Source organism: Opisthocomus hoazin, chromosome 20, assembly GCF_030867145.1.
Source record: "Opisthocomus hoazin isolate bOpiHoa1 chromosome 20, bOpiHoa1.hap1, whole genome shotgun sequence".
NCBI lineage: Eukaryota > Metazoa > Chordata > Aves > Opisthocomiformes > Opisthocomidae > Opisthocomus > Opisthocomus hoazin.
In genome coordinates, this window is record NC_134433.1 from 10,160,437 (window position 1) to 10,441,342 (window position 280,906).

Consider the following 280,906-nt stretch of genomic DNA (forward strand, 5'->3'; position numbering starts at 1 on the left):
TATCGTATCGGAGCTGGTGCGATGGTTTTGAGCGAAGCAGGCTGGAGGGTGCTGTGGCACGTTGCTGCGCTGGCAGGTCTGAGGCAGCAGTGGCTGCTGGGTGGGGCGAACGAGGAGAGCGGTGGTCAGCAGCGAGAAGGGAGCGGGATGTGTCGCTGCCTGAGGTCTGTTCCCCAGCACAGCTGCGCTGGCACGCCGCGCTGCGCAAAGGCTGCACGGGGACTGCGCCTTCAGCCCTCGAAGCTCTGCGGGGAGAGGAAGGAACGGCTGAGCCAAGCAAAACCTGGCTGCGCCGAGGTAGGCGCCGATCGTGTATCTGGTTCCCCGATTTCCCTGGGAGGGGGGTCTCAGCTTTTACCTCCCGGGGAGAGGTTGGAAAGGCTGGCACTTCCGATATCGGGGGCAACAGTTCTAGCTCCCATTAATACCTACTCAGCTTCCAACCCAGCTTTCTCCCCCAGGCTGAGCGCACTAACGTCTTTAAGCAGTCACTACCCAGCTGGATTACTAAGTAGAGCAGTATTCAAGCAAGCCACAAAGCTGGAGCTGTCACCACCTTCACAGCTTTTCCAGCCTGGGAACGATGCTGAGCGTTTGTTTTGTTTGTGTTCTGTTCTGCATCGAGGCGAAACACAACCTGTGTCCTTCCACGTGTTTGAAGACAGCGAGGACATCCTCACCAGCTGTTTTGTCTTAGAGAAAACTGACAAGTTGGGGAAAGGGCGATACTAGTTTGAAGGCGCATGTTCTAGTTGCTTTTGGTGTAGAGAGAGTTAAATTAGTTTAGAAAGGCCTGGGAAGTGTTTTGTGAAAGATGCGAACTCAGAGGATGGTTTAACTGTGTCATTGCCCTCCAACTGTTTCTGCAAAGTCCTTTAGCGCTGCAGTTTTTCTCGGCAACTGCCTAAAGTTCAGAAAGGCAAGCTTTAATGAGGTTAAAAGAAAAGTAAAAAGCACCAAAGAAGAAAAAAATCAGTATCTAATGTATGAAGAGTTGAATGAATTTTAGCTCTTCCAGACTTGGTAACGTTTGCTGTTGACTGCTTGTGCTCTGGTTAAGCAGGCTGCGCTTTTAAATACAGGGCCTTACAGTCGCACTGGGAATATCCCTGCCTTGGATTTATTTGTAAGACTATGCGTATAAAATGCTTTACTGGTGGTCGGCACTCTTCAGAAGCAGCCTTGGGGTTTTACTGTAATTGCTGCTTTTTTTTTTACAGGTGAGGAAGGTGTCTGTTGACAAGTAATCTTTTAACAGACCAACAGCCTACTCATAAAAAGGCACATCTCGGGAATCCTACTTTGAATTTGTCTGCAGTAGGTGCTCTGTGAGAGTTTGGTAGGACTTCACGTAATAAAATCACAAGCTATGGAGAGACAGGACTGCAGCTCTGTCAGGAGGTGGTAAACCAAGAGAGGCTGCCCCAGCAGAAGGAGCGGTTCGGATTGTCTGAGCTGGGAACAGCTCTGCTCTGCTTCCTTCATCTCTTTATGATCTATCCTCCCATACGTTTTCTGAGGGGTGAGGTTTTAGTTTTGGAAATTGGTCCTGCATGGAATGCTGGTGGTTTATTTATAAAAACACATCTAGCACTTGCCAAGCTCAACAATGACTTTCTGGAGAGAAGCGTAACGGAGGGATGCCAGTGCAGAAGAGGCATGTGATCATTACAGGGCTGAAATGCAACAAAAGTAGCTAAACAATTTAAAAGACAGCCAAATAATCTCCCTGCTGGCTCCATACAGCCAAACCCACCTCACCCTAAGAAGTAATGCAGCTTAAGAAGTTGCTCAAATACCACAGTGCTAGAGAGAGAGATATGGAAGCTGTGCCTGAAGCCAATAGCTTGAGTCTGGGGTTTTGAGGCCAAGATTCAGGCAGTGCTGCTTTGCCTAATCTAGAAATGATAATTCCCATTTCCAGGGTAACAAAGAGCTCGTGTGACGATGTCCCCAGTAGATGATGTTGCTAACGCTGCTGCAGAAATTTCTTGTAAAGCCGTTGTAATAAAACACAGCTGTCAGAATCTGCCCAAAGCTACAGAAGGGCCTAAAAGCCCACTTTTCACATGAAGGTGATGACGTCTGCTGAACGTGGGTGACGCTCTGATCCTGGAAAGAAACATGCATGGTTTTAGCAGTCTTCTGAGCAAAGAACTGGCGAGATTCAGTCAAGCCGCTCCAGCAAATGCAGCACAACTTGTGCTGATGTGTTTGTAGGAGGGCTCCTGAGCTGGGTGCAGCCGCTCTTGACCTCACCAGCTTCCCAGGAACTCTGCATGCAAAAGGCAGAGCCAAGGAAAGTATGTACGGATTTTGCATTTTCTTTTTTTCCTGAACAGCTTTCTGATAAGTATCGGTTCCTGGCTCTGTTGAAAGCAGGACACCAGGCTACGCAGACTTACCTAACACATTAAGGACACGGGGAAGTCCAAGTCCGTTGCCGTGTCAGAACTTAACACAGGTGAAGTACCCAAAAGAACAGTGTCTGAGCAGGAAAGCTTTACCCTTGTGACAGCTAAAGCCAGGGGAATGTAAGCTGCTTGTGTCTTTGTGAAGAGCTTGACTCTTGCAGGCTAGGGTTGCTGCCTGTACCGGAGGGCAGAAGGCGGAACCGTGCCCGTGCTCATCTGATCTGAGCTGAACTGATCCCCGGTCTGGCCACTTCTCGGCCCCGGGGTCCGTGTTTTCAGCATCGCCTGACATGGCACCCAGCGAGCCACCCTGCTGCTCCCCCGCTGCTGCGGCTGTTGTTCAGCAGCAAACATCTGAGGAATGGCTGTTCTCAGGCGGCGGTGTCTCGAGTGGATGGGGTGGAACGCCTTGAACGCGTGCTTAGTGCAAAGCGGTGAAGATCTTTACCCGGCAGCCGGGGCGCATCGCGTCCATCCTGGGTAGGAACCACCACCAAGGAGCAGTGGTGTTGCTGTTTGCTCATTTGTTGTGGTAAACATTCAAAGCTCCTCTGAGAAATCTCATGTTGCTGAAGTGCCGTTTCGTAGCATGGTTTATAGGCTCCCTCGGAGCTCACCTCTGCCGGAAGCGGGCGGTGGTTCAGTGGTGGCTCCGCTGCTGGCTCTGCAGCGCTCGACGGCTTTGCGCTGTGCCCGTACCGACAAGCCAACCTCCCTGCTCCCAGACTTCCCGTCTGTGGTAGCAGCGTTTAGTTTTCAGTGATGTTTTCGGATTAATAGGTTAATGTTATTCAACTGGGAACCGTCTGGGTCTCCAGGTTCAAGCTGAGGAGGCATCTGGGGAAAGGGTTTTGAACTCCAGCTAGCTGATGGCATTGAGACCTTTAGCGTTAAATTCGAGATGGATGGGATTTTGTCTAGAAACACAAGAAATTGGGAATGTTTAGGCAACCAGAGCTTGTATGGATCTGTTTATCATGCTCTTCTGAGAATTGTTTTTTAGTAAAGCTTTGTCAGCTGTTTGCCACAGGCTTAACTTCTCAGGTGTAAGTTTTGGGGTAGAAGTTAAAAGGATTCAAACTCTTCCTTGTGCCCCACTTCTGGGCTTTTACCTAATGCTGAAAGAGTTGGAAATCGGCTCACCTTTCCACAAGATAGCTCTTCTGTTCCTGATACCGTTCTGATTACAGCAGCTGGACAAACATCTTTACACTCCGAGCCAAAAGCCTGCTGAGAACTATGGTTTGGCATCTCCAAGGCTGGACTGAATTCTTGTCCGCCTGAATGCCAGAAGCCCTCAGGACTCAGCGGCAGCCCCGGGGAACGCCGGGTCGGGAAGCCGGCTGCTCCAGCGCTGCAGGTGCCCTCCCAGCCGCTTCCCGGCGTTACGGGGAGCAGAGGAGCGAGCTTCCTGCTCCCGCTGGAGCCGGGCCAGCCACTTTCTCATCGTCCGCGTTCTTAAGTGGAAGAGCAGATGGATCAGTTGCTTCCTAGATACGAACCAAACACGGATGCGTTTGCAGACAGAGCTGCTCTTGTTTTGCAAGGAAGCGCTGGGCTGACCTGCACGAGGAGCGGCTGGCCCTTGGATCTGGGCAGCACGGCCCAGCGTTCCCCTCGCAGCAGCCCCTCACGGCGTGCCAGCCGCTCGCCCCGCAGCCCGTCGGTCAGCGCTCGCTGGCCCAGCCACAGCCTGCGTGTCTCCTATCTCTGTTTGTCTCCCTCTGGCTCGGTGACTTCCTTACTTTGCCACGCTGTGCAGATCCCTTTCTCCTTCGAATCCCGCTTGCCTTCCCTGCATGCTGTCCAGCTGAAAAGCAGCGCGTTACGGGATCCTTGCAGATCGCTTCAAGCTGCACTCAGCAGATGCTCCTCTAACTTCAGATTCTGGCATGATTAAAAAGAGGAGGAAGAGGCCTGTGAGCTTTAAAATAGTTGTGTGGTTCAAGCTGGCATGAAAACAAAAGCAGATATAAGTCACATCCTATTTTTTCCCCCCCCGAACCAAAGCAGAAGCAAAACATCCTTTTGCTTTAGTCAAATTAAAACAAAATAGTCAAACAAAATACTGCAGGGAGTAAACAGAGCTGTTAACTTGTCACTGGAAACCACACGATCGTCAGCTGTGTCCGAGCTGCCGGAGAGCTGCACTGCAGACGCGTGTGCGTCGTGTTGCCTCAGGTGGGGAGCAGCCCCTCGCTGTCTGCGGGCGAGGAGGGAAAATTAAGCCTAAAGAGTGCAAACCAACAGCCCTGAGTGTGTGTGGGGAGGTGTTTTATAAGGCTTGAGAGAGCGCTGCTCTGAGTTGTGGGGTGGCTTTTGCCAGGGCCCTGCAGACGGGTAGCGGTGCTTGCCCGGCCCCCTGCGTTGCTGTGCTCACGGCTAGGGCTGGCCGCTGCCGGGGAGGGACCCCCTGCACCCCAGCCCTCGTCCACGCTGTGCCCGCGTGCTCCGGGCTGACGGTGAGTGCGGGTTTGGGAAAAGCTGGACATGCTTCCTCCGAGCTTCAAACTGGGCAGAGCCCAAGCCCGGCCACCACATCTAGCAGGGGTTTGTCCCAGCACCCTGACCTGCCTGCGCTCTGCTCTCCGTCCAGCCCGGAGGGACGGCACCCGCAGCGGGACGCATCCTGACACGTCTCTGCCATGGATGGGGTGAGTGACAGCGGGACACATCCCGACACGGCTCTGCCATGGATGGGGTAAGCAAGCGATGCCCGGCGCGCCGGGGAGAAGCGGAGACACTGCGCGGGGGAAGACCGCGACGGATCCATCCTTGGGGCTCCCCCGGAGCGAGCGGGGTGCAGGGTGGGACCCCAGGGCAGCTCCCCCTGCCTTTCTCCAGGGCGCGGGAGATGGAGACGGGGCCACGGTGGACAGCAAGTCACGGGGGGGGGCTGTCCCCTTGCCCTGAGCCCGGCCCTGCTTGTGCTCCGCAGCCCGGGGGGGGCTGGTGCGGGAGGGGACATCGCGCTGCTGGGAGCGGGGGGCACAGGGGCAGAGGGAGCGAGGGGGGAGGCGCCGGGAGCCCTGCGCAGCGCTGCGCCGCGGGGCCCGGCCCTCGGCTGCGGTTGGGGCGGGCCGGGGCCGCCCCCGGGGCCGGGCCGGGGAGCGCCGAGCGGAGCCGGGGCTGCGGAGCGGAGCCGCGATGGGAGCGCGGGCGGGCGGGGGGCTGCGGGCGGCCCTGGCCGTGGCCCTGGGGCTGCTGGCGGCGGCGCAGCCCGCTCGGCCCCGGCGGGACGCGGAGGTAGGACCGGGGGGGGGGGGACACGGGGCGGGGGGGTGTCTGTGCTACCGGTGTGCCCTGCCCTGGGGCTGCGGGCCCTGGGCGTGCTGTAGGTGTGCACGTGCTGTAGGTGCCATCCAGCGAGACCGGGACAGGCTGGAGAGCTGGGCGCAGGGGAACCTGATGGAGTTCGGCAAGGGCAAGGGCAGGGTCCTGCACCTGGGGAGGAACAACCCCAGGCACCAGTACAGGCTTGGGGTGGACCTGCTGGAGAGCAGCTCTGTGGAGAGGGACTGGGAGTGCTGGGGGACGACAGGGTGACCATGAGCCAGCAGTGTGCCCTGGCTGCCAAGGGCAATGGGTTCCTGGGATGCATTAAGAGTGTGGCCAGCAGGGCGAGGGAGGTTCTGCTTCCCCTCTGCTCTGCCCTGGTGAGGCCCCATCTGCAGTGCTGTGTCCAGTTCTGGGCTCCCCAATTCAAGAGAGGTGAGGAGCTACTGGAGAGAGTCCAGCAGAGGGCTATGAGGATGGTGAGGGGACTGGAGCATCTCTCCTACGAGGAGAGGCTGAGGGAGCTGGGCTTGTTTAGCCTGGAGGAGAGAAGGCTGAGAGGGGACCTAATAAATACTGATAAATATCTGAAGGGTGGGTGTCAGGAGGACGGGGCCAGACTCTGTTCAGTGGTGCCCAGCGACAGGACAAGGGGCCACGGGCACAAACTGAAGCAGAGGAAGTTCCAGCTGAACATGAGGAAGAACTTCTTCCCTCTGAGGGTGACGGAGCCCTGGCCCAGGCTGCCCAGGGAGGCTGTGGATTCTCCCTCTCTGGAGATATTCCAGACCCGCCTGGACACGGTGCTGTGCAGCCTGCTCTGGGTGACCCTGCTTGGGCAGGGGGTTGGGCTGGGTGACCCACAGAGGTCACTTCCAACCCCGACCATTCTGTGATTCTCTGTGTGTGCTATAGGTGTGTGCATACCATGGGTGTGCCTATGCCATGGGTGTGTGCATGCCATAGCTGTGCCCATGCTACAGGTGTGTACATGTTGGGGTGTGAGCATGCTATAGGTGTGCCCATGCCATAGCTTTATGCGTGCCATAGGTGTGTGCATGCCATAAGCGTGCCCGTGCCATAGGTGCATGTGTGCCATAGAAGCGTGCACACGTGCCCGAGGTATGTTGACACCGTAGGTACATGCCCATCAGTGCCCGATGCGTGTGCATCCACGCTACAGCCATGTGCCATGGATGCCTGAGATGTGTGCGTGGCACAGGCGTGTGCCCATGGGTGGTGAGGGCGAGCCCCACGTGCCGCAAGCGTGTGCGTGCCAGCCACAGCTTTGTGCCCATGTGTGCTGGCCATGTGTCCGTGCCAGAGGTGTGTCACACATGGCGCAGGCGTGTGGCCATGCCCCCTGAAGATGGGCCCCTGCTGCAGGATAGTGCTTGGAGTGCTGGGGGTGTGCGCCCATGTGTGTCGGAGGCGTGTGCCCACACATGCTGCACGTGGAGGTGCATCCCTACAGGTGAGGTACGTCTGCAAACCCAGCCGTCCGTATAGCTCCGGCAGCGATCTCAGTCTTGTCCTAGGAGAGCTTCCCGTCCGCCAGCGCATCGGGAGGGGACAAAAGCCAGCCTTTCCGCTGCCCTGCCCCTCGCCAGGGCTGTCCCCACCGCCTCTGTTTGGGTTTCTGCTGTTTGTCCCTGTGTCATGGTCACACCACACCGCCGTCCGCTCCTGCTTGTTTTGGGTGGGAGAGGTATGAGATTTGGCTGGTGATCAAAGGCTGGGGATATTTTTCTTGTTTAGACATCGATCTGGTGTACGTTTGCACAGATGCTTGATTTTAAAACCCCGACAAGTCCTGGTGGATTAATTGGGATTTTTCACGTGCTCTAAGGTGAAAAGAGGCTTGTTTTAATGTGCAGGATTCTTATGCTGGGAAATGCGGTTTCAAAGAGGTGATTTATACCTGTGCTTGTCCCAGTGTGTACAAACCTCAGCCTGGCCCCTCACGCCACCTGGAGAAAAATAAATCTGCAAAAATCTTAATACTGAGAAAATGAATAATTTAAAATTCACTTTAAAAAGAAAACTAGCACACCAGGGGTGAGAGCTTGACAAGGTGCGGTCTGCCTTTTGATTCCTCACCGGTGACTCCTGAGAACTTCTCCCCCGAAGCCTCAGAGCAGGTCCCAGGATCGTGGCAGCTCCCAGGCGACGGGTGCTTTCCCATCTCTTTGCCTCAGTTTCCCCAGTGCGATGTGCTGCACTGGCCAGGGACTTTGGGACGATACATACAGTGAAAATGTGGAGAGACCGGAGTGAGGAAGCTTGTCTAAATAAACTGGGTGCAGTTAGTGTTGCTTTTAAGAGGAAGCTGAAATTCTCACATAACATCAAATAGTTCTAGTTACTTGTGGCTTTCAGACCACTGCCAGGCTTTGCTTCTAAAGCTTTTTTTATTGCTGTTAAAATAACCAAAGTTAGCAACAATGGGTTGTGTAAACTTAGATGCAAAAGTCTGAGAAAATGTCTAGTTGTGTTGTTTTTCTGGCTTGTGCCCTTGTTTTCACTGCCTTTGTATCCATAAAGAAAGAAGGAAAGTTTGGAAATTTAATTTGAAACATTTGTATGTTAAATCATGTTATTATCTGCAGTCTCCAGATAGGAGCAGGTCCGATGCTGGCGAGCACGTAGTTTGGCAGGGCTGGTTTCTGGCTGGGCTGCGCTCAGGACAGCGGCTGGGTGTGTAGTGATGCCCGAGCCTCCCTGGTCCTGGGGGAAGTGGGTAAAACACACGGCACGTGAGACCTCGCCCCGTGTTGGGAGCGAAGAGCGTGGCCAAGTGCTGGTGATGCCAAGGACAAAGGACAATAAAGTCCCTGCAGTGATTTGCCTGAGAAGCTGCAGGTCTGTTGTGGTGGGAAGAAAAGATTGGTTAGAAGTCTGAGAAAAGCAGAGAATGGAAATGGAGAATGAGACTTAGGGACTGAGAACTGAAACATTCTCATTTCACTTTTTTTTTTTTTTTACATTTTTTTTTCCATCCTGCCCTTCCTCTCGCTCTCTTGCAGTGGCCTTTGGCCTCTGACATTTCCCCCTCGGTAGCCCAAGGGCTCTGAGCTCTATTTTTGCTGAGAAACGCTCCGGTGTCCGGCTGAGCTCCCTGACGGAGCGGGCAGCCAGCTGGGATGCGGGATGCTGGGCGCAGCCTGGCCGGAGCGAGGGTCTCTGGGTACCACCCAGCGCGTGGTGGGGCCTGGGGGTCAGCTGGGACCCCTGCCTGCTCCCACAGAAAGGGGCACCCCCACGTTTTCCCTCTGATTGAAGTAAGGGGAAGAAAATCTTCTTCCTGGGAAAAATTCCCACTGTTAAGCCTCAGCAGGGCAGTGCAAGGAGAGGCGGAGAGGAGGAGGAATCACTCGGGTGCCATCACCCCTGCGAGGCACTGCCGGGCTCTGCGTGGCCGGGGAGAGCGTGCAAAACCCAGGAGATGGTGGCTCGGAGTCGCTGCCGACAGCGGGGATGTGGCACGCGGTCCCGAGGCAGTTCCCGGTGTGGTTAACAGCCCCCTGAGTCACCGCAGCCCCGCTTTATTCCCGGCTCTCCCCCCAAACAATCCCCACTTGTTACGGCAAAGAACGCCCACCCGTCGCCCGTCCCATCCCGACAGAGGGCGAAGACCGAGCGTCTTGTTTCCTTCCTCTCCTTAGACGTGAAAGCACAACCAGTCTGCATGACCAGACTGGTTTGTTGGCTGCTCTGGTATTTGCAGAAGAAGGCTTGGCCAAGTGCGATGTTCTCCCCTGTTTTCCCCCGAGTGCTTTGGGTGGCGTTGGGGTAGCTCGGGCGCTGCCGGAGCCACGGCTGGGTGCTGCAGCCCATCGCTGCCCGGGGCGTGGGGTGCCGGGGCAGAGCTGCGAGCTGGTTTTAAAGGCAGGGGTGCATGTAGTGATGGCTGACGAGATGCTCCTGTGTTTAACACACACGCAGAGCGATCTGCCAGCCCCGCGGGCAGACACCACCAAGCCCAGCGCACTTCATGGTGTTTGTTTCCTTCCAAGTGATGTGGTATTTATTGTCCCTGTCCCGCAGCATCCCTCCCGTCCAGGCAGACGGGGAGGCAGGGAGCTAGCTCCGGTTCAGCGTCCCGAAGATCTGGGTTACTGAAACCAGGAGGGATTTTGGTTAGACCTGCTGCGGTCCTGGCCTGCTGCCCCTGCTGCTCAGCTCCCGAAGATCGAGTGCGAAAACTAAAGGAGCTTGAAAGATGCTGAGCACGGTGTTTCCCCAGCTCCACATCTTCAGTGACAAGTAGCCAGTTTGCTGCTAAAGGAGATTTTCAGGAGGGGTAGGTGGGAGGACTGGATTAGGCACAGCGGGGGAGCATCACAGCAACCGGACGGGGCTTGGGGTTTAATCAGCCTCCGTCATTAGCATACAGAATTAGCTGATGTTTCGCTGTCTTTTCAGCGGGAGGACAACCAAGCTCTGCACTTGCTAACCTCCCTCCTTGTGTGTCTATATATACAATATTTACATAGATACTTGTACACGCACTTAAACATAAGAGCCACAAGGGCTCTGCCTAAGGGCTGGCGACTGCAGGCTGCGGTGCGGCTTGGGAGAGCGGAAAGACGTGAATGGTTTTAAATGCCTCGACATCTTCTCTGCAACCGTGCCAGAGCGTGCTCAGGGGTCAGCGCTGCTTGTGTCTGTGCTGCGGGGGGAAACCGAGGCTGAAAAGCAGGAGCTGAGGCTTCCCCTGTGCCCGTCCCGGTGGTGATGGAGCCTGGGACTGCTGGGCTGAGGACCCATCTGGGCTGCCTCGCCACGTTGCTGTCGTCTCCTGCTTAAAACCAAAACGGCCATGGAGGTGCAGCTCACAGCTGGCATCCTCTGCGCCCACGGCACAGAACGCCTGCCTGCCCTTCGGCAGGACGGGATCACTTCCCTCGGCTGCCGGAGGATGGAGGAGGGAGACGGGGTTTGTGTCGGGGCAGAGCAGAAGGGACCACAGTCAACAGGAGCCCAACGTGAGGCTTCGCTGGGTCTCAACTGGTGGAAAGGTGCCAGAAGCTGAGTGTCGGGAGGGGGGGGCGGGCAGGACCGGAGCCTGCTGTCTGCGCTCTGGTTATCCCCGTTTCCAGGGAGGGAGGTCTAATTGTATTTACTGTTGGCTGTCCTCCACCTGAGATGCCTGCGGTCGAGGGCAAGGTGTTTCCTTGGCTTTAGCTCTCAGCAGAGATGATTTCCAGGGTTGTGATCAGCTCCTCATCAGAGATCTGAGGTGGGAAGGGCCCTTCCATCTCCCCCAAGCCATCCTCCCGCTGTCCCTGCTGCAGCCCTGAAGGCTTTTCTGCCCCGATGCTGGCTCCTGGGCAGCCAGACCTTTCCTCTTCTCCTTCCCTCCTGCGGAGGGGCAGCAGGGCATATTTCATATTAATGCTTAGCTCTTGGTTTCCTGCTGTTTTTCTTTTCCCATTGTATGGAAAAGAGCATTTCCCCGTCTGGGGCGGGAGGGAGCGGGTTTTCTCAGCACGGCCAGGCTTTGCATTGCAGCCTCTGCAGAGATTCCAAGGGCTGGTGCCAGCTTCCACCCAGCCCTACCAGAGCCTGGCTGGTCTCTGGGGGGTTGTGCAGGGCACAGGCACTTCTGGGGGGGTCTTCGGTGCTAATTTGGGCACAGGACACCATGGCATGGGGCTCTTGGGTTCCCCTGTCACCTGAAAAGTCTCTGGTCCAGGGGACTTCACAGGCTCTGCTGTCTGATTGATACCTTGCACACTGGAGGAACAACACATCCCTGTCCTGTAGCTCTGTGTTTCCAGGACTAGCATCACCTGGAGCTCACAATAACCGCATCTAGAAGATGTAATAACATTTCTCCTGGTGGTTTTGCAGCCTGAGAACTGGTGCCTTTGAGCGAGAACCTCAACATGACACAGACCAGAAACTACTGGGAAACTGCTGCTTTGGTTGGACTTGCAAAGCGCAAGGAAATCTGAACAGGAATAATAAAGCCAGTGGCCTGCGTGCATTTTAGTGCTGCTCAAGAGCAGCTGCTGTGATAGCGGTTGCTGTTTTGCCATGGACCCTGACTTGCCCAGATGGGATTTCAAGCCTTCATGAGATCATGGTGGGGAAAAAAACATTTGCATGCTTTAAGAATGGGATTGTGTTAGGTTACAGGAGAGGAAACAGCTTCAAGTTGTTACGATTTAGATGCTGAGTGAAAGCAAAAATGTGGTAGAGAAGGTTTAGACTGTGCTGTGATTTGAGACCCGGGACTTTCTGTCCGGGTGCTTTGTAGCTCACATTTGTCTGCAGTGATGTAAGCGCTGGGGATTATCACCCCGCGTCCGTATATGTAGCTGGTGATTTTCTAATTCTGGAGGAGAAGATTACAAAAACATGACCGCAGAGAAAGAGGGCCAGATCCCTTCTCCTCTCCAGACTCCTCTCTCAGGGCCCCCAAACCTCGCTGCCGCCCCGTCCCCGGGAGGCTCCCCCGTCCCCATATCCTCCTCCCCTGCGTGAGCATCCCCGGTCGCTGCTGCGTTCTGCCTCCTGGTACCCATGTAAAGCAGGGAGTTATCCCCGTGTGGCTGGGGAGACGGCACGTCCAGGCTGTAGGGTCCATCCCCGGGCAGAGGCGTTGTGGCTTTGCCGGGCAGACAAGCCGATGCCCTCGCCTGCTGGCACGATGCTTGCTGGTGCCGGATTTACCCCGACTCACCGGGGCCTGGTGCGCTGTGCTTGGGTGACTGCGGCCACGCTCGGGCTTTTACGGCCGCAGCCTGATGCTGCACCAAGATGCTGCGACTGCTGGTCGAGGTAGGCAGCTGGTGAATGGTTGTTCAGTGGGAAATGGGGCCAGATTTTTTGTCTGGGTCTGAGTGAAGAGCATGTGCCGGCGGGAAGCCATGCCGGTCCTTGCTGTGCTGCAGCTGGAAGAGGATCCTCCAGGTAGAAGGGGTGTAAAGGACGAGGTCAGACTCCGCGGCTGGAGGAGATGAGATCGTGGAAAGGGGGAGGGAGGGCTTGCAAAGGGTGAGCAGCAGGCAGAGAAACTGCCTGCCCTGCCCAGGGAGAGGTGGCAGACGCGGAGCATGATGTGTCTGGGGATGACGTGGAGATGACTGTTAGCAGCAAGTGGAGAGTTTGGGCAGGAGGAGGAGTGGGAGAGGCCCTGGCGCACCCTGGAGCTGCCGTATCCAGGAATCATTCCCGATCCCCACCAGGCAACTGGCAAAGCGCGGCCGGCTCGGTGTTGCCCATGCCCAGGCGGGATGCTGCCGCCTCCACGGGGAGCTCAACCGGAGGTGGACGGCCGGGCGTAGCGTCGAGCGCAGGCTGACACCAAGCCCCGTCTGCTCCCTGCCCTGAGATGGACGGGGAGGGAAGAGGCTGTAGAAGCACAAGGCTCTGTCCCAAGCCAGCAGCCGTCCTGTCCCGGGGCAGTCTGTGGTGTTCCTGGTGCTTGGCTCTCCGCTCCTTGGGGATGCTGGAAATGAAGCAGCCACTTTCACTGTTTGTTCCTCATGACTTTAACTCTGGTTCTGTCGCGCTAACAGGATGCTGGGCGGCTTGTTTGTCTCCTGCAGACATCCCCGGCGGCGGGGAAGGCGGGCGTGGAGCATTCCTGCGACCGTGGCTATTAACTTCTCCAAAAGCTGGGAGTGCAGGCTGGGCAGAGGGCAGCCGTTTATTTTCTTTAACGTGCAGTTTATGTGTTGGAGCAAGTTCAGAGTGACAGTCTTGGTCCGTGTAAATGGCCGATAAGAAGAAGAATGGTTTGGCAGAGCAGATTGCCCCCGGAGCGTCTCCGCTTTGCAGCAGCACATCCTGCACAGGGATGGGGGGAGCCTGCAGCCTGACCCCATCTCACCCCACCCTACTCGTGTCCGCAGCACTGCAGCCTTTATTTTAATCATTGCCTTGATCCATCCGAGGTGATTAGAGTGGGTTTGGCAGCCTCTGGCTGCGGATGACATGGCAGCAGGATTTTTTTGATCTGTTGATAGCAGTGTTTCCTCCTACGCCTCTACCGTGTTGTGGCCAAAAACCCAAGAGCCATAAAAAATGATGGGCTCAGTCAAGGTTTTCCCAAGTCCAGTAATGCAAACACATAGACCAAAGCAGCTTGGCGCTCGCAGGAGGTGCGGCTGCTCGGGGTGCAGACGTGTCAGGAAAAAAAATAACTGGGCATTTCTGCACGGCCCCAGGTTTGCTGCACTGTTCCCCATCGCATCTCCTTCTTCCCCCCCTCCTCCCAAGCCAACACGTGCAAACGCCTGGCCGTGCTCTGAGCTGCGCCTCTCCCATGTCTCTTCTTGCAGCTGTTCCTGGAGAAATACGGCTACTTCGGCGAGCCGGCGCCCGGCACGCACAGCCCCACCGAGTTCATGGAGGCAGTGAGGTACGAGCCTTTTATTTAATACTGCAGCAGAAACGCAGCAACTCCGGCTGTGTGGGGGCTGCCGGTGCCTGGGGGGTTCTTTTTGCAGCCAGGGTCTCTCTCACGGTCCGATGATAAAGCACAACTGGTCCTTTCTGGGAACGCCGGTCTGTGCCCAGCTCCCGCAGCTGGATGCCGGCTGCTGGCAGCCCGACGCCTCGCTGCGCTGCTTTATTTGCCTTTTATGGCCCGGTGCTCCCCTTACAATAATATCTGCGGCGAGGCTGAGGTTGGGGATGGCTGGGAGATGTCAGGGGGCTGAGCTGACAGCCCCATCTCGGACTTCTATCGAGATCACGTTGGCTCTGGGAGCACCCCTGGCCTGACCCTGTGCAAAGTCAAGTGCAAAGTTATACAACTGGGGTTAAAAACTGGAAAAGGTGTCTTTTAGGCTCTCCTGTCTACTTTTTCCCTGCTGGGAGATGGCTTGCTGGCCAGATGTGGATGCAGGGGCAAATCCTTGCTTCGTCACCCGGCTGCGTTCCCAGCGGTGGGACACGAAGCTCGCTGGGTGAGAGCCCTGGCTCAGGTCAAACACCCGGCACAAACACAGCCGAAAGGTTCCGGGTGTGGGTGCTGACATCTCCCTTCCTTTTGCAGGGCCTTCCAGCGGCTGAGCCACCTCCCGCTCAGCGGGGTCCTGGACCGCCCCACGCTCCGTCAGATGGCTCTGCCGCGGTGCGGCACGGGCGACGGGCAGAGCCGCGCTGCCTGGGCACCCCGGGCGTCTGCCGCCCCGCGCCGCAGGCGCACCGCGCAGCACGGTGAGCGTCCGCGCCGGGCGTCCTCGTGGGGTTTGGGTTTCTGGGGTGCTGGGAGTCCCAACTCTTCCATCCGGGCTCCTGGAGATGCTGCCGTCGCCGGGAGGTGCAGCCCCACCGGCACAGCGTCCATCCCAGGGCCCGCCTGGGCTTTGCACCACTTCATTTTTAACCTCTTTATTTTTAGTTGTTCTGTTTGGCTTGATGTCAGCAATGATTAGAGAGATGCAACTCCCCCTCACGGGAAAATTCACCTCTCTGGGGTGGCTTTACTGCTGTCGAGGGAGCTGGGACATCTCCCAAGGAGCTGTCAGGTCACTGTGGCCCCAGGCACAGCCGTGGTGGCATGATCCGGAGGGCAGGGGCCAGCACACAGGGAAGTTATCTCCAGGCTCTGCTGAGCTTTGAGGCTGCTAATGTGTGTTAGTCACCCAGCAGGAACCACAGAACCTGCTGGTGCTGGGCTGCCTGGCCACGGGCAGTTGTTTCGCCCACATTAACGGGTTTTACTCTGCTCCAAGCAACCTCTCTTGCTCCTGTGTGTCCAGGATTGGGCCTCTTGTCTTTCGTGAGCTGCCTCCTGGGCTCGTGGGTGAGTAACTGGATTCCTAGAGAGCGAGAGGGCTGGGGCCAGCTGCGCTTAGGACATGGGAAAAATGAAGGCGAGATTAAGACAGGGCTCTGTGCCGTGTCAGGCTGTCTCTGGATCTGGCAGGGTGGTGATGGACGGCCCCAGGAGACAGCCCCATCGTCCTCCTCTTGCCTCTGGCTTTCCTTCCAAAGCCCTGACACGCAGCATGGCCCTTGCAGGTACCATCCCGAGCAGAGGGTCTGCCGTGCCCCGGGCAGGAGGGCGGTGGGGCAGAGCTTGGGAGGGCGTGCAGCAGGAGATGGGCAAACACAGCCTCTGCCCCGTGGCTCATGGGGCTCCTTTTTGGGGATTGTGGTCCATCGGTGGGTGGCAAGAGACGCTCAGCGGCCCTGAGCCCGGCCGGGAAGGGCTCTGTGTGGCACCGGTTGTTGCTCCGGTGCCGGCAGATCCCCGTGGCAGCGAGCCGGGAGGCAGCGGGGACGGGAGCAACGCCGTGTCGGTGCCCGCAGGCTGGCGGGGAGGGACGAGGTGCCCACACGGCTGGCGGCACCGGCCGGGAAGGCCGGAGGCTTTGTGCTAAGTTGGCTGTTTATCCTACTTGAAGCAGGAAGCCGCTGCAGCTGAGCCAGCAAAGTGCTTTGTCATCCAGCCCTCTCCCAGCAGGAGCTGTGCCGGGCAGCAGCCACGTCCATCACCCACCAGCTCCGGGCCATGCTCGCGCCCCGGCGTGTGGGCAAAAGCCAGCCCCGGCTGAGGTTTGGCTCCCGGCTGGGTCAGCCCGGCACCGCTGGCCGGCGCGGGGCTGGGGAGGGTGTCCGTCCCTCCTGCTGCTCCGGGGCTGTCCCAGCCCAGCAGCGGAGATCAACTCCCTGCATGGGATAGGGTCTGGTGCATCCACCCCTCTCTGCACCTCTAAACAAAACCTCCCTTCTACCCAAGGCTTTCTGCTCTCTGGGAAGGTCTGGGGACAGGTCTTGTTTGCCTCTGGAAAGGGACCGGGTTTGGAAACTGGGGTCTGCAGCGGAGGGTGCTGGGAAGAGGACTTTCTTCTAGCTGTCTTGCTAGGCTTTCCCAGGCAGTGGAGCTTTACCAGCAGGTCCTCGGCCAGACACACATCGGGCAGCAGCAGTGTGCTGGATTTCTCCTTGGGGAAAGCCCTGCTTTCAATTGTCCCGGGCTCAGTGGCTGCATGAGGCACCCAGCCCTCCTCTTGCCGAGAGCCATTTGCCTCACCCAGCCCTGCCCGCTGGTGCCATCCGTCCTCCTCTGATGGGGAGATGCTCTGCCCCTGGGAGGGTATGGAGGGATGGCGGGGCTGGATCTTAGGGCTGCAGCCAACCAGGCAGGTGTTGAGCCTCTGCCATGCAGGGTTTGTCCCGGGCACTGGAAGGCGCAGCCGTGTCCCATTTGAGTCGGGGGCTGTTGTCACACTGATGAGCAAGGGGGGCTGGTTCTGCCCCCGGGAGGGTGACGAGCTGGCCTGGAGCCTCCCCTGCCGTGGGCTGCTCAAAAGCCGGAGGGAAGGAAGCGGAGCTGGTGGGGCTTGTCCCCATGGCTGGGGAGGGTGAGCTGGGATGGGATGCCTGCCGGCTTTGCCGAGCCGCTTGGCTCAGACCCACAGCAGCAAGCCCCGGCGTGCTGCTGGCTCCGTTCCCCCTGCTACCCCGCACATCTGGTGTGGGCGCAGCTGCTGGAGGTCTGTCGCCGCTCCCACGCCTCGGCACCGGCTCTGGCCCCTGCGGCCCCATGGCTTCTCTCCCACTCCCAGATGCCCCCGGCCAGGCATAATCATGAGGCCCGGGGGTCCCCGCAGCTGCCGAGGGTGCTGGAGGAGGAGGCTGGGGCTGTGATGCTGCGTGGTGGCTGCAGGAACACAAATCTTTGTACCCCTGCATGGTGGGAGGAGGGTGAGGAGCTTAGGAGGATCTCATGGGCTTGTCCTCTTGTCATTGTCACCATCTGCCCCACTGGTGTCGGGGCTGTGTCTCTCCTGAAAGGACAGAGCTTTTAAGGAAGCCGTGGGCAGTAGGATCCTTGGTGATGGTAAAATGATGCTTTCGCAGTGAATGATGAGCAGTGGTTAGTCCCGGCTGGGATATACCAGGCTGGGCTTCCAGGCAACACCTTCTGCAGGTAGAAATGGTCAGGGTGTCCTTAAAAATGGTGAAAATACAGCCCTGACTGGTGGGGAGCTGGCCTCCTTTTCCTTGCCTTGGCTCGGTATCTGCCCTGTTCAAATTACGCCTGTGGGGAGCAGGGAGGAGAAAAGAGATCCCCTAGAAAAGCCAGACAAGGCTGGGACTCGGGGAGGGAGTTCAGGGGAGACAGGGAGGAGCCCACTCTCCCCAAGGGAGCTTTGGGTGCTGGGGAGCCCCAGCCCTGCCCGCACCCCTCCAGTGGGCCCCTGTTTTCGGTGTCCCTGCAGCATCCAGGCTTGGTGCAGAGGGTGCAGAGGCACCGCCGGGACCGACCGCAGGGACTGACCGCAGGGCTCTGCTGCGGCTCCCCTGGTCAAAACAGGCGCTTTCCCTCCCGTCCTGTGCTCGCCGGCCAGCTGGATGGGGCGCTGGACGTCTCTGGGCATGTGGTGGAGATCAGCATCATGGTGTTTGGTGTCATTCCTTCCTGGGGATGTTTTTCAAACCCAACTGTTCTCCCCTTGAGGATCGACTCTTTTCTCCCTCTGGCTGGTGCCCAGCTCTTGGCAAATCTCCCTTAACCGGGCTGCAATCCCACATCCCCACCACCGCAGTCCCCTGTGCCCTTAAGGTGCTGCTGAGAGCCCTTCCCACTCCTTTTGCCTTTGGGCCCCTTGTTTTCGGAGGTGGTTTTGCTTCCCCTCCCTGAAAGCCAGTCCTTTGGCAGCAGCCTCTTCTGGGCATGGAACTGGTATCAGTCAGGAGACCTACAGGTCAGGGACCCATGCTGGCTTTGGGCCTGAGAAACATGACGAGGAGAGGGGGCATTCAGACTGGGTGCCTCAGGTTCTTGTCTGCTCTAACAGGTTTTGGCCCCTCTCTTAGGGTTTGGTTGCAGCTCCAGCCTTGGGAATGTCTGAGTGGGATCTGGTGGTGGCACCTTCAGAGGGATTTCATGGGTTGTGCTGGTGGTGCAGGGTGCCAGGTCTGCTGGTGGGACACCTGGGTTGAGTTTCAGCTTCGGTTTGGGAAGTCATGGTATTCTCCAGCACCAGGAAGCTTTCCTCCACCTGAGCAGCCCCTGGGGGGAAGAACATGTCCAAGTCCCCGTTGTCGTGCTGAGCTTGGCCCTCTTGCAGGCGGGAGGTGGTACAAGAGGCACCTGACCTACCGGGTGGTGAACTGGCCCTCCTACCTGCCGCAGCACGAGGTGCGCCTGGCTGTGAAAGCCGCCTTTGAGCTCTGGAGCAACGTGTCCTCGCTGGTGTTTTGGGAGGCGCAGGATGGCCCGGCTGACATCCGCCTGACCTTCTTCCATGGGGACCACAACGATGGACTCAACAACGCCTTCGATGGACCAGGTGCTGGTCGCTTCCCCCTCGTAAGCTTCTCTTTTACAACACGGGCTCTTCCCCAGCAGGGAGGAGGGCTGGGGCGGCGGTGGTCTGGAGGTGATGGAGGCGAGGCTCTGCCCTGGCAGTCCCTCTAACCAAGGGCACCTCCCAGTTTGCACCAGTTTGCTTTCTGATCTGGGGTCCTCACTCCCAAGTCTGCAACTGGGGTCTGCCAGGAAGGCAGTTGAGGTGCTTGTTCTAGGATCACTGGTGGCCTTTGAGGAGCCCTCCCCACCCTTACCGCATCCTCCAAACCTGTGCTCATTCCTTCCAGATGAGCCTTACCTTCTGAATATCAGACGAGCCCAGGTTTTCTCTCTTCTTGAGCCTTTGCCCCACATGGGTCACTGGAGTGGCTTCGGTCCCCAGCCCAAGCCCAGCAAGAAACCAGACGCATGAACCACAGAGCAGACAAACCCCCTCGTATTCAGGAGCAGAAGGCAGAACTGGTTTGGGTTGGACCCACTGTGGGAAGCCGCTGTTCTTTCTCAGGAGACCTCCTAAATAGCTAACATTGATGCCTATTTAAGCAAACCAGAGCTACATGTGCCCCTCCCCACTCCTTAGCTTCCAGCTGAGGTCCTCTCCTGCCCCACAGTCCCTGATGGCTCTCGTGTCCCCAGGAGGTGCCCTGGCTCACGCCTTCTTTCCCCGGCGCGGAGAAGCCCACTTCGACAGCGCCGAGCGCTGGTCCCTGCACAGTGGCAAAGGACGCAACCTCTTCGTTGTGGTGGCACACGAGGTCGGGCACACGCTGGGGCTGGAGCACTCCCCTGTCAAGAGCGCCCTGATGTCTCCCTACTACAAGAAGCTCAGCAAGGATTTTGTCCTCAGCTGGGATGACATCTTGGCCATCCAGAACTTGTACGGTGAGCTTGGCTTCCCCGAGCATCCCTTGGTTCCTCCGGGGCTGTTCCCTGGAATGGAGAGTGAGGAGCAGGGATGGGAGCAGGTCCCTGCAAGGGGAGAGAACTATGTGCAAGGGGTGTGATGGGGAAGGGCCCAATCCCTTTGCGTTTGGGGAGGAAGATGGGGTAGGGCATGTGGGATGGGTCCTCCGGGTCCTCCAGGGCAGGGAAGGTTGAACTTGCTGACTGTTTGTTTGCAACCAGAGAAAAGGTGGTGCGTGTTTGTTGGGGGTACTGAGACATCTTTGCCGCCATCGTATAAAGGGGAACGGGAACCAGATCGTGGGACAAGGAGTGTGTGGAGCCCTGGGGCAGCTCCACAGCCCTGTGCTCGTGCAGTGCCTTGGGGAAAGCCCCTTCTCCACGACTCACCACCCCTTGCTCCATCCCAGGGAAGCCCTCCAAAGGCTTGGCCGTCCAGCTCCCGGGAAAGGTCTTCACTCACTTCCAGGACTGGAGCGCGGACCTTTATGGCGGGGACCAGCAGTGGAGGAGCCTCAGCGCCTATTACTGCCACTCCTTCTTCGACGCCATAACTGCTGGTGGGTGTTGGCCAGTGCAGCCCTCTCCCAAAACACATACCCCCACCCCTCGCCCTGCCACGGCGGCGGCCAGTTTCTGCTCTGATGAACTCCAGTGGTGGGAACGGTGGGTTTGGCTGGTCCACAGCCCCGTATGTGCTGCGGGGTTGGTGGCATCACTGATGCGCGTCGTTGCCACGGAGTGGAGCAGCTTGAGCTCACGGCGATGCCTCGGTGTGTTGGGAGGCTGGGAAATGTCCTAAAACTTGGGCTGTGGCAAAGCTTATTCACTGCAGGAGCTCAGCCATGAGGGACGAGCCTAGAGAGGGGGCTGCGGTCAGCTTTTATCCTCCCCAGGCTGGCGTGGAGGCACTGAATTAGGAAAGCTGAGGGGGCGGCTGGAAAGGCAGAAGGGACCTTCCAAATCCCAAGCACTGTTACAGGGAGCGGAGGACAATTTTCTCACAGTAGCTCTTGGGTCCTTGCTGTAAGATGCCTTTGAGCAAGAAAGGAAAGAGCTAGACTTGTGCTATCTAGTGACCCAAAGAGAGTGAGCATCTGTCCCCAGGCCCATCCTCTTCCTCCCTACACAAAACCTTTTAGCCCATAATCATAGAATCATAGAATAGTAAGGGTTGGAAGGGACCTTAAAGATCGTCTGGTTCCAACCCCCCTGCCATGAGCAGGGACATCCTCCACTAAACCAGGTTGCTCAGAGCTCCATCCAACCTGGCCTTGAACACTGCCAGGGTGGAGCACCCCTGCAGCACCGCAGAGCATCCCGAGCACCCCTGAAGCACCGCAGAGCTGCGCGGGGAGGAGAGGGGACGGGGGAGCGGTGGTTGGGAGGTGGGATGAGGCTTCCCACCCGGGACGCCCTCACTCCTCCCTCTGCCCTGCAGACGCAGATCACAACCTCTACATCTTCAAGGGCAGCCACTACTGGGAGGTGCGGGCGAGCGGCAACGCCAGCGACCCGCAGCCGCTGCAGACGCGCTGGCCCGGCCTCCCCGCCGGCATCGACGCCTGCGCCTGGTCCCAGCTCAGCGGCAAGTTTTACTTCTTCAAAGGTAGGTGAGACACGGGTGGGAGAGCTCTCCTCGGGGCTGCTGCCGCTCCTGCCTGCGGTCAGGCTCTCCGGGTCGGGCTGGAGCACCTCGTCCTGCCCATGGCCCCCGTCCCCTCCAGCTGCTCCTGTCCCAGTGCAGAACTGGGGCGTTGCTGGAGCGGAGGTGTGCTAAAACCCACAGGAGCCCTGGGCTCAGCACCTACCGTGGATTAACCGTGTGGCCTTGGGCGTATCGCCCCAGCAGCCCACATCACCCCTTCCGTGCCTCAGTTTCCCCTTTAACGCATTCAGGAGAGCAGCGCTCGCCTGCGTGTGAAAATAAAACCGGGTGCATCCAACCCTTTGGGGTCTCGGGGAGAAAATGTTCCCTGAAGGCGTGTGGTCGCTGGGGAGCTGCGCTGAGCGCAGCGTGTTCACGGTGTGCGTGGTTCCCTGCACCGTGCCGGGGGCTGGGCTGCCGTGGGGAGCCGAAATGCCGTTTGCAAGCCATCCGGTGGCACGCCGCGGCCGGACGGGCAGAGGGAGGTCAAACCAGGCAGCTCAGCTGCCAGGCTCAGCCCCAGCTTTTACTGGAAACCAGTTGCCGGCTCTTCAGAAAGGAGCCTTGTTGCTGCAGCTGGGTGAGGACCAAAAGCCCCTCTTGCTCCCTCCCTCCCCGGGGCTGGGTCAGGCCGTGGTTTGCGAGCAGAAAGGGGCTTTTGTCTGCCTGCTTTGTGGGGACAGGGCTCTGTGGGGACAGGGCTCTGCGGGGACAGGGCTCTGCAGCCCCGGCTGCAATTCCTGCTGCTGCGGTGCTGATCTTGCTTGTCCCAGCCCTGGAGGGGTCTGGGTCCATCCATCCTGATCACCATGCAGGAACAGGAGGGAGGTTTGCAAGCGTGGGCTAATGGATGATGTGGTGGCCTTGCTCTGTCCCCGGCAGTCCTTTGCCATGCCTTCAAGCCCCTGAGCTGTGGTGCCTCAGTTTCCCTGCCACGTGGTCCATGAGGCAGCCTCGCAGTGGGGCCAGTTGGGTCTCCAGTGGGATGGGTGTTGCGGATGTGTATCCTGGGTCGCAAGGCTGGCCCCGTGGCTGAGTGGGAGGTAGCAGGACCGCGTCTTCAGGAGCTGGTCCTGCGATGAACCCCGTTGGGGTGGGCTCTGACCCCTCTCCCCGGCTCTTCCCAGGTGGCCGATGCTGGCGCTACACAGGGTCCACCTTGGAGGCAGGATTCCCCCAGAAATGCAGCGCCCGCGGCCTCCCGCGGCACCCCGACACCGCGCTCTACTTCCAGCAGCTCCGGCGCCTCGTCCTCTTCAAGGGCCCCAAGTACTTCGTGGTGAGCGAGGAGACCCTCGCCCTGGAGCCCTACTACCCCCGCAGCCTGCGGGACTGGGAGGGCTTGCCCCCCGGCACAGCGGGCGCCCTCACCCACCGCGACGGCTTCGTCTACTTCTTTCGGGATGACCAGTACTGGCAGTTCGACCGGGCGAAGCTGCAAGTGGTGGCCACTGGCAAATGGGCCACCCAGCTACCCTGGATGGGCTGCTGGGATGCAAACGGCGGGCAGGTCCTCTTCTGAGCAGAGCGTGCTGGGATGAAACGGTGGGGCTGAACCCCACCTCGCTTGCTGCTGCCCAGATCCCTCTTTCTTTGGCTCTGGATTCCTGTCCGGGGATGGTTCGGCGGGGACTGGCAAGTCGGGGCTGCCCGTGGACAGCTGGAGCCGTGGGTCGGTGGAGCGATGCCCCGGCGCAGCAGGGACGGGGCAGCCCTCAGCCCCGGCAGGTCTGCTGCGGCCAGATGGGCTGGAAGCTTTGGGAGGCAGTATTTTTTTTAAAAAGACCACAAAAAAGGGTATAAGCCATGGAGGCTACAAACTAATCCATTTCTGTTAACGTTCAGGATATCGTGCTTTTTTTTTCAAACTGGGACTGGGGTTGGTCCGTACTTTAGCTGTTGTTTTCCCGTGATCAGGCAGAGACGTGCCTCACCGTTGCTTGGTTTGGGGCTTGAGTGGTTTTAAGTAAGAGACTGCGAACGTTTCCTGGCTAAAACAGAAAGAAAAGAGACATTTGGACAAAAACACGGGTCCGTGCTGAGCTTTGCCCCCGCCGTGTGCACAGAGCTCCTGCCTGCTCCCGTCCCTTGCCCTGGGGATGGAGGGTCGGCACCTCGAGAACCAGCCCATCCCCTGCGGGTGCTTCCCGGGGCTGCGTTCGCGTCCCAGCTCTCTCACCAGCGCCGTGGGATTTTGGGGGAGAAAGAGGAGGGTTTTGGTGTGGGAGCCTCTTTGGGGTGGAGGGAGGCTGGAGGTGCAGCTGAGCTGCTGACCATGACGCTGTGGCACGGTGCTGCGTGGCTCGAGGGCAGCAGGAGCATTGCAGCTTGGCTTTCTGGTGGGTTTGGGGTGGCGGGGTGGGTTCTCTGGTGTCTAATAAGGGTTGTGCTTACCTGGCAGCCTTTCTTGTGCTCAGAGAAAGTGTCTGTCCTCTGCTCCGTCTCTGCAAGTGACGGAATCCATGCGCTTTTGAGTCCCGTGCCCCTGTGCCACAGTTGGATGAACTGGGTTGAAAAATTACCGGGGGAGGAAGGGAAGAGGAGAGGGTGAGCAGGACAGACGGACATGTCCGTGCATGCAGGCTCGTGAGGACGGCTCGGCTGCATATTCCTCATTCCTTTCCCAAAGCAGGCTCCCCACCTGGAAATGCCACAGGCTGCTGCACACCCAGTCACGTCTGCAAAGGGCCATCGTCTCCCACGGCTGGGGGGGAGCGTCGGGTCCCCGAGGCTTGACTTCAGCGGCAGCAAATGCCAGCCGTCGGTGCTGAGCGGGACAGGGCTCAACTTTCTTCAAATGTCCTTTGATTTGAGAGATTTGGGGTTTTTCACCATGTTGGGGTTGTACGCGGGTGGGCTGCTGCTTCGCTGGTGGCTCTCCCAGGACTCAGACCCCGGTGCTGGGTACCCGCCTTTGGGTCGGTGGCATCGGGACCGGGCTGTGTGGCCCAGGGTGCCATGCTGGGGTGCTCTCCCGGTGCTGGCAGCCTCAAGGGCTCTTTCGTTTAGCACAGCATCCTCTGCTCGCCCTCACCCACCCTAGTCCTTCCCCGCAGAGAAGGCGGGAGCCAGGCTTGCCCCAGGCAGGGTACCAAGGCTGGTGCTTCCCCAGGACTTTCCATGCTGCCGGATGCCAGCTGAGACACAGATCCGGCAGGATGGAGAGCCAAGATCTGACCATTTTCCATCGTATTTGTGAGTGAGCCCTTCCTGCGCGGGCACGGACATGTGGACTTCATCACCTCATAGCCTAAAATCTCAGGGGCTCTTCAATGTTACTGAAGAGACAGGGCCACATCATTTTTGTTTTAAACTAAATAAGGCGATGCCGCTTGCAGGGAGTGCCAAGGGCTGGGAGACCTGATGGCAAATAAAATGAACCTCTGGATGTGCAGTGTAGGGATTTCTGCTTGTTTTCATGTCAGGCTTCTGTTGTTTTGTTTTTTTTTTTTTTTTTGAAAGCCAATGCCCTGTTTTCTGAAAGGGCTGTAGTTAAGATGTATGTGTGTGTTTGGGACTGGAGCAGGTATTGCTGAGATTGGCCTTAGCTTTTGTCCTTGCTAGATCAAAGGGGAGGGGGTGGATCCCACCGAAAAATCACTATATGAATCGCAGAATGCTGACAGTGAAGAAAACATGGGAACTCTCTTTTCTGCTTCATCCCAAACTGCTGAGGATTTCTCCACACCTTGGGATGTGTTAATAGGTTTTTTTCCCAGTGTGGAGGATGAATTCACGCTGAAGGAGCCCCTTCATGTCTCCACCTTCGCCCCAGCCCGTCGCAGTGCAGGAAGGTGGGTCCTTGCCTCCCGCGGGACAGGGAGCACCCTGAAACCTTCCCTGCTGCTCCTGTTTGCTTCGCTTCGTGCTGCGACATGCCAGGGCGTCCTGCTCAACGGGCAGCGTTTTGCCTGCGAGGGGAAGGACCCGCGTGTGTCGCCGTGTTTGCGGAGATCGGTCCTGCCTCCAGACTGCGTCCCTTCGGCCCCTGGGCTGCTGCTGGCCGCGGGGTCTGCAGCGTGATGGGGAGGTGGGGAGGGGTGGGGGGAGACTGATGGCTTGGATGATGGGAAAGGCTGGCCTTGCTATCAAGGTGTCTGCTCTAGGCATCGAGAATGGTCAGAAGAGCAGCGTGGCTTCTGCTCCATGTACTGCTTTTTGGAGACGGGAGGATTTATGGGTCCGTCCATACCCTGGGGGTACTCCGTGCCTGCAGCTCTGCAGAGAAGCAGCGGGTTGCTATCCCCTTTCGTGTCCCCTTAGGAAAGAGCCGGGCATCCCTTCTGCCGTGGGACCGGACGGAGACTGAGCGTGGGACAACCTCGAGTCCTCTCCTGTTCTGGGATTTTCCTTTTCCTCCCCTGTTTGCCACAGTGTATTTGCTGGGGCTGTGTGCTGTTGGGATGTTTTGGTATCAGGAGCGATGCTGCCAGGGCTGGGGCTGAGCACGGCGTTGCTGGCAGAGAAGGTGTGACTGTGCTGGATTGCCTGCACCCCGCAAGTTGGGGGGGGCCTGGGGGAGAAGGACTCGCAACCTGAGCCGTGTTATTGGCCCCATTGGGTGCCCTGGCTGAAAATCCTGCGTCACAAGGATCCTTTTTTTCCTGCTGGGCTCCCTGGCAGAGCATGCCGGGCGCAGACTCCTCCGGCCAGCCTGCCACACATTCCCCAGCCCCGGGGAATAGCTGAGATTCTTGCATTTCTTCCCCCAAAATAACACCAGCTGGAGTGTGAGCTGCCGTGAGCACCAGCAGCTGGCTCCGGGGAGAGAACGGGGTCCCCTGCCACAGCCAGAAGCCCCCCAAGCTGAGAAGAGTCTCAGTTTCAGTCCCAGGCTGTGAGCACATCCCTGGTAGGTTTGATTTCTGTGCAAGTATCTGGGTGCTGGGGCAGCTCTGCAAGCCCTGGGCTGGTGAGGGAGTCTGTGACATTCCCAGCAGTGCCCACTCACCCATGTAGCTCTTTTCTTAAAGCCCCAGCTCCTGGAGTCATGCCATGCTTGGAGGAGCTTGGCTTTTGCCGAAGACCTCACTAATGTGGGCAATTTGGGAAGAAGTTTGCAAGGGAGCACAATGCAGAGAAACCCCAAAGGCAGGCAGGCAAATAAACCCCCCTCACGCTTATATATATATATATATTTTTTTTTTTTCCAGAAAGAGGTTTGTGGGAGAGGATTGGTGGATTTGTGCTGTGATTTGCAAGCCAAGCTACTGCATTTCCATGGAGCTTGGGCTGAGCCCTGACACGCTGCTCGTTGCTGGGCTTCCCAGCTCCCACTGAGGGCTGGTCGGAGCCCTCGAGCGAAGGGGACTCCCGGGGAGCAGGGTCCTTGGGGTGACCTGCCCTGGCCCCAACCTTTGGAGGTGATGAGACCAATCTGTTCGCTGCAGCAGGCTCGAGGGATCAGCCCGGGTTCCAGTGTAGGGATTTACACCCAAACATGAGCAGCCACTGGTATTTTCACCAGGAGATGAAATGAAGTGATGAGTGAATGAAGATGCAGTCAGCATGGGGGTGTTTCCCTGGAGTGCCGCCCCGGGGGCTGTGGGTGGGGGGAGCTGGTGGAGGGGGAGCCACGGGGCAGAGCATGGGGGTCTGGGGCTGCTTGGGGCTGCTCGGCTCTCAGACCACCCACTTGCTCCATGGCTTGGTGGAAAGCACAGAGCAAGTGATGGCAGTGGTGTCTCTGTTGCTACTCTCTACCTCTTGCAGCTCTTCAGCCTCTTCCTCCTCCATCTGCTGGGACATTTGCAGGTCCTGCGGGATAGCTGAGCCAAGGAGTTTGGGAGCCCAACCATCATCAGGACCAGCTTTCTCTGAGGGATCTCTGCCCCAATCCCTATGGCTTTTGGAAGCCCCAACCTTGGGGTTTGGCTTTCCAGCTCCTGGTGCCGCTGTGCCCCAGAGTGGGTGGAGAGCAGGAGCGATGTGGAGGGACCGGTCTGAGCATCCCCACCATGATGTGTTCAGAGGTCCTCACGCTGGACCTGTACTGAGGTCAGCCTCTCCCCATCCCTCTGGGCACCCCACCCAGGGAGGAGGGAGCTGTGTTCGGGGTCACCCATGCTCGGATGGGCTCCTCGTTTGGGCTGGCAATGCCACGTGGTGACATTTCAGCAGTGTCTGAGCCTGTAAAATGGGTGCAAAAATGTGACTGCCTCAGGGCTATCAATTCAGGGGTACCGTGCCCTGAAGATGCATCTTGTAGGGCCTCCAGGTCACCCCACCTCGGGAGAAGGTGGGTGCAGTGGTGGCAGGGAGGGGGCAAATCCCCCTTCTTTTGGGTTTGTGGGCAACTTTGGAGGCTGAAGAGCTGCTTTTTGACCCCCTCCTGCCCCGGAGCCAGGGACCTAGGGGAAAAACCCATCCCTGGGGCAGCTGTGGAAGAAGGAGCCGGGCTCCCGGCGGGAGGGAGGGAAGTGAAGGGTTAACGGGGAGTGTTTGCAGCCTGTCCCTTGTCACCAAGGAGCAGGGAACAGCACTTGGGAAGGAAACAAAACACCCACTGCCCAGGAGGGTGATTTCCTTTCCCCACGCTGCATTCCAGCCCTGGGACCCCAGAAAGGCTTTCAGCACCGGGAGGACGGCGTCACCTTCCCGGGTGGCAGAGAGCAAGTGGCACCGGGTGAGTGTGGCTGCTGGGGAGGTGGGCTGGGGACAGGGCCCGGGGCAGCTCCCCATGTCCCCACCACCCCTTTCCCTCAATCTTCTCCCAGTCTTATGGCAACATGTGGGGGACGCTGGGCACCGTGGTGCGGAGCATCCGTCCCTACCAGTCCAGCGAACAGTACCTCTACGCCATGAAGGAGGACTTGGCGGAGTGGCTGAAGGAGCTCTACAACCTGGACATCGAGGTGGGCACCTTCCTGGAGGTGCTGGAGACGGGGACCGTGCTCTGTTCCCACGCCAACAACATCACCCACGTGGCCAGGGAGTTTGCCCGTGCCTGCCCTGGCGTGGCCTGCCACCTCCACCTGCCCGCCGCTGGCGTTGCCTGCAATGTCACGGCACAGCCGGGCACCTTCCAGGCCAGGGACAACGTCTCCAACTTCATCCAGTGGTGCAGGAAGGAGATGGATATTAAAGGTAGGGTGCTGGGCTCCAGCTGCCATCATGTCCCTGTGTGCGATCCCCTCCGGCTGCTCCTGGCATCACCCCTGGTGTTTTCCCTTGTGTCCCCCAAAGCCAGTGCCACCCCAGCATCGGGCAGCACCGTGCTCATGTGTCCCTCAGCTGGGATTTCTTGCACAAGCTCCCCTTGCAGCTTTCCGGGTGCTGGCACGCAGCGGGCGTGTTTACTTTGGTGCAAGTACGTGTTGGAGGGGGTGGAAATGGAAAGGGCGGATGCTGCAGCGCGGCCCTGCCATGCGCGGCACGATCTCAGCCATCAGGACATCAGGAGCGGTCCTGGCTCTGAGCAAAGGGTCTGCCACCTAGTCCCCACCACCAGTGATGCTCAGGAGGGGCATGGGCATGGAGGGACACACGGTCAGCACACCCAGCCGCGGGGTTTTGTGGCTTTGGGATGCCGTGAAACAGCCGTCACGCCTTTGCTTGAAGATGCCCAAGGGGAAGGCTCTTCCTCTGTGAATTTATCCCAGCCTTGGTTGGACCCAGCCATATTCCTAGCGGGCTGGCTCTGGGGAATAACATCCCTTTGGGTGGGTTTTGACTCCACCTGTGCCCCCCATCCCGTTTGTCCCTGTCTCCAAGTGCCTGCCCTGGCTCAGTCCACCCTTGCCCTGCCCCAGACGTCCTGATGTTTGAGACGGAGGACCTGGTGCTCAGGAAGAACGAGAAGAACTTTGTGCTGTGCCTACTGGAGCTGGCACGCCGTGCTGCCCGCTTTGGCATGCGCGCCCCAACCCTTGTGCAGATGGAGGAGGAGATCGAGGAGGAGCTCCGCCAGGAGCTGGACCTGCCGCCTGCAGACACCTCCCTGCCCCGGCCACCCCGGGAGCCAAGGGACCTCCACAACCTTGACCAGATGGTACGGATGGGCATGGAGCGGGATGGGGATGGGGATGGAGATGGGGATGGAGATGAAGATGGGGATGGCCACCCCAGGACCCTTCCCAGGAGCCCTGATGAGGACCCATCCCTGCTGCCCTCAGGTCCAGCACCTGGTGAGCCGCTGTACCTGCCCTGTCCAGTTCCCCATGATCAAGATATCGGAAGGGAAGTACCGTGTGGGCGACTCTGACACGCTCATCTTTGTCCGGGTGAGTCCGCTTCACCCTGTGCTTTTGGGGCACAGGCACCAGGCATCCTGCTCTGCTTGCATGAAGCCTCTTCCATAATCCATCCACTAAATGAGGCCAATGTGGGTTTTCTGACCATTGCCCCAAAAGCCGGGAAGCCCAGCCCTGTGCTGTGTTTGCGTGGATGTAACCACCCATGTGCGCAAGAAAAAAAACCTGGTGTCCCACGCCAAGCCAGAGCCAGGTCTTACCCAGCAATGGGAACACTGGGATGCCCTGTCACTGCCTGGATCCATCCCTAAGCCTGGCCTTCCCGAAGGGCTCAGCACGTGTCGGTGGAGAGGGGTTTGTCCCAAAAGGCCCCCCACTCTCCGTGGGGTGAAGAAACATGCCTGTTGGGATGCCAACAGGAGCTGAGACCCTCCCTGCCTCGGCAGCGCTGAGCTGGGGGTGAAGCTGCCCTTTGGGGGACGTGGTGGCACTTAGGGCAAGCCAACAGCTCTCGAAGCCCGGCTGAGCGTGCCACCCCCAGGCTGCTTAAAAGGAGGTGGGGGTCCCACGGGTGCACGGCACACACCTCTCCGGGCCTGACAGCACGCGGCACCCCGCGCAGATCCTGCGGGAACACGTCATGGTGCGGGTCGGGGGCGGCTGGGACACGCTGGAGCACTACCTGGACAAGCACGACCCGTGCCGCTGCACCTCGCTCGGTGAGTCCCCGCGTCCCCAAACCCCGCGGCGATGCCCCGTGGCAGGGGGGGTGGGGGGGGTGGGGGTGGGGGGGGGTGTGTCCTGCGTCTCGCTGCTGCTGGGGTGGTTTGTGGGAAGCGGAGGAGACCTCGTTACCTCGACGCCTCGTTGCTTTGCTGGGGAATGTTTGGGGTTGGGGACTCTCTTCGGCTTTGGTGGCCACTAGAGGTCACGGCAGACTTTTGGATGGAGCCGGACCCCAAAAACCCCTTAGCAGGGAGCTCAGGTTTGCAGCAGCACCCCCGGGGGGGGTTGGTTGGATGTTGAGTGAGGGGGTGGGTGCGCTGGCCGAGGGTGCTGAGCCCACCCCGTTTTCCCACAGCTCACAAACAAGCCTTGAAAACCAGGACCCCCCAGCAGCAAGTGCAGCACGAAATCCGGCTGCGCCCAGCCTCCAGGGCCCAGCCCCAGCCCTCGCTGCTGGTCAGCCGCTCGCAGAGCCCCCTGCCCCCCATCCCCTGGGGGTCCCGCGTCCCCCCCAGCCCCCGGCCCCCCCCCCACGCCCTCACCGGAGGGCTCGACTCGCCCACCGGGTGCCAGCCCTCGCCGAGACCCAAAGCAGCCCCAGAGGGTCCCTTCGGGCAGGTAAGCGATGCAGAGATGCTTCGTGCCCCAAACTGCCTGGTTTCAGAGCAGCTTTTCTCCCATCCTCGATATTTTCTCCCCTCCTTTCCGGAGGTGCCCAGCACCAGGCTGGATGGAGGGAGGACATGGTGGCTCCCTGGCGCCCCCCCCCCCCCCCCCCCCCCCACTCTCTCTTCTTGCAGGAACCGGGAGCCACTGGCCACCCCTGTGGAGATGCAGCCGCCACCGTCCAGGTCACCCACTCGACCCAGCTTCCCCGGCCGCGGGGCGATGGGCCGGGCACACACCCCTTCCCGGCTGCCCCCCGGCACGCGGGACAGCATGGGGGTCCCCGAGGCACCGCGTGGGAGCACCCCGGGGAAAACCCCCATGGCAGCGGCACGGGGCAGGTCCACGGCACCCAGCACCCGGCTGACAGCAGCACCTCTAAAAAGCACCCAGCAAGGAGGCAAATCGTCCAAGGCGGGCGCCAGGGTGCAGGGAAGAGGGGTCCCCACTGCGGCAGCACCCCGTGCTCCCAGCCCCGTCAAGGTCTCTGCCCGCTCCCCGCACCGGGATGCCCGGGGAGACTCACAGAGCTGGAAAAGCTCCCGGGTAGGGAGCTGTGGAGCCCTGGGACGGGGCCAACCGCCCTCACCCCGAAATTCCTCTGGCCAGACTGCGAAACAGGACGGCAGCGTGAACCCCCCCATCAAACCCAGCCCGGCCGTCTGCCGACCTCCCACCCCTCCAGCCCGTTTTGCAGATGGGTGCAAGGGCTGTGCTGCGGGAGGGGGTCCCCAGGGCCCCCGGGGGTGCCACCCAGCCCCACGTCCCCAGGCTAGGGGTGCTGAGGGTCCTGGGGTGCCAGCAGATGTACCGGGGGGAGGCTGCAGCCCCAGCGGGGGGTGCGAGGGGCTCCGGGGGTGCTGGGGGCACACGCAGCCCCCCGGCTATGACCGGGTGGTGGAGGAGCTCTCCCGTGGGCGGCAGCCCCTGCGCCCCGCGGGGCTGGGGAGCCGGGTCCCCAAAACACCCCCGCGAGCCGCCCCGCAGCCCACCACCCTCCCGGCCGGGGGAGAGCCGGAGGGGCCGGGAGTGGGGGACCAGAGCCCGCGGGGACCCAGGGCCAGCAATGTCCCCAAGCCCCGTCGGTGCCTGAAGAAACCCGAGCGGGTGCCCTCCATCTATAAGCTGAAGCTGCGGCCCAAGACGCGTCCCCGGAGGGACCACCGGCCAGGCAAGCGACCCTCACGTATCCCCACCCCGCTGGGGCAGCGTCCGCTCCCCCCCCGGGGCCAGCATCGCTCCCCGGGACCCCCCCGGCACCCCCAGCCCAGGGCCAAGCCCTCGCCAGCCGACAGTGGTGCCTGGCTGACCGAGGATGACGAGGAGGTGTGGGTCTGAGCCCCCTCTCCGGGTTTTGGAGGGGACAGACCCCTCGCTCGTCCGAAGGTGGGAGCGATGCTGAGCCCGGAGCTGCGGTGCCCGCGGGCAGCGAGATGGATTTGCTCCCGGGGGTCCCCAGAGGTCTCCCCCTTGCTCTTCAGACCTGCACCCCCCATCCCAATGGGGTTTTTTTTTGGACTGGTAATTCTCCTCCTAAACAGGCCCTCTTGTACTGGTTTGAGTGGAAAAATCCAGCCCCAAATTAAGGGAATGGGGCACCTTCTGCAGGGAAAAGGGGGGTAGCCGGCCCCTGTAGTGTCGCCCCAAAGCAGGGACACCCCGCACATGGCATCCAAGCGTGCAAACCATCTTGTACCTCAGTCTTCCCGGTCTGTATAATGGGACTAATGATCCTCGTGTCTCACAGCAGCAAGAGCCTTAATGAGCGTTTGGGTCGCTCAGTTCAGGGGGTGGGGGGGGGGTCACAGGAGGCGACCCTTGCTGAGCCCCACAGGCTTCCTCGTGGGAGACACAGGGGGGCCGGTGGGCACCTCGGTCAGGGTGGTGGCTGTCACCAAGGCTTGTTGCAGTCACTGCTGCCCTCCCAATCCTGCAGCCACGGCCCTGGCAATGCTGTTTGTGCAATAGAGATGTACCAAAGCTCTTCTGTTTTGGCTTCATTTCTGTGTGGGTGGGGAGGGAGAGAGGATAATCCCGATAGCGAGGGGCGGGGGTCACAGCTGGTGGAGGGAATTCATGCTGCTGGTCTGCTGCCTCTGTGCACAGCAAACGTCCCTCTGGGAACCCCACGGGGCCCAGAAGAGCCCCATCTTCCCAGAGAGGATGAAGCCAGACCCACATTCCCGCAGAGGAGCCCCAAGGGCGAGCACCAGAGCCCTGCAGATGCAAACCCTGGGTCCAAAAATATCCCTTTTGTAGAGGAGAAACAATCTCCCCCACCCTCGACCGCTGCCTCCCGCAGAAGGGCTGCGAGAGCGGCAGCAGGGCGGCGAGCAGTCTGGCACCGCAAGCAAAGAGCAGCGAGACGGGTGCAGAACAAGGGGGGACAGACCTGATTTTTAATTCGATTTCAAAGAAGTAGGTGCAGGGTGTTACAGGTGGTGTAGACACCTGGGGAATCTCCAACAAGAAGTCCAGAGGGGAAAGGAAAGCCAAGTCCAGGCAACCAGGACGCTCGGTGGGACAGGAGGAGGAGGAGGAGAGGGAAGCATCCTCACCGGGGCTGGACCAAACCCAGGCATCGCCTCCTGCGGTGCCATTTGCAAAGGGGCACAAACCCGGCACTGCCATGGGGACATCCTCAGCCTCTCCCAGGCTCGGGAGCAGGTTGCTTTTGGCAGGACCAGGGTGGTGTTGGGTGAGCAGTAAGCTTTTGTACGAAGGGTGTGAGTAGGGGCAAGGCGCGGGTTGGATGCAGCTGCTGCTGTGCTCCTGGCTGCTCTGGTCCCCCGAGCCTGGCCGCACGCCGGACCCCCTGCCCCGGCTTCCCTGCCCGCACCCGCCGGTACCACCGCCTGCCCCCTCCTGAGCTCTCGGGATAGCAGCTCTTTGTAGCCCTCTTTTTTCTTGGGAGCTGGGAAATGCCGTCGAAGCAGTGAGAGTTATCATTACTAATATAATTTTCTCTGTCTATAAAGTACAATAGAATATAACAATTATATTTATAACCTTTTTTCTTCCAAAATACTAAATAGATGCTATAAAAACCTGTAACTAATTGTGCTATAAACTGCAGGCTACAGGGTTATAACAAACAATGTATTGGCTTAGTCGTTGATATGTGTACGTCGGAGCACTTTATAAATGCTTTATTATTAGCATTTACCAGGGAGTTTCCTTCTCAAACAATTTGAGGGGATAAAGCTAGCCAGAGACCGATAACGTGGGCTCACACGTGTTAATAAACCCTGACGAGAGGAGGCTGGAGGGCCCGGCAGGTTTGCCTTGAAGGCGAGGGGTGGAAATGAGTGCCGCTGCCCTTCCCCAGCCAGGGCTCTCGCAGCCACCTGAGGTGGACCCCATGTCCCCCCCCGTCACTTTGCTCTTTTTTTTTTTTCCTTTTTTCTCTTTTTTTTTTTTGGAGCAAGAGGAATGGAGTTGGTTCCCAAAGCGGTTGCTGGGGGTGGGAAGAGAGGAGCACAATGACCCCCCTGCAGCCCCACAGCGTGGACAGGCAGCAGGGACAGGGCGGTGAAGTGCATGGTGCCGGAGCTCAGCCGGACCTGCTCTGAACAGAAAGCGTTACCGAGAGCACAGCGGTGCTGCCGCCGATGGAAACCTGCCCGTGGGCCAAGGCATGGACTGGTGTCCTTTTGCTTCACTGCCCAGAGCAGCACTGCACACCTGCGTCCCCTCGAACACCCGCACCCCCTCGCTACACCAGAAATCACTGAGGTGGTTTCACTGGAGGATGGACCAGCCTCAGATCCTGCCTCAGGGGATGAGGATGGCATTTCCCCATGTCTCCTAGGGACCCACCAAGAAGGAGGAACAGTGACCCCCTCGGCCTCTCGCTCGCCCCTCGCCGGCACACCGCCCTGACACCCTTTCCAGATGTGGGCTGCGCTTTGCCACCTGCCCTGCAGGACAAGACACAGGTGAGCCACAAGCCCGGTGTGAGAACAAGATAAAAATTTTTAAAAAGAATCGGGAAAAGAAAAAAATTAATGGAGGGCTCACTTTCCTATTAGGGATACACAGAGAGGAAAAAAAAGAAATACAACTGGAAATGCAACTCCAGCTCCCTATTGCTTTGGAGGCTGCCTTCGCACCGCCGCCGTCCTGCGTGGGTGGAGGCCAGTGTCACCGGGGAAAGCCCACCGAGGGTCAGGCCCACCTCGCGGCACCGCTGGCAGGGTGCGATGGCAGGCGGGGGCTGCCTGCCCTCCCCGGGGACGCCGGGGGGTTGGGTTGGAGCCGTGCAAAGCCGGTCGCCTGCTGAGCCCGGGACGAGAGGTAGCGGAGGGGTGACCTGCCCGGCAAGGAGAATTTCGAAATTATTTGGTGTTCGACAGGCTGGTGGGGGAGGGGAAGCGTTCCTTGGCTGAACCGAGGCAGAAGGGGCTTTCGAACCATCACCCGTCACCCTGCGGAGATGTAAGGGACAGGATGGGGGCTTAATTTTTTCCCCCCCCTGTTTTGTTGCTTTCATCCAGAAATTCCGCCTGGAGAGCCGGCCCAACTGAGCCAAAAGCGAGCCCGTGTAACCTAACCTTTTGCCAGAGGCTGCTCTGCCCTCCAAGGAGAGAAGCCCCAGCTCCACAGGGAGGAAAAGGGGACCCCCGGCTCCACCCTGCCCTGGGGACAGAGCCACGCCCAGCGCATCGGGCCACAGGCACCGGCAGTTTCCTTCCAGGGTGCAGACGATGGCAGGCAGCAGCAAGCGTTGCCCCTGCGACGCCGGGACAGGAGCCGGCAAAGACGGACCCGACAGCCAACCTCTGGGCACCCTCCGAGGCGTCTCCTCCACCCCCCTGGTTCCACGCAGCGGTTCAGGCGTGGCAGGGACACAGCCCCCCCGGGACCCCTCACCCCTTGCTACCTCCTGGCAGCCCGGCCGCCCTCCTGCTCTGACCGGCCGGTGGCCACCGCATCGCCCTGCCCAGCACTGCCCAAGGTGCACCATCCACAAACGTCACGGCAGGGTGCCAGCGCCGGCGGGGAAGCAAACCCCGAGGCGTCTCGGGCACAGCTCCCACCGCGGCATCACCTCGGCAGAGAGCGGTGATGCCAGCGCTCAGCGGGGAGCCGCGGTCCCCAAGGACGGGTGGCCGCGAGGTCCGTCGGGGCAGGGGGAGGCTCACATGATGGTGCATCGGTTCCTGCGCAGGGCACCCTGGAAGCGGATGGTGGTGTGGACGTGCTTGCAGCGGGCGCAGCCCACGCTCTTCAGGAGCTCGCTGAAGAGCAGCAGGATGTGCCAGTTGTACTTGGCCGAGCACTCAATGTAGCCGCACTTCCACGTCTTCTTCACCAGGTTGGACACGTTCCAGCGCGGGATCACCCGGCCCCGCTGCAGGTCCCGCTTGTTGCCCACGATGATGATGGGCGTCTCCGAAGTGCCGATGACCCTGGGGAGGGCGGGTCGTGAGGGAAGACAGAAGGAGTCAGGGCACAGCGCAACGACCGACCGGCCTGCAGACCCCAACCCGCCCCAAACCGGCTCTTGGCTTTCATAGAATCATAGAATCACTAAGGTCGGAAAAGACCTCTAAGATAATCAAGTCCAGCCATCAACCCAACACCACCATGTCTGCTAAACCATGACCTGAAGTGCCTTATCCACACCTTTTTTGAACACCTCCAGGTATGGTGACTCCACCACCTCCCTGGGCAGCCTGACTGCTCTTTCAGTAAAGAAATTTTTCCTAATATCCAGTCTAAACCTCCCCTGACACAACTTGAGGCCGTTGCCTCTCGTCCTATCGCTGGTTACTTGGCGGAAGAGACCAACACCCGCCTCACTACACCCTCCTTTCAGGTAGATGTAGAGAGCAATAAGGTCTCCCCTCAGCCTCCTCTTCTCCAGACTAAACAGTCCCAGCTCCCTCAGCTGCTCCTCATCAGACTTGTTCTCCAGAGCCTTCACCATCACTTTGGCTTGCCAAGAGGGACGCGTCTCCTCTTGGCCTGTCCCCTTGTCCCTCTTCGTGGCCAGCCACCCACCGTGCCAGCCCCAGTTGCCTTCCCAGGGATGGCTGCCCTCACCCGCAGGGGATATCTGCCCGGGGTCCTGCTCCTTCTCCTGCCCTCAGGTTTGGTTTTGTTTTTGCTTTTGGGCTTCCAGCCCTTCAAAGGAGCTTTGCCCCAGTCTTTATTGTCTCATCTCCAATGTCAAGAGCAGGAGAGCGCTGGGGCGAGCCGTGCCGCCCCACCGGGAGCCGCGGGGTGTTGCATCCTCTGGAGAAGCGGTCCCTACCTTGTTTCCAGGATCTGCTGGCGGATGGTTTTGATGTACTCGAAGCTGTCAAAGCAACAGATGTCATAGACCAGGATGTAGGCATGGACGCTCCGGAGCCCCCTGCAACACACGTCCGCCCACTCCTGCAAGGTGCAGAGAGGGATCAATCCTGGCTCGGCCCCGTCGCCGTGCCCGGGGGATGCCCCGCACTGCTTTGGGGCCGGGCACACCAAGGAGCAGGTAGCAAGGGGTCTGCATCCTCTCCAGCCCCGACACCCAGCACCCAGCTCCCCTCTCCTCTGCCCTCACCCATCCCTGTGACGGCTGCGTCTGCCCCCCCGCAGTCCTTCAGCCACCCCCCATCTCCGGAGATCCCTTATCCCCCTCGTTAACCCAGGGGAGATAACGGGATTTGTCAGCCCCAATTCCTCTCCCGAGTGAGGATCACAGCCTGCACAGTGGCCCAGAGGTGAGCTGGGAGCGGGGCTGAATGCAACCCTCTGCACAGGATGTCAAAGTTTCATCCTCCAAAGCTGCTAATTAGGTGTGTTAATTAGTGATGCCCCCTGGTTTTCAGGCAGGGCAGCTGAGGAGGATGCTGAGGGCTGAGCGAGTCCGTCCGCGTCCCCGTGGGGCTGGGGGCAATGGCCCAGCAGCTCTGTGGGTCGGAGGGGGAAGGTGATGGCAGGGGATGGAGGGGACCTGGGGATGGGAGCGGAGCAGCAGCTCCTGGGGGGAGTCTGTGAGACCGAGATGGGAGCCAGGGCAGAGGCAGTCAGGGGTGGCCTCTCCACAGCCAAAATTTGGAGCTGTAAGAAATGCATATTGTTAGGAAAGCTTTGGGTTTCCCAGAATAACAGGATTTTTTTTTTTTCAGTGCTATATGTGTGAAAATCTGCCCCACTTCCAGCCAGTTTCCCAGCCCAGCAGTGCTCCTGGGCAAGGGCAGCCCGTGCAGGCAGCACCGCACACCCTCGCGAGCACCACTGGAGAGGAGGAAGATGCACCAAGGAGGAGAGGCATCACTTCTCCCCGAGCAAACCTCTTCAGTACCGTGAATCATCCCTTTCTGAGTTCATCATCGGAATGAGGGAATACGAGAAGGCCTAGGACGGAAGGGAACTGGGAGCAGGGAAGTCCTGGGGTGTGGGCTGGTCTCCATCGCAGCCCACTGCACGGGAAGGAGCTGGGAGCGAGCGGCACGACAAGGCCCTCTCCCATCCACGGAGGGAGACGGTGTGTAGCTCCTCGGGATCCGAGAGCCACGGGCAGATGAAGCAGCAGCGTCTCAGGTTCCTCTGAGTCCTGATATTCCTGGGAGGTTCATAAATCGCAGCCATTTCGCCACGCTGGGGTGCAGCTCGCTCCAGCCCCACGACGTCAGGATGGTTTTCTCCGCGCAGGGCAGGTTTCCCGGGATGCTTGGGGCTGGGGGAGGGTCGTGCCGCGCATCCCGCCTGGCCCCGTGCGGAAGCGGGACGTCGGGCAGCCACCGGCTCCCACTCCTCTCCTAGGACATCGCGTCGGGGGTGTTGGTCCCGGGCACGGAGCAGAGCCCGGCGATGCTTCCCAGAAGGCAGAGCCGCGTCCTCCACCGCAGTCCTCTCCTTTCCCCTCGGAGCCATCCCTCTGAGCATCCTCTCTTCCCTGGAAACCTCCATCTGTTCCCACCGGCCGCCTCCTCTTGAGCGCGGCGAGGCAGGGAGTTAATCGAGTGCGTTAGCATCAGCTGCCGTGTCAATAAATTACCCTCTGCTATTTCGGGCTGTCTCTCGCGCTGACCTTTCTTTCCCCACACACGCCGATTAATTTTTAAACCTCCTCCTCGCCCCCGGAGCGCTCACTTCGCGTCACGCCTGACGGCTCAGGGGACACTTGGAGCACTACGAGGCCCCGATAACCCCGTCCCCATCACGCACAGGAGCAATGTAATTATATTGATTAAAAATATAAGAGACCCCAGCTCCTCCCAAGGTGCTGCCACCGGTGGCATTGCCCTCCGGCACGGCTGCGGCCACGGCTGGGCACCTCCAGCTCTTTTCCCCTCAGCACTGGCACAACCTGTGCCCCTGGGACAGAGCCATTGCACGAGCTTAAAATCCCCTTTTTCCCCATTAAAACCCCCTGAAGTTGTCAGTGCTGAGGGCAAGGTTTTCCAACCCCCCCAGTGCCTTTTGGGGCTGTTTCGGTGGGCTCGGCGCTCCGGGGACCAGCCCGGGCAATGCTGGGGGGTGACGGCCACCCCGGGAGGGGATGAGCAGCCCCGCTCCGCCTGGCTCGGGCAGTGGGTGCGTCGGGGTCCGGCTCTCCAGAAATCCCTGGTTTTCACCCGAATGCTCTGGCCGCCTTCCCCTAGCCCTTCTCTGGCGTCGGCTCTGACAGCGATGCAACTGGATCCCAGTGCTCCCCCATCCACCGCCCGGCTGGAGACCCGGCAGGGCCGCGGGCATTGCCGGAGCCGCGGTCCTTGAAGCAGGACACCGTCCCTCCCATATTTGCCATCATTTTAAGTGGATAAAACTGCAAAAGACGCTTGATCTTAGGCCTGCTCAGCCAGCAGCCGTGAGGACACGATCCCTTGCATCAGCTTTTCAGCAAGCAAACCCCGACATGGAGGGAGACGCATCCCCTGAAGAGGAGGAACCGGGACCCCACAGCATTGTACAGCGAAACCCCACCGCTGTCACCCGAGACCCCCACCGTGGGGGTCCCATCGCACCGAGCAGGGTGCTCCCCTACCTGCAGGGTGTTGACGGGGAAGGTGGTGATGGGGGGAAAGTCCATGATCTGCAGGTCGTGGACGTGGCCGTTCATGACGACGGCGGGCAGGTAGACGCGGCGGGCCGTGGTGGGCACGCAGACCTCGCTGAACTCGTTGTAGAGGAACTGCCGGACTATGGCACTCTTGCCCACGCCCTGGGCTCCCAGCACGGCGATCTTGAACGTTGCCACCATGCCGCCGCGCGCTGGCCGCTGCCCTGGTGCTGCGCCCGCCGCGCCGAGGCTGCATATTCCCGCGTGGGGGGCCTCAGCCCCATTCAGGATGCATTCCCCCTCCGGGCCAGCCCCTCACTGCAAGGCCAAGGAGAAGATGGTCAGATCCTAGAGACATCCTGGCTGAGTCCACTACGGCTTCAGGAGATGTTTTTCCAAGCAGGAGGCCGGGGAAAAGGGTTATGTCTGTCCTCGGGGAGCAGGAGCATCCCCCAGGGCTGGGCGACGTCCCCAGCAGCAGCCACGGCACTGCAAGACCCCAGGGCCCCCCTCGCAGGGTCCCACCCTGCGGAGCCAAGGAGAAGCAGAATTTGAGCGAACTCCGTCCCAGGAAGGTTCTCACAGGCACGTTTACCCCTTTTGGTACCAGAGGAAGGAAATCTCCAGGAAAGGAACCGTCTGCGGTGCGGGGTTTGCCCAGCCTGGCAGCAGTGGAGCCCCGGGCCGTGCTGGGGTCTGTCCCATAGCACCCCCAGGGACCGTCACCGGCTGCTCCATCCCGATGCCAGTGCTGCCCTGACCCGGGAATCCATCTTCCCTCTGCTTGGACAGCCAGAATTGCCTTTGCTGGGGCGGGGTGGGAATTGCTCTGTGCCTGCGAGCGATAGCTTTAATGTTTAATTTCAGGCTTTGAGCGGTTTGGCAATTAACTTGATGGAGACTAATTTCCGAGCCAGCTGACAGGGTGAGCCCACAAGCCGCTGGCACACGCGCTGAGGCCGGAGGGGCCCTGGGGCAGGACCAGGCGTGCGGGGGGGACACGGGGTGATAACCCACGCGCGAGAATGTGGGAACTGAGTCTGAGGACCCCAACCGCCCGCTGGCACCAGGTTCCAGCCCATGAGCTGCAATGGAAACAGCCAGGGTAAGGGGCCAGGTCCCGTTTTTTCTTGCTCCCATCGCTAGGAAGTTGCTGGCGGTTTATCCCGAAGTGGGGATGCTTTTACCAATTTGCCACGCTCTGGTCCGTTTTCCCTGAAAACCATTTCCAAAGCACAGGGCAGAGGTCCCTGAGCTGGCAGAAGGTGGCAGGGTCAAACCACCCCATCCTGCCTGTTTTGACGGGGGTTATTTGCCGCGGGGAGAGCCCGGCTGTGGGGGTCCCCGCTGCTGGGTGCTGGCGAGGCCAGGCTTCCCGCAGCCGCCCGGGCTGGGCCATGGGTCCCACCACCCTCATCCTCCTCGCGCAGGGCTGGGGGCCTTCAGCAGGGCCTGACACAGCGCAGCAGGGTGGGTTTGTGACCAGGGCCGGGGGTACATGGCACGCTGTGCCGCTGGGACTGTCCGTGGGGGTGCTGGCTGTCCCTGGGGACCCGCTCCGGGGGGGTCGCAGGAGCCCCCAAGCCCAGGCCCGCCAGGGCTTTTCTCCGCCATCAGAAAACACTGTCAGCTCAGATCCCAGGGGGCCACTCCACTGCAGGGACACCCCCCATCCCCACAGACCCTTCCTCCTCGCAGAAGCAACCCCAGATCCTCTGCGGTGCCGGGGGGTGACAGGGTGACGCAGCCGCAGACCCAGCACCCGCCGGGCTGCCCTGGGCGGCGGAGCGGGCTGACCCCCGCCGTGACACCCCAAAACCCCCCGTCCCCCTCCCGCCGGGCACAGGGGAGGCTCGCAGGCCCCGGAAAGCGGGCTTGCACCCCAAAGCGTCAGAGGCCGACCCGGCAGCTCCCGGCAGCGCTGGGGGAAACTGAGGCAGGGAGCAGGGTGGCTGCGGGGCGGCCCGCGGTGGGGTGGTGGGGAGAGAGGCAGCCCGGGGGTGGGGGGTCCCGGTGGTCGGCACAAGGCAGAGCTCAGCGGGCTGCAGCGCCGAGCGGTTCCCGGGAAGGGTGCCCCGGCCCCCGGGCGCGACCTTGGGGTCCCGCAGCCGCCACGCCGCGACAGCCGGAGGAGCGAGCCCCGCTCCCGGGGGGCAGCACCCCGCACCCCGCACCGACCCTCCCAGGGGATGCTCCTGCCGCGGCGGGCAGCGCGACATCCCCGGCACCGGCCCGCAGGGGGGGGGGGGGGATGCTGGGGCTGGGGGAGGTCGGGGGGTGCCGGGGGGACATTCGCACCCCTCAGGCGGGCGGGGGGGGAGAGGGGAGAGGGGAGCACGGCGCTCAACTTTCGCTGGGGACCCCCCCCCCCGACTCCATCCCCCCCTCCCCTACCTTGCAGCGGCGGCCCGGGCCGGCGGCTCCCGGGCGGGCGGCGGAGCCATGCGGCGAGCCCGGTGCGGGGCGGGCGGCCCCGCTGCAGAGCCCCGGCCCGGCCCGGCCCCCGCCCGGCGCGGAGCTACCGAGGGGCCGGGGGGGGCCGGGCGGGGTCGCAAAGCCCGGGCGGGGCAGGACGTACCCGGGGAGGGATGCGGGAGGTACCCAGGGATGGATGCGGGATGTGCCCAGGGACGGAGGCGGGAGGTACCCGGGGACGGAGGCAGGAGGTACTCAGGGATGGATGCGGGATGTGCCCAGGGACGGAGGCAGGAGGTACCCGGGGATGGATGCGGGATGTGCCCGGGAATGGAGGCAGGAGGTACCCGGGGATAGATGCGGGAGGTGCCCGGGGATGGAGGCTGGCGGTACGCGGGGACGGAGGCAGGCAGGCAGCGCCCGGGGAGGATGGAGGCAGCGATGCCCGGGGAGGGAGGCAGGGAATGCCCGGGCGGGGAGGCAGGCAGAGCCTGGGGAGGGAGGCAGGCGCTGAGCTCAGGCAGGGATGCAGGCAGCGATGCCCGGGGGTGATGCAGGCAGCGCTCGGTGAGGGAAGGAGGCTCTGCCCGGGCGGGGATGCAGGGGATGCCCGGGGAGGGATGCAGGCAGCGCCCGGGAAAGGAGGCAGGGAATGCCCAGACCGAAGCCGGGAGGGACACGAGCTTCTCCCGGGGCTCTGGGGAGGTGCCGGTGGGAAAAGACCCTCCCATGCCCCCCCTGCACCATCACCTCTTCCCTCCCCAGCGCCCCGCAGCATCTGTACCCTCATGCCCGCCCCGTAGGAGCCCTGTGGGACCAGAGCCCTTCGGGGGAGGAGGGCAGGACCCTCCCCAGGGAGCCTTTCCCTCCTCCGACACTGCGCTTTGGTATGCTCTTGGGCTCATCCCTTCGCCTCCTTGCTGTGCCAGCCCCTGGTTCAGCTGGCAGGGCTGGGGGTTTCTCTGTGCCCGCTGTCACCGTGGGGTGCTCGCAGTTCGGGGTGGTGCCAGGCTGTACCGAGACATTGCTATCACAGCAACTGCTTTGTTGGGACACCCCGCACCGAGCATTTACCTGTGCGCCGGATGGCGAGGAAGACGCTGATCGCACCTCTGGGGAGCGCGGTCCAGGCCCCCACAACACGCTGCCGCTGGACTCCCCACACCTCTCCGCTCCTCGAAGCCGGCCCCAAACCCTGCTTCAGCTCACCGTGACACCAGCGAGCTCCGGGGTGTCCCCGTGGGCCTGGCTGCCATCACACAGGCTTGGCTGAGCCGAAACACTGGCCACGGTACAGCCGGGCTCCCCCCAGCACCTTGGCCTGGGAAAAGCAGCATCTCCAGGGGCTCTCTCCAGGGTGAGGAGGGGGTACAAGTGGAAACGCATTGCCATCTCCTTCCTGGGGGAGAAGGGGATGGCAGACACAGCTCCACAGCTCGGGGGGACCAGGGGAGCTGGCGAAATGCGGGACAGCCTTCGTGCCACTCTGCACCAAGGCTGGGATCAGCATCAGGCAAAGGGAGTCAGAGCCCCATTTCCATCTCTTGCATTTCACCTGGGCTTTCAGAGATTTGGGGCTTATTTTCCTGCAGAGGTGCCTGATGCTCTCAGCTAGGGAGATATTTAGGTGTCCCTGGGGGTAATTACCAGCCCTAGATGCTGCTCTTCTTCCACAGCCCCCATCTTCTGTTCCCCGCATCGCCACAAAGCAACCCTGAGCCCTGAAATATTTCCGGGAGAGGGCAGGGATCGCGGCTGCACGTAAACTCGCCAGCACAATTCAGGCTCCAGCCTCGGGGCTATTTTTAGCAGTTCCCTCCGAGATGCTCTTCACTTGCAGTTTTATTTGTGAAATTTAATATACGAGTGAGGGGGGAGGGGAGCAGGGCTGGATCCCGGCACTGGGAGGCTCAGCCCAGCCTCAGCGACAGGCGACTGACACAAACCCAGAACCATCCATCAAGGAGTTCCCATGTGCTGGCACGCCGGCCGCAGCGGGGGACAGGCAGAGCTGCCGGCTCAGGGGGCTGCGGTCAGCCCCCACCTCTGCCCCAGCCTCCAGCACCCTTGGGCAAGTCCCTGCCTCAGCCCCTGCCACACGCTGGGCTCAGGGACCCGCCGTCACCCCTAGCACGGAGTAGGGTGCGTGCGAGGCTGGCAGGAGCAGTGGGGACTTTGGGGAGCCCACCCAGCACCCCAGGGCTGGCCCCATCGCCAGCCAGAGCAGCAAGGAGCGACCCGAGAGGTCCCTGCTCCACGGCGTGGGCCTGGGGAATGGGGAAGGCTGCGGGGACAATCCCCCCCAGAGCAGCTCCCAGCCTGGGGACCGTCGCCTCTGTCCCCCGAGCTCCCAGCACCGCAGGCTAACGACGCTCATGGAGCAAACCCAGTCCTCAAGGCACAGCGTGGCCCGGGCTTGGCGCGTCCCCATTGACGGGCATGAGCGTGCCCGCAAATCCAGAGCGGCAGGAAAGACCGATTTCTCCCTGGGGAGCCCTAGAAGAACGGTGAAGGAGGAAGAAACCTTTCCCTTCACCACAGGACACGAAGGGGACGGAGCCCTGAGCCTCTTGGAGCAGCTTTTGCTCCTTCTGGGCTAAATGCCGCCCCAGGCTCGCCCCCAGCACCTCGGCAGGAGCAGACCCAGCAGGGACCAACCCCCCTGTCCCCTCCCCAGCGGTCGGACGCGCAGCCCACCCCAGGCACACCAGGGATGCACGAAGGGACACGACAGCATCAGCAACTCCAGACCAGGCTGCTGCTGTTGCTACTAGACACATCCACTGGCTTCTACCACAGAAACACCCCTGTGCAGGGATGATGGTACCTGGCACCCCGGCTCCTTGGGCAGTAGAAGTCTCCTCATCTCCCAGTGCTGCTGAGCCAGGGGTGAGAGAAGAGTTGCTCCGCTTCCCAAACCTGCTTCTGCTGGCGTTGCATTTCTGGCCGCTCCGAGGGCTGAGATTGCAGCTGCCTGAGCTTTGCTCTGGCCCGGTACGGAGGTTTTGCAGCCCACCTCCCCCTGCCTGAGGCAGGACCTGGGGTGGCAAAGCCCCCTGGAAGATCCCAGCGCTGCTCCAGAGCAATCTGAATACATCACCGACTCACAATTTTATTATTTCCTCGCAGGGAAAGTGGGTCACGCTACCACAGCCCACCTGGGGCCCAGAAAGGGCTGACTGGGTACCTCCACCTTCCCTCCCACCCCTGGTCAGAGGCTGTCTGTGCCCAGGCACAGTGCCCCTGCCACCCAGGGCCCTTTCCATGCTGCCCTTCGAGACAAGGACAGAGCAGCAGCCAGAGGACCAAGGATGCTGGCTCCCTCCTCACGGGGCAAGCCCCTATTTTGGGGGTCTCCGCTGTAGAAAAGTGGCTGGTGAAAAGAGAAGGATGAAAGGCTGCCAGTGAGCCAACAGCACCCTTCCCACCAAATCCAGCCTCCTGGCCAAAAGCAGGGGAACAGGATCCTCTCCCCAGCCCCAGAGAGCCACACACAGCCACAGCCTCCTGGAAATGAGTTTATTGACACGGACGGCAGGTAAAGCCTGAAGAGCAACACAACTACGCGGCGAACACTCGAACGAGCGGCGCGGTGGGAGAGGAGGGCGAAATGCCACCGACCGAGCGCAGGCTCTGCCCTGCAGCACAGAGGCACCCACGTGCCCGAAAAGCTGGGAAGAAATTTGGCAAGAGAAGGGGGTGCTCAGCATCCCCTCCCCCTGTTGAAGCTACACCAGCTGGCTCATGGAGGGATGCTTCAGAGTTTGTTCCTGACCCTCTGCCGTCTCCTCCCCAGCCCGACACAGCCTTGCACTTGGTGCTACTGGTGCTTCCTTAATTGCTCTGTTAATGATTTTTGCAGCACCCCGCAGCGCTTGGAGCAAATCCCTTCCCAGCACACGTGGGCAGGGCTCAAGGGCTGGATTGCTCTAGCTCTGCCCCACTTTTTCTCCAGCCAGAGCGCAGGGGACCACCTTCCTCAGGGTCCTGCAGCTCCCAGGCCCTGCTGGTGTCTCCTCCAGGGCACCATGACCTTTCCCCAGCACTGGCCTCTTGGTTGCAGACAGTGCCAAAGCCCTGGTGAACCATCTCCCACCGTAAAACATTCATTGACTTTAAATGTGGCGTCTAAAAAGACAATATGGGGGTTGCTATGCGAAAGAGCTTTGCCCACTGGGGAGGAGATGGCGTCAAAGCATGCTGGGGAGGGCGAAGCCGTTCCGGTTAGTGGCTTGGTTTAAGCAGGAAAAGCTATGGATGGAGCAAGGACATGCAAGAGGCTTTTGCTTTCACTGCTGTTGTGCAGCACTTAGTGGTTGCAAGGTGGTGAGTCCACAGCCGTGGACTGGAAAGGGAAGCGGTCCTGGCCCCAAGGACAGGTGGGAAAGAGGGGCCAGAGCATGGGGCTGCCTGGGACAGGGGGTGAGCGCAGGAACGCGACGGGCCCTCGTTACCACCTGCCTCTGGGCACAGAGAGCCAGCCTGCAAATGGAAGAAACACTTCCAAGATCTGCTCGATTCTCAGCCCAGCTGGGACCTGAAGCCCCGGGGAAGGCAGGACACCAACACTGCCCAGCCCAAACCGTCCCCCACTGTGCCACAGCCTGGGTTTGGGGGACAGCACGTGAACAGGGAGAGCCGCTCCGCTCCCCGGGACGCTGCCAGCAGCAGCCCCCTCTCCACAGGGGCACAGCCAACACCTGCAGCCCCGGCGGGGAAGCAGCACTGCCGCGTCTGGATCTGCCACCGTGAGCCCCGGGGACCCGTGGGGTTAGCACAGTGCCGGGCGAAGGTGGCACAGCTCAGGGGATGGCCGAGGAGGCAGCTCGGCAGCAGTAGGCACGGAAAGAAAAAGAAGAGGGGCTGCAGATGGGTGGGGATGCAGAGATCATACCTGGAGTTCTGGCTAGAGCTTTTTGCTCTAAGAGCAGGCTTGTTTCCTTCCTTTCATCTGCTGCTGTCCCATCACCAATCTAGGTCCGCAGCTCCTCCCCACGCAAGAGCAGCCTCGCTTCTCAAATCAGCAGCTAATGAGCCAGGGAGATGGCTGGAGTGAAAACACACCATCAAAAGCAGGGCAGAGTCTGCCAGCAGAAGTGTAATAAAAAAACCCCCTCTCTTTAGGGCTCCATCTGCCTCCACGGACCGAACTGATGGCTCTGTTCCTAGTTCCCCGAGGCCATGCTCACCCTGCTAGAGCCCGACGTCCCTGCAGGGCTCCCAACACTTCCTTGGAATCGCCTTTCCTTTAAGCCAATTACAATAGAAAAACTCAAAAAAAAAAGTATAAAAATATAAAATAAAGTGCAGTGTTATGTTTTCGACACTTTTGCCTTGTTTTAATGAGCGGACGTGTGGTTTTTGCTTGGTTTTCTTTCAATGAGCAGTATTTTACAAAATCGTAACTACACCTAAAGCCATTTAGAAAACACCAAACATTGGCACAAAATGGAGAAGCCCACGAGAACGGACAATGAGTGAGGGGCGAGGGGGATGGGGGAGTAGTCGAAGCAGTGGTTACAAACTCCATGGACGCTAAAAATATCAAAGGGGTGTGTTCCCTATCATCGTTAGCACGTGGATACTAATTGCTACCTTGTTTAATCAGTGCCTTTGACTGAAATCCTACACATGAATACGGCTGCTTCCAGTTACGAGTGCTTTTCCCCGCGCCAGTGGTGAAGGAGGATCTGGGGACCCCTTTCTCCCCCCTCCTTCTGCAGGGTGAGGCACAGGCTGATCTCCTGTTAGTTTTTCAAGATGGCATCGTAGGCCTGGTAGATGTACTGGGACACTTCGGGAGCTCGGCATTTCAGGGAGAGCTGCGGAGAGGAGGAGAGGAGAGGTTAGAGGCAGCCCAAAGGAGGGCAGGAGCTTTCTACCATCTCCACGAAGGCAACTGGACCTGTCTGTCCTACAGCATGGGTTGGACCGACCAAGGACATGGGTGGTGACAGTCACCCAGAACTTTTCTCCTGGGTCCTGCTTTCTTCGTCACCAACACAAAACTGCCTTTTCAGAGCTTGCTACGAGCAGGAGGAGGTACACGAAAGCAAACTCCCGCTGCAGGGTTCCCAAATTCCTTACCAAATGTAGGCCCCTCTGCAGGCATGGAGGAAGGGGAGGTTGCCCCAAACCCCGAGAGCAGGGACTCGCTTGCCCTCACGTTGTAAATCACAGCACTAAGCCTGGGGGCTTCTAATGATTTGCTGCCCAGTTCCAACAGACACAAACTTGGCTGTCACCGCTCTCTAAAGCGAGGAGCAGGCTGAGACCAGACTTGTGGCATCAATCCTTGTGCAAACACTTTAAATCACATTCCAACAGTCACTTTCACCCCGCAGGTCCCCAGACCATGGATTTCTCTTGAAACTCCTGGAACAGCTTCCAACAGGAGATAAATCCTCTAACACCAGGATGCTCAGACACACAGGTCCTCAGGAGGGGAGGAAAAGCAAAGGGAATAGCTATACGTGTACACGATGCAGGACAGACCGCCCCTTCCCACCAGCCATCGGCTGATGCCAGCACAAGGCCAAGGAGGCTCTGACATCCAGACAGCCGGTCTCTGCTGCAGGGACGCAGCAGGGCATAAATTTCTCCTTGTTTATGAGAGGGGGGAGGGTGTCCTGGCAGTGCTTTCTCGCTAATGTCTCTTGGCTTTATCTCTGGGTAACCTTGGCAAGTAACTGCTCATTGCTGAGCGGGCATTGTCCCAGCTCACTGGTAACAGAGCAGTGTAATTCTCTTGTTTCTCACTTTTTTTCCAGTTCAGTGGGCATTCCTAACCCCTCAGTCAAATTAACAGGATCTCCCCCAAAACAAGCACGTTGGGCAAAGCAAGGAGAGATCGCTCTGCGTGCGAGGCGCGCCAGAAGGGTCCCGGCCGGCGCCACGTGCCCTCCGCAGCCCGGCACCTCACCGTGTAGTTCGGGTTCCCCGGCTGAATGCGAAGCTCGGCCAAGATCCAGATGCCGTTGGTGAGTTTCAGAGACTGGTAGAGCATGTCCTGGCCTTCCACGTTCCTCTTGGCAATGGTGTAGACGTTGTTGTTCTGCAGTTTGCTGGAGACGGTGTCTTCAGAGAGAAGAAAGAAAAACACATCTGTTAATTCAGATTTGTAATCTGAGGAGACAGGAGAGCCCAGAGGAGTGTCCCCATGATGCAAGTGCACAAGGAAACGCTGACTTCTGATCCAGAAGGGACAGGAGCAGACATGATGCGAGGAGAAAAAGTTCCAGTCTGCTTCCATGGACTCATCTCATTCCTTTCAGGCTGTGATCCCTTGTGAAGCATTTGCCCATCTTGTAGGGCATTCACTTACTGCTCACTGCTCCGGGTCACCCAGGACTCCTTTATCAAGGAGAGAGTCTGCAACTCAGAGGGTGAGAGGACTCCGCTCTATCTATAACACCCAACAAGCCTCAGGCAGGCTAACCCAGAGGCAGCCAAAAATCAGAAGATGAAGGCAGAGAAGAACAAAGGTCCCTGCCTGAGGCTCACTCGGGTGCCTGGTTCTGAGGTCCCGTCCCAATCACTTCATCTCCCGCCTGCTTCCTCCCCTCTCATGCACAGACACCTCTGGCCAAACCAATGTCCTACAAGGCAGTAAAAATCCTTTCTTTCTTTTTAAAGCAATCATTTGAAAGGGCAAAACCCCACAGACATCTGTCTCTAGACACCGTAAGGCTGTGATACAGTTTTAACACACTGTATGACCTCAGCACTCGCAGAAGCTGTGTGATTTCAGCTGCGGACCTGTATGGATGTAACCACAACACACGTTATTTCTAAGAGACCTTTCAGAAAAACAAGAACAGAAGCAAATATGCAGAATACAAAGACCCAAACCAGCAGCCTCCAGACGCCAAGGGGTTTTCTCAGCACAGCACAGAACAGGGCAAACCTCAGCCTTTGGATGCCAGTGAACAGGGCACATTCACTCTTTGGGTGGAAGGCTCAGGAAGGATGACTCCTCACCTGATAAACCTCACTGGTAAATTCCCATTCCTGGTGCCCAACAGGAGAAATTTAACCCCTTCAAGCCCTTTGCCCGGGCCAGGGAGGAACACCCTGTCTATGCTAAGCCATTATCAGTAGCTTGGGCACTTCGACAGAAAGCAAGGGAGAGAAGTGGCCTTAAACAAATTTGCACTGAAAGCCAACACACGGGGAATGTGGGATCCATTTTAAGGAGTGCGAGGAGCAGGAGAGCAGCAGAGAAGTGGCACAAAGTGGCCATGCAGCTCTAATTCACCCCTGTGCCTACAAACACCGAGATCCGCTGGCATTGGTGCTGGATTTGAGAACTGACACAAGTCTGTGCTGGTGTACGGAGGGACTGGAGAAGGGACAGCATGGTAGAAGCAGGTAAGAAAAGGCCCCACAAATCCATATGCTTATGCAGAGGCTCGGATCTGCTGCCTCTCCCCAGGGCAGCGTTGGTAACCAGAGCTGTGGAGCGGCTCCATGGGCAGCCTGGACCCTTTGCCCACGGCTGGGCTGAACCCCTTCGCTCCCAAGGCTTCAGAGCAGCTGCATGCAGGTCGAGGAGGGTTCAGGCATCCAGCTACCCAGACACACTCAGATTTAGGTTTCCTCTCTTCCCCAGTTACTATGGCAACTGGCAGATATAAGTAACTAATGAGATCCTTTGCTTAAAAACCCTCGTTCCCTCTGTCTCCTCCTCCCACCTCTACTCCTCCTCTGTACAACAAACTCATCCAGATTAAGGGAAATGGCAAAGCAGAGCAGTCCCCTGCTTGCAAGGAGCGCGTCTGGGAGGAACCCACGCTGGAGGGACATCTCCCACCAGCGATGAGGTCCAAGGTCCCACCTCCTCGTGCCCTCCCAGCCAGTGAGAGCAGCCTCTGGGGCTTTGCGAAGGCGCTGTGTTCAACACAAGCACCCGCTCAGAGAGCGCATCCTTGTTTGCAAGGGACCTTGGTATTAAATACGATGTTGTTTGTCCAATTTTAACAGGCTGAGGTTAAACCTCACTGGTCTGAAGCCCCTCTGGACATGTATCCTGGAAGTGGAACTGCCAGCAAGGGTTGGAGACTTCCTCCAGCAACGTTCACTCCTGCTGGGAGCAGTCTCCCCCTCCGCAGGGGGATGCTGTCAGAGCAAAGGCATTCCCTGGGGAGCGTGGGCGCAGGGTCGGAAGCCAGGCTGAAAGCGGGAAGCTGTAATTTTGGCAGCTGTGGGGCTGCTACCCCATCACGGGGTGTGATGGCAGGGGAGGGGAGCACTCCTGCTGCCCGGGGAGCCGCGCTTTGGGGGCACAGTGGGCGAGATGGGGCTGCAGAGCAGCTGCTCTTGCGCCAAAGCCTTCAACCATACGATGGCACACACGTGGTTGTGTAAACATTTAAACAGCCGCTGCCTCTGCTGGGGGGCAAGGACGTGCTTGTAGGGGGGTACAGGGAGGGAAACTGAGGCAGGGCAAACAACTCGGAAAGCCTGTTTCCCACCTCCCTGTCTGACCTCAGTTACCCTCTGAATAGTGCAAGAAACACTACAAAACACACCCTGTCTCTGCCAGACACCCGGAGCAATCGTGGTCAGGCTGGTGTGCTGATGCTCGGCTCGCCTGACTCCTCCTGCCCCCTCTCTCAGCAGAGATTTGGGGACTGTTTGAGAGCCTACCCCCTCTCCCCCCGGGCAGCAGCTCCCACCCCTCCTGTACTCAGGATTTTGGAGATCGGGCAGAGTTGCTAAGCAACAGTGCCAGGCTGTGCCTGGCTGAAGGCAGGACCACTAATGCCATGTGACAGCACAGCCCATAAAGAAAAAAAAAAAAAGGGAAGAAAAAAAGGCAGATATTTGCTGGGAGCAGAGCGCCGAGCCCAGTCCTGAACTGGGCTGCTGGTTTCTGAATGAGAGTGTAGCACCCAGTGAAGCCCCGGGCAGTGCCCGGCGCAGGCAGGAGCAGGGCCGAGTCGTGCTGCCTGGGCTGGCACGCGTTCCCCCGCACACGTCTGGGCTGGCAACTGCAAACCAGAGCCACACAAGTCCTTCTGTAAGACAGCACAGCCTGCTTCTGACCTTGCGAAGCAACCTTCCGCAGGGCTTGTTCTTTTGGCCCAATGCTTATTCTTACAACCCTCTCGAAGCGCGATGCAAGGATACAGAAAGATTTCCCCATCAGCAAGCCCAGGGAAGCCTCTGACACCAGGCCATGTTTCAGGGTCATTTTTTTTTCATTTGCGGAGTTTTGCTTGTTTTCCTTTTCTTTTGTTTATTAACCAGAATTCTTTACCCTGCCTCAGTCCAACAACTAAATAGCACGCATGGGAAGACAGGCACGCAGGGAAGAACAGCTGGACAAGGTCTCCTCCCTTGCACTGAAGTAATCCAATTCTTTTCCACAGCACTTTCCTTCCGGGTAAAGCAAAGGAGACGCTTAAATCTTCTACCCATACAGCTTAAGAATTTCACTTCCGAACTCAAACACCCAAGACGACCAACTGGCGATAAAGGGAGTTTTCCCAAAGAACGCGCACGACTCGGGATCAACATCGACAACACACCTTTTGTGAACTTGGACCTCCAGGGCATTTTGCAACGAGCAGCGGATATCAGGAAGTAATTTTATCTATTTTATGCTGTGGTAGCTGCAAACATCCCCACACTATTTCTAGTAACACCTGAATGGTCCTGAGCATCCAGCCAAGAACTGCATTCCAATACCAAATGCGCCTGCAGACTCCGATCCAGTGGGGAGGCACTTTGGTCAATATTATGACAGTAAATTCATTCCCAAGACATGTAATATGCATGGGTTCTATAACTTATTAAATGATTACGTTACTAGATTGGCTCATACAGGGGGAAAAAAACCTTACTAGGGAAGCTTGCGTACGACTGCTTCCCAGGTTGTTCTAGCAAGAAAATCCAATTTCTCTTTGTTCCAACCTTAGCAAATTACTTGAGCAGGAAAAAACAAAGTGTCCACTGCATATCAATAAAGCCACATTCAACTCCAAACACCACAGCTGTCATTTCACACCAAATTGTGGACCAGTAATAAGCAAGGAAAAACAAAGTTGCTAGAACTGCTGAACAGCACAGCAACTAATTGCCTCCTGTTTAATGGCATTCAGTCTCCATGTGCAAGTCAGCTTGTCCGCTTTCACTCTGTGGGTTTGGGTAAGCAGAATTTAAAAAAAGAAAACAACATTTAGCTAAACTGATTTGCATAGCTTAGCTTAACGTAGAGGTCCTTTAAAATTTAATCAAACTTTGCACGTTGAAAAAACAGTGTAAAAAAGGCAAACTGAGCTGCAGCGCATGCTCAGTTGCAGGGGAAACCTCAGTTGGTATAGTTACACCAACAGAACTCGGATTATTTAAGCTATAACAGTCTATGAATCTATTTTCACACACTAGATTCTTATATTTTCATTAAAAGAATCCAAAATGAATTAATTTAGCACTGGATTCATAAGAGATGAGAATGTTGGGGTATAACCATGACCTTGTGTTTTCATTACAAGTTGCATTTCTGAATACGGTTTTCTCTGCAGCACTATCATAACCTCTTCCTAAGAGGCAGATGCATGAAACAGCGCTCTAACGAATTCAAGATGTGCAGTGCATCCCAAGCACACCTTGCCCCCACGATACAACTCCAGAGAGACTCGCTCCTCCATGGCCGTACGGCTCCAGCCCTAAAGAACAGTCTCAGGGCAGTGACAGCTCTCACCGCTGGGAACCTGAGCCCCAAATCCCTCATCCAGAATTAAGCACTCGTCTCTCCAAGTCACTGGGAACTGTGGGAATACCTTCAAGTGTCCAGGATTTGTGCTTTTTTTGGAAACAAAGATGCTGGAGACAGGGATCAGAGTGGCAAGCTCTACCACGTAAGGGTACCTGCTCCTTACCCTGCAGCCTGGCACCTTATCCCAGGCTCCAGCTTGCTGTGCCGTGGGCTACCGGCAGCAGCCAAGATTTTCTGGCTATTCTGTGCCCTGCTTTGGGGTGAGCTGCCAGGGACAGGAGCTTTTTCTGCCATTCCTGCAGACCATCAAAGCTCGGGTCAATCCTATTTGGCTTGCCTCGTGGGCACAGGATGGATCTTTTACCCACAAAGGCCTGGGAGCACAAACTCACACAGAAGTACCTCCGCTGATGGACTGTGTTTATCTCCTTTTTGTTTGAAGAAACAGAAGAAAATGATCTGGGGAAAAAAGCCTGCAGTTTACGCAGGAGGTGCTGTAAGGTGACTGGTGCACAGTGACAGCCAGCCAGCCCTGGATGTACAAGAAATGCACAAGCTGCTTTCTTGACAGATAAAATCCCAGCCCCCTAAGCCTCTCTGTTCCAAGCCTGTTTCACTCTGGTTTAAAGAAAAGGAAATTCTAATTTCAGTTTCTCCATTCAAGAAAATCAGCGTCCCCTGTTTAGCTGCTTGGTAGGGCCTCCTGCCCGTCTGCACATAGCTTCATCCCCACACCTCACACGGTGCAGATCCGAGCGCTGAGGAACGCAAAGGCTCTTGGCAGCTAAGAGAAGGAAAGCCAGGCACCGAGGGTGCAGGGACCACACTCCTGCTCAGCCCCCTGCCCAGCAGCAGCCGGGCGCTGCTCGGCACGCTCTGCTCCATCTGCGCGATGCCTGCGGCAGCCGTGCGGCTCTAAGTGGCTGGTAATGCTTTGATCAGGGCACATCAGCTGGGAGCAGTGGTATTTTTAGCTCACAGCTAAATTCGCATCACTGGGCTGGAATCGGTTAGACAGAAGCATGAATGGCGCGGTGCGTCCCCGAGCCTCAACGCAGACTCGCCACCAAGTGGGTGGGCTCACGCTAGGCATGAATTACCGATCCGAGCGGGTGCGAGAGGAGGGATAACGATTCACACGGCGGCTGCACACCTCTGCGGAGCCGGCGGCGCTTAGAAGCTTTTCGTCTGTACTGCAAGGCTGCAAAAACCCAGCGCCCTCCCAAGTTTTAGTCAGGAGCCCTTGAAATGTGCAGACTTTGTTCTGCGCAGCTCCGCCACGGCAGCCGTTGCGTATCTTATTTTATGCAGTGATATGAGAGCTGCATGCAGCGGTTTTTCTTCGGTGAACAACAGAACCACCGACAGCCCAAGTCAAGAGCTTTATTCTGCTTAGGCAGCTCCTACAAGAGAGTCTTTTTTGAACACGAACCAGTCTTTCCTCCACAAGGATCAAGTTCCTAAAGATTTCATACCCAGAGCTGCTATTCTTGAAAGAAAGGAGGTGTCTTGAAACAAGCCTATTTTCACTGGATTTAAATGATCAAGACTGTGAATCTTGAAAGACTATCACCCTACTGCGGCACGTGGCCACACACTCTCGCTTTAGTATAAACTAATAGCAAGTTATTAGGTTAGCAAGATGGAGTCAACTGTCGTCAGAGCTTACTCAGTTTCTCTCGCCTCTGCTCTGGCATGCACCACCAGCCACCTGCCGCGCTGCGAGAAGGCTCCATCCCTGAGGATGCTGGAAGTCCAGCCCTCCACGGGGTCTGGAGCCTGGCTGATCCTTGTACAGACAGGTCTGATGCTCTTAGGATGGTCTGTACTGGACGAGGTTACTGCTTAGATGCAAGCGGTAGCAGACTGAGTCAGGGTTGCACTGATAGTTGAAATACAAGTGCACAAGATTTCACCGGTTTTCCCTGCCACAAGCTACTGGGCTGCTCCATGCTGAAGCCCAGGTGACCAAGGACAGGAACGGCCGATATAGTCGCAAAAGGGAGGTGGTGTCAGCAGTGGAAATACAAAACCAGAAGCTTCAGTGGATGGAAGTGTTTGAAATCTGTTTATGAGACATGACCCACTTTCTCCCCTACATAAGCCAAAGAGGCTGGCAGATCCCGCATGCCCTCGAGCATCCCGAGTGACGGGTCCTGTCGGGAGAGGCACTGCGTCCAGGGCTCTTGCTAAAGCACTGAGAGAAGTCTCTTGTCTGAGCTCTGGCAATGGCCGCAGATAGCACTGCAGAGAAACTGCTTGGTGTCCCTCTGCTCTCCCTGCGAGCTAGCAACATGTTCTCCACCGGGTATCACAAATTCAAGCAGGCCTGGGCAAGAAGTCTGGTCCTGAGCTGGCAAACCGTCCCTGACTGGGGAGCATTACCTGTCACTCCACATTTTCCATCATTCTCTTCTGGAGGGATCCGGGCCCACGGGCCAGTCTGCAGGATCACCAGTGCTCATCCTCCCAGCCACGCACACCCACTCTCGCCCTCTCAACCGCATCCTCTGCTACCCAGCACCACAACACCCCAGAGCCAAACACGAGAAGCTACCAACGTTTCTGATTTCAGATGCAAAGAGCCCTGGAGAGCACGGGTAGGGCATGGCTGGGGCAGAAGGTGTTACTGGCAGCAGCACTGCAGTGCAGAGGGAGAGGCGATGCCAAGCTCGGTCGGGAGCAGAGAGAGGGCTGGGGGAGGTGCTGAGGTTGTTCTCATTTGAAACCCCACAGTGAAATCAAGTCATAAGGTCCAACAGCTGCTATTTTTTCCCCCTCTTGCGTGCTCCATCTTTTATATTCCAAAATAGTAATAATTATGAGTACAAAGAGACCCATGGTTTCTGTCTGCAATTGAAGCAAGAGGGTGTTCATTGTGTAACGGCAGACATGAGCAAATAAAAAGGTTACGGGGTTTGCAATCAATAGGGACACTTCTTCCCTCTGTGAAACATAGCAGCTTTCGGTAGAATCACTTGGCTCCTGCCCAGAACCTTTTGAACAGGAGCAAAGCTGCTACGCTGGCCCCATTCCACTTTTACACTCCCTCACCCTTCAGCAGTAGTAAGGTCACACGTACAAGGAGGATGCTCACAGAGGCAACCAGATGACGAAACGGAGCTGAACGGGACAGAGTATGAGCAAAACGCATCAACACAGCAGCTAACAGCAGCAGACCAAAACTCTTGTCACATGGCCTGTCCTCCATAGATGTCAAAACATTTTACAGTGGTATGTACGGTTACTCTTTCACAACAGAAAGAAAGCAGATGCTGAAAGGTGAAGCGACTGACCCAGGATCACGCAGGAAGCTCAAGCCAGGGCTGAAACACTTTGCCTGAAACACACAGTAGCAGCACAGGAAAGCTGTACAGCCCCAACCTTGTATTCAGCTCTATTTTCAAAGAGCAGCTTTGCAGAGAAACAAAGTATAAAAGAGAAACAAGAATACAAAGTCCACAATGAAAAGAAGAAACAGATCAGTAAAATCTAAAATCCAGCTTTTATCGGGACCCAGGTAAAGTTTTTACTGAAACAAGCCCTAGGATCCAAGGCTGTATCTGTTAGCCATAGACAATGCTATTAATAAGGTGATATCTAGTGACCATACATCAAAAATGCTCTCAGCATGGTAGAATTAAGCTACTCACCAGCATTCAGGTGACAGTCTTTAATCTGGAACTGAAGCTCATTTTCATTTGGAATATCTTTCCATGTTGCAAGGAAGACCTGGCGCTCTAGAAACGAGAAAGGCCATCAGCACTCCTGGATCCTCGCAGGACCAGAGCATTAATTAATTCACCACAGAATGGTACAAGATAGACACACAAAAGATCTTTTGGCCACATTTTGTCCTGCTGTGGTCAGACCCAGGGTTTGCTCCTGTAACAATCTCAGTCTCACTGTAAAACCAGCAAAGCTTTAATGGATTTTGGAGCCCCCAAAGCAGAGAGAGTCATTACCAAATGAGCTGTTTACAGACCAAGAACAGGTTAGATTTGACAACAAGGTAGGAAACCCATGCATTTGGGATGACATTACAGTGAAAGCTGCTTTTCAAGTTACTTCCCAGCCAGTTCAAACAACAATTTAATAAACGTGACCAAGGACACATGAATTACAGTGAAAGTGGTATGGGGTCAAATCCTAGACCCATCTGAGCGAATCAAACCCCCCAGGAAAAAAACCAACCCAGAACCCCGAAATCAGTCTCAGAGAAAACAAATTCACCCCTTGTCTAGCAGAGAGAATCAGAGCAAAGGACTTGGGTTCTGGTGACTATTGGAGCTGCAGGACAACAGGGACAGGCTACCAGACCACTACAGAGCAGTTCAGGCTGCTGGGATGCACTGGCAGCAAGGCCATGGCCAAGCACATGAGAATCCAAGCTGTGGGACAACTGGACCTGGCTGGGCACTGCTAGCACAGTCTGGCTGAAGAGGGCTGACCACAGACCTAAAAGCACTCACCCATTTTGCCATCCTCTACGAAAAGCACGTTGAGAGGAATTAGGCAGCTGAAGTAAAAGACATCAATGTTGTTTTTCACAGCCACCTGCGATAGAAGAAACACGGGGGTTAAAGCTTCTCCATCAGCTGGAAGTCCAAAGAGATCCCCAGACTTTGCACAGTCTCATCGCCTGCCCGCGCACCCTGGAGTGGTCTCTCCAAGCAGAGGCCAGCTCTGAACACGCGACTGCTTGCAGAGATGTTGCTGAGTTTCTGGGTAGCTTCAGACAAGAATCAGTCCCACCTCTCCGTGCTCACTCCATTTTCACTAAAAGCTGCTCAGTCTTCTCCTGTGAGCATTCCACCACGCTGCTTCAGAACCAGTTGCACTGATGGGGTCACAGCCAGCATCCTTGCTCTTTTCTGCTCTGGTTCAGCCTCTCCCTCCCCTCATTTCTTCCACCTCCGAGGTACATTCATCTCTCTTGGCTGCATACGTGTCTGTCATACTGCACACAAGCTTCTTCATCACTCCTCTTTGCCATCTCACTCTCGTAATTCCTCAGCTCCAAACCCCTGTGTATTCTTTATTTTCACCCTCAGCTCTCGGTCACGTCTGAACATGCAGACTCCATGATTAGTCGTGTCTCAGTCTGGGCACTTTCTAGAAAGCCTGAAGCTGGTCTACCGCCTGCACCTTCCTCACATCATCTCCCAAGTCTACTGCCTTTACCTTAGTGAAAGCTATACAGTGAACACGTGTCAGGCATCGACTCCTGGAAGAAGAAAGCCCTGCTACAGAGCAAGCAGGGCAGGTGAAAAAAGATCACTTGACAAAAGACTTAATTCTCAGTGTCATTAAACTCCGCCAGCCAGGGAGATGCACTGGATTGCCTTTTATCACACATGCTTGCCACGTTACCGACTAATCTCTGCTAACACAGAGAGCAATCTCACTTTCAGCTTTCCCCAGGCTGAGAGCTGACGGTACAGCAGGAACAAGCTGGAGGTCTGAGAAAGTGCACTGTCATAATATAGCACAGAAAAAGGTAGCTCTGGGCTTTATTCCTATGCCTCTCACGCTCTCCTCACATCATCTCGCATAGCAATAGCCTGTCATGGGATACAGTTCAGCAGACACCTGCCATTGCTTCCAACGAAGGAAGCTTAGCCTGCAAGAGAGACCTAGAATTAAGGTTGTGTGGGGAGCCCTGAATTTCAGGAGCCATTTGAGCTCCTACTTCTTTTGAAAAATCCCAGAAGGAGCTCTCCAACTTGTCACCCAGCTGAAACACGAACCAGAACATGCTAAATGCTGAGCCAAAGAAATAAATTTGCTGCTATAAAGATTTATGCCAAGACAAACTCCACTCACATTAATAATTACATATATTAGTGTCCTGCTGAGAAAATCTATTGTCCCATAGCGGCAGGTTTAGAAAGACACCCCCAAATGTCGGTAAAAACAGCTACAGATAGACAAGGGAGGGGAATAAACCAGATAACTCAAACACAAGTCAGCTGATTAGACATGCATGCAAGCCAGAGCACAAGGGGTAGGAGATCAAGCTCCTGAATGAACTCTTCCAGCAATTGGGAAGGTCCCACAAATGCAAAGAACTGCAGAAAGCTAGACGTGACAGCCTGGGGGGTTTCTACTTTCAGCCATTACTAAAGGTAGCAGTTTATATTTAATTCCCACAGTGCAAACCATCTTAAGAAGGGATTAAAGCCCACTATAACCACGTAACTGATGGTGCAACCTGGAAAAAAAATGGAAATGGTCCTCTGTAATAGGGAGCTATTACGTGCTCTGATTGCTGGCGTCATGCTCAGGAGCTGGAGTGTCTGGTGTTTGAGCTAGATGCACCGGAGCCAGAGGGGTAAAAGCAGATTTGTGGATGGTCTTCAGTGATTCACCTCTGCAAAATGGGATTGAACAGATTGCGTGATTAGCCAAAAATGCGCCTCTGAGTCTGGGGGGGGGGGGGGGGGGAGAGCTGGGGAAGGGACAGCAGTGTAGCCATTCCAGATGCTATGCTTGGATACAAGTCATGGAGATGAGCCAGAAGAGGGAACATTTAGGCTAAACGTCTGGGAAAACTCGACAGTGAGAATTATGAAGCAGCACAAAATTCTCCTGGGGAAGAGAAGCTCCAGTGCTTGGAGTATTTAAAATCATCCTTGACAATGCTGTCAATAAGAGGAACTGTAGCAAAACAACAAAGCATAGCAGGGACTACACCGCGTGACCAAAGATCTTTACCAACTCTGATTTAGTGATTAATTGCCTTGCCTTAGAACAACAGAGATTACTTAGCTTTTGTAGCTAATTGTTGTTGCCATACAACGACAGTTTCTTACAAGAGGGGCTGGGAAGCAGTGCCTTCTCTCCAGTCACTGTTCTAGAGCCACGCTCCAAATTAATATGCTAACCCTGTCCCTGCAGTTATAAGAATGCTATAAAAAGGTATCTGCTGACCTGCTTCTCAACTCTGCAGAAACATACTGAGTAAGCTGCTTTGGCTATACTCTAGAGAGCTACCCAATTGAGATGCTCTGAAGTGCAATTTCTTCCCAGCAAAGAAAAGCAAGCCTCACACCAGCCTTCCTCCCAGACTGCATCACCGGGTTCAGTATGACATCACGTGTCACCTTGCAAGCATCTGGAATGATGCAGAAACCAGCTGTTACAAATAACTTTCGCAAACAGGAACAGAAAAAGCTACCATCCCCTTAAACCTGTAGCACTGGGACGAGACTGGTGAGCTTTTCAAGACTAGATTCCATCACGCAAGACTACTTCCTTCCCCCAAACAGCCAGGCATGCACTGTTAGCACTGCTGTTCCCAAGATCTGGTCCATAAGAAGGCACCTGCAGGTACCTGGATGGGGAAACTTGCACCAGGAAGAGGTTGAGAGGCCTTGGCAGTTGATAACAGCTTTCCAAGGTCACTCTTCAGACTTTGCACTGCCACATCAGGAGCACCCAATGAAATCTGACAGGCTACAAAAGCAATTGCAGGCAGAAAGTGGATTCACACCAGCACCTGTGAGAAACTGAGTGGCTAACAGCAGCCACGGGCAAAAAAAAAATCCAGTGCTCCTTAGGTAGGAACGTGGACCTGAGACAACCAATGGCATATAAAGTGATAGCAGTAGTTGAGAAGTCTCTCCAGGTTTGACGTGCTTGAAAGAAACCTCCACTTAGATTTCATAAATCCTCCAGTCTAGACTAACTTTGCCTGTGTCTTTGCAGCTTTAATCTGCTGACCTGGCCATGAACTATCACATCTTTAACAAGACCTTCAGCTTCAGACATTTGAAAGTTGAAACAGAAGCATTTTAAATAAAAATGGCTTTCCATCTGTGATCTTTTTGAAAAGAGGAAAAAAATATTACTACCTCGTGAATTTAGTCAAGCAGAGTACAAAACTTCTGAGAGATGAAAGTCAAGAGGTGCCAGATTTTCATGTGATGCTTCACCGCTGAGGAGGTGTGAGCCCACTAAAAACTGGCACTAGCTTCCCAATCACTTACGTCTTGCTCATGATCTTACTAGAGGAAGCAGCACCTCTAGAAATAACCCCTGGAACATATTTGCTCACCTTGCAGCATGAGCACCCTTCTGATGTGCTTTCTTGCAGTGCAACCCTCCGATAGCCAACACATGGTAATTTGGGGAAGAGGTACTTCATAAGAACAACATTAAGTTATTTTCTTCAATATTGTAGATTTCTGATGGTTTAAATCCCAGACTTGAGCATAAGAACTGACTTTCAAAGTCAAGTCTGAAAGCAACACAGATGCTTTCCATCAGCAGCAAGTACACAACATACCCACTTAGAATCCCATTAGCACCTACACTAAAATAAGGATTCACTTCAAGTCGGGTTTTGCTTTAGAGCCTGGTAACAGCCAAACTGTTAAGGAGAGAACTCTCCTCTGCAGAGTCTTTTTTACCTCCACCAGCACAAGGTCATGGTTTGTTCTGTGACAGTCTGCTGCTCTGGCTGTCAGATGCCCCCAGGGAGTGCAGCTACTTCCCTTCCTTTTGTTTGACAGGTAGGGCTCCTGGGATCCTACGGGTGCTTGACAGCCCCTGCCAGCCGGACGCTCGACCTACGGGTGCGGGTCTTGAGCCCAGGCAGCGGAGCTGTGCGCAGACAGAGGCCGGGCGCTGTGGCTGTCACCTCCGGGCATGCTGCCTACGTCAACGGTCAGGGAACAGCGAGCTACCGGGAGGGTTATGCTCCTGTGTGTGCCTGGCTGTACTTCAAGTTCAAAACATAGGTTTTACCAAATGTGCTGTACCGTGTGGCAGACCTGCCCTTAATCGGCAAGCCAACAGCTTTCCGCAGCTGAGCTAGGAACTGGCTGCAGATGCCAAGCTGTGACTTGAGTCCTTCATTCAGTGAGCTCCCACGGCGGTTTCTCCTCTTTGCTTGAATAAGCCCCTCACTAGACGAGGCTGTTAAAAAATAACCTAGGCAATAAACCCAAGAAAGCACCTTCCACACAGCACCAAGGGTGTTCTGTGGTGGTTGGTCCAGTAATTTCGACACAGCTCACACACAGGGAGATGTCGTGCCATTTATCAAGCAGGCTCTGAAGGGAGAACATCTGGTGGCTGGACTTGCTGCTCACGCCGATTCTCAGCCTTGCTTTTATGGAGAGTTGAATGTGTGAAATCTGTTTCCAAGTACTGAGAACTCTGCATTTGTGACCCGAGATACATTAAAACACTTCTGACGCAGGAGAGCTCCGGCAGTTCTGCATTGGAAGCGAGACACTGAAGGGTCAAGGAGCACAGGTGATGAGTTACAGCAGAACTGAGCGTGGAAGGACAAATATGATATAGTGCACTAGCAAGACCAATCTTTTCTCAATGGAGAAGCTGTACCTTCATCTGCCTTTACAGAAATGTTTTGCCAAACTCATTGAAGAAACAAAAATGTTCCACACCTCGCACTGCTTAGCAGCAAGGGAGAGGTCTGTGTTTCCAAGTGTCAGTTTTCAGGAAGAAACGCAGCTGGCAGATTCTTCCCTTTCAATACTTGCCAGATCATTTTACAGGCATTTTGGAAAACTGAAGCTGTGCTTCATTTAGTTGCATGCTCAGTAGCTGCAACAAACAGCCCTGGCAGTTGACAGCAGGTAATGCTGGGGAATGCAACACATTGATTGTCAATTTTGAATGTGGATCCCAAGAGAATGGCAATGCTCCAGGCTCAGGCAGACTCGCTACTGCCTCGGGAGTCCCTGCAGCTTGTTTTCAATGGTATTGTCTCCTGCAAGTGGTTACCATCTCACAGAAGAGATTATCGTATTTGTGCCACGACAGGCCAGGCCTGAGCTCCAAAACTCTCGCAGCAGGCTGGCTCCACTTTGCCCATTTCCAGGGTCAGTGGAGCAATTCTCCTGTACCCAAAATGGAGAAACTGAGTGTTCCGATTTCACAGCCCTCGAAAGGCCTTTTATCAGGAACAGTGGTTCTCTTTAGCATAGAAAGGCTCTCAATCCCAGGGATTTTCTTCTTCCAAAATTGACTTGAAGTATCCGGAAAGAGTTAATATTCCTCACCAATGCAAATCCCGATTTCAGAAACCCTTTTCCTCTTTGAGAGCTCAAGGTCTCACAGACGTGGTGGCAAAGACACCCCATCTATCCCATCTCTTCCACCAGGTACAAGCTTGGCAGCCTACAAGTTACCAGAGGGGTTTCATGCTTTTACTGTGAGAAGGCAACTACAGGACGCAAGCAAGCCTGTACAACTACCAGAGCCATCTCCCTGGCTGGCAAACGAGCTACGGCTATCAAACACTTGTGAAGCTCAACACAGCCTCTCACACACACCTTTGGGTAAAAGCCTATTATCGCTTATGAGTGCCATGCTCTGCAGAGGCAGCTCTGGGCAGGGGACCACAGCACCCACAAGTGCCAGGCAGCCACCGAAAGGGTGACAAGGCACTGTAAGAGTGACCCCAGCAGAAGCTAGCAGCACCCAAATAACTAAATCAGATTTTTTTTAGCAACAGGCACGCTCCAAAGGCACTCGGACAGCAACTTTTCAATCCGCAAGAAACAAAAAAGGTGAACCAGAGAGCAGACATGGAGTCTGTTCAGCCCTACAGCACTGTGCCCAGTCTAACTTTGGCTTGCCTGACCGGGTGTCGAATCCGAGTCAACAGGTCAGATTCTCAGTCAAATCATCATCACGACTTTGGGATGCGAGGGAGAAGCCTGCTATTCATTATCACAAGATGCAAGGTGACTGGCAAACAGAAGACTCTGCAGCTGGGAACCATAGTTATATTTTGGACAAGTAAGCCTCAAAACATTTCAGTCTTCCTCATCATCTTGTAAAAATGGCTTTTTTGTTAACTTGTCAAATATTTTAGTTTCTTTCCATGATTATAAACGTTAAGATTAAACCAGCTGTATTGGGTGAAAGATTAGCAACAGTAATAAAAATAACCTGAACAAGACTTGAATTCATTACCTCTGAAACAGTTGCCTAAGGAATGTACAACTAGTCTTTGAAGTTTCTAATTAACATGACAGAAAGTTGAAAGCTATCAGTTTAGTTACTTCAGGACTTATTTTTCTTGGTACCAAAACAAAACTCCCACCAGAGTAGGAGATGAACATCAGGTCCTCAGGTTCATCAGCCCTGCATACACTTCAACGCTCCCCAGCTCAGAAAAGCCACATTAAGCAAATTCAGCTTGATAAGTGTTTTGGTTCTTCAATGAATACAGGAACATTTGTATTCTCTACTCCTATATTATGCTATAAATTCTTCCCTAAGTAGGTCACCAAAACGATTTCTGAATGTTTCAAGACAGATAATTTCTACATGAACTCACAAAACAAAACCAGAGCCGTGGCTGTCAGGGCAACGACAGATCTCCATCAAACCCACTGCTGTCAAAAAAGTAAGGGGAGTGCTCTTTTTAACTTGGCATCTGCTATCATGATTCAACTCTTTGCAGAGAAATATACTATTACTCCATATGGCAGCTTCCCCAATTGTAAAAGGGCAGCCAACTTCTATGGCAATGAGAGCGCTAGCAAATTAGCATCTAAGTCTGGCACTAATGAGTGCTCCGCTGTCTCAATGTAAGGTAGCTGGAGGTTTCCTCGCATGGTTTCTCTTTGCTTTGTTCTAGCAGAAGATGCTACAAGAAACAAACTGTGTTCTGATTCCTTTTGAGATTTAATAACCCAAATACTTCACTTCCTTCCTGATCAAAGGAAGCAGCAACTTGAGAACGCCTTGTTGAGAGAGTCCCTGGTGTTAGAGAGGCAGATAAGGACTGTCACCTCCTAGATACTTCTACCTCCTGCTCTGAAGGAAATTTGGATTTTACCAGAGCTGACCCAAATGCAGTGATGCAACCACACCTCCTTGTGACCTGGACGCAGAGGGAATCCAGCTTTTCCACAAGCTGGAAGGGCCCTCTGTGGAAGACACGCACATGTAATTCATTCACTGTCCGCATGCTCCCCCATCGCATGACTGAGCTCGGAGCTGGAGTGTAGGACTGCTCGTTTGAGCGCCAGAGAAGCTATTTCGAGCTGTTTGCCCAAAGACTCATCAATAAGTCATAAGCCCCAGAATGGAAGTCAAAAGAAGGGAAAAAACAGTTGCTCAGGAAGAATAAATAGTAGCTTCCATTGCATTCTCTTAATCTAAAAAGGGAATGAGCTGCTTCAAAATATTCCCCTCTATGGGCTGCTACGCTACAGCAACCCAACCTAGTTCCGTCTCCTGGAGACTTGAGACAAGTGAGGCATGATAAAGTGCAAGAGCTGTGGTTTAACCCAGCAGCTGAAACCAGGACAGCAAGTTAACCGCGTCTTTGGGATACTGGGAAAACTCCTCCTGGAGGACCCAGCTATACGAAGCAGCGGCAAGAGTCACTCGCTGAGCTCTGCTCCACAGAGTGGCTGCACGTGGCAGCAGCGGGCAAGAGTCTCCTTCCAGGGAGAACTGTCTGCCTGATGAGCACTTCAAGACCAGTGCCCCCGAGGCACGTGCAGACCGATGGAAACAATCTCTGGTCCAAATCAGAGGGGAACATCACCCTGAATCTGTCGTGCCTTTATCAGTCTGGCAGCCCAACCTGAGAAAAAGCCTCTTCTAGGGAACACTGTCCCCGACAGGTACCAGCCGCCTCATTAATGAAACACTGGCTCCTAACGTCACTTCTCCCCTGCCTTTCCTGGAACACATCTTGTTTGCACTGGATTAAGCTATCTCGGGCAGGGATGTGCCAATGTCTTTGTAAAGCACCCTGGATGCTGAGAGCACTAGAGAAATATTAATCACTCAGCAGTTGCCATCTTTTCTGCAACTCCTTTAATTGCCTCAATTCTTGCCGACAGCTCTTGCTGCCTGCTCCACCACAGGCATGCACTTTCCCTGTTCAGACCAGCTCCAGTTACCAGACCAACAAAACCTCGTGCCCAGATTACAGAAGAGTGTTACTGGAGCAAAGACAAAGACCGTAACCTACACAGATGCAAGCAGTAGGTTTGAGGTGTTTGAAAAAGCAAACTCACAAAATTCAAGAAGTGTCTGCTTCAGTCATCCTGCAAGAGGTTAGAAAAAGGAAGTTTTGGCCAGACTCATGGCCCACATCCATGGGGTCTGCCTGCTTACCCTACACGCATGGTATTTTATTACTAGTCTTACCGCATTGTGTGGAGCCAAACAGACTGGGCTGAGCATCTCCCCCCCACCCAGAACGAGACCATCCTTACCTGGAGATTGTTCAGAGGCTCCATTTTCATGACTGGTCCCAGGGTGTTGAGGGGCAGGGAGACATCAATACTTTGGTTTGGCATCAGAGGTGTGTGAATGGCCAAGGGGGTGCTCGGGATGACCCCGAAGCTGGGGAAGAGAAAACCAGAGGTGACAAGAGCAGCACTGCATTGCCCAACACCTATTCCCCTTTTGCCAAGCAGAAGCTGGCTCATCTTCCCATTACTCCTGCATTGCCCCTGCTGTCACTCCAGGGGAGGAATACAGCTCCCAACATGCTCTACAGCAGACACTCAAAGTAGGACAAGGCACAGGAAACTCAGTCAGGTTGGTCTCCCTGACAACATGCACCATCCTGCCCAGGGGACCAGCATCTGGGAACTCTTCCAGCACTGGTCTACGTGCTGAGCAGCAGCCTGCCCAGCAAGGAGCCTGGACCCAGACTCAGGCCTGTAGGCTCTCTCTCACAGAGCTGCAGAGCGCTAGAAGTAGAGTGTATCACACACCGCATGGCTGTTATATCATAGGGAGCTATGGAAGATGGAACTGCAGCCAACACAGAACAAGCAGATAGCCAAGGAGGAGTACGTAGCTTGTAACAGAGCACTGTAGAACAAATGAATCAACGCAGCCAGCTGTCTGGTCCCGAATGACAGCATCTGGCTCTGCTGCTTGGTTTGAGGCTCATTCAGCTGGGGATGTACACCCCCATCGCAAAGCGAATGTTTACGTGCCCGTTCCGTCCAAGAGGCATTTAATTCCACAGGCACCTCTACGTAGCATGGAGAAGAGGAAAAGCAGCTATCATTTAACATAACACTTCTGCACTATGTACCGGCTTCTTTTCAAAAGCAGATGGGAGTGGAGATGCGTAAGACAGCTCTGGTGTCCACTTGTGACTGTTTCTCTTCAGCAGAATTCACATTAGCTCAGAGGTGACAGAGCATTTACAGGAACAGAGAGGCATAGGTGTGTATTTTTGTGTTGTGCACTAGAAAACTGATACTGTCTCTGCACAGAGTCAGCCACATGTGTACTGGGTATGTTACTCTTTCGGAAACCAGTAGATGCCCCATTCTTTGTTCTCCTTAGTTTTCAGCTCTAGGGAGCTGAAATAAAAATATTCTCAGCAAGGGCCTAGCCATGTGATTTGCTGTCTGCAGCCATTTCACCTCAGGGGACATAAACCATAACGCTTTTCCTAAGACTCAGAGGGAAAACAAAGTTGCATTTTGCTACTAAGTGCCTGCGATATTACAACACATTAGAGCTCTAGCTTGCTTTTTTTTTTTTTTCCAATGCTTTATCGCAAGACTGCAGTGAATGCGATTAGTAGCAGCAGGAGACTGGGAAAGGCAATAGAAACTTCCCAACCACAACCCTTAACATTTAAACCTAAAGAGTCAGCCCACCACAGCTCTTTCCCATGCACCAGCCACAGTGTAAAGCAGTGACAGGAGAACAGTATTTGCAGAAGAGTAAATAGGAGTGGATTGTATACGGAGCATGTGCTGATATGCTGCAAAGTGAGAAACTGCTGGTTTAATGTATAGTATCCAAACTTCTTGCACCCTTGGGAAGTACCATGCAGGTGTGGCCAGAACACAGCTTGATGTATGGCGAAAAAAATCACACAGAAAACAGCTTTTTTTCAGGCCAATTTGCATGAAACTTTTGCATATAGCAGCTTAGCAAAACTCTCCAGAAAATATAGCAGTCCAGGGAGAACATTTACTAAGACTTACTTAGCGTAATGTCTTTTGTAAGTAAATATTATTCGTCCCAAGAAATCCCAAATTTGCAAGGCTAACAGTGATATTAAACTGATGGTTTTAGTGGGTCTTTAGTACAGAGAACCCTTTACCAGTGAAGGGATATTAAGAAATACGGGAAACATTTCAGTCAAGATATTCTTGACAGCCTTGATAAGAACTAGCTTGGTCCCTGCTCAAGATAACATACAGCAAACCACACAGTAAGCTCTCTGACTGGGAAGGGTATTTGTGGGAAGACACCGTGGCTGTACTGCCAGGTTGTGTCTTTTGGCTGAGATAGGTTTCTGAGAACATTCAAGTGGCTGCTGCTTCTGACAAAACTGTTCTGATGCCAATTACAGTGAAAACATGTGCCATAGGCTCTTACCTTGCAACTTCTTCATTGACTAATCGCTTTATTAATGAGACCTGTACTCCCAGTCTGAGGGGCAGCACAGCGATTAGGTCAGGAGGTAGAGGCATTAGGGATTGATACTGTGCAGCTCAAATGCTTGACAGTTTACGCTCTCGCTTTCCTCGAGGCACTTACTGGCTATAAAACCACTAACCCGCCTAACAACTCATGAGGCTGCTTTAAAACTCTGCAGAGATTAAATGGGGCAGATGCTGTTTCAGAGCTAGAATGACGGGACCGTCTGCTGCCTGTTTCCTCACAGATTTATCAGTCTGTATTTTCAGCCCTGTCACACAGCTGTGGTGTGGTGCAGAGTTCAGCCTGTATCATGCAGCTGTTTCCATGATTGCATTATATACCTACGTAAAAGTCCTCTCTGTATCTGGCAGTGTAGACACCCACTCCTTTCATAGGAGCATGCAATCTTTTTAAGACAGCAGACACAGTGTATTGATTTCTTACCTGTTCTTATTGAACTGAATGGCAAAGTCGGTCATGTGCTGCAAAGCCTTATTGGTGAAGTTCATCTCCATGTAGATGTGTCCCTGCCTGTGACTGAATGTGCCCGAGATCTCCAATCCCTTAGCCTTCACTGCAGGCAACCAGACCTTGAACACAAGAGATGTTATTCAGCATGAGAAGTCTGGCCTGAAGATAACAAACAAGTACAGTTTTCCAAACAACAGAAAAGTCCCGAGTTTGGAAATCCAGCTACACTGGCACGTTAAGGCCACAAATGCTAGAGAAACACTACAGGGAAGATACAACACAGGGTGTTGAAAGGATCAAGCTCGCTGCTCCTAATCTGCACTCACAGCACTCGTGTAAGAATTCAAATATACTATAACATTAGTGTGCACAAGAAACAGCGAAAGCTTGCGCCCCTACACTAATGCAAGACTTACCAAGTCTGCTGATGGACAGGCTTCTCCAAGGATCTGTTGGGCTATTAGAGGCAGGACAACACCAAAGTTTGAACCAAATAAAATCACAGGGCTGATACTATTAGCTGTTTGGGTTCTGGATTCCCAAATCGTCTTTATGGGAAAAACCTTGACCCAAATTTGAGTGGTGCAAAACAAAGCAGTACTTAGCTCAAAATCACTGGGTTCTTTTGTACTTGGTCTTACATACAGTGTAATAATTGCAAGCAGCTAAGGACCGAAAGCTTTAAGCATGCTCTGCAGTACCTTGAGATCCTAGATTTCATAGGATGACTTTAGTTTATTCCTCCATTGACTATTAATAACAGTGCCAATTTTCATTTATTACCTTTCAGGCGTGAAAAGCTAACCCTGAGCTCCCTGTGGCTGCTCCACAAACCCTTCAGACTAAGCACGCTTCCATGAGACCAGGCTTCACACAAACCCTTCAGACCAAGCATGCTTCAGTCAGTGCATCTGCAATCTCTGTCACTAACAAAGCATTTATCCGCATTACGCTGCGGCATGCTCATCCCCATCACGTGATTTTATCTTCACTGTCACTCTAGATTCCTCCAAGTAAACGAATCTTCTGTGAAAGTTCTAGCAAATTGTATCCTGCCCTCAGTTTCCTGGGGAAACTTGCCAAGAGGTAAGTCTCCAGGAAAGCTCCTCTGACAAAGTTGAAATTCTCATACCTTATATCAGCCATTCTTTAGAGTAATATCGTTACAGGCAAAATGAGGGAACTGCTAAAAAAACAGAAGTCCGTAACTAACATAGTCTCCAATACACTGTTACTCTGCCTGGGAAAAACCCAGGGCATCCCCAATGGGACTAAGCTGAACCGATAGCACCAGAGACCCACAATAAAGGGGACAAGCGAGCAATCTCATACTTCTGTGAGGAAAGGCAACACACTGAGGATGCTCTTTTCCCTTACGTACAGACTTCGGAGCCACATATCCTCCAGGAGCCATGCCTATACCAGACGAGAGCTCGAAGAGATCGTTGAGTCCGCTGCTCACCACCGCTGGGGTGGGTGAAGGGGCAAAGGTGGCTGGCACAGAAGAGGGAATGTAGGTCTGCCCCACCTGGAGGGGTTAGAAAGAACACACGTGATGTTAATCAGTGTCTGAAGAACACTACTTATTTAATAAAGCAAGAACTCGGGCAACATCCTAAATATTTTACAGCCATTTGCAGCTTCCCCACTGAATTATCAATAGTGCTAAATAATGCATTTGAATTCCAAAGCTCTTGGCAACTAATCCCTACATTCGGCTGTCACCTCAACCATGCAATAGCTTTCACATCATTTTTTACAGCTCCAGTTATCTATTCCCACTGTAAAAGAATCTTACTTTTCCAGCTCTGCTTCTCATAAAGACAACATGCTTCGTGGATCTACCCTACATAAACCCAAGGAAAAGAAAAAATGCTTCAAATCTTCCCCCAACTACGTCAGTCTTCAGGAATCTGCAAGATTTTGCATATCCAGAGATAGCGAGGGAGTCACAACCGTATTGCGTACTCCCACCCAAAGCCAGAGCTCTGCATTCTCAGCATTGTGGTCCAAAAGGTTCATTACATGAAACAGAACGAGTTGTCTCTGCCTGCCAGAGGACAATCTTTCTGCAAGAAGGGCAATCCTTCCCTCTCAGGACATAAATAAGGGCACCAAACCCAGACTATTAACTTTTAGGTGCCCAGCTCCAGGTGGGACCGTCACACTCAAGTTAGACTCCCAAGTTCTCTACTGTGAGCAGGAAGAATTACGTGCTTGAGAATAGGATTCACCAGTCAGCAGCCCAGAAACAGGCAGAACAACTAAGGCAGGCGATAGGAAATACTGATGCCTGGTCTGGGTCTCAAGTCTCACTGCTGTTCTGGTGGTCAGGAACCCACCTGAGATCTGGTGTTCCCATCAACCCTTTGGACAGGGAGGACTGGTGGTTTTACAGAACTGTTTGGTGGGTTTACGCTGGCCCAGGAAGGCAGAGACCTGGCTTTGTAGGTATGTTCTCTACAGAGTAAGTGTCTCCAGCGTCCTGGTGTGTGCTGCCTGGGGGCTACAGGTATACTGTACCACGGGCTCTCCTCTGCCCTCGTGCTGAAGTTAGAAATGAATGCAAGATTCACAGCAAAAGAAGGAGGGAGAATGACTGCAGCCATAACAAGGGTCTCTGAAAAGCCTTTACTCCAGAACCAAGTATGCTTTCCTCACTGAATTACTGGCTACACAGCACTGGGAAAAGAGACCGGAGCCTTCTCCAAGAAATTGCTTTTGGGTGTGGGTTGGAGGCACACTCCCTCCTGCCCACTGCATCTCCAAAGCATCCTGCATCCTTTTCTTGTGCTTTGCTGGAAGAAGCTGGTATGCATTTGAAGCCAAGTGTGCTTTGGAAGCAGCCTGAAAGTCTCCCATGTCCTGGGGGCAAGCACTCTAGGCACTAGGACACTCACAAGGCACAGGCACAGAGAAGGAGGCTGGTGGCAGGCAGAGTTCAGCACTGACCATGCGTCGTAGGAAAGCTCAGAGCACCTGATCCTGGGGTCCAGGAAAAAATCTTACATGGTGTTCAGGAGTAGAAAAGCACTGAGTTCAGACAAGCCTGTGGTGACACTGGGTTAGGGTTACAACAGAACAGGCTTTGTGAGTAGAGAGGTAAGCACCCTTAGCCTTTCAGCTGCCAAAGCAGTTGCACAGGGACTGGCGTACTGTCAGTGTTAATGCTGATACTCAAACTAAAAGCTCTGAGAGAGAGGAGCTAAGCAGAGTCAAGAGATCTGACCCTGGCTGCTCTTAGGAAAGCCCAGGTGACAGCTGGACTCAAAGCAACATAGGTTTGGACCTGTGTGTTTCAGTTACAGTTGTCCATTTTCCAGCATCTTCAGGGATTTAAGCATCTTCCAGCACATAATGAGTGAGGCTGTATTTAAAAACCCTGAGCTTTGAGCAGCTTGTTAAATTGTGGGGGGGAAAAAAAAAAAAAAAAAAAAAAAAAGGAATGGCACTTACTGCCGGGCTTCCTCCAATGCCCCCGCCAAGGTCACTGCCAAGCTGAAAGAGAGAAGGAGAGAGAGCAGAGAAAGACCGAGTTCATTTAAGCCAAGTGTCAGATGGCCGGAGTGGAGCTCAGTTGACTGCACTGCTGCGAGCACGCCTTGCTTGCTGCGTACAGGACAGACAGAAATGCAATGATGGCAAAGCACAGGGAACAGAAGGGCTTTTTTTGCTGTTATGTGAGCAGAGCTATTTGGAGAACTACCCCGCACACCTACTGCGGACAGGAGCCTATTGCAGGTTAATAAGAATAAAACCTCACCCCCCTGTCATCTTCACCACGAACTCCGCGCAATTCTTCATGTTTTATGCATCAGTGCTTTCCCTTCAACCCACCACGCTGGCTGCCAGCAGTCCTGAGCAGCTCCACAAAACCCAGTGGGGTAACTGTGAAATGGAATAAAAATAAAACTGACAGGAAGCTCACTTCCCAAAAGCTTTCGTTTTCTAGGGAACAGCTACGAACTACGGGAAAACACAATGCATCTTGGCTGTGTTCCTCCGACACGCCGCTCTTTTCAACGAGAAGGAAGAAAGAGAGCGGGATACGAGCCGGCTCTTACAACAGCTCAGATAGGTGGGCTTTGGCTTCCCTTTGAAGATGTTCCCCTTCCTTAGACAGGAAAAAAACACCTTCACGATCTAATGGGCCACTCCAATAGTAAAGAGACCTTACAGTGCACTAAGATATTTCAGTAACCATCTCTGCCAAGCTACACAGCTACAGTTTGAAGCGACTGAAATAGCCACTCTGTACCACCCGCGCAACCCTCTATAAACACTAAATCCTCTCTGGAGCCCTTCTGCCAAACCACCCTGCAGCCCACCTAAAAGCTGTCCTACCATGAACTCCCTCTACAAAGCATCCAGACCACTTTCTTAGCGATAAAGCCCATTTTTTTAAAACATCCACACCATTCTACACGCTTGAGAGAATTCAGTGATCAGGACAGACCCCAAAGCTGGCTACGAGTGCTGTTTGCAAGTACAACATCACTCTTGTGAATACTTAGCAAGCATTTGACAGAGGACTGATAGCTAGGAGGAAACAAGCACAGATCTGCAGCAGTTATTCACTACAGACACACCTCTAGGCTTACCTGCGTCCTAGGCTTTTGTTCAGAAGACCATGGTAGTTTTTTGCCTAGCGCAGGGTTTTTGCGTGTCACATTCAGACAAGGATCATGCCCCAACAACCTGCACGGGGGATGAAGCAAGTGCAGGGCGAGGTAGGAGTCAGCCCCATGGGGAAAAGGCTGGACTGGTGGACCAGAACAACACAGCTCGCCTTGTAGATGACTTTGCTCTTCCGTTTGATTAGGGTTTGGGGAGTTTGTTTGCATTAAAAAAGCATATGACAAACTGGGTCGACAAAGGCTCTAGGTATGTTCTTCAAATACCCGCCTATGTGTCAGGATATTGAAAAAGCCACACCACACAGCTAAAGCAGAAGCTTCCAGGAGCGCATGTGCTTAGAGCCAAAAATGCTCCAGCCTTTTTCCTCTGCCCAAAAGACCTGGAAATTCAGCCTTGTTCCGGTCCCCAATAGTCTGTTCCCTGTAAGATCTCATAGCAAATATATTTTACATTGGTCAAGAGATGCCATAAAGCTTCATACTCTTCTCCCTGAGAGCACAGATAGAAAGGATAAAATGCCTGAAAACAGCAGCAAAGTTGCAAGACAGTGACTTACTAGATGATAACTAGCCTCCAAAAAAAGCTGTAAAGTTTGACTAATCCCCATGCTATTCTGGATCCCCTGGCATCTCTCCTTCCCCTAGTCATCACAGAAGCCACCTGATGCAATATTAGCTACTATACATAGGTGTTAGAGAAGTACAAATCACACGCAATTTGCCTTTTGTTAAGAAGCCCTAAGTGCCTTTTTCCTGTGTGAGACTCAGTTCATAACTACTTGAGGTCATTGCAGACATTTGCAGGACATCCCTCATCTTCTGCAACAGCCACCTCTTCATACAGCGATCCATCTCCTTCGCAGCGCGCCAAGTCCAGTTTTTCTTAGCTTACTTAAGAAACAGATAAGAGTGAGCGATTCCAAAGTCAAAAGAAGGATCAGTCACAGACCACAGGAAGCCAGCCAGAGGATGCAAATCCAATTAACATCCAGCTTATAAAATAGAGCTTATTACACTGTCAGCTCTCCCCTACTGAAACAGCCTGGCAGAGCAGAGTTCTGTGCTACAGACTGCTCTTTAAGCCAAGCTATGTTTTAGATTAATATATCAGATCATTTACACCTTGTTACCAACTCACTAAGGAGTAATTAATGCAACTATTACACCTCATCCCTATTCAGTCTTGCACGCAGATGAACTTCACACTTTATACTGACAGGTAGTGAAGTCCACAGGAAAAGAAAAAAGTAAAGAATTCAGTTCATTTCCAAATATTATTGTAAGCACGGAGGATTTCTGGTACTGTTGTCTGAAGCATGAGAAAGACTGATTTATCAAGCAGCAAGCATTTTACAAAGGGTATTATGGAAATGACTGAATGATTCTGCATAATCAAGCCAGATGTTAACTATTCTACCATTTCCTACTACACTCATCATAAGAAGCTGCAGGCTAGGAATTCAACCTCGAAGAAACCCGTACACTGGTATCTGCATGCCCTCACTGTGAAGGAGCGAAGGAATGACATATTGGGGGTTCCTCAAGCTATCCACAAGTCTTCCATTTTCCGTAGCTGTCAGGTCTGGGGCAAATAGCAGAATTTGGATTTATTGCTTGTCTTGAGTCAAGATTCCAGCTCTCACCCCCTACAAGGCAGACAAAAAAACCTCACTGGTTGAGCGAATTTACCGTGACCCTTCTTACATTCCTAGATTGTACCCAACATCTCTGCTTTGTGGTAGAAAAGCACTCTTTCCAATGCCAGGAGGCTCTGACCTGCTCCTCCCGAAGCCCTGCTCTACTCATAGGAGGGATCTGCACACAGCAGCCTGCCTCTCTCTTGGCTCGCGTGTGCAGGACCAAGCACTGCAGATGCGTGCTACAAAGCCGCAGAGCAAGCTCCAAGGAGCTGGCAGCTTCACCAGGTCGCTGCAGGCAGAGCTGGCTCTACCTATAGAGTGAAAAGAGAAGTGACAACATATCTACTTTCTAACAGAAAAGGGGTGAAGTTAATAAAGAACTATCAGTTCCACATCAGATCTGGGGTGCAATACCCACTGCAGCAGCACAGAAGTCCCTTTCTCCATTTTTCTTGCCTATCACCCTCCCATAGCACCAATGCTTTCCTCATTCAGAAACTACAGGTCTCGTTTACCCAATCTTCCTGCAAGATGCCCAAGAACTAACTTTATTCCAAAATCAAAACGATGGAAGAGACGGTAACAGCGACGTGTGTGAGTAAGAGGGAAGGAGGAAGAAAGAGGGAACAGGAACCAATTACCCACAGAGTGTCCTCTCCCATCTGGAGTGACAGGCAGAGTGCAGAAGGAACGAAGCAGACATTAGTCAGGCATGAAGTGCTGCTGAACCAGTTCCCCAGGGCTGGCAGCTCTAGTTAACTGTTTCCACGCATCTCCGGGGCGGGCAGCCACTCCTGTCAGAAGGACAACGTGAACCTGCCTTACACGAGTGCAGGCAACAGCCCTGCGGAGGAAAAGCCCACGTTAACACAGCTGCCAGCCCTACCCAGGCTGAAACGCTCGCTGTGAAGGTGGGGTGGATGAGGGCTGCCACTTCACGGCCAAGGGGAACTTCCAGCACTGCAAAGCCCTGATCCTTAGTCCAAAGTTGGCAGGCTTGCCTCTTGTCAAAGAGCACAAAGCCTCTGTCCAGGATGAAGAGATGCTGGCTTCAAGAGATGAGCAGGGGATGAACAGGGAGCCTTTGGTCAAACACAAAGTCCTTCAAACTGGAATTCTCTTTATTCCCTCCAAACCCATCCTGCCACAACAGCACTCAAGCAGCCACATGAGTTTAAGGAAGAGGCTCAGCTTGACCCTGTATCAGCAAAACCACCACTAGCACCTCTTCCCAAACTGCATCAATGTCTTCACCTCGTATTAGTTGGCTCGCATGGCTTTGCAGCTGCTCTGCAGTTGAAGAGCGCTTGCCCTGCAATTTCAGCTCTATGTAAGCAGTTATGCTGACTTACGAAGTGCAGCAGTGCTGGAGTTGCTGCATTAGGAGGGTTTACAATCACTTCTGCAACATGACGTGAGGCATTTGGAGCTCCATAAAACAACAGGGAGGGTGGAGTCAGCGAAAGAAGCTGCCACAACCACTCCTCAGCCACCACTTTGCCTTGTGCCCACAGCATAGCCATGGCTTTCAGAGCAGCTATGCATTTCATGGAGCCACAATTCCCAGGGTAACAGGAGACAATTGCTGCCTCCTCCCTCCCTCACACCCCAAACCAAGAGTTAAGCATCACAGCTCAAGGAGCCAGATGAGAGCATACACTCAGTAACACAGCAGCGAGGAACACAAGGCGTTTACTGAACAAGGATCAGGCGACGGGGCTGACTGAAACGCTGAGAGCACAGATGCCAGCAGGCCACTTGATCGGGCCTAATCCTGTTAGAGACATCTTAACCACAGGACAGATCATGCACAGTCTGGGTCTTCTGACCTCCTGCAGATACCTCGTTGCAGGCTCTGCTGTGGCTCACACACAGGCATTTTCAGTACCTTGTTTGCTGCCTATTTCATGTATCCGTTTTCAGGCTGCCAAGTCAGGCTGGCAGAGCAGAAGGGCTACTGTCCAAGCCAAGGACAGCTGTGTCAAAGGCAGTGGAGGACAGGTCATGCTGCCAATACCATAGCTACCAGTTTCAGTACCATTTACTACTAGTGCTTTGCCTTGCTGAATGATTTCCATCAGCAAATGAAACTAAGTACTATTTTAATATTTTAAAGTGTAAAAAAGCAGCTCTACAAAGCTCTAGTAGTTCTATCACTGTTACAGCAACAGCCTTAAATTAGACGTGAATGAAAGACCCACCAGAAGAGCTGCCTTTCCATATCAGCACTGCTCCAGCAACAGAGACAGGCCCTTTGTCAGAAGTCCTACCAGATGTCCTTTGTAGCTCATCAAACCAGAACAGCCCAGCTGAAAGGAGACGCTCGCTTCCTTGTCGGAGGCTGGAGGAGCGCCCTGGGGAAGCAACGCATCCACTGCATAAATGCATGTTGGGGCTGACTTCACATACTGGCTCTCACACTATAGTTCCAGGAAAAGGTAAATGCAGCAGCCTTTATCCGGCAGGCACTCAGGACTGCTGGAGCAGGCGTTTCTTCCCAGGCTGCCGAGAGGCCAGGACACCCCGTGGGAGAGGGTGAGCCAGTGCTCAGCTCCCAGCCCTTCATCACCCTTCAGAGCAAGCACATCGGTGGGACACAGCTCTAAACCATGCAGAAGAGATCCCTGGGCTCAGACCCCCCCTATATCCAATCCGATTACATAGAGCAGCACAGCTCCACCTAGCACAGCCCAAACCAGCCCAGCTATTATGGAAAAGCATGGATATCCAGTGTTCATCAAACAGCTTTACAATTCAGGACATAAATCAGTCTGACCAGCTGCCAGCCTTGAATCAATAATATTCTTGTAGATGAGTGGCTAGAGTATTAAATAAAATCCTTACATAACAGACAATCCAAGCCTGTCCCTTCCTACAGATTTACTGCTCTGCCCTCGGGTTTAAAGCCAGCCTCCTTGGCTCTTGGCCACTGTGCCCTGCTCCCGTTAAATGCACGGGCTCACAGCGAGCTGCACGATGTGCCAGGCAACACGGAGCTCTCATGCCCGAAGGATTTTCAGAGCAAATGAAGACACAGAAACATTTAAAGGCAAAACGACCCTGGCTCATTACACCACGGATGTTTAGTGCATTAACACCAAACCAAGAGTTGGAGGGCTGCCTATAATCTGCATGAAGTTTAGCCACTTAGAGCTGGCTCTAAGGGGATAAACCACCAAACTTCAGCTCTCAGCATGCAAAACTCTGCATCCGGCAATCTGCTGTCCAAGCGAGTTTTGCTTCTCCCACATTAGTGACTGGCATCACTACTTTATATGGTGGAGCTGGAGATCTCCAACAGCTTTGTAACAGTGGGCTTGGTCACTATCTTACAGAAAAGAAAGCAAAGCAGAGAAGAACAAGATCTGCCCAGGGTGGCAAACGGGCACAACCAGGAGCAGACTGAGTGCTGGCTCTGTTCACTAGAGAACAGCTAAGTCATATAGCGAGTCTGCTCTGGTTGCAAGCAAAGCATATCTTGTTCATGTACTAAAGGCCCTTTTTCTCCCCCCTATTTTTTTTTTAATTGTTAACACATGCTCAGCATCTGCGCATGCACAATCTGCATGTTATATTTAACACTAATTACAGGACTCGCTATGGAGATAAAAAGAAGAGTCACTAAAGAAATTAACCTATCAAGCAGCTGGAGTCTCACTGGTCATGGGGATAAATATCTAGGAACGCTGAGAAAAATTCAAACGAACAATATTAATTTGGTGTTTATCCAGTTTTACACCATGCAGTCTCTATTTAAATGCCTGGAAGAAAAAAACAAGAAATGGAAATGCAGAATGACATTTGCCGTGGAAGTTAACACTGTTGTTGATCTTTCAGGGCTAGTCCTGTTGGGACTTTCACTGCAAGAACATCTCTCTGAAGACAGACACCCCCTCCAAAGAAAAGGAGGCATTATCAAATACACAAGAGCTGCAACAAGTATCTGAGGGGATCAACACATGACACTGAGTGACTGTGACAAACTGGCTGAGATCCTGCCAGCAGCCTCTTCCAGACCTTCAGCTGCCTTTGAGACACTTGCAGTACTGACGCAATCTCACCATCGCAGCAACGGACCACGATTTCATGCATCGACACAAGCATATCCCAAACCGTTTTCTTCCACTGTAACAGACAGGCTTATTTAGGCTTTTTTATATATCAAACAGTTACTTGGAAAATGAACGCATGGTTTGGGGTTACTCTACTATGGCAGTAGAGCAACTTCTGCCCCGCTCAGGCTGAGAGATAATGCCAGAGGCACAACGCAGAGAATACGCCGTATTTGAGTATCTCACGTTCCCCTGCCCCCCATCAGGTCACCTGAGATTCAAAGGAACCTGCTAATGATCAGCAGAAAACAGGGACCAACAGCAGAGGCGGTAAAAGCTCCATCACTGGAGCCTTAAAAAACTATACTAGACCAAAGCCTGCTGGGAAAACACATACCCAGTCCTTCCTTAGATCAGCCCCCAGCCACACTTGCTTTCAGTACTCTTATTTAGACTCTGAAGACAACAGGAGGGATGGGAAAAGAAAGACCAAAGCAGCACACACAAAGAGGACAACAGCTGCCTTGGCATTCACAACCAAACAGGGTTACATGCTGGTAGCACGAGGGCCCAAAGTGAAGTAAACTCTGGTTTGGGGAGGAGAGAGGGACGGCTCACACCACTCCATGCTTCACGCAAGAGTGTGGGAGCCTCAGTCTTCCCAACAAAGCAGGGGAAGAAATGCATTAAAAAAGACTTTAGGAGTACTGGAGATGGAAACTTCAAAGTGGAACAAAATCAGGCAGCAATATAACATAAGGTGGGTGGATAAGGTATAGGGAGGAGAAAGAGGAAGGGCTTGCTACACCGACAGCCAGGACACCTACTGACACACTGATAGCCAGAACACTGATAAGGACAGAGAAAGATGATTTTATTTCAGTCTCCAACCACACTAACTGACTGCACAGCAGCCCAAGTGACCACCATCCCCGGCTCCTGGCCGCTTCTGATCCCTAGTGAAGCTCAGTCCTTCTTCAAGGTGGCACCCCAGGACACATCTCACACCACCCCCACCCCCTCCACCAAATCAGGCATGTGCATACTTGCAGTTTGAGCCCCTGCTTTTGGAACCACACAAGTGTGGCTTAATATTCACCTAGGATCCAAATGCCAATCCCCTTGGCTAGCCATGGAGCCAAGAGACTGCCTAGCAATTTAGCTAATACCAGGTTAGGGTTAACTCAGCTTGATGCTTGTCAAACACATGCCCACAACAATAAACAAAGATGCAGATCACATACACTCACAGGCTAATCAGACTTATTAGGGAAGGGAAAGCCATAGAAACACAGAGATTTACCAGGAAAAGATTCACTTATACATGCGAGGGATCAGGAGAAGACAGGACATTTGATGCAACAGCACTCTAATAGAAAGAATCCCGGGGGGGGTGGTGGTGTGTGGAAATCAACCACCATTCAGATTTTCTTTAGTGCTCTCCCCATCCAGTAACTCAGCTGAGACAGCGCTGGCCCACGCAACCCGAGGCACAGCTACTCCCTGTCCAGACATGATCACTTTGTTAGATCACACTCCACAGCTCCACGAATTTACTGAAGGCTTGAGAGAAAAACATTAAGTAAAAGCTTAGCACCTTGTCAACTAACAACTCTACTGCCAAAGTGGGTCATTAAGCCCATTAAAGCCAATTGCTAGAGAAATCTTTTCCCAAAACCACATTTCAGTCCTCCTGCCGTGTCCATTTGTTTGTCTCTGACACTAATGAGAAACAAAGGGTTACTACAGCTGGCCTAGAAGACAGCATAGACAGAGGAATTTAACTCCCAACCATTTTCAGCCACCACAGATAGCACCATTTTCTGCAATGCCTTGAGACAACTAAAAATCCCAGTTTCTTAGTGGCGCATCTTGCAATGCAGGGCAAAGGCTGCAAAGGCTCACTGTCTGTGCTCCCAGCAACTTCAGCTTAAGCCGCTTCCCCAGTCTCTTATCTCCCCAGCATAAAAGCAGACTCCCTGCTAAATAAGCAAACTGCTGTTTAGATGGCAGAGACTGAAGCGCATCTGACCTCTGTGAACACTGACGCCATTGCGGGTTAGATTGTTTCCAGTTCATTAGCTCACGAAGCGCTGGAGCTGGAAATGTGTTTAATGTCTGCTTTAATAAGATAACGGCAGCTTAAGAAATATCTTTGACAAATAAGGATTTGGTGCATTTGGGTTCATCCAGCTGCCTCCTACCTCTGTTATTCAGAGCTTGACTCAGAACTGAGAGCACACCTAAACCAGGCACACAGATAACCCGACTCGGCTTACTACAAGCCAAACCTCAAACTAAAGCAAGACAAACCCACTGTAGGTCTGAAAAACACCCAGGTGCGTTCACTGGGATAGTCTTACTCTGGTTACACGAACAAATATACCTAGACTGCTTCCCATCCCTGCAGGCAAGTCACCGGGCTGTTAGGGATCCGTGTGCTGTGCTTCATCCCATAGCAACATCTCCCAGGCTGATGATTACATTCTCCACTTCTCTTTGCCACCAGCTTAAGACCACAGCGCCGAGCTCCTCTCCACTGCTGCAGCCTCCTTGCTAAGTGATTCTCTCATTGCAGCTCGTGCCCAGCTCACACCCCAGAGCAGATGCAGTGTGTGATTACTCATACTCTGGAGCCTGACCCTGTTAGTGCTGGAATACCTCCTCATGGGAAGGACTGTGCAGAGTGCTTCTCTCTTGACCTAACTGCAATTAAAATGTCACCAATATTAAACCATGACACTCTGGAGAATATGCAAATGGGATGACACAGGGCTGCGGCCTGCAGCCCTGGGAGTTTTGCACTGAAATTCAGTAGGGTTGGGAACTGGGTGGAACAAACACCTTCTTGAAAGGGAGCCTGAATCAATTACAAAGCAGTGGGACACTTTACATGCTTAAAACAACTTTTTGCTTTTCTTCTACAGACAGAAAAAGCCTGGAACAAATATATCTGCCAACCACAGGGATTCTACAGCATGCAGCAACATTCATTTTACAGCAGGAAAAACCTGCTCAAAGTTGGTACAATAGCACTGGTTAAATCCTCTTGGAGTTTTAGACTTGGCACTGGGAGCTCAGTGATCCAAGCATTACAAGCACAAATGATGAAGGCTTTGCAGAGATAAGCACAGCTCCAATTATTTCACATCAGCTGAAGCTAAAGAGGATGCCACTTACCAAGCTGTCCAGCCCTCCTCCCAGGAGGTCCACAGCACCCATTTGCATGGAGGACACTTGGGGAACATTCACTGGGGGTCCCAGATCCAGGTTGAGAAGGTCCCCGAGAAGGTCGCCCTGCGATGGAATGACCTGCGGCTGCTCCAGGTTTGTAGTGGCCGTCGTGCCCACAGGGCTATCACCTGCATCAGTGCTGTGGGTGGGAGGAACAAGAAGCAGAAGAGAGAAACACCAGTCACCTTCAGTCTCCAGCTTCAGATTCCCAACACAGGGAAACACAGCAAGACGTGGCCCACGAGCAGAAGCCAGCTAAAAGCTTATCCTGGCAGCTGATCTGACCACTGCCATGTAGAAGGCAGTGTGTTATGGCAGGTGGTTCTTCAACACATGCTTTGAGCACAAAGACTTTCCATGCATTGTGCGTGGCTTTCAATTCCGAAAAGGGAACCTTCAGGGGTAAAGTCTGCCCTCCTTGAGAATCACAGACCCCTCCAAAACAGTGAGTCACGAGTACTGCATAGACTGCAGCACTGGAAATAATTATTTCCCAGCTCAGAAGAAACCTATGGAAATGATTTTCAGCCCACGGGGCCTGGAGAACTACATGTAAATATGGGGGGAAAAAACCCTCACAACCCAGATTTCCTCAGAGACCTAATGCTGATAAAACTCTTGAGCCCTTGGCTCTAACCAATGCAAACTCAACCGCCCCACACAGATCTGGATTAACCACCTTCTACTGACCAGCACCAAGCTCCACAACTCTTTTGTAATTAAAGACCTCAATCTAAAATTGACTTGTTCCTTCTATCAATAATTTAATTTTCTGTGAGTTAGCAGGCATGCTAATTACTAGTCTAGAAATGCTCATTATACATCTTCCAAAATTTCTCATCATATGCAGCCTGGCTACCTTTTATATTCACTTGCCACTGAATTTTACAACAAAAGTCGGGGGGGGCGGGGAGTAAGACTGACTAGCTCCTGGAGATGTCATAAAGATATATTTATTCTCTAAATCCAGAGACTAATATTTTAGATAACTTAAAATCTATTTTGTGTCCTGTTGCTAGCAGTAACTGACAAAATTATTTCCAGCTCATATTACTGCAGATGCAGCCAACAGGTAATTGCACACAAATGCCACAGGAATCAGCGTCCTGACAAGCTGTTTTAGCACTGGGGCTCTTCTGTAACGATTGCAGCTCCTGATTTTGAGTAGCCACAATCCTCTTCCTTATCCTTATTCAGTTACTGAGGTGAAAGCTTTAGCGACAGAGTATAAGCTGCTCCCAACTCCAGTGCCAAGAGGAAAAGATGTAGCATAAGGACTGCAAAACAAATTAGTTACCAGGCAGCAACAGAAAGGGTTGAAAGCCTCTTTGCATCAAAAGCTTTAGACCCCTAATAGTACTGATATTAGTTGTCCTTTCTGCTTCTGCCTTCAGCAGGGAGACTTCTCAGTTTGCTGAACAATTAACTAAAACAGTTTGAAGAGCAAGTGGTTACCATGATCCACTCCCACCCCCAACCTGAGAACAGGGAAGAACAGCATGTATGAGCAGAGGCACATTACAAGCCGGTAGTGCACACACTTGGTTCGTTCCCAGTATATAATCCCTTTAACACTACACCTCTTCAACACTTACTCATCCTTCTTCTGATGGAGATAAAGCAATCCTTCAAGGTCTTGTGTAACTGCAGTTGCCCCGAAGCCCATCAAGAAATTAGGAAAGGACAAAGCTAAGTCAGTTTGCATTTAAAAAAAAAACCAAAACACCAAGCCTTCCATTTCCCATACAGAATGGGCCTCTTTGAAGAGATTTGTATAAACAACTTCGCATTTTCTTCGAAAGAAAAATAAAAAAGGAACGAAGAATATGTGGGTTATACAGGGCAGAAAGACCTGATAAGAGTCGTCTCCCTTATAGTCTTGGTCAGTGCCTAGCAGCTGGGTTTGCCCATGAGAATTGAAGATTTGGCCCCTCTATGAGTTCGACTTCCAGCAAAGCCCAGATGTTAGGTGTCACAAGGGATGCACAGCCTGAAGCAGAATAACTAATTTCTGGCAGCCCCCTGTGTGGGAATGGGGACTCCCGCCAATGTCTCCTCCCCTCCCAGGAGCCCCGTAAACATCTACTCAAATTTCCCAGCTGCATTACAGCTTCGCAGGGGTGGCGGGAGCCACCACATGAGGAAACATTGCCAAGCAATCAGATTTTTCCCCCACCTTTAGGATTCATCTGCAACTCTATGACACTTGAGTGCAACGAAGAGGCAGGAGCATCCCACCATCTGCGAGCTGTTCAACAGGTCTTCCCATCAGCCGAGAGCTGAAAGGAACATGTCCTACACTGCTTTGAAAGGAAGCGAAACAAACCAAAATGCAATGAATTCTATTCTGTCAACCATAAATAACTCCTCCTAAGTTTAAACTCAGGAAAGCACCACTCATCTAGCTACTTCTGTCCATCTACTCAAGGCAACACTATTTTGACTCTCTCAAGCCACATTCGTTGTGGACATCTCCACACCTCCATGCTTCCACCGCTATCTCACAGTGCAATCTGAAGGAAAACCTCAATCTCTAGCGGCCAGGTCAGCCACCAGAATAGTCATTACTGGAGCACAGAAGTACTGAAGATAACTCCAAATAGCTAGGTGACGTTATCTTTCACTGGAGACACTTAACTTGCCTTAAACCGACAGATTTTCATGCATCTTCTCACGCACATTCAGCACTAGCAAGAGGCAAATCAACTTCTTAGTAATCAGTAAAAATCGTACTGGATGCACAAATTCAGGCTCCCCACAACCATGGTCCTGCAGAGCTGCTCACTCTCACTGTGATTCCGATGGCTGCAAGTGGCAATTTGGTATGCTGTGACATGGTACAAGGAGGCCTTGGCATCAGCTTGTAAGGTTTCACCGTCCTTTTGCTAAAAGTAAAGCAGAAAACCAAAATAACAGTGCCTCTTTATGAGGTGAGCTCACATCGGAGAAGCCTGGTGTGCCATTAAGCAACAACACTCACTTTAATTTACCAAATGGGCTAGAGCACCGCGTCAGTACACAGTGTGCTCTGCTGAGCACCCTCCAGACCATCCCCAAGCTCTGGCTTCCTCAGCTGAGCACTGATGATTGAGGCCTGAAGGTTTTATGTCAAAGTAATGAGTAATTTACTAGTAAATGCCACCATGGAAATGGACAACACTGCTATAGTCAGAAAATATTTGAGGTCAGCGGATAGTCTGAGGATGAGCTATGAGAGTCAAGCCACGTATGCAGTATGCGCTAGAAGCTAGTAAAAAGACCACTCCTTGCAAAAGCTGATTCCTTCAGCTGACTAAAACCCTCTAAAATGTTAGCTTCTGTAGTGACCTGAGAGAACAGCGTACAGGAAGGCTGGTAACACCAAACACCAAAGCTACCCCAACCACAGCTCATTTTGCTGTTGAGGCAAATCTCTGACTAGGAGAGGTAGCTGTGGAAAGCAGCCACTGTGTTTCTTGTCCGACTAGTAGATTTGTGCTTGCCAGTCCTGGGTCAACGCAACCAGAGTTGATTTCATGGGTAGGGAGAAAACAACTCGGCTTCCCGAAGCTAGTTGTTACAGAAATAGCTTTAGTTGCTAAGAATAGCAGAGAAGTGGTGTCAGAAAATAGAAAAGGAGCAGCATTGCACACTGATTTATCCGTGCAACAGCAAAAACTAGCACTCCAAATATCACTCTGGGAATATTATTAAGAGGTAAGCCTGGATACTCTGCCTCCTGTTGTAAAGCACACTTGCATTTGTAATTAATACCATTAGTGCAAATAGCACCGCTTACCTGAATGAGGAACAACAGGAATAGGCTCAACAGCAACACCGCCACAGCCCAGGACTACTGTACTGCCTGCTCTTGCAGGTCTAACCTGCTTCCAAGACTGCAATCACGGGGAAGCAATAAAGCTCCAGACCATAAGCCAAAGCATTTCTCCCCCCCTCCCCAAAGGTTAGATAGAACCATACCAGTCTAGCCATCTTCTAAGCCCAAACAGTCTTCAGCGATGGGGCTTAGATGGCTTTTACATTCCCCCTGCTTTATAGGCACCAAGTGAGAAAGGCACTTTCACCAGTTCGTCCCCATTTCATATTCCAAGAGCAAAGGATCCCTGTAGTTGCCAGTTCCAGGAAACTGGTATTATTCTACACAAATGAGGCTCGTAAAGCTGCGCTGTTGCTGAAGCAGAAGCTCTTACAAAGTCAGAGAAGTGTATCCTTCTGTAAGATGCTTGTTTTTACCACTGCCGTCCTCCTCCTGGAAATATGCCCTTGCACCAGTTATCCAAAGCTTCTGCTTTTTTATTCAAACTCTCATGTCAAGAGGGCTTGTAGTCAGTGCCTTCTCAAAAAACATCACAGCTTTCCCTCACACAAGAACTTTGATACTTCCTCTGTCACAGAAACTACATACCCAGGACTAAAATCTACAATGAAATGGCCCCTTGCATGGCCTGCAAGCCCCTACACAATCAATACAAAACCCACTGGAGTGTTGTAAAAGATCTTTGCATCTTTTGGACTGTTTGCTAGAAAGAAACAACCACTCCTGCCCATTACCACCACGGCTGCCTCAGCTTACCTTCCATGGTGAATTGGCAAGTGTTTGCGGTGGATCCCATGGCTCCCCTCCACAAAAGCGTTGGGCGGTTTGTGGTACACAGAAGCCAGAGACCCGATATGGCAGATCAACTCATCTAGCAGAGTCGGTTCAATCAGATCGGTCTCTTCAGAAATCAGTGGCTTTTCTGACAGAACCACTTCTTTGGCAGTCACTGGATCCGTGGAAAGAAGGCGCCAGTAGATGTAGCCACGATCCCGCAGGTCTGGGTTGTCCGAATCCTGAGACAAAGCAATACGTCAGTCACAGGTTCAAAGGGGACCAACACCTGTAAATTTTCTAGCAGTGATTCCGTTGGATTAAAAGCCCAACCATCCAGTAGTGACAGATATGAATTTCAGAATGATGTCAAACTACTTGCTGTGATGAACACCCCAAAATTAAAAGTGAGAACCGAAGTATTAATGCCTGGCTTCCCGCTCAGCTGGTTAGGGAGCAAAAAGCCCAGGATTGACACCCCAGAACTATCAACTGCTTGCCAAACTCTCCTGCCACTTAATATAACAGTAAGTATCACGAAAACTCCAAGGGGGTGCAGACAGGAGAAAAGAAGGTGAGTCAAAATGACTGTCACATCCTAAGAGCAGGCATGCAATACTGCATATTGTAACAGAACGATCCAAGTTTCCTGCAAATATATGACATACCCAAGGACACCCCTGGACAAAAAGACCCTGCAGAGCTACAGGATGGATCTTAATAAGCCGTATTCTTCACACCAAAACAGATCTTATTTTCCTGACTTTTAGTTATCTAATGAAGTATGAAAAGATGCTAATGATACAGTTAGGATACTTCATCAGTTCTCCAGCTGTCAATAATTGTTTTACTGCAGATACTTCTGCCTCTGCATGAAGTGATAATCACTTCTCTCCTTTTCGAACAGCCCTGCCCAGAGCAGCGAAGTGAGCAGTGTTCTAGGGATACGGATGCGCTGTGGTTTTATGCTGCAGTGCAACATGTTTCAACTGCTTCTGGAAACAAGAGCCGGGATTTTTAATCCCCAGGTCAGCAGAATAACAGGGTAAATGTTTCTGAGGTTTTTTCCCCTGCAAAAATCTGGCAGTGTATCGTACATCTCATTAGCCTTCCTCCTCGGCATTTCTCTTCTTCTGTGTTCATTCACACTGCTGCCAGCTTTCTCAGGCACACGGCAAAACCTCTATTTGCAATGAGGCTGAGCATGCTAAGCTCATTTGGCTCGTAAGGACCACAGTACAATGTCTGGGTCAACCGATAGATTGCTCTGCAGTGCTGATTTTCAGTTTGATGGTGGAGTCGTGGACTCTTTACACCTTTCGCCCTTAACAATTCCCACAAGAACCTCCGCATCCTGCCTGCAGCAGGCAGTTCAAGATCAGGCAGAGCCTCTGCAAGGGCAGACATGAAAGACCACACGCTCCTATCTACTTGCAGGCATATATAGATTCAAGACTGACTGCTCCTTCCCACAGCCAAACAAACAGACTTGAAACTTTAGCAAATCTGCTGGAACAAGAGGCTCAGATCTTCCCTTTCCACGTTTCTCCCAATTCTCTGCTCTCCAGGGTCTGCCTGCACACCTGTGGTGCATACCAATGAACACTGCTAACTCAGTTACCCACCATGCCAAACAGACCACAGCAACGGAGATGCAGAGGCTCTGTGCCATCCATTAGGTTACAGGCTTGCCAGGGACCTCGATCACCGCCACACATCTGTGTCCCTCCCACCCCCAGCTGCCTCATTGCTATTTTTACCAGTGTTGGCTGGATTAAGCTGGCTCCTGCTACAACCACACCTGCAGTTTGCTGTGCAGACATACCCTAAGAGACACTCAAAGTGCAACAATACCTAAGCTGGGGAAAGAAACACACATGTAATTACTTTCCCACACAAGTGAAAAACAGTATCTCTACCTAGAAATCAAACCTTGAAGCATAAGGCTTTTTAGTGTTTTGCAGCCAGTTATCCTACATCGACTTATTATTAATATAAAATACAAGAAGCCAGACTGAATCAACATTTGTGACAAACAGAGAAAAAACAGACGCCTATTATATTCCTAGGGTGCCATTAAGTGTTTTGTGACTCAGCATAGTGGGTTTTAACACTTAGTACCTTTCTTCTGCTGGCTTCGACAAGCAACAAAGCATGCCCTTGGCCCACTCCGTTCCAAAGAGGAGCCAAGAGCCTGCCTAATAGCAGTTTTTGAAACAAGAAAAGCAGGCCACAGATTTCTTGCCCTCGACCAATGCAACACCTCTAAAGTGAAGAATAGAAGTTAAGTACTAGTAAGTCCACAGCCACGACTTCTTGCAACAAGAGGACCAAAAAGGCCAGCTAATGACTGACTCCAGCTTTTCTGCTCAGGAACAACTGCAGCCCATTCAGAGCAGCTGGAAGACTATTTTCATCACTTGACACCACAGGTCTGGAGAGCAGCTGCTCTTTTTGGGCTACACCATCACACAGTTGCCCCAGTCATTACAGCCAGGGAGTGCAGGAGGATTGGCTGAGGTCGGACCCAATCCTGCCACCACGACATCTCTTGCTTATGCCCTCCAGAACTACAGCCCTTCTGGCTGCCAGCTCAAGCCCAGCCCCGCCTGCAGTGATCTGAGCTCATAACTCAGCACCTCATGCATAATAAATCCAGGATCTTAACCCTCTGTTGCAGCCTCCAGCAAAGCTGCCACATTGGTTGACAGCATCCAAGTACAAAAGCAAAAAACCCCAACCTCAGTTCTGTCTTTTTCATAGCACTGTTTAAGCTTTGCTGTTCACAGAACGCAGTCTTTGCCAGGCCCTTTCCCTCTGTCATAGCTCCAGATGTTTTAACTGCAAGCTATGTTCAAGGAGAAAGCATTTTGGTTTCTTCCTAACTCTACCCTGTCCCTAACATTTCATTTCGTGGGGGGAACAGGGAAAGAATTAGGACGAAGTAAGAGCTAAGGAGGAGAGAGCAGATACCAGATGGCATGGTAACAGGCACAGAGCAGCTCTTAAAGGGAGTCAAATTCCTCCTCTTTGGAAGTGACGGGAACATGCTTGAATCCTAAATCCTATGTACTGCACAGCTGACTGGCCTGGCAGATGGGAGACACCACACAGCAGGCCAACACAGTGTCTGGAGGACCACTGGGTACCTTGGCTTACCTGCGTGGCCAAGCTGAGGACCTGCTGAACCAGCTCCTGTGTCTCAGAAGGCTTTTTTAAGAACAGCTTCACTATAGCAGTCAGTAGGGTGAGCTGCACCTAAGAAAGGAACACAGTGAAGATCAGAAAACGCATCCATGCTTTAACAATGTTTCTCAAGTCTCAACATCCTTTACTGATACAAAACTCAAGCTCTACACTTTATAACAGCACTACACTCTCCCTTGCCAGTGAAACCCAATACAACAAGGCTCAGACTCCTGCCTGTTGCAAAACACTTTCACAGACAAGTCCCTGACCAGCACTGAGATTTATGTTGTACTTCTATGCATCTCAGCACTATTCTCCTGTATGTTCTGGTCCCTAGTAGGGCTATTCCCCAAGAAGTATGCAACATCTAGAAACCCCTCCTGTTCTGCCTTCTCCTTCCAAGAAGAAAATTTAGGGAGATACAGACAACAGAGAAAGTCTACAGACTTCCAAGAGTTTTATTTTAGCTAAATATTGAAATTTTCATTGGGAGGTATTTTCTGACCACTGCAATAATATTCACCATCCATCCCATGCACGCACTGCATGAAACACTACAGATAAGAAGCAAAACACAATTTTACCTGAGTACTTTCATCATGGAAGCCCTCCAAAAAACTCTCCAACAGCTCATCTGCATTGTCAATTCTTTCTGCATATTCGCCCACTATCCAGATCATGGCAGCTCTGGCATCTGGTTCATCCAGGGAATCCAGGTTCTCGCACAGAGTGGCAATGATGCTTTCATACCTGATTCGTCAGAGTACAGGTGGGTTACTGGGGTGAATTCAACTTGTGTTACTCCACCTCTGCTCACATCACTCTGCAGAGAATCCTGCACTGAATTACAATGTCTTGTATTTCTATGCAACAAGCAGCATTTTCACTCAACTACAGAAGATATTCCTAGGCTTTTTCTTCTTCCAAGCTGAGTACTAAGATCTCACGGGGCCCTCAAGAGCTTTGCAGTTTCGTTAGTCAGCAAGACCACCCAGATGTGGAATCCAAGAGCAAAGCTGCCACCCTCTCTGTTTTGCTAAAGGGAACATTTGATCTAACAGTTCAAACCATGAGTCTGTATCAGATCCTGCAGCCTCGCTGGATCTTCCAGCTGGTAACTCTAAACTGGATGTTTCCCTTCCCCCAAAGGCTTTGCTGTAAAACAGACAATACCCCACACTAATTATTTAGCTTCCCCTATTCCCATGCGTGGGTATCCCTGTTATAAGCAGGCAATCTATCTTGTAACTGACAGCAGAAATTGCCAGAGGCGCCTGCAGTTGTCCCATATTACTTTTTAGGTTATCATGAAGTCTCTGCTGAAAAGCACTGCTGCTGTTCTGCAGCTGAAGAGACAAAACCTTATTGCAGAAATAGCTTAAAAGAAGCTGAGTACTGCCCAAGCCAGAGAGAACGTTCGCTGGAGAAATCCAGCAATGTTTTGTTCAGTGTAATCTGACTGGGACCTCAGACCACGAGCACCATGAACTTTCATGGCCTTGTATACAAGCCTTCTAGAGGAGACTAGCAAAATCAGAAGCCTAATGCTGTAAACTCGGTCAACTTTTCCTTCTGGCATTCTCTGCAAGAGCTTTACTAGCTTTTGAGTAAGGTTTACACTCAACATTAACATGGAGCAGTGGGGAAGGAAAAGCTATCAATTCAAACTAATAATGTGTCAGGCTGATACCTCATCCAGCCCAACATCTGAATCCTACCATACTAGGAGCTAGAATCAGAATGGACACTGCTTTTCAGAAAAAAGGCCACCTTTTCTTCTGAGCCCTGGTAAGTTATGCTGAGTGAGTTTTACATTGCTCTATTCTGATATTAGCAGACAAGGGTTTCCAAAAGTCTTATACCACTTTCACGTACTTGTTGGGGTACTTGCGGAAGATGTCCCTGATGACAACAATGGCCTCCTGGACCACATAGTTGACCTTGGTCTGGATGAGGTCTAGCAGCGTGCTCACACAGCGCTCTGCAGATTGCTGGAAAGAAGAACAGAAGACGACAATTCAAACAAGCTGAAGAAACACTCTATTCCAGCCCATAGCACATGCTGAGGAATGAAGCCTGCATAGAAATTCTTCACTATGAGGGTGGTGAAACACTGGAACAGGTTGCCCAGAGAAGTTGTGGATGCACCCTCCCTGGAAGGGTTCAAGGCCAGTTTGGATGGAGCTCTGAGCAACATGGTCTAGTGGAAGATGTCTCTGCTCATGGCAGGGGGTTTGGAACCAGATGATCTCCAAGGTCCCTTCCAACCCTTACCATTCTATGATTCTACGAGGAAGGGCCCAGAGGGGGAAAACAAAAAGGACAACAGCTACCAACTCCGTGTGTGTGTCCAGAAAAAACGTGCAGTTGACAAGTGCTTGTGTATTACAGTGGAGATAACAGCTGACTCCAGCTCCTGCAAAAAGTAATGGCTGAAGCAACCATGCCAGTAGATAGATGGATCACCACACATGAGACCTTAAGAACATTGCCTGCATTGCTACTTGTATCACCCTCTTGCTAGATAGCAATTGAAACAGGCCACCGAATGAGATCTTGGACTTGTCCAAGCTGTGGCAACCAGGCCTGGGAGAGTTTTGACAGGGACTGCTGGAAGGTGTCTGGGGAAGCTAGGAGGCAGGAGAAACCATACTGTCAATCACGCTGCAAGAACAGTAACAAAAAACAGCTCACAGCAGCAACAGGTCTGGTATTTTTAGGGTGAGGTCACTAGTAACATGTGAAGATATGGCTATAAATAGAAATCCAGCTGTTGCCAACTCAGCTTTCACATTAATTACTTCCAAATTCCCAGCCACAGGCACTGCAAGATAACAAGGAACTGGAGTTAGAGGCAAACAATCCAGGGAGGTCTACTCCCAAATAGCACAGTGAGGCAGGACATCACAGGAGCAACCAACTCCAGCACTGGAGAGCCTCAAATAAGGACAGCAATTTGGTTATTAGCAGAGCACATATGAAGCCTCATTACCCAGCTGGTGATTAATGTGAGAAGCAGACTGCTCATGACACTGCCTAGGCAGTCACCATCAGAACATTCATAAAGCATTCAGGATCGAGACAAACATCGTAAGGCACAAACAATAGCAACGTAGGTGGATTTTTCAACTCAAGTGAGCAAATAGTCCCCTTCACTATCAGAGCACTTGAAGTCTAGGCAGGAGGAACGAAATGGCATTTAAGCCACAGGAATCTGTTTTTTGAGAATGGGCAAAAATCTCAAGGACAAACCTCAGGACTTGTAGAGCTGAATTCAGGACAAGCAGAGACTAAAACCTCTTGGTGATTCCTTGCCCTCGTGACTCTAGTTGTGGTATCTTACAAACACAGCCTACAAGCGCAGTGGCAATGCTGGCATGGTGATCAGCCAAGTGAGGAGATACTATAAACCAGCATTTGCTCTGCCTTTGCAAACTAGCACTCAAGGCCATAAGACTCTTCCCTGAAATTCATACCAAACAGAAAAAATCCATTACAACTGGCATCAGAGTTAAGGACAGATATAAAATATGATTGGTATAATATTTTTTTACGACACCTCTCCCTCCTCAGCACAGCTTTGCAGGTACTATGCTGTGAAGGTGGCAGTAAAATAGCATTCTGACAACGTCCTGCTCTAGTCTCTTCTGCTCAGGAAGAGATTTGAGGCCTGTGACCTGGAAGACACTTCCATTTCATGGAGACTGACCATGGCCCCGGCTCAACGCAGACTGACATTGCTCACAGCGGGAACCCCACTCAAAGTCATTTCAAGCAAGATGCTTCAGAGCTTGCAATTTCATCTCTTACCAGTTTCTCAACAACTTTCACTAGATGTTTGAACAAGTGGCCTGAAGGGACACTTGGGGTAAATCTGTCCTAAGCCAACTCTACTCTACAGATAGTACAGCATCAGTCACTGTTTGCAACAAGCAGTCCAGCCCTGTCAGACCCTACAACTAGCAAAGCTTTAAGAGCTGCAGAATTCAAGGAAAAAGCAAATTAAGGTCGATTTTCCTTTTCTCTAGACACTTCGAAGCGTGATTTTTCCAGGAAGAGCACAAGAACCTCTTTGAAATATGCAGTATTGATTTTTAGCCTAAGAGTCCCTTGGAAAGTGTGTGGTCATGTGGGCACATGCACAGTAGAGCAGCCGCTCTAACAAAATCCCCCTGTAACAAAATACATCTCAGCTAACCCCATCCCTTGTAAACACATTGCTATCTGAAGGCAGACGTCTCTGGGGACTGCAGTCCTTTACAAAATGAAAGGATGCCCCGACCAGAACAGCTCTCAAGTCGGAGTGAGAAAAGACAATCAACCAACTTCAAACTTGCTTTGTTCTTCTGCAAAAACCAAATGAAAGCTCACAAGACTATCAAAGTAGTACATACCATGCTCACAGCCATAAACCTCAATGATGTCTAAAAAACAGGCTGCTGGCAGAAACTTCTGGAACCGAGACAAATCCCCCTCTAATACAGCTCCTTCTGCTTCTCCTCTGCTCCAGAGGAATCGCTATTCTTACTGCATCCACTTCATTTCCTTTCCCCATAGGAGTGGTGCTTTGCTTCCGTACAATCAGATGACCACTTCACCTAGTGCTGTCGACGGAGCAGACCGATGCGCAAGCCAGACACCTTCACCCCACGTCTAGCTATGCCACACGGTTTGCTGTAGACACACTCCAGCTGACTCTGAGTCTAACTAGTCTATCCATGCAAAACGATGTTCTGACATCCCCCAAACCAATATGACTACTTAAGCCCAGGCAAAATCCATCAGCCTTGCTATTCAGCAAGTTATTGCTTACATTTCCAAAATGAGCGCTACCTCTGCTGTTAGCACCACGCACTGCTGCGCAGCAAAGGTAATGAGTGCCACACTTGCTTTACGGCGCATGTCACAGCAAATTAATTTACTGTCTTACTCTTCTAGGAGAGACAATTAGACAAAAGGTAGGATCCTTGAAGGCAGAGCTGAGGTTCCCCGTGAATACTCATTCATCAACAGCTCCTGCCGGCTGTGCCCTATGTCAAAAAAGCAGATTTCTAAGCCTTGGGAACTTGGACACTGATGGCTGAGAGAATGCTCTTCCATTAGTCATAACTCAAGTGCAAACAGCCTCTAGTAAACACAGATGCACTGGGGACAGGGATTAACCTAGAGACGAGGACACTGTAATGAGTTGTTCTGTATTTGCCCTCTTCAAATCTGGCTCTCGTCAGAAGAGTAAACAGATCTCATCTTTAGCAACAGTGTCTTCAAAGGAGTGTTGCTAAAAATCAAGGTTAACACTACTTATTGAGACACACACCATTACAGTTAGAGGGTCACTGCAAATTTGCTGGGACATTATTATTAGTCCTTTGCATATTGAATACGACTGCCATGGTATCAGGAATGGGAAGAAAGAGTGTAGGGGATGAGGGCAGCGAAAGGATAAAAACTAAAACCATCTTGACACTGCAGGAATACACCACCTTTCATGTCAAACTAGGACAGACACACGGCCACATCCCAGTGAGAAAGTCCCTACTGAGAGCTAAAGTACGCTCCCACTTCCCAGCACGAGCACCACCACAAAAAGGGCTGCCGCCAGCTGCTTTTTACTTCTCAGTAGCCCTCTTCCATGCTTGAGAGTATTTTATACTGTCGCTGCTTTGGCTCCATCTAGACAGCCTCCCGCCTGCACACAACATGGAAGGAGCACTACAGTATTTTGAACTGTGGACATGAAACAGAGACCGCGATCACCTGCTCTCTTGGCCCCACTTAAAGGCTTACCACTGCCCCGGGCTTTCTTTTAGGAGCCAAAGGAAGAAAGAGAAGGCTGTACGGGTGGTCAGTTCTCTCAAGAGGACAGAAGCTGGTGTCCTCTCTACAGAGACTTACAGTACTTTAGCTGAAACAAGGGAAACCTGTGCACTGACACTATACTCAGCCAGGCATGGTTAGGTTTTTATTTAACTCTGCTGTCAGGCAATGCTCATGGGAACACACTTTAGCAAAAGCTAAACGAGCTCAGCTGAAATTATACCACTTATGTGACATTTTGTACTCTGTTATCAGTTTAGTGAAAAGTACCAACAACACAGAATAAGTCTTCTCTCTCTTCACAGGCTTTCTGAGCTCCTGTCAGGCCTATGAGCTTAATTTACAGAGAAATTAACAGGGACACCACAAAAAAACCCAAAAAAATTCTATTATGAGCATTTTGGTGGATGTTCAACTAGCAGAGCTCATTTCAGACTGTTGTTCTGGACAACTGCAGAGGTTCTTGGGAACTTACCTGCATAAGCATCTAGGCTAAAGAGAGCACACTCCAAACAAAGCTACGAGCTACATGGACCTTTAACACTAGATAAGCAGAGTCACTCTATGCTTCTGCAAACTCCACTTAAGTGCCCCCAGATCTCTGTAATTCCATGCATGTGTTCTGTTCAGCTGAAACAGTGACAAAACATTTCATAATACTGAGTTCCTCTGCACAACCTCTTCTCCTTCCCCCTTCAAAATGTCAGGCCCATAGCTATTTAAAGGAGGTCCTCGTGGATACATGGTCACTGTTCCACTGAAGCCAGTACAGTAAATTATTCCATCAGGGAAGATTTTTCTGCCTTGCTCTGCCTGCAAGCTGATGTCCGAGAGGAGCACACCACCCTCCTGTGACACACTCAACTGAAGCTCACAAGTCCTACTGTTCAGCTGGAGCTTTGCCCATGAGTGTTGGGTATCCAGGTGACTTACAGAATCATAAAGGTTGGAAAAGACCTCTAAGATCATGAAGTCCAACCGTCAACCCAACACCACCGTGCCTGCTAAACCATGCCCTGAAAACTCAATTGCCAATACAGGAGCAAGAAAATCTGTGTAATGTGAGAATGAGACGGCGAGGCCCATCACTGTTTTTAAAGACTGAGAACCACAGACAATCTCAAGTTTCAGATACTTGCCTCAACCTTGATGGCACATCGCCCAATTGCTCGGACAGCCTTGCGCACAAAGTCAACATCCACCTCGGTAGCGTATTCCTTGAGTTCTGCCAAGACCTGCAGAGAAAGCACACCAGTGTGAGTCCCTGGGGTCACAGAGAAACAATATCACATTCTGACAAGTGATGGTACTTGTGTACAGAAGAAGGCAGTTGCCTGTAAGAACTCAGCTGTAAGCAAAAATTCACTAAAAAGAGAATTGATTCTGTTTTAACCTAACGATTTATTGTACTTATTGTTCTACAGTGAATGTTCTACACTTGCTGCATGCAAAGCTCTAAGCAACAACCATTTTTGATCTCTCATTTTCTGTGCACAGATGAACCTCTGGATCCCAAAGGAGGACAAGGAGGAGATCTGAGAACACCCTGGAACACCTATACAGAGATTAATAACAGCGTGAAGATTTTTTTCCCTCTTAAGAATAAGATTTACTTTTTTATCTTGGTTTTTTTTGCTAATGGAAACGGAACAAGGGCTTAAACCAGGACCTGCTGAGATCTTACAGATCCCTAATTAAAAAGCTACTTTATCTTAACCAAATCGCTTTGTTTCGAAAAAATAATTTTAAAAAACCCTACACAATTTATACTCCCTAAAAATCTCATTTATTTCAGTTTCGTGTCAAACATGACATCTGGGATTGTAACATGATGTCACAAATAGATCACAATGAAGAGGTGAACAGCACAAAGCAAGACAGTTGCTCCAAATCTCTCTAGTTGATGCCAATTGCTCAGAACAATGACAAGATAAAAAGGCCTTGAAGGGCCAGACTGCAGACAAATAAATCTGCAAGCAGAGAGGACATTTGTGTTTTGAAGTTTTATTATTTCCTTGGATGATCCATGTTGCACAGTACATAGAACACCCCGGCGTAGTAGCTTATCAAACACTGCCCGAGACAGAGAGCCTTGGATACAACCAGTCTGCTGCCTTGGTCTAGAACGGGCACGGAGATGCAGAATCTCCACAAGCCGCACAGGGAAGATGTGGATAGAAACCTGCTCTCCTTGGGTCTCAATTCAGGGCGTATTCTGATGAAGCTTGAGTTATTTTTAGGAATGCCTCTTTAGAACCAGGAAGGGATTCATTCGTTAGTCTGCAGATCCCAGTCCCAGACTCTGCCCTCCAAACACCACTGCCTTTCATCCAAACAACCTGCATTATCTAAACATTATGCAATAAAATTGGTATGGAGCCTACCAAAAGCAAATAGAAAATTCTGAATACATTCTCATGGACAAATTTTTAAAATGTTTTTCATGTCCTCAGCACAAACAGGGCATGAATTATCTTACTCTGTTCCAAAAAAAAAAAAAAAAAAAAGCGCGCAGAGGAGATTGCTGCAGAGAACTGCTTAAAAATGTCACATTAAATGAAACTCCTCTGTGACAATTAGGATAGCACAATAATAGCACTAACCAGAGGCATTAATCTTTCTGCATTAGTGTTAGGCCTTGTGGCCAGGGTCACATGTGAGAACATTTCCTTTAAGAAAGGAATTTGGATTAAAACAACATCAAATCCAAGGAGAATCTACACCATAAAGCAGCCTCAATTTAGTTTAGCTTTTAGCTTGGTGCAATTTCCACTCTGGAAGCAAGTTAAGCAAAATAAAGGTTATTCTAGTTCTGAAAAGTGCCTGTGCAGAGGTTTAACAATTTAACTAATACACTTGAAATTCACACTTTGGCAATGTTTGGCCTTTCTGAATGCCTCTGTTGCAGACACACCTCTCACTTGAAACAAGCCTCTCATTCCAACCTCTGCACTCGCAGTGACTCATTTGACAGGAGACATCAGCTCTCTTCCTGGAATTGTAATCTGTAAAACAAGATCTACCTAATGGTCACGATGCAAGACATAGCATGCTATTAACGTTTAAATCACGGAGGAAACTCCACCACCTCCCATCAAGTAGCTGCAAAGAGCACTCTGCCAGCGACAGTGATGCCTAAGAGCCAGCACAACACTAGCGGTAGCTGCACACATCCTCACACAAGGACCACGAAAGGGTTTTCCATCCCCAGAACACGTGCAGGACTCGCTCAGCTGACCTGGGCAATGTTTGCTTGAGAAGCTAGTCGGATCATGATGTCCAGTTTCTCCAGTTTGACATAGATGGGGTCGTTGTACTTCACAAAGAACACCTTGATTTCCTGCTTCAGAATTTCAGGCCTGGAGGGAACAGAACATTGTTTCACTCAAGACTGGTAAAATCGATGAGCTCTATCCTAACCAAAGGTATCTTTTGTTTTAGAAATCTACCCAAACATTCACTGAGAAACAGAACCATGTCACTTTGCATCCAGGACATGCAAACATATGAAAAAAACAATTTAAAGAAAGTTAGAAGGCTGGAGAAAAAGATTGTTTAAATATAAAATGCAGAATTCAGGCATCTCTAACTATGTCTACTATTCCACCTCCTCCATTTGAACTGCTAAGTCAAGCACTGCAGACAGCCAGTCGACACGGAAAGAATAACATCCTCATCTCAATGCAAAACCCACCTACAAACTAATTTTCTGCTTTCACTTCTAAGATACTAGTGTACAGTAACTCTGCCCTGAATACAATCACAAAGTGCTATCCAACCTACCCCAACTTTCCATCAAGAAGCAGCAGTATTTAAACATGCATGTGGGAGTAAACTGGAAAAAACCAACTCACTGTGCATCACTATGTCACCAGCCTGGTTCTTCTATGCTGAAGAGAACAGCATAAGCACACTGAGTTTCTGCAGGTCACTATGAAATGCAAAGTTACACTCTCCTTCCTATTTGCAATCTGATTTATAGTCTAATGAGTGGGTGGTTCTTACTGCTCTTAAGAAGGTGGTGGAGAGAGAGACAGGTAAAGAAATACTGTATGATACTGGCATCACAAGTACGCCATAAAGAAAATCACGTCAGGCTACCAGAGTCATGAGACTGTTTAATCCGTCCCGAGGTATCCGACTCCGGATTAAACAAAGTGCTGTGCATGTGGAAATATCTGAAGGTCCGAGAAAACCAGATGCTCTTCAACAACCCAAGCATAACACCCCTGTGAGGCTTTACCTTTTCTGCACAATCAAGTTGATGTTTCTCAGGGCAACATATTGAACTTCAGGCTCTCCAGACAACAGGGTCACCAGTGGAGGGGCAAGTTTCTTCAGCAGCATGTTGTAATAGTCAGAGTCCTTGGGAAGAAGTTCCAAGAACTTCATCAAGACCTTCACCGCTGACAATACCACTGCTGAGTTGGCGTGAGACAGCCGAGGGGTCACTCGTTCACAAATACTGGAGACAGAGGAGTAAGAAAGGGTTCACATTTATTTCCAAACAGAAGTATTTCAGATCTTATCTGAATTTAGGAGATTTAGCTGGAAACAGCTTCCTCCGACACTTGTTTGATTTGCTTCTGTTCACAAAGAACAGGCAAAGACCTGCTTCCCTGAACACAGCAGGAAGCCAACAAGAATGACTTCTCTCACAGCTTCAGGTTTCTCTCCTGCCACAGTTAGCTCAGGAACTCCTCCAGCTCTCAGCACTACAGTCCCAACGTATGTTCAGTTATTAGCTTTTTCTGCCTTTGCCTGGTGGCATTCTCTATTTCTGTGATCTTGTCTGTCACTTGCAATCATAACTTCAACAAAACAGCTATCAGAAAAACACTTTAGCCCCCATACAATGATTCGGAGGCGACACACGCTTCTGGCTTGTTTGGAGAGTTTGCTGCCATTTAAACCATTTGTTTCTGCAGAAAAAGGTTTCTGCTACTCTGAAGACATAGGGAAAAAGCGACCTAAATATCTTCCCAAGCCTCAGCTTCGCCACTTGCCTCGGTGGATCCTACAGTCAGCAGCATCATAAACAACCCATCCCAAGCAGAAAGGAAGTTGGGGTTCATATGGTCTTTCTTACAGCATCTGTCAAGTTTCTTCCCACCCCCTCCCGCATATTGCCAACCCAGAACAATCTTACTCCCATCTGTGCCTCAAAGTTTCTTTCCCTGAAAAATCTGCTTTCAGCCACCCCGGAAGGGAAGCAGCAGGGCTAAGTGAAGAGCAGAGGAGTCTCTAAGTCCAAGCCAGGGGCAGCCCCCAGCTACCACTGCCCAAGGTCACCCGGCGTACCAAAGCTGCTCCGTCTCTCCTTGCCTCAGTCTCTCCACGTGCAGGGGTAATGACACCAGCCTTGCTGCAAAGGAGAACACTATATAGAACTAGATGCTGTCATTCTCCTCTCTGAAATAAGGGAGGCTCTGAGAGTTAATCTCCACACAAAGGAGTAAAAGTAGTTACTGCCCCATCCAGTTTTACACACCGCTCTCCAGAGGAATTACAGATGAGGAACTGGGACATGTTCACAGTTGTTCAAACCAGTGGCCCCTTTCTGACAAAGCTAGGATAATACTGGCTTGACACCCTGGAGATCTCTGCAGGTTTCTAGCACTCATTAATAGCTGTTTCTGGCACAGAAACACAACACAAGGGGGAGAGGAAAAAAAAAAAAAAGTCAGCAAGACTACTAGCAAGCTTCTTTAAAAAAAGTAGATTCTCTGTTGTGCCTCAAAAAAGTCACTGAAGAAACACCAAATCCAAAGAGGCCTGCCCAGGATTTTGCATGTGGGCTTGTGCCCCTTCACCCCCCACACCATCTACATGAAATACATTGTCTGAGAACTCCTCTTTTCCAAGTAATTTTCCCTGCTGGTTCCTTGTTCTCCTGGGTACAGAATCTGACTTTTTGTGACTCTGGACACAGATAACGAGGCAGCTTGAAGTGCAAAAATTAACACTCTACTACCTAAACCCTAAGGTCTTTGTATTTAGGTTTAATTATTGCAGCTAAAGGTAAAAGCACAAGGAGGAATTTGAAGTCATAACAAAAATAACTTCTCACCTTTATTTTCAGTCCTATCATATCACAGATTAGTTTTCAGATGGAAAAAATACCCCAGTCTCAGACCTGCAGTACTTTGGAAGCCCCTAAACCTATAAGCGCTACTTGCCCCTCAAAGCAGCAAAACCAGATCTGAAAGCTCTGCTTTAGAACAGAACATCCTCCGAACAGTGCTTCCAGATGGGTTAACCACTGTTATAGGTTTGGTCTTGGGCTGACCCCCTCTCAGCAGTGCCATTTCCTGTAAGAACAAGCCTTTTAAATGGAAAAAAGTAAAAAACCCAAAGCTAACGATACACAGAAAGTGATTCTGCAAAAGGGAAGGCGCAGGCTTCCAGCATCAGCCCAAACTACCAAAAGTTGCTTCCCTTTTAAACCTCTTTTACTTCAAGTCTTGCTCGTGCTGTTGCGTACTTGAACAGAGACCCCTGTTAACCTCGAGCCCTTTTCAGAGCTGTAAAACGCCTGTGCCAAGAGCAGGAACAACCATACCTCTGAGCTTCGCGATCATCCTTGGGGTTGTAGTTGGACAAACAGTCCAGGATGAAGATCTGGCCCCATTCTGTGCACTCATTTAAAGCTGTCAGCAGCTTGTTAATGTTCTGCGGGTTCAAATCCAGAAGGTTGCTGTTGGGATGCGATTCACTGATCTCCGACAAGGCAGCCACAGCATTCGCTACCACCTGGCAGAAGAGACAAGACGACGCGTTTTTTGATAGCACGTCATCAGTGGTTTGACAGGAATTAACTTGGGCTTAGCATGGGTTACACATGGGAAACAAACATGGAGATCCTGGTGTGTGCTATCAGCTGCTCAGCAGCAGCTGCCATGTCAGTCATCCAAGCCTTCAGGGACCCAGAACAACCTCACAACCAACCTGGAGAGCCCAAAGCTTGTCTGTAGCCTTGCTCTTTGCCAAAACTTGAAGAGTTTCTTGGGAAGCAAGTGAAAAAATAGCAACGTAGCAGGAGGGGGTTGCCCACACACAGAGGAAACACGAAAAGCCAGCATGGATGCAAAGAGTATTTTGCTACAGAAATTACAACTTCAAAGTATTTTTGTTGAAGATAAGCAAAAGTTAAAGTCTCCTCTGGACAGAACTGGGACCCGGGACCAGGACCTCACATGAGACTTTACTCTGGGGGGAGCTAGAGACAGCATCAGAACATCCACAGGGAACAAGAACACCTCATCTTCCTGTAGGCTCCAGGCTTCCACCCTAGCTTGCTTCAAGCAGGCATCATCTCCCCCCACTTCCAGGAGATGCTCAGCTGATACAGCCAAGGTCTCAAAACCTCTAACTGCCCTACTCATTCAGGAATGGATGACTCTTGCCTGATTTCCCCTTGGCGGTCCCATGGCACGTGGCTTAATGCGATCCGAGAAACGAGAAGAACTGTCTCCTTGGTAAGGTGGAGACATCAGGTTCCAGGCAGCCTTCAGCTCTGTAGCAACACTTGTCAGGTCACCCAGTTTGAAAGCAAACACAATTCCCCTAAAATGGACTTCTGCTAAATTTATAACAACACATATTTCAATCCCAAATAGTCTCCATAGCATCCATTTGTCTGCTTTACGGAGTCCCTTTAAAGCAAGCACACCAGCACAACTCATCACTGAAAATATTCTTGCTACATTTAAGACCATCTAAGGTCTTCTCTTTTCTAAGCATGGATGAAAGTAAGCAGAGGGGAGGCCCAGGGTCCAGCTTGACAAGACAGAGAAGCAGGAGTGCAACACAAACTCCTAATTCTTAGTTCCATACTCTAGTTCAACAGCTATTCTAACAGAAGCCATGTGAAAATTTTTAAAATAGAAAAGCTGCAGAATATATAGACAAAACCTGAAAAATTGCAGACAAGACAAAAGCATTTTATTTAACTAACCAAAAAAGGGATGTAAGCCCGAGTTTGACACACAAAACTGACATGCCCTATGAAAAGGCATTTTCAGAATACTTTACAATGTATATCGTGTTCAGCCCAACTCACAATTCATACCCGGCTAAAATAACGATTTATAGCACTATTTTCTATGGGATTAAGGCATAGCAACATCTTATCTAAAATTGTCTGATTCTTTGGATGACTAAAGATGCTTTTGATGCAGTACACTGAAAACAAGAACAGCGTGACCAGAAAATTCTCAGTATTATTCCCATCACTACTTGTCATTAAACCAAGATATTCCAAAGTCATTGCACAGGCACAGTAATGTTGATTGTTTTGCATTTCACACCTAGAGGTCAGAGATAGGATTCTGATCCAAGATTTTATGAATTTCATTAGTTGAATGAGCCTTCTGTCACCAAAATCATTAGCAATCAGAACTGCTGCCTTCTTGTACTGTTTTAATGAGTAACTTATTAAAATATGCTGCTTATTCTTCTCATTATTTAATTTGCCTAATTTCTGAATAGTTAATGTGACACAGCATAAAATCAAAGTAAAAGACAGTTTAAATTTCATTATATTTTAGAAGTTCATAAGTGAAGGCAAATCATAAAAGCAACTGAAAATTTCAAAACCATTATGAGAAAACACTTCTAAAATGAAATGAGGACCTGGGAAAAAATTTGAAGTAATAAAATAGTGACAGAGCATCACAGAAAGACACCTGTCAGTGGTACTACGGAACAGGGCTGAGCTTTGGCAAATGCCCTCCCACTGCCAGGCACTACCTTCACTGCAGTAGTAGGGCCATGTGGATGTCCCAAACTCTGGGAGCAAGCACAAGCCAAAGCAGCTGCGCTTTGGCTTCCTTCCTTGCAGAGTAAGTGAGGTCTATCACTTTGAGTCTGCCACAGGCAAAGGATGCAGAGAAACGCTGTTACCATGGGCTGCCTGGCACACAGGAGCTCCAACCCAGAGAGTGGACTGTGAGCAAGGTCTTGCTTTTAAGAGCTTTTTGGGCTCTTTCCAGCAACTAGCACGGCAGCATGAATGCAAGCGTCCACATCAAAGCTACGGATGGGACACTACGTGGCAACCCACTAGATGTCAGATTGCCATTAAAAGCATCCACAAAAAAGTGTCAGATGCACTTAGGAGCATGGCCTGTGGTCTCCTTGAGTGTCACAGGAAAAGGACTGGAAGGGGCTGTGAAACATTTGGTGGCAGCTCAGTTCCGCCAGATGGGTTGGGACATTCAATCTCATAGTCCACAACTACAGCTGGTCCTCACCTTCTACCTTAGCAGACCAGTGCTGCTGTCAACTTGATGACAAGAAGATAAATGAAGCAAAAGGGGATAAGGGAAGGGATGGGGAATATCTTCAAACTTTAAACAACATTTATTAAAAAAAGCGTACTTGCTGGCGATTCACACTGAACATATTGATATGTTATGGTATGCCAACAAAAATAATTAGCATCTTCAAGGCTTTTTACACAGCCGCAGCACAGTTGAAATGAAAACAGATTTCAGGAACCAGTCCAACATAAACACTGGTTCAAGTATGCACGCTCACCTCTCTTCATTGGCACTGCCATCGGCTTCATTACGAGACAGGAACACAGAGCAATACAAGCCGGCACTGCATGGTTTCATTCCAGGACATGACAACTCCTACTTTGCTGACAGCTCTCACTAAGTGACGGCTCAGGCAGCATGTAAACAAAGATTGCAGCGTTGTCCACAGTTTGGGATACTAACAGTTATCACTCGGGTATGGGAAAACGTCCATTAAGAACCAGTCAACACCAATTCATGCATTACATCGCCTGGTAACCTAGCATGTACTTCGGCAGTTGCATAAGTGTCATTGGAAATATTCAGAAAGATGTTTTGGCCAAAGAAAAGCTACAACATCAAAGCTGAACCTTAAGTCTTCAACTCAGTTGATACTTCTTCTTTAACAGAGCAACACAAGACAGCCAAGTCCAACTGCACTGCATAGCAAGTACAAGGTACCAAGTGACAAAACAAGCTACGTAACGGGTTTTCTTTAAACCTTGAAAATAAATAACAATGATTATGTACTTCTGGGGGACATATCAGAAGTAAAGCTAAAGCTTTACAAGCAGTGCAGGACGAAGTTCTGCATGGAACTAGAGAAGTTTCACAGCCAATGCCATACCTTGGCTGAGGAAAACATGCTGTAAGCTTCTTTAGCATACAGAGTATTCTCTGTTTTTCCAAACATGCAGCAAGTTCATTTTGATGAGAAACCAACCAGAAGTTGGGTAACTTATTTCACAGATTGGAAGAAGGAGACTAAAAGGACAAAAAACTAACATCTAGTATCTTTAGTTCTCAAAAAAACCAAGGTCAACACACTAGCCAGATATGTGAGCCCAAACAACTAATGAACTGAAAAAGCTTTGAAAAGCTAAAACTTATAACTCCGTGGCAAAATGCCTCACTTCACTTGCAATTAAGAACACAGTTTTAGCTTAAGCTAACAGCTACCAACCAGTTAGAATCAGCCTAAAAAAAACCCTAGAAAGTACAAATGTAGAGCAGATTGAAGATTCAATAATAATACTAGGTCCTTGACTTGCTGATTTAAATCACTACACCCTGGGTACACTTCAGCAATATTCAAATGCAGTCACAGCAACATCCCGTCAGAGCACAGTTGAGCCGAATTACAATAAACCTGCTTTTTGGCTGGAATTTCCCAGCAAATTTAGACTCTGGGAGAAGTGTCACTGGGATGAGGATAGCTAAATCTCACAGACAAACAACCAAAAACCCTGCACTTGAAAAACTACATTACAGATTTAACAAGAACCCAACATTTTTAAACCCACCTACACAAAAAACCCCCTCTGCAGCCAGAGAGGCCAGAACTGACCTCACGGAGAGCTGCAGAGGTAGGAACACTGATTTGCCAGTTATTCCTTCTGGCAGCTCAAACCTTTAGCTCAGAGCAAATGGTATAAAACATTTTAACAAGGAGGAAAGGGGGTGGGTGAAAACCCGAGTGTCTGCCTATCAACCCACACGGAAAAGCTTTGCAGGGGGTGGGGGGACAGGGGGAAGATAGGAAGATCTAGAACACCAAACACTCAAAGCAATCAGATTATTTTGCAAGCATCCCAGGCTAATTGGAAATTAAACCAAGTGTGTAATGGAGTTAATAAAATACAACATTCTGCTGCTTAAAACAGGAACCTCTGGCTCACCACCCCATTCAAATGAAGAGAAAATGAAGAGAAAATGAAGAAAAGGAGGAAAAATTAAGAGGCTCTGACAAGATGCCAACGAAAGGCAGCCTTCCCCCATAGCTGGAGGCTCCCACCCTCTGGAGAGCCAGGCACCACGTGATGTTTTCGAGAACGGAGAGGTGCTGACATTTTCCAGAGCACACTGAACGTGCACGGTATGCTCGTGTCATTAAGCACAGGCTCCCAGGTGGGATATCAGGGGCATCCACGTAGATGTGTGTTTCACAAGGCCACTTGTTTTCATGGCCATAGACGATGCTACGGGCCTGAAAGGTCTCTGACAAGTACTGACGCAGACAAGTTTGCTCTCCCAAATACATGACCCTTACTTGTTCATTGTATTTTTCATCTACAAGCCTCCCTTTACTTTGCTTCCTTAGAAATGGTCTATGAACTATTAAAATCATCCAAGCAGGCAATCAGAGAGCCTATATGAACCTCTCACGCTGTTAATGTATGTAGTGTGTATGGCTTTAAATTAAAAACCTGGGAGACTAACACATTCCCAGTCTATGAATAGTCTGGGAAAGTACCAGCTCACCTGTTCAGCCTTAATTGTGACAGATTTCCAGGGCTCTGGGCAAGTCATTCATCTTCCACTAATTCCATTGCAGGAGGTTGCACTTTAGTGCCTAAAAGTCTGGAACCACACTGCTGGATACGTGATCAGTTCCCAGGCACGTCCCTAAAATTGCCCGGGTGGGGAAGATCTCCTGCTTGCTTTTTGCAAGCGGGATGAATTTTTTTGGAGGTGGCAATGGAAGGGAAGTCAAAGCATCACACCTCCCACGGCGTGCCTGCCCTAACTGGTTTTGGTACCTCCCTGCTCCTACTATGCACTGCAGAAAAACATCACTTCATGGCAGACTAAAACACTGCTCCTGCTCTCATGCCCTTGCAAAATCCAAATGCGTTAGCTGTAAGACAGGAAACCACGCTTCCCCCAGCTGCTGAGCCTCTTGCAGTAGGTGAGCAAGAAGCTGTTCAAGGATCGCTCCAGCACAAAGGGTTTCTCCTTGGCACTGCTCAGCCCGCCAGCGCAGGAAACCAAGCTCTACAAGAAGGCCACCGAGGGTCTGCAACCCCCTATGCTTCTTCCAAAACACACCGTGCTCCGATCCCCGCCTGGATCAGGCACCTATCACACATCAGGAAGGTTTCTTTTGTGGGTTTTTTTGTAAGGCCCTTTGCAATGTTCCTTGCAGAGGTTCTCACTGGCACCATCCAGTGGCAAACAGGGCTGTGTCTAACCCAAGCAGTTATTTAAAAGAAAGGAACCACCTAAGCATCCACAAAAACCTCACACAGCCCTAAAAAAGGGGGGTGCAGAGTTACAAAACATCATAGCTACACCATTTTGTGACAAACAGTGCTGGTCAATAGCTAGAAGTGTCTGTTCCAACTGAAAATGTAACATAGAATGACAGAATGGTAGGGGTTGGAAGGGACCTCTGTGGGTCATCTAGTCCAACCCCCCTGCCGAAGCAGGACATCTAGACACATGTCAACAAAAATCTCCAGCATCCTGGTTGATATCAGAGATCCTGGAATGATCTACTCGGCAAGACTAAAGCTTTGGAACTCAGACACACACTGGCAGTAGTAGCTGGAAGGAGACGGGGCTCCGATGGATGAATTTGTCAATTAAGCTTTAGAAAGGGGGGGTCTAGGAGGACAGACTGTGTAGTCATGGAAACTCATACATTTTCAAACTCGTTGCATCTCTGCCAGAGTGCTAGTACTCAAAAGGCAGGGAAAGCATGGCTCCTATGGAAAGTGCTCAAGACCAACATCCCTCATCCACAAGCTACTCAAACAAACACAAAAACCAGGTCCCATATACAGCTTAAAATTCCCTCAGACCTGTTTAGGATGACAACCTGGAGAACAAACTAGCTACTCCGTAAGTCAGACTCCAGCCCTTCTCTGGAGAAGCAGTTGCAGGAGCTCAGCCCAAAGCCTAAACTGGGTTTCCACAGGCAGAGCAAGCAGGGTCAGACTGGCTAGCCAGAAGCCGTGCCATCGGTTACAGACACCAGCTCTCCCTTCTGCCCCAGTTTAAATCTCTGCAGTCCAACTGCTGCAACACAGACGCACAAACTGGCTTCTGAACTACCCCGGCAATCTCCCACATTGCCTCTTTCAAGCACCACATATATTAACATAGCCACTGTTTTATACAGTATACTTTATAATCTCTACCTATTTAATTTCCAGCTTGCTGCTGCTAGTTTTCTGCTCACTTTGCAGAAAGTGTTGCTTTCCCTCCTGGGCAGCCTTGTGTAAACAGCAGGAACACCCTACAAAGAGTGCCAGTGCAAAGCCACTGCTCTTCATCTGCCCCTAAGCAACAGTCTCATTCCTGTAACGTATCCAACATTGGGTAAACAAGTTCCACCTACTGATGCCTACAATTTCCATCAGGTGTCTCCCAGAAGGAAACATTATCTCCATCTGCAGCACCAACAGATTAAAAACCCAAACCACACACAGGACCAACACAGCCACGGTTGGGGGACTTCAAGATACAGCCTTCATTCTGCAACACCACAGCTGAAAAGAACAACATTTTATGGCCGGTGAGGCAGCCAGGGTATCTTGGAGGCAGCCCCAGGCTGACAACATGCTGCGGAGGCACAGCTCCCACCAATATTCAGCTCCATTCTAGGATGTGAATTTTCAAGTCCTTACCAACCTTCATGAGCAGGAATCATGAACCTATCCAGGAGCGGTAGTTCACTCCTTGTACTAAATAAAACATTAGCTGCATAGGGGAAAACAAAACACCGCTGTGACAAGTCCAAGTTTCCCCATGAGGAACTGGCGCTTTCCTGTACTGTTCCAGCTCCTCCTGTGCAAGAGAAGTCTCATGTCCCATACAGCCTCCCACAAAGTCCTTTTGTGACTCAGAAGACCACCAAGAGTTTCTCAGCAAGGGGCTCATTTCTCAGCTGAGAGCGATAAAATTCCTGCAAAGTACGCAATGGAGGACAGCACAGGAAGCAAAAGCTGTTTCTGTTCCTAAACAGGCTCAAACCTCAGGGTGCTGTCTCAAAGACATACTACTAGCCAGCTAGTAGAAAAAAAAAAAAAAAAAATGAGGACCTTCTTACTCCATAAGGTCACCCAGGAAGCGCAAACATACACTCTGAAGTCCTGGCTGACAGAGAAGGAACCAGCATGGCTTGCAATCAAGGCAGGAGAGACAAGAGGGCACTGAGATCTATATCAACAGCTTTTTAGTCTAGTCTGTGAACTACAGAAACTCCATACTGCTAGAGATAATTCTGAGTGGATCAAGATGGACCTCGCCACCTCTAGTCATCAGATCTCAACAGATTCCCTTCTCAGTGCAGGTTAGCAAATGCTTAAAGCAAAAAAAAAACTCCAGGCACAACAAAAGAGTTTAACTGTAACATCACATATTATTGGACAGCATGTAAGTGCTATGTCTGTACAGCCCGCAGAAACACAGGAGCAGAACTGCCACACCTGTGAAAGCTTTGATCCAGCGCTTCACAGTGGTCAAGCACAACAAGGAAAAAGAAATGCTACAAGAGGGAATTAAAAATCCAACAGCACCTAGAGAAGAACTGGGAGAAGGTGATATCATCCTAACTTAAGCCACGTGTACAACAGGTAGACTGACAAGAAAACTATTCCATGGGTTAAAAGTCACCCTAGAAGGTCAAGGACTGAAAATATTTGGAGAAAGAAAGGTTGTTCCATTCAAATACTGAAAGATCAGTATGGCTTAAGATGGACTTCCTCTCACATTTTTCTGCTAATATTTACATTTCTGAAGAAAACCAAGTGCAGTGATAAAAGCCAGGAGGGGACCAGTTACAAAATAAGGTGTCCACCTACCAACAGCTTTGGTTCTGCTTTACGCTGCTGCCACCTCGTGGTCTCAGTCTTCCTCACCAAGGCCCAGCACTTGCAATAGTCCAACGACGAGCAACCAGTCATTAGGTCCGATTCACAAATTACAGAACAAAACAGTAGCAGGAAAAAGAAAAAAGTTTGTCCAAAACTTCAGAGAGCCTCTGGCCATCAGCAGGTGTACAACAGACCCACCTCTCCCACCTCACTGTTACTCTCCAACCTACTGTTGCTACTTGGTGCGAAGGTGTTCTGCAGTGAGCTGCCATCCCATGTGTGAGCAGGAGGACACAAACATCCCTGGACATCATATCAAAACGGTATTTTGTTACAACATGAGGATCATGGGAGGACACGCTTTCTGAGTTGCACTACACCAAAGTTACCAGCAAGAAAGGCCCCTAGCACTAAGTCCAGCAGCATGCTGACCAGCCCAAAGCAGCCAGGCCCTAGCTTTATATTCAACCAGACCTGGTTCTGCTGAGCTTTACACAAGGAAAGGCAGAGCAAAGAACTAGAAGCAATTGCCTTAAGACGGCTCTGGGAAGAAAAGAGGGTTCCCTCTATGGAGGGAAACTCTTCACCAGGATCCCAAGCGAGAAAGGGCAGCCACAAGCACTTCAGGTCCATCTGTAAAATGAGATTAAAGACTCCGTCCATAATCAAACTTCCACAGTGTAACCAGCCAGTAACCGAACCACACTCTTGCATGCGTTATCAGCCCATTGCACAAGGTAAGACATCTTCAATAACTCAGTTGAAATGCAGTAAAAGCTACCAATCCATGTGGTAACTTGCTATATATATCTCCATATCAATATAAATGCAATTAGAAGTTTTAATTCATCCAGGAGAAACTGCAAAGCTACCGCAGATTTTTCAGAAAAAGCTAATGAACCACCAGGCTCGGGTGTCAGTCCTTTAATCACAACTACAGCCAGCTCATCCGGAAGAGTGCAATCCCACACGTGTTCAAAAGATCACTGTATCACTGGATTTGAACGCAGCCAGATCCTGACAACAAAGAGCCCAGATAAAGGGGAAGAGCACCCTGCCTGTGCACCTACAACACCTCAACAGGACTTCAAAGCGATGCCCTGAACATCCCCTATCTCTGTTCACATGATTCTATGACAATAAACTATTAGTCCAAAAATATGGGGAGGAAAAAAAATTGAAATGTCTCCAACTTCATCATCTTTATGATGAGGGTGATTTGAGCTGATAGAAACATGCACCCTCATCTCTGCACAATTACAAGGCAATTAGCAAGCCACAGATGGAGTTCTTACTCTACCCAGCACCCAGCTAGAATGGTTAGTGCTTGCTCATGTGCTAGAGGCAGCCAATTACAAAATCATGATAAAACACCTCTTGAAGACTATTTTTCAACAGGAGTTTTTAACTCCTGCTTAAAATCCTAATTTCTCAGAAGAGAGAACAAGTGTAGATTTCCCATCTAAAAAATTCTGCTTCATTGTGTCTAATGTTGTCCATTTCCACAAGTCATCAAAAAAGGAGAAACATTTATAATAATATAAATATGAATCAGTTTAGGTAACAGGTTGCAATGATTGAGATGCACCATTTACAGAGGAACAGGCCATAAGGACAGAGCCATCTGTACCATTCTTTTCAATAAGCTTTCTTTTGACACCAGATACTGATACATACATTTCCCTTAAAAAGAGCTTCCAGACAGGGCTGCATTCCACCTGCTCACAGAAATACTTTAATAAATACCAGCTTGCACACAAATATAACTTACATTGCAAACACAGGTCATGGTAATCAGGAAACCCCACTCACATGGAGAAAGCAGCAATGAGCTGGAAGGTTTGAGTACAAAGATGAACCTCAATTAGGGGTGAACAGATCCTGTACTTTTGAGGAAACAACTGTACCACAAAGGCATGAATTCCAAAGGGGAACAAAGCAATCAACTTAACTAGAAGGAATGTCTGTATATACTGAAAATTGTAACCAGGTTAAATATTCTAATAAGTCAGCAGTTATAAGAGCCCCAAACCTGATAAAATGTCTCCCAATTCACTCTTAAAAAGCAATAATATAATGTCCTGTCCACAGTAAAACCTGGGAAACAGTACACTGAACAGCAGCCACGTGGTCCTCTCAAAGCCTGCAGGTCTGAAAACACACCATAGGCCTCTCCTCTCCATCACTATCATTTCTCCAAATTGCATTCTCCTGCTGTGAATCCTCAGCTCCATGCAGAGCAGGTGAGTACGGCACGAGGCAGGTGCTGTGACCCTGCACAGCTTCAGCAGCTGTAGAGCTGCAATCAGTTGCAGCAGCCGCAAAAGGTTTTGCTGCCCCAGCCCACCCTCATCCACTAAGGAGCTCATTAGTTGTGCTGATGTTTTATTAGGAATCCCTACACTACTTTTGGTGGTTTATTTAGCAAATGGAGCATACGCTGCCCTTTGGTATCTCTCCTCTTCTCTGCATTCATTTAAGTCAGTATTAAGTTAATGTGCTTTCGACATAGATATCAGTGCTCTCTAAACAGCCGAAGGTTCATTTACCAAAACAGTTAGTTCCATGGAGATCAACGAGCTGAAAGGGCAAGCAAAACCTTATTAATTTCTCTTGAAGTACCACATCTTTTCAGCCTGAGCTCCTCAACTCCTATCCATGCAGCTGTAATCAGCAGAAGAAAATTAAAGAGTTAGAACCAAGGCTAGGAGCAAGGGATATAACCTACTCTTCCACAGCACACTCCATTGCTGCCTGTGAGCTAGTGAGTGCCAGGGGCCAGCATGTAAGTGGAACTAAAGCAGCCCAATCAAGTACTTTGAGAGGCTGCAAAGCACACCCTCAACATTAAATTGAACAAACACAGGTGTTCCCCTATATGCCTCAAAATTGCCTAGACAGAGAGAGCATCTTCAAGTAGTCATCAATATCCATGCATAAATGTGTCATAAAAAAAAATATCAAGGAGGCACACAAAAAGAGCAGCTTGTAAAAGAGGAAGGTATCAGAGGCAATAGGCACCTCTATCTTCTCATGGGCACCACTGCTCACAGACTTGTACCTGTGAAAGTCAGACACCTTTAGTTTTACTGTCTCTAGAAAGCTGGAAGTAAAGCAATCAGCAGCCTCCACTCCCCTACTAAAGGAGACAGTACCTTACTGCCTGCACTTGACTTATCCACACCTGCCCAAAGACAGCTATATCAGGACAGCAATTTGCTTTATGTGCTTTGATTCACGCACCATAGTAAGAGCTGTTAGACCTGCCCTAATAATGTGAAATAGTGTCCTTAGAGTCAAATCAGACTTGTGTCCTTAGAGTCAAATCAGACTTGTGCTCCAGAAGAGCTAAAAAAGTAGCAGTCACATCCTTAAACACAGAGTTAAACCAAGCTGCAGAAGTTACCTTCCCTGCTAGGAGTTACAATGGTATCGGTATGCTCACTGGATTCTGGTAGATCACAGGAAAAAAAAATACTGAATGAAAGGATTCTGCAGTGCAGCACTTCAGTCCCTTGGCCGCCATATTTTAGCGGCAAAAATAATAGCGGAAGATGTCTGGTGTGGAAATGGACCCTTCAGGAATCGTGATAAAATATTGATTTAGTAGGTAGTTTACTCCTGTGAAATTCTTGGTCTTGATCTCCACCTCTGCTCTGACAACTCATTTAACTTTATTAAAAACATAAGCATTGATTTTCCCCACTCATTACAGGCCAGTGGATTTATCTGTCTTAGTGAATGAATTCATCCAGCCTCCTACTCCAAGTGGAGCGAAGGCCTGCAGCAAAGCAATAGCTACAAGCTGTCACCAAAGTAGCAGCATCAAGAATTTCTTGCACTTCTGACTCATCTGACCTGGAAGTTAAACTTTTGCTACAGCACTCAATACAGGCAAAAGCCCAAACAGATCAAGGAATGAAAGGCATTTCCTATTTTCTGAAGCAACCAGTGCTCTCCAGCCTATGCATTCATCACAGTGCATGAGCTGCAATTAAAAGCCTTCACATTTCTGATTATGTGCCCATTACAAACTCAAGCAATGCACTGGAAGGACATATACATTACCATGGGATTGGAGTCTGCAATCAGGTCACGCAGAGAATCCAGAAATCCTTGGTCCTCCACCATCTGGGCATTGATGTCATGCAGCTTTGCCACACAGACAGCTGCAGTCTTTCGCACATAAGGGTCTTCATCCTTCAGACACTTGCGAAGAGGCTCACACAAATACTCGGTGATCTTGTCCACCCTGATGCATCCCATTGTACGGACAGCCAGAGCACGGATGAGAGGGTTTGGGTCTTCACAGTCCTGCAAGTGGACAGAACTTGCAGTAAACAAATCTGCACCACTAGCAACCGATATCTGCCCTGCAGCCAGACTCAGGCTGTTCTCATTTCAAACAAAAAGCATTTTCTCTGATTACATGCTAAAAAAGGCAGTTATTTCAGATCAGGGACAAAAGATGGAACTTGCTGGATCACGGAAACATTCTACACCATCTCAAGACGTTTTCAGGCTACAATAGCCTGTAAAATTGTGATCTCAGTGTCCCTTGGTTCTCCCAGGCAAAGCTTCTTTCAATATGATCTAGCAGCTACAGCTAAGCTCGAGGGGCAGCTCCCACCACCCAAAAGCTAGCCACAAGCATCTTTCAGACAAAATGATAAACTGTTTTCCAGCCTTACTGGTTTAAAAAAGAACGTAATAGGAAAAGTCAACAACTAAACACAATGCAACAGTCATCGAGGGCTATTTCTCACAGGCCATCAGTTCTAGACACAAGCATCCCTCGGGTTTGCAACATACGAAGCACTAAGCAAAGGCTAGTCTAGAGGTGCTTTTCTGATGAGTGAAAAAAGCAGAAGGGCATATAATACTTCATACTTCGAACCTACGTAATTTTCCATACATCCAATCCATCTGCATGTGAGCAACACTCCTCCAAAAATCAGCCTATAAAAGGATAGATGCAGAATGGCCTACAAAAGCATAAGGTACATTTACCTTTCACTGTTTAAATTTCCTACAGCCGAAAAAACACCCAAATGCATCACTTGAGGCACACAAGAGAAGTGACATCTCTACCAGCGCATTCAACACCTTGAACTGTGAACTGCGTGTGAGGCGCTGAGCTAGCGCAGACTAGTGTCAACACCTTCTCCTTACAACACTTGTCCCTCAACTTGCCAACAGGGACATCAGGCATGTCCTTGCATGGAAAAGCATGAAGCTGGAAAACACCATGTTTGTTTGCTAGTCCATTCTAACAGAGTTACACTTTAGAGATACGACAGACAACAATGTTATTTCCAGAGAGGAAGGTAAGGACATTTTCTCTGGCCAGGAGAGCAGACCCGCTCTCAGCCCAGGTCCTCTCAACCTCTTTCAGCATCAAGCACCATGCTTAGAAACTTAAAAACATGGTCAGATTCCACTGTGTCTCAGACTTTATAATGGTCCAGGAGGAGTCTCAAACTTTCTCTAAGCACTTTTTTAACTTACATAACATGGGACTAAAATAACATTTCCTAGATAAGGAGAGGCAACTTGACAACAGAATTAAAGACAACACAGCGATCAGGCTGTTATTTTTCCAGTGAATCATCTTTCAGTTTCACCAGAGATAAAGTTTTTCCACACAGAGCACAGCAGAAACATTCAAACAAGAAGTAGATATCTATATGACAGAGATACTCTTCCAAGGCTGGAAGATGAAAAATATAAATTCTGTTATCCAATACCAGAAGTTGGTAATCATGATTAGTAAAATGACAGAAGCAGCTTTTGCTGGAGCAGGGTGTCTCATAACCACTCACAGGGGTGCTTACGTCTTCTCCTCTGCAATAACTAGAAACAGCAAGTGAGACAGAGGACCCAGACCTGCTGGGATTCAGCATGCCAACTCCTTATTTTCTGCTCCTCTACAAGCACCCCCAGCCAAGAGAATGAAGTACAAAAGAAGAGATAAACAACAGCTCACAAAGGCTAACGGACAAAGGAGACGTGGTGACAGCCGCTGCACTCAACCATTTTCTGGTGAGCCGTGGGAGCAAGTTACCTTCACAAAGCTGTTGACAGCCATAATGGCCATATCTGGCTGACTTTTGGCGTAGTTCATCAGGTACAGGTAGACCAGCTTCTTCAACTCCAAGTTGTCAGTCTGCATGCAGTTCACAACATCAGGAAAGAGTGAGCTGGATAGACAACAGTAAGCAAGAACAGAGAAAAATCAATGAGATTACATGGTATGCAAAGGGACAGTAACAATATCCAGGAAGCCAGGAAAATTGGAGTTCCACTCTACCTGCCCTGCTGTCTAATGAGAGGTCAGCTTCTCTCCCAAAACAGTCTGCAATGGCTTTTATAATAGCTTTATCATTTAAACTCTTCTAGGGCTTTAACATCTGTCGGTTCGGGAACAGGTGAAAGCTAATGCCATTTCCTAAACGGGTTTTAACTGGGGAGTTCACCGAATGAGAAGACTCTACCATGCTCTCCCTGGAGCTGGTCCCACAAGAAAAAAGCTGCTTAAAAACGTTCTGGTAATGCAGGACATTTACAAAGAACCTGCCAAATTTCAGACCAGTAAACTCCACAGCTATTAGGAGCTTAAACACTGACAAGCTGCGTTTCACTCCTATATCAAGCAGCAATCTGTGAACAGCACTGCAGAAGAACACAGGCAGTTACACGAGGGTATCTGCAGCTCTCAGGTATGCTGTAGAGATCTAAAGGTGAAGGGCAACTGCTGTTGGCCAAAAGGATTATTTTTAGTTCCTTCCAGTTTATCTGTTCCTTCGTTCTCCAGTGAAGTCATGATGCTAAATTTGCAACCTTACATTAATTTCCGTGGCAACAGACCACACTGCTGTGAATCCAGGACTACTGTGACTTTATGGTGGACTCCACTAACAGGAGAAGCTGGAAGGGAGAAAGCACTCACTTAAGCAAGTTTTTCTGGTTGCCTCAGACAGAAAAAAAGTACTGGGGACTATGTTGCAGGAGATAAACGCCTGTGTCCTTCAGTCGCTAAGAGGCAAAGGTTCAGTTCAAAAACCACCCATTTTAAAGTGCAGCTTACATCTATGCTATGACAAGTAAGGCTAAGAAAAACACTTGGAATTACCTTTCTAACACTAAAACCCAGGCTAGCAAGCAGTGAGAAAGCATCATCTAAAGTGACATAAAATAGTTGAATTCTGGATGAGTTTTTAAATAAAAAGGGCTAATAGGCATTTAGCTAAACCCACGCTGAAAACAATTGTTTCTTTTGCTTCCAGCAGCAGGAAGGAGCTTGAGAAACCTGTGACTCAGGCACGGCATAGGCAAGGACACAGCCAGCCTCACGACCCAGCCGAGATGACAAACTCGCAGCTGCTTCACGGAGATGTGTGCCACTACACCCGACCGAGTCCCAGGAGAACCAGAGCTGCTACAGGTGAAAGAAAAGTTGTTTTTACCTGACGTCCTTCCCCACAGTCATGGCTGCAATAACCTTCTTTACAGCTTCTTTCCTCTTCTCTTTCTTTTCATTATTAAGTTCAGCCTTCAGTTCAAAAATCTCTCCTGGCAGAAGACAAAACAGATTGAGCTTCTTGGGAGAGGAAAAGGGTCAGGCTTCGGGGATAGCTGCGAAGTGACTTTTTTACTTTCCCAGACCATTGTTCCCATAAAATTGGCACAGCAACATGTGGAAGCTGCCAGATGTTACAGGGAACGTGGTTCACCGAGAGGCAAAGCTGTGACACTCAGAGAATGATACGGGCTATAACTTGCTAATGAAAAAGCAGTTAACAAGCACCACGCTGCATGTTGCAGCTCTCCCACTTCCAGAACGTGAAACCACATCACTGCAGTGTCTGTTTCTCAGAGGCAACCATTACATAACCAGGATGAAAAGATATTTGGAGACACCAAATTAGTGCCTGCAAGAAAAAAATAAAACCTAACTTAGCTAGGAATTTTGCCCAGACTTTTTAACTTCTGCTCATCATCGCCTGCTTCCTGTGAATGCAATGAGAAAACAGCCAACTGCAGTGTAGCTCAAATGCCATGATACACAGCAGCAGAAACAGGAAAGCACAAACTCTTTTAGTCCAGTGGAATAAATTCCTTCTGAGCTAGAAAGACAGAGCTACTACTAACAAAAGTAGCAAGTAACACAGCTTCCCTGGATTCTGAGGTTGCCGAAGCAGCCTCTTCCACAACACCACTTCTTCCAGATATTACTGCATGGAAAGTCAGTTCAGGCTGGGTCACTGCAGTGGCAAAGCAAGTTTGTAAAATACAGCAACACGTGCAAAAGACAACTTCTCATGCTTGTTCCAGACAGAGCAAGCTGTGTGAGAAGGACAATGCTCCTGACTGACAGACAGCTTTCCCCAGGAAGGACAACGAGCGGTATTCCCCCTGGAAGCCACAGGCTGAGGGCACATTACAAAACTCAAAATAGCTCCGACAAAAAGACATTCTAGCCCCTAACCTTTGACTCCTACACACCAACGACATTTTGTCAGACCAGCAACATTAATTACTGAAGACCCTGACACAAAAAGACTTAACAGGTGCTTCGAAAAAGAAGAGAAGTTACTGTCTGAAGAACGCAGTGCAGTGACCACTCGTCACACCTCCTGCCTGGGAAAGTGATGCTCGCGTTGCTCACACTGCGATGGTGCCCGGCGCAGAGCTGAGCCAGCAGCAGTGTGCTCAGCAGAGCTCAGACAGTGCGGGCTGGCCTCTCGCAGCCTCCCAGAGAAATGTGCCTGATACTTTGGGACTGAACTTACACGTAGAGTAGCTCCTTAGAAAGATGAAAGCTGCATTTGCTTAGTTTATGAGCTTATTCTGAAGCTTAATGAAACACAAATAGATCAACGCTGTAGTTTTTTCACTAGCAAGCATTCAGCAGAAACATTCAGTCATTCTGAAAAGCAGAGGTTAGTGCAAACCATTTCCCACATCCACTGGAGAAAGATGAGCAACACCAGGCCTAAAGTGCAGCCAGCAAGAGTTGGGAAAAACACTACTTTAAGAATAGGTTGGGGAGGAGAAAGAGAGAAAAAAAAAAAAATCTGTCCGGGACAGTTTCAGCAGAACAAGTCCTCCGCTGAAGCAGATGAATGGGTAAAGTGTTCCCAAAGATCCTTTCCCACCTTCTCATTTTCAATGGCAGCAGTCTGTCCTGAGGTGAGGTGACCATCACACCTACAGTAAAGCCAAGGGAAAGTCAAACAGAGCCCTACAGCTTTGAAGGAAGCAGCAATAGGAAATTCCATTATCTTCGCAACAGCTTGATGCAGAGATACACACTTACACCTTCAATATTCAATGTCTCTCCATCAACTTAATCCTGTGATGCCCAACAAAGCAACCGTCCTCAGTCTTGAACTTGTTACTCCATAACTAGAGCTTTGTCTCTGACCAGATCTGCGCTCACATCCCAATGTTTTGTTCTCTAATCTTTGGAAAAGCAGAAATTTGGGTCATTCTGTATATCACAAAACCGTAACATACATCAGTTTTGTCTTTTGTCACCATGTGACCTACTTCGGAAGTTTCTCCCTGGATGATTAAGACAAGAAACAGGGACAGAGCTAACAGAAAAGCACAAGTTCTTCTGCACACAGTCAAAAAAGCTGTGTAAAAATAGCCACCCACCACCTCCGATCCACCGCACCAGCTTAACACTAACCTTTTTTATTGGTCGTGAAGTATTTGGAGTCCGTCATGGTTCCAGTTCCTTAAAACACCTGAATAATAATAAAAAAAGAACACTCAGTCAAACAGCATTCGGAGCTGACAACATCCAGCTCACGAGGCAGGAACTCGGAGAAAGGACGGCCGGCGCGCGCGTAACGGAAGGGGAGCAGCAAATGCTTCACATCCACGGGCACAAGTTTCACAGTCTTCATTCTGCACCTGCTGCTGATGTTACTCGGCAAACCTGGGGATTTAAAGGGCTCGGATGAGCAATGTTAGTGAAAACACAACAGCCTGAGGCAGACAGGCTGAGGGAGCAGTGGTGCTGAAGCCCAGCTTTTTAATCTCTCAATCTCGGATGGGAAAAGGCAGATTTAAACTCCTTATAACCAGCAGATCTTGACATGTTCTGCAGCCGCCTTTCCCCCGGGTACACAAGTTCATTTTCCAAAAAAAGCATTGCACATTTAATATCTCGCCTGGAAGCGGGAAGTCCATGTTTCAGACAAAGGAAACTGTCATCTCCCCCTAACGATACTTTCCTGTGCTGCATCTCGATGGCAGGAACAATTAACCCTACTTGCAACACCCACCCCCAGGCCCTTTCATTTCTTTCCCTTATTCTGTTCCCGAGAGACGCCAAGCAGTTTTTTGATAAGAAAAGCCATTACTTTTCAGTTCTCTCAAGCTTGGAATTGAAATCTTTCTCTGCCAAGGTTTGACATCCCCCCTCTGACACACGCATGAGCTTATTATTTCAGTGCTACGCTGCATTTTTACTGACAGAACCGAAAAACGCTGCTGGGCCAGCAAGTGCTTAGCAGAGCCGAGAGCATGGTCTCGCCAGCACTCTTCTTGCTCCACGGAACCAAATTATTAATACCGTAGAACACAGGGGCTGCCCAGACATATGTGGATAGCCATCATTTTAGTCTTACAATTGCCAGCTCTGTGACAAGCATGACTCAAACAATTTTCAAGTACTGGCTGAAAAACAAGCATGAGAGTGGGCAGTGTTACTGGTTTCAATTTAACAATCTGCATCAGTGCTAAGAACCTATAACCCCAAAATCATCCCAGAAAAAGGGTTTTCCTACCTCCTTCCTCCTTTTTCTACTTTTTCTGCCCGATTCCTCTTCTCTTGTATGTAATTCCACAACCTTCAATGCTACCAGGAAAGCACCAAGTCATCTGCTCCCTAAACACTGCCTGTCTTTCCTCTGAACCTCCACGGTCCTGCTGGCTCAGCAACAAAAGGACAAGCTTAGCTTTGAACTCCAAGGCACTGCCCACAAGTGCAGCTGGCTTGCGGTTTCTTAACACTTTCCTTCCTCATCCCTTAACCTACCCCAGCTCCACTATCACTCTTTTTCCCCCCGCTACCCTCCTTCATCAATTTAATACCCCAACAGTTAAATGCCCAGCAGCAGCAGATGAGGGGCAATGCCACAATTTCTACCACCTTCACAGCAGTTACAATCTTGTCCAACTGCCAAGCAACCAGATGAGAAACAACCTGTTGCTCAGCCCAGTTCCCGGGAGTGCCTGCCCATCCTTTGCCTGCGTGGTTACCACCTCATCCCAGTTAGGCAGTATTGCTGGGTTTGGTTTAATTTCTCTCCCTTTCTGCTCCTGCCAAGCTGGAGAGCAAACTATGCCTGGGGACAGCTCTGGAAGTGCGTTCCTCCTGCAGAAGTTTGCCGTCCTTCCAACACAGAGGCTGGGCTGGGAGAGCCGCATGAGCCACAACGCTGCAATCTTTCCAGCAAAAAAAAGAAAAAAATCACAGCATCCCAAAAGAAGCAGCCGTTGTGGGTCTTGTTTTATAATTAAAAACACAGCCACAGCTTAAATGTTTTTCTCTAAGAGAGTATTTGGCATGGTGCCATGCAAAAGGCATTGAACATAGCCTTGCTATTCTTTGTTTGCTCGGTACATGGATGTGTCAGCACAGGTCATACCTCCCAGCTGAGCTAGTCCGATATTGTTTTAAGGGTAGATTACAGAGAAAATACAGCAGAAAAAAACCCCACCGCACCCATATCCCAGTTGCATAAAGCTACACAGAGGAAGAAGCCTTGCTGAGTTTCACAGATGATCTTTAAACCCAAAAGCAGGACATTTTGCTGTTGATCTAACTTCAGGTCACATACTTGGAAACACGAAGAACCCTAAAAACACTCAGACTCAGATAGGGGTAAGCATAGCACATGTCTTTACAACCTGTTTTGACAGATGTAAACGACGCAGCTCAACAAGCACACTACCACATTGCAAGCGCAACCTGGGAGAAAGCTCTTTTAGCTACGAGCACTGAGATTTTTGCCTCCTGTACGTCCGAGCTTGCTTCGCACAGGGTTCAGAGACAGCTTGCTAGCAGTACTGAGCATTAGCTCATCCACTAAGCAAGCTCAGCATGGTTTACAGCAAGTCCCAGACAAAGGACAAAAACAAAATAGCCCAGATATACAAACAGCAATGTTTTAAATAACTCAAGAAAATGCCACCTTCTCGTACACAAATCTAAATCTGAAGAGCGCAGAGATAAATTACAGCAACACCACAAACATACTTGGGTTTCTTAGGGAAAATCTACATCAGATTACCCCTTCCTTACTATCATTCTGCATCCAGCGCCTGCTAAGGTGGAAACAGGTCAGAGGTGTTCAAGCCGATGGCAAAAGGCTCCTGCTCCAACCCCAGCAAAGAGGAGACGAAACAGAGGAATTTCCCCAGCAGCTCTGGCAATGCTTAATGCTATAGGCATTGGCTTGACATTTAAATGCAGACTGAACCAAAAATATGATTAAATGAAAAGACCAAGGAACCATCATAACCAGAAACATAAGCTGCCTCAGCCCAAAACCATGCAGAAAACTGGATCCAGTGCCCGAACAACACCCGCCTTGCCCCCCGCGCGACTCCGACGGCTGCCTGGCCAGCTCCCACCACGGATTCCACGCGGGTGCAAACAGGGAGGCGGCAGGCTCGAGGCCTCAGCGTCAACTCCCGCTCCCTCGCACCGACACAATCCAGCGCCGAACCCCTAAAGCTCTGCAGCGGTCCCCGGTTTACCCTGGCTCACGCTCCAGCTGGTGCCACCACCCCTTCTCAGCACCCCTGGCACCCGCAAAGCCTCTCCAGCGGCCGCACGACAGCCCCGGCGCGGCTCAGGGCCACAGAGCAGCAGGGAATCAACCCGAGGGACCGAGTGCGGGTGGCAGAGCGGGAGCAGGGTCTCAGCTCACAGCGCTAGGGGCAGGCACCTCGCCTCCATCTTGGGGAGCAAACCTCCCCGTGGCGCTCCCCACCACCCCCCGCCGCCCTGGAGCCCCCCGTCCCAGCTCCGCCGCCAGCCCCCACGCCCACTGCAGCACCCGCAGCCCCTCCACCACCCGCAGCATCCCCCCCCAGCCTTTTCCCCGCAGCCCCCAGGCCTCTCCCAGTGCCTCCCAGTTGCAGGAGAATCCCTGCCAGCCCCAGCGCCACCTGCCCAGTTCCCCTCAAGGCCCCAGCCCTCATCCTCGCCCAGTCCCACCAATAACCCAGTAGCTTGCTCTGCTCATTCCCAGCCCACCTCCTCTCCCCAGTCCCACCGAGCCCCACCCCCAGCACCCCTCCCAGTACCTCCACATCCACCTGCCCAGTCCTCCCAGTGACCCCCCCATCGCCACCCAGCACCTCACCAGTGCCCCTCCCCACCTTATCCCAGTACCTCACCAGTGCCCCTCCCCACCCTACCCCAGTCCCCCTCCCAGTACCACTCACCTCCTCCCAGTATCCCCTCCCAGTACCCCACCACTGATCCTCTCCGCCCTATCCCAGTCCCCCACACCTCCTCCCAGTATCCCCCCCAGTGACCCACCCATCGCCTCCTAGTACCCCACCAGCCCCTCCCCACCCTATCCCAGTCCCCCACCAGTGCCCCTCACCTCCTCCCAGTATCCCCCCCTCCCAGTGCCCCCCGGCCCCTCCTAGCTCGTCACCAGTGTCCCCCTCTACCCTATCCCAGTCCCCCCTCCCAGTGCCCGTCACCTTCTCCCAGTATCCCCTCCCAGTTCCCCACCAGCGCCCCTCCCCACCCTATCCCAGTCCCCCCTCCCAGTCCCCCATCAGCCCCTCCCCACCCTATCCCAGTCCCCCATCAGCCCCAGCCCAGTCCCCCCCGTGCCCCCCGGCCCACTCACGGCGGCGGGACGGACACACCGCTGCGTGGGCGGCGGCGGAACCGGAAGCGGAGCAGCGGGGCCGGAAGGACTCGCGAGGAGCGAGAATAACCCCTCCCCCGCCTAGAGCGGCCGCGCCCCGACACCATAGAGTGGCGGGGGGGGGGGGGGAGACAGAGCGCCGCCGGCGCCGCGCTTCCGGGGGGCGGTGCTCCGCTGCGGCAGGCGGGCGCCCTGCGGGGCCGGGCGGGGGCTCCCCCTGGCGGCGGGGCGGGGCGCGGCGCAGGCGGCGCCATGGCGGAGCTCGGCGCTCACCTGACGGCCGCCTCGGCGGGGGACGACCGGCCCTCCATCTTCGAGGCGGTGGCCCAGGACAGCCTGATGGCCGCCGTGAAACCCGCCCTGCAGCACCTGGTGAAGGTAAGGGCGAGGCAGGCCGCAGGCCTGGGGCGGGGGGAGGAGAAGAGGCGGTGTCCTCCGTGCAGGCCGCTGAGGCGAGCCCTGGCTGGAGGGTGACTGGGGGGAAGCGCTGCGGAGAGGGGTCCTGGAGGGGCTGCACAGCTCCGTGCCGAGCCGCTCATCGCCAGGGTTTACCTCAGGCCTCGCTCATGAGCCAGCGCGATGGTTTTGCTATCATTCACCACGCTGCTCCGCTGCCGGTTCCTTCCATTTTGTGTGCCTTTCCATAGGTGCTTGCGGAGTCTAATCCTGGCCGATACGGCTTCCTCTGGCACTGGTTTGACGAGATCTACGTCCTTCTGGATTTGCTGCTCCAGCAGCACTATCTGGCCAGGTGCAGCGCCTCCTTTTCTGAGAACTTTTATAGCTTGAAGAGGATACCGATGGGAGACCATGGGCAGCAGCCTCTGGCCACTGCTGGCCTGCCAAAGAGGCAGCACTGGAAGTCTCTCCTCTTGCTGGTTCTTGTTCCTTACCTGAAAGGAAAGCTAGAGAAACTGGTGTCCAGCCTGAGGGAAGAGGATGAGTACTCCATCCACCCTCCGTCGTCGTCCTGGAAGAAGCGCTTTTACAGAGCGTTTCTAGCTGCCTACCCCTTTGTAAACATGACCTGGGAGGGCTGGTTTCTTATCCAGCAACTGTGCTATATCCTCGGGAAAGCTCAGCATCATTCACCCATGTTGCGGCTGGCTGGCGTTCGCCTGGTCAGACTGACTGCGGAGGATATCCAGGCCCTGGAGGAGAAATTGGCTGGAGCCACCTCAAGTCGAACACAGAGGTATGTCAGAACATGGCTTAGCAGCTGCTTTCTAGGGGGTTCGTGGGTGTGTTAATTTAGAAGTGATGCTGCAAGTAAAACCGTCTTGTTCTCCAGGAATTCTTCAAGATGAAGTTTACCTCTGGCAAAATGTGCTCCAAAAGGGTGTACTGTTAGTATAAATAAGGAAACAAGAGCAGGGATTAGTTTCATAAGATTTTGTGGTCATAAAATTGCCATGCTTGCGGGTCTTTTTTGGCACTCCAGCCTTTATCCTGTTCAGTCTTCACCTGCACTTCTCTAACAAGGGAAGTAAACTGCAACAATACTGCTAAAAGGACTCAAACTTAGATTGTTGATTTTTCTGAGCAGCAGCTAGTCAGGACCATGCTTAATGTCCTGTAAAACGATGATCCATGAGTGAAATGCTCTATGGTCCAGGTCTCCTCGACCCAAACTCTGCCAGTTTAGACTTCTGAACAAAACAGGACTTGAAGCTTTCTTAACATACAAGGAATCTGGGAGAAACATCCTAGCAGATGCCTCATTACAAACATGGGATACGTGGACCAACTTCCTTAGTGTTAAGAAGCTGTATAAAGCAGTGACTTGCTCTCCAAGTCCTTTGTGCCTTGGTTTGCAGATGAAGAAATGTGCAGTAGTAATGGTTTCTCCATATCTTCTCTCTTTTACAGCATTAAAGCACAAGTGCAGTCAACGGTGAGGAAAGCGTTGGGTGGCATTGCCTTCTCCCTGTCCACCGGGCTGTCCGTCAGTGTTTTTTTCCTCCAGTTCCTGGACTGGTGGTACTCCTCAGAAAACCAAGAGACAATCAAATCTCTGACAGCACTCCCAACCCCTCCGCCCCCCGTGCACCTCGACCATGGGGCCGGCTCGGCTCTCTTACCCAAACTGAAGACCGTGTGCCCTCTGTGCCGCAAAATTCGTGTCAATGCCACAGCCCTGTCCACCTCCGGCTTTGTGTTTTGCTACCGCTGTGCGTACGGTTACGTGAAGACTCACCAGCGCTGCCCCATCACAGGCTACGCCACAGAGCTGCAGCACCTTGTCAAGCTGTACTCTCCCGAGAGCTGAAAGGCCTGCCCCGTGCTTTCAGAGCGATGCGTTTCCGAGGCTGGCGGCTAGGTAGCAGTGAGCCTAAATTCACCCTTTCTTATGTCCCGTAGAAAACTTTGAGCCATTGCAGCTCATCAGTAAGCTCTAGAGCTCCTTTGAACTTGGTGGCACATCAGAGTTTTGCTGCCTTTGCAAATTCTGGTCAGGCTCTCCCTTTTGTTTATTAGCTGTTCAAACATCTTGTGGCAGTTTCAGAGGGATCAGACAGCCACAGTCTGTCAGCCGGCACAGAAATGCCTTCAAAGACCAACTGAAAGGGAAGAAACCTTGATTTGGATAAGAAGAATGCAGATGTGAGGATCAGAGAGCATCCCTGGTAAAAGTCCTGCTCGAGGGCATGAGCCAGCAGATTAAAGAAGTAGGGAAAATTCTCTAGGCGAGTTATTCCTCCCTTAGCAGCTTCCCAGGCACTCGCGCTGCCCGGGGCGAGCTCTGGCACCAATGCTTGTCAGAGAGACAGAGACGGGCTTAACCCTCTCCTCGATCGTGCTGTTTTGAAGAGTCTCCCTACATTTTCACACTACTCACCTTTGAGTTGAGAACATCACTCCCCAAATTCCCATCAACAGGTCTAAATTAAGACTTCTGACTCTTTAAAGAAGCAAGAGGTGATGTGTACAAGCAGGGATACAAGAGGGAGATAACATTTGCTGCACAAGGGAGAAGAACGACAGACCAGATTAAAGCAGCAACTATGCCAAATGATGAGAGTTGATTTTTGTTAAATAAGTCTTTGAATCTGTTATTTCCTGCTTTTATAAAGCAAAATTATTTCTTGATTGAGAAACTAACATTTTTTTTTCTGAGGATTGCAAAAACCAGAGTTTACTTCTCTGGGGGCTCTATTTACATAAGGGAGACTAGACTAAAGCTGCTTTCATCTTTGCAGATGATGAAAATGGATATAAGATTAGTATTTTGTAGGCTGGGAATCTTTAATGTCTGTGTTTAAGTATTCCATTGCAATTATTCCAGTCCCATCCACATAGCACATTCATATCATAACAAAGCATCCTTTCTTTGAACGGAGGAGAAAAGAAGAACGTGTGACATGGCTGGTTCTTCCTCGACACCTGGTTTTTCACAGCGGAAGGTTTTTTCCTGACTCAGCTCTAGGGAGCAGCAGTTAGCTACTCCAGACACCACGGTGACTGCTGATAGAACATGAAGAGCAAAGTTTGCTGCACAAAGTATGTGGTCTTGCCAGATTAAGAGATATATTCTAATGTTTAATCCGCTGAACCAGCCGTCTCATTTTCCCCCCACTTCAGCTCTGCTTCATAAGATAAAAATCTCTAATATCCTCCCTCACCTGTAAGCAAGATAGCAAGGTTATTGAATAATGTGGAAAAATAGCCATTTGCATCCTCCCAGAGATGCTGTGGAAAACTTCTCCTGTAACAAGTGAGATTTGTCCCCAGTGCTTGTCTTACTATCTCTGTACAGATTCCAGACCCTTCTACCTGTGCCATTATGGAATAATAATAAAAACTCTCATTTCTCCTCCTTCCAGTAGTTACAGGATCCATAAAGACACCTCTCTTCCTTTTGAAAGCCAGTAAGAGCACACGTTACTGGAAAAGAAATCACATCAAGGTGTGAGATTTGCTGAGATTTCAGATCACTTTTAACATAGCTGGCTTTGGGCAGAATCACAGAATGTTTGGCGTTGGCAGGGACCTCTGTGGGTCACCCAGTCCAACCCCCTGCCGAAGCAGGGTCACCCAGAGCAGGCTGCACAGGACCTTGTCCAGGCGGGTCTGGAACATCTCCAGAGGAGGAGATTCCACAACCTCCCTGGGCAGCCTGTTCCAGGGCTCCATCACCCTCAGAGTGAAGAAGTTCTTCCTCGTGTTCAGACGGAGCTTCCTCTGCTTCAATTTGTGCCCGTTGCCCCTCGTGTCACTTGCTACATCAGGTTTGCTTCATACACAGAGACTGTCATTTCTGTGAAGAGCCAGTATCCAGGATGCTCCGCTGCCGCACGGTCCTATAACTCCTCTGATTAGACAGACAGGGGCCTGACTGCCCTGTTGACTCTACTGCAACTGCTCATTTACATAAGGACTGAAGGATCTGAGTGACAACTCAGTTTCAGGACAGGTTTATTTTCCTTTTATCCCTCCTATACCTTCTGAATTACCTGTCTGCTGCTCAGTGAGAAGCTGGGCGGACCTGGGGCAGAAGACTGACCGATGCTGACTTGCCAGCCAGCACTGCAGAGCTCTTAGGCAAGTTCTGCACCGTCTTCCCCTCTAATCCAGAAGGATTTGCTGACTGTGGATCACAAGTTGCTGATGGGGGCCTCTACACCTCCTTCTCCCAGGATTCATCTCTCCTCCTCTCCCCAGAACAGCCACCAGATCCCTGTCTGTCAGGCCCTCACTGCCCTCCATCCCCCTTCTCCCCAGACCGCCCTGCACAACACCTTGTCCCTGCCAAACGATTTGGCCAGCCCCACAGCAGCTCCCAGACCTGCACAGAACCACCCTCAACTCGGCCTCACAGTTCTGAACAGCTGTAATTACTCCCTCGAATGTTAAATCGCTCTTTAATGCCTAGCTGACTAACAGACTTTAAGCCCACAATGGTGACAGGCTCAGAAGTTACTTGGCAGATTTTATTGGTGTTTGCAGATGGCTGCAGAATACCAACTTGGATTTGACTGCTTCTAACCTTCCTGTCTTTAGCAGCCAAATACATACCTGTTTATTTGGTTTATTGTCTAAAACAAAAGCTACAAAACCAATTCAGGTTATACAAACATTGCCTTTTATCTGCTTCTTAACTGCAATAGTGTTATTAAAGCCATGATGGTCTAAAGATAGACAGGAAAAGATTTTTCAAGGAACACCAACTTTATTCAACCAAACTCTGGACTTACATGACTGTATAGAAGTTCCCAGATTAGTATGTATCATATATGCATTCAAGATGCTTTGTTCTGTTGCTTAATACAATTACATGAATGTTAATGGCAGCACTGGAGTTGTACAATACATCACTGTCAGAACTTAAGTTTGTAAGTCCTTTAAAAAATGCTTAGTGAATTTAAGCCACACTCATGACTCATCCAGACACTCTTAAAAAATCACTGCATTAGCAACTGAGTTGCTTTCCCTGCTTCCTTAACAGAAACCACGTGGGTTCTGTTAAGAGAAAACCACTGTAACTATACCCCTAGGTACACATTCCCCACAGAAGCTTCCTTCTCCACAGGAAGAGAGGAATGTAAAGCTGTCACCAAGACCTGGAAGAGAATAAAAACTAGATTAGAGAATAGCTCCATATCTTTTCTTGTACTTACTTGATTAGCCCAGGCTTTCCCCCCCAACCCCAAAAGGGCTGCACTTCATCCAGAACAGAGCACCAGAGCCAGGCTCTGCTTCCAAACTTCTGCAACTCGCTTCCAGAAATACTCCTGCCTCCGCGCTAGCAAGCACTAGATGAGAACACAGCTGAACCAACTGCTAATGAGGTGTCTACAGGAGAGACAGCTCAAACTCCATTTTACAGAGTCTGCATTGCATTTACAGAGAAGTGCCAGAATATCTGGAGTTTTGTAAGCTATGTCGCACACAGCAGAAAAAACAAGAAACCTCTCACTGCAAGCTCAGTACTAAACCCAGCATTGCAGCAAGATGCACAAATCCAAACAGGTATTTGCACTACTCACTTTTCAAATTAAGGTTTTTCTGCTGCTAAAAATTCTTAATATTATTTCAATAGTTTTTAGGGTGCATCAGAAAGTTTCAAGAAGAAAAGCTGTTTACTCTAGATGAGCTTAGCCTAAATAAGCTCAGAGAGAAGATTATGTGATCATGCCCTGGTCAAAGCAAAGACACAAAGTCTCAGCAATACCAGTTCAGAGTGTACTTCGCTCATCATTGCTTTGGGCAAACCTAATTCCATTCCATAAGGAGCTTGCTCCAAGTCAGGAACAAGAACAGAAAAGTGTGGGGGTTTTTTTCTGGAGGAGGAAAAACCCAACCAAAGACACACTTCCCCACCCCCAACAAACACAAAATAAGATGGGTTCTGGGTTAATTATTTTCAGGATCGCATGACTTTCTACAGCACAGAGTTTGTGGTGAGTTAACACTGACCCCTGGGAGATGAGACAGGAGGGGTTGTTACGAGACTGAAAAGCTGAGCCCTGATTTGCTATTTCTACCTTCCTGCACCCAGCTCTGTCACACGGGCAGCACAGAGGAGGTGGCACTTCGCACCCTCAGTATGGATGTAGCTTCTCCACACAGAGCCTGTGCGTTCAGCTGTGTGCATGCCAAAGCCATGCTGGTAACGTAACGCAGGCAAAAGCTGTTTCCCCTTCCCAAACACCATTAGCTGAGCCAGGGAAACACCTTTTTTCCTCCCAACACATCTATACACACAGGTCCCTTTTACTTAGGCAGGAGAGACTCCCAATAGGTGTTAATTAAAGATCTGGCTGATCTGCAAGCATGCAACAGATAAGAGGAACTGGTTTAAGTTTTATGCTCATCCATGAATTAAAGGTTTGTTTTTTTCTCCTTATTACTTCCTGCTGTTACAGGTAACAAGGGGATGAAGCACACTTGGCAGGAGGGCAAAGAAAGGGGAGGAGGGCAAGGGAAGGGGAGGAGGGCAACATGTCTGATCAAACCACGCTGGAGCTAGGGAAGATAGGTCACAAGCTGGGATTCCAAGAAGGTGAAGGAGAGCCAATACCAGGCAAAAACAAGAGGAAAAAAACCTGTCATACCTATAAACGCTGCTGAGGCCGGTGGCTCTCCAAGGGCCCAGAGCCCTGTTTTGATCTAACCCTCCCATCAGGCCATCCATTTGCACCCTATTTCCCATCTCCTTCCCGGCACTCTCCCCAAGCCCCTTGCAGCTCGTCCACCCTCAGCTCCTCCGCCCCCGTCCACTCAATCCCCTCAGCCCCCTGCACCCCCCAAGCCCCCAGATATCCCCCCGCGTCCTGCTCATCCCCGCAGCCCTTCAGCCCCTGATGCCCTACATGGGCCGGGCTCACCCCCAGCCAGCTCAGCCAGCCCCCCCGAATCCCTCCGCACCCCCTCAGCCTCCCTGGCCCAGTCCCCTCACACCCCAGTCCCCACAGGCCCTGCACCCCCAGCCCGGCTCCCTCATCCCACCGCTCACACAAGGCCCGACCGCGCTGAAGCAGAGCTGCCCGCCTTTGCCCCAGCCCCTCGGTGGCCAACAGCCAATGGCAACGCGCGGCACTGCGGCGACGCCGGATGGGTGCCAATAGGAAGGCGCGTTACGGAGCTCGGGGCGGTGCGAGCGCTTCCCGCGCTGAGGAGGCCTGAGGGGGCCGGAGGCCAGGCTCGGTCCTGCCGGTGGTGCGCGGCCTTGGGCCGTGCCGTGCCCTCAGCGGCGGGCCTTGCTGAGCCGAGGTGACAACAGAGGGTGCTTTGGAAGGAAAAGTTTCATGATTTAATATCAAAGTTATAATAAAACACTCGCTTGTTTCAGGACAGATGGGTGGGTTCATCCTGCTGGCTCAAAGCAGCGAGTCAGGCCCTGCCGACGAGCAGCAGCTTGCAAGAATCACAGAATCATTAACGTTCGAAAGACCTCGAAGATCATCAAGTCCGACTGTAAACGCCTGTCCAGGAGACGTATTTCACCTGGTTTTCCTGGGGAGGGGGTCTGCGACCCCACTGGGGCCCTGCTGTGCGGGATCAAGAGGAGGATCCAACCTGAGCAGCAAAGCCAGCCACGCAGAGCTCGGGAAATGAAAGCTTTTTAACCTGCCCGTGCACCTGTGGGTTTCATTCTGACTCCACGCGGCCCCCTGGTGAGAAATCTGCAAAGCAGAGCAGTCTTCAGTAACTGAGGGTGGGATGTGGTCATGGCCTTGCTGGACTTGCAAGGACTTGCTCAAGCTCAGGCACCAAGAGCCGAGGAGGTAACAAAGGAAGCAATCGACTTGTGCTTGTCAGACAGAAAAAAAGGGCAGGCCGCACAGCCAGAACATTTGGCCCCCCTGAGCACATACCACAACGCCCACTCCATAGGGCCAAGTCCCACTTGTGACGACACAACATACCATGCCAAGAGCCAATCGACATATAATAATTGACTTAGTCCCACCTCACCAAAAGATTTTCAAATGTATAAAACTGGCACTTGAAAACTCTCTTTGGGGGCAGGAGCCAAGCGAGAACTTTACCTGATGGATGGGTTGACAGGTCTGAACCTCTCTTCCCCCCCTCCTCCCCGCCAAGAAGGGATGCCTTTTTGGTAAGAGTCGCGCCTCTGACTTTGTCAGATGTATCCCTGAGAACACATTGTTAACTAAAGCACTAAACCATTACCTTGAGCTCAACTTCTGCAGACAGTGCATTTATCAACAGCAGTCCTGGATCTGTGATACCTGTCACTTGAATAAATTACCTGTTGTTTCAACTTTGCGACACTGTTTCAGTGAAAGTCCTTGGAGGGGCTCTGACAGGCAAGTTGAATCTGATAAGTGGCTACACGCTTAACCCTTTAGACATAAACCATTGACCAAGTCTGGGACTAAGAGTAGATCCAGCTGCACCTAGACTCCTCTCTGAGAGAGAGTTTAGAATGCAAGGGGGTCTGCTCTGAACCTTATGACTCAACAGGAGGGCTTTCCTTTTGCCGCTTATCTGACTCCTTTACCCCTTTTAACGTGACGTGGGACCATGAAAAATTCAGCTGGGAAAAACTGTGCTTTCTAATGAATAAAGAGAGACCTCCCCAGGAGTCCTGCCTCCAGCTCTGGAGCCCTCAGCACAGGACAGACCTGTTGGAGCAGGGCCAGAGGATGTCACAGCCATGATTCGAGGGCTGGAACCCCTCTGCTGTGAGGAAAGGCTGGGAGAGTTGGGGCTGTTCATCCTGGAGAAGAGAAGGCTCCGGGCAGACCTTATTGCAGCCTTTTAGTACCTGAAGGGGCCTACAAGAAACCTGGAGAGGGACTTTTTACAAGGGCATGGAGTGATAGGACAAGGGTAACGGCTTTAAACTGAAAGAGGGGAGATTTAGGTTAGCTATAAAGAAATTCTTTACTCTGTGGGTGGTGAGGCCCTGGCACAGGTTCCCCAGAGAAGCTGTGGATGCAGTGTCCAAGGCCAGGTCGGACGGGGCTTTGAGCACCCTGGTTCTGGTGGGAGGTGTCCCTGCCCATGGCAGGGGTTGGAACTGGATGAGCTTTAAGGTCCCTTCCAGCCCAAACCATTCTATGATTCTGTGATAAGCCCAGGACACCAGAATGGAGTTTGGAATGAGATGAAAAGAAAGGAGAAGGCAAGGGGCAAAGCAAGGAAGAGGGAGCGTTACACCGGCTCCTGCCAAGGGGGTTGAGCAGGGGACTCTCTTTTACATGCTATGGAATCAAAAGCTAAAAAGCACTTTTACGCTGTACGTGAAGCTGCAGTCCTACCCACAAACAGACTATGTTTGTATTTCCTTCCTGCCCTGCAAGCATGTTTCTGCAGTCTAGTGCTAGCTTGCTTTTCCACACTATTTCATTCTTTCTCATCTCTCAAAAAAATTTGTTGAGCACATACCCAGGGCACACTCATCCACTGCTGCACGAGGCTTCTCAAGGCTTTGCAGTCAAGCCCACAGCCATCCCTGCTCTCAGTCCTCTCACTGTTGCCCCAGTCTCAGTGCCTTTGCTGCAATTTTGCCCCAAGGAGGGAGGCAACAGCGAGGAAGCTCCAAAGTGGCCCCCTGCATGGATCACTTTCACAGGGAAAAGTCGTGAGACAGTATTAAACCATAACTTTAATTATTTCATCTGAAAGTTGTATATGGTCACAATTTCAGTATAAAATTATTAGCTTTCATGTGCTTTGTCAGTACAAAAAGGTAAGAAAATTGAATCTGGTATTGCAAATGTTGGAAATGAAGATACGCAGATCGTGGCTTCTGCATGGGACTTTCTAGCTTGCTGTCCTGCTTCCCAGCTTCCAGAACTGTATCTCTGACTTTGCAGCTCTAAAAGCTTAATGGAACACCAGCTTTTCAGACTAAACGAGCAATGACATATGTAAATGCTAGAAATTGGGGGATTTCTTCTAAACTATTTTTTTTAATTGTCTCTTTCCTCTGATATGCTCTGGCCACTGGAAGAGTGCCAGGGAGAGGGAAGTAATAGCTCCGGAGGGCTGGGCTCCCAGCAAAAACCGGTTTTGAACATCAGAGAGAGCTAGAACGGTCCAATGAAGTCTGTGGACACTGGTTCTTCATCACAGGAAACACAGAGGAGAAGAAAATAAAACTGGCAGAGAAGAAATGAAACTAGCAACAAAGTACGTTTCATTTCTTCTAGATTTGAATGAAGAGGGCAGAAGAGAAAACAGGTAACAGACTCTGGATTCTTCGTACCCCATTTCTGCTGCGCATCATTCTGGGACTTCAATATTCAAGGATTTAAAATTGGTATTTCAAATATTGATGTTTTAGCCCAGAGCTAAGAAGAAGAGGTGGGGGTAAGTCCTTTTCTCTGTCACGCTAGGGGAGTCTGAGATCTCAGCAATCAGCCAGGCTGTCCTGTTGCAGCTAGAGGGGTGCTCATGGAACTGGATGGGAAAACTCCTCTATCTGGGAGGAAAACTTAGCCCACACTAACATCCTTGCTGCTTTAGTTGTACCATCACTCAGAGCTTCGGGGAGCAGAGCAACGTTCCTCAGCAGAGCTAACTCAGAGGAGAGGCAGAGAAGGCAGGAAAGCTGTCTCCTGTATCAGATCTGGAGGAGATGCTCGTTGGAGTTTTTGTGCCCTGCAGCTCTCTGGCTTAATATTTGGCCACACGGAAGGCAAATCTGTGCCCCTGGAAATAAGCTGCGCTCCTGTCACAGGCAAGATCTCTCGTAGGCACACTTTCATTCATTTCCAGGTGCGTTTGTACCACAGATGTGTTTTGTAGCAAGGGGGGTGGATTTCATTGTCAGGAACTGACTTAAAAGTGATGCAGATGCAGTTTGCCACCATTTCAACGCATTTGCCTGTAGTCTGAGTACCGATGGCAACCAGCTGAGATTCAGCCATCTTACTAGCAAGAGTGGCCAAATAGAGCTGAAAGTAGAAGGGTCAGTTGTTATTATTTGTTAGTTGTTAATCAGTAAGATTACTGGATTCTTAAGAGGGAGGTGAGGCTTAGCACAGCCTTTTCAGTCATTACAGGGGAAGAGGAGGGGGTGTGCAGTCCGGGAATATGCAAGAGGATGGTGTTGAATGGAGTAATGAGCCTGGCTGTAGAGGAACTATTTGAGGCTGCTTCTGTGTTCAAGGGGAAAGATGGCAGCAAGGTCCCTACCTCCCCTCATGCTCAGGGACAGAAAAATAAACACCTGGGCACTGGGGACAAATTTGGGTTTTAAGCAAGCACTCTGTTTTGGAAGTAGAGGAATATCCCTGTTGCTCTAAACTCTGTGACTCGGTGTATTTATTGTTCAAAGGATGGCCACTGTTTAGCTAATGTTTTTGGAAATCTTTGGAAGATTGATGTAAGCAATTTTTTCACAATTGTTTCAGGCCCAGAATGGCTCTTGAAGAGGATCAACAGCAGCAGAAATTCTGGCTTAATTTAGCAACAAAGTATCCTGAAGTAGTTTTGTGTGTTGGAAAAATATGTTTTGGTGAGAAAGCAAGAAAAAAGATGCCAAAAAATTCCAAACAAGACCAAAAATACACCCTTGCCCGTGCAGTGTGTGCCTTGCTAAACTCTGGAGGAGGTGTCGTAAAAGCAGAGATTGAAAATGAAAACTACGACTTAGAGAGAGATATGATTGGACTAGATTTAGAAGAGACGTTTCGGTCTCTTCTTTTGTTTCCAGACTGGAGAAAATACCTGGACTTTGAACAGCGAGATAATTACCTATTGATTTTTATTAAAACCTGGAGCAGGAAACATGCATCTTTAACCTCTACAAGTTCAAATCCACGTATCTGTAGCCTGGGTACTGGGCTGTACACAAAATGTGGTGCTTCTCTTTCCCACATGAGCCCTGTTGAAGCTTTTGTGTTCCTTAAAGGAAAGCAAGATGAAGCCAGGAGAGAGCGTAGCCCAGGAACACCTGCTAAGAACAGGAAGACAAGGGCTGTTGAAGGAGACACAGTTATTAGAAATAATACTGTTGCCCAGTTGTTTGATAGGGACCAGCTGCGACATGGGGAGACATTGACATTCACAGAGTCAGGAGATGTGGAATTTAAACACTATTCAACTGAAAAATTTTTGACTCGTGTCAAAGAGATGTTACCTCAGTATATCGCTGGATTTGCAAACACACGTGGCGGGTATTTATGGATCGGTGTGGATGATGACAGCAGAGTGCAGGGATTCAGCAGTGATGATGAGGAACTAGAAAAATTAAGTCTCCTAATCAATTCCATTCAAAACAAATTAACCCTCTTCCATTTCTGTGGGAGTGGATATACACACAACGTAAGGTATGAACACAAAATCTTCAAAGTGTACCGCCAGGCTGGAGATCACTGTGGCTACGTCTGTGCTGTGAAGATTCAGCCATTCACTTGTGTCGCGTTTTCCGAAGACCCGGACTCATGGCTGGTGGAAGGCAGCACCATCAGGAGACTGAGAGCGGACGAGTGGGCTGCGAGGATGACCGCTGCCGATCCAGGTCCAAAAGAGCCAGGACAAACCCATTCTGGTTTCGATATTTCCTCTTATTTTCTTGCTCCTGCCCTGGCAGTGTTGTTTGCCTTAGATAGTCTTACCTGCATTTCAGTGTTCTTTGGGCGCCTGACCAAACCAAACAGTTTGACTGCTTCAGGTCCTTGCCAAATGCCTGTTCACAGGCAGAAGTGCTGCTCACATTCCTTAATGCCTGCTTCAGGCTGCAGCAGGTCCTGGTGACTAGCAGCTTGTTAACGCCAGTCTTAGTGCCTGCTTTTGCTGCATGAACTCTCCTTGCCTCCAGTCGACTGCTTTTGAAGTTAGCTCCCCGTGCGTGTGGTTCTTTACGTAATTGCTGTAGTCTGTGGCAATCACCATTTGCAAATTGCCATTTGCTTTCAGGCTTAATCCCAGTCTAGCAAGCTGAGAGCTATCAACAGATAAATTGTTGGTTGGCCTATTCTTGGGCAGTGAAAGGGGTATCACTAGCAGAGATAGAGGTCACAACAGCAGCTAATGAGATAAGGAAACCGAGAGCAGTTCCATGGTCCATGGCCTGAGCCTGTTCTGTTGCTGATCAGCTGCTGTCCATGTGAGTTGCAAGGCTCCTGTCTATGCATTGCATTTATTATTTTAAAGAAGAGCAAAATATTTAAAACCAGCATGAGGACAGCTTGTGGCTCTTGCACGGAGGGACAGCAAATGCTCATGCTGTATCACATGTTTTTATTTCTTTTTTTCCAGATCTTTCAAAGTTTTCCGAGACCTTTAGGCTAGAGCTCAGTCTGACAGAGGGGCCACCTCTTGCCAAGCCAGTTTATTCACACCGGGGCCTTGACAACGTTGATGATCTTTGTAAGCAACTGTTTCCAGGTAGGTCTGCATATTGCTTTCACTGTCTGGTAGGTTTACAGCATGAATCTCAAGGGCATGGTCAAGGTTAAAGATGAGTTTGAAGACATTCTTTGAACAGGTGAAAGAGATGGAAGTAGTTTGCAGATCTGACAGCAACGCTGCATTCAAATGCATGATGACCCCCTTCCCCATGGACTGATCTTCTGCCAGCTGTTGATCTGTGTACGTGAAGGAGCTCAGCTAGCTGAACTTCTCTGGGGAACAAGCACAGCCATGCCAACATCTTTTTGCAATCCAGTGAAAATGGGAAAGACAGGAGGAGAAGGTCACTTGGAATCAGCCCAGTGTAAATACATAAAGTGACTGGGGCTGGGACCAGAGTGAAGAGTCTGCTGCCAGTTACAGTCCAACATTTCTGTGGCATTGCAACATCAGCCAGGTTGTCCAGGGGCTTCTGTATTGAGCCGTTATTGTTTCTTTGTTTACCCGCCAGCTCTCCTAGGCAAGGTTGGCAACAGCTGGTCCTGTGCTGGCATTTTTAGCAAAGGGACTGAGACCTGGGTAGGAGATGAGGACTGAGTTCCCTAAGCGAGTAGTCTTTGCAAAAGAATCTGGAAACACATGGAGTGGTTAAGGAAAATTTTGAAGAATTAGAAAAGGTATTTCAGGCAGCTATGGTCTGTATTTGTAGCCTTTCACCAACATTAATTCCCACCGAATCATTTCAGACAGTTGGATTTGCTTGTCTTATACTAACACTAACTGTTTCTTCTGCTTTACCTTGTTAGTGAAATCCGACAAAGTAATATATACTCCAGAAAAACTCAGCAAAGATCTCTTCCAAGAGCATCCAGGGTTGGATATTTTAATGGAAAATCAACGGAAGCAGATTTCTGAGGGAGTTCTGATATTTTCCAGAAGCTGGGCTGTTGAGGTTGGCTTGCCAGAAAACCAAGACATCATTTGTGATGTTCTCCTAATAGCCAAGTATAGGCCACCTATCCTCTATACAATCTGTAAGCATCATGTCTCAGAGGATGTGTTTGAATACTCAAGACGCATAGCCTGGAAGCTGAAGGAAAAATTAGTCAACACTGGGGGCTATATTCACAAATTGTGTATAATACCAAAGGTACTGACTTTGCCTCCTGGAATTACCTGTGGAAAAGAATGGGATCTGAATATTCAAGAGATGTATCCTCAAAACTACAGCCTAATCAACAGTGTCAACTTGAAGGCCCTCTTGCGTGCTCTCACAGTAGCTCTGCTGACTTTTAAGTCCTTTTTAAGTGACCATGTTGGTTCTGAGTTTTTGAACCTCTTGACTGTCAAACAATACCAGCTGCTGTCAGAAAATCTTCACAAAACTAAGAAGCTGTATGTTTATGGTCTACCAGGAACAGGGAAAACTATAGTGGCCCTGAAGATCATAAAGAAAATAAAAATTATGCTGCAGTGCGCACGAGAAGAAGTTCTTTATGTATGTGAGAACCAGCCTCTGAGAGATTTTGTGCAGTAAGTATTTCTTCCAATTATTCATTTCAATATCCTGTTATTTCACCAGCATTTTTAAATAGCTGAGTACTGATCAGTATAATTGGTATGCTATTTGGTCCACCACCATTTGCTGTGTTTGAAGTGCATAGTTGGGATACATTTTTTAGTAAGGCTCGAATTCTTTTCTTGACATCCTAATAAACATGACTTCAATAGCATGGGTACGCACTTTGTTCTGATCAAGTATAACCAGTAGTTTGCAATGCAGAGATTGTTTTAATCTCCTTCTGTCTCTTCTGTAGACGGAAAAACATTTGCCAAGCTGTGACGAGAGTAGCCTTTTTGAAGGCCAGCTTTAATGATGTGAAGCACATAATAATTGATGAAGCACAGAATTTCCAAGATGGGGAAGGTGATTGGTATAACAAAGCCTTGAACATAACTTCATCACCGAATCTCCCTGAACCTGGCTTTTTCTGGATTTTCTTGGACTACTTGCAGACAAGTCACTGCTTCTCAACTGGTCTTCCAGAAGCAACATGGCATGATCCTGTTGAGTCGCTAACCAAAGTTGTTCGTAATGCTAACAGTATCTATAGCTATCTAAGAGAAGAAATGGAAATGATTGTAAAGCACTCTACCTTAAGTATTCCCAGCCGGCGTTTGGAAGGGTTATTACGCAGAGCCATGTGTGCTCATGCTGTGCAAGGCTGTACTGAAATAGTAAGCAAACTAGACAGAAATGGAATAGTGAAGTATGTGGCAGAACATTGTCGTACATATCTTACAAAGGGTTACTCCAAGAAAGATATTGCTGTTCTGTGCTACAGCGATGAAGAAGTAAAAGCATACTCTGGAATACTGGCATCAGAAATGAAGAAGTCAAATATATCATTAAGAAAATTGGAGGGAGGGCTAGAGGAGCACACTATTCTTGACAGCATCCGTCGTTTCTCTGGCTTAGAAAGAAGCATTGTGTTTGGTATTATTCCTCAATCCTTTCCATTTCGGAAACATATTTTGAGAAATATATTGGTCTGTGTAGCGTCCAGAGCTAATTTAAATTTACACTTGTTATTTGATAGCTGAGAACAGGTAGCCACATAGAATCTCAGCAAGGCCCTGATTTTTCAATGCTTATGTATGTTTGAAATTTTTTTACTCTATGTCTGAAGTCAAAGGATTTCGTTTGTAATGGCTTGTCTTCTCTAAAAGCCCAGGTGTTCTTGGGAAGCCTCTACAGTCTATTTTAAATCAAATGTAAGGCTTCAATAATGCAGAGAAAAGAGATACTCTGAATGTCAGTAGAATTGCATCATTCTGTGAAGGCACCCTCCAAGGACATGCAAAACCCGATGCTCAGCCTTGGAGTGTGTGCAGGTGCACTGCCAAGCGAAAGCCACTGTGCCAAGACAGGAAACTGGGAGACTTTCTGGCTTTCACCAGCTCACTCCCATACTCGTAGAACCGCTCAGAAAAGTTACCAAACATAGGCATCCAGTGCTAGAAGCCATTTTTAAAGACAGACTCTATTCAGATATCTAGGAAAGTAAAAATGAGGCCTTCTGTCACGTTTCAGCTAAGAAATAAAATAAGTGGCCTTTACAGAAGTAATTTCCCTACTGAATATCAGCAACAGTCAGTATGAGTTAGAAAAACCCAGTTGCTTTGAAGAGGAGCTTTAGTGGGAGAAGGAAAACTTTGCATAACCACCCTTAGACACCAACAGCATTGTTGTTTTGGTTTCAGACATGCTGCTTAAACTCTCTGTATAGAGTTAGATGCAAAGTACTTTTGAGACAGATGCAAAATTCCTAAAACGGGTATCCAAAATTGAGTCATAGAATCATTAAATTTGGAAAAGACCTCTAAGATCATCAAGTCCAACCATCCGCCCAACACCACCATGTCTGATAAACCATGTCCCGAGTGCAATAGCTACATGTTTTTTGAACCCCTCCAGGGATGGTGACTCCACCACTTCCCTGGGCAGCCTGTTCCTGCTGCTGTTGAAGGCTGGTTGAAAACAAACCATATTGTTTTCCACCACAGAATGACCTGTGGTTCATTTGATTTGGAAGAACAGTCTGATATCCTCCTAGTGTGATCATAAAGCACCAGTGATTTAACTGAATATGATTACAATAAGGAGAAAACATTGTACACAGCTGGAATCACCCTCGAAATAAATTTGCCTTTTAGCTTCAAAATTTTGGCTTTTCTAACTTCAGTAAGCTAGAGGCACTTTTTTTTTTTCCTTAATCAACATACAAGGAAAGACAAGCCCAAAGGTTCCTTTCATAATTGCCAAACCTCAACACTTAATCATGCCATGCCTATCATATGAGGATCACTGACATTTAGTATGACCAGAAATATTTTAATGCGCTTGAATTCACATTTAAATCATTGCCAAGTAAGATTATATTTACTATATGCTTAGATTGTCTTCTCCCAGGGGCCTAGAGCAAGGGTCTGTGTTGTCCATAGCATGCATAAAGAATCTGTCCTTGAATGTAAACATTTATACAAAAAAGTTTAATGTCATGACCAGCTGGTGTGTTTGCTTCTCATTCCACTTCTCCCATAAATAAGATATTTTCAGCATTCCCTTTTGAACCAAACACCGTGCCCTGGTGTGAACCTCAGCTTAACCTGTTAGTGCCGGCTCCTGGTACAGCCTTTCATGGCAGCTTTGCCTGGGCATTTGAGCAGCACAGGATAGTTTGCAAGTGGTGAAAGCTCAGCCAGTGCTACCAATTACTCCAGCTTCCCGGGTACGATGCAAGGCTGCAAGTAAGAGTTGCCTTAGATTCTCCATTTGCTTAATAAAGGCAGAACAGGAATTCCACATGGAGCAAGGTAGTGAATTTATTAAGCATTCATCCACCATCTTCACACTTTGGCACACCACTTAAGGCTGTTTAAAAACACCATAAATGAACAAAAAAGCACACAGCTAAAACCCAACCGATTTTCTGACTACAGGACAGAAGGCATTTAACCTTCCCTGTTCCACCAATGCTAGAAATTCCAGAAGTACCAGGAGCTGCAGATGGTTGCAGAACAGACTTCAGCTCAGCTGAGTTTCCTTCCAATAGCCCCCTGGCACATTCCCAACACAACCAACTCTGATTGGGCCTGGAAGCTTTCATCATTATCAGCTGAATGGGGGCAAAGAAAGGATTTACTCCATCTGGGAATTACTCAGATGGACACTTCCCAGGCAAATGTCCCCCTCTTCCTCATACAGTTTCTGATCCTCCAAAGTTGTCCCCAAACTATTCTGTGCCTTGACAATGGCACTAGCTTTTCCTCACGGCTCTCACATTTCCACATTTGTCAGTAGCTTCCCCCCACCCCCCCTGCATTGAGCCTTTTTGGAAGCTTTTCATTTCCTCATGCCTGAGAGAGGTTTGATCAGCCCGTAATCCATGAACCTTGTGAGGCAATCACGTGCTACATTAATGACGTGCTGCTTCTTGCAGTCATCTTCTTGCTTGCCGATGTACGTCAGGATCTCCAGGAGCTCTGTCTCCACCAGCTTCTTCGCTAGGTCTTTGTCAGCACTGATTAAGTTGAAAGCGATGACCAGTCCCCGGTGCTGCACTTCCACGTTATCGTGCAAGCAGAGCCTCTGCAGGATTTCAAGCCACTGCGTGGTCTTCAAGGGAGAGCGAGATCATTAGCATTGATCTGAAGAATACTTCAACCGAGAAAGCGAGTCTGGCAAGGCATTTCTCAGCAGAAGGAAGCGCAGGGACTCACCTCTTCATACTCATGTCAGGTAGGGCTATTTGATTCTTCAGCTAAGGAAACCTGACTCCCAACTTTAGAACCCAGTTTTTGTTACACTGAAGTCAGAAGCTTTCATGGCACTAGCACCACGTTAAACGTTTCGTGCTTATGCTGCTACATAATCTCTGTGCAAAGAATCTGATCAGAGCATTGACACAGCTGAGGTGACCAGAAGCGGACCACCCACTCCCCCCACTGATTTTACTGAGCCCCTCCTTTGGCTTGATTAATAATTTTTTATTCTAACAAGCCACAGTGTCCAACAGCGGGTGCGCAACACAACAGGGTTCATGAATTCTCAACCACAGCTCTTCACAGATAATCAGCTATGCAGGGCCTGAGTTCTCAGCACCTACAGATCTGCGCAGGGAATGGAGATGTTCTGGTGTCTGTAAAGCTCAATAGGTTATCTATCCAGCTCTTCTCATTCCTGACCGCAACAAGGTTTGGGTTTCAGGTTATTTATCGAAAGTTTAAGGGCCTATAGATTAATATTCTGCATCCCTAACCTTGCTTGACAGCTAGCATCCTGGACTTAGCTTGAGGAACAGCTCTGAGATCAAGTCTAGGATAGGCAGGCTGGTTTACTTTGTGCAGGGATGGACTCAGAGCATGCACACCCAGGTCTCATCTTCACCACTAAGTTCCTGACTATCAAACGGGTGGCCTACATAATCCTTTTGAGAGGGATTTTCACGACTGAGCCAGGCCCCTTCCAGGGTATGTCTACACTGCCAATAATCAGACTTATGGTCTTACCACTTCAGTCATCTTAGAGCAGAGTTTCTTTTGTGCTGCTGTAAGCATGGCCAGGGCTCCTGCTGCTGCAACCTGGACTTTCTCATCATCCTCACCACACAGTAATACCACCAACTTCAGCCGGTCATTTCCATCAGCCACAAACCGCTCTTGAACCTAAAAAAAAAAAAACCCCATGATACCCAGAGATAACACATTTAGGAATGCCTCAGCACAGGGGCTCGCCAACTTGTGCATGCAGTCAAGTCTGAGATGCCCAGCGAGTTACCTCCTTGTTGACCACCAGGTTGCACATACACTCCGTGGCTGCCTGTCGAAGTTGGTCGTGATTCTCAAACATATAGTTTTCAATATCGGGCAGGGCCCTCTCTTTGACTATCTTCATCCTGTGTTGAAGAGCAGTCAAATGAAATACATCATGGGACAAGCAATGACCAACTTATAAAATATTAACTGCAGACAGGGAAGGCCTTGAAACAAATCAGTGTCCGCAGCACTGGAGCTCATGACATGGTTCATTCCCTGTCTAACACAGATTAGGTTCATGTCTTTCCTCCTCCTAGAGGAAGATGTGTCACTCTCCTCTTCCTGGCTATTTTATTAACCTTTTAGTTCCGAGACCTTTGTAGCTATGCCAGTGGCACCTCAAACCGACCAGTCTTCATAGTCCTACAAGAAAAGCGATGAATCGAAATTCACATTCACTCCTGGGGAAGAAAGAAGGTCAAAAAGCAGTTAAACTCACCTAAGTTTATCACTTCTTCCTGAAAAGTTAGTGAGACCTAACAGAGCCTCATAATTCTGGAGGCCATCTCTCTCTGTGTTCAGCAGGCTGACCAGGGGCCTCACCACCTCGTACACCTAAGAAGAGAAGGCATGTCACTGCTTTTTCAGCTCTTGGATCTTGGCAATTTTCATTTGCTAAAGGAATTATCAAGATATTTTTTTTTCTTTTTTTTTTTTTTAAGCTTACCCTCTCCCCTGGGAATGCCATGTCTGGATTGGAGACAGCAGCAATTTTTGCCAGAGCATGAGAAGCCTTTATCTTGCCAACTTCTGTGCCTTCCACAGCCAGAGGTATCAGGGCCTAGTGACACACCAGAAAGCATTCAGTGCCTCTGAAAAGATTTACAGCATGAACTTGGTATACTAAAATAAGTTTAAAAAATCCTAAACATGTGTCTGTTGAACAAATTGGTCTGGGCTGTAGCCCACAGTGAATGTCTTGCTTTTGTTCTCAGATAGGCACCACACCAGAGCTTGTAACTCATGCGCAGTTGTTTCAAGAAGATGGCTTCTTTGTAGGCTTGCAGAGACAGGACTGAGTGGCAGTCTGGGCCCCAGGAGACACCAAGACAGCTCATGCTTTTCTGTCACCTTCCCTCACTGTAGACACGTTGCAGGCTCCCAGCTGATATTAACTGGGCTGCAAACATAAAAGTAATCACCTTTCCACCGCCTTGAGCAACAACGGTCCCACGGTCCTTGGGGTCTTCACACAAGGCCAGGAACACCCTGCAGAAGCACAGCATCACTTAGTGAAACAGCCACGTGGGAAGGGAATAACCCAGGTCCCTCATGGAAGGGGGCTAAGGTTTTGCAGGGGGCCCAAATCCACCAGATATTTAGCCCCGTGCCCACGGCATTCTAGGAGAAAGCAACAAATGGCACAGTAAGAAGTTTCCAGGCCTGTAAGATGAACTCTGTTCCAGCCAAAACCAGTACAGAGGACTAGAAATCCAAAATGCATCCTAGCAATGCAGCCCTGTAAGCCAGCTTCAGGGTCAGAATGTGGACTTTTATGACATTGCTTGAGAAAAGCTTTGGTTTTAAATCTTTTCACTGCCTCCCTTTCATCCCTCCCCTGTAGGCAGAATGCACCACCCTACGAAGCAAGGAGCCAGCCCAGGCGCCCATCTCAGTGGCACATGGGCTGGCCAGTGCCTCCAGCTCCCATGACAGCAATGAAGGCACCTGGCAATGAGCTCCTTGCTCTGGTCTGTCAGTAGGGCACTGTCTGCCTTCACCATGCAGGCCAATGCAGAGACGACACCGGCTTTCAGCAACCGCTTCACCCGCTTCACCACAAAATCCTTCTTGTCCTAAAGGGGGGACATTGGAAAGGGATTAGCCCCTTAGCTGCCACCATCCTGCTGACTACAGCCAAGCCTGGTTGGACAGCAGAACAATTTCAGCCTCAGAGACAGCACACCTGAGGTCTGTGACAATGGATACACCAGAGTCTTCAGATCCAAGCGTGTCCACCTAGCTCCTCGCAGGCAACCTACCTTCGGATGCTCCTCAGGCACGTGCTGCTTGGAGAATTTTGCCAGTTGCACCAGCTCTGGGACCAGCTCCTTGGTATCATAGCTGTTGGTACAGTTCACCAGTGCAGAAGCCACAGAATACAAGATAGTCTTGTCGCTTGTCTGCACAGAAAAATAAAAGCTTATGGGAGGGTGAGGGGGACACAGCAGGGAGACAGGTCTCTTAGGACTGCCATCATGGTGGCTTGCACTAGCTGAAGCATTCTTAGGCTTATGCCCAGCTTTATAGCCCAGGGCAGGGAAAACCAAAAGTTTTTATGGTCAAACAGGCTGTTTGACATCATCAGATGCTGTCAACACCTTGATGCCTTTGTTTTTCACGCAGTTGCTGACAGTAAAGGTAAGAGCAACCTCCCTAAGCCTTGGGAGAAGAACAGCGTGATAACAACCTTGAGGTATCTCCATGGCACAGCCAAAACTGATGTTTTTCTAAACTAGGGGTGAGGGATTGGGGTCACAGCTCCTCCTGCCTGGGGAGACAGTGTTGGGCTGGGAGAACTTGATGCTACCAGAGAAATGAGGGAACATGGTAAGGAGACAGACCTTGGCTAATTCAAACATAGCTTGCAGGGCTGGTTCATCTTCAACAAAGTCATCTTTCACATCTGCATCAAGGGTTAGATACGCCAGCCCTTCCACAGCCCATTTCCTGGTGCGGGCATCAATGCTGGTGTTACACAACCATCTGGAAGAGAGAAAAACATCCACATTTCTATCTTGGGATCCAGGACTAATTTCTCTGGGAAAAGAGGGAGAAAAACCAGATGTTGAGATGGTTTCAGGCGCAAACATGTACTCAGGTTCTGCTGCAGCTCCTGAAGACTGTGGATACTTCCCTTGAGACATGACCCTCCTCCCACGGCCCAGCTTGAGGGATTTAAATGCTGCAGAGAAAGACAGACCAGGACAGCTACTCAGCACTGCTTTGCCTTCACCATCACATGAAAAACATGACGCCCTTTCATCTGGTGCCAGCAGCATTCAGTCACTCCCTAACTTCATCCCACCTCCTTGGTTAGTCCACTTGGTAAATTCACCTTCAAAAGGTACTTGTGCATGTTCTAGACAGCACTTGATTAGGCTGTATCATTCTGCCAAAGAGGGAGGCACCACGCTGGGTGTCTCTCATGGGAAGTGCGTGAGGGAGAAGGCTTATCTGGATATTGGGGCAGGAGGAACACATGGTTGCTTAAGGCACAGAAAAGCACCAGGTCCCAGTGCAGTGGCTCTGGGGACACTGTCAGCTGTCAGGCAGCAACAGTAAATGAAGGCATTGTGTGGGCAGGATCTCTCAGGAAAGGAGCATATTGTATTTTGCAAAGTATGGGACAACAGAAGAAAAAAGTAAAATCACTCACTTTCGGCACTGCTTGGCTAACTTCTCAGTGGACCCCTCAGCAAACTGCCGCAGTCCATAATCTGTACCTCCTGCTGAGCCCAGCTTGCAGAGACCCTGAGAAGGATGAAGGGGATACACCAGCGAGAAAAGTTCATTAATCCTCTAGTATTGCTGCCCCAAAAGAGCCTAATCCCATATCTAAAGTTTGAAGTCAGTTCTAACAAACAGCAAGCATCCTTATTCCCAGTGGACTGTTCAGCTTGTAGCACAGCAAAGTGAGGTTTTGTGCTTTTATTGGATGTCTTTAATGGAAGATAAACCAGTTTTGCCTTCAAAGTTACCAATAATCCGTGTGCTTTCCTGATCTTCCATCTCCCCCTTCCTTGTATGGGGAAGCACCACAAACCACGCCCCATGTCAGGGGAGGGTACCCAAAATGTTCCCAGGACCTCCCCCCTCTCCCAAGTCTGGGGTTAAGCTGGTGAGCATGGCAGACGATAGAGGCAGGGGCTGCCATCCTTACCACCAGAGCTCGGATTTTGATCTTCTCATTCTTGGTCTTCTTGTAGATCTCCTTCAGGAGTGTCACCCCATTGGAGATGATGAAGGTGGCCCGGCTGAGCTTGGTGGAGGCATGGATGAGGGCTTCCACAGCCACCAGTTGGTCAATCTCCCTCTCGGACCCACACAGGGCAACCATCATCTCCATGACTCCCTTCATGCCAAGCAGTTTGTTGCCTAAGTCAAAGGGCCCTTGCAGAACTCCAGACACCATCTGGATGGCATGGAGTGTCTTATCCATGTCCTGTGGGTCAATTTTGCTCCTGCATGGGATAGAGGGATTCAGCATGGGGAACAGTAGTTGCTTACAGTTCTCATTCCCTTGGGCAGGGATCGTCCTCCCTCAGGTCAGGAACTGAGCTCCACTGCTGAAACATGTAGGTATTTGGGACACAGCTGAGCCCAAGTGCATGCAAAGGCTGTGATCCAGCAGGTAGGAATACAATGTGAGAATTTGAGGATCCCAGCTGAAGGATTCAGCAGGATCTCAAGCACATCATTATCTCCTAGGGCCTCAATTTGGCATCTAAGTGGATTAAGGTGCCTCATCTCATGCTTAAGACCTCCTGCTCCTGTGCCTCTGGACCAGCTCAGCCCCAGTAAGCCAGCCCCGACTCACTTGATGTACTCCTCGCAGATCACTCGGTAGTTGTCACGCTCCGGGTCGCAGCGCAGGTCATCGTAGAGTTTATTTAGGAGGACAGAGGCAGTCAGCTGGGTGTTCTCTGTCAGCGGCAGGCAGTCAGGCATCTCGGGAATCTGGCCCACTACTTTCAGTATCTTTTTTAAGCCTGGAAACAATGGACAGAGACGGCTCTTAGAGGGGAGAGGGTCAGTACAAAACTCAAGATGCTATTTGTTGGTTTCTTGCAAATGAGATAGCCAGCTTGGACTGTTTTCAAGTACTTTGCAGCCGAATCACATAAGCCTTAAACAAACAAGGCACTCAAATATTTACTGGGGAGGAGCTTCTGCTGGTGAGATTATAGGTTTGCAGCATCAGGCTTTTATCCAGCTCTCAGAGTGAGATAAGCAAAACTGGCCATTAGGTCCCCGGCTGCATCAGTTATTTTTGTCAGGAGGCATTAAAGCTACTGACCTCTGAGGCTGGGGCTATGACTGAGGAAAAGTCAATCACTTTCAAGTGATTCTGGATGTCTTAACTCTCCTTTTGCTAAAATGTTATTAAATAACTTCCACCAAAATGGTAACACACATATGCATTGGAATTAGTATAAAAACACATCCCACTCAAATTCCTCACTCCCTTCCAGCTTTCGAAATGACCAGTTTAAGGACCCAGAAAGCTCAGCAGGTGCTCATCTCATCCTAAGCCAGACAATTATCCAAGCCACATCCTCCTAATACTAGCAAATACATTGGAATAAACTAACCAGAAAAGTCAGTCCCTTAGAAACAGGAAAATTCTTCTCATACAGTTTTTTTTCTCTTCATCTTAAAACTGTTTCCTGCTAATAAGTCTAACTTTGCTCTAGGATCACATGCACCAAAAAAAAACCAGAGAGGATTTATGTTATAAAGAGGATCAGTTCTACAGGTATTCAGGTAAGAATACATAGCTCCACATCTCCCAAACCAGAACAGGATGGAGGGAAGGATTCACCATTGTCAATGACAAAGATGGTCCTGCTGTTGTCATGGTCTTTCAGGTCCTTCCTCGGTATATTCTTGTTGAGGAGGTTGAGAGCTTGGTCTCGTCCCTGCCCAGATACTTTCTTACTGACCAGCATATCCAGCAAACGCGTTGTGATCATCCTCAAATCTTTTTTAGTATCTACACAGAAGCAAGACAGTAGCAGTCAGTTACAAGAAGTTATCTTCAAAAGCAGGTGAACCCAGTGAAAACCACTCAAAGCCTGGAACGTGGATATTTAAGTTAACACCATAAGGAAGAGAGCTGCGTGCAGGTTGTCATCCTGGACAGCTGAAGGGTGAAGTCCCCACTTCACCACAGAATGAGGTGGATGTCCCAGGTGCACAGCCCTCCCTGCTCGCCCCGCTTCTCCTTCAGAGAGGCTGAAGGACCAACAGGTCATGGACCATTACCTAGCACTACAGCCTCCTCCTTCCCGTGCTGCTGCTCCTTCCCCTGGCCCAGCAGGCAGTCGGTGATGGTCTGCAGGAGGTTGCAGACAGCCAGGGAGATTTCTTCATTGTCTGCAGACATCCACATACAGATGTTGTCGATGCCCAAGTAATGGAGAATGGCGGTGGCCTGGCCCCAGAAAGGAGAGCACGGCAGCCGTTAGCGAAGGACACGAGCCTTTCCTTCCTGCCTGCTTTGGAAAGGTCAGGCTCAGCTTGTACAAAGACAACATTTTCCCAGGGGAATCACCAGTCAGTACAAGGCAGAGTTTTGCTTTTCATTCGTATTGTCATTTATAATAAGGTAACTCCTAAAAATCGAGATTTGCCAGTAATGCAACAGACTCTTTCCAACGAGGATGCCAAGACGAGCATGGCTGGGTTGGGAAGAGGCCCTTGTGCCAGGCTGTTACCAGCAAGCCCGCGTGGTGCACGCACCCCATCCCGGCAGTGAGCAAACCCCGCATCACCACGCAGCCTGTCACCCCGCGCGGTGGCACGCCGGTAACTCGGGGGAGGCATGCTCAGAAACACACAGACCTGGCAGGCTTTGCAGAACTGCCTTTTTGCGTATAACAACAGCTCATGTTTCAGAAAAAGAAAATAGGTCTCCACTGCACTGCGTTTTTATCCAGAAAATTTTATTTTTTCTTGTGTTGTTGTTCCCCCACTCCCTTGCGCTGCTACACTGCCATGCATATTCATTTCACACGTGTCCATCTCCTGCTTCCAACCACAGAACACAGCCGGGGCTTCTTATGAGCCATTTTACACTACATAAAAACTGTCTTTGTGTAGAGTAAGGTATCAGCTAGCTCAGAGACCCCTGGGACTCGCCTTGGGACCCTTCCCAGGAATCTTAATGTTCTTGTACGTCCTCCCTGCTTTTCTTCATCTAAGCCTCAGACAAAACTTTCCCCAAAGTTGCTTTTCTGAGACTTGTGGCAAAGGACACGGATTTGACCCAGCCATGCTCACCACAGCTTACGTGGTAACAACTCATCCTAAGCTTTACTTCACCAGCACACACAAAGGCACTGTAGGGAACACATACAGCTTTGACCCCAGAGATGAGGAGCACGGTAACGGGGGTAATTTCAATAGTCTATGCTAACTTCACTTGCTTATTTCTATTTTTGCCCCCCAAATTTAAAATTTTATTTGTAGGACAATTTTTTCCCCACAGCTCACAAACATGGTGAGCTATTGCAATTTTCCACTCCCCCAGGTGCAAGGCAATAGCAGCAGAGGTCTCAAGCGCTCCATTACTCACCCGAGCCTTATGTCCCGTGCTCATTCCCGAAAGCGTCCTCACAGCTGCCAGGATCAGCTCAGCATTTTTGGTTTCTATCAGCTGCAGCAGTAAGCTGACCCCGTTGTTCTGGAAAATCCTCTCGGCACCTGCCTCCTCCCGCCCTAGGACTATCAGGTTGTTGGCAGCCTGGGTGGGAGACAGAGGAACCAGGGGTCAGCGGCACAGCAGCATCCAAAACACCTCCATGCAGCTCTGGGATGTGCGAGTGGGAGCTGCGGGGTGGCCATCTCCCAGCAGACACAGTGAAGCCGCTCTGACCCCACCGGACATTTTCTCCAGGTGCATCTGGGGATCGGCTTCGCTCTGCCCAAGCAAAGTGGGTCACTGCTTGGAGGGGAACACATAGAAGGTGCCAGAGATGGGCCTGAGCAGAAGTCCCGTCTGATCCCACCTCTGGTGTTTTTGGGGAGGTTGGCTCATCTTCCCTCGGCACAGGGTTGATGCCCCACTGGGACATTTCCCCTCTCGGTTGTCTGTCCGAGTGCGGTTCATCTTCCAGCTCCCTACCTCATCCTCCATCTGAGGAAGGTGGGGAAGGGAACACAGCTTTCTGCTCCTCGGGGCAGCCTCTGACATTAAACAACAACAGTTTACCCTGTCAAGCCCAGGACAGTTCTCACCTTTTCTCGCTTTTCTTTCTCGCTGTTCTCATCCAGCAGGATTTCAAACATCTTCTGCACCCTCAAGTCTGTGGAGAACTGAATGCGCAGCTGTGCCAACAGAGAGTGCATGGAGCATCAGAGGGAGAAAATCGTGGAGCAATTTTCATTTATCACTTCAAGGACGCCACAGACCGTCAAACCACAGAACAAAATAGGCATCGCTCTCAGCCATCCGCATCGATTACCCATCTCAGACTCATGGGCACGGGCAGAGCCAGCCCTAAACCATAATTTCTGAGACCTCACGGCGTACCTAGCGAGGCAAGGACTTCTTCACAGCACCCCCATAAAAGTAACTAAGTCAATGTGGCAATTGCCAAACCCACTCCAAAGCTGGTCCAGTTCTTCACCAGAACCTCACCAAGACATTCAGGCTCAGGCCAGCCTCATGAGTGAGCTGCCACGCTTTTTAATTTAACCATTCAATCTGATCCTCAGATTTACATGCTTCAGGTATAAACTCCCAGGTAATGGAGCCTATTTATCCCCTACGTTGTTAGGAGTTTCCAGTACGACTGACAACCCACCAGTGTAACCCAGAGCACGGACTTCCCACGCCTGGTCTGTGAGCCTGGGACTGCTCACCCGGCATTTACCTTCTCCTGGATGTCAGCCCCCAGTCGCCTCAGGGTCTCCTGGAAGTTTTTGTTGCGGGGTTCGATGGTGGCACATTTCTGAGCATCTTTGAAGGCTTGGTCCAGTTTCCCCAATTTTTCCAGAGCTTGGCTGCGCCGGTACAAGGCTTTGATATCCGAAGAATTGATGTCAATAGCTGGGAAAGTGATCCAAAACACCAGGCATCAGAGTTTGCTTCTTGGAAATCCTCTGTGTGAACCGTGATTTGCTTTACAGCGAGACATAATTATTTACATTGTGAGTGAATTGGTACCTGATCAGCACCAATTGCACCACCACATCGAATCAGTGCATCTTCTTTTGAACCTCCTCTGTGAATTCCCATTGACCTCAGCACTTGGGAGTTAGTGGACATCAAGGCATAAGACCACAGTGCCCCAAAAGGAGATGCGAGAGCGGGCTGGAGCAAGCATCCCAGCCACGCAGCTCTCCTTTCTCAGCACAGCCCCCTCCTTACCTCTAGACGCGTCCGAGGCTGCCTTGGCGTATTCCTCCTGTTAAAGCAGAAAGGAGAGGCTTGTTGGCAGTGGAACAGCGGGGCACATCCCCGTTGCTGACGCACACTGCAACCTCTCTGTTCCCACTTACTAACAGAACCCCCCAGTGAAACCAGCAGCAGCCTGCAGAAGGAAAGATGGGGGTTTAGGTACCTTTTCATCACTGACGGGGGGAAGAGGAAAAGCTCTGCGATGCTGGTGAGACAAAATACGCTGCGAAGGATGCAGCAGCAGGCTGTGGGCGGTGACAAGAGAGGGGATACTCCCAACAGGCTATCTGCAGCTCGTTCTGGGCTAGCATCACTTCTGGATTAGTGGAAATTCAGGAACATACAGGCAATCTGCTACAATCCCACAGCAAGTCGCTACGAGCAGACTGCAGGGAGCTGAGACCATTTTGGTACAGATACCAACAACTTTTTGTTTTGCTGAATATCTACACCTGCTTCTCTTGTACTGGGACAGACAGCAAGAGCGACGCCTCTACACCCCAACCCACAGCTTAGAGCCCTCCTGTAAGCGTGGAGCAGGCTGGAAGCTTTTGCTTCAACGCGATTAAGCAGGACCATCTCTGAGCTGAACCAGCGTGCTCAGCCCCATCAGGACTGAAGCAGGGAGGCAGGTTTACAGCTCCAGGGCAAGCCCAGAACAAATAATTTCAGACCAGTTTGCAAACGCTCTATTCAATAAATGGACAAAACACACAGTCCACAGCTGGCAAGTGCCCTTGGCTGCCTCCCTGCTCTTCTCCCCTTGAGCACTGCCCAGGCAAGCTAGGGGCTTTTCTCACCTTTTTGAGGAAACACGCTGCCCGGTTCCGGTACAGCACCGCCTGCAGCGCCTTGTCCTTGTTGAGCTTTATGGCTTGAGTGTAGCTTTGCAGGGCTTTCTCATAGTCATTGGCCTGAAAATATTTATTGCCCTCCTCTTTCAGCTGGATGGGATCCTCCATCTGGAGAGCTTTAAGGAAAAACATCAATTTATGTCCCATTTTCAGCTGTCTGTGTCACTGGGGTTGCTGCCTACTTCACCAAGCTGAGCTTCACCATGAGACCCATGTATAATTAACACACACATTAATAAAAGCAGCTTACCAGGCTGAAGAGGCTGGAAAATGAAGACCTAAATTCCCCCTCAAGGCTGTGGCTTCTCAGAAGCTTTTCCCACGGCTGTAGATCCTTAGGAGTCAATCAATAAAAGAAAGAACAACAACAAAGAGGGAGGGAAATAAAGAAATCCCCAGTGCCACGGAGGGTCCGTGTGGCTCAGGAAAGAGCTCGCCTCCCGCTCCAAGTTTGGGCAGGACCTGGCAGCTCCTGCTGCCTGTCAGCGTCACCTGTCACCGCAGCCTGTCCCCTCCCCGTGCTATACAGTGCTTGGGGAGGGCTGTGAGCCAGGGACCCTGCAGCCAGCCCAGCTCGGGGGGCACCTGCGTGTTGGTGGGCAGCACCCCGAGGGGCTCCTCTGCCTGCAGAGCTGCACACGGCGTGGGGAGCAGCAACAGGGGCGGCTTCATGCCAAAAAAGCCCACGGCTGGGATGGCTGACCCCCGTCGCAGTGCTCAGACCCTTTTCCCTTTCTATTTAGGGAAGCATGAGACAGCTGAGCCTCAGGGACAAGCGGCCCCATGCCAGCAGCTGCAGCAGCGCCCAGCACCTTCCAGAACACCCCGGGACGGACAGCCGACTCGTACCCAGCGCTGCCTCCTCCTCGCAGAGCCTTTGGGAGCCCACCCCGCTGGAAATCCCACCTCCCCTCGTTTGGCAGCCCACCGGCACAGACTGCACCGGAGCACGCCGGCCCACTGCTGTGATGAGCGTCTCAGGTCTCAGTTTGAGTGACACCAGTAGACTGCGCAGCAACGAGCTCCAGAAGAGCCGAGCCTTTCAAAGCCCCCTGTTTCCCAGCGGTCACAGTCAATCGGGAATTCCGGTTTGCGACTTACCTCCCAAAAACGCAGGCCTTGCGTCCCCGAGTGCACCTGTGAGCATCCCAGCTAAAAGGCAAATGGGGGAACTGCCAGGAGGGATGGGGAAGTGACCGAGGGCAGCACAGGCTGACCGGTACTGGCTTGGTTGCTCCCATCAGGCTTACGCTGCAGAACTGAGCTATAGCAGGCAACGCACTTCCACGCTGAGACGCTGCTGAGAAAAAAAACGTTATCTTTAATACTGGTGATCTGTGTTGTGGTTTGTGGATCCTGCACAGCAAGAATCAGCACAAGACTGCCCTGTTCAGGTCTCCTACTTTACTCACCCTGCACCAACGGCACTGCTCAGTCCCTGGTATGCCGGCAGGAGATGACTGCAAGGCAGTCTGGAGGTCCCTTCACATCACCTGCACTGCCCTCGCAGGGGTCTCAAACACCCTCACCTACCTGGGGACAGGTCCAAGGCACGAGGACTACACCTGCGGAGGAGGCCATCTCTGCCTTGGATAGACTCAGGCCAGCGGCTTTGCTAGGACTCACATGGACCAACATGCCAGAAGCCCCTTCCCACACTGCTTTAGGTATAGGGGAGGGGTCAGCTTGCTTCATTTCAGCACTCATGGTGTATATAGCACAGTCTCAAGTTATCCAGGATAAAGGATTCATCTTCACAAGCAGCAGTGCTGCAGCTACTTCAGGTAAACCAAGTTACAAAATAATACTGTGTTTGATGCTGCCAGTGTTCAAGACAGAGCAAAGAGCGACCCAAGCTCCCCTTGGTCTGCATTTTTGGGACGGGGTATCGGTGATTACACTGCACAGACAGGGAAAATCAGCGGCTGCCCAGGCCGGGGGTGCTGGCCCCGGGAGGTACCGTATCGCTGTGCTTTCCTGCAGCTGGAGCAGATGTGGGGATGTGCTCAGCAACAGCCCCTGCCCCGCAGCGGCTGGCAGGGTGGGCAGGGCAGGCAGTGAGTGTGGGGGACCCTCTTGAGGCATCAGCTGAGAAAGCAAAACACCAAGAGCTTTCCCTGGGGAAATGCAAGGCCCAGGCATCCAGAGACGGGGCCAGCCCCCAGGCCTCCCCGGCACCAAGCGCCTTTCGGGGCAGCGGAGACACCCCTGCCCCCCGCACCTCCATCTTCCACCTTGCAACCCCAACTGCAAGCACCAGCTGATGAATCTTGCAAAACCCAGTCCTGGGATCCCACCTTACCTCATGGCTCCAAGCCACCTTCTAAGCCAGGACCTTGCGGAGAGCTGGCAAGCTCCATGGTGAAATTACAGGTTCAGCTCCAGCACCTCTAGAGCAACAGCAAGGCTACAGGGGCAGCTGTGCTGGGCACCCAGGGCTTGAGCTTTTCTCCAACAAAGCATCAGAGACCCTCTCCTTGGGGTAAAAACGCATCCTATCCCTTTTAGAGCTGCCCTCCAAATGCCTAATGCAAGTTTAGAGCCCCTAAAGCATGTGCACAGAGCTCATGTTTATGTCTGAAATAACTTCAGAAGTTATAACTAAGGGTTTTTTGCCTATTCCCATCAGCTGCTCTCCTAGCAAGCGCTCCAACCCCAGCAGCGCTGTGGGGGACCACAGGTCTGCCTGGCCATGCCAGCAGCAGAGAGCCCAGCTCACAGCTGGAGGCAGCTCTAGAATCACAGAATCATTCAGGTTAGAAAAAACCTCTAAGATCATCACGTCCAACTGTCACCCAACACCACCATGCCTGCTAAACCATGTCCTGCAGTGCCACATCTACACGTTGTTTTGAACACCTCCAGGGATGGGGACTCCACTACTTCCCAGGGCAGCCTGTTCCCATGCCTGACCACTCTTTCAGTAAAGAAATTTTCCCTAATATCCAACCTAAACCTCCCCTGGCACAACCTGAGGCTCTAGACGCAAGCTGGGCTTTTAAAAGTGCACCAGGCCCTCCTCAGAAACACACAGAGCTCTGCAAGAGAAAACCCGAGTAGCCTCCCCCTCCTACCCCCACCTCTCCATTTTCACCCCACCTTGCTTCACTCCCCCCAGCAGCAGCACCCACCCCCCAAAAACCAACCAGCTCTGGTTCTCTCATTTATCGAGCCGGGAGCCGCAGCATCGCGGACACCTGCGCTGGGGGCACTAAGAGCAGCTGGGGGGGAGCTGCTATAAATAAGGGGCAACTCCCCTCCCTGCCTTCCTCCTCATCTTCCTCCCTCCAGCTCCGCTGCAGCTCCTGAGCAGGCTCTGCTCCTTCCTTCCCCCCCGGTACCGGACTGCACTGCGAGCCCACCCCCCGCTTCCCTGCCGGCTCCCCCCGCAGCACCCCTGGGTGCCGGCAACCGGAGGGGGGGGTGTCTGCGGGCGGGACCCCCACACCCGTCTGCTTGTGGGGGGTCTGCTGGGTGCCGGGGGGGGCCCGGGAAGGAAAGTCCAGAGCGGAGGGGCCGGGGCTGGAGCCCGCCCGTCCCTTCCGCTGCCGGCAGGAAGCAGGAAGGGGCCGGGGGGTGCGGGGGTTACGCGGTGGGCAGCTCGTGGAGGGGCTGTCTGCGTTCCCCCGGGCACGGGGGCTCTGCTCGGGGGGTGCCCCCAGCCAGCGTGCGGGTTTGGGGCTGTTCGGCCCTAAACGGAGACTAAAGGCTCCCCAGGGTGCGCGGCTGCGGTCCCGGTGCCAGATCCCCCCTCCCGTCTCCTCGGCGGGTCCCCTCCGCCCGCGCGGCCCGGGGTGGCCGGGGACATGGTGGTCCTGCGGGCTGGGCTCTGCCCTGGCCTCACGGCGGAGATGACGGAGCTGCTCGGAGCACACGGCCTCAGGACGGGTAACGGGCGGGGGCTCTCCTCGGGGAGCATCGTCCCCTGCACGGTTTGGGGTGGGACCGCGCTCTCCCCCCACGCGGGACCCATTTGGGTGGTCCGGGCTGGGGGGCAGCCCCTGGAGAACATCTCATCTGCAAGGAGCACGCTGGGCACCCACTGCGGGGGGTGGTGGTGGGATGTCCCTCCCGTGTCCTCCTTGTTGGGGGTCTGCTGGACCCCCCTGGGTGGGTATGTTGAGTCGGAACTCCTCCGTGGGAGCAGGAGGGGGTTAGGACCTGGTAGGGGGTCTCTGCAGAGGATGTTCGAGGGACAATTGGTTATGGGTTTTCAAATGTGTTTTAGGAGGGGTTGTGGATTTTTGCCTCTGACAAATGGCCAAGTTCCTGGTACTGCACCCTGGGCAAGGCCTGCTCTTGGGGGGAAGGAACAGATGATGGCAGGTGGATTCTTCATGTGCTCTAAGAAACTGAATTAGAGCTGAGGAGAAGACAGTATCATTCCTGTTAAATGGAGTCTGTGAGATCCCGTCAGTGCTGGAGTTGTGGATGTTGTCATCCTTATTTTCCCTGTAACAATTCCTTTTTACCATTTTTTTTTCCAACCAATAACATACACATCTGTCTGAAAAAGTGTATCTTGGAGTGGTTCCTGGGAGCAGAGATGGGGCCACTGGTTCCTCTGATTTCTGTGGCTTTAACCCTTCCTGGCATGCCCGAGGCTGGCACTGTGGGTTGGTCACCAGCCGCTTGAGACTCTGATGCACTGGCAGAAGGGGACTCTTTACTGGCGCCAGCTATCAAATGGCACTGGGCAGCTCTTGAGCGAAATGGGGAGAATTTTTACCAGCTTCTTTCCCCAATCTGTTTTGCAAGAAAAAGTTGGGTTTGAAATGGGCAGTGGGGCCATCTCAGAGGAAAAACTCCAGTACTCCAGTTCGTGGGGCATCCTGCTCGTCCACCTGAAGTGTTGGCAGAGGGCACAGACATTTTTGCCTCTTGGTGCAGGCAGGTTTTGCCTAAGCTGGTCGGCTCTTTGGTGTTCGTGGTCTGTCCAGGTTTGACTTCTAACTTCTCGCCTCTCGTGTTATTTGCAGTGGTGGACTTTGTGTCATCAGACCTGGAGGATGTTGCCCAGAAGTGTTCCCTGTCTTACAAGGTAAAGGAGGACTTGTCGGTCCTGTTACACTAACTGGGGAGCTCAGAGCTGTTCAGCTCACTGCTTGGATGTGGTTGTCTGGGGGACCTTCTGCAGCAGACTTTGTTGGCCCTGGACTTCAGGGCCACCCATTGCCAGATGTCTCTCTGCCCACCAGGCGCTGGTTGCAGTGAGACGTGTGCTCCTGGCCCAGTTCTCTGCCTTCCCCACCAACGGAGCAGACCTCTATGAGGAGCTCAAGAGCTCCACAGCCATCCTGCCCACTGGGAGCCCACGGTGGGTACATTGCCTGGCGAGCCAGCAGGTCGGCCTGGGGCTGGGCTTGCTGCAAAAGGCCACGGCTGCCCAGCACAGGCTTTGAATTTTGATGTGGTGATGCCCTGGGCAGGCTCAGTGGTGCCCAAACCGTCCCCAGCAGCTGTTTTAAAAACTTCCAGCTACAGCCTGACTCTGCCTTTTGTGAGCAAGAGATGATTATTCTTCATGCCCTGCGGCTGCAGAGCCAGCTGATCTGTATCCCTTGAGGGAATGACATTGCTGTTGTCCCTGCCAGAGCCTTTGGAGGTGGCTGTGTGTCTCAGACAACGTGCTGCCCTCAGCCTTTCCCGTGAGAGCTCCAGAGAGGAGGAGGGCTATGGATCCGGGGGGGCTGTTTGAGTGATGAGCAGTCTGAATCAGGCACGGAAATGAGTTGCTCTATTGCATGTCCGTCCTTTTCCCTGTCTCCTTGCTGGGTTGTTACAGTGACTATACAGAGAAACCCTGGGTATTCAAGCCTTGCTCCCAGGACCACAGCTCTTCTCCAGCTCAGGACTGTCCTCTTGTATCCCCCACGTTTCAGATCTGCTGTTGCCCACAATGTGGAGAGAGCTAGGGATGGGAGGGAAGGAGCAGAGCCTGGGGCACGTGTCTGCATTTGGGAAGGGGACTCCGGGAACTGCTGCTTCCCGATGGCCCTGCCATTCTGGCTGGAGATGTGTTGGTAATCCCACCTTGTGTTCAACCCACAGCCTGGACCAGCTGCTGGACTCTGGGCTGTACACGGGGGAAGTGACGGAGCTCATGGGAGGGCCAGGCAGTGGGAAGACACAGGTGAGTGGCGCAGAGGAGAGGACAGGCAGGGTGCGGATGCCTTCAGGCACGTGAGCGGAGGGGCCTGGGAGGGCTGGCTGATGCCAGCTCCCTGTCTCTCCAGGTGTGCCTGGGCATTGCGGCCAGTGTGTCCCTCAGCCTCAAGCAGCACGTCCTGTTCCTCGACTCCACGGGGGGGTTCACTGCTTCCCGTCTCTACCAGATGCTTCGAGCCCAGGCAGAGGATGAGGAAGAGCAGGCAAGTGGCCCTGGAGCTGGTCCCGCAGCTGCTCCTCCACTCATGCTAGAACTGCCTTGGCTTTTGCCTGCAGGCAGCCCCCAGAGACTGCTTTTCTGTCTAGCTCTGCCTTTGTCCCCATGGGCATTTTTGGGTCCAAACTCTTCGTGCTGTGACTGGGTGGGTGCTGTGCTCAGGGACAGACGCTGCACTTCGGTTGTTTTTTTTTCTTGGGGAGAAGGGGAGGGCTTGCTGTAGTTCCTCATGTTTTTGCTCCCTGAGCTCAATCTGCATTGCTTCTTCCATCAGTGCAACGGGGACAAACAGTGTTCATGGGGTGGAGGCAAATGTGGAAGAAATAAGGGTGCCTGTCTCCATGGCATGGTGTAAATGCAGAGCTGGTAGAAGCTGGGCAGGAGGAGTATGGTGCGTCCTGGAGGTGATGAGGCTCTGGTTGATGCCACTTTGTGCCACAGCGGGAGGCTCTGCAGCGGATCCAGGTGGTCCGTGCGTTCGACATCTATGAAATGCTGGGTGCCTTGCAGGAGCTGCGGGATCGCCTCTCCCAGCAGGTAGGAGCGAGGCTCCAGGCTCCTGTCCCTTCCCCAGAGCTGCAAGGCTCGTGTGCCTGACGAGTGACCCCAGATCACCCCGTCCTGGGGACATTTGAGCCCCTGTGCGGCTTGTGACCTCCAAACCCGCTGAATTTATTACTCCACATTGCACATGGTGCCTCCTCCTTGCAGGACGTGAGCTCCGTGGGCCCTCTCAGGATCGTGGTGGTCGACTCGGTCTCGGCTGTGATTTACCCGCTGCTGGGTGGCAGGCAGTCGGAAGGTGAGCTGCTTCGTTAGGATGTGCAATGAGGTTGCAGACCTCGCTGCTCGTCCTGAAGAGCATCTTCCATGTGTGATGTGCCTGGAGCTGGGGCAGGACAGATGTGGGTGCAGCTGCTCCCAGCCTTTCCTTTGTGACTGGGTAAAAGGGGAGTCTGTTTGCAGTGTTATCGGCAAACATTCGAGCTGGCTGTGCAAGCTCATGCCAGTGGTCTGAAACCTGGCCAGGGGACAGAGAAGGCACTGAACTGTTTGCCTACAGATTAAAACCTCTGCTTACGGTGTCACAGATATGTGGTGGTTGCTGGCACAGTTTGCAAAGCTCCCCTGAGGCTCTTTCTGCCAGACAGGACCATAAATCAGGAGCGAGGGGCTTTCTGCTGGCTGGGATGCTGAGGAGGCCCCTCAAACACCTTCCAGAGTCTTGCGCACCTGGATGGCAGCCAGTGCTATCGCAGGAGGTCCCCTCGCAGCCATGGGCTGTAGGTAATGAAGCTAGGAGCTGGGGAGAGGGGTCCTGTTCCTGCTAAATCAACCTGGCCAGTTTTGCCTGGAGCTCCCTGTGCTTTTGTAGGGCTTTTTGGCCTCAGGGCTTTTAAGATGGGAAAGGAGGGAGTGGGACAGCTCAGGGATTGATCTGTCCACGCTACATCCATTGAGCCAAAGTGCCGTGGAGTGTGCGAGTGCAGTGGGTACATTGGGGTGCTGGTGATGGAAATGGGTTGAAAGTGCTCGTGAACACCAGCACTGGCACTAAATCTAGTGCTCACGCAAATCTAGATGTCACTTGCCTCCAAGGTATATTTTGGCAGCTGCTCCCTCTGTTTCGGTTGATCCCCCAGCACCCAAATGCTTTGTCGTCCTCCAGGCTTGGCCATCATGATGCAGCTGGCCAGGGAGCTGAAGACACTGGCCAGGGAGTTCAGCCTTGCTGTTGTGGTGAGCGTTGCTGCGCCTTGTCCTTCGTGTGCTGGTGTGTGCCGTGGCGAGGAGCCCTGGAGAGGTTTTGCATCCCCTGGGAGGTGGGATCCTGCTCCCAGCTGACAGGAGCAAGGGGCCGCTGCTCCCTGATGTAGCTCTGCTGCTCTGCAGCCCGTGGATGTCTTGTTCCAGCAAGTGTGGAGCAAGAACAGGGCTGATCTGCTCCCTGCTTTTATTGCTGTCCTCAGCCAACACGGCATTCACTCGATTGAGCAAGGCAGAGTTAAGTACAGGCAGACTGAAAGGTTGTTTGTATTTAGTTTTGATATAACACCATTCATTTAAGGGGCTGGCCAGCTTGCTAAGTAACCTCCTGCTTGGTTACCTTGGAGGAGCTGCAGGGCATTGCGTCACCCAGAAGGAGCTGGGGACTGGAGGGGGTTCTGCTCTAGTCTTCTCCAGCTCTTGGCCAGGCAATGGCATTTGTTTCAGCGTGCCCAGACTGGTTGCTGGGACCACAGTTAATGTGTTTGAGTTGGGAAGACCACAACAGAAAATGGTGGTGTGCTGAACCTGGTGCTGGAAGGTGTTGAGAGAGTCTCGCCCTGATTAGTGATAAAGTAACAAGGACGAGGTGCCAGGAAGGATGCTTGGAGGCTCCCAGTTAAAACTTTGCTGGTGGCTTCAGCACCAGGAGTCGCTGCAGCTTGCAGATACGAGTGAGCTCCTACCTGAGTACATACCTGGGACAGCTGTGTGGGCTGCGTTTAGAAGGGATGGCATGGATGTGCCAAAAAGGGAGGGCTCAGGATGGGGAAGAAAATACTTCACACAAGTAGCAGACTGGCCATTATCTCTTGGTGATCTCCAGTGTTCTGTTACACCGAGTGGCACTACTTTTCCCAGGCACCAATACGCCTGTTTGTGCTGCAGGTGACTAACCAGGTGACAAGGGACAGCAGCACTGGTCCACTGAAGCCAGCCCTTGGCCGCTCCTGGAGTTTTGTGCCCAGCACCCGAGTGCTGCTGGAGACCAAAGAAGCCACCTGGGAGAAAGCCACCACTCAGCGCGTTGCATCCTTGGCAAAGTCACCCCGGCAGGTGAGGGTCCCTGGAACAGTCCTCTGGTAGTGGAGGAGCAGCTATATGTGACATGGACCTGGCTTCGGAGCAGAGGAAGGCTCCTTCTAGGGACAGGGCAGGATCAGGCCTCCCTGGGTGGCCCATGGCAATGGGAGGAGGAGCGAATGCAGCCTGGTTGGATGCTGTGGAAGACCAGAGCATCTGTTCCCAACAGCCTGAGCATGTATTTATAGGCATGTTAAAGAGTGGCAGCGCTCCCAATCCAGGTCACCGCGTTCCTTGTGCTTGTCTCGCTCTCCTGATGGCATATGGGAGCAAGAATCCCTCGGAGCTGGCTCTGACATCTGCAGAGGTGACTTTGGCTTGAATCCTGCCTATGTACAGGGCAACGCTGCCTGAGCCTCCTGGCTCCAAGCCTGTTCTGCAGCCTGATCCAAATGGGTTTGGATTTGGTGGTGTGCTGGGTGGCGAAATGCATCCTGGCTGTGCTGAATAACAACGTGTCTGGGGATATCTCAGAGCAAGACGTTCTTTCTTTTCTAAATTGCGTTCTCTATTTGTATCTTGGTGTTCAGCAGACCCTGTTAAAATGAGGGCACCAGCAGAAGGAAATCCTCAGTGGGATGTAATTGGGGATTTTTGGCTCTGCAGCAGGTGATGGAGCAGTGTACAGGTTTGCCCTTAGTCCTGGCAGTGTGAGGTTAAGCCCCTCTGTTTCTCCTTGCAGCCCACGGGGATACAGGTGGAGCTGGATATTGGAAATGCTGATGTGCAGGAGCCAAGCCCAGCAGCACCCACACAAGGGCACTGATGTGGGCGGAAAAGCAGATGTCAAGGTCCAAGACAGCTGCAAAAAAACCAGGCAAGTACACTGGAGGTTTTACAGACTGCCTCTAAGTTCTACAGCCCTGGGAAGGACCAAGATGCAGAAGCTCTTGTTCCATGCTGCGGAGAAAATGAGTGTGGGGTTCCCCAGAGATCTCCTTGCCTCAGCAGACGCAGCCTGTGGTGGCTGGGCTGTGTGGGCTGCATGACAGCCATGTCCTCTCCTCCACTGTGGGCTTGTCTTCAACTGGCAGAGCCAGCCCTGTCCTGAAGTGTTGGCTTGGGACCAGCTGGCTTGTCCCTCCACAAACCCGCGACTCCTGGGAGTGTTTGTTCCCCCCATAACTCGCTGCCCTCTGGTCCCGGAGCTCTGATTGTCCTTGGGCAGCCCATGGTGGTCTTGGTTCAGAAATTAAAAAAAAATGTTGCACACTGCTGTGGCGGCTGAGAGCTGGAATTCAATTAATGGCTACTGCTGTTAATTAAAATTTGGAGGTTCAGTCCCTAGCAGAACTGGGGTGGGACAGGCTGTTGATGAGCAGGGACATAATTGAGTGCTTGATCTGACCTCCCCAGAAAAACACCAGGCCCCCCCAGGGAGCTGCTCGTATTTTCGGGACACTGCTGTGCTGCATAAAGCATTGCTGTTCGCTGGTGGTGGCTGTGGGCTGGCTCAGCTGGGGTGGACGAGTCCTGACTGACACCAGCTGGCCCTGTCTGGTGCTCAAGGACCTGCTCAATTCCATGTGGTGAAGTTTGAAATGGTCTCTCCTTGCTCCAGTGCTTTCCAGCTTCTCTTGCCTGCTCAGGGAGGAGACAGGAGGCTGGGATGGAGTGTGGCCTCTCCTCTTGATCCCAGGTGTCCTAGACATCCTTATCCTCTGCTTAGTAAGAAACCTCCTTGGCTTGGCAGGTGAGCTGAGCTGTGGCTTACACCTCCAAGGCTGCTCAAGTAGATTGTGGGGGCTGAGACTCATCAGGGTATGCTTGTTAAACTAATAACACAGCAGCACAGCTCCTGAAGCCTTCTGAGGCTGTGCTGGGCAAAGAGGAGTCGGATTTAGCCAGAACTTGGGTGCTAATTCCACACCATCACCCAGGCCTGTATTCCCGAGCAATCGCTGCTCTAGGGAAGGGGCAGCTAAAAGGGGTGTGTGAACACATATTTTGGTTTCCCAAGAGGCAAGGCCAGGCCTTGGCACCGATTTTTGTTTTGCACATCTGTCAGAGCTGTGGTTCCTGCAAAGCCGAGCTCTCAGTGCTCCCGGGGCTGTGATTTATGGAGCAGGTCCCACCTCCTCCATCGCGGCCACCCATCCACCACAGCCCTGTGCTCCCAGCAGGTCCTGCCCGAGGAGGGGAACGTGCCAAAGCAACCTGAGCTGTGCCACTAAACAGTTCTCAGTAAAAATAGGTGTATTTTATAGTTGTGTGTTTATTTGCACTTCTGGGCTTTCCAAGCTTGGGAGGGGAGGTTTGGTCCCGGCGATTGCAGCCTGGCTGGCTGGGGCGAGGAGGAGGATGGTGTTTTCCTGCCTGCTGGAGACCTGTGCTGATGTGGCTGGTCTTTACAAGCAAAAAATTTAGCTTGGTATGTCTCTTGAAGCTGTGAATAAAGAGCTGGTACACACCAATTTCAACCAAAACTGGGTGCTACTATTTTGTCTCTCTGCCTGAGGCTCCTTTTCTGTAGGGAAAGCAAAGCTCTCGCAGGGAAGCATGGAGCAGGAGAAAAGCCAAACAGAAACCTGTTTACTGTTGAATCAGGGGGGCTTTCTTGCTGCCTCCTTCCCCTAACTAGCAGGAGGATGAGAAGGGGAACAGCTGGCTTTGAACCGTGCATCAGCCCCGGCGTGAGGCCAGCCCAGTGAGCATCTTCACCGTGACCCCCAGGAAGTGACAGCGGAGACTCCACTCCTGCACTCCGTCACTGGGGAGCAGTCATGGGGTGGTGATTCAACAGGGATGGTGCCAGTCAGTGGGGAAAGGCAATGATGTGCGGGCTTTGCTCCTCCAAAGCTACCTGTCCCAGGCTTTCGGGCATGGCCGTGACCTGGGTAGATTTTCTTTCCTTGGCAATTGTCTGACTGCAGCTGCAGGAGTTTTATGCCCTCTTGGGAAACAGCTGGATAGGTTGGGGAGGATGGCGTGATATGAGGCATGGCTGGGCTTTGGGTGGCAGCTCCTCTGCTCCTGGGTTTGCCGTTGAGGTAGGCAGCGTGTGTGTGAAGTGACGGCGATGTCCTGAATTTCTGGCTGTGTTGCTGCGGGGAGGGCGTTGCTGTGGGTGCTGGTGATTGCTCAGTGTGGGGACAGCAGGAAGGATCAGACTATGGGAATCTATTACCCGATCTGGAAAAACCTGACTTCTTACTCGGGCCGATCTGCCCTCAATTTGCATAGTAAAATTAGGCTGAAAAGAGTTTCTGACCTAAATATCCTAATTCAGCCTTTCTCCTCCATGCTCAGACAGGTGCTTCTGCGACACTGCGAGGCAGGGCCCGGCTGTGGCCGCGTGGACGGGGACGTCCCCTCTCCCTGCTCCTTCTCCTTGCCTAAATCAGCTGGAAAACTGCGGGAAAGACCCGGAGCTGGGTGATAAAACCCATCCCAGGGCAGACAGGGCACTCCTTGCCCCAACCAGTGGGGATGCCTTTTGGCATTGAGGGCTTGTTTGCCCTTGATATGTATAAAATACATCTATAAGTGTGTGTTTGTATGTATTGTGTGCATATATCACAGAATCACAGAATGGTCGGGGTTGGAAGGGACCTCTGTGGGTCATCTAGTCCAACCCCCTGCCCAAGCAGGGTCACCCAGAGCAGGCTGCACAGGACCGCGTCCAGGTGGGTCTTGAATATCTCCAGGGAAGGAGACTCCACAGCCTCCCTGGGCAGCCTGTTGCAGTGCTCCGTCACCCTCAGAGTGAAGAAGTTCTTCCTCATGTTCAGCTGGAACTTCCTCTACTTCAGTTTGTACCCATTGCCCCTTGTCCTGTCGCTGGGTACCACTGAAAAGAATCTGGCCCCATCCTCCTGACACCCTTCAGATATTTATAAGCATTTATTAGATCCCCTCTCAGCCTTTTCTTCAGGCTGAACAAGCCCAGCTCCCTCAGCCTTTCCTCGTAGGAGAGATGCTCCAGTCCCCTCCTCATCCTCGTAGCCCTCTGCTGGACTCTCTGCAGTAGCTCCTAATTTTTCTTGAAGTGGGGAGCCCAGAACTGGACACAGCACTGCAGATGGGGCCTCACTAGAAATATATATGTGTATATATGGGGATGTCTGTACATGTCTGTCAATATATCTATATCTATACATGGGTGTAGCTGTATGTATGCATATGCTTCTCGCGAAGTGCAGCTAAGTCCCCGTGCACACAGCAGGAACCCCTCGAAGCACATGGGACCCTCCAGCTCCGCCTCTCCTCTGCCCAGACGGGGTCTAGAACCCGGCGTTCTCGGAGCCGCCGTTGCCCTCTGGGCCTCCTGAGGGCGCTCGTGAAGCTGCCGCGCCGCCAGGGGGCGGGCCGCCCGGTACTGGCTATCTCGCCGCGCTCGATGGCCGCCGCTCTGGCCGGCCTCTCTGTGTCCCGCCGCCGCCGTGGGCAGTTGCCATAGCGCCGCCGCCGCGCCGAGCGGAGGCCTCGGGGCCGACCGGCAGCCAGGGGCCGACCGGCAGCCAGGCCCCGCCGTGCGCTCCGGGACGGGGCTGCCCGGGGAGGCAGGTGAGGGCTCTGTCGGGGCTTGGGGGGGGGCTGCCAGGGCTTGGGGGGCGTGGGGCAGTGAGGGCGCTGCCGGGCTTTGGGGGGCGCGAGGCGGCGGCGGCGCTGCCGGAGTGGGGTGGGGGGGGCCGTTACATGGCGGGGGGCGGGAGGCCGCGCAGGGCCCGCTGAGGGTTGTCAGGGGGCCGGGGAGTGGGGGCCTCGACAAGTGGGGGGGCCGGGGAGAGGGTGGCGGGGGCTGCGCGCCCCTGGGGTTGGGCTTTTGGGTGTCCTTGCCGAGGGACGCGGGTCCGGGCTCGGCCCCCTCCTGCAGAAACTCTTTCCTCCGCTGAGCGACGCTCCCAGAGGCGCTCTGGGGTTCGGTAGGTTGTGCTGCTCAAAACGCTGTGGGAGAGCGGAGGAATTCTGGATCGGCGCCAGCCTTCAGTACAGCTCTTCACTTAAATTGTTGTTTCTTTGCGGTTCAGCACGTCCCAGGCACCAATTTGTTTGGTAGGGTGGCAGCGCGCCCCGGGTGGGCAACGCTTCCTTGGTGGCAAGAGCCCCAGTTATTTTCTTAACGAGGGACTCTGCCCCGCTTCTGCTCAGAACCGGGGGCGTACGGCACGGTGAGAGCTGTGCAAGTCCTTCCTTTGCCACAGAAAGGCAAAAGGAGTTCAGAAAAATAAAAATACTCGAGTGTTCTTCAGAACAGTTTGTTCCTGTAAACTGGTCAAGGTGTTTCCTGTGGAGAAAGTGTTGATGTATCGTCACATCGGTTTCTCACCAGTGTTTCAGCATGCGACTGCAGGTTAATAAATGTAAACTCTCTGTGGTGAGGATGTGCACGCAGTCCAGTCTGAGCCTTTACAGATCAGGGACTTGGCACAACAGCGAAGGCTGAATGCGCTCAATGTGATGGCCGTACGATAAATAAGCTGTTGCACTTGATCGCTTCACGTGTTTTCAAACCCTGCAAGGATGGCGAGGCTCGCTTAGATACTGTAAAAGTAAGTGTAATATTAAAGCGTAGTTAGGAATGGTTTAGTTTTATGGTTCTTCGATTAAGATATGTTCAGGGTAACGTTTAATTTTCTGAGATATGAAAAGGTTTTTGTGTTTTGTTTAAGCTCACTTCCTCCTGTGTGACACAGCGCCTGTCTTCTGTGGGTAGCCCAGAAGGTCTTGGACGTTGTTTCTGGAGAACTGTTTCATGGCAGTGTAGGAACCTGTGGCAGTTTTCTGTTCTTTCTAACCTGATTATGGAATTGTAAAGAACTTACTGGCTTTACAAAATGCTTTTTTAGTTCTCTGTTTCATTAGAGTGGGGAATGACAGGTGCATTAGAAGTTGGCACTTTTTGTGTTTACCTTGTAGTGGGTTGTATTTCAAAACTTTGAAGCTCATATTTTAAGATAAATTATCATTAAGGCAGATACGTGATTACATGAAGCAAACTGATAATAAGAGTATTTACCCTTTGTGATCATTTCCACTGCTACCTTGTTTTTCCAGAGCCGAGCAGTGGAACACAAAGCTGTGAGCTTCAAATGTTGTTACTTACGAATTCCAGATCCTTGCATTTACCTACTGCCATCTCTCTTACTGATACCTCTTCAACACATTTCATGTTCACAGCGATGGGGAGGGGGATCTTGTGTTCATTCTTTGTGAACATAATTACTTTTGGTAGAACAATTGGGTCTAATGAAACAAAGCCATTTAATTAGGCTATTGCTATGTTTTGCATCATGGGCAATCCTCTCTGCTGGTGTGAATCCCAGTGCAGAGTTACCCGGCTGCAGCACTCTGTGGTTTGTGTGTCCCCACGGCTGGTAGCAATTGAAGTTTTAATTAAAAGCTGATTGCCTTGACATTGGTGTTCATGGGTTAATGCTTAATTGCTCAAGTTTTTGCTGAACTGGATTAGTTTTAAAGCCCTCATTTAAATACTGTGTTTAATTGTAGGGTAGAAAAAGTAGGCTGACTTTCAGTGAGGCTCAGTCTTTCTCATTGGCAGGTACATGTGGTTGGGCTCTTCGGAGTCAGCTTAAAATGAGAGCCGAATGCAATACTCTGCAATGAGAGTACAAAGCAATAATATAGCTGAATTGCATTTTGGGGTTGGTGGTCACTAGTTAGTTAAGTTTATGACCGAAATCTATCTTCTTTTCTCCAGGCCTTCAGTTTTCTCTTTATTGTGGCTGACTTCAGTGTTGGGGTTTTTTTTGTTTATTTTGTTTTGTTTAGAATTGTGTAATTTTCACTTGTTGTGCAACTTTGTACTATGGTTTGTTGTTTATAACAACGTAGATTGTAAACTCTCCAATCAGGCTAGAGCACCATTTGAGTTGAATCTCCAGTGCTATATATAGAAGGGTTATTATAACTTGTGCTTTAGACTTTGACCCAGCCTTTACGTGGTGGAAGGGTGTAAGCAGATTTTCACACAGTCGCCTGCTGTGGTGTTCTTATGTCCGTGAGCCGCCTCTGACTCGCCTAGAGCTAGACGGGCTGTGTGTCTGTCCCAGTACTGCAGCTTTGTGTGCTCGCGTCTAGCCTGGGAGAATGCTGTCCTCGTCTCGTGTGCATTGGTTTCACTGTAATATATGTAGGAAAAATTGTGTTTAATTAGGGTTAGGCTACCTTCCCGTCCCTTACAGGAAGAGTGCATTCTCATATGTGCATAGGACATCTTGGAGCATTTCTTCTCTAAAGCCTTTGACCAGTCTTGAGGGATACAGAGCCTAATTGAAAGGTAAAAAATTAGAAAGTATGCTGAACCAAGTACTTGGTGCTTCATAAAACACTTTGTTGGCAGAAGGATAGTGTGAGATGTGTGTAATGTGTGCACGTGTCCCTTTTTTGGACACAGCTGCGCATGAACCAGTGCTGACCAGCAAAAGAGAGGACCTATTGGTACGTGGTAGTAAAAACCAAGGGAACTCAGTACTTCTCTATAGTCTGAGGTCTGACTGCAAGCATAGCATTGCTTTAAATTACCTGAATACTGCTAGCAGTCTGCTGTGGGCTAAATACTGGAGTATTGATCTGACTTCTTGGGGAAGTGTTACGGTCAATGCTGTGGCGAGGTCTGCACCGCTGCGATGACTCTGCTGTTTATCTGCCTGCACTTTGTGCTCTGCACTTAAACATATTCACGTGGTGCAAATATTTCTCCAGCCCTCCCCAGAATGCCCATGTCCATTGCGAAACCCCAGCCAGTCTCCTGCTCCTCAGAGTAATTCCAGTCATTAGTGTTGATAGTACCTGTCTGTTGCACCCCGTATCAAGCTTGTTTTCCTCTGTTTCCTGGGGACGGTCATTACAAGAAGCCAGAAATGAGTGGTCTGAACTCACACCAGCTGGCATTCAGGGAGCACAGAACACTTTGCAGGGATCATCAATAAGTGTAATCTCTGTTTCACAGGTGGGGAGACTCACATCACCGCTGAATTGATGTCAGAAACAGAAATCCTCTGCATGCCGAGTCTTCTAAGCACCTGATGGTATGTCCCTCCAAAGTCGATTATTCAGTCTTCAAACATTGCAAGGTTGAAAAATTGCATATTTCTTTAAGAAACAGAGTATGACTGTCAGATCAAGAATTCAGAATTTGTATTAGTTTTTCCCTTCTTTCTCAGCTGGTTTCCTCAGAACTGAGATGGCTTATTCTAACCTCCTGAAGCCTTTTTTGGCATTCTAAATTTATGTTCCCATAAGGGACTTTTCTTTAAAAAGAATTGTTGCTTTCTGAGACACTGTTTATTCTTCTTGGTGTCTGTAAAATTGATGAATGCTTCACATTAATTGCTCTTGAGGTTTTCACTTTACTCCAAAATATTAATTAGGCTTCTTTCTCTAAAATCTTCTGGCTTCTCTGCCAAATAGTCTTGGATTAGGAATTTCCACACTGTATTTCAGTGTAGACTAAAATATTGATTTAACATCAGCTTTTTTTATGCTGACACATTTTTATTTATATTCAGGAGGTTGTGGGATATGCATATTAGAGTATATTTAAGCAGCATATGCTTTGAATCTTTTTAGTTTAGCTTCCAGACTGATGATGTGAGATTTTTAAACAAGCAAATTTAAAATACTCTCTTTTGGGACTACCTTGTTGCATAGTAACCTCTACTGCAGAAGGATAGTTCCTTTGGGAATTATATATTCTATATATACACATGGATGACTTCAAATTGCAGTGTCACAGGCAGCATCACTGAATCAATGCCCCTTACCGTGTGCATGAGCTTGTGTAGGTTTGGCTTGCTGCCCAAATGAGTCAGAAACCATAATATTGCATCCTGTGGAAGTCCAGAGTGAAACTGATGTGATGCCACTTTTTGTTCATGTCAGAATATCTTGCTTAGAAAGCAGTTACTGCTGGCGTCAGTGAATGACTTCCACGTTTCATTCACCAGGCTACTTTGGGTTGTTAGAATCCCACAGATGAACAATTTCTCCAGCGTTGTGTTTGAGGCCGTACTCCGCGAGCTTGCATCATGCATTGATAAGTTTTCTTCCGTGAACACGTTGGTGCTTCTTAGGACTTTGCCTGAGCCAATAGTTACTTGGAAACCTGCTGAGCAGTGGCGTTCCCGCGATGGGAGGGTTGGTGAGCAGCAAGTTAATGCTCTGCTGTAGTTTGGTGTTACAATAATCACAGCTGGGCTGGAACTGCAGCTGGTACTGCTGCTCTGTTGCAGTGAGGAATCCCTTCACTATAGGATTACCTTTGAGTTTGTTTTATACATAACTTAAAATGGAGCTTTTATTCAGCTGCTGGAGTAAGTTTCTTTATAGATACTTGGATTTAATAATTCAGAAGACAAGCAGGCCCATGATTTCTTGAACTAGTTTTAAAAATGGCAAATTAATCATTAAAATAAGGGAAAGGTTTCATTAACAAAACATCTCTTACTGAATCCTTGAACCTCTCTCTATATATTGCCCTATATTCTGGGCTAGCAGCAGAAACGGATAAAATGTCAAGCTTGATAGATTGTTGGAGCTGGTTTTTGGTAGTTGAACAATAATGAAACTGTTGTGTGCTTGCAGCGAAACACTGCTCTCTGTGTGCGGACTTTGTCCTGCAGAAAGTTTCAATTGTTCCAAAGGAGGGCGATTTCTAAAATGCAGCTTCTGTGGCCAGTCGCACAGCTGTCCGAGGGACTGGCTGTCTTGAGGCCATTACACAAGCATTGCAAAATAGTTTGGAAACAGTTTATTTTTCAAATTCCAATTAAAGTGTAGATTTCAAAGCCCCTTTTGACTACATAATCAAAAAAGTAGAAATTGAAGCTGGTGTTTCTAGAGAGACTGATTTGTGCTCTCGGAGCTCAGAACACCGGTTTCTGCCAGTCAGAGGCTGATACCTGCACAATTCATACCTTACGTTGCTCGGACTGAAAGCCGCATCAGTTGTTGCGGGCGATCATGTGTTTCCCTGTCAGGTTAGTCAAGCCTAGTCTGTCGTTGAGCACCTTTTTGTGCAGCGGGCTCTAGGGTAAGAGGAGTAAGATCGCTCTTACGCAGAAGAGAAGCGAGGAGGAGTTGACGCAGGTAATTCATAAATATAAAGCCAAACCCCTCAACCTTCTTTTTGACAAACTTCTTGTTCTTTCTGTTCCTGTTGTTATTTATACTTCTTGCTTCTTGTTACTTACTTCTCTGACTTGAAGACAGATCACAGACAGGTTTTGCAATGGAAATAACTAAACCAAGAATGTCATTCTGAGTGAAGTAAGAAATTCCTGAAAAGAATTGAAATATGTTGTTCAGCTTGCTGCTGGAGCTTCAGGGGTGAATTGCAGTGCCTACAAAATGTGCGTAAAGCATGCAGCTGGAATTCAAAGCTCCAGTAAATGACTACTTGTGTATAGCAAAATAACGCACTTAAAACCAAAGTATTTGCCTTTCTTTTTATCTGCCGAAGTCTGCCTGCCGAGACATCTTAAATCTGCAAATAGCTTTATCTGATAGTCATGAATGGTGCTGACAGCATCTCTGAACTCTTCCATGGGTGAAAACCCATTTCAAGATTTTCAAAATGTGTCTGTCTTAGAGATAATATCTAGCACATTAAATACAGTATGACTGTTTTAGTTTGTTCGCCTTTTGCTGCGTTAAATGCCACGTCTATCACATTTTCAAACAATGTGTTCAACTGCATATAATGAAGCCTTTTCATACAACAGCGTGTAGGCCAAACCCAAGCGGAATTCATGAAAGGCTTTACTTTGTCTAAGCAAAGTAAGATGATCGCTCTTGGAATGAATCCTGTCTCTTTGTCAGTGTTTTCCATGTGGTGGTCTGCTCAAAGCCTAAGTAACTTAGTAAGATAGTGTTATGGAGGCCTAAGCTTGGTTTTTTTTACTTCTGAATGTGGCTCTTAATAATACAAGCTAAGGCTTTTATTGCTCTGCCTGGACTAGCAGATGCAAGCTTGAAATTAAATCTGTAATACGTGATAGTATTTCCTAAAAATTCCCCTAATAAAAAGAGAAGTGTAGGAAAGGATACAAACTATTACTGTCTACTGTACACTTCACTGATCAGCTTTAATCCTGGATCATGGAGGAAACAGTCTAAAAATATTTATTGAACCTTCTGAACTTTTAAATAAAAGGGAATTTTTACAACATCCACAAAAGATTTGAAATCTAAAATCCTAGATGTTTTTCTCCACAATTTGATAGCGTGCTGCCTCCTTCAGACGTTATTCTTGTCTCAAGTACCAAGAATGTCTCTTTTTGTCTTTTTGTTTTGACAAGGCCACGTTTGTCGATGATACTTTTTTTTTTTTAAGTTAAAATGCTCCGTTAAGTAAACCAAACTTTTTGAGCAATATTTTATTCTGCATGTTACCATAATTTTCACTGTGAAATAGTAAAGAGTTGAAACAAACAAACCAACCCCAACAAAAAAAGACCAAAAAACTAACTGGACTTGCATTGTCTTTTGCACTTGTGTGAAACACAAAGTGGGCCTCAAAATCATCTTGTCTTGTCCCTTTTTTCAGTATTTATGTGTTTTGTTTTAATGTTAAATTGTTAGGATGCTCTGCAAAAGTGCAGGGAGGTCATTCACTGTAAGCATTTCTTCCTTGAAGTGCCTTACTTCTGTGAGCTGCGATAGTTCTCTGAAAGTGTTTAATTCCAGTATGCTTCCAGTACTGCTTTGAAGAAATGAAATATTAACTTGATTCCCCTCCCTGGTGAGGTATTATCTGTATTTTACATACGGAAAACCGAGGCACAGAGCGTCTGTAACAGAGCTAGAAACTGAAACCAAAAACCCTCAGCCCCAATCGTCCTGTATTAATTTATCCCATTACTAACCTGAAAGTAACTACCCAATGGAATTTGTTGCATATCAGGTCTTTTTGTAAAATAGGAATAAGTGGTGTGAGATTTTGTGTGTGTAATCAAAAATGGGGCAGTTTCTGCTGAACTATTGAACTGAGAAATGTAGAACTCAAAATGGAAGAAACTTGATGTTATGAGGTTATTGGTGGAAAAGAGTGTGTCGCAGGGAGCTGCTGGCAGCAGGAGCCATGTCTGCTTGTGCTGAAACATTGAACTATTTGTTTGGGATCTGAGAACAGAAGTGAAGATGTTTTGACGTTTTATTTTAAAAAGTAGGTGTTCTTTGTTGTTACAGGACCATGTGAAAGTACAAGATGGCATAGTATCTGTTCCCAACTTCCATGATAGTTGGTATGGTGTTTTTTTTTCTTAGTGCCCCAGTGCCAGGATTTAGTCTAATATGAAAATCTTGTCTGTCATTTTACACAGCAAACAAACCCAGAATAGAAAAAAGTGCCCCTCCCAGTTACAGAGAAGCAAAATGAAAATGTGATGATGCCTGTGTACTGCAGAGGTTGAGAAAAAAACCCCCAACAATCCCAAGGCAAACTTAAAAAAAAAACAAAGTGAAAGAGATTTATTGGTTTATAAAACCCAATGATTTCTGGAGCACTGACTCATGATGCCTGAATGCTTGGGCTTGCCAAAAGCCGTGAACAGAAATGTGACCTTAGTCTGCTTGGGCCATATATGGGAAATTTCCTTTTCGTGACAAAGGTGGGGAATTCAGAAGGTGCAGGTCCTTAAAGGCTGTTTTGAAGCTGTCCGTACCTAGTCTCCTCTCAGTCTCTGAATGTCCTAGGGACGTTAGCCTTCAACGCAGTAACCAAAAATACAGGACGAGATGATTATATTGGGTTTGTTGTTTCAGCTTGAATAAAGCCCAGATTTCGGTCTGCATTGTTTTGGGGTTACTGGTCCTTAACGTTCTGCAGAGATTGAGGCTGGACAAAGGAGGGAGGCATGGCAATTCAACAAGGGCAGTCATAAAGCAACCAGTTTGGAATCTTTCAGCCCTAGAAACAAATACTGTAGGTGGCTGGAAATGGGCTTTTTCACGTCCGTCCCATGAATGCTGTAAGTAGTTCATGCTTGTCCTGCTGATGGGCACTGGATGGTGAGGCTTGAACTTTCCCTGAGTTTTCAAGCTCTTATCCAGGGATGTATATAAGCAATTCTGAATTTCAAACACTTCAGTGCTAAATGGAGATTGTTACAAAAATAATAGTTAATATTTATGGAAATGCTCCAAGAGTACAACTTCAGAGTCTCAAACTTTCACTTGTACTAACTTACTTCAGATGAGGGTGGGGTATTTTTCCTTGTTCGCAGGTGAGGTAGCTAAGCCATAAATAAACTGACTTTTTTATTCCAGTACCTTTTGTTGTCTCAGTAGCAGAACTATTTGGGTTTGTTGCTTTTCAGTGCTATATTCAATATCCTGGACCTTCCTTTAACTGCTGACAAACTCGTAAGGATTTCTGCAGTCTGGGAGCACAGAGCTTTCCACACCATTTCAGACGTGACGTATGTGCTGGTCTTTGTATATGTCTACCGAAGCAGATGATACACAATTGCATTTTATTCTATTTCAGCACCTAGTTTGGATTTGAATTCAGATTAATTTGGAATAGGCATAGCTGAGAAATGAGTCTGCAGTGTTTGTACTTGTTATGATGTGCCTCAATTATATACATTCAGATCATTTTCGGTCTAGCCAAATAAGAATGCTCTTTTTTCAGGCTACAGTTAAATAGGTTAGAGGTTGCCTACCAGTCTACACAAATCTCTGTTGCATGCAATTTTACTGCAGCATCATCGATCTGAATGTGCGTTTTTTCCACATGTATGAATTCCTTGGGGTTTCTATTGATTTGCCACTAACGGCTCCTGAAATGAGGGGGGTGGAGAGGAGAGTGGGTTTTCTGTGTGAGGAATTTTGAGGCTACCTTTTGATTTCTGAGGGGGGTAAAAAGATTTAGAAGTTTACTGTTTAAAAAATAAACCTGAAGCTTGACATGAAAAGTAATTTATGGGATTTCCAACTGGTGTTGTAGCTCATCAGCAAACACTCTGGATTCTGGGTGTCTGAGAGACAGCGGTGTCTTTAGAGCATTAGTGCCAGCTGCAATCCCAATTTCAGACAAACTTAATGGAATTCTGAGTGCTGAGACTGTACCACCTTCAACCCAAGCTCAGCTGTTGGATGAGTAACACTGCAAGACTTAAGACTGTGCTTACAACTGTTTCTATTTTGGGAACAGCTGCTTAGGGCACTTCAGCTCTCTGAATCTTTGTACACCAGGTGGGATGGGGAGTTCTGTGCACATCGCTGCAGTCTGTGGTGAGATGCTGCCTGTTTTCTGTGTCCCTACCTTCCTCTGTAGATTGGGGTAAGGATTTTTGTAAGTTTGAGGAGCTGTGTCTGGGATAAGGCCTCTCTTTCTCCTCCGTTTGACTGCCCTCCTATGCCTGTGCTTCATTCCAAAGATGAACTGTTGGTGAAGATGTAATTTATGCAGTTGGAGAGAAACCTCCTGTTGCAATGAAACAAGATGTGCAGCTGTCATCACAGGCCTCTTGGGCCCAGGATTTCAACAGAAACAGCTTGATATTTTTTTCATCTGAAGCGGGTGCTCTAGTGACATGATGAAAATACAAACCTACATCCTTTCTCCTCCCCCTTATTCTCCAGCTTCCTGCATTCCACCCATTTAGGAGAAGAGTATCGTTAAAGCCATCCAGCAGTGGTGTTACCTTCTTCCATGGTGAAAGCTGAAGTGATTCAAAGCTGTTCCCTTGAAGTCGCTTGTTGAATTCTGGAATTGCTCCTGCTTGTTTGTAATATTTGAATGCTGAAGTCATTTATTTCATAGCAGTCTTATGCAGTGCAGCAGAAACTCAGTTTGAGCAACTTTCTGTTCTGGGTAACGTAAAATTTGCAAAGAGAGCGAGGTATTTGTAGCATTATGAGGAGGAAGACTCCCTGAAAAGCTTACATTGTGCCTTTGGGGACCATTTTTGGCTTTCAGGTGGGCACAGATCCAGCTAACCTCCCCCAGCTATTGGCGCCTGCTGTCACTGAAGAGTGGTCTAGGTGGGTTTGGAGATGAAGTCTGGGGAGTATGGAATGACGACCTCCCTTGAACAGAGCTGGTTAAGGAAGGTACACAGTTATTTAAATTTGTAGGTTTTCGTTTAGCAATTTATTGCTACATATTACAATTACAATTTTAGCAGCTACCCACTGCTTGAAAAACCCAGCGGGCTGAAACTAAATCCAAGGAAGATCTGTGATGATGTGAATGAATGGAGAAAAAAAATCAGAGCGCAAGCCAGTGTTGACCTTTTTCCCCATAATGAAAAGCACTGATTGAAATGGTACGTGATGATTGAGGATTCCTGGACTGCACATTGCTAAAGTTTTGACAGAGCTTCCACTGTCACTGCTGGTTTTGTGTGTGGGACAAAGGATAAAGACACACGTACACCCACGAGGGATGCTAGGAGGGTGGGGATGGTGATAAAACGGAGTACTCTGGAATCTACTTCTCCAGAGTTTTCTTTCTTCTCTTTCTGACCTGATTCATGCTGTGTGTTACAGCGGACTTAATTTTGTCTTCCTGATGAATACCGTACTAGTGTGAAAGAGTGCACTGGATTTTTAAATTGTTTTCCAGCATAGGAGGAGCGTCACAGTGAGCCTATCTGAGGCCACAGCACATTACTTGGGAAGAAGTATGGGGCTAAGGAACTAAGAGAGACTGGGTAAGACAAATAATTTTCTAAAACTAGTCACATGATTTCATTAATCACTTTTTTTTGTGTTAACTCGCTGGAAGAATGTCATTGACTTGCAAAGGAAAAAGGCTGTTGTTGAATTTCCATCTTGGCAGATGTCTAGAGACCTAATTACGCTTAATAGCAAGAAGAACTTTTTATCTAAATATTTTTCAATATTGAAAGTGCAATTTTAGGTCAAAATAAACAGTTTATATTGAAATAATACACACCCCAGGTACTGGGTTCCTTTTAAAACAAAACAAAATTTCCAAGCTTCTCATGTTAAAATTGGGAAAAATCGTTTGGTTTTACAGATGCTACGAAGGAGAAAGAAAGCGAGCGAGTGTTGAGTGTGTAATTCAGGTGCAAAGCTGGGAGTCAAGTGAGAGGGTTTCTGTTTCTGCCTTTGGAGTTAGCTTCCCGTGCAATGCTCTGTAAAGCACACAGCCTTCTAAAAATATTTTCGCAATTTTAAAATGAAATTTGCAGCTCTAGTTTCAAAGAGGTGCTTGAAGCTTAGGTCCTTGTGCTTGTAAGAGTATTGGGGGGATTTGCTGATGGGCAAAGGCACTTCCACTGAAGATCTGTCAATCTTCTAACAAACAGAACATTGGCAAGTGTTGCTGGGAGTAAGCTTGCAAATTACTTGTAACATAGCATGCTGATAAACACTGGTAAAGCTGCAACATGTGCTTACAACGCCCACTGTATTTTTTTTCATGTATTTCAGAACTCTAATTCTTAATTCTCCTCTCTTTTAAGCAAATTTTCTGAGGGCTTACTTTGCAAATGATTTACTCCACTGTAAACCAGGTTATAGCAGTATAAAAGGGTCTTTGCGTGATGGTTTCCTCTCTACCACAGAACTAGGAAGTTACTCTGGTACTTCTCTCGGAATCAGCAATAATTTAAGGCATTTCAGTGAGGTTGTGTGTGGCTGTCTCTGGGCTGAACTACCGTGGCCCCGTTCCAGCTTTTTCCTGCGCTGGTTTGGACCCTGCCCCAACGGCCTATGCTGTTTACTTTCTGCTCTGTGGTAAATGGATGTCACTTCCTTGATTAAAATGCTGGTGCGCAGCCAAGTTCTCTTCGTTTGGGCTCGCACGCTCGGAGGAGCAGCGCACCCAGCAAGCGCGCATGCTGTTGAACCCAGTGGTGTGCCACGCTCCTTGATCTGGCTCCTGGCTGGACGTGCTGCGATGTGCTGCGTCTCCTGCCTTCCGAGACGCCCAGTGCCCACACATAGAGGCTTTTGAGGGCATCTGCGAGGTGGAGAAGCGTCACGCTGTATTAAAGAGGTTCTGAAGCTGGATTACCAGAAGGCACAAGCTGGCCTCCCAGCCGTGTACTGTCCCCATCCCACGGGGAAGGTCTAGACAGCGTGCGGGCATGGAGGGGGCTGGTATCAGCCTGCTTGGTCCATCGAAAGCAGCCAGCGGACGTGAGTGTGCAGATGCTTTTCAAGTGCAACTGCTAGCCCTGATGTGCCCGACAGCGTAGGTGCTCTTGGGTGCACAGAAGCCTGACCAAGACGCCACAGAAACTAACCTGGACGACGTGTTCTGGCTGTGGTCGGCACGGATTGACCTGAGTGCTCTGTCCTCTGCCTTTGTAGCTGGCCAGTTTCTCACCTGAAAAACTCTTAGACTGACATTGAAGTTGCTGATCAGGCTGGTGAGCAATCATATATTTGTCTTCGTAAAGATTATTGGTATTGCATACTTACGTGATTAGAGCTGTGAAGTGTCTCCAGATGTTTTGAAGGCATAGAACTAAACAGAAAAATGTCTCCTCCCTCCATACCAAATTTCCAGTCTCTCTCCCCTCTGAACACTCGTGTTTCTAGCTGTGCTGATATTTATTTATGTATTTTTGCAAAGTATGCATGTTGTTACCTTTGGCACATGTGAACTAGTACTTTTACTCATAAGCCCATTTTTTTTAATATCCCTAGATAAAAATGTGTTCAATCCAGTTGTTGTATATAGCAAATCAGATTTATTGGCTTTGTGACTAGCCAGGGCTGGTCCCCACTCTTCATTTTCTTACACTTCGTACTGGTTAGGACACCACCTCTGCAAATGTCGTGCTCAGACTGGCAGCCTGCCTCCTTCCCTTGTCCTTCCTGCCAATGGCTAATTTGCTGAATTTTCCACCTGTCCCAACATATGGTTGCTCCCATTTGTCATAATTCAGGTCTGTGTGACTGTGACACAGGCTGATAAAAATCGTACTTCGTGCATAAATCTCATTTGAACAGATTATTCAATAGCTCTGTTGCCAAGTAAATACCAGTTTTTGACCAAGCAAGCTGTGAATTCAGTTTGTAAGTGGTAGGTTATTAGTGAAACTAATCTTAGCAAGGCATTTCTTATCAGTGCAGGTTTACTTAAATAAAAAAGTACATTGTAAAAATGAGCAACTGTATAATGCTGTTAATGAGGAACCAAGATGGTTAACTCATTAAATACTTCAATCTTTGCAAAACAGCATTCATGAAAGTGGGTTCTGATGAATTTTGCAGGGGATACAGTATGGAATAATAATGCAAAAATAATAATTTTAAATGTACTTTAGCAAGACATCAGTATTTTAAAGCCAGACTGCCCTTTTCTGGTGTTCTGAATAGATTTCAGTGATCTTCAAGCTGCTAGAAATGGCAGAAGCTACTGCTTTTGTGAACAGCATTAATCCCAGTCTTGGTGTGTTGCCTTGAATGTTGTGTCTTAGCAATGAATGTGGCTTTGCTGTTGTGGAGGGCACACAGTGGATAAGGGTTGGATAAGCATTGCTGTGTAGCATCTGTACTTGAGGCACATAGACATTACTGGATTCTGCAGTTTGACAGTTACCTGGTGTTTGGCAAAGAGTGAGGGCAAGGTAAAGAGAGAAGACTGAGATGCTTCGCAGTAATCTCGTGGAAACCTCTGAGAAATGGGAGAAGACAATTCAGGATCATAGGGGGGCTGTGAAAGGTAGTAAGACAGTAGCCAAGGAGGATGGCCTCTCGATGAATGAGGTGGAAAGAGGAGCTTGATGGTGCAGGGAGCTTACAGAAAAGGAGCTCATTGTGGTGAACAGCCTTCCTCTAAATTAGGAGGTGTGAGGGCAGCTGACAGTTAATGAGCAAGCATTGCTGTAGAAAAGCATGCCCTAGCAAAGCTACTCCTTGTCTTGTGTCTCCCTGCCTTTTTGGCACCCTTCTCCATTTGCAGGAGCCTCAAGGGTCACCAGGCCTCTGTTCCAGTGGCTGAAGGCCTCTCAGGAGGGGAGGAGTATTTGTTGCTGTGACTTCTCCTGTGGGAGCCAAGTCAGCTGCCTGTGGGAGCTGAGTTCCTTTTGATCCCTTAACTCAAGTGTCTCAGTGCTGCTACTGTGTTCCAGCCCCCGAATTCCTGCAGTCACGAAAACTAGCCAGACACAGTCATCAAGACCTTTATTATACAGAGCTGAAAGCTCAATGATCACGAGATGTTCCTTTCGCTTGTTCTAGTCTTTCGTGGTTTGCAGTCTTAGGAAAATAAGGGAAAATATTGTATTCAAACATAAACCACAGTTTTCCTACCCTTTGATAGAAATCCACAAAGCATGTGTAGTAGATCCTGTATGTAGACAGTGATCTCTGATACTCCAGCCACGAAGGTTATGGCATTAATATTGCATATATCATGAGAACCTGAGTTCAAACAGTTTGTTTAATGAAGATGGAAAGTATAAAAATCCAGGCTTGCGTTACAAATATTTAACAGTGTATGGGAGGAAAATTTTTACTTCACTGGTATTTCCTCCGGAATTAAATAACGCTTGCAAATTTATACAAAACTCATGGTGATGTATAGAACATGTTAATGAACAGGTGATGAAATGAATTTCACTCTTCTGTTTAAAATCAGTGAAGAGACTCACAGCATTCACAGTTTCGTACTGAAAGCAGTCCGTCAGAGCGTGGTAGTGTGCTAGCACTGCTTTGCCCACAGACCATGGCAAGCAGTTCCCTCCCTCATCCAATGTTCATTGGATTTCTTCTGGCTTTTCCTTCAAGAGACTTAAGAAAGACGATAAAACAATCACACTTCCCAAAACCAAGCCCAGCGTGATGGTTGCCGTGTGGGTGGATGTGTCTGCAGGTCCAGGACAGAGTGGTTAATCTTGCTTCTCCACCTTTGGTGAAGCTCCTTCTCCCTTTGCTCCTGCAGATGCTCCAAGCAGAAGATGCAGTTAGGATTTAGGGCAGGTCCTGTTTGGCTGCCAGAAGTCATCTGCTGAGCACCTGCCATATGGATTTCAGTTTCACAAAACCAAGCTCAGCTGCATAGTCGAAACAATTCTTTTCTGTGGCTCCCATTGCCGGTACGAGCATCATGTCCAAGAATAATGAAGACTGCTGATATTACTAATGCCTGTAACGTTGGTCATGCCAATGAGTCAACATCTTTTATTCAAGAAGTTGCTTGAGAATTCGTGCAGCCTACGGTGCTGTTAACTTTTCCAAACCAACATGTTACTACTAGTCAGGTAACTGTAAGTGTTTACCGAGACCTGGAGCACAACAAAGGAGTAGCTCTTTCTGCTGGTAAATTCTGTGGCTGGGCATTTATTTGTCGCTTCATCGGGGAGCTCCTTGCATGCAGACCAGCCGTTCATCTGCAAAGGGTTGACGGGCTTTACACGAGGCAGTGCTTTCTAGTTACGATGCTCAAACTCTGTCACATCTGTGCCAACACCCCATCCGTCAAAGCATTGCTTATGGAAATTATTGGTTTCTGGATGGTGCTGACCACATTCCTCTGAATGGGTAACAAAACAAATAAGGGAATCGTTAGGCTGTAGCAAACATTGTGGAGATATCTAGGAAATTGCCATCCTGAAATTTCAGCGTGAAATTCTGCTTGTCACTATGAGTTCTCTCCCACTGGTAATGCTTATTTCCTCAGGCCTAAAACTGAGGCTGTAAAGAACAGAGGAAAAATCCCTCTTGAAGCAGCTGCTGAATCTTACCTGCATTTCTTGCTGTTGTCTTAGTGCAGCTGCAGGCAGGTACAGAGACGTTTTAGCATCTTAAGCCTGTCGTGTCTGCTTGGTAGCGTAGCTGCCAGTTAGCAAAGCTTTGTCTGACTGGTGGCAGCCTTTTAAGTTCCCACGCAGCATCCACTGCGTGTTCCAGGTACCAACAGTGTAATTCTTGCTTTTCAGCTACTGTGGTCTCCTGGGAATTTGGAAATGGTAGCAGATACCTACAGAATTAGTTGTGGCAGCATTGACTGAGATGCAGAGCGTGATAGCCACTGCATGGGCAGAGGTGGGAACATTTGTGAGCTCCTTTTCTTGCGCTTGCAGCAGTCGAAGCCGCAGCTGGAGCAGGCTGCGGCATTGCCCAGGTGCCCGACCTGGGCGCTGTGTTACGAGACGATGGTTGCTGGCTGGCAGGTATCTCGAGTAGAGATAGAAAATGAGTAGATGTGGCACTTCAGGATATGGTTGAGTAGGAATGGTGGCGTTGGTGGATGGTTGGACTCGATGATCTTAGAGGTCTTTTCCAACCTATGATTCTATGATTCGATCTCTCGCTGTGCCTGGAGGAGGATCCCGCTTTGCCTGAGAGCTGACAGTGGCACAAAAGAAACATGGGATGCCTGCTCACAGTGCAGAGTACCTGCTTGGCAGGAACCCACCAGCCTCCCAAAATGCTGACAGAGAAATGAGAGCGCTCTCCTTCTGTGTGGCTGTCAACTGTCAGCACGAAGCGATTTTCAGTGAAGCATCTTTGTCAATGTAAATTCTGCATGTAGACAAGCCCTAACTTAAATTTACACCTACATGTAGAGATACTGAAGTAATTAAAACCTGCCATACAGTGCTACAGGTTGAAGTAGTGTGCCTGTGTTGTAGGAATGGCTGTCGTGTTTCCATGTGTCCTTTCTCTTAGAGATGGGAAATATCTCTGGAAAAACATTACAGATCAGAGGACAGTCCTGGTTATTAGTTGTTTGTTTATGGACGTTTCCCTTCCATGCTTTTGTGGATGAGCAGAATTAAGGTTCTTCTAAACCCACATCTGAGCCTTTTGTCAACCTTTTCATCTCCTGGCAATCACACAAAACTACAACGCCAGCTGAATGCTGAGTTCTGTCTTACTTTATCCTGGTTTGTGCACTCTCTTGTGTTTTTCTTCCCAATATTTGACATGTTGCAATGTTCCCAAGTGAAGGAGTGGGCTGTCTTTTTTAGGAAAACAAAGTTTTTGGGGCAGGCAGTAGTATTTGTATATTCCGTTATCGTGGGTGGCCTTCAGTTTGCAGGGGTCCTTGAAACAGGAAGAGAACTTCACTACGGACGCAGTTTTCCGCTGCTGTGGAGGTTGTGAATACTGGTTTCACTGTGCAGCTTTTGTGTTGTTTAGGTTTGCAATTCCTGGGAACAAATTAAATCTCCAAACAGCGTAGTTTAAAATAGAAATTCAGTGGTTTTTGTAATAGAAAGGATGTGTTAACTTCTGAGTGGGGCTGATTGCTTGAAAATTAACGTGCAGAAAGAAAATTGGAGTGTTTTTTGTGTATGATATCTAAAACGTGTGTTTTGATTGCAGTGCAGAGCTAATAAAAATGGATTATATGTTATTTCCGTTCATGGAATGCTTCTCTCCATGTATTTATTAGGTGATAATTACCCCTGCTTATACAGGATGAGTACTGTGGCATGTGAAACTAATCGTTAGGCTGAGACACTCTGCCATTAATGCTTTCAGGCTTCAGGTCCCTCTGTGTCAGTAAGACCTCGCGCTGTTTTTCACTGATTCTTGCTTATGCTTATAAATAACAACTGTGTTTAAGCTTATGATCTTCTGACACCAGGTTTTGTACAAGAGATGTCACACAAATCAAAGATTTTGGTGGCCTAAAGGGTCTTGTTTTGCTGTGTGGTGACTGTCCCGAGCGTTCTCTGAGCAGACCGCACGCGTTCCTGCCACGGCAGTTTGCTGCCCGAAGCTGCTGGGGAAGCACAGCACCTCGCTTGTTCTGTCTGAGAACGGCTCCAAATGGTGTGGGAGGAGGATGGTCAAGGCACCGCCAAAACTTTATGTCAGCACTCAGTGAGAGGATAGCAGGGCATGGAGAACATACTGATGGCGCTTTAGTATTGTGATTTTTGGTGTTTGATAGAATCAGCATGTGATGGCTTTGATATCACAGCTCTCTGTAATGATAGTCTTGTGCCGTGTGTCTCTGCCTGCCTTTGGCCACCTCTGTCCTTCCGTCAGCCAGCTGGTGCTCCTGTTTGTCGGCTGCCATGCTGTTCTCAGAGACTCAGTTGCCAGTCTGAGCGCAGTTTCCCCTACAGCATTGTGCACATCGGCTGCGCTAAGAATTGTTGATCGTGTCATCAATCTGTAGATTTTCACTTAAACGTTAAATCTGCTGAGCCTGCAGGGTGGAGTTCATTGGTAAGCTCACCATTGTGGGTTTTGAAAGGCATCTGTCCACTGCAGTGACAGCAGTGACTTTGACGAGCCAAATTCAGCTAGATTTTGAAAAGATTAAAGATGCCACTAAAGCTACAAATACTGGAACTGCACCGAACTGCAAAAGCTTCCCAATTCAAGTACATCAACCCGAAAGACTTAGCATAGCTTAAAAAAAACCCCAAAAAATAAACGACCCCCACCCCCCACCCCAACAGAACAGTATGTTGCTATATTATATTATATACCAAATAACCTTTAGGACTGATACCAGCCCTCTTCCCTTGGGAATCTGCAGTTTTACAGTGGCAATGCTCACTGAGGGGAAAGAAATGAATTGGCTGTGTAGCTGAGAGATGTTTTATTGCCAGAAGTTTATAAAATTGAGCAGTTGCTGAACACTGTCCACAGTGGACCTGATTTTTAAGACATAAAAGAAGCACAGTCCAGGAACTACAGTGTGAATGCAGAAATGCAGAGGAGGCAATTTGTATTCTGTTTACCAGTAAGTGATGACACATGGTGTATGCTCTAGAAACTGAATGCCCAGATGAATTCAGATTTGTGAACTCCCAAAAGCAAGTTTATAGCAGTGCGTTTCTGGCGTGCTGCTGCATGGGTGGTCTTAGAAGGCTCCAAAACTGTGCATTTTACACTGGACTGTGAGGATTTTAGGTAAGTGTGTGTGTGTGTGTGTATATATATAATTATTTGGCTTAAAAAAAGAGTGTCTCAGATGCAGTTGTTTTCCCAAGTAAGCTACTGGAAGCTAGTATTTTTTTTCTTACATTACTGACATTTACTTGCTGTGTGGGGATTTAGCCTTGTGATGCTGCAAATTCAGCTGAGAACTGGTGTATGTTGAATCAGTGGCTCCACTGTCCTTGTCTTCTGTTGTATTTCTTTAACTATGTAGCTGTAAATCTGTAGACAGATTTAGAATAAAATTGAAGAATGGCAATCTATGATCTTGCTGCCGATTTTATTTAAATTAGGTATGAGACTTAATTTGAGCTGCTGTTTGCTTTTCCCGATGCACAAAACCCAAAGTCAGTGTATTGTGGCTTACGTGGAATAAAGACAGCCTGTTACAGCAAACTTGATCACAGAGTCTCATACAGCCAACTGGAACATAAATTTTATCTTATCTTATCTTTGCTGTAATCTCTTAACTCTTAAGAAATTCCAGTAATAACGATCCTGAACTTTATATGTCTTTTCTCACCGAAGGCACACCGTGCCAGGCTGGGTGTGTGGTTTTTGCACGTGCTTGTAAGTTAGAGGACAGATCAAAACTTACGAACACGCTGTCAAAAAATGAACTGCTGGTGGGAAATTTAGATATGTATTTCATGCTTTGTTCTCACTTTCGCCGGCAGATTGTTTCCCATGGCATTTCTAATGTGTATCTTTTCCACTTCCAGTTACTATGTGGGCAAGCTGCTGTAATTGGTTTTGTCTGGATGGCTCACCTGAAGAGATGCAGCCGCAGCCACAGCAGGGAGCCAGAGCCCAAGCCTATACCAACCCCGGGTACAGCTCCTACCCGTCTCCCACGGCTTCTCAACAGAGCTGCAAAGCGTGTGGGGTGCACTTCGAGAACCCCTCTAGGAAGGTGAGCCGCAAGCGTCGTCTCTGGCACTGCTGACTTAGGGGAGTGGTCAGTGTGACTGCAGTATGCTGTCTGACTTTCATTTAATTACAAAAAGCCAGTCTGAAGAGTAACGGGTGCCCGTTAGAGGCCTCTGATTTGAGGACACACCATATGGGAAAAGACAGCTTGCCTTTCTGTCTGTGTCTTTAGTCATTCTTTCGCAATTAGCAGGTGTAGTTAAAGATGACTGGAAATGTGGTAGTTAACCTTCGGTAGACTTGGCTTTCCCAGGCGCTGACAGAAGAAAGCCAAACTGCTCATAATCATTTAAAGGAGCATTAACTTGAGCATGAGTTTTTGAATTTGTTATTTAAAAACACTAATATCCTTTAAAACAAACAAAGAAAGAAGTTGTGGCAAGAGGTTTAGTAATCTGCTTGTGCTTTCAGTAAAGGAAGATCTGCATGTCTCTTTTCCAAACTATTGTTGCTCAAACTAAAAAGCCACGGAAGTTTATTGAGGGTGTGTGTAGAATTGTTGATGCTCGGTGCCAAAAGAAAAAAAATAAATCAATTTTATTTTGTTTATAAACTTCATTTTGAGCTTATAGGTGCCAAAGTAATTGTTGCCACAAAATTTTTAATTAGACTGCAAACCCTGTCTGGGACATTATTTGGGGATGGTGGTTCCTATAATGCTGCTTGAAGAATGCTTTAGTGAGGAAAGTTGTTCAGAGTCCAAACTCTGTGGCTTAAGAAGTGTCCTATGTATAGCATGTTAGTGACCTTAATAATGTGAGAACTTAAAAACTGCAGTGGATTTTGGCCACAGCCCTTTTCGATTAGATGGGGAAGTTAATAAGTTGGTCTTTCTTGCACCTTTTTATTCATGCGTGCTGGCTCATGGGAGAAATGGTAAGTCTTGGCAGGGCTGTTGCTTTCTACTCACAGAACAATAGGGATGTTTATGCATTTTTGGACTGAGAAATGTTACCACTGCAGAAATCACTAGAAAATTAAATTTTGGTAATATTTTGGGTATGTAAATACGCTCAGACTTTTCCTGACAATAGGCAGATTCTGGGTCAGCTGGGAATGATGCAGTCACTGGACAGGACTCCACATAGTGCTGTCTTTAACATTGCCCTCATTAATGTGATGTGTCTTTGCAAACACTTGCCATAAGAATTGCTCTGAATCCAGTGCTTACTCTTCTGCATAGTAGCAAATAGTGGATGTAGACAATTCTGTGAAATGAAAAGAATTCATGCCGTTAAGTATGGGTTATACAGCAGCAGTGCTAGAGCCATGGTCCCATTTTTCCTGATGTCTTCTGAAATATGTGTTCTAATATAAGCTGTCTTTAAAGCAGTTGCTTGTATAGGAGTCATCAGTACTGCCCCAGGTATGTGGAAACCCACTGACTGATTGGGGCTGGGCAGAGCTCTGGTGAGCAAATGCAGAGGACCTGCCAGAGCAGTTGCAGATGTTTCTGCCCCCAGCAGACTTCCCTGTTTTCCTGCGGGAGCTGGCTGTCGGTGTAACTGGGGCAGCAGGGCACAATGGGTGCTGTTGTCCCAGCTGCTCCCATTCAGTGCAGGCTGTCAGTGAAAACGAGTTTGAGGTTTGTCTTCTGGATTGTGAAGGGGGGCTCCTAAACCTTCATTCCACCTTCCTTCTGCCACCACGACGACTGAGCGGTAGTCTTGATCTAGATAGCTACAGGTGGCAAAGCTTTAACAGCTGTGGAAAGGCCGGCTGCAGAGCTTGGCCGTCAGTCTTTGGTCTCCAGCAGAGAACTGAAGACATAAGTTATAAAACACTGACATGGTTGTAAGCTGTGTTAATTCTTTAATGCTGTGGATATGGACTGAGAAGTGTATGAAATCTCACTTTGCTGCAACGAGAGCATGGAAAACTCTGCATTCTCTCCCAGGAGAGGCAGTACCTTTGAACTCTAATACAATGGATAAAAATTAATTCCTTCCACACTGACTGTAAGGTGACCATGAGGATAACCTAGGTTGCTGTAAAAAAACCCCAAAGCAGCAAACCCAAAAAAGCAGAATGATGGATACCATCATCTGAGTACTTGGTCTTTTATCATAATTGTAGTTTAGTTTTCTTACAACATGGCATCTACTAAAAGGTTTAGGGCAGGGGACATCTGAATGGAGCATGTACTTATAAGACAAATCATAGAATCATAGGTTGGAAAAGACCTCTAAGATCACTGAGTCCGACTGTCCACCTAACACCACTGTGCCTACTAAACCATATCCTGAAGCGCCACATCTACACGTTTTTTGAACACCTCCAGGGATGGGGACTCCAGCACCTCCCTGGGCAGCCTGTTCCAGTGCCTGACCACTCTTTCTGTGAAGAAGTTTTTCCTAATATCTAATCTAAACCTCCCCTGACGCAACTTGAGGCCACTGCCTCTCGTCCTATCGCTGGTTACCTGGGAGAAGAGACCAACACCCACCTCGCTACAACTTCCTGTGAGGTAGTTGTAGAGAGCAATAAGGTCCTCCCTCAGCCTCGTCTTCTCCAGAAGATGCTTTTAAGTAACTGTTGGAGCATCTTTAAAGGGTGTAAAATTTAATTGCGGTAGCAAAAATCTGAGGTTTTTTTGTGTTTTCCTTCTCTTAGATGACTCTTTGATCTTGGTTTCCTGCAGCAAACTGATTCCACAAAATCTTTTAAACCAAGCATGTTTCATTTCCCTCTCCGCTGATAGAAAGCTATGGCAGACCCCATGCACCAGTACAAGCTTGGGGTGGACCTGCTGGAGTGCAGCTCTGTGGAGAGGGACTGGGAGTGCTGGGGGATGACAGGTTGACCATGAGCCAGCAGTGTGCCCTGGCTGCCAAGAAGGCCAATGGGATCCTGGGATGCTTGAAGAGGAGTGTGGCCAGCAGGGCGAGGGAGGTTCTCCTTCCCCTCTACACTGCCCTGGTGAGGCCCCATCTGGAGTACTGTGTCCAGTTCTGGGCTCCCCAGTTCAAGAAAGATCAGGAGCTGCTGGAGAGAGTCCAGCGGAGGGCTACGAGGATGATGAGGGGACTGAAGCATTTCTCCTGTGAGGAGAGGCTGAGGGAGCTGGGCTTGTTCAGCCTGAAGAAGAGAAGGCTGCGAGGGGATCTAATAAATGCTTGTAAATATTTGCAGGGTGGGTGTCAGGGGGATGGGGCCAGACTCTTTTCAGTGGTGCCCAGCGACAGGACAAGGGGCAACGGGCACAAACTGAAGCAGAGGAAGCTCCGTCTGAACATGAGGAAGAACTTCTTCCCTCTGAGGGTGATGGAGCCCTGGCCCAGGTTGCCCAGGGAGGTTGTGGAGTCTCCTTCTCTGGAGATATTCAAGCCCCGGCTGGACAAGGTCCTGTGCAGCCTGCTCTGGGTGACCCTGCTTCGGCAGGGGGTTGGGCTGCATGACCCACAGAGGTCCCTTCCAACCCCGAACATTCTGTGATTCTGTGATATGTTGGATTGTTATTCCTTCCTCCCCCATTTTCTGATTTCAGTGCCTTAAATTGGTTGACATTTTCAGGAAGATGCTTTTCTTTGCGTACTTACAGAAAAAGCTCCTGGCAAGCTAGAGTGTAAGATTAGTAAAAACCCCTGAACAATAGTAGCCATAGTGAAAGCCTGAATGTTGGCATTACTTCATTTTATCCTGCGCACAGAGAAGAGCCAAGTGTATGAAAGCCCCATCCTGTATCTCTGGGAGACTAGCTGCGAGAGCAGACAACCAGGAGCAGCTTCCATTCTGGACGTACTTCTGATTTAAAGCATTGCACTTCGGTTTGACCATCCTGGGATTGTGCTGCCAGTTAGGAAGCATCATTCAGAAGTGGTCTGACCTTTTCAGTAACAGGTTTGAATTTACAACAACATTTGAAACTAATTGTTCTGAAGAGTCCGGAGCCTTCAATCAGTGCCTTTTCAGTCAGAGTTCAACAAATGCATCGAAGCTGTAAAAGCTGCTTCATGCTGAGAGGTGGCAGGCAGGTTCTGTGCGTGTTTAAATACTTCATGCTCAGATACAGGCTGGGGAATTTTTCTTCTCTGAAGGTGAATCCTGGTGCTGAACTGATAAGCTAGAGACAGGCGTGGTTTTATTTTGACTTCTCGAATGTATCATTTGATAACTAAGGCAGACTCGTGTTGTTACTGTTAATTGCTTGCAAAAAACACATTGGATAATGCAGCCCTTGCACTGTGCTCGGTTACCTGATATCTAAACATGCAAGTACTCAGATAGGGGGTTTCTGGCTGGAAGCTCCTTGGCCGTACAGTGGTTCCCTTTGGAGCCAGGCTGGCAGGCTGCAGAGCTCGGGGGAGGCTTCCCCCTGCCAGAGTAAAGCAGGGTTGTTTGAGGTTTGGTTTTATTCCTCCTCCCCCAGTTCTTCTGGTTGCTCCCTGGTCAGAGATGGGTGATGGAGAGAGGGCAAGTGTCGCCAGTGGGGTTATTTTCCATCACTCTGCCTCTGTGGAGCGTTCGTTCCCCCCCTCCAGCCACATGCATGCCCAGTAGTTCCTGCCTCTGCCCTCAAAATTCCCTGAGCAACTGCGTTGCTCCTGCAATTGTAGGGTCAAAGAAACTCAGTTACATACTAATGTTTTTCATCATGACCAATTTCAGGAAAACGTCTCAAAACTGGATGGTATGTGGAGATTGCCCTTCCTGTCTTGCTTGGTGATTGATGAAAGTTGTTTTTACTTGGCAGGCCCCCAGACAGCAATTTTGAGATGAGGTTTCAAGTCTGCATGACCAGAGATTCTCTCTGTGGTAGAAATTTTCATGTCTTAAAACGCTTAGGCAGGAAATTGGGATTCTTTCCACTAACTGTCATCATAAGTCTGTTAGAGGGTCTGAGAGGCCTGTCGGTTATAATTGTAAGGGGGTGCATGGGGAAGGGGGCTGCCAGGCTGTAAAGGGGATCAGGAGGAGCTGGTGTAAACAAGTCATGCATTTACACCTTTCAAAACGTGAGAAACATCTGCTGTCTGTGAACTGTGAAGCTAAAAATACTCTTCTATCACTAGAAGCAATTCATGAAACTATTTTTTTGTCTGTGAGTTTGTATTTGTTGCTTCTCCAGCTCTGCATGTGTATTTTTCCTTGCGTAGCTGTGAAGGGTCAGGATGTCAGCATTTCGTATAGAGATGGTTGTCTTCTCTGAGACTGTGAATTAGCATTTTTAACCAGCACTGAAACCAGTTCTTTCTTCCCTCAGGAATTTTTAAAAGGCACGTAATGCGGCAGTTCTGCTGCTATTCCTGTTGGAAAATGTAGAATTTGACTTTCCAAAGTGTTGAGCAGTGAAGTTTCTGCTGAAGTCAACGTGGACTTGTGAGTGCTTGGAACTTCTGAAAATTGAGCCCTGAGTGACGACACCAGAACAGTATAAAATTTAAACCTTAAAAACCAGAACTTAATCTGTAAAGCTTTTAAACATCTGGGGCCTAATATTTCCAAAACTTCCAACACTTTCTGTCTAGCACCTAACTGGCACACAGTGTGCATATTATTTTCAAAATAAGCTGGCTATTCTTGCTGCATAAATAAATATTTAATTCTTTCATGTCTGTCAGACACTGTAAGCCTTACTGTTTCCTTTTCTTCTTACGGTGAAAAAGAGATTCATTTAGTGATTGGAACAAATGGGAGGGGGGGAAAAAAGGGGAGGGGGAGGGAGTCACTCATAGCAAGCATTAAATTTATGAAATAGAGAAATATTTTTAAGCTGTTCTCTCCAGTGCTGGAGCTTTCTTAATGCACAGAGCAATATTTCATTGTTTTGTAAAGCAGTGCAGAGCTAGCTGTAATGTACTTGAAAGTCTGCTGCCTCATAGATACCTCCTGATTTAATCTATGGCCAAAACTGGATGAACAGGTCCAGAAGAAGGTGCAGAAAACTCCTGTCATTTGAGGGAATTGTTTAAGAATATAGTTACTTCATTCTGAGTCAATGGAGTATAAATAGTGCTTTTTTGGGAACTGTGAGGAATCTAGTGATCTGCTTATAGGCTCAATCTTTTTCCTTATCTAGGAACATGAGTAACATACTTGGCACTTTCCCATAAGTTAGGTTTTGATCATGCTTTAACAGAGGCTGCTACTTACTTTGCTTTCCAGATGGGAGCACTGCCTGCGGTTGTTGTGCACCTCTGTCGCAGGCCGTGGTGGATCGGTTTGATGCTGTTCCCCTTCTCTTTACCAGCACATCTGCTTGGACTGTAAGAAGAATTTTTGCACGTCCTGCTCCAACCAGCCTGAAGGCGGTCCCCTTCTCTGCCACCTCTGCCAGCGCTTCCGAGCCACAGCTTTTCAGCGGGAAGAGTTGATAAAGATGAAGGTGAAGGATCTGCGAGACTATTTGGCACTCCGTGAGATTTCCACAGAGCTGTGTCGTGAAAAGGAGGACCTGGTATTTCTGATTCTTGGCCAGCAGCCTGCAGTTACCCAAGAAGATCAGATAAGAACACATCCATTTAATAGTAGTGCCTCTGGACAGCAAGACACTGTGATTCTCCCACCACCCAGCATAGCATCTTCTACCTCACAGGATGCGTCTTCAGCGTCTGCAGATCCCATCTCAAGTTCAGTAGCTCAGGAACACCAACAGGTACAGTCTCTAGCCAGAAGTATCTTTTGCAAACTCATTCATCTCTATTTTTGGATTAACTACAGAGATGTTGCATGAGGCTTTTCAAGCAGAAAGGGTGCCAAAACATTTTTACATTAAAGATGCCTGCTTAAAAAGCAAGGAGGGCTGCTGTTGAGAACAGATGACAAAATACTTCCGTTGCATTTTATACATGCACTTCTCAGGTTTGTTTTTAATTTTGAAGTGAGGACCTCACTTCCGTATGGAATAATTAGGAAAGTAAGAGGAGTTATGTTACACTGTCTTGCTGTGTAAAACTGTGACTTGCTGTCACCAACTCTGATGTGGCACTCCTGTTCTGCACTGGTGGAATTTAACGTGGTGGGCAGTGCTGAATATATTGAACATTCACTCTGAGAACAACATCACTGTTCTGAGCTGGATTTTCTCTGGTGCTCTGGTCCACGCTTGCCGTTGCCACTGGGCGCTCCTGTGACCGGTTCCTTTGGTACGTGGTGTCTGCGCTGGTGCACAGGTCTAGCTGTGTGTTGTGTCGTCAACTTTCTGACAATTGTGTGTAGGTGTTACACATGATTGCGAGGTGGGTGAGGTTTTTGGTGTCTTCTACACTCAGATCGATACAAGGCAACACCCGAGCCTGTTGTTAAGTCTTTAGCTTATGATGAACCCTGCAGTTCTGACGAACTTTGTCAGGGGCATTTGAGCTTAATTAATTTTTATTGACTTTGCTTTGTTTGTCTTCCTGCTCTCTGGTATGGGAAGTTTACTCAGTGTTTGACATCTGCTTCTATCCTATTAGAAAGTTAATAGGTGTCTTTAGTTCCCTGTGGACCAGAGCTCTGAAAGTGCATGTACCTTCTGCTTCCTCAGCAGATGGATCTGGTACTAAAGAAGAGTTTTCCTGGGAGGACATTTCTGACAAGTCATTAAAAAGCCTTTTCATTCTCTGGTTTTCTGGATATTGCCATTCCAATTTTCACTGGCAAATTCAGCTCTATTGTCTTCCCTTACTGCCCCATGATATATTTCAGCTTCTTGTCTCTACTTGCACGACATTCTGCTACAGTTCAGGCTCTTTCATCATTATTGCTATTCTTTTGCTTTGTAAATATTAACAAGTCACTGCTGAGATAAGTAGGATGGTAACATTACCATCTCCTTTGTCAGCAGGGAAACTACAGAGGGGAATGTCATGCCCTGCTGAGGGCATGTCAGCTAGGATTACAGTGCATTTCCTTTCATTTTATCAAGTGCTCAAAGCAATTGTCCCTTCTCATTCTCCAGCTTTGTTGCTTCCGGTCCTTCACTTATTTGCCCAGTCCAGAACCCACCTGGGGAGGTGTTCCTGTATGCTGACGCTGAAAGTGACCTGTAGCCTTTGAGCTGTGTTACAGAGGAGTCTTACACAGAGCCTTGCGCTGATAGCCGATGTGCCATCGGAGCTGTGGTGTCACACTGTGTCGTACACTGCAGCTGCTTCGGGGAAGGATTGCATGTGTGTATATATATGTACACATATATGTGTATAAATTTGGTCTCCTCCTGATCCAGCCTCACAAGGACATCATGTGGGATCTTACTGTATGAGTACTTTATCAAGGTTTACATAAAGCAGGGCTTTAAAGGGTCAGGTCCTGCTGCACTTGTCTTAGAGTTTTACTTGTTTAAAGTTTGCTGTTGTAAGTGCTGCACAGGAATTATCTTCTGCGAGTGTGCCTTGCTTTTACCTTGTGCTGCAGTTTATCTGTCCAGTGGGCAGGGTTTGCGGTTAAAGCTGAATTATCAAGCGTATTTCCCTTTGGACACACAGAGATATGCCGCTGGTGAAAGCTTTATTTCCTCTTCCAGGGAAATGGTTATGTGCCTCCAAGCCAAGTCGGTATGACAGGAGTTGAGAATGCAGCAGAAGCACCAACAGAGGAGGAGACACAGGTTTGTGTGTCTGGAATTAGATGACAAGGAATACCAGTTTTTCTAGGCTGTATGTGACACCACAGAATAATTACTGGAGGGAGATGGGTGCCTAAACAGTAATTCAGACTGACCACTGGCAGACCCAATCAGCCCTTTCTTTAGCATCATCTTCTCCTCCATGTATAGGAAGAACTGGTGCTGCTTGGACACTGCCATAATAGAAATGTTTTATTTCCATCCTAGGAGTTGTGTTTCTGATAGATGAAGGAATTTACAGAGTAATCAGAGTTGTATGTACATCCAAATACGAATTGCCGCTAGCGCACATGTTGAAATTTGATTTAAATAGTAGTGCTAGGTGCTGAGGGCAAGCGTCATTCCCTCTTTGTTCCCTTTCAGTCTACTGACTCGGAAGATAACCTGGTGCAGGGGAGGAAGGCTTCTCTCTCCGATCTAACAAGCATCGGAGACATCAATGCGCTCTCTGTGCGACAGCTGAAGGAAATCCTTGCTCGCAACTTTGTCAACTACAAAGGCTGCTGTGAAAAGTGGGAGCTGCTAGAGAGGGTGACTCGCCTTTATAAAGAGAAAGACCTTCAACATCTTGGTAAGAAACTTAGCAAGCACATACCCGTCCTCCAGGTTTTTCCTTTCTATGGACAGTTGCAGAAGGAAATAGAACTTAACTTGCATTTCTGTTGCTTGCAAGTGGGAGGAATGGAGGGAGTGTTATGCACGTTAGAGTGAAAGTAGCTAAACGCTGTTCACCGCTGCTTGTACTTGTTTAAGAGGAGAGCATTGTGGTAGCTTTGGAGAGGGGCTGCCCTGCAGTAGCAGCTAATGAGAACTGCACGCCCTGCATCTCGGGACTCTGCATAGCTGTGGCAGATCGCGCTGGTCGCTGCGTCACCCACAGAACAGCCCTTGCACGACTGCAGACAGACGGCTGTAAGCGCTCAAGTGAGCTCGACTCGCGGTAGCTGGCAAAGCGAGGAGGAAAATGCCCTGCCCTAGCAGGAAAATGCCACGGAAAAGCAGCTGGGCAACTCAGAGTGGGCAAGTGCTTCGTGATGGTGGCTCCCGCTGCGGAACAGCTGTGGTTACCTGCGGTTTGACTCTCTCCTCTTCATCACCAGAGGGTTCCTCCTGCGCACTACTTGCTCCTGCTGGGCCTGCAGCTGGCTGACGAGGGGACAGTGGTGTGACAGAGAATGTATCTGGCTTGACTTGCAGGTGCCAGTTTGCAGTTCTAGGTGATTAGTTAAAAAAATACATATACTTCTAGATTATTTACGAGAGAAAATATGTTAACACTTTGATTTCATAGGTAGGCTTGTTTCTCATTGTTGTCTGAAGTAGCATTATTTTCTTAAACGCATCTCTCTAAGCTTTGTCCTCTATAAATGATATAAGATCTAAGACAACCGCTTTGCTTTTTTATTTTTCTTTCATTGTATCTTGTGCTTTTGACAGAATTCATCCTTTTCTCTTAATTGCTGTTGCCTGTGCGTCTCAGCTGTGCCCCACAATATTGGCGAGACTGTGTAACTCCAAAGAAGCTGGCACATGGGGCTCCTGAAAGTGTAGTTCTGGAAAGCCGAACAAACACTGCATAAATCCCAAGGCTGTCTTAAAAATGGAGAATTCCCTTTAGATAGGCGCTTATCTTTGTGAAGCGTTAGCTATTGTGTAAGCTCAGGAAATGAGAAAGTTTTTTGCCAGTTGGCCAACCTGTCGTGATCAGAGAATCAGCCTGAACCTGTGCACGGAGATCAGCAAAATGCAATTTGGGTTTAGTGATCTCCCTTCAAGGCTTTCATCTCCTACTTAATAGTACTGCTTGAGTAAATTTTTTTCCAGCTTCTCTTATTCTCACCAACTAACTTTCTTTTCTTATATTGCAGTTTCTGACACTGACGATCAAACTGGTAAGTGATAATCATAGAATCATTTAGGTTGGAAAAGACCCATAAGATAATTGAGTCCAACCGTAAACCTAATACTAGCAAGTCCCTAACTAAACCTAAACCATGTCCCCAAGCTCCCCATCTGCAGTCTTTTAAATACCTCCAAGGCTGGTGACTCAACAGCTTCCCTGGGCAGCCTGTTCCAGTGCTTGACAACCTTTTCCGTGAAGAAGTATTTCCTAATACCCAATCTAAACCTCCCCTGGCTCAACTTCAGGCCATTTCCTCTTGGCCTATCGCTTGTTACTTAGGAAAAAGAGACCCACATTGCTTCATTCGCCTCATTGCTAAGAATCTCAGTGGTATTTCTGTTTTCATCACGCGGAAGTTGCCATGTGAAAGCTAAAGCTCTCTGCTCCTTGCCAGTTGACGGAGCAGATATATCCACATCAGCGTGGACGCAGGGGAAGTTTTTTTTCAACTTTCGGTGTGCAGAAGGTCTGAAAAAACCTTTGATAAAGCCAGCTCACAGACTGCACAAAACCGACATAGCTTTCTTTGTCTCATGGAAACCATGGTCTCTCGTTTACTCAGGTGGTGCTGGGCTCCCTGGCATGGAGGACAACCTCTGCAAAATCTGCATGGACGCACCCATCGACTGCGTCCTGCTAGAATGCGGCCACATGGTCACCTGCACCAAATGTGGGAAGCGGATGAGCGAATGCCCCATATGCAGGCAGTACGTGATAAGGGCTGTGCACGTCTTTAAATCCTAAGTGTGTGCAAAGACAACGGGGGATGCCTTAAAGCCTCATCTGCTGTTAGGGAAATGGTCAAAATCGCTACGAATAGTTAGGTCAGAGATCAGCTGTGGACCCCCCTGGGAGCTGAAAGTGAGGGAAGGATGAAGCCTGGGGAAAAACTGCTCTTACGCCATGCCTGGCTGCGCGCTTCCCGCGATAGTGCTTTACACCACAGTGCCTGGACTCCTTGGAGCTCACTGCCAGCAGCAGACACAGACATCATTCACAGCCTACGTTCTAGAGTTACTTGATCCACTCGTGGTGGGGGGAGATGGATGCTTGGCTTCCCGCCACAACGATCAGATTCAGAGGCTTCAGAAAAATCGAAAGTGGACTGGGCTCTCAAAAAGTGATGTTTGTGTTGCTGCTTAGGCTCTATACACAGCAACAACTTTATTTTCAAAGACTAAAATTTTACTGTGCTTGTTAATTTTGTTGTTTTCTTGTTTTCTGGTTTTGTGTTGTTTTTTATTTTTTTTTAATTGAATGTTAAATTCTTGCGCTTGCAGGACAGGCAGCCTCTGGTTTCCATATTCAGAATAAGCATAATTCTAGCCTAATGCAATTGTGGAAAAATGTATAATTTTTTTTGAAGATGGACTTTGTATTATTGAAAATTGTAAAGGGAGTGACTCTGTGAAACACACAGCCTTACCTTGTGTGGTGGTGGTTTTGTTTACATGCCAGCGTGAGGGAGATCTCTGGCTTGACTGTTGTTGATTCCTTTGACTTCACAGGTGTCCTTGCAGTATATGCCAGCAATTGTTTTTAAACTGAACTGGCTTCACTTGATTAAGGAGCTGCAAATCCATGGCTTGAGTCTTTTAGGGGGTTTAGTGAGGAAAACACCCAGCTACAGAGTGGTAAGGATTCCACTGCTACACAATCACGCCCACGTAGGGGTGACGTTTTCTTTTTAGAAGGGAGACATGACAGAAAGCAAACTCCATCTCCCTTGCATCAGTAACATGAGCGATCATCATTGCAGATGCTTCTGTTTGTTTAGTAATCAGCTTTCCTCCCCTTTGCTCACTGTTACAGTCCTGTTAAGCAGTCTGAGTGTATCAAAAGCAATTTATTTTGTACTCATTCTGCTTGTGAGGGTGGATAGGAGATTCTGTGGTCCGATATGTGACAGTTGCAGGCCCTTACAGGTCTCCTTACAAACGGTGTGCTCATCTGGAAGCTCATTGTAACTGGCATATTTTTCCCTCAGTGGCCTGCAAGCATTCAGTCCATTTGGCTGATAACACAGCCAAGTTTCAGAATCTTGATGCCTTAAGTTTTCAGCCACCGTGGGACGACATACTCATTGCAGGTCATCTGTGAAGTTGAGTACCTTCTGCTGCAGGTTTCTTCCTGTCCCGCTTTCCCCTTTATGGGGGGGGTGGGGTGGTCACTTAGCGTTCAGACTGAATCTCTGCACGGCTGCCAGCTGGGGAACAGCACAAAACCCGTGTTCACTTACAGCTCCTGGAGCAGTGGAAGTGCAGTTACAGAAGTGATCACCAAAGCCATCTGCTTTTGCAATAAGTGGTAATATATGTGAACAGCAAATTAAGCTTCTCTAGTCTTTTAAGACGGAATATTGCATGACTAGCAACTCAATTGGCATGGAGTGGAGGGTCTCTACTCTGCAAGCTGGAATCCCAGAAGCACTTAAGATGAAGAAATCTGTCACTCAGCAGGTAGGAAAACCTCTGCGCTGCTGAGGTGGTCTCTGAACTACATAAAAATGCAACAGCTGCTGAGGTTTATTGGACTAAAAATTCTGAGTTTCATGTCTTTGTCTGTTCAGGTTGTTCTCTAATCTTTGGCTTATGGTTTAACAGCTTCCAGCATGAGCAGAGTACTGGGACATATCAATGCAGCACGTTAACAAAAAATAAAATTGCAGGTAAGCAGTAACTATTTGCTCTTCAAGAGGTACAGGAATACACATACAAAGTGGTAAACAGCCTCGTTTAGTAAATTTCACTGTGAAAATTCATGTTGTTGTATTTTTCAATAAACTCAGGGCTGGGGGAAGTTAGCAGGAAGATTATTCCCCTGTGGACAGATGTACTTTTACTTGTAGAGGGTAGGCTTATTTTCTACAGCAGATAAATCAAGTTGCAGATCAATGCCTGAAATTTTAGGGATGAGATATACCCACCATGCCTCTGAAATGGGCTTTCTGAAGGGAGGACTTGCTTCCCCCCCTCCCCCTTTTTTTTCCCTGACTAGTGTTTCCCTTGCAAAAATGGCTTCTCTACTATGGGTATGATTGTTTTTAAAGGAAAATCAAAATCTGGAGGAAACTGATTAATGATCCAAAAGAACATAATGATCTGAACTAATAAAGTAAATGGAAATATTTATGTGCTTTATGTACACTGTACATAGTTTAAGTATTTTAAAAGTTAATATTCTACTTGAAATGGCACGTTATTCTCTATTAAATCCTCTTGGTATTATGATGGTCAAACTTACTAGGTTTTGGTACAGAAGCTGGGTTTATAATTTTATAATAAAGTTGAAATGTGATTTAGTTAACCTTGTTTTCCGACTCTGTTGCCAACAGGCATGGGGAAAGCAGCGCTCCTACAGCTACTTCTGAGTTCGACCAGAAAAGGCTTGGGGTACCAGGTGCTTAAATATCATCGCAGGGTGGGGTAAAATTATAGAAGAAGTTGAAGGAAAAAAGCTAACTGCAAACACTAACATTTTAGCATTACAACCTTAATTTTGTGAAGGTTACAAAGGGGAGAGCACACTCTGTCCCCCTTGAGACCGAGGGTAAGCCGGTCAGCTCCCTGTTCCTTTCATAACACACACATGCAGTCAGCCTCCTCACGGAGTATTCAGCAAACCCACGCTGTCATTTGCAAAGCAGTGAAGTTAAAATGAACCCCTATTTCTAAAACCTACCTTCCTTATTTCATTAATATTCAAGTACTTGCAGTAGTTTTGAACAGCTTCAGCTAAGGAGGTCTCTCAACCACCCTAGAAGATCCAGGGGGTAGAGTTCCTTTCTCAGCTTTTACTTGGAACATGAATAGCAGAACATGTGAGCAACATATTCTAGCAAAAAAATGCGCCAAGAAGAAGCTTGGAAAATATTACAGCAGTTGCTGTAACGGAAGCTTATTTGGTGTCCTAGTTTTAATGTGAAACCTAGGGCAGAGGTGTGAACTGCTACTGGAATCAGACCTGTGCTGAATGTTAAAAGACAGGAAAGAAAAGTCAAACCAGGAGGAGGACACGTGTCCTTCACGTAAATTGTAGCCATGTAGCAAAAGGGGCCTGGCGACGCAGCCAATAGTTTCACAAACTTGACGGTCTGTTTTCCTGTCCAGGCAGAGAATAACCTTTGGAAAAAAGTCCTGACAGCAAAGGAGAAACTGCTTCAGTTTTATTTCTTTATCTATAAAAATACCCAAACTTTAAAAACCCAAGGAGACTAAAGCAGCACCTAGGTAGGTGCAGTGGTCTACGTTATGGGCAGAAAAATGGATTCAGCAGTGACATTTCTTCAGAGGGTTGTTTTAATTAATTCCATACAGTTGCTATGGATCTGTATAACTACCTCTGCTGGACTTGGGCATTTTATTTTTATCCATGTCTCCACAGAGGAACCTCACCATTTCTTCAACCTACCTAGTTCTCAGCTGTTGCCTTCAGGGAATTCTTATCTCAAGTCAGCTGCCCCACGCTGCTAGCATGGGGCCACCAGTCTCCGTTTCCGGATGCATTCCCAGATCCAGTTGGGAGACACACGCGTAGCACCAGGATTCTCATCAATGTCCCCTATCACATGCGTTGCTGAGGCTGTGTCAAACTCTGGCACAAGATCCCCATCGTATGCTATGAAATACCGCCGGATTTTGTCAAAGTCCTTCACAGAGGGCGACAGGTACAGCTTCACACCAGTGAATATGTCCAGCAGCACCTGCATATTGTGAAAGAGGATGAGAAGCACAGGTTGGTGAAGACCATTACACTGGTCTGGAAATCACACGGAATTTTGAGGCATGAACCAGTGCATTCACAGTTCCCAAAGTTATCGTTCTAATCCCATGACTAATAACTGTGAATTGCTCTTTGGGCCGCCATTAAATCATACACAGGAGCAGCACCCCTACGATCGCTCTGAAAGCCAGATGTTACAGCTGACCAGCGCTTCCCTCGCTAAGGGGAATTACTACCCCATATTCCCCTTAGTGATGATGCTGATGTGGTCCAGTAAACATGATCTCCATGTCTTTGTCTTTACAAGCTGATGTTTCTTGTGGGAGAACATAACTGCCCCAGGAGGACGCTTGCCTTTTACATCAAAATAGCTACTCCAGGCTTATCAGGAAATTATAGCTCAGTGACTCTTACTTCACTCCTACAATTTGCTGCACAATGAGCTAGAAAGGACAGTTCTCTCCCCGTAGAGCTCCCAACGCTTCCACATGCAGCACTCGGGAAGAGCAGCTGTGCAGCAATCACAGCACACTGCGGAGCAGGACGTTGCTGGTGGGGGAACACAGCACTGGCCTTTAGCATGACCAACCCGGTTACAGGAAAGAAGAGCTGTGGCCATTCACTTCCTTTGCAAGGGGGCTTGCTGCTATTTCTGCTGTTACATTTCATTTTAATTTAGGGTGCTGCTGTAGGAAGATTTCAAAGACTTTCCAGACGGAAGGCAAAAGTGAGCAGACAGTTGAAACTGCCTCAGCTTCCTCCCACCCCAAAGTCCAGCTGTCTGTACCTTTTTTCCATTGTCATCCATCTCAGATGCTTTTCTCTTCTCGCCTCGTTTCTCCTCTGATTTTTGAGGGGATCCAATAACTGCTTTGCTTTCTAAAAACAAAAACATTTCCCATTTGTGGTCTATGTCCAGATACTGGTTGTGTATTAAAATGAGGGGAGAAGAGCGAAGAGAGTAGAAGGCAAAAGGCTTTCCCCCTCTTTCTGGAAAATCTGTGAGTTAGAATGTAACCAGTAAGACAAATTTTTCTACTGCAAATGGCCCAGGGCATCTTCCTGCCCTCATCTCCACGGTACTGCTGTTCACCTTCCTTCCCTGCTGTCACCACACTCTGCCCTTTTGAGACTGCTCAGGAATTTCCTTCAAGTTATTCCCCAGCGACAAAGCGCTAGTGAATCAAATTCATTTCACAGCTTTGTAATTTACTACCTGGAAATCCCCTCCATCCAGGTGCCCTATTACATGCATGAATTTCATCCAAATAAAATTAAATACTGCTTCATGGCCAAAAATGTCTAACCAAAGGGCATGTGATCTGCAGGAACGGAAGCAGCAGGTTTGCTGTTCAGTCTTACACATTCTGCTAAGAACCTTGATCTGCAAGATGAAAGGCGACTGCAGTGCCAGAGAAATCACTCCAAGGTAGTTTTGGTACAAACTATGAGACTCTGCTAGGTTCAGGATATGTGTTCTAGGCAGCACATGATCTCGGAGAGCTTTTATTGTCTAAATGAGTTGCCTAAGCACCAACCTGAGCAGTGTCATCAGTGCTGTTTCCATCTTTTCTCGGTCCCAGCACACCTCAGAGCTCTGGCTATTCGGCTGATGCTATGAATAACATAGGCCAAAGCCAGGGTCTGAACAGCTTTGGCTGTTAACCCTGACATGCACATGAAAGCTGCCACAGGATCTCTGGGCATCTGAGGAAGGCAAAGCTCCAACACCAGCCTGCCCTGAACGCAGCAAACGCACCCTGAGGCTCTCCCTGGAGAGCACCATCTTACCTTCTGGCTTCTTGGCTTTAGCAGGTGACTTGCTTGGGGGAGTTTTAATAGCGCTGTGTGGTGTGGAAGACCTGGAATTTCCCTCATTCTCTCCACTGCTGCCAGCCGTGGACTCATCCTCCTCCCCAGCAACAACATTGAAATCAGCCTTCTCTTTGGAGATTTGGTACAGCTCCTGTCCCACCAGGAAAAAAGCACTGCCGTTAGCCACAGCGAAGCCTCTGACATTAGACACGAGCCGTAATGCATGCTCTCCCCTTGTTGGTTTCGCCCCCGCGAAGTGTTTGCTCACATACTTTCCCTTCCTGCACCTCCTTGTAGCCATTTTCCTGTCAACTTTGTTCAAGCTGTCTGTGTTCCACGCAGCTGCTTGACATTAAGTGAAGCCATACTCACATGATGTACTACGGAGCAAGACAGGCTAACTCTTCAGAGCCTGGCTCCCTAGCCCGAAGGATGAATAACACCCACGGCTCGCGCAGGGAACAGTCTGTCTGAAGAGCGTGTTTTACCTCTCTCTCCCTCACCGGCACAGGGAGCCAGAAAGACTGCTGGGGAGCAGGTGGGCTGAATCACTCCTTGCTTCCATGGCATAACAAGCACTTACATCTGCTGCCAGTATTCCTGTAGGCAGTGCGAAGACAGCCCAAACGACAATAACGAGACTGAGAACAGAGCTCATCAACAGCTGACGCGCTGCTGGGGATGGCAGCAGGCCAAGGGGCTCCCATCAGTAAAGGTGGTGTCAAGGCTGTGTGGGGTGGGTGCAGCCCCAGGGGTCCTGCTCACTGCCACCAGGCCAGGCTACCCTCGGTCACTTCCCAGACGCCTCCCCAATCCTGGCAATTCATGGGAGGCCGAATGACCATAAACACTTCGGAGAATAAAGGTCACCTCTTTCAGGAAGGAAATTCCTCACTGTGAAGGCGGTTACAAGAGCTGATACAACCAGCTGCCAGCACAGACTTTCCTGACAGCGCACAACGCAACTGCTCAAGAGACTCGAGACACCCCAGGAAAGAATAAGATTCATATCGAAATAATCCAGCAAGCAGCCTGAGCCTAGAATAAATGGAAGATGTAACATGCCGCCATAGGTACCAGTCAGCAGGTATCTACTCTACATACCCTGCTATCAAAATTTGTCTTTTTAAATACAGGTTGTTATCAGAGCTTACTCTCGAACGTGCTGCAGACATACTGTGTTCATGTACCTTAAGCTGCTGGAGGTTGGTGGCTGTCTTCCAGTCTTTGTCGTCTCGAATGCGGGTGCAGCGAGGGAAGCGAATGGAGATCCCATCTGCAGTGTGGGCTTCAGCTTTAGAGAATTCAGCCCCTGTGATCTCCCACACTGGGGCTTTCTAAACACAGCATTGAGGAAGTCACGTCACATTCCTGTGCTCTCTCATGAACTAACTCTAATGTGTCTGTACTCCTCTACTTCTGCAACAACCCCTCCTCCCCGCCCCAGCCCACTGAGCTCCGTCTACACAAAGTGACCTGCTTGGTTGCATTAATTAGAAAAAATTCTGGTTACACTGCAGCGAGTCAGAGATCCTCCACTAATACATAATGCCAATTTCTAGGTAACACCTTTTCTATCAGACACACAGGGCACAAAGCATACTGATAAATTCCATAAAACAGCAGCAACGTTTAGGGTTATGGTTGTGCTTCAACCGTTTTAAGTCAGATTTTTCATGCCTCAAATTCAAACTAAGTTCACTTCTGGAAGGGATTTAATGCACAACAGTATCTCCCAGAAGTGCTGCAGGTATGATTTCTTCATGAAGTTCTTGGCCTCAAATGCATCTGCAAGATTCAGAGATAAAAACTTGCACTTAATTTCCTGTTCCAAGTATGAAGACTAATCTTGTAACGGACGCAATGTGTACACTGTATCAGGGCTGGAAAACACAGTTACATGACTAGGACAGCACTTACCGTTGGATCTGGGACAATGAAGTCTGGGTAGTAGATTTTGTTGATTTTTAGCCACTTTGGAATTTTACTAGGATCCTATGAATTAAAAGCACAAAACCAAAATGATAGCACTTATGATCACATACGAACCTATTGCTACAACGGAAGCTGCTGAAAGCTAACCTAGGAGTAGATTAGCATGTAGGCATTACATTGCCTTTGTATGGATGACACTTGCTTTAGCCGGCAGTGCAGGGTGCACTGATCTGCAGCAGCTTCTCTTACCTAGAGAATCATGAAAATTACCTGTAACAGCTCTCAATTAGTCATGCTATATGTAAAACAATAACATTGTGGCTCCAATTGTGATTCATATAAAACTACCAATTTTTTTTTAAGATTTTGTAACCTTGATGCAAATTAATCCTGGTCTTCAGGATGTCAAGTAAATATTAAAATTCAGCTGTCTGTTTTTTTGTCAAGTCTTGGAAAGTAAGATTCCTCACCTAAATAAGTCACTCACAAAAATCTGAACTCCAACACGTCAAGTTATCTAGCCACAAGACAACAGTCTGACTCAAGCACACCTCACCCGCAGCCCCATCTAGTGACTGTCTTCACCAGTCGCAGTATGCCAAAAAACCCTGCACTTGCTCCGCTCTTCCCAATAAAACTTTGTCTTAGCAGGCAACAGATGGTGCCTGGCTTCCCACTCAGTGTCCGAGTACGAATCTCCGGCAGCACCGCATCTTTGGGAGCTGGCTGCGCCTACATCATCTCATTTGTGTCAGAGCAGTTTCTCTGCTTTAACGCTAATTGAGCCTCTACTCGTGCCTAGCAGAGCACTTCCATTCTGCATTTAGCCAGCACCTCAGCTGCGGCTCAGCAGAAGGCAGCTTTTACCAAGCCCTTTGCTGAGCATCCCTTGGATCCATGCCAGAGCTCCCCTCACCTTGCTGATCTTCACCATGTCCAGCTCTGTTTGCAGACGCGCCAAGGTGGCGTCATCATGGCCACCAGAACACTTGGTCACAGTGCACCACTTCTCACTCTTGGGATCATAGCAGCCCATGAGGAAGATGGACATCATCCCACCTGCAGGAGGGGAGAGCAGGGTAGTTCACATCTTCTACAGAACAAGACACAGCTTTTCAAAAAGCAAAGTAATGAACCAAAACCCTTTACGATCTTCAGGAGTCAAAGGGCCTTGGGCTCGTGATGATGTCACAGCATCACTCCCACATACAAAGCTGAACAGAGAGCCTCTACGCTGCGTAAGAGCCCAACCCAAGACCTAAGGCTTTGCTGTGCCAACAAACCCACAACAAACTCCTAGCCTGGGACATGATGGGCTGCAGCAGACGGTCACTGCTACAGCCAGTCTTGTTCTGGTAGGAGACCAAATGCTACAGGAGGCCTAGAACGGTAAAAAGCTTGAGTTTTCTGAACTGACAGATCTGACTTCAGCCAAGCCCAGAGCCCTACCTTTACTGCCTTGTCCATAGAAAGCTCCCAGCACCACCAGGTCTGCTGTGTCAGCCATTGCACCCTCGTTTAGGTAGTCCTTTTTCACTTTCAGCCAGTGTCGTTTTCCTGGTTCATAATTACCCTGTGCAAAAGAAGGCAAGAACCCCCAGTCAGAAAGACCATCCGGTGGGCAGCTATCTCCTCAATACCCCTGGCTTTTATCCAGCTTAGCGGCACAAGAGCACAGCAGTGCTCAGATATACAAGGAGCAACTTGGATTGGATGTCAGCATCGACAAGAACCCCGAGGTCTTTGAATAACACTCAGCCTTGTGTGCTTCATCCACAGACCTCTGTCTGTTGTTATTCCCCAATTCCCAGCATACACCAATGAAGAGTAAATGTGAACCTGCCTTTGCATCTTTCAACACCAGTCCTTCCAGTCCCTCACGGATGACTCGGGTGATCATATCTGCCAGATCTGAAGCTTTCTGAAAAAGAAAAGAATCATGGTTAGCTCAAGACTGTCAAAGGGCTGCAGTCTTCAGGCTTACTATTTGGAGCAGTGGTGCACCAAAACTAAAACAACTGCAGAGAGACGAATAGATAATTTCACAAAATAGTTTTACAAGGAGTGTCCCGTATGTGTTCTCTTTGCTGGATATCCAGCGACTAAGCTGGGAATATGTCCTAAGAAGAGAAGGGTTTGTTAGTTACAAAGTACTCCTCAGGTACAAGGGAGCCACAGTGACTGCGTCCTGCACATGTCCCATACGTACAAGGTCAGATTTTCCTCAACCAGCAGTGCCTGCTTACTTGTCTATCCATCTGCCTTGGGACCTACACTCTTTTCTTCTTCCCAAAATGCTCTGCCCAGATGTCCAAGTATTCTCCACCAGAACCAAGGTGCTACAGAAATCAGTAGCAGTGGGCAAAAATAATGGGACATAGAGCTTGTGCATAACAATTAATGGAAAAACCGAGCATGCTGCAGCTAGCACTCAACATGTGTCTGGGCTGTGCGGCACCTGAAGTTGCCAGTCGGGGAACTGGAAGCAGCCCACCTCCCTTCAATCACAATTCAGCCTACACAGCTCTACAACTGTCTACACAGCTTAGCATTGCACAGTACTGACTAAGCTACAACAGGCTTTAGCTCCTCCTAACAACATCAAAATTACAATGACTACAAAATCATTAAGAAGCCAGAAAAGAGAGATGTGCAAGTTAAGGCTATTCTGAAGTGGTTGTAGCCAAGACAAGACGGGAGCACAGGCACGGCCCTCTTGAACAACACTAGCTCAAGAAGTCTTGCACACAGACCAGAAGTAGCACGATTTTGACAGGCAGGGAATTGCTGGATTTGCAGCCTTAATCATAGAAATGGCCACGTGTTAAAGGAGCAACGAAGCATCCAGAGTGCAGTCTGAGATCAGCATGCATGCCATTTTAACACTGAACTCACTGTGACTTGCTTCATCTCCGAGAAGAGGATCCGGTTGGGGATTTCAACCATGTTATCGTGGAGAAACTTACGACGTTCACACAGAGGCCTAAATCAGGGGACAGATAATTAAGGACAAGCAAGTAATTTCAACGTGAAGTACCAGTCACATGAACATTGAGAAAAGCTATTTAAATAATTAAATGATTTATCCTACTGAAGTCCAGAAAAGACAAATCAATTCTTACTTTCCTCCAGGAAGTTATAAAAATAGAATTATTGTGCTAAGAGTGCATTTAGTTTCAGAGGATGTCAGATGAGCTAGGCACTGAAATGCTGTTAAATCCTGGTATTTTGGAACTGCAGAACAAGATGGAACTCCATAGTGAAACTCCTCAGCACAGCAAGGATTCTCCCATGCCGTCTTGATTTTATAGGGGTAAATGGCCAGTCTTAGCAGCCAGTGTGAACTGCTCCCTCTGCAGCAGTAGTGTCTTCCAGTGAGTTCACGCGAGGAAACCGGTCAGGCTGCTCTTGCACTGTGCCAGACACATACCTGTCCATCAGGCTGATGTCATTGAAATAGATGCAGTCAAACACAAACAAGCAAACGTTGGCGTCTTGGAAAGCAGCTTTCTGAAAGACAGTTAAAAAGAATTCTGCAGTTGTCACAAGCAACGATAGAGTTTTAGAAAAATAACAGAAACAAAAGGATGTATTTTTATCTCCATAATCTTTTTGTTATAAGCTTAGGCCTCTTCTAAAACACAGATGTATTCTGAGAATTAAAGATTTAGACTGGAAGTGTCAAAGCACAAACTAAGAAGATAAAACATGCTAATTTCCTATTGACAGGGAAATAACGCCACAAATATTAATGGCTTCGGGCAATGTAACATCTGTCACTACTGCTGCAACAAAAAACCAACAAGCATTCCAGAGACTTCAGATTAATGGCTACTTTAAGTTAAGGCACTTAGAGTTTAATTTTCATTTTACTGTCCTCTTCCTCACCACCATTTAGTCAAGGCATAAGCACTACATAATATTCGTACGGACTAAATACTCTCTGCAGCACTGTGCTCTTCCAGGCTGACACACATTGCTCAAACACTGATCAGCAATGACAGAACTGCAAGAATTTCCAAGCGGTGTTTAATATTTATCTTGGGCTGAAGTTTTCTTACCTTCCTGCTAGTGATCAAGTTAGTATCAAATCTATCGTATTAGAACAGCACCTTTTCATTAATATCAGCCTTCTCAGGGACCTTATCTTTTCCCCAGATGCTCTAGCAAGCACCAGATCCCTTAAATTATCTTGTGGTAACAGATTGCGTGCTAGTGCGTTTAAGTCAGCAGAATAACAGCCTCCAACCACAACAAAGGAATTTTTTTTTTTTTTTTTTTACCTTGTGCACACCAAGAGTCCCAAATGGAAGTGGCTTGCCAGTTTTGTTGTCAATCAGAAGAACTTCTGAATCTAGGATCATACTTTGCCCACCAGGGAAAGCCTGAGGGATGAAGTCCTTAAAATGGGCCACCTTCGGGAAAAAAACAGGAAAGAAAAATACATCTACTGGCTGAAGAGATGGACTCGTTCCAATGCAGATATTTTCTCCAGAAGCATGTCTGAGGCACGTGCAAGCATACCTGCACCAGCTTTAATTTCTACTATTGTACAGACAGCACAGTCTACAAATGGAAAAATGAATCTTGAACAAATACAACCAAGTCACCCAACTGGCATCAAGCCTTCCAAAATGCAGCGCATAAAAAGGACTCCAAGGCAGACAGCTTAACTTTAGTTTCAAACTCTTAATGTCCACCAAAACTAATTGGTTACAATTCTGTTCAGTGTTGCTTTTCCAGATTCCAGGTATCTGCATAAATTAGAAAAAACTCTACAACAGAAGGTAACCTCCTTGCCTATAGAAACTGTTGTGCAACTCAGTCGTGTTTATAGAGGAGCTGGCACAACAGAAGAGACAGTTTCTAGGCGCTTACTTTATGTGGGAGGACAGGTTTGAGGCTTCTGCTGAAGTAGCTGAAATGATCTCCATTTTTATGGACCTGCACCCGCTCGCCATCGTATTTGATCTCCGCATACATGCCATTTGGGCACTTCTTCATGGCATACTCAATTGACTTGCAGGCTTCAGCCTTAGAAAGGTGGAGAGAAGTAAGTTCCAAACAAACTCAGATCATACATTTAAAAATAAAGCTACTCTTACCTAAGTTCATGAATGAAATACCAATTCCATTGTAGATCTTTTTGTCCAAGCTCTCTGATATCCAGTTCAAGTTTTCCTTTTCTTAATGACTCATTTACTTAGAATCATCTGCATATGCCCTGATAATTACAGCTTTTCAGTGCTTATCTCCTCCAAATACTTAAATGTGTAAGTACTGTGCCTTTGTAGAAGTGCACTTAGCCCAGAAGTACATATTTAACTCTGATTTGTTCAAACGAAAAAAACAAACTTATTTGAATCTCTCATCCAATGGCAAGCTTACACTATTTCCAGAGAAAGCATCAACTTCTGGAATGACAGCAAACAAACAAAGTCACTTCTGGACTGCAACCAAGTAAAGATTCTAGCTTCTGCAGCAGCACTGAAGGTGCAAGTACTGAGTACACTGAATACTGGCTTCTTGATAGACAACACTTTATAAAATGGCATTAAACATGAAAATCAGCACTGCACACTCTATTAGCTCATACTACACACAGTCACTTATCTGCCTACTGATTCTTAAAGGTGAGGGTCTCTGACAGCACATGAGAAATCCACCTCTTGCTCGGCTGAAGGTTATCATTGCAGGGGAGCCAACATTACCAGCATGGGCTGAACTGGGGTCATCAGGGAGGCCTGCACACTGAGGGTTCGCTTCAGACCTGGCTCCTTCTCAGCCTCCAGCTGGTTCTTCAGGACTCGCTCTACCACGTCCTGGAGGTTGCGTGATGCTTTGAATGCCTCATAAGCATTTGGGTCCAAAGCATCCAACCTTGAACAAATTGAGAACAGGCAAACCTCAGGTCTGCTGCTCCTGGCTTATGAGGCTAATGCCCACTTTTGGTTTTATCTCACAACAAATGATAAGACTTACACATGCTTCGCTCCAGCATTCATTTTCAAGTCATGCTTAATTAGCCTGATGATGCATTTCAGATCGTTGCCCGTACATCTGAAGGGCGAGAGAAGATTCAGAAATGGTAGATATTTAACTGAACTACTTTCCAGCTGAAAAAAAGAAACCGATCATAGAATCACAGAATGGTTTGCTGTGGAAGGGACCTTGTAGATCATCTTATTCCACTCCCCCTGCCAGGGGCAGGGACCCCTTCCACCAGCCCAGGGTGCTCAAAGCCCCATCCAACCTGGCCTTGGACACTGCCAGGGAGGGAGCAGCCACAGCTTCTCTAATGCAGGCCTCTAAAAAAAGGTCCTCCCCCTCTGCAGGGTTTAAAATCAAATGAGGACATGAGGACATGCGTTACTAGTGACATTTCAGAGGCACAAGAGAATATCCAAAGGGCTTTTTAGCATCTTTATGTTCGAATGTCAATATTAATTCTGCCTCAGTGGTGACGTACCTTCCAAAATTCACTTAATTAATGCATCAAGAGTAAGTGATAGTAACTTCCTCAACACAAACTGAGCCAGACCAAGAATCTTCAACATGTCCAAATGGCTTGAAGGCTTTTCCCAACACACCTAAGAACAGCAACTTAATTAACAGCTAAGTACCATTAAGGTAGTTCTGCAAGCCACTTATTTAGAACTGACTGAACAGCGTCTGATAGGCAAGGATGAAATTCTCTGGCATGATCAGGAGCCACATAACTCTCAACACTGCTGGTCAACAGTCCAGGAGTCTTAATCAAATCACTAATAGTGGCTTGCAGATATTAAGTTCAGTCTCTGCGGCTTATGATTAGTTTTTCTCCTATGCCAGCCTGTGGTATGTAGATAGCCACTCCTAGTTTCAGTGTAAACCTTCAGAGGCCAATTACTTTCCTCACCTGCGAGAGATCTGTTGCAGCACACTTTGCTGGTCATCCTCCTTAGTAAGCTTTGACAGCTGGATTAGGAATTCATCTACCTCTTGGATGGTCAGGAGACTCTTGGCTGCTGGAGGACAAGACTTGCTCTTTTCAAAGAAGAGGCGTATGGTCTCAGAAACATCTCCCTGTCTCCAAAAACAAAATAAGAGTGTGGATCAGAGCTATGGCTAGTCATTGGGAACACCGCTGAAGATTCAACATGGTTCCAGTAAGTAGGAGAAAGCATAGGAATGATGCTGGGATTGCATGAAGGAATTGGAATCAAACATTAGAAAAAAGCTGCCCTGACACAGAATAAAGCTTCTCAGCCATTTCATTTGCAAAGAAAAAAAAAAAAAGGTATGTAAGGGTACCAGTATCGTTTAATTGCTCTATTTTTCACTGCTGCAGCATCACAGACCCTTCAGACCCTTTATTTCCTCAGGATGAATCCACTTGTAAATCCAAGGATCTCACACAGTCTAGTGATGTAATTAGAAGGCAGTATATACCAAGGCAATAAACAGAGGTGAAAGAATTAGCTTCATTAACTAATTAACCCATTTTCTCCCTCTTGCAATGAACCATAAGTGTGCATAGTCAATTACCAACTCCTGTGCACAGGAGTTAAATGCACACGTGTGAGCACTTGCAGTTGTATGAATGTTGCTTAACTGTATGAGCCAACTAAATCTCACAGTAACAGATCTGTTAATTGAATCACAGTTTTTGATACATGATGTTACAAACAAAAGTAATATAAATCAGTTGCAAAAGAATATGCTAGACAAAGCAGTTTAGACATAGCAGATGCAGCCCAACTTGCCTAGATATTTTAGTCTTGGTTTCTAAAGTTTTGTGGGTGAATTCGTAGCTTGCTTTCTGTTCAAACGTTATTTTCTAAAGGTTCCAGATGGCAGAAAGTGCTATGAAAACTGCTGAAGCAAAGAAAAAAAAAATCACCAGCCAAGCTAACAATCTTTCAAATAGAATTACAGAAAATAATAATCATACAATTTCCATACCAAGGGACTGAACAGCAGAAATTAAGAGAACTGCTGTCTGTACTCACCTGTTCCAGGTCCCGGACCATTTCTTCTTGGCTGCAGTTAAAAATCCTACTAAACAGCTTTACAATCTGCTTATCATTCAAGTTGTAAACAATTTTAATGACGCCTGGTAACAGCAGCTTAATGGTCAGGTATACATCACCATGAAAACCATCTGGAAAAAAAAGCACAGACCATTAGAAGCTGTCACAATTTATTTTCACATACAGGCTCTGGTTGTTTGTGCCCATTAGCATGATCCTGGGAAAAAAATCCCGCAGCTGAGGCTTCCTCTTTCCACCATACAGTTCTGCTTCACGTGGAAGGAGATTTCTTACGGAAAACACCCGCAATTGCCTTCCAAATCTGATTGCAGCACTAAGTTTGGCAGCACCTTACATACATTACCCACAATCCTAGACTGAGACATTCTTACCTGAATTTGTTATTCAGATAAACAGTTCACTTTGCAAGCATTATCTCCATAGTTCAGAGATCACCACAGCACACAGCTTAGACTACACAGCAATGAGATTTTGTTTCACCCTTGCTTTTGAAATAATACTTTGAGGTTGATTTTGAGAGAGCTTTCACACGCTGAGAATGCCAAGCAGGAATCATACCTCCTCCAGATCCCTTCTTCAGAAAATCCTGGATGATCTGTGTTTTCACGTTATAGCTAGGCTTTTCCGCAACCATGGCACAGAGCTTCCTGAACTCTCGCAGCAAGCAGTCTTTGTGCTTCGGATCACATTTTTTTGCAGATAGGCTAGACTTGTGGGAAGAGTTTGCAGAGACATCTTCTGAATTCTTTGGCTTGGCTGCATCAGACATAAGAAATTGCTTTTTTAACAAGTACAATATGGTGCACATTTTGAAGTTGAACCTACCTCTGCCTAGCAAGCTGAAAAGAACAATCCTAGTATGGTAGCAAAGCTTCAGAACTGAATAATGATGTGTGCTACCCCAAAACTTGTGACTTTGAATTTTAATTACCATAAAAAAAATTCTAAACTGTTTTTTCATTAGTTTTGCTCTTCACAGTACACCAGAATTCTCTGGACCTTAATTCTACCAGATAAATATGAACAAACCTTGATGAAAAGGAATTCCTGCTGGCAGATGCTTCTGTTTTATTTCTACCTTATAGGTCTTTGCCCTTCAGAGCATGATGTTTTCCTAAGATCATTTCTAAAATGGGGGAAAGATGTCCCCATCCCATCTTCTCTCGTAATACTAACACCCCTATATGTTCTCATCTCTTTGGCTGTGTGTGCGGCAACATGTGCTCTGGATGGTTCAGAGCTACATGTCTGTGTCAGGTCAGTTGGTGCTCACATATTGACCGTCCTGCTGGCAGCTGCTTCTCTGGACAAGCTGCTGAGGAATAACAGTTTTTCCTTTCCATGAACACCACAACTGGAAATTCCTCACAACCTATTTTTTACAATTTTGAGCTCCACACGAGATACCTTTCGTCTGCACCTTCACAGTTTGACTGAAATTGGCCAACGGGCTAAGGCAGTAGTGGAGTCAGCCTGATAACGCGGCTTACTGCATAATCTTTGTTTCCTTGGGAATACTAGAAGCTCAAACATGAGTTCTTTCAAGACTAAGAGCCTAAGAAAGCACTAACAAGTTATGGCAAACCTAATTTTAAAAAGTAATTAAAACTAAACCATCTTCTACACATAAAAACCTACCAATATGAGCCAAGTTAAAACACCTCTGATGCTGATATTAGAGGAGAAGGATTTCCCAGAATCAGTTTCTTAAGTCCTACCTGTGAAGCCAGAGAACTTCTTTGGTGATGGAGTGATGAGAGCCAGTGGATCTTTTGTTGTTAACTGTCCTGTGGCAGTAAGCTTAGCTTGGACTATCACTTTTTTCTTCGGTGTACTTCCAGCCTTGGAATTTGCTTCTGTAAAACAGCAAGGTTCAAACCAGCAGTCAGAAATAACCTCATGCATCCCTCAACATATTATGTAAGGTATACTGCAAAAAGCAACTCTTCAAAGAATTGGGGCTGGAGAAGAAAGAAAAACGAAGAGAGATTTTTCCAGTATCAGAAGTTAAAAGACTACATAATTTACTAAAGATTATGTAAAAAAGCCAAAAATGGAAAATAACTGATGATTCCTCCAGGGATTTACCTGCACATGAATTAAATCACCTAGACCTTCTCCACTGTCAGCTGTGACAAACGAATTAAGAAGTGCCATTGTAAAAGTGACTACTTCTTCCCTCTCCTATAGGGCTGAGACACGGATTTGAGCACCACTACCCACATCAGTGACGATTTCATCATAAAGGCTGTGGGGCAGTCAGTGGCATACCCTGACAATGAGTAACACAGAAAAGTGATCCAGGTGGTGCCTTGCATCTCACCTGAGATGTGCTTGTTGATTAATTCTTTCTCCCCATCTTGTAGCTCTTCCCATCCTTCCAAGTCTGTGATGTCTTCGATTTTCTTGGTGGTGGCCCGGGCCTTCTCTAGCTTCTCAAAGATGCACTTCACATGGTACCACTCCTTCATGTCCCCGCCAGACTCCGTGAAAGGATTAGGAACAATCTTTCCAATGCGCACCATTCCTTTCACGATCTTCTCCTTGCACTTCTTGCAGCCTGCTGTGCCTCGCTTAGCGTAGTCCACGCAGTACCTCTGCTCCGCCATGTCCTCTGCAGCTGTGCAGGCCTGGCGAAGCCAAGCGTTCACAAGCAGGGAGAAATGGAAATCCCCAAAGCCACCACCCCAGTTTCTGCCTGCAGACCGGAGAGACACAAGGCGTAACAGTAGCCGGTACCAGTGACTGGGGCTGGCAATGGGGAGGCCAAGGGACCAACAGTAGGGCCTGGGCAAGGAGACCTGTGTTCGGGGGGAGAAAAGTCTTGCGCCCCTGCCGAGCGCCTGGGCAGCCTGTGATAGTGTCCTGCCGCCCGTGGGCATCCAGCCTGCTCCGTGCGTGCTGCAAGCGAGAGAGCAGACCCTGAGCAGGCCCCGAGGGCCCTGGGCGGGACGCGGCGCCCCCCGCAGCCCTCAACCCTCGCCCCTCTCTCAGGTCAGCCCCTCGGCCGCCCTCCCGCCTGGTAGCCGGTCCCCCGGGCCCCACCGCCCCCTGAGCCCGCGCCGGAGCCCCCTCCTCACCCTCAGCCCCTTCCCCCCCCTCACACCCCAACCCAGCCCCCCCCCCAGCCCGCCCCGCGGCCGCTTTCCCGCCCTGTCCGCCCCGCCAGTGCAGGCCGCGGGCCCCCCGCCCCGCCCACCGCCGAGGTGAAGGCCTCACCGAGATCCTCACGGCGCCGCCATCTCGCCCTCAGCCCCCGGCCGGCGGACACGGCACTCTCCGGCCCCCACTTTAGGCCGGAGCCGCCACCACCGCCTCGCCTTTAAACGCGGCCTGCGGGCTTCCGTAGAGCAGGGCGCACGCGCACAGCGCCCCGCCCCGCCTCTTCCGCCCGAGAATGGCGCCTAGGTCGCGCGCGTGCGTGAAGCGCCGTTGCAGGAGGTTGGCCCCGCCCGCGGGCGCTGGCCCCGCCCCCGAGCGCTGACCCCGCCTCCCGCCCCGCCCCACCCCGCCCTGCCGCTCGCGGGAGCCGGGGAGCGTCTTCCCGCCTTGGGCGCGCGCCAGGCGGTCTTCGTGGCCGTGAGGCGGGCGGTTCGCGCGCGCGCGCTGCGGCGGGAGGGCCGGCTCTGAGGCGATGTCCTGACCCCGGCCCCGGCCTGAGGCCAGCGCTGCGTCACGGTGGGGCAGGCCTGAGGGAGCACCCCGTCCCCGGCTGCCCCAGACCGGCTCTCCACGGGTGCCACGCCGTGTTGGCGTGGGTCTGAGGTGCTGTTGTGTCGCCTTTGGAATCGGCTCTCCGAGAGTTCTGCGTGGGGTTCGTGCAGGTCTGGCCTTACTGCCCTGTCCTCTGCCTTGTGAAGTGGGGCCTGAAAGAGCACTGCGCAATGTTTGTGCAGGTTTGGTGTGCAGCTGTGTCACTCGGCCTTCAAAATGGGCCCTCCAAGGGTGGTACACTGTACCTGCGCAGGCCTGAGGAGCTGTCTGTGCACCTGATCTCCTCAAATCATCCCTCAAGAGCCGTACGCTGTGCTTGTGGGCCTGAGGCGCTGCCCTACGCTTGGCCTCCCAACAGAGGCCTTCCAAGAGCACTGTCCTCTGTTTGTGTAGGCTCTGAGGTGCTGCTGTATCACCCCAGCCCCTCAAGAACAGCCCTTCATCGCAGTGCAGATGGGCATGTGCCTGCAGTCCAGCTGTTGGCTCTGCGGTGGTGGCAGCCATCCCCGTTTCCCTGAGGAAAGTGCTATGTCAGGAGGCTGCTGAGGAAGCTGGAGTGGATCCTATGCACACCAACAAGGTTCCTGCCTTCATCCTGGAAAAGGACGCTGTGTAGTTTGTCATGGCTAGGCTGTCCCTGACCTGCTTTGCTGTACCTCAGAGGTGGACTATGAGGTGTAAGGTACAGAATTTGCTTTACCAGACACGCATCTATCTTTTTGCTGGCCTCCAGCTAGTTGCAAGGTGAGCCACAGGCAGTCTTCCTTGTTTTCTCAGCACACCAAACTCAAGCTACACAAACCACACTATTTGGAGCTGTGGATGAGCATAACAACTATGTCTGGTCACAAAACTGGAATAAAGTCCATAAGATAAGCATTTCTAATCAACAGGATCTGGCTATAAAGCAGTCAGTCTGTATTACTTTGCAATACTTTACATTGCAATACTTTGCTCTTGGACAATGTGTTCAGTCTGTGATCTCAGAATGGAAACACACCTTCCTGTCCCTTATGGCCCAGAAGTGGAGGGAACTCCAAAACAAATGAAAGGAACAAGCTCCCCCAACCAAATCTGACTGGGGGATTGAGTCATAGAAGAGGACTTGCAGAAGGATTGCAAGAGTTCACGAAGGACTTCTTGACTGCTGTTGAATTTACGTGGAAGGCATCCAGACAGCACTATGCTTCAGTTTTAAGATGCTGAACAGAAGGCTGTATGTGTTCAGCTCCGAGACCGTGCATTTGACAGACCTGGATTAAAGGTATGTGTATAATGTGGTTAAATTTTTTATAGTTCAAATTGCTTTGAAAAAGATGTACTATTGAGAAATTTTTTACAGAACCAGCAATGACTGGTGCAACACTTTGCATTAACAGTGACATCTTATAGGGGAATAAAATGGTAAAACCCAAGAAAAGATGTGGAGAGTAAACTGTTCGGACAGAGCTTGCTGGGAGCACAGAGCACAGTGCAGTGTTCACGCCATCCTGTTTGGTGAGATCTCTCCTTCATTCTGTGTTTGAGCCTGGTGAAAGAGATGCAAAGATGGGCTCAAGGGCTGACATTCACTGCAGTGCGTCGTTAGCTGATTTAAATAAGGCACCAGAGCAACCTCTCAGTGGTTGGATTCACTTCCCTAACTTTTACTGTCTAGAAGTCAGCAACATGATCTAAACTAGGCTGTGTTTATAATCAGTAGAGGAACCTGCAGAGGGCATTTCAGAGGCTTGAGTTAGGGTGAGATGAATTGCCTTCTGGCTCTCTCCAGTCTGGAGGGTGTTTAGATGGCAGCGTGGCCAGGTAAGCGAAGTAGGAGGGCTTCCCTCCGGAGAGTGGTGCTGAGACTGGAGATTGATGACCTGCCCCGTGATGAAATGCAGTATGCACAGGCAGGTGGCAGAACGCTGCCGGGAGAAAGTGGGAGTTTCAGCTTAATTTCTTGAGATACAATTGATGTTTGGTTGCTTTTGAGAAGCCCGGGAATAACAGCAGCAAAGCTGGGGCACTCCTAATTCCAGCTCTCTTTCTCTGGAGCAACGTAGCTGAAGGCTCTTCAGCCTGGAGCATTAATTTTGCTGTTCTTCCACTGGGAAGAGAATGGGTGGAAAGTTGAAACTATGCATCTTCTGAGCTTTTTGTGTCTGGCAGGTCTGAGATGACATTAGGAAGCAACAGGAAAATTTCAACTGGCATGGGACCAAAGGCCCCTGATTTTGGCCACTGCTCTTAAATTTTCTGTGTAAGCACTTTCTTCCCCTGAATTTGCAATGTGCATCTCCTATTCTTATTCTGAGAGGGAAAGTACTTTTGCAAGAGGAGGAATTAAAATTACTTTGGGTTTTACAGTCTAATTTGAATAAACTCCTCCAACTCCCACTTTGGCCAAGATGTACTTTTAAACAGCTGTGACTAGAGCGATATATCCGGTGAGTGTCTTTCCACGAAATTACAGCACACTTGAGTTCACAGAAAGCTGAGAAAAGACTAGGAGACAAATCACTGCTGTTTCTCATAGGATCAGCAAGGAATCACGGCTGGTGTGTCTCTTGGTAGCTAATACTGGAATTGCTGAGATGAGCCTCTTAACATAATGCTCTCTCTGTGTAAAAGTCATCAATGACAGACTAGTAGAGAGGCCCCTAGGAAAGCAGAACTCTGTTTTCAGCTTATTTCACTAATACAGGGAAGATATTGCCCAAAAAGTCAGATTTAAAGGTTTGAGTCTATCCTTGCTTAAGCAAAGTGGCCATCAGGAGTTCTGTCAGAAGTTAAAATATATGTGAAAGAGAAATAATGGTCTCAGGTTTTGTTTTGTGTTTTTTTTCTCAATGTTAAGAAGCAAAAAACAGTTTTAGTGTCATCTTAAACTAGTGTTGAGAATAGTTTTTAAAAAAAGGGTTCACCTTGTCCAGATCTTTTGGGGATACCTTAAATTGATGGGGTTTTGAACTGAAATTAAAGTTTCGATGCAAGACTTCTTTCAGAGTTACATTCCAATGAATCCAATCTTCTTGGTATTGAGAAAATGTCCAGAATCTGACTAACATCAAATAAAGGGAGGGAGATGTTTAGAATTTTAATAACTGCAGTGAACAAATATATCTCCCTCTCTGGTTGCTAAAGAAGATACTGAATCTGGACATGTGGTTTATTAAAATACAAGAGATAAGAGAAATGGAAAAGATTATAGAAAACAGACATACATACATCAAATACATTTGAAAAAAAAGTGATGTCACTTAAGTAACAGATCAAGAAGCCACGTAAAGGAGTTATAAAGCTTGATATTACTCACTTATTTGCATATATATTTGTTGGTAAGACTTACGTTCTTAGGGCTTTGAAAGGAAAAGCTACTACTGGCTTAAAGATGAAGTCAAACACAGAGTGGTAGATGGCATTTCACCCTGAAAGGATTCACAGTGCTTTTGGTTTGAGAAGTGGCTTACAAGACTTTCTGGCTTCGAAGGGTGTGTAAAGTTGGATATAACAGGAATGCAATCTCTTGTAAGCCTCTTACTGGCTCTCAGTTTGGTGGGGAAAGGGGCGAATATAATCTATTGTCAGCTTTCAAATGAGTTCGCTTTTCTTCAGTTCACATTTTCCTTCTTATGGACAGGGAGGGTGTTCCCTGGAACTGTAAGTGGGACTAAATATGATCTAAGGTGTAACGCTAAAAATTTGGATCTCAAAAGAATACCTGTTCCCTTCTGTAGGACATGTTATCAGGTGTACGGACGGTAGTTCACTTTTCCTTTCCCTCCACGTTAGTGCTCTCCAGGGCAGTGCTTGTGATTCAGTGCATATGACACATGCAGCCTTGTAACTCCTCTGCATCCCTGTTCCCATTGCAGTGACATGCCTGCCTAGGGCGGTGACAAAAAGATGACAATGAATGTGGTATCATCCTGAAATTTGTACATACAGCCCTCTGCACAGGAGACAGTTTTGGGATGTGAACTTTGTCCTTTAATCCAAACACAGCAAAAGTCTGTCTCTCCTGTCTCTTTTACCACATCTCAGCTGTCTTTTTGAAGGAAAATCTTGACGTTTGGTACATGGACATTATGAATATCTGAGTACAGAGAAACAAACGTGAATTTTGTCATTTCTAGTGCAGGTTGCCCAAAGAGTCATTTAAACAGCCATGAAAAATGTGTCAGAGATTTCCAAAGGCATTTAGGAGATGCTCATGCCCATTTGCTGTTAATACTAATGAGAAGTGAGTATCCAAATCACTTGGACAGGTTTTGGAAAGTCTCAGCTAGATTCATGTCTTCCTGGAGGAAATTACATTTGACAGGAGGCTCCTGATGCAGAGAGAATGAGGGCATTGGAGGCCACTATTTGAATTCATTGTATTTTGGTTCAGAAATCTGCCAAATGTGCGATATATACAGATGCTGATATCTACACCTCTATTCTGTTGTCAGCTAATATAATATCCTTTATTTTTCTGCTTACTGCATATGCTGTTAAATTAGATAGACGTATTTGCAAGGTGAATGACAAGTGTAATTGGCTATAAATGTTCCATTTAGAGAGATTGCAAACTATGTTTAAGTTACACCCAAGTGCACCTGTACTTGAGATGCAAAGTCATTCAGCTCCCACAGCACCTTCGTTATAACCATACTTCATCCTCCCACACAAATAGATTCTGAGGAAAATAATTTCTCCCCAAATGTACATCTGCTGCAAATTATACCAGCATCATTACACATGCAAGTATAGTGAACACAAATCTCAGACTATATGTTGGTGCTGATTGAAAGATGACACCTATTTTTGGAAAACAAAGGAAAGCTAAAATAAAAGCTTGACAGATTTTTTTTTTGTTTGTTTCCAAGCATTTCCCAAATTCATTTGTCATTTCTGCATGCTTGGAGAAGATTTTTTTCAGAATTTTAATTTAATATTCTAACTTTGAGTCCTTGAGAATGAGATTGAAACCACGGCTGAAATTTTTTTAGATGACCTTGTTAGGGTGTCACTGTTGCTAAAACCTAGAGTTCATTTTGATACCATTCTTTGTGATAGCTACAATTAATTTCAGAAAACCATGATTTTTTTCAAGAAAGGCTTCATAAGTTTAAAATTTTTTTGTCTTTTTTCTTTTGGAAAGTCTTTAAGGCTTCTGATAAAAAGGCTATTTTTGAATGCAAACATCTGTTTATTGAAACACTTTTGACTAGTTCTCCTGCAAAGTAACACTTGTGACCAGAAAAATGGTGCAATTTAATTGGTGCCTACCTTTCATCATCCCTGTCAGATCTCCGGTTGGTTGTGTTAAAGCATACATGTGCAAAGCACTGCTTATTACCTTAACAGCTAGGAATCTTGCAGGTTTCAAATTCCCAATTTCTCTTCTGTTTCTTCATTATACTAAGTAGCAGTTGTGTACCAATACGGAACAGACAGGGCCAAGGCATTTTTAACTTCTTTTTGTGTCTCAGGTAATCCGTGTTCTCTGCTTTAATCCAAAGTAGTCCCAAGGCTGTTGCACACTTTCCTATGTTCTTTCAAGCCACATCTGTCAAATCTGTACTTGACAGCTGGTCTGTATGGGTGTCATACATTCAAAGCAAAGACAGTTACGTGAAAGAAACTCCTAAACAAATTCAGTATAGTTTGTGCCCTGCTGCCTGCAGTGTGGGATTGAGGTACGCCTGATTGCAGATCTAATCTCACTTTGATGCCTGAGTAGCAATAATGACAGTTGCTCCATTTTGTCCTGCCCAAGGAGGCTGTGGGATATCTTGAGCTACATGAAGTAGAGCACTCTTTAGGTTAGCCAAGACCACGTTTCGGAAGACATGGAAATTCAGGTACAAGATGACTTCTAGAGACCCCAGCTCTTTGCCTCTGCTGTTCAGCAAGTGTAGCAGTTTTGATCTCTGGGCTTTAACAGAGGCTCAGGATGCCACCTGCTAAGGAGGCGTAGACAAACCTCTGCTTGGAGGGAAATTCTGCTGCTTAATGTTACAGGGAACTTTCTTACTTTACTGCTAAACTGCGTTATTTCTCTTTGAATCTCTCCCAAAGTAGTATGCAGCATTACACATTGCTGTGCGAAGAGCTGTATGTGTAATTAGCGACTTGTATGACTCCCAAAAGCTACAGTCTGAACCTTAATCCAACCTTCATGTTGATCACCACTGTCACATCTCTTGAAAGCATTTGTGATCAGGGAACTGCAATTCTTAGAGCCAATTCCACACTGGAGCTGACTTTTATTAGGGAAACAGGTTGTTAAAAAAAAAATTAAACTGATCCTCATTAGAAACTGGAGACATAAAAGTCTCCAGAGCCAGATTGTGACTGCCACTGCAGAGCTGTTTGTGCAGCCGTTTATGCAGAAAATAGCTCTCCAGGGATGGGCTGTTTGCTGCTGCTTCTGCTCCAAAGACCCTGCACCTAGATTCCAGTGGTGGAACCAGGGGGTTTGGGCTCCTGCATGCACAGCGTGAGTCGTAATGATTGCTAAGTGCCTCTTTCTCCCCTCTGGAGAGTGGGTGGGTTATCACAATACCTCTGTCTCCCGTGCAGCGCTTTGGGGCATGGGAAATGGAATAAAAACAAAGCCAAAGCAAATGCAAAACTTGTGACCTATCTGCAAGTGTTGCTTCTGGGGCTGTGCGTTTCTGTGTATCCTCAGAGCATGCTTGGGCTATGCCGATTTATTGCTGCCTGGGATATCTTATCCCTTTGCTTTCAATGAAATGTAACTCCTTTTTCTTACTGAAGGGTTTTGCAAATGACTTGAGATGAACTGAGGAGCTGCCATTTGGCTTCTGTGTATCTCCAGCCAAATAACTACACGTTCATTTTGTTGCTGTCAGAACCACCGGGTCCTTCTCTGCAGGGCTGCTGCCCAGAAAATCAGGTCCCAGTGTGCACTGATGCATGGGGACTAAGCCGTCCCAGGTAGAGGGGCTGTGCTGAATTCATGAGATTCCTGTTGGCCCCTTTCTTCAGACTGTTGAGGCCCCTCAGTAAAGTCCAGGCTTGCCCTGTCACTCTGTCTTCTCACCACATTCCTTCCTGGCTGCCAGTTTTCCTCCTTCATTATTCCAAATTTGGAACCTTCTTGAAATAAACATGAGTGAGTGAAAACACCTGCACATTGAAGCAAAAAAAAGCTTTTCCATGTCGGTTATCATCTGTCATTGGTATTTTGGAGAAAGCTAGTCTGCCTGGAGTTACACCATTACCTTTGCACAGAAGGTCATATTAACTGTTTGAACAGATGCCTACAGTGTTGGGAACACCCACCTGCTGCAGATGAAACCCAATTAACCGGCCTCATGCTGTTATAAAAACCCCAAGCAGCAGCTCTGCTGGTTCTTTGCCTGGGGAGAGAGATGTGTGGGCTGTGTTCAGGCTCAGAGCTAGGAGTTTTACTCTCTCTTCTGTTTTTCTGACACCTTTCCCTTATGTTATGAGGTGCTATGCTGAATACCAGTATTTGAAAATGATGCCTGTCTGATCAGTAAATTTTCTTTAAACCAGGTCTAATTGCCTTATTTAGATCAGTGTCTTTTTCTCCTTGCTATTAGGGCTATTTTTATACTAGTCAGTAAGTCTGTGATATGACAGGACCCCTTAAAAGCTCTGGGTAGCTTGGCTTGTAGAGTCTAAAATGAAGGAGTGTACGATTTGCCTTGGAAGGAGGCTGACAGCTATTCTTAAGGTGTTTAGATCTAATCCATACTAATGAGATAGCTTCTTATCTAACTGAACTGCAACTGCTTTCTGTCTTCTTTTGAAAACCTATGTATTAAATTACTATGAGACAATAGTTTCTAAAAGGCATTCTGCTAACCTTTGTTTCTTCACTAAATTGAATGAATCTAGTGAAGTGTCTCTTAGAAACAAATCTTTTTTAAACCTGCACTCTATTCTTCTTAACCTTTCTGCCCTAAACAATTTCTGAGACAATATGAATACCAACCTGTGAAGATCATAGCTACATATATTCTACTTAAGCGTTCTCTTGGCTGATAGCCTGGAATAAGTCACTTTTGAGCATTAAGCAACTTCTGGGGCTACGGATGGGACCTCATTATGCAATGTGTGAGGAGAGTTATTACTGTAAGCTAGTCGCTCGGATATGGTTGCTGTGTTCACTGCATAGAAAGAACAGGCACTGAGGTTAGTTACCCTGCTGTTGAAATCTCTTCCCTGATGTCTGAAACAAGGGGGTTAACCTCTCTCCCATGGGAACCTTCCATGCTTTGCCCTGGTTTTGCTAATTTCAGATTCTACCGTTTTGCTGCTAGGAAATGCAGGAAAGGAAGGTTTCCACTCCCTATAAGGATTATCTTCTTGCTTTGAGACGCTTTGAATTGCTAATGATAGCTTAAATATGGTCTGAGCTAATATCACTGCTGAGAAGCAGACCAAATCGTTGACAAAACTTTGAAATCATAGGCTTCCAGTTGGAATCTCAGTTGTCCCCAAGGCTCTTGAGCACTGGAAGACAGTATGCCTAAACACGAGCTGAATGATCCTGCATTTGTACCCCAGTGGGATAACCAGGATGACGATTTCTCTGGAAGTGTGTTGCTTAGTGATCTCCACCTCGTAGTGTACTCTCCTATTACCTGGTACAGATAAGCCAGGTTGAGGAATTTTCTTCTTTAGGACTACTCTGAGATGACAGCCAAAATGCTGTTATGGTCTGTCAACAAAGTGTTGTTTGAAAAGGGTTGGGAAATAATAGGACCAGGAAAATTAACAAAAAGCAGTTGTTTTATTCATTAATTAAATAATCTTACTAGCTTTTTTTGTTGATAGTTACCTCTTAACGGCAGATAAAAAGGGGTTTCTAGCTAGATTTATCTTCAAATGGGACTTGAAGAGAAACCTGGATTGTTGGTTTGGACTTGCATAGTGAGGGGGAATTCCCTTGTCATGTTCAAAGAACCACCAAAATATTAAAGGTTCCAAACTTTCCTGCTGCAACCTTACGCGTCTGTGTCCTAGAAAAATCACTAAACCAGGTAACTGCTTTTTGGACCCGTCTGAAGTCTACAGGCTGAATTTTGAAATCCCAGTGAAATGCATGAAGTCATCTTAGATTAAGAGTTCAAGTCACCTGTACTGCATGCTTAAGAGTAAGACAGGATGAATAATGACATGATTTGGATCCGTTTTCCCCCACAACAAATGACACTCGTATTGAAATTCAGAGTGGAATAGGATACCCAACTTTGTCCTATGCTGTGTGTAGCTTTTTTAGCAGAGCTTTGCTCTGCTAAAACTCGCTGCATTTTGATGCAAGCTGTGTACCTCTTCCTGAATTTATGTGAATTCTGAATAGATCGACAAGCTGGCTGTGTTGCTGCATCCTGGGCTTGGTTTCAAATACATTCTTACAGGGAACCCATGTTCTAGTTAATGTGACAGGACATTCCTTCCTCCTCTGCATGCGGAATGTACACCAAAAAGTCATTGACCAAATGCTTCCAAACAATGCCAGATTCTCTTAGGATTGATATCACACAGCAGTGTGTTACTATGCGCTCAGGGCTTCGCTCATAAAAATGCTTAAGTGTCTGTGGGATTGAAATGGAAGTTTAATTCAGTAGTGGTTTGCTCACTTTCTGAGTGTAAATAGTGATCTGGAGGGTGCCCACAGGACTCTCTAAAGGAGTTGTGTAATGTTAGAGATCTGTTCTCTCTAAATGCTCCCCCAATGACTCTCCTACAGATGAAGTGGCTGCCAGTGCCATTCTGTGCACTAAAATTGTCAAGGCTTTCTGTTTTCCAGCCTTCAGAATGGGATCATACTGCACGTCCTACTTCGCCTGCCCTTGCTTCAGAGCAAAAACCTTTTTGATAAAGATGTCCTTAACTCTTTCAGGACACCGTACAGGTGTTCCTAGCTGCTTTCTTACCTGCCCCTGGAGTTGCTGCATAACTTAAATCATTAAGTTGTTCTTGCAAACAGTTGTCCATTTCATTTTAATACTTCAAAGAATTACTGGACCTCATAATATTGATCTATTCACTTCCTATGCTTTTATAGCTGCCCATATAATTTCTGATCTTTAAATCTGACAACTGAGTCCCCCAGATGACTGTTCTTAATGTTTAAATGATTGCTACCTTCCATCAAAAAAACTAGCATTAAAACAGGAAATACAGTGCAAAAGCAATAAAATACTATGTCTATGGATTAATTTTAGACTACCCTTTAAGTATAAAACCAATGTGTGGAATATAACTCGGTTTTTAGCTAAAAGTGGATCAAAGTTCTCTAAGCGCTGACAAGAAATCACCTGGAAATAGTGCCAGCTGCAAGTAAAAATGTCCAAATTTTGTACATTTCATGTATATGAAACTGCTTAGAAAGAATTATTTCAGAAAGAACGAGAGGTTTATGCTTTTATGTAGATATCACAAAGACATACAGGATTACGAGAATACTAGAAACAGCAATTAATGTACTAGGTCTCTCAGTAGTGCCATTTCCTCTCTGTTGAGCAATACAGTACTTAAACTTTATTTTTCCTTTTTTAGTGGATCTGTGTTTCCAGGCTAAAGCACTGCATATAATTTTGGGATATAACTTTTTATAAATGCAAAAAAAATCCCCGCTACTTTCCTTCCTGCTCTGCAGACCACCAAAGAAACTACTAATGCAATTTTAATTTATAGCTCTACCTTTTTCTCAAGCTCTGGGACAAAGATTCCCTAAAGTGCTTTAGAATGGAGGTCAGACTGCATTTTTAAAAAAGCTGTGAGAAGTCTCTGATCTGTAATATAAACCCCATGCTGTCCAGCTCTGCAGTCTAATCAAGCTTGGAAGCTGCTGATTTGGTAGGAGGGTAACTGTGCATGCTGCGGCTGTGGAGATCACATCACATCTTTGTATGGCAGTTGTGGAAGGCCAAGTTTCCAGTTTTCCCTCTGTTACTGTACCTTCTTTTTCTTCCAGGGCCATCCCTCAAGCATAGGAGGTGTCTTAACCAATGCCAACTGCACCCGCTTACCTTGGTAATTACCTTCACTGCTACCGCTGCACTCCACTTTGAAACTGTTACAGCCTCTCTCTCTGGATGGATTAGGAGCTGCAGCCTTGCCAAACACGCTTCCCAGAGCTTCTGGCTTGACATGTTTGTCCATTTCTTTGTTAGCACACATAGCAGAGAAGCCCTTATCCAGCTTTGTCTGTTTGCTCTGGCTTCCTAGTATAAATATCAAGTGACTTTGAGCCATCTATCTTCTAAGGGTAAAACAGGCGTGAGAATCAAATGTGGCAGTTTTTGAATCTGGGTAACTTCCAGAGTATGAGCTTCTAAATTTCTGTGCTGTGAGACAGATGCTTTGTAAGAGTCTTCTTGCTTATCTGATGATCAAATCTCCAGATAGTTGTGATAAGTAGAGGCCAGTCCTACATCTATCATCCAAAATATGCTTGGATTGTTTGCTGCTTGTGCAGATAGTGTGTGTTAGGTGCTTGCATTTGGTTGGGACCATGTTACATGTCTGATGGTTGTATTTTGTGAAAAGGAATGAGATTTGAACAATTTATATTCCCACAGCACTCTTCTCCCTTTTGTTCTTTTGCTTCCTTTTTTCTTTCCAAAGTGCACGACCTCTATATACGCCCATTTTCCTTCTGTTTTCACCCCATGCCACCAGAGGCGCACCACCTGTGCAGACAAATGTTTCTTTGATGACATAAAAGTGAGATACTGTCATTCCAAGTTTTAAATATGTTTCAGTTCAATGCCTGTAGAATCACCTAGTGAGTCATCTTTCTTCAGAGGAAGATGAACCTACTTTTTAGCAAACAGTCTGGGATGTATCTGCTCTCACCTAGTGAGGCCAGACGTTACAGTAGAACAAATATTTTTGAAACTGAAGGTACAAGCAGTGAGACAATAGTGGGAATTTTTGAACTGACAGTCACAAAAAGTAGAACTTTGTTACTAGGTCTGTTTTTCAAAACTTTACCAAAAACTTTCTAAGTGCTTCATGATTTTGGCATCTTAAACTTACACCATCCCTCCCCCATCAAATGTACACACAATCTTATGATTAACCTGCCTTTTTCAGGAAAAACACTGATATGTAGAGCTGAGAAAGATGCAACAAGCGTATCTCTTATCTAGGACTGATACTCTAACATCTGGTGGGCAGGAAGCTCTGCCGCTGCATAAACAGAGTGTTAAGCTTTTCTGGAGGAGGACTAGATGGGAATTTCTGTAATACAAAGAAGAATGAATTTTAGAGGTTTTCCCTTACAAACAAAGGGAGTTCACTGAGATTCATCAAATGTCAGGCAAGTAATTAAACTTGGAAAAGCTGGTTCAGAAGGCTGCAACTTTGAAGTGATGAGTCAGTCTGCAAAACACAACTCTGCTGAGAGATTTCAGTGATGCTCCTGGAAACTTCAGGTAATGGTGGCCACTCAAGTTCTGTAGCAAGCAAACTCTGCCTGCACAAGAGCTTTGCGGTATGCCAAGGAAAGCCAACTTCTGAAAAACTCCACTACCAGGCACCTGCTTTCATTTTCCACTGCTACAACTCTCCTGGAAGGGTTTTCACTAGAGCAGTGTAACAGAATTATGCACACAGCATCACGTAACAGTTGTCTTTTCCAAGGTGCAAGCCTCTTTTTTGCACCTCCTCATGGCATCAGGATTCATTCTGCGACGGCAGACACTGAACCTCTGTCACGTACCTGTCTGAACGACTGAGAGCTCCTGAGAAGCAGTTCTCATTAGGGTGGACTGGCAAAATAAAGTCCTCTTTAATCTGTCAGCTAACTTATTAAATATAAGGTGTTGTTGGGGCTGCTCTGGTGTTGTCAGTCTTGTTTGAAGCAAAGCATGAAAAATGTCCTTTGCCTTGCTGCTGACGGGGTTGCTGGCTAGAAGAGGGTGATTTAGTGGCTCGTCTCCCTACCTTCCATGTGTAATCTGCCACTTGCAAAGCTGCTGGTAGTGCCAGGGTGGTGCTAAACCATAGTGGGTAATTTTTCTTCCTTGTGCTGTTGTAGGGGAAGCGTTTGCACAGAAACTGCCACTTTGACCTTCAGTTTTCAAGAACAGAAATGTTAGCCTTTATATAGGGAGGAAAGGGAAGGGAGCCTGCACTTATCTTTCAATGGGAGAAATCTGCACCTCCAGCAGGCTTGTCTGGGCTCAGGTAAGAAGAAAATTATTTAAATGCTGTACCATAGTTGTGGCCACTTGCTGTCTCTTCACATTGTCTTGTCATCTCCTTTCTTTTTTATTTTTTTCCTATCACTCTTTAACATGTCAGAAAATATTTTAATTTCTTTCTAAGAGTGGGGAATGGCAAACAAGAAGTTAATAGCAGAGAAGAAAGCATGGCTGTGGTCACGTCTTCCATCAGATCAGTTTCAGGTGCTAAGCAATAATGTGGTGTCAAAATACTGAGCAATGATGCATTAGGATGATGCATCTCAATTTGTTTCAGTACTCTGGAACCTGAAAGGAAATCCCCTACTACTTCAGATCTCATGATGAAATAATGGCATTCCTCCTCTTTTGCCTCCCTCAGTGCTCCCCTGGGGAGAGAACAGGCAGTTTTAGATAACCCTGGTCTTCATTCATGTGGCATAATGATATTACAAAAGAGAAGATACTTAAAATAAAGCAACAAACAGGCCTGAAATCAGAGTCACAGCCAGCTCTCCTTGTGGTTGATGGGAGGAGGATTTTTTGGAGAACTGCTACCCGTGCCATTTTTGCTGCCTTCCATACTAACATCAGTTCCTTCATGGGCCATGATGAACAGTTTCTCACATACCCCCTGGTTCCTGGCATTAAATGCCAGCTCTGTAAGCAATGACTTTTGAATGACTGAGAAGTCATGGAAGAGAGAGAGAAAGACAGCATGACCAGGTGACCTAACTGGCTTCCAGCTGGTGCAGCTGTCTGAGAGCCCAGAGCCCTTTTGTGACCGTTTCTTTCTGGACTCTTCCACTTGTTCACCAACCTCAGTTTTCAGCACGATGAGTTGCCCTTCTGTCACAGGCAGTAGGACAGCCTGTTCTCCATCTTGCTTCCTGTGAAGAGACCTGTTATCCTGTGCTGTGGACAGGCAAGGAGAAACAGGCTCTGTAGCCTGTAGTGCTCTGGGTGAGAACAAGCTGGTTTTGATTAGAGCTGTGGTGTATTGGTAAACCAGCAGTGTACGACGGACAGCTTGAAACATGCAGATCCTCCAGGACTGGATAAACATAACTGCATATTTGGAATTAGCAAAACTGCAAGGATCAAAGCAATCTCCTGGATAGATGACTACATCAAAGGAGAGACTTTAAAAGGAGAAAACATGGATGTTAAGTTCTCCATCTACACTCTATAAATACAAGATGCCAGCGGTAAAGAGGATATAGGAATAAAGGAAGCTTTTGCACATTTCTCAGCAGGAAATAATTTGGTGTCTGACTAGTTTGATTTTAAATTATGATAAAATAACAGGCACAAAACTCCAGCACAAACAAGTTCTCCTCTTAAAAACTGAGTTTGAATCCTTATTAGGATATAGGATAAAATCATAACTTCTTCCATAAATTTACATGAAAGAGCAGTATCATGTTCCTCTGCTTGAAGAACAGATGCTACCTGACTAAACAGCAAACTGCAACATATCAAAAAATCTATCAAGAAAAGACTGTTACTTGATCTCACTTTAAATCACTCTCTGACATTCAGATGGAATCAGAGAATACAGATCTCTCTTTGAGCACAAGGAGCCCAGCAAAGTGCATGGCAGATTGGAAATGTGACTGCTGTTTTTTGTGCATGTGGCTATTAAAAGCATATGTATTCTGGATGAAAAATAGTAACGGTAATCTGCTCAGGCTTGCCTTATCTTTCGAAAGGGGAGATGCTGCCTTTTAATATTGGTTAATCTTATCTTGAACAGCATGCAGATGTGATTGTCCTCCTTGTGAATTGACCGTGATGCTTGATCAGGGTGGAGGTGGCAGCCAGTGGAACTGGGGGGAGAGCTGAGCTGCGAACTCAGAACAGAAGCATCTCTAGAGTCCGTGCGTTGTGGTATGAATTGTCTTGTCATATCCTCGGGGACTGAACTCCCACGCTGACATGTGCATCCTGCTGCAAGTAACGCTAATGAACGAATACTCCTTTGGTTAAATGAGATATTTCAGAGGGTTATAAAAGCAGCTTTCTGGGAGTCAGAAAATAAGCTGAGCAGCAGCTTATGCAAGAACAAAATGCAAATTGTAGATGTCTGTATACTCAGCCCGTCACCCTTACCTCACTCCATGTTTGTGGATCTGGAAGTATTTAAAGGATTAGGCAGGCAGCTCTGAGGATCTCAGTGCTGGACTGGATTGGCATTTGTTCACTGAAATATTTTTGTGAATCTGACCCCTCAGGCCTTGGCAGTGAAAATGTGGAAGCCTGGAGAAAATATCCAGGTCTTAGGAATAAGATTGACTTAACTTTTGTGAAAGGGCATTTAGAACATGGCAGCATTAATGTTACCTCTTGCTACAACTGTGTTTTCTGCCTGAGGCTTTCCTTAATTACACTTTGGATGGGAGACAGCAAAGAGAAGCATCCAAAAGAACAGCCAGTGCTGCCGTGCCGAGCTCCTCTTCTTTTCTGAGCAGATAAAGCTGAGAGGAGAGAAAACATCTTTCATTGTACACTGCTGTTTTTCCAAATTCTGAGATCAGTTAACTGCCAAGCACTTTCTAATCCAACCAAATCAATTTGCAAACTTTCATTAATACTATCAGGTAATCTGCAAGCTGTTTACCCCCTGCCTTATTGGAAGGCCCATTAATACACAGGATAATGGATACCTCAGGGAAGACAGACATTAAGTTAATAATTAATGATTACAGAGGCCTTGAGGCAACTGAACGCATTTACCTCTGTGAAGATATTGAAATTGCGTTACTCTAATTTGAGCTATCTCCCTGCAGTTGGTACTCAGAGCTGGGTTGGAGCCTGGCTCCAGACTAGATGTTCCCACTCTGGATTGCAACGTATAAAGTGCTCTTGAGAACTGCTGGGCTTGTCGATGCTATCTGGTTAGCTTGTGCTAGTGCTGGGGGAGATCTATGGGGCTAATTCCTGCTGACAGGCTCCTATGGTGCTCTGCTTGTACTGTTGGAGCCTGCTGCACATGCTTTGTGGGTGCAGAATGCAGGGTGGGTGGAACTGATGTGAAGTGCTGATGCCTTCACTGTCTTCTGAGGACACTGCAGAATAGTTGTACAGCCTCAGAAGAGGCTCTGTGAGTGTGAGGCATGGGGCAGGGTGGATGCTGTGAGGAACATGCAACCCAAATACCAACCCTGGTCTTCAGCTGGCCAGGGAGGTGGTATGCACTGAAGAAGCCTCTCACAGAAATGGTAACAGAGAATCCAGCACAGCCTTAATCCAAAGATCAGGATCCAGATCAGAATATGGATGGACCAGGCTCTATCCATAAGCCTGAGAAACTGGGATTTTGGTTGGCAGGTCTGGGGGTGTGGTATGCATGCTTTACCTCTGCAGTTCACTGCTTGCACAGTCTGCATAATTTAACGATGTGTGTTCATTTAAGAATCTCAGCTTTTCATAGGTTCATCTCTAACTTTTCCTCCCTTCTTTCTGCACCATCCACAGTTTCACACATTACCTCCAAAGTCCTGGCTCCAGTTTGACCAGTACCCAGTGTACATTCCCTGTTCTCTCAGCCAATGTGTCTGCTGCCTCTGAAGTTTCCTCTCTGTGTGCTACACTGTGCTGATTTTGTCCCGTTTCCCTCAAAGTCTGTTCTGTAGCAGCATTGCCTGTTCCAGGACCAGACTAAGTCTGTTTCGGGTCAATGTGCTGGGCTGTGGCTGACCCTGCTGCGGCCTTCAGGACAACACTGAGCATATGCCTGTGCTGGGACAGTCCCAGGGCATTTGCGCAGAAAGACTTTAGCACAGGCATCTACGGATGTGGGGGGAAACTGAGCTGGGTGTAAGACACCTAGATTTGTGGCCCTTTGGGTGACTTTCATAATGCAAGTATAGTACCAGCATCCCCACCCCCGTGTGTGGATGCATTTTTGCTAAGTACTGGAATGTCTAAAATAGCATTAGACAGACCTCCTCCACAATTTATAACCCTTCAGTTCTAAAGAATATGATTGGAAAGTGTGTTTAATTCTTACACCCATTGTTTTCCTCTCAAAGCCTCCTCACTTGGGATGTGAGAACAGCTACTCTGAGCTCCTTGTCTTTCATCCAGTCTCCTGGAGATAGGTCTTATCTGGCTCTGAGGTGTAATTTGTTTGAAACTGTCCTTCCTTACTCATCAATTTCAATGATGTTAACGTGGTGCTTAAGCTAGTTCTTTTATTAAGTTTCAGGGGTTTTGTATTCCACAATCCAATTTTGCATTATTGATAAAGTCTTGAGCAGGGGATTACTTGAGACATGAGCTTTCTGGCACATTAGTCATACCTGAGTTGTATTTTTCAGAGGAAGCTGGTTTCCTATTTAGGCCAGTTACCTGCCTGTCTGGCTGCTTCTGTTCCTCTGTAGCACTGGGGTTACTAACTCCAGGCATAACTGCAGGCTCATGTTGTGAGGGAGCAGCAAGGGAGAATGATCAGGGAGCTGAGGGTGACAGCACGGCAAGCAGAGGCTACGGCCTTGCTGACAAGTGGTGCATTCCCACAGTACACCAGCAAGAAGAGCAGCACAGGTCCAGTGACAACAACCAGGGTCAGCCATGGCCCAGAAGTCACTGGCCAAGTCTATAGTGCCAAGGCAGGTCTGAGGTCAAGCTGGGAAGTTAAGCCAACAGGTCAGGGTCTGGGTCAGGAAGGTGCATGGCCAGGCACAGGAGCTTGCTGAAGTGTGTGTAATGCTGTCCTTTGGGTAATCAGGCACTGTGTCTTCTGGTGGCCGGCTGTGGGTCCATTATGGCATTGGGGCAGGACACGTGCTCACAGCAGTCCCTCTGGGTGTTGAGCTGTTTGTCCCACTACAGCCAATCTTCCTGGTCTTCCAGGCTGGGGGAGGCAGTGCCAGTTCAGTGCTATGCCAGGAGCAGGACATTTGTGATTGCAGAGCCATGAGCTGCCTCTATAGGCTGGCCATAGTCTCTGCCAAGGTTTGGAGCTCAGTCTTGAGCTGTGGGGGAGTCCTTAAGGCGTATGTGGGAAGATTGCAGAGCATGTTGATGCACTCAAGGCCCTGACATGTGGCTCCTAAATTACATATATCTCCCTGTGGATGGGTATGCTTTGTACCCTTGGAACCACAATGATTTTCATGTACCACTTATTTATAAGTCTAAGAAAATGTTAAGATAGATTTATTTTTTCCCTCAGACTTCAGCAAGATGATCTTAAAGACATTGATACTAGCAACAGCCTTATTTAATCTATTAGCTGACTGGTAGACATGCACGTGTTGGTTAAAAAACAGTCTATGTGCAGCCTTCCACCTTCACAGCAAGGCAGGGTACATCCTGCTTGAATCATCACCACAAAGCACAGATCTGCCATTACAGACTTGCTCACAAAATAGCATCAACCAGAAAATGTAAACCAAATTAAAGCACTTGTTCTTTTTGTTGCAAAAGGAAGGAGACATTTCTTTCTGCAACACATTTATATGTCTTGGGTTTTCCATGGCTAATTTATGTATTTTTTAAACCACTGTAGAACTGCCAGAAAAAAGGTATTGACAACCCCAGTGTTCAACACAAAATAGACTTGAAACTAGTTGTGCAACAGTTCTTTCCTCTGAGGGGTTTTTTAGTGCCATTTGCAGAACCGTGCAGTGAAGTGTGACTTGTATGCAGTCTGGTTTTTCTTTCCTTGACTTGTGTATTATCACTTGGATAGGACAGTGATGATGGAGCAATGGTACTCAAAGGACATACTCCTGCAGATGATGTTACATGCATATTTCAGGGTGAGTGCTCCCTGTCCTGTTCAGGTTCCTTATCACACTTTCATTGCTGCAGTATCTCATTGCCTTCCAGATGCACCATAGAGACTAGAATCAAAATGTCCTGTCTGTTTTTTCTTCAATCTCTCTCCTCTTATATGGGTGGAGGGGGACAGAGGAAATAAAAAAGCCTTAAAATTGCATTCTTCTGTGAAATCTCCTGATGGGTGGGATGAAGGCACACAGCTTCTTCTTAGAAACCATGGGGAAGTCTGGTGGTGGTGAGACAGGAGACCTTCACTCTCCCCTTGCAGGGGGTGTCTTCTGAGCTGACCCACCAACGTTGTGCCCTGTGGACTGAGAGTGTGTCCTGCACATGCGGCTCTGGTCCAGACAGTGGAATGTCACAGAGCTGAGAGTGGTGCCCGGTGCCACAGCAGAGCCTGCCCTGGCTGCCCAGTCTGGGTGGCTGGATCCCAGCTGCTCTACCTCTTCCCCATGAACCTCTGCACCTGAAACTTTTGCAGATCCCCTCTGAGCTTCCTTGAGCCTCTATTAGCTGAAGATTTGACAGGCTTACATTTCTGTTACAATTCACAAGCTTAAAGGCTTTTTACTCCCCCTCCTCCCCGCCCTAGCCTCTATTAGAGAGGGCTAGTTTTATAAGCCTTATTAGAGTCTCATCTTGCAAAGCTCTTGGGGGCTATTTGACTTGATAAAACACCATATAAATTGGAGTGGCTGTTGATTTTGGAGCCTTGCTTACAAGACAATTGTGCTTCCAATTAGGGATTTCCTTCTCTTACATGCACAACATCTTTTTTCTTTGCTAGATGGCTTAAAATGCCTGCCATGTGCTGATAAGCTCTGTGCTAGACCTTTTGTCTTCTCCTGGTGCATGTGTACAGGACAAAGTGCACTGTGGAATAGTAGATACAACTCCCCAAATCCATTGCCACATAAAGGCTGATACAAGACAGTGTTTGTTCTCCACAGCAGCTGTGGGGATGTACGGAAAATTCAGTAATGATGGTAGATGCTGGTTGGACACTGCCGAATGTGGAATTATTTGGTTTGTAAGACAGCCTCATAAGGCTAAGAAGGCAGATGAAAAGGGCAGGAGTGTTGGCAAGTGCTGATACCAGCTGGCTGTTTGTGGGCAGGGTGTCTTCTCGGTAAGAGGCCTGGCCGCGGGGAGGGATGCTCACGCCAGGTCCCACAGCGCTCTGCCAGCTGAGGAAGAGGAAGCAGGGCAAGTGAGCATGGGCCGTTCCAAGGTTCACAAGTCAGTATCGCCCAGGTCAGACAGAAGTGAAGGATCACAATGATATTTTTGTTAAACCTTTTTTCACTTCTGTTTGCCTATTCAACAGGACTTCCATCATGAATTAGACTTGATTGTAACGGGGTTGCAGAGTTCCCCCCATCCCCTCACCCCAAAAAGTTACAAGAGAAAAAAGAAAGCCAAGCTTATTGGAGGATATTGTCTATTAGGATAACCTGAATTCTGATTTGGGGGCCAAAAGTGATCTTTTATCTTTTAAAAGATGGCTAGCTAAAAATACTTGTGAAGCAGGACTTGGCGATGCATGCAGATTTTTACCGGTGGAGGAAATGTGGTAATTCTCTCATGCTTTTTTAAAAAGAGTAGGAGATAGAATTTATTCTGGAGTCTGTAACATGCTCCAGCACACTTGTCCTCTGCTAGTGGCCCATGCTAAAACACATCAACAAAATTGCCGATGCTGCTGTTAAGTAACAAGGTAATTACAAAGAATGGGGAGGGGGACATAACTAAAAATCTGAAATAGTAGTTAATGCTGTTGCGATTAAGTTATCAGCCTTAAATACATGGCTTACTGCATCTCGAACTTTTAGTACTATAAAATGGTACAAATTGCAGACTTAAGAGATCATTAGAATAATACACAATGGATTTATCTTCATGAATAAAAATGATGCAACATAAAGCTTTTTCTTTTGTGGATAAGCAGATACAAGTCAAGACAAGAAAGACTGTGTTCCCAGATAGTGTTTCTCAAGAACAGCAAATCTGATTGTGCTCCAAAGGTTATACTATATATGTAGTTAAGGCTGTGTCTTCACCTCCTTGATGTAAATAGTTCTTAAGATAAAAGATGAAGCTCTTCCGAGAATATTTTGCTGTTCCCTGGTGACAAATCAAGAAAATGTTTTGTGCTGATTAAGTCACTGTCAGAAGGTCAGCCATCTCAGTGAAATGATTTAGAAGCCTCTTAAATAAATCACCTCTTCTTCTCCCCCCTGTCCATTACTCATTCAGCTCTGTACCTGCCCTGGAGATGCGGACGGGGCATTGTGTGCTGTAACCTCAGCTGTGACTCTCCCCTCACCTCTGAGGAAGCTTGAACAGCAGAAACTTCATGTACTGGTGCCTGCCAGCTCCATTGCAGACCAGCTCTTGTTGTGCCCCATGTTTGCCTACAGAATGAAAAGGGAAGACAATGTGTTCCCATAGTGAAGGTTAGGTTTTGTCTGCCCTTGAGCTGGTTATGTTAATTGTGGCTCTTCAGGTTTTAGACTGCATCCAGCTTTAAGATGCAGTGAAACTGTGCAGGTTCCTATTCCAGCATGGTTGGAAAAGTACCCTAATTACCCCAGAGTGTCTTGTTATCTCAAGCAAGTCTGGAAACAATGTGCCTCCTTTCTCTGCTTCATTTCATATCTGGTAATGAGAGAATGTGCATGGGCCCTGCTTCTGCTTAGCTAAGCTGTCTAGAGGACAAGTCTTTCAGGTTGTAATTTCACAGAGTTACCCTGGATCTGGGTACAAATAAAGCAGTTGCACAGCCAAGTCAGCAAGGTGGTACAGTAGTGACCTGGTGCTGACATGAGCCTTTGGCATGCTGCCTGGTATCTCATTCTATCATGCTGGATACCTTTGCACAGTGGGACTTCTTGGGACAGTATCTGCTGGTCGTGCCTTTCCCAGTCGGTTGTGACTCCCTGCGACTGCTCTTAGAGATGGAGCGCGTTGCTCTGGCATTGCCAAATGCCTGCTGGGAGTCCCTGGCCCTCGAGTGAGCTGTATTCAGAGCCTGAGCACAGCACTGCACAAGATCATGGTCTGTTCTGCAGTGCCGTGGTACATCGCGTCATTGGACTGCTGCACTGTCTGCTGTCTTTTTCCCTGGAGCTCCATCAGGTCAAGCACTTGCACCCAAATCTGCTTGGTTTTGTACTAGGGACTGCAGATGATTGTAGCTCTCGGACATTGCTTGCCATCCTGCCATCTCATGTCGGGTAAAGCAAGCATTGTTTCAGGAGTGCTGGCAGTAAAACCCCACTGGCTTATGCCAAAGGTGACTTGGTGCTTCAGTGTTAAGGCTAAGGGGGCCATGCAGTCACGTACAGTGACCTCAAACAGCATCAGGAGAGGGAAGAGTGCAAAAAAGAACTGTTGCAGAGGCCTGTGGGATTTTATTACAAGACATTAAGCAAGCATAAATTCTGTTATCATCGTTAACATTTTCAGTACAAAGCTGAACAGATCCAGGAGCTTTAGACCAGATTAGGGCTCTGTATCATCTGGCCATTACAGCTTTTGATACCAAGCCAACTTCAGGCTCTCATGAATCGGAGCTTTGGCTAGCAGGAATCTGAAAAGCTTTTGCTCTGTTTTCTAAGTGGAAGAGATGTATCACCAGTGCTCCAGCTTTCCTTTTCTCCCATTTCCTAAAACAATAAATATTTCTCATAGATGGACTTAATGGTTTAAGCACAACCTGGCAGTTCATGAAATATTTCCTTGCTTTAATCAGAATCCTGAAGCAAACAAGGAGGGAAATAAAAAGCCAATAATATGCTTGGTTGTGTGCACAAAAGTAGAATGAAATATATGAAGCTGGTAATGGCTCTGCTGTCACATCTTAAAAACATTTGCTTTGACTTGCAGAAGTGTCAGTTCAGCTTGCACTTGATACATTACACCGTGGATAAAGCTGCTGGCTTTTAAAATCAGGTCTCTTACTCAACGAACGTAGAGATACTCTAAGTAGCTACTCTGTATTGTTGGGTAATGATGTATATAGCAGAGAAAGCTTTTTTCTTTAAAAGCTCAACTTTGAGGCTGCAGTTTTTTCTGCCATGTCTCTGCATTAGGGAAGGAGCCCAGAAACTCAGCCACAAAGCGTGATTAAAGGCAGATCTCTTTTGCCAAGGTTACAGCAAGTTCAGCCTCTTGGCCGTTTGCTGGGGAGAGGTGTGCTAAGCCAGGCCTCGTGCTGTGCCAGTGCAGCTTTCCAGCTTCTCGGCAGCCGGGCTGGGAAGAGAGCGGAGAAGCTGGGGGCTCTGTGTGCAGCTACCTGGAAATACTGCAAATCTCAACCTCCATTTGTTAAACCTTCTGTTCCACTGAACATCGTTGTGGAGGTCCTCTGTGCCTACGTGTTGTGGCTTTGAACTGGACTACAGGAGATGAGATTTCTCTGCTGCTTTTTCTCTGTTGGAAATGCCTCACCTCTCACACTTGGCGCCTGTCACAGTTGTATCATTTCACTGGTCTTGGAAGGACTGAGACGCCAAACTCATCTAGATCCTCTGTTATTTGCAGGCAGCGAATGCCTGACAAAACCTCTTCTGTTCTAGGCTGTTTGATCTTGTTTGACCTTATTTCTATGTCTCAGGTGTTCAAGGTCACCCAGTTGTTTCTACCCTCTTTGCGTTATTGTGACAACTGAAGTGCAACATCTTTGGCACCACAGAACAATCTTTTTTCTTTTTTTTAGACTATCTGAAGCCTAGGACTCTTGGCAGAAGTCCACTGGTTGCCTGCCTCCAGCCTGGCCTCTCCCCTTACAGCGCTGCATGCCTTGTAGTCTTCTTTTGGTTCCTTGCCTACACTTAACTTCTCATCTTTTATCCTCTCCATCTTGGATTTTTTTTTTTTACCCAAAGGAAGAGCGCTGTACAGAATAGCAGATTAGGTCTCCTGCAAAGCAAATTTCACTCCCTGCTCCCAGCCCAAGATCATTGAAATCTGGCATTCTTACCCAGAAATACCTTCTAGTTTCTCCTTTGGGATTCAAAATTGACTGGCAGCCTCCTACCACCCCGAGAATTTGCTTGTTTCTCCCCAAGATGAGATGACCTTGAGTCAAATTAAAGTCTCCTGTCTTCATCCTCTGTCCTATCTGCCCTCTTTACCTACTATCTTTGACATACTCCCACCTTTGCCTCTTACTTTCGTTCCTGAACACACCACATTTAGTTTCTGTCATCAAACCTGATGGATCGATGGATCTTTTCTCACGTTGAGGTCACATCTGTCATAGACTTGTTCATGTTTTTGTCTCAGCCCTTTCTCTCTTTATCATGAGAGCATGTGGTAGGCCTAAGGTCCCTGTCTAAATGCAGCACTAGCCCTTCTCTAGTTGAGTTGCTCGTTTCCTTTGTACTTTCACTTTATTTGCATTCCTGTTTTAAGTTGTTCCTTTATCCCTTCCTAGAATCTTGTAGTCTTCTTCCCATTTTACTTCTGCTGTGTAACAAGACCTGGCCTCTGTGCTAAGGCTCTTCCTCCATTTCTGTGCTTGCAGGTTTTTGCATTGCTCCTCCACTCATCTGGAGTCCCTCCTGTGTGATCAGTCCTCCTTCCAGAGGCACATCCCACCAGTTTACCTTTGCTCCAGCACTCATCTTTGAGCCATCTCTGCTTTCCTTCCCTCTGGGCTGGAGAAATCCCATGAACTCGAGTGTCCTGTCTTTTGAGCGCCCACCTGTCAGGGTAGCAGTATCCACTTGGATTTGCTCAGCTGGGTGTCTCACTGGAGTATCCTGATGTTTGGAGCAAAAACTCTAGGCAGGGAGAAATGACTTGCAAAGGGCTGTAAGTTAATGCACGTTGCACTGGGCAAGACAGTTTACTATACAACTGCTTCTCAAGACTTTACAACCTCTAATTTTCTTGTCATACTGCCTTGAACTGCATTTACTCTGGAGACAACTGAGGAGATGGCTTTGAGTGTTTCTCAAACACTGAACAGCAAGAGCTGGATTGGGATGTGTGAATTGCTGAGAGCCGTAAGTGACAGCTGCTGTACTTGTGACTCTTGGGTGAGGAAATTAGAGGCTGTGAAACCTCTAGAAAGGCTTTCTGCCACTTTATTTACTTTGCCCAAGGTCCCTAAGGCTCACTCAGAAATGTGCTTCTGAGGACTGTTTAGTGCTCACATGTTTACAGTGCAATGGAGTTAAAAGCTCTTGGGATTCTTCTTGCTGCTGGAAAAGCTGGGTGGGAAGCCAGGCTGCCTCGAAGGCTTTTTAACCAGGATTAAAGCTTTCCTCACTCTGAGGGTAGGAATGGGAAGACTTTTGCCACAGTGTTATTTGATCAGTGGGAGGGGAGATTCATACCTAGGATTAGCTGTTGTCCTGCTTGAGGGGCAGCCTCATGACAAGTGGGAGAATAAACATATCTGGACTTTTCCAATCCTGTTTTTCTCTGCAGGCAGTTTTAGGATTTCCAAATTGAGCCTGCTAGATTATTTTGCCCTGTCAGAGAGGGCAGCAGTCCCTAGATGAAAAAAGAAGGACCTAGTCCAGAGAGACAATGTGCTTTAAACAGGGATTTTGTGTTCATAATACCAGTCCTCCTCCCTCTGCAGACTTCTGCATCCTGAAGGAGGGCTGCAGCCCTCCAGGTAGCGTTTCTCACTCGCCATGTGGGTGGATGGGAAACAGGAGCGTTGCTAAAGGCCTCCACCACATCCTTGGCAGAGCAGAGAGGTCCTTCCTCCATTTCTGCTTCAATATTTGGGCTCTAGCTTGCCAGATCTTTTCCTTCAGCATTGGTTTTAGAGTGGTATTCACCCTCTCCTGCCCTCAGCCTGAGGATCTCGATCTCTGGTGCAATAAGCAATATTAATGTGGATCCTCATAGCCATGTTCATTCCACCCGCTAATGTGGTTCTCATTAGAAATATAGCTGAGCCCCTCCATAACTCAGGAGGCGGGCGGCAGAGCGCTACATGAGAGCAATCGAACCGTCTGTGAAACGCTGCTGGAGCCCATGGTGTTTTAAGGAGTGAAGGCCTTGAAGAGTGATTGCAAAGGATGTGTCGTATTTCTGAATCCACACATTATCCCTCCCCCTGGATGCTGCTCAAGTGTGTCTAAAAAGTTAGTTTAAAGGCAGGTTTTCCCAGCTGCTGTCTCTGAAACACAGGGACGGAAATAGCCCCCTTTATCACAAGGTGTGAACCTAGAGATGACAGTCCTTGTAGGCTTCGAAAATAGTTCCCTTCCCTATCAGAAACCATGGGAAGGTTCTTCATTTCCTCTGTGATGAGAAATGTCTTTGTGAAATGCTGCATTTCAGTGCCTGTGCCAGCCCCCTTGGTGAGGTGCCTTCCTCGGGGAATGTGCTTGCAACTAAATTCCAGGGTCAAAGCCCTTTCTGAACATCAAGGTGGTGCTTCAGTCTTTTTCCAAATCAGCTCTGGGCTAGGGAGTTCAGGATATTCTTGACAAAAAGGATCTGGCTGCTGCCAAATTTATAAGGCTAAAATCTGGGAGATGGAGTCTGATTCCCTGCCCTGCCAGTGACTCTGTGACCTTGGATAAGTCCTGTTTGTGATGGGGGTGGCTGAGGTGAAAGCTGCAGATGCTTTGTCAACAGAAAAGTACTTATGTAGGCATAGGAAAAATAAATAATCAAATAATCTAGGAAATTTTGTAATATTTTTGTCTGTCAGTACCTGGAAAAAAAAAATCAAGAAAACTTGGCTGGAGTCCCTAGTCACTTAATCCTTTTCTCCTTGACAAATGCTGTGATTTCTCTATGCTGGAGCATATTCTTCAAGAGAAGTCTGGCTGTTAGTACATTAAGAGGCAATTTAATATTGAATGCACACTGAAGAAGCAGAGTTCTTGACTAGAAAGCAAACAAGACCAGGAAGGGGATACAAATAAATAAAGCAAGCACTAACCTTTTCCCAAGTCTCACCTTAAATTCCCTTTTTAAAAAAGGTAAAGCTGATACCACCATTTCCTGCTTGAGGAACTCCTGCTACTTTATCGCTGTATAAATGCAAAACAAGCTGAGCAATAAAACAGTCCTCTGGTGATCAGTTGTGTTGCTGACAGCCCTGTGGCTGTGGGTCCTGCTCCTCTGAATGCAAGCACAGGTGTGGTTTTTTTTTCCGCTGTCCTGCAAAGCCAAATGCCTCAGGCAGGTTTTATCCACAATTTCCTGCTGCCTATTTCATACAAATAGTACACTGATGGCTGGGTTCTGTTGTTTTGCTTTAGAGCATCTGTTTTCTGTGAGATGGATTTTGAACAGATTGGGGTGGGGGGAGAGTTTTTGCAGCATGGTATGGAAGACAAGTGTTAAAGCTCCATCCTCACTGTGTCAGCTTTAAAGATAATGGAACATCTTTGCAGGTTGACATCGCTGAGCTCTGCCTGTTCCACCCTGCGCCCCTTGGTTGCTTGTCATATCTGCAGGTAACAGCTGGGTAAATAAAGCTTATATGCTAATGGTAGGATTACCATCTTATTATGCTCTGCTCTCAGCAACGAGTTGAAATTATAGGTGTTCCTTTTCAAGGCTGAAGATGCACTCAGTTCAACAAATAATGGAAAGCGGGAAACTTGTGGTATTGTCCTGGTTTTGGCTGGAATAGAGTTAATTTTCTTCCCAGTAGCTGCTGTGTTTTGGATTTAGTATGAGAAGAATGTTAAGAGTACACTGATGTTTTTAGTTGTTGCTAAGGAATCAAGGACCTTTTTTCAGTTTTTCCATGTTTGACGAATGAGCAGGTGTACAAGAGCTGGGAGGGAGCACAGCCAGGCAGCTAGCCCAAGGTGGCCAATGGAAATATTCCATATATTGAAGTCATGCTGTGGTGGTGCAGCCCCTCTCACAGCTGGCAGTCCCAGAACTGGGACATTTAGTAGAATAACAATGCATATGTGTTAGGAAGATGACTATGGTAATATGAAGTGTATAAATGGCTGTTGATTTGTGAATGATGTGTGCTGCCTTGGGACAGACACCCATATCTGTGCAAATATGCAATAAAATACCTCTGCTCTGTGTGTGTATATTGGTGTACTACACACTGGGTAAATGAACCCCAGGTTTTTGGGACAACAGGAGGGTTGTTCCCTGTTCTGTCCCAAGGATGTGTTTCACCACTGGAGAGTTTGAGGGAACGGTGAGACTTGAGCTAATGCAGCAGTTAGTGTTACGGTGTTAAGGGCTGTGTACAGGTTTTGGCTTCTCAGCCTGAGACACAGTACAACTGTGCCACTGCAGCTGCCTCAAGCTTTTCCATCTGTTCCCGGTCCCCTTTTATTGTTGCCCTGTTACAGAGAAAAGATTGACAAGCTTGTGGAGACTGAATCAACCTCTGTTTGTGGTGGGAACAGGTAGAGAAATGGGGCTCTCAGTCCCCTGCCATGGCCCTAGCCAGGGCAGAATCCCTTTACTGCCACAAAACTCCCCCGAGGACAATGCTTTTCCCTCCCTCCTCCTGTCTGTGAGCAGATAGAAATTGTCCCACCGTGCTCTGTGGGTTTAACTTCATTACAAAAAGTGTCCCTGCTGAAAGCCAGTGCCCTTCACAGGTGCTAAGGGAGAAAAATGTGTCTGAAATAGCCCATCTGGTATGTGTATTTTGATTACTTCCCCCCTTCCATCTCACTGCCCTCATTACTAAGAAATGCCCAAATGCTGTTAACAGTCCATTCCCCTAATAATGGTGCTGCTTCATCAAGTGCAGCCTCCATTAGAGGAGAAAGTGAAGAAGCTTTTTTCTTCTTGGGATGGAGAAGAAGGAAATCATATGTTGGGAAATTGTGTTTGGACCCAGAGGAAGGTAGGGAAGGGAAGAACAGGCCTAGGGCAATAGATAGCGGAGTTGCTGTTCTGTCAGCGTGATGGGGACAGGTAGTCCCCTTTTTATTCCTTTGTATAACACTTTCTCTGGTTTAGAGCAAGCAGTGCAAAAAAGCTGAGATAACACAATTTCATTTGGTTGTTCACATGCCATAGATGTGTTGCACTATGCAGCAGCAAGGCAGATCGGCCCTCAATTTCCTCTGCTCTTACAGGAGCGTAGAACTCCCCTGTTGTCTTGGGGACATGTACAAGATCTCTCCCTCAGAAAAATGTAGTGCTGGCCTTAAAAAAAAAAATGGTTATGTTTGTATCTGGAATAGTAGATGTTTGAAAGCCAGTTAGATCAGCCAATTATTTTGAAACTAGCAGAAGGTTAGATAGGACTAAGAGTTAGAGCTAACTGCATGAGGAAATTAGTTGCTTATGTAGTCCAAAGCCCTGCAGAATATTTACGTTACAAAATCATATATCAGTTATGTTGCTGCTTTTGTTGTCCCCCAAAATCAGGGTTCGTTTACCTGGTGTGCAATACGCCAATATACACACAAAGCAGAGGTATTTTATTGCATATTTGCACAGATGTGGGTGTCTGTCCCAAGACAGCACGCCAAGCTTCCAAATTAACAGTTATTATACACAAAGCGTTAACATATTCAACTCCCTAATACATATGGATTGTTATTCTATTAAATGATTGATTAAAGTCTCTTCGTCCAGCATGTAAATTAGTACGCACGCTCAGTTCCTTCATCTTTTGAGTCTGGGATATAACTGGGGTAGGTGGTCTGTGAGTCGGTGGTCGCGATCTCCCCCTGCAAGAATTACCTTTCCTCTAGTTACCTGTCGCTTTTGGCAATCTCAGCAGCTTCTCATAGCTCGTTAGCTATTCTTAAGATCCATCACTCTCTGGTTCTACTTTGGACAGGTACATCCTTCTTAGGAAACAATAACACATTGTGCAAAATCCTGTTTCTTAGTTTCTCTAAACCTAGTCCCCTTTTTATTCCTTAGTATAACACTTTCTCTGGTTGTGTTCCAGAATTTCTGTTTCTTCCTGCTCATTCCTCATGCTCTCAGCATGACCATATCATAACCCTTTGTCTTGGCAGTTAAAAAAAAAACAATCTAGGTGTAGTGACCTATCATCTCTGGCCTCTGTCTTGAAACAATAAATTGCACTGTGTGGACATCTGTGCTGAGCAATAAATTTGTCTCTTGAGTTAAGCAAAACTTCAGCATAGGGGGAAGGAAACAGTGAATTTGTGAATTGTGGGGAGATATTTCTATTTGTCCTTTCCTGATTTGCTGCTGTTCTCTACATCTCCCTACCTGGCTTTTGGGTAGTCACTGAGCTAACTTAGCCTCTTCTTCCCTGCGTGAATTACCGATCAACCAGAAGTGACTTTTTCCTGTGGCCTGATTGGGAAAGATTGTAGCCAGCACCTGATGCTTGGGGAGAGGAAAGATGCGATGACATTTCAGTCTCTGTTCATACTACGTTTGATATGTACCTGCCATAACCTTGCGTGTGCTTTCCATTGACACAGAACAACAGGCTGCTCACTAATTGTGGGTTTCCCACATGAAGTGTGGGCCTGCAGTCTTTGCAGAATTTAGAGGAGCATTTTCTCAACTGGACACTGAGCAGATCTTTCTCCAGCCATATCAGGCCTTAGTGTTAGCCTAGAATAAAGCTGGAGAAAAAAGTTCATATAGCTGTGGCTGAATGGAAGTTGGGTCTATACTACTAACTCTGTGTCCCCTAAGGCATACATCCTTGTTTCCTAGGTTGCAGCTCTTGGCTGCCTTTGAAAAATGTTCTGGTATTTCCACAGCCTCTTCTGTTCCTGTTCCACATCAGAAGTGAGCCTCTTTCAGGACTCCTTTTTTTTTTACAGGCACGTTATCAGGGCTTTCAGTAACACTTGCATCTAAAGCAGCCAGCAGCGTGAACAAGGGCATCCTATTGTTAGTTGAAAAAGCAGCTTCAACGTTTGATTTAATGTCTTTATGGAGGAGGCAACAGAGACAGAACTGGTGTGGTGTGGGACCATTAGAATAAAATTGTACTTGTCAGGAAAACACGCTACATTTCTCTCCCACTGTGTCATGTTTTTTTTGTTTATTAGAACCACTCTGGGTTGGCTCTCTCTTGCCTGTCTGGCAGGAATCCTCATTTCGCCTTCTTCTTGGTCCTCCCCCTTTAGTGCTCAGATCTTGCTAATGTTCCACAACCGACTTTAGGACTGCATGCCCCCTCACACTTTAACTTAAGCACAGACTGTTTTTTTCAGCTCTAGCTGCCAAATGTGCCACACAAAGCTGGACTTTAGGTGCTGTACTGCCTTGGAAATGGTCAGTCCAAGGCAACTGTGTCCTCTGACAGCCCTCTCATTCTTCGTTCCCTTACAGCAGAGGGATTCTCACTTTAGCCTGGAAATCCCAAGAGTGGGTAGTCACCTCCCCACCTCAGACCTCTCAATTGCAATGCCAGAAGCCTAAGGTATGTGGTTGTTTCACTCACAAACCCAACAGGAGTCATCTTCAAAGTCTGGGTACTGCTTCGGATGCCCAGACTTCTGTGCAGTCCACCACCATCCACCACCATCTGCATCACTGTTGCTACTGTTTCATTCATTGGGCCTGGTGACTCTTCTTGCAGAACAACTTTAGGAGCTAGCAGATTCCCCACGCATTGCAAGGCCCACTGTGCAACACAGGCACTTTCTACATGCAGCGTTAGTGCCTGTTAAATGGTGCTGGAAGAGGAGCAGCTATCCATCTCAGTAAATGTCCAGCTGAGGACGCAGAGCCCAGCCCTGGCACAGACAGCACCATTCTGCAGGAGACAGCCTGGGTACTGCTGCCTGTGTGCAGCTGCCAGATAATGTTTTGCCTCTACTTTCAGCCTGTGCTGTAGATTACATGCTCTGAGGATTCCCCCTAGAAAAGCAAAGGCAGGTCTGAGGAGAGGTGTTTGTTGGTGCTAATGAGGAAGGAGAAGGGTGAAGGGGAAGATGCTGTGATACACTTGACAGAAATCCTGGCATGTTCAGCTATGTACCCTTTACCTAGCAGGCAAGATGAAGGTGCAGGGCCAGGAACACCACTGGCAGGGCTCTTGATAGTGTCACTGATGCATTCAGGGACACTGTCAAGGGGATTTCCTGCATTTCTCACAGATGGGAAACATTTCTGGCATTCTCTTCACAGGCATTGCTGGGCTCAGCCAGTTGCACAAATCGCAAGAGGAAATGTCATATTTTGAAGTGGTGTCGTATCATTACACAGTGGGCAGGTCAGCAGGAGAATAATGACTGTGGACAGCAGCCTAGATGTGCTGGAAAGGAGAGCAGGACAAATATTTGAGAGATTTGTTCCTAACACAGCTTCTCAGGGCCAGGGCTGGCACTTAACCTTGAGTAGAGTGGGGTTCATCCCCAAAGAGCCTTATAAAACTCACTGAAATGTCTATAATTCTGTCTTAATTTTCATGTGCACTAGTGGCATGATGGAGTGAAGTTTATTGTGCAAAACAAGTTTATTCATTATCAAGATAACACGACCAAGATGAGACTAGCTGGGACATACAAAAATAGAAAAAATTAGCCATTATCTTCTAAAGAAGCCTGTAAATGTTACATGCATACATGCACACAAGTCTACTTCAAAATACTCTGCTGAGATCCTTACCGGCTAAAAACCAGCAGAGCCACCACTTATCAGGGTGTAAAACTTTGATTCCTGCCCCCCTTCCCACAACTCCTGCTGTCCTGTAGCCAGCTAGTGACAAATGGCAGGTCCTAGCCTGCCTGGTAGCTGATGAGCCTGGCGCCAAGGCAGCTCCTGCAGTGAGCATCCAAATCCACGTAGCGTGTCTTCATGCCTTGGTCACCCCAAAGCAGTGCTTCTGGCTAATCTCTGAGAGGGCGGTGGGGACGCAGAAGGAAGACAGCAAGGGGAGTGGAGGCAAAGGAGCTCGTCTGCTTCTTGGAGTTGTAGAATTGACAGGAATGACCAGAACGTCCCAGCTCCTGACCAGCCACCTTGGAGCTCTGCTCACTGCCCCTAATGCTCCCCCATTCCCTCTTGCCCACCCCAAGCACAGCTCTGGGGTTTCCCACCAGGGTGCAGCTCAAAGGGGACTTGGAGCGCAACCTCCCAGTTCGGCGTGCTGTCACTGTGCCACTGCAGTGAAACTGGTATCCTTGTTTCAATTCCCTGACCTTCATCAGCCAAATCATTTACTGTCATTTCCTACTCTCCCCTCTTCCCTACCCTGGCAATAACTGTGTGTGCACATAAAAGCTTAGTGAATGCTAATCAGGATAAATGTAACGGCGTTTCTAGCCCTGTGAACACATGCTTTATGACTATTGTGGGTTTTGGGTTTTTTGGTGGTTTTTGTTTTGTTAAAAAAAAAAAAAGTCCCACAGGGTTTTTGTTAACATAATTGTGTTGAGCAAATTTGAAATATTTGAAAGCTTTTAAGTGCCTGTTGTATATACATCCAAGGTTTGTCTTGGAACATGCTAGCTTGCAATAGACATTTTCCAATTAAGTGAAACAGCAGTGAGGATAATGGGTTTATGGAAATGGAAGAGCCATGCTGGAGGGAGATGAAAAGCCAAAAAGCATTAATCTTAATAGGATCCTTTTTCTTTTTCTTTTCTTTAGCTTTGTTTTTCCTTTAAACTTTTAAAAAATTTCCCTAGGGGCGTGTCCCTGGTTGTGCAATGTTACGTTCTGTATCTAGAGAATCTCTTTAATTTTTTTCCTTATTTACTTAAAATTTCTCTCCTTTTGTTTTTTTATTTTACTCTCCTTTTTCTCTGAGAAATCATCTACACTATCCTTTCTACAGTGATGGAGACTTGTGCACACATACAGTCATCTGTCACTTTAACTGAGCGTGCAGTGTGGGAAACGGGGAATTCACAGCCTTCTGCTCTGGAAGGCAGAGTAACCCTCCAAAGAGCTAAACCCTCCCTCTGTCTCTGGTAGAGGAAAACCTCTGGGAGAGGTCTGGGCTTTGGTCCAGTTCTGCAGCCCAGTCACCTTGGGCCAGGCTCCTCCCGTCTGTATGGGAGGTAAATATCTTTTCGAGGAGGCTTCCCAGTGAAATAAGCAGGATCCAGGGTGGAATCAGTGCCTAGGACTGGCATCTTTTTATGCTACTGTAATTTTCATGTTGTGCCTTGCTGGATGAGTGCTTGGCTGGGAAGTCCCCAAGGACTGAAGCAGTCAGGTGTGTGGTGAGCCTGGCCCAGAAAGGTGACAGTGAGCTCTGCCATGGGGCGCATCCCCTCTTTGGGAGGAGGCATTTTGAACTGAGAGTGGTATCCAGGGGGAATTTGATACTTATAACCAGAGACTGGGACTCTGAGACCCTAGCCAAATTTCCTGGGAGTAACTGGAGCTTGAAGGGAATTTACGGGTTGCACATGACGCATTATGGAGAGGGAGCACTGTGCCATCTCCCAGGAGGGGTGCTGGGCTTAACCCACCACTTTCCTCTGCCTGTCACCTCTCCCACCATTTCTAAACTGATCTGCAAAGCTTTCTCACTCCCAGCTCTCGCTCCTCTTCACCTTGATTGAGTGACTACCAGCATGGATTTCTGTGAGATGTATGTTTAGTTGGGCTACATCGCTATCGAGAAGATCACCGTGAGTCTGGCATGCATTTTTTTAGTTTCCTTCCTATTCCTGACTGTAAAAGTGGACTGTGTTTCTTTAAATCCACTCACTCCTTTACAGTTGCTGTTTTGCAGGAAACAGTGCTTAGATCTTTAATCTGAAAACAAAAGAGCTCAGACTTTCCAAACGTATTTATCTTTGCCCAAAGCAGAAGGGTTGGAGGCTTAGACATGAGGAACGTCTCCCTAGAGGTACGTGCATTTCGATAGTGGATGAAGGGATCTATATATAACATTCAGGTTAGATAGGCTTTTGCATGGGTAGGGCCCCGAAGGTACTACATAATTCCACTCTATTGAGGTTCTAATACTGCACCTGTCATTGCAGTGTCAGTGTGATATTAGAGCGGGTCACTGGGGAGAGCATATTGATCCCATCTGTATACAGTTTACAGCATCCTCTGCATCCTTTATGTCCAATGCATCAGTCCTTGCCCAGTTTCCCCCCCTCCTCTAACAGCAAAATCTTTCATCCATGAGCCAAAGCAAAATGGCTTCACCAGCTCTGATGTCCTCGGGAAATGTGTTGGGCTTCTGCCATGAGTACAGAGACTACTTCCACACCCAGAAGCTTTCAAGCAGTAAGCAGGATTAAGACACACAGCCGTAGGCTTTTCTGTGACCTTTGGGTATTTAAACAGTCTTGGCCTCACTTCATGAATATGAGTAGACTTCTATCCGGTTTCCAACCCAGCGCTCTCCTTGCACGGAAAAACTTTAACGGTTTTGACTATGTTTTTAGATGGCTTTCTTGGAAAAGTGAAAAATAACACTGTAAGTGATAATCAGACTTTATGCCTTTATTTCCCCACAATATTATGTTTCCTTCTGTTTTCAAGACCATACTGTTTCTGTCTTATACTCAGTGCTTTTTTTTTTTTTTTTAAGATCTAAAATCCTGCATTTGTGTGTGTATGCAGTGATTTTAAAGGCTTTCTCCAAGCTATTCTCCCACTAGAGGGTACTCCTGCTACGTCAAAAATAGACATTCAGGGCTGGACTTTGTTCGCAATGCGTCCCTGTTCTTTTGGAGCAGGCTGTTCATTGACAGCACAACCTGGATGTGTTTAGTCGTGCTGCTTCCCTGCTTCAGCAGCCATGGAGCTGCCTTGTTGCTGGTTGTGCAGGGGCCCAGAAATGCTGTAGTGCCATTTTGGCCTCTCCTGTTTCCACCTCGTTGGCTACACAACACTCTGCTCCTCTGTAGGCAGTGATAGTTTGTCTGACCCACTGGCCATCGGGCTGAGGGCCTGAGGTTAGTGCCAGCTCCAGGAAGCATACGGAGAGCCCCCTACACCACACCACCAGGTTTTGATTTGAAGATGCTCCAATGGCTACATGGTCCTGCAGAAACAGGACCACTGCTGAGCTGAGGGGTAGCATTTGGGTGCTCTTGTTTTTGGGGCAGAGAAATTTTGGGAAAAGAGAAATTTTACTGGCCACCCTTTTTTAGGCAGCAGATCAGACCATGTGGTCTATTCTAGCCTTGAACTCTGTGCATGTGTTGGCTGTTGATGGATGGGAGGCTCCCTTAAGAGCAGATTTATTTGGCTTTGATGTTGTGAGACTGCAAAAGTAGCTTTGGGTATGGCTGGACCCCCTCCTTTCTCCTCCATGCCTGAACACCCGTATGTATTTATGGCAGGCAGGCTGCCAGTGGGCAGGCAGGCAGGATGCAGCACATGCTGTGGTTTATGCTGCTCTGGGGGCTGTTCTTTCATTGCAGCATGGTTTCAGCCTCTGAAATGGCACAGCTAGCAGAGGTGATTTCTGGTTTTCAGCTCTCATCCAAGGAAAAGCCCCAGGTTGCTTCTCTGTGGTCCTTCATATCAGAACTATAGCCCCAGTGTCTCACTCCCCTGCTAGCATCTTCCCTTCACACCTCCCTGCTCTGTAGAGCCTCTGGGATTTCCACCGTTGCCTGCTGCTTTCTCTTTGAGCATGCTCATGCTTCTGTCTGTTCACACTGATTAAATGAGTAGGCAGGAATTACAGTCAACCATCCATCACTGGAGTCAATGTTCCCTTGACCCAGTCACAAGATGAAAGAGGTCAAAATCTTTCTTTCCCTGGCCATTCCTAGCAGCTAGATAGCGAGCTACAGTTTTCTGGTGGTGCAAATCTGGAACTATGCTGGGGGTGGTTCTCCTTCCTAGAAGAAGCCCAAGTGGGTTCTGTCACCAGCTACACGAAGTGATATCTTTGAGCAATGACAGTCACAACTCAGTACTGGTAGTTGGTTGAAAAGTCTTCAACACTCAGGAGAACAAAACTTCATCTTTTGCAAAAGAGAGGGCCTGTAGCATATGTTGGTATTTGGAACAATAAATCCCAAATGTGGACCACAAAAGGGAATGCTGTTGTCCCGTCAAGTCTATTTTAGGCCTCTCCAGAGCAGCTCTTATTTGTATGTGCTGCCTATTCGTGGGTCTCCTAAGCATGTGCTGTCAAACACAGGTGAGGAGATAATCCAAGACACTAAACGCTCTGCTTGAGCAATTGGCCCGCTTTGGCTGAATCCGTAGGCTGTGAGATCTTGCAAGAAGCCTAGTAGGGGTTGGGATGTAGTTGTTCCTGCCAGCATCGGTAGCTGGCTCCTCTTCAGATATATGTGTAGCTGCTGGAGGGAAGGGGTAGGGAATGACATCCATGAAGCTGGAGAGTAAGCTGTATTCTAAAAAACTGCAAAGCCCTCTCTTCCCCAGGTGACAGCACTGAGGTAGCATAGGCCATGGTGGAAGGCTGGAATAGCCCTCTTTGCTCCCCGGGACTGGAAAGGAAGTTGCGGTGACAATCAGGAAGGAAACAGAGCCTACAAAGGGGAGTAACTCACTACTGTGACGAACTGTTCCTCTTGGAAAACCTGAAGAAAGTAATCTAACAGCTCAGAATTACAGTAAATTACAGACCTAGCTTAGTCTGTCTGCTGAGTGCTCTCAGCCTGTATTGATTTCAGAACTAGGCTATGCATTGCTGCCAGGCGATGGGCTGGCTAAAGCCTCATGTAATCCCCTGGACCCGATCCTTCTTTTTGTCCCTGTTCCCATCAGTGGCTGTAGATGCTATCAGTCAGTCCAGCTGACAGGTGACTCTACTCCATTTTACCCCCATGTAAATCCAGGGGAATTGCACAGATGCTGTAACAGTCCTTTCAAGCTTGCATCACTGTAATGGAGCCCCTTTTTCTCTCGAGTACATCCAATTCCTGGTCATTATCCAATACGCTTCTGAAGGCAGTAGGACATCTTGAAGTTCTGTTGCAAGAAGGAGACTCTGTTTCCTCCTGCCACCCCCAGACACGCACACCAAGGGCAGCCTGCTGAGCATCTCCGTGCCGTGCGCCTCTGGTTCCTTCCCGGCTGACAGCGGATCAGTCTGGGAGGTGGAGAAGAACATAGCCCACCTTACTCACACGGAACAGCCGAGGACACGCAGGAGAGCTGTTGTGCAAACAAAAGCCTGTTTGTTTGTTTCTGGAACCCGTAGCAATTATGACATGCTGAACTCTGTATTTTTCGAAGCAGGGGTATGCTGCTCCTGAGGACGGAGGACTGTTTGAAACATCCCCAGCCAGGGGATGTCAGTCAGCTCGCAGGTCTCATCTGTTGGTGCTGACAGGTCTCTGACAAGCCACTGCTTCTCAAACAAAGGGGGAGTCTATTGAGCCAGAGCTCCCTAATGGAGAGGTTCTGAGAGGGAGGATTAGACTTGCTAATCAGGAGGTGTCTGGTACCCTGTGTTGGGACAGCTTTATTCATAACAGTGAGTCATGCGTGCTCAGGTTAGCAGCCTTGGGGGTAGGCAGAGTGTAAATAGGGAGAGGACTTTCGCTTAATAAGAGCTGCAACCCTATAATCGAGGCAGCTCCAGTCCATGAGATGTTCCCAGCCTCCAGCTGCTCTTTGTTCAGCTAAAAATCTGCCGCATTTGCTGTGTTCTCCGGCTTTTCTCCTCTTATTCTCCCTTGATCTTTGCACATCATGCTGTGGCATGCAGCCCTTCCTTTCCCCTGTTTTATTCGCTTAATTTGTGGTGCCTATTTTGTGGCTTTTGGTGTGACGATCTCTGAGTTGGGAGGCTTGTTGCTCTGTGTATGGAAGCTAATGATAAGATACACAGTGTGGTACAGAGCAAAATTACCAGGGAACCTTTGTGAAGGAGCTGCTCTCTCGGGTGATCAGATGGTGATGGATTCAAGATGCGTTCTCGAGGGTTCAAAGAAGCTTGGAGACCAGCAGTGGGTGGCTGGGCTTTGCTGGAGGTCTGTACGAGCTGTGTTGAAGGTCTGGAGTGGGAACAACGCTGGTGTTACGGCTGAGGAGTGGGACTGGCAAGGAGAGATGGGAGGAGGGAGAGAGCCAGAATGAAGCCAAGCTGCTGCTCGATTGAGATCGGTCAGTGAGGTTTTGGAGGGGGAACATCAAAGAATAAATCTGTGGCTAGGGGAGAAGCGTGGAAGAGCAGCGTTTTGGTGTCTAAATCCCAGAGTATGGATCAGCGTGTGAACACATCACATGAGGAAATCCTCAGTCCCAGCCTAGAGCGTGAGGGGAAAGGAGAGGGGAAACTAATGAAGATAGATGTTGTACCTGGAGGGATGTTTGCTCTTGCTTCCATTAGGTGCTCAGACATATGAGAGAGTAAATAGCCTCAAAGACCCAGAATAACCTGGGGAGCTTTATCAGGACCTGTGCCTGTGGTTCCCTCCATGTGGGCTGACACAAATGAAGTGACTAATGATGGTTACCCCCAATTAATACAAAATAGCTTAAAAATTGAGCACCTTTAAAAAAACGGAGCTGTGTCAAGTCCTTACTCCAGCGTATGCTGTCTGTTGCTGTGTCTGCTGAGCTGTTTGTTTGTCTGATGAAAGGGGAAAAATAATGTGAAGCTGGAGATGAAACTAGGCTGAGAAAAGGGTGGTCAGCTTTTTCCAGGTGGGTACCAGTAGGTGCCAGTCTCACCTTGTGGAGCAGGGGAGAATGGAAACTGCTAGCAATTCTTCACAGAAATGTAAAAAAAAAACCAGCACAAGAGGGGGTGGAAGGAAAAATGAAAGCCTATAGGAAAGACCTCTGTTCTCTGGGATGCTCACTTCGTTTCTTTTTCCCTACTCAGCAAAGTTTATCTTGGGCTCGGCAGCACAGACTGGTCTCCCCCCCTGCTCTTTAATTAGTGTATAGTAAAGGAAGAAGGTGTTGGGGGAAGGAGAGGGAAATGGGATATTGTGTTTTGATGCCCCAATGGGTAGAAAAATGCATGGTTTCCAAATATGATAGTTAATGCTTAATCTGACAGACTGTCTCTTATCAACAGGCTGTATGTGACACCCCATTACGTGATAATGGAATCCTAGATGGAGACCACAGGAGACCCAATTCCATTCAATTAACTTACAAAACAGCAAACCTCTGAAAGCATCTTTGTCTTCTCTTTTCCCCACCTCTTTCTCTCCTTTTTTTTACCCTGAGAAAATTAGAAAGTGAATATTTCTATTTTGTTTTGCAGAGGATTAGTACCAACTAATAGGATTAATATCCTGAGTTGTGTGGCAAATGGAACATTGTTAATAGGGTGATTATTAGAGAATTGTATGGAGGGGCAAAAAAATTAAAGCAGTTGAAAGAAAAGCATCTCTGTGTTGGAGAGACTGCATTTTCTGTGCAATATCCCAGCTGCTGGCCTGCCCATTCCGGCTCATACCTCTTTATTTCTCAGCCTTGCGCTGCCTTTGGGATTGACTTCAACATCAGCACAGGGCAGGAAGCAATTTCAGAGGCTGGAAGCGCTGGATGCAAAGAGCTGGCATCTTCTCCAGGGCTAGCTACCAGGACCCTAAAAGTAAAAGGAAGGTAAAGGATTTACAAGTAACAGATAGTCAACATTTCACCTGTCATCCTAGGGGTGCCTTCCAGCCGTCAATGGATTTCTGCTCATGATGAAGAACTCCATCTCTCCCTCTTGTCGCCTTCCTCTCTGGTCGCTTTGGCTTTGCCTATGGGCTCTGACGGCAGGCAGGCAGCCACGAGAGTCGCGGGGTGTGTGTGAGTGACCATGTCCTCTGGGAATGTTTAGCACTTGAACACTGGTGGCTCTGTAACATGTGCTGGAGAAGTTTTGTCTATCTGAGTTTGCAGGGCCAAATACAGCTGGCAAAAATTTTGTAGTAGTTGCATGCCATTGCTAGCAGGTGTAAGATAGGCAACTTCTGCAATCTAGTGTGTGGAAAGGCCTGGAGCTCTGGTTCACAGCTGGGAAAGCATATAGCTACGTTCTGCTCAGAGCTGGCATAGTCCTTAGGAAATGAAAAGACCCTTATTTGTTTCTCAAACCCTGTATGCATGTGTGGGTCACGTTCACCTAAAAGAATGTGTGTGAGTGTGAGGCCCTCAAGGAGGGACGCTTGGAAGAGTGGTTTCAGCAGCAGCTGAGCACAGTTGATGCATGGAGATTTTTTCTGACATCTGTCTGAGAGAGTATCCTTATGCAGTGCGTAGATCCTTCTATCCCGGGCCACAAACCAAAGCCATCCACAGCAGTGGATGGTTAGCGGACAGGGGACTGGCACGAAGGGCTTTCTGCCTGAGAGGTATTATCCCAACGTCTGTGTTTCCAGATGCTTGGAGGTATCTAGGCCTGTGCCGTTCAAAGGCGTTTGCTGTAGGAGGCTTTGTCTGAGCAACTGGTAGGGATTTGTTCCCCTGAACTGGATCCCCATTACACCATGAGTCACTACTATTTATATCTGTCGATCTCTCCCAGTGGCAGCTATTTCTGGCTACCTGCCTTGTATTCAGCGGAGATTTAGCACCCCCCCCTTTTTTTTTTTTAAAATTGAACGTCCTTTTAATTATTTATTAGAATTTTTTAATCTTAGTTTGTTTTTCAGCAGCTGACAAGCTGGCTGGAGTTCAGTTGCCCTCACACGCTGCTTGTTGTTCTGATGAAAATGGGATATCCAATGTTACTTTTCAGCACATTCAGCTTAGTCTAAGAGAGTACTTTGCCACAGAGTAGAGTGTTATGCTATCTAGAAATGAAAGGCTACAAGAAGAAACAAAGCACTTGGCATCAAACAGGTATTTTAAACACTGTAGAACTGCAATCCAAAGTAGAAGGTTTGCTTTGTTTATGGCCCTTGTTACCCTAGGAACTCTGCAAGCAAACAGTAAATAATCCATTCTTGCAAGCAGATCAAAAAGGACTGACCTCCTTTATTGAAAAGAGAAGGGAAATGGGCCCTGTGAAGGGCTATGCCTCAGCCATACTGAGGAAAGTGGGAGCAGAGCTGAGAGTCTGACCGAAGTCTCCTGAGGTCCATTTGGATGCTCTGCCCACAAGGCTGTGCTTTCTGCTGTGGTCTGGTTTCCCTCCCTGATCTTCCTGTCCACACTGAGAATTTCCAATCTATCATAATCGGTTAAACAAAACACAGTCATTCTCCTGTCTTTTATCAGGACTGGGATTTTCCTTTTTCTCCCCACATCCCAGTCAACCAAGAGATCTCCTGCCTGCCTTGGGCTCTCCCTGTAGCAGAGCAAAGACCTAGGCTGCAAGAAATTGTGTAGGAGCTGTGTGCACTTCCAAGAAGGAGGAGGTCCTCTGGGACCTGCTGGGAAACTCCTGTAGCGTAGCTGATTTTCTGTGTTGCACGAGACAGGGGCACAGTTATTGCAGCACCCGGCCACACCTGCAGACTCCTCGTGAATGGTGAGTTACCTGTTTTACAGCTAGGTCAGTTGAGGCTGGGCACTGGTAAGACAGGAGTGTCCTGAGGGGCTCAGACTGTTGGATCGTGAACCCTGACCCTCTTGCAGTGAGGTCTGAGGAGCCATCTCTGCTCGTGCATGAAGCCAGCTGCTCTGAGGCAGGATGTGTAGGAGCAGCAGGATGGTGTTTTACCTTCACCTCTGTGGAAGGTAAAAGTCTGCGTAATTTGAAGATGAGTTCCCTTATGCCAGGCTATGAAAAGAGTCTTCAGAACACCCCCAAGGTTTCCATTTAATTACCAATTGCAGCTGATTTCACAGAGCAATTTCTAAGCCTCCAGCAAGGCCTTGTGGCAGTTCTTTCATCTCTCAGGCTTATTGGGAAAAGCTGTATTAAACGTCTTTTAATCCTGCCTTGGATGCACTACCTTTGATCACCTACAATTTTATACATCTGTGCTCAGGCTCACGTTCCTACGTACGTGCTTCCCCATCCAAAATGCTTTAAACTGTGTCCATTGATTAGAAAGTCTCTCCTGACTGATATAAAGCATCTCGCAAACTTGGCAGAAATACCCTGATAGCTAATGATGATCGAGAGGGTCTGGGTGATCCAACCGTAAGTTTTAGCATTGCTGGATAGGCTGATTAGTGTTGATTCCTCATTTATGTTTTACTCCATGTTTTCTTCATAGAGAACAAGCTTCTGCAGGGGGAAACAAAACAGTAAATGTCCTTGCATGAAAAGAGAGAGCTTTAGCCAGATCTGGGATGAGACACTTTGATGTATGAATATAACTTCAGTCTCAGCATAGTGTGGGACACAGGAAGGTTCGATGTTCCCAGAGGGGATACAGAAGTCTACACCCTAAAAAGACAAGATTTCTCCAGTTCATTGAGGGCAAGGTCAGGACAAGGAGCTGGAGCTCTGAGCTCTTAATCTAATGTCCCAGGTACAGGGCACTATGCCCCTCATGATGCTTCGTGTCTGAGGAGAACCTGATCTCTTTTTTGGGAGGATCACAGCGGTAACAATAAGATCAGTTGGGATCCCAGCGCTCCTGCGCACTGCAAATGTGCCATGGGAGTTGTGCCACTGCACAGCAGTTGGAAGGCTCTCCCTTTTGCACATAATGAGGATCTCTGTGACAGCACTGTCGTTTGGAAGGGTCCCAATGTCCCTCAGCGAAGGAGGAGAAAAGCCACGAAAACAGTGCATGCTTTTCTGGGGGGCGATATAGGCAAAAGTTCCACCACATACAGACAGGTTCCCTTGTCACAGCCAGGAGAGTATCAAGTAATCCACATGAAACACTGGTGGGATTGGATTACCTGTCTGAAAAAGGCAAACAAGCCATGCCCTAAAACTGCCTGTGTGTAAATGGGGACATCTGCCTACACCAGCAGCTCTGTGTGACCACCTGGACTTAGACTTGCATCAGTGCTGTTGGAACATATGTTTCTTCCAACTACAACAAGAAAACTGAGTGCGAGGTCATGTTGTGGAGGCCTTGGGTTTGCTTACTGGAGCAGGAACAAGCTTTTTCCCAGAAAGTCATTATCTTGATACTCAAAGAGAGATCAGCCGGAGAGGTTTGTGGTCTGAGCAGCCAATCTGAAAATAGCTCAGCTCTGTAGGAAGCGCAGGGTCAGCTGCCAGATGGGTCAGCTCCAGCCCTTTGCTCTGCCAAGACCAGTATGTTTTGCACTCTGCAGCTTCTACATGGGATCTTCAGGATGTGACATTATCAGGCACAGGCCTTTCTAGTATGGTGCACCCACTAGATCCCCAAGACCCTGTCCCATTATAAGCATCATGCTTATAAAGAAAACATGATACATTTTCTTCTGCTCTTTTTTTGAGGTCTGGGGTACTGCTGCTCTCCCCTCACCTTGAAGACTTGAATATCTGCGTGCGACTGTCCTTTCTGTACGACAGGAATGCCATGAGATCCTCCATAAACTCCTCTTTTTGGCTGGAGGGGGGGGATGAAGTAGGTTAATTTCCTTTCTTTCACTCTATCAGAAAAGAGTGAATCCTAAAGGAGTCTGATCCAAGAGTTAGATGTGAACATCCAGCACTGGCACGCTTGCTAGGTCTGATAGAACTGTGATCTGATGTGTCAAATGCATTTTAGGGTCTCAGCTATGTGACAGCTTGCTAATGACTCTGAGCTTCAGGAAGCTTTGACTGATCCCTCTGGAAGCTGGCAAGAAAAAACTGTAGCAAAACTTTTTTTTTGGGGGGAAAACATTTTTGTCAAAATCAAAACATTGAATGGAAACATGTCTCTCCCAGCATCATTTTAAACTGGAATGTGTCAAAACAAATGCTTTTCTTTTGATCTGAGTGAGACACTTATAATTTTTACTTTACGTTGCAATAAAGAAACAACATATTTACCATATTTTTATTTTTGTCTCTACTTTTTGGATAATTATCAGAAATGAGAAACTGCACACTTCCAGAGTGAATTATTGGCATTTCTATTCAGAGATTTTCAATTTCTTATTCATGATGAAAGCAGATGTGGATGTTCAGCCAGAACTACCTACACATGGGAACTCCAGCATTTCAGATTCTCACCTCTGGCCCTGGTGTGTTTTCTTTAGCTGCAATCTTATTGTGAAGGCATTTGGAGGGGCCATCTTCCTGTCTGCTTTAGGTTGCTCTGGGTATTTAGTGGTGGTACAATTGAAACCAAAAGCCAAAATTCACTTTATTATTAGTGGAGGGTATTTGGTAATAATTTAAGTGTTTTGGACAACCAAGTACTAAGCTGAAGACAGAAGTGATGCTGAAAATAGACGGCAGAGGAGTGCACTTTTGCCTGCAAAGAAGAGTCAAACAGTGACCCCGGCATCTTGGTGTAGCAGATTAATCCTCTGGTTCCCCCTCGAGCTTGTCTCTTTCCCTGAGACAGGGGGAAGACTTTCTCCATCTCTTCTGCCTGCCAGCCCTGCGAGGGCTGGGTTGAGTTGTCAGTCAAACATGACTGCAGAACATAATGCTAACCTTAACCACTGCTGTTGCAGTTTCTTTCCAGCCAAGCAGAGTGGCTGTTGTGAAAATACTGCTGAAATATATGTAGGGTATTGGACTTTGCTGCTTCTTTTGCCACTGGTTTGCTAGATGAGTCTAGGTGGGTTGTGCCCATGGCTGTGCCTCAGTTTCCCTTTCTGTCCAGTGATCTGGGATCTCGTGCTGTACTGTTGTCTCTGCTTACAAGAGATTGCTCTCCGTACAGTTCAGGAGTGCAGCTCCAGCAACCAAAGCCATTTTGGTGCAAAAGCTTGGAGTGGGATAGGCTGTTCCAACTGAAGGATCCTTTCTTCCTTTTTTGTGAGCAGAAGGGTGCTTACCCTGGGACCTGAACTGGGCCAGTGGCCTCTTGTTTGAAGTGAACACCCAGAGTGTGAACTGGTGCTCAGAGCTGGATGGGTGGGTGATGGGGAACTGGGGAAATGTCTCTTTCCAGACTGATCAGACATTTTTTCTGCCTACTTTGAAATTCCCACCTGGAGGAAAAAGAGCAGCAAAAGTGAAATGGTGTGAGGGGAAAGCAGGAAAGGCATGAAAGGAAACAAAAATAGTGTCTTCCTTCCACCTGCTAAGCAACTCTGGGGCAAAGGGGGCAATCGGCACAGTGCTTCCCATGTTGCTTGGGTGTCTGCTCATTGAAGCAGTATCAGCTGCAAAGATCGATTCCTGTTTCTGGACTGGAGCCACACCAAAGTCCTCTTTGGCCCCGCTGAGACAAGGCTGACATGTCCGTCTTCATGAACATCCCTTCCTAGTAGATGAGTCAGGGAGTTGGAGACATCCAATGAGCCTGGCAGAGGAACGATGCCCTGCTGCTTGCCTGCTTGTTGCATGCAACCTGTTCTTTGCATTTAGTCATTTTAGGCCCAGAATTTCAAAACTGTGTAAATAATTCATGGTCCCGTCACACATTGAACTGAGCTGCTCTCAAAGAGCAGAGCATGACTGAGCTTGATCAGAAAAAGTCCTTGTTTGTGTTCTGTGCGTTGACCAGCTCTGCTTTGGAGGACACAGACTCAGCCTGGGCTTCAGAGGGCAGGATGCTCTAGTAGCCCTACTGACCTCTGGGCTGGAGGTGGTGTTTCCCCCATTTTTCTTGCCTGCAGGCTGAAAAAGGCTTGTGGGTTTTCTTTGTCATGCATTTGCCCTTAGGCTACTGGTGATTCTTGTCTTGTTTTAATTGCTTTCTAAAGCATGCAAAGCTCCACGTCTACCCCAGATAGCACTGAGCTCCACGATGCACTTACCATTTTCCCAAATACCTTTTTAATTAAATTGGAGCAGAGTGCTCCATTTTCTAGAGCTATCAGTCTTAGCAAGTTTCTTGTTTCTGCTGGGCAGCCGTTATGCAGTTTATCACTGGCAAAATCCGGTGAGTCTTCCACAGGCTTTGGGATTTTCAAGGAAATTTGGTAGGCAGACAGCTGCTCACACAAAGGTTGCTCAGGCCGGCTACTGTGGGTTAAGGATGTGCTGCATCAGTTCAGGGAGGGTTTGTTGCAGAACTTAGCAAGAAAAATGTGGTGTCTGTGATATAAAGGAATGAGGTTTGGCACTAAATTAGGCCTTCTCTGCCCCTGAACTCTGCGAATCTGTGTGGGACAAAAAAAGACTTTATTCTTCTGGCAAAGATAAGGGCTTGGAATTTGGTTAAAGGTGTAAACCCAGCCCTGTGAATTGGGGAAACAGGCAGCTGTTCTGCTCCATCACAAGCACCTGCAATACTGGTGACCTCTTCTGCTCAACATGGAAAATCTGTTCTCTGCAGCACCTTTTGGCTTGACAGGCCCTTTGCTGCGATGTGTCATTTCAGATCTCCCTCCTTGCTCTGAAATTCAGGGGGTTGAGCATCCATCCTGCCCCAACAGACGCAGCATTGCTTTAAAAACCCAAACCCAGATCATGCCACTGAAGAGCTGAAGGTCAGCAGAGTGACTGTGTAGAAATGACCCTTTCTTTCTCTGAAAGCAAACACCGAGCATCTGAGTCACATTTGCTTTGCTGGAGGAAAAAAATAGTTTTCATTATTTTTACCACTGTTATCCCTGCAGAATCAGCTCTGCTCTGGGAGAGCACAGCAGTCTTCTCTGCCTTGTGAATCAACAGAATTACGAACTTTCTTCCAAATGAGGGCTGTCTACATGTCCTGGTTGACTTTCTGCCTATGCCTTGAGCTACAGCTGTGCAGTCCTTTTACAGGAAAAGGGTTGTGGAGGTGTTTGACATGGCCTGGGGATCCTTTTATGGCTGGTGATGATGACTGAGCCAAAGAGAAAATGATTTGATGTCCCCAAGTGAGTTCATGGGCATTTTCTCTTGGCAGAGGGGTATGAGGAGTCATTTTTAACATGTGAATTGAGCAAATTTGTCACTGACATTGAGAAAATGGAGGTGGTGTCCCACAATGAAGCTTTGGAAACACAGCCTTTAAAAACTCCAACTATGTGTAACAGCTCTGGATTTTCCTCTGATGAATTAACTCCATTTGATAGAGACAATGCTGCTGTTTACTTGGCTGGGCACTCCTCACTTCTAATTGCAGGGATCAGGTGGGAACTGAGAGTTACTGCCTGGTGAGGGGTAAAACTGCTAGCGTGAGAGCAGACAGGAACCCAGTAAGTGCAAATTGCACCAACACCCATGGAGGGAGCTGCAACACCAAATCCTGCATCGGTACAGAACAGAGAGGTCAGTGTACATCTCCAGAGGGATGCTGACATGGTGTCATTATTCCTGTCCCTGCATTTTAAGGCTGGAACCTGGAATTTCCTCAGTGAAAATGGGGACGGTGGTGTAAGAATTGCAGTCTAGGAAAGTCTCTGCTTGGCTCTGAACATGTTTGAAGGTATCTCTGACCTCTGGGGTTCCAGCTGTTTTCATTTCTCTTTTGTGGTTACCTAAGAGGAACTTACATACTCAACCTGGATGTGTCATACCGATGTTCTGGGACTCACCTAAAGAAAGGGTTTGCATCTTTAAGACATCTCTTTTTGTCAAAGACAATTGTATCAGAGATGTTCAGGTTTTTTTGAGTTTTGGTTTTGATTTTTTTTTTTGTCACAACAGTTTTGTCTTGAAAAATGTCATTTTGATGAAACAGAAATTGCTCAGGAAATCTTACTGATTTTGACAATTCTGCTTGGAAGGGAGCTGGGGAGGAATATCTTGAAAGTGCTGGAACTCCCAGTTATGACATTGTCTGAATGGAAAGGAGTCTTGATTTATTTCTTTTTCCCTTTTCAAAATGATGTTTCAAAGGTACTATTTCATGGGGAAAAAAGGGCTGAGTCTGAATGAAATGCCTGAAAAAAAAGGTAATCAAATATTTTGACTGATCTGAGCCAGTTCTTCAGCATTTCATTTTGCAACTTTGTTGGCTTTTTGGACAACATAGGATGATTTAAAAATTGTTGGTTGTTAAGTTCTGCTGTTCATACTTACAGATGTGTTTCTAGGTTGAGCCAGTGATGTATGAACCATGCTTCTCTTTGTGGTGATAAATTACCTGGTTTCATAGCTGAAAAAAAAATGTTTTAATCCATTAACTATAGAGAACAAAATACCCCAAGTCTCTTGATTCACGGAACCATGCAAGGATCTTCCACTGTATGAATTATTCAGGAGCAGTGGTGAAAGTGAAGTACCCATTACATTTACAAATATTCCACAAAGAGTTCAAGGCTGAGCAGGAATAGATCAGACAGCATTTATTGTAAAGCCTTGCTGAGTATTACTGTAGATGTAATTTCCCGTAGTAATTAACGCAGGATCTGCAATCCAGCTTTGAAAAGGCGATTGAACCTTTCCCTGTGAATTTAGGAGTCATCTGCATTATTACATGGTATAGGTGACTTGCAGTGTGCCTTTGTCTAAAATTAGTCCTCAGTGTGGTGGATGATTAAAGAGGGATTGTTCCTTCGGGCTACTTGGGATTGATGTTTTCTATTAAAAAATGCATTGCTAAGGTTTTGTGAAATACAGAGAGCTTCTCTGGTTGCGTGTGACTTGTTATGCAGATATGCTTAACCCATCAGATAAATGACAAATGATTTCTATAAGTTGGATGGGTAGCATGACCCAAGGGTAGGGGGTTTTTATTATTTTTCTACCCTTCTAAGATTCGGAGAGAGCCATTTGTCAAGTCAACCAAGTGAGGTGCCCAGAGATCATATGTCAAAGACTGTTCTGTCTGGAGTGGGCAGAACAGGAGTTAGTAAGGTTGCACCTCCTCAGACCTCTTCATTTCTACTAAATTTCCCTGCCCTTCTTGTTTTTGAACTATGCTTACTTCTGGCTTCTGATGGTGTGACTGCCTCAGAGAGCTGCCTGCTGGGAAACCTGCCAGCAGCACTGGGAATGAGCACAAGCACCATCTAATAGGGTCTGAACGACCTTCTCTCTGCCCCGTACCAAAGCTGAGCTGACAACAACTGGAACTAGGAGACAAAGCAATGCCTTCATCTCCCATTCCTCTCGGAGCAGTCAGTGCTTTGTTCTCAATCATCTGTCTTGCTCATATGCATCCTACGTGCCTCTCCAGCCTGAGGAAACAGGACCCGGTTAAATAAAACCACTTAACAGGACCCAGTTAAATAACAGCCTCCTGAAGGCTGGCTGGTGTCCCACCTGGAGCATGGGGCCTTCCGTTTTGCCCCTGGCAGCACAGGCTGTGTTCTGGTTGACGCAAGACCCTGTCTGAGGGGGAAGCCAGAGGCATGGGGTGGGTAGAACATGGAAAGAGCAAGGTCCTGTGCAGGTCTCACGCTTGCATCAGAGATAAATGTGGAACCAGAGATATTTGTATTTCGCATTTAAGTTCTCTCTCCATGGCTGCAGAAAGTAGGGGGCTAACAGTGCCCTGGGACTGAATTAAGGCTGTTTGGGTTGTGTTAACTGTATCATTGGATGGCTTGTAATTTTTTGGCACTAAGAGTCATTCACCTTGGGTTGAACAAAACTTCTTCTGTTGGGCTTCTTTTGAGGAGTAAGATGCAGAGTTTGTTCTTGATGGAGTTCAAACATCCCTAGGGCATACAATCCTAAATCAGGATTTTAAAAACCAAGACTTTTTCTAATTACTTCCAGAACATTAATCCCCTGTTGGAAATTGGGATTCTGTTGTGTTAAAGTCCATATGTAGACTATAAGAGTCACTGGCTTGAAGAATTATCTACTTAACAAAATAGAGTAGGGGGAAAGTTATTAGAACTGCTCCCAGCTTTGAAATGTATGAAATCCTTTAAAATAAAAAAATTGAGTGGAAGGAAGGGTAACTCTTTTGGATAGACAGTTTTTAGCTTTCAGCTTTCAGTTAGCTCTGACTCCTCTTATCTCATTGGTGAAAAATTGACAGGAGATAGTGACTTCTCAAGGAATGTTGAATTTTACAATGCAGAAAAGTGACAGTTCTGCAAAAATGACCCTTTTCTGTGGAAATCTATTTGACTGGATGTTTCATTGGACTCTTTCGTGTTGGAAAAATAATAATTAATCACTTCCCAACAGTTTTACTCTTTGGAAATTGTTTTTCTTTTATAAACTTGAAATATCTTAAACCAGTTCAACGAAACAATTCAACAGTATTTCCTCAGTAATAAAATACTTTATAGGAGTGATTTGGGCCTTTCCTTTACTCTTACTGGCTAGTCCTCTCTGCAGGACTCAAATCATGGGGCTTCCAGACAAGCTGCATCATGTCTCATCAAAGAGAGGATTAGAAGATCTAAAAGACATTTATGTCACTGAGGCAAGGGATGTCTTACTCCACATTTTTACAGCACCTAGCACAACAGGGCTGTGATCAAGGCCAGGGCACACTGATACTAGTATAAAACTCCTTATTTGTGTTTTTAACCTGCTTTTGGAATTATAATAGAGTTTTCATTTTATTTGGCTTTCCCAAGAACATTTTCTTTTCCTAAACATAATGTAAATAGCCCAGGATATGCTAAGAAGAGAAGGTCCGGGGATTTGAACAAATTGTGCCGGATTTGGGTAGTAGGAGATAATCCCCAGTCTGTACAAAGCACCTTTCATCTTGTTATATTAGTTTTGTAGACAGCAATCACTTTGCTCTAGACTGAATTGTATGTGACAACATCTCTGTGCCTTGTTACCTACTCTAGCAAAGAGTGCAGCAGACTTTTTAATTACTGTAATCCTCTGTGCATGATACAGGTGTGTTACAGTGATGACTGCATCCACAGGATAAAGCATCTTGGGAGAGGGGTGAGCAACAGGCACAGAGAAGCTCCGCAGAAGTTCAGACACTGCCCACCCTGAAACAGCACTGATGTCAGGAGCGGTTCTCACCTCCCTTCGCAGGGGACTGCTTTGCTTTCCATTCTCCAGGGACATCATCTGCTTTTCTGGGCATCAGCTGCTTCAGAGCCTCACTTGCTAATGCAGGAGGACAAGGGAGACTCTGCTGCCAGGGTTGATACAAATATGTAATAATTTGTTTTTAATCAGTATTAACAGTCCTGAGATTACAAAGTCAGATCCACTTGTATCACAGTATTGGTGTAACAAGAAACGATCAGTGGCATGTTGGTTGAGTTCTTTCTTTCTAACAAAGCATATAGATAATCTGAGTATAGATCATAAATGCAAAATCAAAGACAGCATGTGCAGCTTCTTTGGGAAACTCCTGATCCAACATCTTTGTCAACAATGTGAATCTAATTGTACACACAAGTCTCTGAAGGCTCTGAGAGCCCAGCATTTCATTTGTTTGCAAAGGAAACTTTGGGCTTGTGTGTGTTGAAAATTTGCTTTCATTAAAAGAAAAAAAGCAACGAATAAAGTGAGGCACCGTATTGTTTTCTTAACTCTGGCAGACATCTGTCTGATTGCACAGGTAGACTCACTGTTGCTGTTTGTCCCTTAATGGCTTTAACAAGTTTCCAAATCGAATCGGGATGGACAGGAATGCACAAAGCTGCCTTTTCCATTTGTCCTTCCCTGCTCCAGGCTCAGCAGCGAGGCATGGACACCGCCGTGCTGTAAGAGAGCTCCAGCCTTGCTCCTGAGCACAGGTTTCCTGCATGGTTTCCAGTTCATGGTGCAAATTCCTTGTTGAAGTCTACATCTTGCCATGAGTTTGGTAGTTTGGTGCCCATCGTCACGCTGTAGCACCTGTTCAGACAGCAATGGTGTTTTTGTTGCTAATTTTTTGGGGGTGGGACAAGATGGGTGAGTGGGTGGATGGCTGACGTCACGGCACATCCATTGCCAATATCTTCTTTCTGCTGAGCCCCCCCGAAACGTGAGTCTCTGTGAATGCTGGCAGCCAAACCCTGGTGCAGCTGCTGGCTGAATGGAGCTGGTTGACCATTTGCTGCTTCGTTATTATAGTCCAGGCCACTTGTGTACTGAACAAGGCAGTGCTGTAAGGGCAGGGGGACAGGGAACCTGCAGCCCTTTCTCCCATGCTCTCCCCTCTTTGATTATCTCTACAGCTGGAGCCAGCAGGGACATGCAATTCATTGGCCATCACAAAGATGGATCTTGCCCCAAATCACCTGAGGCCTGTCACTGAGCACACAAAGCAGGGGGAGTTCAACAAAGCCCACTGGAGGTCCTTCGAGCCCCTTTCTGCTTCCCCCAAGGCTTCTCTGTTGTTTCTCTGCAAGTGTGTGATGGTCACAGCTCCGCCTGCATGCACATGTTCCTGGTCACGCTCAGCAGCTGGGGCTCTGGCTATTCAATAAATGGAATTAAATTAATAGTTTTGTGGGCCAGGGAAGGAACTTGGGCTCCAAGCATTTGGCCTTTGCAAACCTTTCCTCAATGCCTGTTCCTTTATCTGCAAAACAAAAGTGAATCAGCTGAGGAAGCCTGGCCAGCAGCCCCCGCCGTGCCTCTCTGCATGCCCCGCTGTCTGGTTTGCAGCAGTGCCCTCCGTGGGGCTCAGCGCTGCGGCCCAGCCAGGTTTCTCTCCAGGTTTTAAGGCTGCTTGCTGCAAAAGGGGCTGCAGCAAGCTTCTCCGTGGTACGAGTCCCGCTTTCGCCCCAGGACTTGCCCAGCCGCTGGGAGCGGCTGAAGCATGGCTGCAATCTCTCCCTTTGTCTGCTGAGAACTTGCACCTTCCTTACTTGGTTTAGTAGCCATCTCAGGAACTGTTTCTTTTAAAATTGTCAGTGCTTTGGGCTGTGCGAGGGGCTGTGGCATGCTGAGCGTGGACTAGATCTCTGTTCCCTTCCTTCCCTGTCCTTGCATTCATTGCTACGTTGAGAAACTGGCCTGTCTTTTCCTCTTTTGCCCTCAAAGTGGGGCAATTTTTCAGTGTTTTTTGCTTCAATGTTGGGAGAACAGGGAAAGGGAACAGGCTCTCGTGTTTGGAGGCCTCACAGATTACACTGTAAAAATATCGTTGTTGAAGAAATCCTGTCCTTCCACGTTTGTCTCTACATTTTTGGAATTTCACAGGCTGTTTTTCTTTTCTCACTGCTAAATTTTGCTTGGCTTTAGCAAAGTTATTTTATTTTTTTATAAAGAATAACAGTTTTCATCTTGGGACTTGTCTTTCTTTCCTTGGGAAAAATTCCTCATCTTCAGAAATAACCAGACAGGATTTTTTTGAAATTTTTTGTCTCCCAGGAGCGGTGACAGCAGGGTGCCATGGGAAGGGCTGGCTCCAGCCACGTGGGGCTATTGCCCCTTTGGTCCACGCGTGCTCCCAGCTCTCTGTCTCCTGTCCTGGGCACTGGACTGGGCTCCTCATAAACAGGTCTGAGCTCAGCCACTCTGCTTTCTTTACTTAATAAGTAGCAAGATGTCTCAGCAAGGCATCGAAGTCTGTGCTGCGTGTTCAGACTTCAAATCCTTGCCAATAAGGCAGAGTTAAAGAAGGGGATTATAATGGTGCATAACAAATAACAAGGGTTTAAACTGTCTTAAGAACACTGTACTCAGAAAAATGGGGATTGTTTGGATGGTGTGAAGCCTGCAGGTGTGAAGAAAGGCTTTTATTTCATGTACCTATACACTTTCAATAGGAAACTGCTGTGTGATATGGGTTGTTATAATGAACTTATCCTGGACTTACGTGTTCTTATTGCTCTAAAGCATGTGGGTTGTGATTGCTTTCTGCTTCCTTCAAAGCCATTCAGCCCTATTCAGGAGCAAAAATAAGAAAGACGAGCAGATACCAGGGATGAAAGGCAATGTGGAAATCTGCCCTTCCTCACTTTCTTCCCATGCTTTTCTTGTTGGTTCCTTCCCCCAGGTGGGGGGGCCCCAGCAGAGCTCTCCTCTCCTGGTTTACATCACCCTCACAGCACACGTGGACTGCTTTCCACCGAGACCATCCTGCCTCGATCGAGGTGGCAGCTCCCAAATGACCTGGTTGTGCTGAGCTGCCTCTACGCAGGACCTCAGTGCTCTTTGAAAAGCCATGCATGCTTGTGTCCCCTCATGCTGGGGAAGGCCGGCATGGTTTAAATCTCAGTGTAAAACAAGACTGTCATATGGGAGACAGAAGCGAGGGTGTCAGAACATGTTAGTGCTGCTTTGAGCACCTGCCTACCTCGTAAATTCCCCCTTCCCTCTGAAATCCCGCACAGACCTTGGTTTGTACAAAGGGAACTGGAAACTGCAAATGCTTGTTTGTTTTGTGTTAAACAAAGCTGCTTTTTTCCCCTGATGTTTCTGAGTAGTTGCCACACGCGGCAAGAGAAGATGGGGAGGAGGAACCTTGTTTTTGAAATAACATCTTAAAAATCAAAGAATGGGTAGATCTGAGGCATCTAAGAGAAGTATTTATTTAAGCCGGTGTGTGGTTTACTTTATGTGTTCCCTTTTTACAAGCTGAAACATCTGGATTTCTCTCATTTGCTAAATTAGAATGGCAGGCAGAAGAAGTGAAGGTGATTATATACAGGTTTAAAAGAAAAAAGCAAAACAAACCAGTTGCTATGTAAGCGCCATTTCCAAGCCAAAGGTAGCCCTGCCGTAAATACCCGTTACTGTGGCACAGACTCTGACGTCGGCTGTCTTCTGGTTTAAATCTAGCTTTGCTCTCCTGCAACTTCTGTGCATCTTCTTTGACAGAGTCTGACTTTTGCTTGCTGGCTTCAAAGAAAAGTGGGGTTTTTTGCTGTGTTTTGTTTTTTTTTTTTCCTTGCCTAGTACTAAACTCAGCTCCTGCAGGTTGATCTCTGTTGATCTCTTCCTATTGTTAGGTGTATGTACACTGAGGTCTAGGTCAGCTCCTCTATCATGTGTTGCATGTGCCTACTCGTTCTGCTGGATTGCCGCATTCTAGTGGTACCCACCCACCGGTATACTGTAACTGCAACACTATCCCAGAGGCACCCAATTATGGATGAAAGTGGTCCAGCTGCCTGCATAGATTAGACAGAAGAAAACACGATTTGCCATCCTTGTAGATCTTCTGACACACAATGTTCACAAAGGGCAGGGTGTTGAAATGCTTTGACTTGGAATAAGAGAAGAAAAAAGCAAGAAAATGGGTCGGAATGAAAAGGGCTGGGGTGGAGAGGGAAAATGCATTAGAGATGCTGTAAAGTTCTGGACTGCTCTGCTGGTTATTAGCTTGTCTCATGGAAACTGGGAACTTTCTACATACTCTTAAATGCCCAAAAGGGCAACTTCCTTGTGTAATTCTAGTCCTTGAAATGTATGTATTTCCGTGGAGTGTGGAAATAATTTTTTGTGCCCTGCGTAGAGTGACTCAGAGGAAAGTTCCCAAGTAGACGTCTATACAAGAGCCATTATTGGAGCAGGACTCAAACTTGCCTTCCTAAGTCCGTAACAACTTTCTATCCCAAAGAAGCGCAAAACACATCACGTACTACATATATGATGTGTGCACACAGTACAGTTGAAAAGCAGCTAAATCTGTGAAGATGATGGCACAATCCATTGTATGTTGAAGGTCTTCACTTGGAGAAAGAGGCTGAACAAGGCACAACCCCCCAGGGCCTCCTAGGGCTCCATGTGCCATGGGAAAAAGTCCAGGGACTTGGGAAATGCTGGGGAATGCCATATTTATGCCTCATAAACTCAGACACACTCAGCATAAGGCATTTCCAAGAGTTCCTCAGATTCCGTGACCACTTGGATCCAAAGACGAAGACGCAGGATGAACTGAACTCTGATCAATAAAGGGCACATTGAGTACCCATCTCCTTTCTCTCTGCGTTTCTCACTGTGTATAGTGCTGGCAGGCTGCTTAGTAGCTTCCAAGTATTGAGATGCCAGCTAACCTTGCCCAGAGAAGCAGCTGCAGTGGTTGTTTTTGTGTGTTGCTGTTGAGTGGCCTGTTTGCTGGTCTCTAGCAGGCTATACAGGAGAGGGAAGGAAGGACCCTCAGCTATTTCTCCAGCTTCTTTACTTCCAGCCTTCCTTCCTGTTTAGGCTTCTCTTTTTTCCCTAAAGCCGTCCTTTTTCTTGCAGAAAAGCCATTCAGCTGGCAGGAGATCTCTCCAGGCATTTTGAGGATTGTCATCACTCTGTGTTCCACTTGGGGAGCTTTTGGCCATTGTTAGCTGGATTCACAGTTCAGCTCGTTTTCATCTTCATCCAAAATAGGGAGCTAAATACAGAAGTGCAGCTCCTCTATTAATATCCTCTGCATTATGGTAGGACCAAGCTGCCAGGTGCTGTACTTTGTGCATAGGGAGGGAGACTGTTGTTCTATTGAGCTTGAAGCAAAAGCACAGAGAGAAGCCAGATTACTTAGGAGAGCTGAAAAATCGGCTTTGGTTTCCTAAGCCTCAGTCCAGTCTTTGATCCATCAGGCTATGCTGCCTGTTAGTTTGAAATTGCTCATTTCCATGAGGGCTGGATCTGACCCCCTGCAATAAAATGTGAAGCTCTTGATGTCTGACTCCAAACTTTCACTGCCTCAGGCCTCTCCTGAAGGTGCTTTCTGTTCTAGCAGCCCAGAGCCACTAGGTTTTAATTTTTTGCACACATTTTATACGTCAGAAGAATCTACTTGACTGTCTGCTGTCAGGTTTATGCTCCAAGGGCAAATATCCTAATTACTGTTGGGCTTCATGGAACGGTAAAGCTCCATGGAGGTGTCTAAATCACAGATTTATTTGCTGATTACATGGCCAATCCTTTTCCTTACGTCTGGTGTTTGTATCTTACTGGATTTGGGTTGATTTAAATTTGGTGGCATCCTTCTGTTGCATGAATAGGCAGCTGATAGGTAGCAAGTTCTCACTTGGCATGGCTCACGGTGGATGTGGGCCCGGTTCACTCCGGTGGTGAGTTTTCACAAATTTCCTGACTAATTTCTGAAATAAAGAACCTCTTAGAGATGCAGTAGATACCCATGATGCGCTTGGCAATCTCTCTTGCCATGCTCTTCTCATGGACTCCCAGTTTGTGGTGCTGTAGGCCGGACTATGTAGTCTCACTGGTTGTAATTTCCTATGTGGAAGAGCTCGTGTCCCCAAGCAGCACTTGGACTCTCCCTTCCGAGATGGTCAATGGCTACTTCAGACTGAATGGGCTTCCTCCACTAGCTGGGACTTTCATCTGCTGACTGCAGCTCACAAAGGTGTCTGAGAGCGATTGAAGAAGGTATCACTCAGAAAACAGAGGCCAGTCTTAGTCCTTTAAAGAAGGGTGAGAGTGATGTAGCCATCAGAACAGCTCCTAATGGCCTCCTACCAGCTACGCAGTTTTGCTGGCTGAAAAATTATCTTTTCCCTTGGTAAGATTAGAAATAAACAGAAAAACACCCCAATCATTAACAATCATAATTCTGAATTCACTCTGAGAATGCACTTGGATTTGAACACACTGGAATGATACTAGAATTTTGTTACGTTAATAATCAATTACAGGTTTTTAATTAGAAATTACTGTTGCATCTGCATGGACTTCTAGAACATTGCATCTTATTAAAGCTGTAATTACAATGTGTAATTTATTTGTTTCTTTTGTTGATGTTCGTATTCGTGACTCCTCAGGTCACTAGAGCTGCAAAAGAATCTTGTTTAAAATGAAATGCAGCAAACTCCCAACAGTAAATGTTCCTGTATGATAGTAATTGTTCTTGTTCCTCCGTGTTCTGGCTTGGTACTTTGAGATGCAGGGGATATTTATGTGGTGTCTCTGCTCGTGGCTGAGTGTCTAAAATGACATAGATTCAGCTGCTCACTAGGTACTTCATGAGTCCATGGTTACCCCTGGTTCTCTCCCACGGAGGCCTGAGTGGACTGTGCTGTACTGGCTATCAGGTTGCAATGTAGACATAAGCTAGATGATGGATGATGTTTCCAGGATGGAAGTATTGAAAGTATTCCCAGAAGCCACTGTGATAGCAAACCTAGTCCTCTGCTGCAGCTGGGAGTGCTGCTGAATGGGTCTGAGCTCAGCCCTGTTCCCCCTTCCTGATGAGAGATGTTTAGATCTTACTCGTTCCTATAAACCCGGTGGGAAGATTTCCTGTGCTCATCAGCTCCACTGTTCCTTCTGGCCCTTCTGCATCCCCTCCTCTTATTTCAGTTATTGGAGGCAAGCCCAGATGAAGAGCAGAGACTCATTGCTGGGAAAGCTCTGCTTCATGTCAGTCCAGGCGATCTGGACAGCTCTTGTGCTGGCTGCAGGGAGTTGAACAATCTGGGAAGAATGGCTTGTGTGGCTCAAAGCAACTGCTGAGGTCAGCCCTTGATATCAGGTAGATACACAGCACGACAACTATGCTAAGGAATGAAGCTGGAGACCTCCACAGGCTTCATAAAATTTTAAAGAAGTAAATCAGCATAAGCATAGCTGGAGCAGTCACAGCTGAACAGAAGGGGAAGAGAAAACAAACACACAGATACTTCCTAAAAGTGGCATGAGTGGTCAGTACTAGAGCTGGCGTTAACAGCCACTGCCTCCTGAGGCCACTCGGCCTCTGTGGACATTGTGGAACAGGATGCAGCTGAGAGGTGAGAAGACTTCTCAAGTTTTCAGCAACCCAGGTAGAAGTCAGGTGTTCCCTTGTGACTGTAGGGCAATGTATCCCAGGTCTGAGTCCTTGCTGCTTGGTGATGAGCAAAGCCGATACAACAGACCTTCCCCAGCGGAGGTGAATTCCAGCTGGCAGGGGTGTACGTTCATTTTGCGTGGTGCCTTGGATCAACTACCAAGAGCAACACAAAGTCTGAGATAGCAAAGTCCACATCATGTTGCCTGTCTGACTAGATATCTTCCCTGTGGGGATTTAGTGCCCAAGCAAGAGTGTGTCTCAGGTAAGGGTGGATGTGAATAGTCTGACGGTGAGAATCCAGCAGAGAGCTCTGGGAAGGTCTCAGTGAGGGGGAGTACAGTCCTCCAGGGAGTGATGGGCTGGAAACTGCTTTGGATCAGTCCAGTAAAGGCCCGTGGAAGAAATAACAGAGATCATCAGAAAGAACAGGTGCTCTTTCAGCTACAAACAAAATTGCATTTTGTTCCTCTTGTTCCATTTGTTTCATTATCCACTGAGTGAATTGACTCAGAAATCCTGTGTTGTGTAAGAGATAAATGAGATAATCTAAGGACCCTTTGTAGCCTTCTGATGAAAAGTCTTCATGGAAGCTGACACCTAAAATCTGCCCTCATTAAGACGG

General features: G+C 48.8%; 10 protein-coding genes and 1 non-coding gene across 25 annotated transcripts; 6 read left to right on the plus strand and 5 right to left on the minus strand.

The window, feature by feature from the left end:
* Positions 1-5,561: 5,561 nt before the first annotated feature.
* On the plus strand, positions 5,562-24,885 carry MMP28 (matrix metallopeptidase 28). The gene is made up of 8 exons (XM_075440193.1): positions 5,562-5,660; positions 13,985-14,064; positions 14,704-14,867; positions 18,734-18,955; positions 19,612-19,857; positions 20,289-20,438; positions 21,320-21,487; positions 22,654-24,885. The coding sequence occupies exons 1-8, from the start codon at positions 5,562-5,564 to the stop codon at positions 23,046-23,048; spliced, it is 1,524 nt and encodes a 507-aa protein (XP_075296308.1). The 3' UTR covers positions 23,049-24,885.
* A 3,369-nt stretch (positions 24,886-28,254) lies between these two features.
* Positions 28,255-33,973, plus strand: LOC104329402 (GAS2-like protein 1). Its single transcript, XM_075440055.1, has 10 exons — positions 28,255-28,612; positions 29,278-29,516; positions 29,641-29,748; positions 30,341-30,437; positions 30,800-31,062; positions 31,245-31,295; positions 31,987-32,436; positions 32,478-32,571; positions 32,858-33,057; positions 33,533-33,973. Exons 1-10 carry the CDS (start codon positions 28,255-28,257, stop codon positions 33,842-33,844), a joined length of 2,172 nt encoding a protein of 723 aa, XP_075296170.1. The 3' UTR covers positions 33,845-33,973.
* RASL10B (RAS like family 10 member B) lies at positions 33,489-43,634 on the minus strand. 2 transcript variants are annotated; one of them, XM_075440196.1, is made up of 4 exons: positions 43,595-43,634; positions 40,091-40,423; positions 37,370-37,494; positions 33,489-36,521 (listed from the first exon to the last, which is right to left on the minus strand). In XM_075440196.1, exons 2-4 carry the CDS (start codon positions 40,304-40,306, stop codon positions 36,251-36,253), a joined length of 612 nt encoding a protein of 203 aa, XP_075296311.1. In that variant the 5' UTR covers positions 40,307-40,423; positions 43,595-43,634; the 3' UTR covers positions 33,489-36,250. The 2 variants fall into 2 exon arrangements, with proteins under 2 accessions (XP_075296311.1, XP_075296310.1); XM_075440195.1 differs by lacking the exon at positions 43,595-43,634 and adding an exon at positions 42,500-42,583.
* Positions 43,635-46,025: 2,391 nt separating this feature from the next.
* On the minus strand, positions 46,026-126,607 carry AP2B1 (adaptor related protein complex 2 subunit beta 1). 7 transcript variants are annotated; one of them, XM_075440188.1, is made up of 23 exons: positions 124,725-124,878; positions 123,205-123,346; positions 122,100-122,157; positions 119,869-119,974; positions 118,467-118,602; positions 116,471-116,716; positions 103,844-104,034; positions 101,525-101,746; positions 100,520-100,640; positions 98,421-98,516; positions 93,340-93,455; positions 92,049-92,214; positions 91,435-91,533; positions 88,258-88,517; positions 83,631-83,823; positions 73,578-73,619; positions 71,503-71,649; positions 70,095-70,240; positions 67,463-67,592; positions 58,715-58,799; positions 57,896-57,982; positions 49,443-49,597; positions 46,026-48,342 (listed from the first exon to the last, which is right to left on the minus strand). In XM_075440188.1, the coding sequence occupies exons 3-23, from the start codon at positions 122,134-122,136 to the stop codon at positions 48,268-48,270; spliced, it is 2,856 nt and encodes a 951-aa protein (XP_075296303.1). In that variant the 5' UTR covers positions 122,137-122,157; positions 123,205-123,346; positions 124,725-124,878; the 3' UTR covers positions 46,026-48,267. The 7 variants fall into 7 exon arrangements, with proteins under 7 accessions (XP_075296303.1, XP_075296306.1, XP_075296301.1 ...); XM_075440191.1 differs by lacking the exons at positions 123,205-123,346; positions 124,725-124,878 and adding an exon at positions 126,589-126,607; XM_075440186.1 differs by lacking the exons at positions 123,205-123,346; positions 124,725-124,878 and adding an exon at positions 126,295-126,389.
* On the plus strand, positions 126,545-131,487 carry PEX12 (peroxisomal biogenesis factor 12). Its single transcript, XM_075440194.1, has 3 exons — positions 126,545-126,693; positions 126,963-127,510; positions 128,185-131,487. Exons 1-3 carry the CDS (start codon positions 126,568-126,570, stop codon positions 128,582-128,584), a joined length of 1,074 nt encoding a protein of 357 aa, XP_075296309.1. The 5' UTR covers positions 126,545-126,567; the 3' UTR covers positions 128,585-131,487.
* A 934-nt stretch (positions 131,488-132,421) lies between these two features.
* On the minus strand, positions 132,422-132,519 carry LOC142363789 (Z30 small nucleolar RNA). Its single transcript, XR_012765957.1, has one exon. It is a non-coding gene; the product is annotated as a Z30 small nucleolar RNA (small nucleolar RNA).
* A 5,634-nt stretch (positions 132,520-138,153) lies between these two features.
* Positions 138,154-142,692, plus strand: LOC104329399 (schlafen family member 13). The gene is made up of 4 exons (XM_009934515.2): positions 138,154-139,255; positions 139,996-140,124; positions 140,895-141,621; positions 141,906-142,692. Exons 1-4 carry the CDS (start codon positions 138,154-138,156, stop codon positions 142,690-142,692), a joined length of 2,745 nt encoding a protein of 914 aa, XP_009932817.2.
* A 1,757-nt stretch (positions 142,693-144,449) lies between these two features.
* Positions 144,450-157,747, minus strand: UNC45B (unc-45 myosin chaperone B). Of its 2 annotated transcripts, XM_075440286.1 has the most exons (21): positions 157,549-157,747; positions 156,698-156,781; positions 156,394-156,563; positions 155,564-155,600; positions 155,067-155,242; positions 154,429-154,518; positions 153,767-153,934; positions 152,455-152,623; positions 152,012-152,182; positions 151,007-151,178; positions 150,350-150,650; positions 149,846-149,940; positions 149,031-149,172; positions 148,449-148,589; positions 148,135-148,262; positions 147,609-147,675; positions 147,134-147,247; positions 146,906-147,021; positions 146,429-146,546; positions 146,161-146,316; positions 144,450-145,267 (listed from the first exon to the last, which is right to left on the minus strand). In XM_075440286.1, the coding sequence occupies exons 3-21, from the start codon at positions 156,553-156,555 to the stop codon at positions 144,995-144,997; spliced, it is 2,796 nt and encodes a 931-aa protein (XP_075296401.1). In that variant the 5' UTR covers positions 156,556-156,563; positions 156,698-156,781; positions 157,549-157,747; the 3' UTR covers positions 144,450-144,994. The 2 variants fall into 2 exon arrangements, with proteins under 2 accessions (XP_075296401.1, XP_075296400.1); XM_075440285.1 differs by lacking the exon at positions 157,549-157,747 and having other exon boundaries at positions 156,698-157,140.
* A 2,293-nt stretch (positions 157,748-160,040) lies between these two features.
* Positions 160,041-168,089, plus strand: RAD51D (RAD51 paralog D). The gene is made up of 10 exons (XM_075440391.1): positions 160,041-160,335; positions 161,427-161,488; positions 161,646-161,764; positions 162,499-162,580; positions 162,684-162,818; positions 163,274-163,369; positions 163,544-163,634; positions 164,502-164,572; positions 165,488-165,655; positions 166,365-168,089. Exons 1-10 carry the CDS (start codon positions 160,254-160,256, stop codon positions 166,446-166,448), a joined length of 990 nt encoding a protein of 329 aa, XP_075296506.1. The 5' UTR covers positions 160,041-160,253; the 3' UTR covers positions 166,449-168,089.
* Positions 168,090-170,055: 1,966 nt separating this feature from the next.
* Positions 170,056-204,168, plus strand: RFFL (ring finger and FYVE like domain containing E3 ubiquitin protein ligase). Of its 6 annotated transcripts, XM_075440457.1 has the most exons (9): positions 170,057-170,188; positions 173,595-173,673; positions 181,218-181,305; positions 190,204-190,394; positions 196,602-197,006; positions 198,858-198,941; positions 199,323-199,530; positions 200,828-200,851; positions 201,425-204,168. In XM_075440457.1, exons 4-9 carry the CDS (start codon positions 190,209-190,211, stop codon positions 201,604-201,606), a joined length of 1,089 nt encoding a protein of 362 aa, XP_075296572.1. In that variant the 5' UTR covers positions 170,057-170,188; positions 173,595-173,673; positions 181,218-181,305; positions 190,204-190,208; the 3' UTR covers positions 201,607-204,168. The 6 variants fall into 6 exon arrangements, with proteins under 6 accessions (XP_075296575.1, XP_075296572.1, XP_075296573.1 ...); XM_075440455.1 differs by lacking the exon at positions 181,218-181,305 and having other exon boundaries at positions 170,058-170,188; XM_075440456.1 differs by lacking the exons at positions 170,057-170,188; positions 181,218-181,305 and adding an exon at positions 171,080-171,174.
* Positions 204,169-205,142: 974 nt separating this feature from the next.
* On the minus strand, positions 205,143-220,738 carry LIG3 (DNA ligase 3). Of its 2 annotated transcripts, none has more exons than XM_075440453.1 (20): positions 220,587-220,738; positions 219,691-220,268; positions 219,086-219,223; positions 217,926-218,123; positions 217,326-217,477; positions 216,233-216,399; positions 215,317-215,394; positions 215,046-215,214; positions 214,213-214,368; positions 213,618-213,749; positions 212,765-212,844; positions 212,230-212,317; positions 211,178-211,255; positions 210,784-210,907; positions 210,251-210,393; positions 209,320-209,394; positions 208,590-208,736; positions 207,376-207,550; positions 206,372-206,463; positions 205,143-205,564 (listed from the first exon to the last, which is right to left on the minus strand). In XM_075440453.1, exons 2-20 carry the CDS (start codon positions 220,247-220,249, stop codon positions 205,331-205,333), a joined length of 2,985 nt encoding a protein of 994 aa, XP_075296568.1. In that variant the 5' UTR covers positions 220,250-220,268; positions 220,587-220,738; the 3' UTR covers positions 205,143-205,330. The 2 variants fall into 2 exon arrangements, with proteins under 2 accessions (XP_075296568.1, XP_075296569.1); XM_075440454.1 differs by having other exon boundaries at positions 219,691-219,997; positions 220,587-220,737.
* Positions 220,739-280,906: the final 60,168 nt, after the last annotated feature.

Coding starts and splice junctions, on each gene's coding strand:
- MMP28 (XM_075440193.1), top strand. CDS start 5,562: ATGGGAGCGCGGGCGGGCGGGGGGCTGCGGGCGGCCCTGGCCGTGGCC. Junction 14,065..14,703: donor GAGTTCATGGAGGCAGTGAG/GTACGAGCCTTT, acceptor TTCCTTTTGCAG/GGCCTTCCAGCGGCTGAGCC. Junction 18,956..19,611: donor CAACGCCTTCGATGGACCAG/GTGCTGGTCGCT, acceptor TCGTGTCCCCAG/GAGGTGCCCTGGCTCACGCC.
- LOC104329402 (XM_075440055.1), top strand. CDS start 28,255: ATGTGGGGGACGCTGGGCACCGTGGTGCGGAGCATCCGTCCCTACCAG. Junction 31,296..31,986: donor ATGCAGCCGCCACCGTCCAG/GTCACCCACTCG, acceptor GGGCACACGCAG/CCCCCCGGCTATGACCGGGT. Junction 33,058..33,532: donor ATCCTGCAGCCACGGCCCTG/GCAATGCTGTTT, acceptor TCAAAGAAGTAG/GTGCAGGGTGTTACAGGTGG.
- RASL10B (XM_075440196.1), bottom strand. CDS start 40,306: ATGGTGGCAACGTTCAAGATCGCCGTGCTGGGAGCCCAGGGCGTGGGC. Junction 37,495..40,090: donor TCCCCGTCAACACCCTGCAG/GTAGGGGAGCAC, acceptor TGCACCTTGCAG/GAGTGGGCGGACGTGTGTTG. Junction 36,522..37,369: donor CAGCAGATCCTGGAAACAAG/GTAGGGACCGCT, acceptor CGCCCTCCCCAG/GGTCATCGGCACTTCGGAGA.
- AP2B1 (XM_075440191.1), bottom strand. CDS start 122,136: ATGACGGACTCCAAATACTTCACGACCAATAAAAAAG. Junction 100,641..101,524: donor AACTTGATTGTGCAGAAAAG/GTAAAGCCTCAC, acceptor TGTTCCCTCCAG/GCCTGAAATTCTGAAGCAGG. Junction 48,343..49,442: donor CGGGGAACCCGAACTACACG/GTGAGGTGCCGG, acceptor TCCTCTCCGCAG/CTCTCCCTGAAATGCCGAGC.
- PEX12 (XM_075440194.1), top strand. CDS start 126,568: ATGGCGGAGCTCGGCGCTCACCTGACGGCCGCCTCGGCGGGGGACGAC. Junction 126,694..126,962: donor CCCTGCAGCACCTGGTGAAG/GTAAGGGCGAGG, acceptor GCCTTTCCATAG/GTGCTTGCGGAGTCTAATCC. Junction 127,511..128,184: donor ACCTCAAGTCGAACACAGAG/GTATGTCAGAAC, acceptor TCTCTTTTACAG/CATTAAAGCACAAGTGCAGT.
- LOC104329399 (XM_009934515.2), top strand. CDS start 138,154: ATGGCTCTTGAAGAGGATCAACAGCAGCAGAAATTCTGGCTTAATTTA. Junction 140,125..140,894: donor TTGTAAGCAACTGTTTCCAG/GTAGGTCTGCAT, acceptor TTACCTTGTTAG/TGAAATCCGACAAAGTAATA. Junction 141,622..141,905: donor CCTCTGAGAGATTTTGTGCA/GTAAGTATTTCT, acceptor TCTCTTCTGTAG/ACGGAAAAACATTTGCCAAG.
- UNC45B (XM_075440286.1), bottom strand. CDS start 156,555: ATGGAGGATCCCATCCAGCTGAAAGAGGAGGGCAATAAATATTTTCAG. Junction 153,935..154,428: donor AGAAAGAAAAGCGAGAAAAG/GTGAGAACTGTC, acceptor TCTCCCACCCAG/GCTGCCAACAACCTGATAGT. Junction 145,268..146,160: donor GCTCTAAGATGACTGAAGTG/GTAAGACCATAA, acceptor TCTCCCTTGAAG/ACCACGCAGTGGCTTGAAAT.
- RAD51D (XM_075440391.1), top strand. CDS start 160,254: ATGGTGGTCCTGCGGGCTGGGCTCTGCCCTGGCCTCACGGCGGAGATG. Junction 160,336..161,426: donor AGCACACGGCCTCAGGACGG/GTAACGGGCGGG, acceptor TGTTATTTGCAG/TGGTGGACTTTGTGTCATCA. Junction 161,489..161,645: donor AGTGTTCCCTGTCTTACAAG/GTAAAGGAGGAC, acceptor TCTGCCCACCAG/GCGCTGGTTGCAGTGAGACG.
- RFFL (XM_075440457.1), top strand. CDS start 190,209: ATGTGGGCAAGCTGCTGTAATTGGTTTTGTCTGGATGGCTCACCTGAA. Junction 199,531..200,827: donor GAAAGACCTTCAACATCTTG/GTAAGAAACTTA, acceptor CTTATATTGCAG/TTTCTGACACTGACGATCAA. Junction 200,852..201,424: donor TGACACTGACGATCAAACTG/GTAAGTGATAAT, acceptor TCGTTTACTCAG/GTGGTGCTGGGCTCCCTGGC.
- LIG3 (XM_075440453.1), bottom strand. CDS start 220,249: ATGCCCACGGGCGGCAGGACACTATCACAGGCTGCCCAGGCGCTCGGC. Junction 216,400..217,325: donor TGGTCCGGGACCTGGAACAG/GTGAGTACAGAC, acceptor TTTTGGAGACAG/GGAGATGTTTCTGAGACCAT. Junction 215,395..216,232: donor CTGCAACAGATCTCTCGCAG/GTGAGGAAAGTA, acceptor CTCGCCCTTCAG/ATGTACGGGCAACGATCTGA.